The 260,823-nt window shown below is 41.7% G+C and overlaps 2 protein-coding genes and 1 pseudogene across 4 annotated transcripts; all 3 read right to left on the bottom strand.

Moving 5' to 3' along the window:
- Positions 1 to 522: 522 nt before the first annotated feature.
- On the bottom strand, positions 523 to 4,760 carry LOC127657615 (prostaglandin reductase 3-like; annotated as a pseudogene).
- Positions 4,761 to 17,926: 13,166 nt separating this feature from the next.
- Positions 17,927 to 34,451, bottom strand: LOC127657548 (zinc finger protein 407-like). 2 transcript variants are annotated; one of them, XM_052146393.1, is made up of 10 exons: positions 33,335 to 33,492; positions 33,161 to 33,236; positions 27,943 to 30,979; positions 26,699 to 26,813; positions 25,500 to 25,574; positions 25,070 to 25,236; positions 22,885 to 22,968; positions 22,651 to 22,771; positions 22,237 to 22,415; positions 17,927 to 20,164 (listed from the first exon to the last, which is right to left on the bottom strand). In XM_052146393.1, the coding sequence occupies exons 3-10, from the start codon at positions 30,263 to 30,265 to the stop codon at positions 19,302 to 19,304; spliced, it is 3,927 nt and encodes a 1,308-aa protein (XP_052002353.1). In that variant the 5' UTR covers positions 30,266 to 30,979; positions 33,161 to 33,236; positions 33,335 to 33,492; the 3' UTR covers positions 17,927 to 19,301. The 2 variants fall into 2 exon arrangements, with proteins under 2 accessions (XP_052002353.1, XP_052002355.1); XM_052146395.1 differs by lacking the exons at positions 33,161 to 33,236; positions 33,335 to 33,492 and adding an exon at positions 34,413 to 34,451.
- A 4,279-nt stretch (positions 34,452 to 38,730) lies between these two features.
- On the bottom strand, positions 38,731 to 155,044 carry LOC127657562 (nuclear factor of activated T-cells, cytoplasmic 1-like). Of its 2 annotated transcripts, XM_052146419.1 has the most exons (10): positions 154,877 to 155,044; positions 149,263 to 150,271; positions 147,403 to 147,562; positions 122,897 to 123,099; positions 116,447 to 116,619; positions 110,298 to 110,438; positions 101,856 to 101,911; positions 85,285 to 85,417; positions 70,897 to 71,379; positions 38,731 to 40,039 (listed from the first exon to the last, which is right to left on the bottom strand). In XM_052146419.1, exons 1-10 carry the CDS (start codon positions 154,896 to 154,898, stop codon positions 39,984 to 39,986), a joined length of 2,436 nt encoding a protein of 811 aa, XP_052002379.1. In that variant the 5' UTR covers positions 154,899 to 155,044; the 3' UTR covers positions 38,731 to 39,983. The 2 variants fall into 2 exon arrangements, with proteins under 2 accessions (XP_052002379.1, XP_052002380.1); XM_052146420.1 differs by lacking the exon at positions 70,897 to 71,379.
- Positions 155,045 to 260,823: the final 105,779 nt, after the last annotated feature.

Genomic DNA, 260,823 nt, shown 5'->3' with positions numbered 1-260,823 from the left:
ATTCACAGCAATATAAATATTCATCCCTTATGTGGCCACGCTACAAGTATAATATAATTTATACCATATACAGTATATTACCTAAAAACCTTTACATGTATAGATGTATGTATTTTTCACCCGCCTAACATTATTTCGAAGCAATTAACACTTGTTTACCAACAAAATATCTTCTTGACTTTTCACAAAAGTATTTTTGATTCTTGAAATTATATCTCATTCTAAGTTGATAGTTTAACTTGTACCTCCAAAAAAATTTTTTTTATTGAAATATAATTTGAAATGTGGTGTCATTGCATTCATGACATTCTTTGCTTTTGTGGCGCAGCATTAGGGAGAAGCAGGACAAAACTAAATATGTAAATGTAGCTGACTACGCCACCCTGCTAAACAGGGAAATACAGTAGGCCTATAGGATCCCTAAAGGCCTATGATTGGACAACCAATGCACCCACAGGTGTGGTACAATAATGACTTAAAAATAACTATGCAATGCCCACTGTGTGTCCCACTACACTTTCATTACATATTACTGTGCGGAGCCACTTCTACCATGACCTTTCCCAGGTTCTTCCCAGCGTACATATAATCTATAGCTCTATAAACTGATTCTAGCCCCATAAAATGACTCTCTGGGTCCAAATCACACATGTCCACCTAACAAACCAGTTTTCCTTGCAATAACATCTCAATCAGGCGGCTCAACATTTCTTTATAGTCTGACCTGAAATGAGGTAAGAAGAAGCCAGAAACAGTGACTGATTTTTGCAATAGTTTAACTGGTAATGTACCACCTTTCACTGGCTGCAGTCGTGATGCACTCTGATAGCCTGATATGAACCCAATCACTATCAGTCTGCCCTAGACAGGCCATATTATTCACAGACAAATTGAAGATGGTGCCACCTATTAACTCATAAACCACATCTAAACCCTGTGGATACTCTTTGCATAGTATGGAGCCCAGGTCCTCCGTTTTATAGTTTATGGGCCGATCACAGCTGATGGTCTTCAGAAAGCTGGCCTTCTCATTGCTAAAGCATGTGCCCACCACATGGCAGCCAGCCAAATAGACTCAGTCTCAATGTCAGAAAGCCTCATCAATGAGCTCACGCATTCAGTGATGAAATGCCTTGCCAACTTCAGACCAGGCACAATGGTCCCTTTAAAACTTTTCCAGAAGCTCCTGGGGCATATGACATCCTCCGTGGCAGTCGCACCGCTGGGGTTGATGCATATGAGACCGCTTTAGCACTGGCTACAGACTCGAGTCCCGAGACGAGCGTGGCACCGTGGCACGCACCGTGTGATGGTCACCCCCGCCTGACGCCAAACATTCAAACCCTGGACAGACCTCTGCTTTCTGCGGGCAGGAGTCCCCTTGCAGCAGGTGTCCCGACGCGTCCTGTCACGACCGACGCCTCCAGATTGGGCAGCTGCGGGCCATTGGAAAGGGGCCCCGCTGTGCTGGCACATCAACTGCCTGGAGTTGCTGACTGTTTTCTTTGCCCTGCGGAAGTTTCTCTCGCTAGTTTTGGGCAAACACATCTTGATCAAATCAGACAGCACCACCGCGGTAGCGTACATCAATCGCCATGGCGGCGTACGCTCCCGCTACATGTCACAACTCGCCCGTCGTCTTCTCCTTTGGAGCCAGCAGCGACTCAAGTCGCTGGCAACCTCAATGTGGTAGCTATCACGACAATGCTTGCACAGTGGAGAGTGGAGGCTTCATCCCCAGTTGGTACAGCTGATTTGGGAACGGTTCGGCAAGGCTCAGTTAGACCTGTTCGCCTCCCGAGAGACCTCCCACTGCCCGATCTGGTATGCCCGAACAGAGGCTACCCTCGGGGCAGACACACTGGCATACAGCTGGCCCACGGGGCTGCGCAAGTACGCATTTCCCCCAGTGAGCCTTCTTGCACAGGTGCTATGCAAGGTCAGGGAGGACGAGGAAAATGTCACTCTAGTGGCTCCCTATTGGCCCAACCGGGCTTGGTTCTCGGACCTCATACTCCTCGTGACAGCCCCTCCCTGGCAAATTCCCCTGAGGAAAGACCTTCTTTCTCAGGGACGGGGCACACTCTGGCATCCACACCCAGACCTCTGGAACCTCCATGTCTGGCCCCTGGATGGGACACGGAAGATCTAGCTGATCTACCACCTGCTATCGTAGACATGATCAACCAACCCAGAGCCCCTTCTACCAGGCAACTTTTTTCCTAAAGTGGCTTGTTTGCAAATTGGTGTTCTTATCGGGGCGAAGACCCACAAAGGTGCGCAGTCAGGTCAGTGCTCTCATTTCTGCAGGAGAGGTTGGAGGGGAGGCTGTCCCTGTCCACCTTGAAGGTGTATGTAGCTGCTATTGCAGCCCACCACGACGCAGTAGACGGCAATTCTTTGGGTAAGCATGACTAGATTATCAGGTTCCTAAGAGGTGCCCGGAGGTTAAATCCCTCCCGGCCAAGCCTGTTCCCCTACTGGGATCTCTCAGTGGTCCTCTCGGGCCTTCAGAGACCCCCCTTCGAGCCGCTAGAATCAGTTGGACTCAGGACCCTCTCCTTCAAAGCGGCCCTGCTGATCGCACTCGCCTCCATCAAGAGGGTCGGGGACCTGCAACCGTTCTCTGTCAGTGACACTTGCCTGGAGTTCAGTCCGGCAGACACACATGTGATCCTAAGACACACATGGGCTCCTACGTGGATGTTCCGCCTGTGTGTATTTTTCGCTGTACGGTCTCCTTACGAGTGGACCCGCATCTCCCTTGGGCAGTTCCCACTGCCCCCCAGTCACCATGTCTGTAGCAACTCCTCCCTCCGAAGAGGTGGGATCTACCACCGCGCCACTTCCCACATGTGACCTAAAAGCCCATGTGGTGTAATTCGCCACTTTTACCTCCCACTCTCTGGGCAGGTGTGTCCTCTGCAGGGTTTTCCCCCCTGAAAGAATAGGAAACTGGGTAAGACCCCCTTCCCACAATGCGTGTAAGGGCCCCAGCTGTTTTGCTCTATGGGAGAAATGAGAGAAAAGAGGCCCAGCTAGGCTCGGCCCGTTCCCAGGTTGGCAAGTGTCGCCTTGTTCCCCTGTCTAGGGTAACTATAAGGGTTCCGATGACTTTATGGTGCATTGGGGAAAGGTACGTGCAGTCTGATACAGCTGGATGTTTTGGCACGTCAAGTAACTGCCTGCTCCTGTGTCAGCAGTACACGTACACGGCTCAGTGCATGGCGTGATTTAAATTGGACCCCTAGTGTCGCTTCTTCGACACAACATTGAAGTGAGCAACAGACGGGGAACGTCTAGGATATGGATGTAATCTCCATTGCCTGATGGAGGGAACGAGACGTTGTGTCCTCCCGGCCACTTCGCTGAGCCGAGCCACTGTTGTGGCCAGACAATTTCCAGCTCCTCAGAAAAATCCTGAATGAAACAGACGCATTTCCCCACCTTTATACCCGTATGTCCAGGGGTAGGTCATGCAAATTATGTCCGCCAACTTCTCATTGGCCTTTTTTCATAGATCAGAGGTATATTCGGCGCTCAAGAGAGACCCCTAGTGTCACTTCTTCGACACAAATTCTCATTCCCTCCATCAGGGAATGGAGTTTACATCCAAAACCTAGACATTTTCTTTGCATTATTCAAGGTATGAAAACACAGTATCTTTTTTGTTATTTAAAAAAAAACAGCTTTGGTATCCTTCATGCGGTGGAGCCATTGGAGTGGGACTTGTTCTGAGCAGAGAGTGAAGGCCCGCCCCAGCAGGTAGTAACGGAGATTGAGGAGCGCCCATTTGAAGGCCAGATACTCGTTCTCCATGGTGCTGTACATCGTTTCCCTCAAGTAAAGCTTGCGGCTGATGTACAGCACCGGGCGTTCCTCCCCCTCCGCCACCTGCGAGAGTACAGCCCCCAGCCCCAAGTCTGAAGCCTCCGTCCATCCGTAATACAAATGCGAGAGAGAAATTAGGTGCATGTAAAAGCAGCCCCCCACAATGTATGGCTTTAACCTGCATAAATGCCTGTTGGCACTGCTCCGTCCACTCGACCAGGTCTGGAGCTCCCTTTTTAGTGCGATCAGTCTGCGGGCATAAATTTGTTTTTATGTTCGGGCAATCTGTATGGACGGGTACATTCCACCATCCCTGGCTCGGTCTCATTGTGTTGTTGGATTAGGTTTGTGCAGCCCGGTAGACGGGAAAACACATCCGTGAATTCTTGTTGTAATTTGGAAACCTCTGCGAGTTGGTATGGTGTGAGGTGGTCTCCACCACTGACCAGGGTGACGTGACTGTGTTTTGTGTTTACCTCCGGCCCGAGCGCCGCCGTCACTTGGGTCGCCTCCCTCCACAATTTCAGGAGGTTGAAGTGATAAATTTGACGTGTGACCCCTCTATTGGTTCGCTTTACTTCATAATCAAAACCCTCCACTTGTCATGTGTCCTCAAAGGGTCCTTGCCACTTGGCAAGTAATTTGTAACTCGATATGGGGAGTAATGCGAGTACCTTATCTCTCAGTGCAAATTCCCTTAGCCGAGATCCCCTGTTATACAGTTGGCTCTGTTGTTCTTGAGCTTGTAGCAAATTCTCAAATTCCTCGTTTTGAACAAAGCATTGGTGGATAGTGGTCTGGTTACAACCTATGTCCACCAAGGCTTGGTGTGTACTCCCCTTGATTCTTACCAGAATCCTGTACCCTCCGGCCCGATCGGGGGCAGCCTGTGGTGCGTCGGGGATCCGGACTACAGTTCCCAGCTCCATCCTTGCAACACCAACAAACTGTGTCCAGGTGAGAATAAGGGCTGTTTTAAAGGCACAGGTGGCCACACCAAATATTGATTTAGCTTTTTTTATGTTTACTGGACTTTGTATGATGTTAATTGCTAAATGAAATGTGTGTGATATATATATATATATATATATATATATATATATATATATATATATATATATATATATATATATAAATAGTTTAAGTCTTTTCCCCAGTTGACAAGAGTTTTCAAGCCTCCACGCTCTCTCTCTCTCTCTCGGCCCGTGTGGGCCTCGGGCAGACTCTCAAGCACTGCTGGTCCACCAGCTGGTTCTCCAGGGTCGAACCTCGGCGTGCTGCCGGATCAACAAAAACTTACATCGAGGGCTGACTTTCAATGGATTGCAGCGAGTGAGCTGCTCTGCTACGCACGACACCCCGACCCAGAATCAGGCCATCTACGAGTCATTTAGCACCAGGTTCTCCACAAACGTGCACCTCGCCCTATCCCCGTCTCGAACGGCTCTCCTCGCGGGCCGGCCATCCCAGGCCAATCAGAGTCCCGTGGCGTTGCGGTATCATTACGTTTAGGGGGATTCTGACATAGAGGCATTCAGTCATAATCCCACAGATGGCAGTTTGCACCAGTGGCTCCAACAGCCAAGCACATGAACCAAATGTCTGAACCTGCGTTTCCCATTCTGCCCGTTTCACGGCATACCCACCGTCCCGCTCAGTTCTCCCGATGGCCAGTCTGCCCCTGATCGGCTCCAAAGTGCTTCGGCCCACCCGGAAAATGCCCGGTATGCCAGATTAACCGTCCAGCCCTGTATATGTATATATATAGCTGAACACGCTCAAAACGGTGGAGATGATTGTGGACTTTAGAAGGAACACCCTAACACTGACTACAGTTTAGTCTTTTTTATATTTATACAACACGTCCAATATCTTCTGCAATTACATTCCACTGTACATAACAGATTTGTATTTTGCACTGTACATAACAGTATTTTGATTAGATTTTCACTACTTATGTGTATGTGTGTATATATGTATGTATGTGTGTGTCTGTACATATGTGTATAATAATAAGCCAGACTGGTTCGAACTGACAAAGTCTACAGTAACTCAGATAACCACTCTGTACAATTGTGGTGAGAAGAACAGCATCTCAGAATACTGTTATGAGATGCAGATTGGCACTGTTTTGGTGGCACGAGAGGGACTAAAAACAGCAACAGCAAAATCTGTAAAAAAAAGCAACATCACTATTTGAAAAAGTCATTATTGATCAAATCTAGACAGCAGCCATAACACCAACACTTTATCCTTGAGTAATCATGCTTAATTGATAATTTGGTTCTAGAAATCACTTGTCATTATATCAAACACAGTTTAAAGCTATTTGGTTCATTAAATGAAGCTTAACTTTGGGTTTGTTTGTTGAGTTGCCACAGTATGCAATAGCCTGACATGTCTTAAGATCAATATTAGGTCAAAATGGCAAAAAAGAAACAGCTTTCTCTAGAAACTCATCAGTCAATCATTCTTTTGAGGAATGAAGGTTATATAATGCTTGAAATTGTTAAAAAAAATTAAGATTTCATGCAAATGTGTACTCTACAGTCTTCAAAGACAAAGGACAACTGGCTCTAACAAGGACAGATAGAGATGTGGAAGGACAGATGTACAAATAAACAAGAGGATAAGTATATCAGAGTCTCTAGTTTGACAAATAGACACCTCACATGTCCTCAGCTGACAGCGTCATTGAATTCTACCCGCTCAACACCAATTTCATGTACAACGGTAAATAGATGACTCAGGAGGCCTTATGGGAATAACTGCTAAGAAAAAGACACTTTTGAAACAGAAAAACAAAAAGGTTAGAGTGGGCAAAGAAACACAGACATTGGACAACAGATAATTTGAAAACAATGTTATGGATTGTTGTGGAAAAATTAATATTTTACTTTCTTTCTTAAGACATTATGTGGATTTTCTTTCGATTCAATCATGTGTTTCTCTCCTCTGGTATTTTCATATTCACCTGGCAGGAACAAAGACACACACAGTAAAACAGATGGTCAGAAAAAAGGCTTTGTTGAGTTTCACGGGTGTGAAACTCAGTAAAGCCCAGGGGGGGGCCACTGTCTTCAGGAAAAGATAGCGTTTATATAGCCTTTTGATGACCTCACAGATGTAAGGACAGTAAAACCCAGGGGGCTTAGAAGAGCCATTTGTATTTCTAAAACCTTTTTTCTGGTTTTACTGGGATGAGTGGAAAATTACGGAAGAAGGGACTTTGAGGAAAAGGGGGGTATAAATAGGCCATGTGTTTTCTGTGTGAGTTAGGTTTTTGTTCCTATTGCGAGGTAGCTGTCGTGATATTTTTGTGAACAAACCTCTTTTAAAAGAATAAACTATCTTTTAAAATATAATTTGGATCCTGATGTCTCTTATCCTGTGATGCTATTTGTTTAATTATTGTTTTTGCCACAACATGGATCTAAACCCCATTGAGCTTTTGTGGGATCAGCTAGACTGTAAGGTGCGTGAGAAGTGTCCGACAAGACAGCCACATCTATGGCAAGTGCTACAGGAAGTGTGGGGTGAAATGTCACCTGAGTATCTGGACAAACTGACAACTAGAATGTCAAGGATCTGCAAAGCTGTCATTGTTGCATGTAGGGTTGCAGTGGTATATCGGTTTCACGGTATACCAAAGTATGAAAATTGACGGTATCATTATCTACGGTATTGAGAAAAAAATGCAACTGGACAGAGAATCTCACCTGCGCGTGCACATCTCCTTTACTCCTTGTCTGCCTGTCAGACTCGTCAACTTGCGCCCCACACACACACATGCAGCGAAGAAAATGTCAGAGTGAGGCGAGGGGGTCTGACATAAGTGAGTGTGTGTTAGAGCAATGTTTCTCAACTGGTGGGTCGCAGGTCTATTCGGACTGGGTCAAGGACAGCAGGGAAAGAACAATTCCATGGCTCTGTTCCCCTCCCTCCCACCCAATTCTGGCTCCTCGAAGGTGGGGAGGCCCGCCCAGACCCCGTCCCCGGTCCAGAGGACCCTTTCTCTTTTCTGCCCCTTCAAACCCCCCTGTCTCTCTCCGCTATTCCCCCCAGGTTGGTGAGCCCGCCCCGGTCTGCTGGAGCTGCGGGGGAGCCGGACATAGCCAGGAGCGGTGTCCAGTGATGGAGGTGGGGACACTGGTTCGGATCCCCGACACTCCACAGGCCGCCCCCAATCGGGCAGGAATGTATCGCATACCGGTAAGGGTGAAGGGGGATACACATCAAGCTTTTGTGGATACAGGTTGTTCTCAAACCTCGATCCACCAACGCTTGGTGCAAGGCGAGGCACTGGATAAAAATAAGCTGGTGAGGTGTGTGCATGGGGACATTCACAAGTATCCAGTGGTTACCGTGAGATACGATTCAGGGGGAAAAGGCATAGAATCGAGGCCGCGGTTAATTCCCGCCTCACCCATCCACTAATCCTGGGAACCAATTGGCCCGGTTTTAAAAATGTACTGAGGGTAATATGTGTGGATGGGTCCTGCAGAGTAGTGGCGCGGGGTGTGGTGTGTGATTCTATGGCTGGGGAGGCGGTGCCGGGGCCGTCAACGTCGGGGGATTTCCCGTCCTCAGGGGTTTAACTGGGGGGGATTTCCCTCTGGAGCAGTCGCGTGACGAGTCCCTCAGGCACGCCTTCGATCAAGTGAAAGTAATTGATGGTCAACAACTCCATCCCGGTCTTGCACTCACATACCCGTACTTCTCTATTATCAAAGAGCGGTTGTATCGAGTGATGCAGGACACTCAAACCAAAGAGATTACAACGCAGCTGTTAGTACCGAAGAGCCGTCGGGAAACACTGTTCCAGGCGGCTCACTATAATCCACGAAAAGTCTTTGAACTGTATAATGGCCCGTTTCTTTTGGCCGGGCATTCACAGGGATGTTCGCAAGTGGTGTGCGGCGTGCCGGGAATGTCAGTTGGTTAACCCACCGGCCCCAGCGCCATTGCGCCCGCTGCCGTTGATTGAGACCCCCTTCGACAGAATTGGAATGGATCTCGTCGGGCCATTAGAAAAGACTGCACGTGGGCATCGCTTTGTGTTCGTTCTGGTGGACTATGCAACGCGATATCCAGAAGCAGTGCCTCTACGCAACATCTCAGCATGCAGTGTTGCGGAGGCACTCTTCAAAATTATCTCCCGAGTGGGGATTCCAAAGGAAATCCTCATGGATCAAGGCACAACGTTCATGTCACTTACACTTCGCGAACTTTATGAATTATTAGGCATTAAGTCGATTCGTACCAGCGTCTACCACCCGCAGACCGATGGAATGATTTAATAAGACCTTGAAAAACATGATTCGTATGTTTGTACATGAAGATGCTAAAAACTGGGATAAGTGGCTCAAACCCCTGTTGTTTGCAGTACGGGAGGTCTCGCAAGCCTCCACCGGCTTTTCCCCGTTTGAACTACTGTACGGGCGCCGGCAACGGGGCGTGCTTGACATCATACGGGAAGCTTGGGAGGAAGGACCTTCGGATAGCAAAAATCAAATTCAATACGTTCTTGACCTTCGAGCAAAACTCCACACTTTGGGATGGGTAACACAGGAGAATTTGCTCCAAGCGCAAGAACGCCAACGCCGACTGTACAACAGGGGCACTCGGCTACGGGAATTTTCACAGGGAGATAAAGTACTTGTCTTACTGTCCACCTCGAGCTCCAAATTACTCGCCAAGTGGCAAGGACCCTTTAAGGTCACGCGACGAGTTGGAGATCTCGATTATGAGGTTAAGCGAACAGATAGGAGAGGGGTACGTCAAACCTACCACCTCAACCTCCTCAAACCATGGAGGGAGGCGGTACCTGTAGCATTGGCGATGGCGGTTCCAGAGAAGGCGGAGCTCGGACCGGAGGTATCACTCAAAGCAAATTAATTCACCCCGGGCCCTTGCGGAAAACTCCCTTTAAACACACTGTAAGACATGGGAAGTGGCCTAATTATTGTAAAGGGATCAATGGAAAGGAGGAGGCGAGAACAGGCTGACGTACATCCCCCCCCCCTTTCCCCGGGGGAGGGTGCGCCTTCTGCGCTGTCTGCCGGCAGGTCATCCCAATCTACCTGGACGAGGGAGGGGACAAGGGGAGGGAAACAGAAATAATTAAAATGGGGGGTACTTCCTGTAACAGTGTAGTACCCCCCAAAAAACTGTAAAATTTAAAAGAGGGAAAAGGCCAACGCAGAGCGACAGTGAGAGAGAGAGAGGAGAGAGAGATGAAAAAAAAACTCGCCAGTTCTCCGATACGCCGCAGCTTGTTCCTCAGCCACTCCTCCACCCACTATCGGACGACAGCCATGCCTCTTCTGGCGGATCAGAGGCAGTCCTCCAGCCCCTGGCGGACGGAACACCCCGCCGCGTTCTCGGGGAACAGAAGGGGTCTCCCTCGCCCCTGGCAGCGGTTATCCAGCTCCAGGCGGTCGCCAGTGAGCCCCTTCCCGCTTGCGGTCGGTGGTCTTAAACCCCGCCGCGTTTCAGCGGCTGGTAGGTGACTCCTGCGCCCCTGGCAGCGGCCCTGACCGCTTCAGGCGGTCGGCTAGGAGCCCCTTCTCCCCTCGCAGTCGCCGGCCATTGTCTTCTTTCAGGTGGCTGGGCTCCTCGTCCCCCAGATGGCCGCGGCTGCTCCGTTGGGGTGGACGGTAGTGGCGAGAACTCTACTACGGCGTATCCCTCCTCCTTCCCGGGTTTTGGCACCAGTGTAAAGGGATCAACATTTTACAACTAAAGAAAATAATTTCAACAACAATCAACTATTTATAAAATTAAAGAGATTAATTTGCTGTTGTAAGTGTATGTGTGGAGAATGCCAAACAGAGTGAAAGAAGGGGGTTTAGTGTAATTTTACTTTCACTGTACAGTGAAAAAACCCACTCATCAGACTGATTGTCCCCTAAACATTTACAGCACAGCAGTCAAGTTCATAGCATAAAACATTGCATAAGGTAGAGAATAAAATACAGGAAGTACTAATCACAATGTAAGTAATGCATTACAGTACACATTATGCAAGTTTGAACATTTAAAACACCTGTATATATATATATATATATATATATATATATATATAAAACAAAAACAAAAATGGTAATTATTCAGTACCATTGTAAGGTCATCTAATAGCATCACCGTATCACGGTACTGCCACATACACTACAAAAATGTTGTCGCTGGTCTGTCCTGGACTCATCTATTTCTAATGGGCAGTTCCCCATCGGTGGGTGTGGGCACATGGGTGCTCTGAATACACATGTGTCTCTGAAGTTCCTACTCAGTTTTGTCACCACCATCTTTCTCATAAAGACCGGCCTTTATGAGAAAGATGGTGGTGACAAAACTGAGTAGGAACTTCAGAGACATATGTGTATTCAGAGCACCCATGTGCCCACACCATCGATGAAGCTTGATAATCCATGAAATGCATTGAGTACGACAGATCAATAATGGAGTGCATTGATGACACATGCATAGGATGCCCCGCGAGCAGCGATCTTCTGCAGCTCGTTAAAAACACGAAGCAGAACAGTACAATAGATTGAGTAATGAAGGTTGACGGTCACCGTTACAATAGCCTTTTAATATGTAAAATACTGTGAGGCTGTCGGTTTAAGTTTACAGGATAACTTGTTGTTGAATTAATGCTACTTGGCAAACCAGCTTTTGGTGCATATTCCTGCCACCTACTGGATTGGAGTGTGTGTGTATATATATATATATATATATATATATATATATATATATATAGGGAAACCAACAAACTGCATGTACATCTTAAATCCTGTCCATTAAATCTGTGTCTGAGATATTTAAATAAAATGTTGAACACTCTTACTGTTGTATCGTTGTATCTTAACAAATTCTGCCGTGAAAGCTGATTAACTCCAATATCTCTTAGTGCTTCTATAAATTGTAATCTTTCATTGTCATAATAATTACACTCTAAAACATGCTCAATGGTGTCTGGAAGATCACATCTGACACAACATCCAGATTCATGTTTTCCAATCATATGTAGTGACTGGTTAAGAGCAGAATTTATCTATTATCTTATGGATGTGAGTTGCAAATGTTGTTTTTGAATCCGTCCAACTGATTACAAATTCTTGTTTCAGTCCTTGATCACATATAGACAGATGGGGTTCCCTTTACAAAAAGCTTCACTATGATGCTGCGCTTCTAAGCGCTATGGGGAACAACCCTGGTTGTGACCGAGCTGAATAATGTGTGCAACACGTCAGTGAACATTGACCGGAATTTATAGCCTCGGCTGATGTAATCATTAGATGCACCTGCGGACAGGCTATAAACGGATACGTCACCAGGTGTCATCAGAAACTCATTTTTCAGAGCGATTCTGTTTCTGTGTGCTTTACAAACCCTGTCAAAACTTTCTTTCCTCTGTTAGGAGTTAGAATTGGTTAGACAGTGCGCAGTGAATATTTTCCTCTTTTCTCTTCTGTTTAGAAAATATTATATATATATATATATATATATATAAAAAGGAAAGAAAAAAGAGGGAATGACTGAAAGCCGCAAACACTGCATATGTTTTTGCTGTTTGTTTGGGGCTAAGAGCACGCTGCTCTCGCGTTGCAGCAGGGCAGGTGCGAGCACTGCGATTTGCTTAACAGGCAAAGTGCTTCGTGCTCGCCTCGCTTGTTTCAGGGAGTCAGCACTCACAAAAAAAAAAAAAAGATTGTTCGTGGGGCTCTTGCATGGATTTGGCTGAGGAGCAAGAGACGCGTTGATCACTTTCTAAAGGGGCCATGGTATGTGTTCCCCTTCCAGAGAGAGAGTTAGGTTATTACACTAAATACTTCCCGTTTCCCATGGAGGGTGAGGGGTGGCGTCTGGCTTAGATCTTAAAGCTTGAACAACACGTGGGCGTTCAAGTACAAGATGATGCCTGTCAAGACGGTCGTGTCTCAAGCCCTACAACTCGTTTGGCTGGTCACCATCAATCTTTTGACGCACTTCTATACTTCATTTAGAAGTTCTGCCACAACATGGAAAGTTCCTGAGGTTCGCTTCCGGGGGCGAAGTCTTCCAGGGTCAGGTTCTTTCACTCAGCCTAGCCCTTTTTACCTGCACATTCACAATGCATGATGTAGCGCTGGCTCCTTGCGACTCCGGGGCATCTGCATTCTGAATTATGTAGACGACTGGCTGATCCTAGCGCAGTTCCAGGAACTGGCAGTTCAGCGCAGGGACATCGTCTTAGCTCATCTTTTTCTTTGGGGTTGAGGCTCAACGCCAAGAAAAGCGTCCTCTCTCCCACTCAGAACACTGTCTATCGGGGCATCGTATGGAGTTCAATCACAATGCGGGCACAACTGTCTCCCGCTAGAATTGAGTCCATTCAGATCACCCTGAGCAAAGTCAGGCTAGGTCAAGGTTGCACTGTTATCAGTATCAACGATTTCCAGGTCTCAGGGCGACTGCGTCCACGGTGATCCCTCTGGACCTTCTGCTCATGAGACCATTTTTGTTGTGGCCAAAAGCCAGGGGATTTCTTCCAAGGGCCAAAACCCCTAGGCTAAAAAGGGTTACGCGCCTCAGGCTTCGTTCCCTTTCTATGTGGTTCAGACCCCGGTTTTCTGCCTTGGCTCCCACTCTAGGTGCGTCTTGTTGTCGCAGGCTGCTAACAAAAGACGCCTCCCTTACGGGCGGGGTAGCGGCCTTAAGTGGTCGTCCAGCTTAAGAGGATAGGAGGGTCGTCAGCTCGGTTGTCACAGTCACTGTCTCGGGTTGATGGCTGTATCACTGGCCCTGAAATACCTCCTCCTGAGGCTGCCATGTCTTGGTGCAGGTGGACAATACAGCGGTAGCCTCTTACATAAATCATCAAGGAGACCCACGTGCTTGTCATCTGTATTTCTGACACGTCGGGTTCTCCTTAGGGCCCAGGGCAAGCTCCTGTCACTCAGGTCAGTTATATCCCTGGATGCCCGTATATGGGAGCAGATTTACGGTCCAGACAGAAAATACCAATGGGGAGTTAAGAACTCCACCCTAAGGTAGTAGTTGCCCAGAGTTCGCCAGCAAGGGTTTTTGCCTCTTACTGATAGCACCGCGCTGACCGAACAGGGCTTGGTTCTCTGAGCTAATCTCTTCCCTCGACGGCTCGCCTTGGGCGATATTTCATCCCTGCCCCAAATTGTGGAATCTTTCATGTTTGGCCCCTAAGGGTACTAACTGAGGGACACAGGGCTCTCTCCTGAGGTTATCGAGACCTTTTTAAATGCCGGGCTTTTTCCACTTGGAACAAGTTTGGGTGAGATCTTAGGGCAGAAGAGGACCTTTTCGCCTCTATGAATAGCGCAATGTCTCCTCTACTTCTCCCTGAAATCACCCAGCCCCCTTGGGTCTGGACGGTAAGACACATACATGACCCAGAATGCGTCTGTATGCATTTCTTTCCCCGGTTTCTCTGCTCCCGGGAGTCTTGGCGATGTTCACCAGCAAGGGTCTTGCCTCCTATTAATGGCACTGCGCTGGCCGAACAGGATATGTTTCTCGGAGCTAATTCCTCTCCTCGACGGCTCGCCTTGGGCGATTCCGAACAGGGAGGACCTTCTCATCCTTGGCCCGAATTGTGAAACCTTTCATGTCTGGCCCCTAAGGGTACCAAATGAGGTTCACAGGGTTTTCTCTTGAGATTATCGAGACCATTTCAATTGCTAAGGCTCTCTCCACTTGGAACTGATCTGGGTAGATTTTACAGGGCAGAAGAGGACCTCTTCGCCTCTGTTGATAGCGCAATGTCTCCTCTACTTCTCCCCGAGTTGCCCAGTTCCCCCCCTCTGATCGTAGTAACGCATACATAGCACAAATGCGCCTGCATGCGTTTCCTTCTACTAAAGTTCTTATTACAGAACCAGCTTACTGCCAGTTTGCTTCAGTTCTGGATTTTCTATAGAAAGAACTGTCAGCGGGCACTTGCCTCGCCACTGCCAGGTTCTATGTGGCCACTGCGGTTTGCCACGGCTTGGTGGACGGGGTGCCCTCAAAGAGGCATCCTCATTATTGCCTGGGCCTACGAGGCGTGCGGTCAAGCTTCGCCAGTAGGTTTTAGGGCACACTCTACCAGAGGGCTCTCCTCCTCTAAAACCTAGAGGCAAGTTTGTGATGCGGCAGGTTGTCCTCTCTGCACACATTCATTACATTTTTATAGTTTGGATGTTCTGCCTCTCCGGGCTCTTATGCCCTTGAGTCGACATCTCAAACTCATGCCTGGACAAGTTTGTGATGCGGCAGGCTGGTCCTCTCCGCTCACATTCATCAGTTTTTATGACAAGTTTGTGTTGCGATCGGGTTCTCTTCGCACACATTCATCGAACTTTATGGGTTAGATGCTTTGCTACTCCGGGCTCTTATGCCCTTGAGTCGACATCTCAGCTCATGCCTGAACAAGTTTGTGATGCGGCAGGCTGGTCCTCTCCGCTCACATTCATCAGTTTTTATGACAAGTTTGTGTTGCGATCGGGTTCTCTTCGCACACATTCATCAAACTTTATGGGTTAGATGCTTTGCTACTCCGGGCTCATATGCCCTTGAGTCGACATCTCAGCCCATGCCTAAACAAGTTTGTGATGCGGCAGGCTGGTCCTCTCCGCACACATTCATCGAACTTTATGGGCTAGATGCTTTCATACTCCGGACTCGTCTGTCCTTGAGTCGACATCTCAGCCCATGCCTAAACAAGTTTGTGATGCGGCAGGTTGTCCTCTCCGCACACATTCATTGGACTTTTCTAGTTTGGATGTTCTGCACTCCGGGCTCTTATGCCCTTGAGTCGACATCTCAGCCCATGCCTAAACAAGTTTGTGATGTGGCAGGCTGGTCCCCTCCGCTCACATTCATCAGCTTTTATGACAAGTTTGTGTTGCGATAGGGTTCTCTTCGCACACATTCATCGAACTTTATGGGTTAGATGCTTTGCTACTCCGGGCTCTTATGCCTTTGAGTCGACATCTCAGCCCATGCCTAAACAAGTTTGTGATGCGGCAGGCTGGTCCTCTCCGCACACATTCATCAAAATGTAACGTTTAGATGTTTATGCTACTCCGGGCTCTTATACCCTTGAGTCGACATCTCAAGCTCATGTCTGAGACCTCTCGCGTTTTTGTGAGTACACTGCACAACCGTAGGGGTCCGGACAGCCCCAAGTGCGGCGGCGTGGGTATTGCGTTCCCCGTAGCGCTTAGCAGCGCAGCATCATAGTGAAGCTTTTTGTAAAGGGAACGTCTCGGGTTACATGTGTAACACTTGTTCCCTGAAAAAAGCGGAACAACATGCTGCGCTGCTTTTCCGCACTGGGAAGTCCGAGGACTGCTCTTCAAAAAGAAGTATCTGACGACACCTGGTGACGTATCCATTTATAGCCTGGCCGCAGGTGCATCTAATGATTACATCAGCCGAGGCTATAAATTCCGGTCAATGTTCATTGACGTGTTGCACACATTATTCAGCTCGGTCACAACTAGGGTTGTTCCCCGTAGCGCTTAGCAGCGCAGCATCTCGTTCCGCTTTTTTCAGGGAACAAGGGTTACACATGTAACCCGAGACGTTTTCCTCTTTTTGCTACTTGGTTTTCATTAGATGGTAGAGAAAACATTCTCAAATCTTAAGTTTGACTGAAGAAACTTTAGTCCCTTTTTAATCAAAGTAATTTCCTATGGAAGCCAGTAGTTGCTTTAATTTTTCTTCTTCTTTTGTTTTTTGGCAATTCGTAGTCTATGTGCATATCGCCACCTACTGAAATGTAATGCAATTGTGATTTATTTAATCACCTTTTCGTTTAACCTTCCATTCTTTCATTTTCCTTCTCTCCCTGCTTTCGTACACAACTCCCTTAAAAAAATACAAAATAAATATGCTTTGTCCCCACTCTAGTTCAATCAAGACATCATGATGTCACTGCGTGTTCAGCTTCTCCATCCTCCACACATCCTAAAAGTGTGGAATAACATCATCCTATAAATTTTTTTCTGTCTCGTTATATTTCCTCTGTGGTTGTGCCAATCAAGAGGGTCCTCACTGCAGACTGTAGCGCGATGACATAGTGGATCTAATCCACTGCGTAGTGGATTTTGGTGACGTAGTGGATGTTTTGGTTTTAATGCATTACACTGAGTACATTATTACTTAGTATTAAAGTATTACAGACATTTGTTTAGCTTAACTTTTAAAAATGGTCATAACCGTGGGCTGACTACCACCCCCAGGAGTCGCAAGTTCGAATCCAGGATGGGCTGTGGGACTCCAGCCAGGTCTCCTATGCAACAAAATAAGCCCTGTTGCTAGGGAGGGTAGAGTCACATGGGGTAACCTCCTGAATATATATATTCAGTATATATTCATGTTGGATAGAAAATACTCACTTTGTAGCATTTATAAAGCAACAAATCCAAACAATATATTCCATAAAAAGGTAATGATCTGCGATGGCATCAGTTTGTGGCTTAATTGCTATGCTATCAACATCAACTCCATATGACAGAATTAAATCTAGCTTATGATTATGGCGATGAGTTGGTCCTGTCACATTTTGTCTGACTCCAACAGAGTTGAGAATATCAGTAAATGCCAATCCCAATCTGTCATTTTCATTTTCTATGTGAATGTTGATGTCACCAACAATTAAAGCTATTAGATCTAACAGAAAATCTGCAAATTCTTCAAGGAAGTCTGAATAGTGTCCTGGGGTCTGTATACAGTAGCAAGAGCAAAAGACAACAGAGATTTTTTACTTATGAGTCAATGTTACATGACTAGTACAAGCATTTCAAAAGAATTAAACTAACCTCTGCTTAATTTATATAAACAATATGCTAATAATAATAGTTTGGAGAGTAGATATATTTTATTTAAGATTACTCAATTCATTTTGGAGGAATTATGTTATGACATTTTTCTGCTAAATCTTAAATTTATGATTTTGTAATTGTACCAAGAATAATCCACTGTACATTTAGTTCAGTTGTTCTCAAGGATGAAACACTTTCCAACATGACTGACAATAGATCTAAATGTTCTGACTGTTCTCTTCACAGGGAAGCATGCACACACTCTCTCTCTCTCTCTCACACACACACACACACACACACACACACACACACACACACACACACACACACACACACACACACACACACACACACACACACACACACACACACACACACACACACACACACACACACACACTTCCTGTGAAGTTTTATATTAATAGTACATACATTTGACATTTCAACAATGTTTTTGAAACAAACACATCTCAATAAACGGATCATGTTTTTTATTAACAAAGAACGATGAACAGGATTAGAAACACAATTCACAAACTTCCTGCATTTTTATGAAACAATGACCAAAACAACCCAAAACCCTCCAGCTGCAGTTAAACTCTCAAACTGCAACTGGTCAGTTGAACATTTTGAAGACGTTATATTCATAAGTAAGTTAAACAATGTATTTGAATACAAATTATTTTCTCAATCAGGTTTTAAATAATGTTATATTTAAACATTTAAATTTTTTTCCACTAAACAGTATATGAGAGCAGAAGGATCTTCAAGGTTTGCAGTCTGATCATATGTGAATGTCGTCTAAAATGTTCTTGAGCTCTCAATGAACATGCAGCACAAGAAAAGGTATTTAACATATGAAATATCATCAATCGATCAAACATAAGGGAAGCAAGCAGAAGGTGTATGCTCAACAAGGTTATCATTAGGAATCTAAGCATCTACAGGACATAACCTTAAAAATGCTACAAATCTTTAAATAAGCTGTTAGTTGTTCCAATGTGAACATATTTAGTGGCATCATAAAAGTATATGCTGCATTTCTACAAATAAATAAAAACAGGAAAAAAAAAAAATCAAATCAGCACTAAAGAGAGAGATTCATGTCACAAGCATGTTGCTGATGTATATTGCATATTGTTAGCACCAGCACTGTAAATATCATGTTTTATTCAGTATTTTTGTCTTGTTTTCCAGTAAAGATATATAAGCATCCGTAAAATATTATTTAGATGCAAAATTGTGTATGATAATAAGGCCTGTTTTTTAAGAGAATATGTCTTGAATTAAGTTGAACCTTCTTACCCTACTGGCATTTTTTAAGGTTACTAAACTTACTAATTTAGTTACATTTATGCTTAAAACAATAACAAAAATTGCCAATGTGGTAAGAAAAATAAACTCATATGAAATATAAAACGCTAAACTTTTAAATATTATTCAACATCTGATGCAATTTTGCTTCTCAAGTAAACATCTCTTGTTTAGATATTTTTACTGGAAAACAAGACAAATTATTTTTAAAGTAAAAGCAATCCATCCCAATTAGCTTGCTTTGATATGTGATGTCAAAGGAAGTTTTTACTGAGTTTTACAAGGAAAGAGATATGCAAAGAAACCTCAGAAGCATCTACTCTCTCTTTGTCACTCTGGAATTATTTGTGAGTACACTATCGTCCCCTCTGTGGTCGGCTCCACAACAGCACCCTCTACCTGCAGGGTAGAGCCGTCCAGCTGGGTAACGATATAATGTGTCCCCTCATCATTAACGATGACCTGCGTAAGCCCCTCCTTCATTATCAACTGACTGGCTGCAAACTGCAACACCTCTTGCATCTTCTCAGACGTGTGCTCGTGAGGGGAACCCACGATCTGAGTGACCATGCCCATTGACTCCGCCTCCTCCTCATACACCTGCGTTTCACTCTGTGTGTCAGTCTGGGAGGACCCGTCTCTGCATTCCTCCTCCGGCAAGTGATCGGTGGTGGTGATCTCGCCCTCTCTAGCGTCACCTTGTTCACCCAACTCTGTGACAGCACAAAGCAATGCATCGAGAGCCGTGGAGGACTCAGAAACAGCATTGTCGGGCTCCACCCCTTCTTGTCTGGCTTCATCTACAGTCCTCTGCTCCACGAGCGACGTCTCCCCAGACGACTCGACCAACATGTAGCGAGTGGCAGTCCCGGGGATCTGGATCTGCCCCCCCGCCAGCTGGGCCTCGACCGATGACACCTCCCGGCCAGACGCAATCAGCTGCCCATCCTCAGTTATGTGCAGCACTTCAGCCAAGTGGCTGGACATGGCGAGGGTCTGTAGCGTGACGGCGGCCGACTCTTCCAGTGCATGATCGATGGCCACCTCCTCCCCGCCGTAACCCTGAATGATAATGACCTGCTGAACACCCTCTGAACTCAGTTTGATCTCGTCAGGAGCAAATGCCACCTCTGCCTGCACGAACGCTGCACCCTGTCCTTTTAGACGACACTCGAATGATTTGGACACGATTCCTGCCACAGACACAGGAGAGAAAAGAAAAAAGAGGCTTATAAGATCATTAAACTTGTATTCTAGGGATGAGTATCACTAGCTTCCTCATGATACATTTTCAGATTAACAATTTTATTGATTCACATATTTTAACATAGAAAAACAAAACATGTATACACAGAATCAACATTAACCCCCACTATTTCCCCTCCCAATCCCACCCTGGTCCCCAACCATATCCCAGTGGTCGTCTATGATATAGACTCACACACAAAAAATAAATTAAATAATTAAAAATATAATAATAATAATAATAATTCACACATCCATAAATGGATATCTGCCCCATTTCTCCACGAACAAGTTAAACTTTCCCATTCTTCTAAATGACCCCTCTTCAAAGGCTGCCACCCTTCCCATCTCTAACCACCACTCCTGAAATGAGGGTGCTCCAGCTGACCCAAAATTATACCAGAGTGCCCAATACATCACGCACCAAACTCTGAACCTTCAACCAAAACTCCTGGATCTTAACACACTCCAAAAAGACATGCGTTATGACTCCGTCCTCTGATTGGCATAGCCAGCAGGTGGGTGTGTCTTTAAGACCAAGCCAGCAACAATCTAGAGGGGGGTCCAATAGAACTGATGTAAAATCTTGATTTGCATAAGGCACACCATTGCGTCTCTAGATGCAGACTTGAAATTTCTTAGAATCCTAGCCCACTCTCCCTCTTCCGATTCCAAGTTTAAATATTTTTCCCATAATCTCTTGAGAGAATTTAAAGCTGTGTTTCCCAGACTCTAAATTAGCAGTTAAAAATCTGTTGCTCGGCAGTATGCTGTCAGAGACAAAGCTTCGGATTTAGACCAATTGACTCTGTATCGTGAGAACTTAGAAATGGAATTCATAATTCTGTGGAGGCAAGGCAAAGATCTAGTAGGGTCGAAGACGAATAATAAAATATCATCTGCATAAAGCAGAAGCTTATGCGCCACACCTCCCGCCATCACCTGTGGAAAATCATCCTTCTTTCTTATCGCGGCTCATCATTTTGTTGGTTTGAAACAGACAATCACAGTTATGGAAAGTTAAAGTTTCATCTGTAGGTGCCTCTCCGACAATACTCAGAGAAGCAGTCAATCATAGCTGTCAATCATGATGTCTCTCCCCCTTTATATAGCGTCAAATAACGAATTAAAACCAAACTTAGCCGAAAACTTAACACTTGAACATACATCAATGTGATAAGAACTACCTAAAATGACTGACACCATCTTTGGGAAAAATTTATTTGAGGTGTACTTTGATTTTTTAGTTTGGCTCGATACCCATCTGCTAACATGGAAGGGGTGAGGTTTATGACCTATATTGTAGCCAGGCACCAGGAGGCGATCAAGATGTTTTGGCTTGTCATCCATCTTTATATAGTCTATGGTCAAGACCATCACCAAGCAGAAAAGTGATGGTGTCAGAATTGGCAGTTACATAACAGCGCCTTAAACTGACTAATGTTTTGAATCTAAATAAAAATGATATATATAATATAATCTAAAATCTCATTTTTTATCAAACCACAGAATGAAGACTTTGAGACATTACAGACATTACAGCTTCATTTTATATTACACCATAACTGTTTTGTAAAGCTGCTTTGATAAGTGCTATACAAATAAAAATTCCTTGACTTGAATAGGGCATTAAACCAAAATGATCCGCTTCAACTACAACTCTAGGTTGCGGTGTGTGAATAAACAAGTTATTGTTGCTGTGAGGGGAGACTTCAGAGGAGACTTGTTAGAGATTTGGCAGCAAGCATGAGCATGTTTTCAAGTAAAGAAAGATAGGAGAGTGGTCTATCAGTGACAGGAGATAACATTCACTTTACATTGTTAAGTACCTCTGCCAGCAGCAATGAACTGACCAAGGGTATGAAAGATATAGTGTTAAAACTGTGGGTAACACTCTACACTAAGGTTCTATAGCTTAACATCCAAATCAGGAAACATCATTTGAAGCGTTTGGCAGTGAAACACTTCTACTGTAGATTAAACCACTGAGAGGATCTGTGTGCATGTTGTGCATGAGTACCAGCGTGCAGGTAGGCCAGGTCTGGGTTCTCGATGTCGGGATGCGTCTCCTTTAGATGGTTTCTGAAATCCGTGGGGCCATTGGTGGCATAGTTGCACTTGGGGCAGTTATACATCTTCACTCCCTCGTGTTTGCCCGTATGTAGGATGTGTTTCCGAATGTTTTCTGCACAGTTTGATCTGAGAGAGGAACAGACAAAACATAAGAGGATGAACATTCTATGAATTACAGATTCAGCATGATTCTTTCTCAAATGATTCTGCATCGATACTCAAAAATTATGAATTTTAAAAAGAATCTGGTGGCACAAAGCCATCTTAACTTGCAGAGATGTGTCAAAATGATTCTGTAATTCCATTGTGACTACCGGAATGCTGACCAGAACACTTCTGAGGTTGGTATTGAAACACTGACCTGTAATCACACCAGGGGCAGCGGTAGGGCTTCTCGCCCGTGTGCACGCGCTTGTGACGTGTCAAGTGAGACTGTGTGGTCGAGGCAAAGTTACACAGCTGACACTTGAAGGGCCGTTCTCCTGCAGCAGACAGAACAATGGCATTAGGTGAGACATGACAAACACTAGATGCATGGATGGTGTTGTAAACATGTGTGACTTTCATGTGCACCAGTGTTTGTGTATTTGTGTACCTGTGTGCTGGCGACGGTGTTTGGTCAGGGCGTGACGAGTGCCTCCAGCAAACCCGCAAAGATCACACAGGAAAGACTTCTCTCCTGAAAGAGGAAACACACACGTTTACACGTGTTGGACCAGCATTCAAAACACAACATCTGCTTGTGACCAGCAATGTTGGGGTGTGTGGGCTCAGAGCGCCCAATGTGCTCCCAGCCATTGGACCATACAAAAATAAAAAAATATTTTTAATGGCATTAAACGTGTTTATTTAATCTCAACCGTTATAACTCGTTATCTTTGGCAGCTCTACTGCTTTTTACATATATGAAAAAATATTAATTCAACATACTGAATAGGCTAGCGATATCAGGGTTACTGAAGGTTTAATTTAAGTTAACTTTAAGACTTTTAAATACCTTTTTAAGACCAACTAAAGGAAATTTAAGTAATAAATTCAAGAGAACACAATATGTCATTTCATCACTAAATGTGAATGCCTAGGGACCACAAGAACAGTCATATATACTGTATATAGTAGTAATATTTCAAAGTTTAAAAACGCAACTTAACAGATCAGAGCCACTGAATCAACTATTTTCCCTTGAACTGTGACATCCAAAAAACAACATCCAAAAATGTACCTCAAAGCTCTGGAATAAAACACTAATGATTACCAACAAACAAAAAAAAAAACAAGATTTTATTCAAAGACATTTTGGTCATTAAATCTAAAATCTCAACATAAAGACCTTTATCTTTAGAACTACAGTGGCGCTGTCTCCAAACTCCTCAGGTACGTTCAAACCGTGATGTCAATGATGCATACCAAATTTCGAATAAATCTGTCAATGCATTCAAAAGATGTGTCACTTTTTGGTAAAAATCAATATGCACGAGAGGCGTATGGCCGATATGGTAAAAATGATATATGGCTGATATGGGTATACTTGACGTCCCCATGACCTACGGAATCCATAGACACCAAACTCATGATTTTAGGACATATGGTTCAAAAGTCACGGGGAAAAATAGCAATTTCTCACATTTCTTGACTTTGCATGTACCCTCAGACAAGTTTGGTTTCAATACGACAAACCGTTGCCAAGATACAGACTCTCTTCCTGTTTTCCTGACCTCGTTACATTTTTATTAATGTCACTTCATACACAAAATCAAAAACTGGTATTATTCATTCTGTGCGAATCAGTCTGGAGTTTATTTTGAGCCCTTGTTTAGGAAAATCGGTCAAAGTATGAAGGAATAGTAGCAAATAAATGTCGTAATCCAAGATGGTGGCCACTGTAATGGGTGGAGTTTTAATTTCAGGATTTAATTTCATATCATCAGGAGGAGAGAAATTTCATGCAAACATAATTTGATTCTAGGACAAATGGTTCAATAGACAGGAGCAAAATAAAAGTGAATTTTTTAACTGGTGGCAGCGCTATAGTGCTTGTCCCAGAAAGACCCCAGATTTGATATGGGGGCTATTTGAGCCCAGAATTCACCCTTCATTTTAAATCGATTTAAACGCAATGAGAAACGAATCCCTCATGAAACTTTTAATACCATGACCTTATAAATGTAAGACTTTTTTCAGACCTGCTGAAACCCTGGCTATACTTTTCAGTGAAATAATTACACAAAATAAAGATTAAAACACACTGTAAAGCAGTCAATGGAAAGGAGGAGGCAAGAACCGGCTTGTCAATATAAATAATTTTTTAATAATAAACTTAAACAAAAGACAAACACACACACGACGGACATGTCCGTAAACTCTCTCTCTCTCCCGCACAATCTTCCACAGTCTGCCTTTATCCCTCTCGGAGGCTTGATTAGCCTGATAAGGGACCGGGTGTGTAGAATCACGACCCGGCCCTGCCCTCCGTAATGTTCCAAATATTTTTTCTCCTCTCTCCTTGTCTCTGAAAATGTCTGGACTTTAAAATCTTCTTCTGAACACTATTTTTAATTGGAGTTTCAGGAACGACGCAACTATGGTGCATTGTAAATACATTTAACCAGGAACTAGCGAGCCGCATTATTTCAAAGTGGAAGTACATCATGAAGTTTAGAGCAAGTAGTCCATTCATTTATAATCAGACTAAAATTCTATTAATAAAGCAATCCTAATCACTAACGCTAATGCTCACACACATTATGACCCTGATACTGTGAGATGAGGAGTTTGTGTACCTGTGTGTGTTCTCTGGTGGTCTTTCATAGCAGAAAGCGTGAGGAAGGCGTAATGACAGGAGGGCCAGCTGCACTTGTAGGGTTTGTCTCCCGTGTGCAGCTTCATGTGATTATTCAGAGCCCATTTCTCACTGAAGCTCCGCTCACACAACTCACACTCAAACTTCCTGATACAAACAAAACAACACGCGTCAAATGTCAACAGATCTACAATCATATGTTTGTCATCAATGAGAAGCTGAGACTTTTGGTAAAGACTCATAGCATATCAGAATTCATATCATAAGCATATCATAATTCATATCTGATAAAATAGTTTTTGACTTTGTTCACCAATATATCACAATTAATTATTTTTATAGTTTTTATTTGACTAATTTTCCAAAACCTAAGGACAAGCAAGTTGTGTGTGTTTGGTGTAGTTCAGTACCTTTCTTTGGGTTGGCCCAGTCCGTGTTTCCCCAGTAGATGAGTGTTCAAATGTTTCTTCATCACAAATGCCCATCTGTAACACACGGACAATATCACTGCATATGCTAGCTCTATATAACTGAACTCTTTATAATATTTCCATAAATATTTCCATCTGTGATGATTGCACTACATGATGCTGTGTAATTCAGTGTAACTCCAGTACAGTATACAGCAAATAAAACTGACTTCACAGAGAAGTACTAATGAATAATATACAGAAACACAGTATTCACTCATATTGAATATGTATTCATATTGATCACACATTCCTTTCCAGAACTTAGGCCGCTGAAAAAGTGGACAGTCACAGTTGTGTTGCTTTTAGACCACAGCACATTCATTTCAAGTAATATAGTCAAATAAGCATGAATCTCTGAATAAGCTACATATTCATTTTCATTTATTGAATGAAAAAACACTAATATAGTAATGGGCGGAACACCGCCCAATGTACATATAAAAAAATAAAAATGTATGCCCTTTTTCTCCCAATTTAGAATGCCCAATTACCACTACTTAGTAGGTCCTTTGGTGGTGCGGTTACTCTCCTCAATCCGGGTGGCGGAGGACAAGTCTGAGTTGCCTCCGCTTCTGAGACTGTCAATCCACGCATCTTATCACGTGACTGCATGTGGAGGCACATGCTGCTCTCCACGATCCACGCACAACTTACCACATGCCCCATTGAGAGTGAAAACCACTAATCGCAACCACAAGGAGGTTACCCTATGTGACTCTACCCTCCCTAGCAACCGGCCCAATTTGGTTGCTTAGGAGAACAGGGTGTGCTGGTGGAGTCACTCAGCACACCCTGGATTTGAACTCCAGGGGTGGTCAATATACACTTAGCTACCCAGACCCCAATAAAAGTACATTTTTGAGAATAAAAATGAACTTGGGTAGGTAAGCATATAAAGTACCCTCAGTTAAACTTATTCTTAAAAGTCTTTTTTTTCTAAAAAGTTACTTAAGTAAATTTAATGTGTTACTACCCACCTCTGATGACAGTTAGTGATGTTGTTTGTTTTATGCTGGGAGACATGATTTGATCTTTATCAGAAGAGCTTCACACAAACATCTAGATCTACTGAACATCACGTAAACGCACTGTGTTAGCAATATTCAACAATTTCCTGACTGTACATGTGAACTCACCCGCAGATGTGACACTTGTACTCTCTCATGCCCAGATGTCTCTTGACGTGGTTGCGAGCATCACCCAACTGAGCAGTGGCAAAGTTACAGATCTTGCACATGAAGGGTTTGGATCCTGAAGAGAAAGAACAAGAAAAGACCTGCTTCATCATATTGAAAACCCTGACAAAATAAAGTTCTGGAAGGTAATATTAAACCACTATCACATTACAATGACTATTTCAGCATTTCTTTACCTTTTTTTGCGAAAATCATCATAATTATGTATTTTTTCATTGATAAGTTACACATACAAGGGCTTGCATGAAACAAAAACTGTGTTCTGTAAAAGCAATATGACCTCACATTTTTCTTATTTACTCCAGGAACATTTCTGTAATCATTGTCTTTTTCACTCTTTGGCTCTCATTCATGAAACATGAGCAGAACAATTTTGTGTAAACAAGGGCACCCAAGCAACATTTTTAATCAAATTAATTGTAATTAATCACAAATAGAAATACAGGTGTTATCTGAGAAGGCCCTTAAATAAAGATAATTTAGTATATACCGTAATAATTAAAATAAATCTAACTATTAAACTCAAATGCACAGGTAGATGTCTAAACCTGTTGGGCATTACTGCCTGCCACATCTCCACGCCAGTGCGTTCAGTCCTCCAGCTATCTATGTATAATATATAAAATCTATAATTCTGATATTTTAAATATATTATATAATATACATACATTGTGGTAGCAAACAAGCAAAGCATTTAGACAATACAAAAAGTGGCTTTAGACGTCAAAATTATGTTTGATTTATTTTTATATCGTTGAACATAACCCTATCATTGGACAAATTCTGTGTGCGCTATTTCACATTTTTGGTCTATGTACTCTTGCATCAGATGGACGATTTTGGAGTGTTTTTACTTTGGTTGCATCACGTCTCACTAGTTTTCAGCATTTCTAGTTATAAACGCTGTGTTTTTGGGAATTTTGAAAAACTCATCTGGAGATCCCTGTATTCTGTTTTGCTCTGTCCAGCTGTCGAGCTCAAGATGGAACATGTGAAAATGTTTCCTAAGAAGACCAAGGACTTTTTTCCCAAGGAAGTAATTACATGTATTATAGTAAATATTTACATTGTTAAAGTTTATGAATGACACAATTCTGATATATAGTATTAATAATATAAAACATATAGCCTATGAGCATCTATGAAATCCTTACTTGCAATTCTAAAGAAGTTTTTCTTTGTACCTGTGTGTGTGCGAACATGAGCTAGGAAAGCCATGGAGTTGCTGCTCTTGCAGACTTTGCCACAGTACTTGCATACGCTGCCCTGGTTCTCCTGGCGCTCTCGGTTGATCTGCTCTGTGTCCTCCAGCACATACTTGTTCACTTCTCTCAGCAGCTCCTCGTGCTTCTCTTTGATGTGAATGAACAGTTCTTGCTCTGTCTGGCAGGGCTCGTTGCATCGGACACATTTGAAGCTGGCACCTCCTTCTGGAAGATCCTCGATGCTTCCCTGCTCATTGCGCATATGCGCAGCGCTGCTCAAGTGCTGCTGCAAGTTACTCTCTGTGTAGAAGGACTTCCCACAGAGCAGGCAATGGAAATGCTTCTCCTTGGATGGATGCTTCATGGAGATATGGACATTTAGGCCGCTTAAGCCATCTGCCAAAAACCCACAGTCCTCACAGCGGATGTGTGTATTTCGGGTGGTGGTCTTTGTCTCAGACCCAGTTTTAGGCTTTTTGACACCCTGATGCGGTGATGCACTTGTCGTCTGATCTCTGGCCTGTGGTGGCTTGGGCTCTACTAAGGCTTTTAAGGGAAAGATGCAGGCATCAAATGCTATCGTGCCAAGAAGGTGCTTCTGCCCAGAGGGATTGTCCCCTCCTAAGTCAGCCATTTCATCCTCATCAAACATGTTTTCCTCCTCAATGTCCTCTAACACAGTGTCTTTCTCTGTCACCACTGACTGGATTACATTAGATGCATCTGAGTCAGTTGGGTTAGCTGATGATTCTTGGCTCTCATCGGATGCTTGTTCTGCTTCTTCTTCATTTGTACGGGTCTTCACACCTCCATTTGCCAAATCATCTGCAACTTCAGTTGTGGCAGTTTCAGCTGTCAGATCAGAACCATCACAGCCCAGTTCTGATCCTTCAAGCATCTCCTGGTCATCACAGGTGGATTCAGCTGGATCTTTATTGGTGCTTTGGTTCTGTCTCTCCAGATAGCTCTGACGTTTCTGCTTGTGTTTCTCTGTGGCTGCATGCCGAAACATCTCTCTGCGTGTGACAGTGTAGTAGCTGCACGCTAGACAAACAAACTCAAAGTCTTTTGTGTGCTTACGTCGCACATGGAGAGCAAGGGATGGTGTCGAGTGAGCGACAAAGTCACACTGAGTGCAGGAGTTACTTAAGTCATACTTGCTTTTCTTACAAGGTACACCTGGGGTGTTCTCATCCACATCGTCAATAGTCGTCTCGATCTCTGCTACTTTGTCGCCCAGTTCTGCCTCATCTTCCTTCGCCCGACCTGGCTGTTCGGCATCTAGCAGAACTACACCAGTGCCTTCACTTCCAGCTCCTTGCATTTTGTTGATGTGCTTTTTGGTTTCACAGTGGCGGTCCATGTCACCTTTTGTCACGCAGTAGTAGTTGCACAGCTTGCAAACAAAGCTGTAGAGACGACTGTGCCTGCGTCGTATATGCACACTAAGGTTGGTGGCATTGGAAGCAACAAGCCCACAATGACTACAAACTGTCAAGTTAGATGTCTTTGGCCTGCCTCGCTTGCGTTTGTTACCAACAGCCTCGGCTGGCTCTGCTACAGGTGACACATTGTCTGCTACCTGAACCTCCTCATGAGTGTCACTGTCATCCATTTGTCCATCCTCTCTTTTATCACCTGAGAGAATCACAAGGATCTTCTCAACACAGTCTTTAAACAGAGGGCTAATGTTCTTCTTTTTGGCCACCTGTTGGTGGGCTTCTTCTAACAGGTGGATCTCCATGGCCTGTGTCGTGGTGGTGTAGTATTCGCAGGCCCTGCAATGGAAACGGTGCTCTGATGGATGATGCATTTTTATGTGTTGCGCCAACATCACTGAACTGTTGGCTGTGAAGCTGCACGTACTGCACTGAAGCTGCGACCAGAAACCTGCAGAACGTGTCGGCATCCTTGCCACATGTGGTGGGGAAACCAATTCTTGGGGCATCAATGTCTCCCGTTTCTCTGACATCTTTTTTTTGTGCTTGTTGCTCGAGCAGTGCTTCTCATAATCGCACTTCGCAACACAAGAATAGCTGCAGAAGTCACAGAAGTAGTTCATTTCTTTAGTGTGTCGCCTCTTGGTATGTGTGTCCAGACTGAGTCTGTCTCTGAATTCATGTCCACAGTAAGAACATGCATGTGCAGTTTTAGACTTTAAATATCTTTGACTTTTATGGTTCTCATCGTGTCCTTCCAAACCACCATTTTCTTTACTTTCCACCTTACTTTCTGAATCAAAACTGCAACATTGCTTGTGCATTGTCACCATCTTTAAGGATCTTGTTTGTGTCCTCAACATCCTTTACAGGTCTACGTTTGGTGGGCTCCACCATTTCCAGCAGCATCTGAGTGGGACTTCTTCTTCCAGCCTCAGAGGTACCAACAACCTTCTCTGATGTGACAGACTGGTCTCGGAAAGGCTGATGTGTGTGTTGGCTAACTGTTTCGACTGTGTACTCTTTTGGTTCTTTGCCATTGTTCACTTCCTTTGAAGTGTTTTCCAGTTGAGATTCTGAGAGTTGTGTTTGGTTGTTGCTTTCTTGTAAAGCTGTTATATTCTGCATGGAAATCATCCCTTCTGCAGTTGTGTAAGAGTTCTTTTCATTGACGATCTGTAAACCTGCTTCCTTATGAGAGTGTTTCCTTTTTGAATGAATTTTCAGTGCAGTTTGAGTTTTTGCTACAAAATTGCACAGTGAACAAACCAAAGAATCAGTTACTTCTGAAGAGTCATGTTCATCAGACTGTTCCTCTGCTGTAGCTGTAACAGCATGCTCAGTTTCTTCTACAACAGACCCATTTCCTGATTCATCAGATACTTTATCAGTTTTAGGTGAAACGTCTTCTGCATCAGGATCTTTGGTCTTGTTCTTAGGTAAGCTCTTGTCCTCTGAAATGTCCTTTCCAGGTCTTAATTTCCGTTTTGGGTTTGGATAGTCCATTTTGCTGTCTGTTCTCTAGAAATATTCAGCAGGCTTCATTTAAAGGATCCATTGAACTTTTCAAAAGAGTGCTGTGAAAAAATAAAAAAATATTTAAGGAAAATAAAAAACAATCATTGTAAAATACTTCACGGGTATTAATGTAATTAATACAAAATGATATGTTATACCGCACCATTCATGTTCTAAAGTCTCTCTGATGGTTAAAAATTTGTGTGTGTGTTTCTGTTTAGGGATGTATGCAAATTGTCCTCCTCAAAAATGTCATGCTGTTTCAGTAGGCACTAACTTTTTGACCTGTTTGATCTCCAGTCAAAAGTTTTTCATACTGTGAATTTCTGAAGACACTCTTGGTGTTTAACCCAAATCATTTTACACACATCATGAAATCATCAACTTTTCTTGCATAGAATGAACATCATTAAGACATTTTGAAAACTACTGATTTAATATAATCATTTTAAGGACTGTATGTTCCTTGTTCACACCATTGAGCTACAATGAAAAGAGATTAATCAAATACAGATTTTTTGAATATTTAAATATTTGAAGTGAAAATCAGTGACTACATGCTGTACTGTGTATGTCAAAATATTAAAAACTGTAAACTCGAGAGTTACGTATGTGACATTTGCAGTGAAAAGTGAACTTCACCTTCATGTACAAAGTGCTCTGTTAACTGCCTGTATATAATTTACATTTACGCATTTTGCAGAGGGTTTTATCCAAAGTGACTTACAGTGCACTTATTACAGGGACAATCTCCCCAGAACAACCTGGAGTTAAGTGCCTTGCTCAAGGACACAAGGGTGGTGGCCGTGGGGATCGAACCAGCGACCTTCTGATTAACAGCCCTGTGCTTTAGACAACTACGCCACCACCACTCCCAAACCATTATATGTTTAATCATAGACCCCTGCAGATAGAGTCCAGGAATAAGACAATTTTCAGTCTTTACAATTTTTTCTATTACTGTTTAGATCAGGAAATTAACTTGCATTATGAACTTTAAAGGTGTTACATCTTTAATGCAGTTATATTTAATGTGTTATAGCTTTATTAAAGTTCAAATAATACGGCAGCAGATCATGTAAATAACTACAAACTCCTTTTTGAGTGAAGTTATTCATAAATATCATATATTCAATATTTGGTTGATTTTTTTTTTGTTTTCTGAAAAACCTGAAAAAATGACTTGGGACATTATTTTAGGAAGGTGACGATATACATATATTTTGTCTTTACTGCCCTAGCAGAATTATACCCAAGTGAATTTATTTACTGAATTAAACTTATAAAGATATTTTTCCATTAATTCAGTGAATGTCATTTAGAGGTATTTTTAAAAGCTGATTTTTTCCCTCTTTATTTTTTGGAAGCACATTTAATACAACCTTTTAAGTCGGGCCCCAAGCAGAATAATCGGATAAGAGCTAATGATTAATCATTGCAATAATTGCCATATAGTCTAATAATCGTTCTAATAATCGTTAGATTAATCGATTATCAAAACAATCGTTAGTTGCAGCCCTACAGGTAATCCAATCCAAAATGCTTTGAAACCTGCAGACTTGGACATTTGAGACTTCAGTATGATATCCATCAAGGCTGCATGATCAAATAAGATTGAAATCACCATATGGCCTTTCACCATTTCTACACCGCAATGGCTGTGCCTTAAAAAATGTGTCCATTCACCACTTTAGTCAGCGTTGTGTGAGCGAGCGGAACCTTGTAGTCTGTTTGTGGCAAACACTGAGCAGCGCAGCAATATTAAATTATGTTTATCGTATTAGTTTAATCTTAAAATTTGTCACCATTATTCCTTCCAATCTGTTGAATATAGATGCAGAAAGCTTGAAATACATCACAGATCCAAGCAATAGTCAGTGATCTATCAGAATCATCATGGCAAAACAACGAGCAGAGGATATTTGATTTCTTTCATTGATATCTGTAAGTCTCATCTGTAACGCATTATTATGGGTGTTTAAAGTAAAGAAGGTAGACCAATTGTTCATCATACTTCACATCGATGTAAGTTAGCTTTGTACAGAGAGTATCAACTTATTTGAATTAATTTAGAATAATTTTTTTAGATATATAATCTTGACCTCTAAAATGTTAGTACATGAAATAGCACTGAAATGACAAACTAAGTGTATGTATTTCTCAGACATTTCCTTGTCTTTCTGGGAAATGATTATTCTTAACATAAAGTTAAAATAAAGAGTAATTTGAGTAATCCTTACTTTACAACCATGACTGTTTGAGAACATTTGTAAAACCATGCACCCCTCAAGTGAGGTGGACAAACAAGGCAATTTCCTAAAAAAAAAAAAAAAAAATTCAAATCATTATAAAACTACAATACATCGAATAAATGAACAATATAAAGGGGTTCTGTTCTTTTGCTTGAAACTTACATTTTCCATGGTATTAAATGATGATTAAAAAATGCTGTTAAACAATTGTATCACTTGACACTTTATGTGACACAATGAAAGAAAATATATTAAAATGACCACCAGGATATATTGTGACGGAGAAAATCTTGTAAATGAGTCTTGTTGGTTTATTTAAGGAATCCCTTCATTATAATCCATTTTATTGACATATTTTATACATCATGTCCTTCCAACCCGAAGAAAAATGTTTTAAGACAGCGCGATGCAATAAAGTTAAGCATGAGACATAAGATCATGTGTGAAATCAAGCTCTTAATACAGTTAAACTGTGCATTTCTTCATTACTGTAATATTACATAATAATCCTAAACTACAACGGAAAAGACTGAAGTATGTGAGTGCTAAAATGTGTTTTGAATGAGAGGTTAATTTCGTGAAAACGTGACAGATACATTTCTCAAGTCGTGTGTATAAAGTGCAGATCACATATGGACTAAATTATTCAAATACTTTCAGGGTTTTAGAGTAAAATTAGGTTTTATTTGTGACGTCTCATAATCTGCGGATTGAATCTCTTCAAATGTTACAGACGTGGAAACACAAGATACATAAAAGTGAAATACTGATGAGAACTTAACAAACTCAATCACTCGCTATTATACTGAATTATCTCAAACGGTTTGGTTTATTTTCATATAGAAACTGCTTCTTTCAGCAAACTAAGTGTCAAAATGTAACGTTAATTTAATAATTTGATGATGTTTAAATTTCATATCTGACATGAAACTGTCGCTACAGTCTGTCCTATTTACTTCCGTTTAACGTGACTCTTTCTTGGACTGGCGTGACTTTCTTCCAATCCAAAGGCTCATTTCTTGCGCTCGTCCAATAGAAACACAGGAAAGGCGGGTTTTCATGGCTGCGCTAGAAACGACGGCGACAGAGAGGCCCAAAAAGCGCATCAAACACGACTTCCAAATGCTCCACTTAACGCAGTACTAACCGTCTGGATCATAGTTCAAATGCATATGCAACGATTCTAAACACTGGATCTGTGTTCATATTGCCAATAAAAGTTGTGCTTAAATGTAAATACCTGAGATGTTGCTCGTAATCCTCCACTCCGCGCTTTCTGCTCTTGGTCACAAATGGCGCGCCGTAGTCAGCACGCTGTGACGTCACAGGAGCGCAGCAACTGTTTTCGGTCGACAGGAGGCGCTGCGTTACGGGGCGTTTTGATTCTTCACACTCCAATCGTATGCTGTTCGGTTATTTACAACATACTGTTTTGCTGTAATTTAGAATGTACTGTACACTGTTTTCTGAAACATAATCAAACATTTGTTGTTATGTGTTTTTTATCACCATAAAAACAAAACAACAACCACAGAATTATCTTCTTTTAGTTGAGTCCTTTCAGTCACAGGAGTCACTTCTTTAATCACCCAGAAGGGCATCTTGCACATGTACACAAACTTTTGGCACGTTCAATTTTCTCTTGATCAAAGATGGCGCTAAATCTAATCTCTGCTCTTAATTAATTCTGAATTAATTCTTTACTTTGAAGTAAATTGTTGTAATTGAATAATTGTGATTTGAATCTATGTTTGATATTAAATATTTAAGTGCATATTTGTTAATGGCAGATTTGTGGACACAGCAATTAATTTTAAAATAATAATAATAATAATAAAAGGCTAATAAAATATTAAGTGAAAAGTTAAAGGCAAAGATGACCCCTGAGAATTGGGACAGAAAGCCCCATTTGCTGATTTTAATGTTGTTTCATTTAATAATTATTATAAGTCATGGAGTTATTAATAATTATTATTTAGTGTAGAGTGGAGGAGGGCGGGGCCGGGCTGGAACAACACACGATTGGTCCCCAATCAGCCTGATGGGGGTGCGTGAGGTATAAAGGCGGCCTGTGATGACAGTTTGAAAGAGAGAGAGAATCACAGGCAGCTGCTCTGTGTGTTTATGTTTGTGTGTACTTGGTTCAGTTTATCATTAAACTATTATTTATATTGTCAAGCCGGTTCTCTTCTCCTTTCTGGGTTTCAGGAACACCAATGTAAGGGGGTTTAGAAGGGAAAGGAGGAGTCAAGAACCGGCTTGACAATATAAGTAATAGTTTAATGATAAACTGAACCAAAAACACACAAACATAAACACACAGAGCAGTTGCCATCTCTCTCTCTCTCTCTCTCTCTCTCTCGAACTGTCGTCACCGGCCGCCTTTATCCCTAGCGTGCCCCCATCAGGCTGATAGGGGACCAGGTGTGCGTTGTTCCAGCCCGGCCCCGCCTTCATCCGCTCTACATTTAGTAATATCATGAATTAGATATACAATTCAAACGCCTTCATTATTCATCATAACCTATTGACCTGTTTCAGTGTCGTCACTTTTTCCTTGCAGCCATAATATTTTGACCATGAGCAGGAGGAAACAATGGCGGGGAATGGAAAAACACTTTTGATCCATACCAAGTCCCAGGAAAAGTTCATACAGGTCTTATGACAATACAAATATTCCCAAATTGAACTTTCACAAACATTTGAATATATTTGATCCACGATTCATCTTTTTCTGCTGGCGAGTCCGATGTGTGGTCGATGAGTACACACATCCACCGGTGCACCACCGTAAACATCTCTCATTCAGAAGTTACAAATGTTCTGTGCTATTTTCTAGTCTGATTTAGTCACAGTTTAAAAAGCATCTGTGATGAGCCTGTCTTAATGCGGTGCGGTCATACTGTGATGTCACATGAAACAGGCTAATAGTCTAATATGCACACACAGTCACTTCTGCTTTTCGTCTACGCTAGCTCAGTTACATCCGGTGCAGCACCAGAAATAATGGCCCTGTCCCAATACCCCCACTTGGGGTTTTGAACTTGCCTACTTACAGGTGAAACTCGAAAAATTAGAATATCGTGCAAAAGTTCATTAATTTCAGTAATTCAACTTAAAAGGTGAAACTAATATATTATATAGACTCATTACAAGCAAAGTAAGATATTTCAAGCCTTTATTTGATATAATTTTGATGATTATGGCTTACAGCTTATGAAAACCCCAAATTCAGAATCTCAGAAAATTAGAATATTGTGAAAAGGTTCAGTATTGTAGGCTCAAAGTGTCACACTCTAATCAGCTAAACACCTGCAAAGGGTTCCTGAGCCTTTAAATGGTCTCTCAGTCTGGTTCAGTTGAATTCACAATCATGGGGAAGACTGCTGACCTGACAGTTGTGCAGAAAACCATCATTGACACCCTCCACAAGGAGGGAAAGCCTCAAAAGGTAATTGCAAAAGAAGTTGGATGTTCTCAAAGTGCTGTATCAAAGCACATTAATAGAAAGTTAAGTGGAAGGGAAAAGTGTGGAAGAAAAAGGTGCACAAGCAGCAGGGATGACCGTAGCCTGGAGAGGATTGTCAGGAAAAGGCCATTCAAATGTGTGGGGAGCTTCACAAGGAGTGGACTGAGGCTGGAGTTACTGCATCAAGAGCCACCACACACAGACGGGTCCTGGACATGGGCTTCAAATGTCAAACGTCTTACCTGGGCTAAAGAAAAAAAGAACTGGTCTGTTGCTCAGTGGTCCAAAGTCCTCTTTTCTGATGAGAGCAAATTTTGCATCTCATTTGGAAACCAAGGTCCCAGAGTCTGGAGGAAGAATGGAGAGGCACACAATCCAAGATGCTTGAAGTCCAGTGTGAAGTTTCCACAGTCTGTGTTGGTTTGGGGAGCCATGTCATCGGCTGGTGTTGGTCCACTGTGCTTTATTAAGTCCAGAGTCAACGCAGCCGTCTACCGGGACATTTTAGAGCACTTCATGCTTCCTTCAGCAGACAAGCTTTATGGAGATGCTGACTTCATTTTCCAGCAGGAATTGGCACCTGCCCACACTCAAAAATTACCAAAACCTGGTTCAATGACCATGGTATTACTGTGCTTGATTGGCCAGCAAACTCACCTGACCTGAACCCCATAGAGAATCTATGGGGCATTGCCAAGAGAAAGATGAGAGACATGAGACCAAACAATCCAGAAGAGCTGAAGGCCGCTATTGAAGCATCTTGGTCTTCCATAACACCTCAGCAGTGCCACAGGCTGATAGCATCCATGCCACGCCGCATTGAGGCAGTAATTAATGCAAAAGGGGCCCAAACCAAGTACTGAGTACATATGCATGATTATACTTTTCAAAGGGCCGACATTTCTGTATTTAAAATCCTTTTTTTTATTGATTTCATGTAATAAGATTCTGAATTTGGGGTTTTCATAAGCTGTAAGCCATAATCATCAAAATTATATCAAATAAAGGCTTGAAATATCTTACTTTGCTTTTAATGAGTCTATATAATATATTAGTTTCACCTTTTAAGTTGAATTACTGAAATTAATGAACTTTTGCACGATATTCTAATTTTTCGAGTTTCACCTGTAAATTGGAAGAAATTGGAACACCCAATATGGTGGATGAAAAAAGTCCTGCATGACAGATAAAAGGAACAGACCTTAGATACAGACATTGCCTGTCAGTTATCTGGGGAACATGTATGCGCATTAGCTGGACCAGCCTGAAAAATTGTTTTTTAGTGTGATCTGAGCTAAAAAGCTCAATTTATGATACCATTGTTGTCAGATTTTGCTGATAATTTACTGCAAGTATACACAACCAACAATTAATCTCATAAATTGTCAGATAATTGAAGAATTCCATACTTTATGCTGAGCATAAATATTATTCTTAGTCCTTACGAACCTTTTATTCTTTGTGATTTTATTGTTGAGTCTGACACAGGGCAGTGTGAATTTATCTATTAATGAAAATAAATGAAAAAATGATGCATTGATTACTGAGTATAACAATAGATTACAATGACTTTTATAATACGCAATGTGTTACAGATGACATGGAGCAGGTGACACTCAGGAAAACAGTGCACACTTTAACAAAGTTCAGGTTTCTGTGTCATTATTCATAATTGTGTGCTTACATATGAGAAGAAAAAGTGAATTGTTGTTATTTTCTTCTACAATTACGAATTACACATTTATTTCTTATCCTGAATTCAATTTGTCAGGCAGCGAATGTTAAACCTGATGTATTGTTTCTGTCAATACTCCCCAGGTGGAAATTGTACATACATTTGCATTTATGTATTTAGCATATTTAGTATAATAATTATGAATAAATCCTAAATAATGATGAAACATTAAGCCCAATATTTGGATAACTGACCTACCTATTCCACTGATAAAAGTGAATAATTTATTTATTAGTGAATCATTTATTGATCATTCAGGGAATCACTTCATAAACAGTCAATAGTCAGTTGTTTCTACAGATTTAATATTGATAGAGATTTCCATGGACTCATGAGGGTGCGTGTAATGATTTATTGATCATATCATTGTAAAAACAGCATTATGAAAAAATATATATAAAATAAGTGTTGCAATATGAATTTCAAATGATTATTTATTATTGTTCTTTATTGCATATATGTTTATTGAAAGCCTACTGCAAACATACAACATGGATTTCATAAATATTTCATATTAAAGTCACACATTCATGTATTCAGGTCAAACAGCATTACACAACAGAATTACATTTCACAATTCAGCTCATTCAAACCTTATTGTTGTTTGAGAGATAACGTTTACATATGCACAGGTCAAGCAAGATAAGGAATTTCGAGGAAATGTGCACATTAGTTAACTACAATAGAGATATGATTGCATGTATATAAATCTACATTAGTTATATAATGTCAGAATAAAAATTTTAGGTAATAAAATTCATATGTAATAATACAAAAGAAAGGCAGAGAGCAGTAAGGCAAAAGCGAGGTAGAAGTGTAGAGTAGAAATGCAATGGAGAAACTAAAGCAATAGAGGTAAGACATATCTAGAGCTTTCTAGCAACAGTTTAAGTAGCGTTCCAGAGAAATCATTATATTTGGTTATAAGAGGCATTTTAAAGGTATTTTCAATCATCACTGTCCAAAATGTGTCTCAAAGCAAACTTTTGATTAAATTCAAAGGTCAGCTGATTTGTTTGACTTCCCGGTAGATGGTAAATTTCATGTGGCTCTAAGCTTGTTACAAGGCACTACTGATAGTGGACTGACATGCCAAACCACCTTCACCTCCTGCATACCAGAAAACACATGTACAAACTCTGCAGTCCCACCAACAGCCTCCTTTAGTCTTTGGAAGAGCAATTATATTTAAGGCAAGAACAAATAATATATATATATATATATATATATATATATATATATATATATATATATATATATATATATAAATAATTATTATAATTTTTTTACATGAGGTGTTAGATTGTAGACTTTGGATTTATGGCTGTTAACACGAGACGTTTGGTCATGAGTTTGGGGGCATTTACACTTTATGCATTTTAAAATGTTTCTGTTTGCTGACGTAGTGCCGTTTGGGAGGAGTAAAATTGACATATGTGGCTCAAACAACCAGACACATTCGTGGTCTTTTCATGATCAGATAGCTATCCAATCAGTAAAAACACATGAAGTAACAAAGTGTAAATACCCCCTTATTTTCCAGTTCAGTTAGATCCAGTCCAGGTCCATAAGATGTTCAAAGTTCCTCTCTTCATCTGGACGGGAATCTATGTGTGACTGGGAGCTGAGATGCTTGACAAATCATTTCTAATAATCTCGTTTACTGTGAAGACAAAAAGCACAAAAGACTCCACATTAATACTTAGTGGTGAGCACTACCTGTTAAGTTAAAGCCCTTACATTGTAATAGGCTAACTAGTTAACATATCAAAAGATCAGTGACCAATTGAGATCAATGAGACCCATCATGAAAACACTGCTCTTTTAATCAAACCTTTACAGGATTTTGGCGCCAATCCATCCATCACTTATGGATTATCCTAACACATTATTTGGCCTAATATTTGTTCCGTGTTAGGCTAATAAATCACACATCTGCTGTTGTTTATGTATTGACCAAATTGTAACATTTCCTAATCAGTCTATGTTATGTTAACCACTTAAATACATATCTCAGGTCACCCAGGACTTCATTCCACCCCGTTTACCACATCCATTTGTTTGGTAGTTATGCACCCACCTCTTAAATATTCCTCAACCTTTCTCAGTGAAAATAAAAAATGCCAAAATTGCAAAAATCAAATAAATAAAAATAAATATTAATTACCAAAGTAATTACAACCAAAAGTGTATTGGGTCATTAGTAACCCTACATATGTAATAGACTGTGACAAGTCTCTAGCTCTTGGACGAAGGAGGAAGTGAGGCCAGGTGAACAGTCAATGTATATCTTTATTTTTACATGCTCCAGTGTATCACAAAGCTCTTGCTTTCCAGCAGACAACACACAAAGTCAGGGTTGTGTGTGACTCTCTCTCTCTCCCCTCCGGCAGTCTGGATTGCCTTTTAAATCTCTCTCCGCTGTCACTGCAAACACAAAACAGCTGTTAGAGGTGATTTCCCACAGATTTCAACCCTTACTGTACACACTCTCTTGGCCACGATCTCCGCAGACGTCGCTCGGCCATGCCCCCATCACCTGACTCAGGCCAGGGAGTCATCCCTTACCCCCCCATTCTTGGAGAGGAAATCCGCTCAAACTTAAACGGCTGAAGAGCTAGATACCAACAGGTGATCCATGCATTGGCATCCTTCATGCAATGGAGCCACTGGAGCGGGGCATGGTCTGAGCATAGGGTGAAAGCATGTCCCAACAGATAGTATCGCAGGGTGAGGACCGCCCTCTTGATGGCCAAAAACTGTACTGTGCTGTATTAGTCTCTCTCATCGAGAGCTTGCGAATAATGTACAGCATAAGGCGTTCCTCCCCCTCCACCATCTGGGACAGTACTGCTCCCAACCCCGTTCCAATGCATCCGTCTGCAACATAAAAGGGAGAGTAAGGTCAGGAGAGTGCAATAACTGCCTGCCACAATGTGCAGCTTTATCTTGCGTGAACGCCTGCTGACATGGCTCTGTTCACTGGACCAGATCTGGTTCCCCCTTTTTAGTAAGATCAGTCAGCAAGCTGATGACGGTTGAATAATTGGGCACAAACTTCCGATAATAGCCAGCCAGCCACAGGAACTGTCTCACCTCCTTTTTGGTCTTAGGTCTCGGGCAGGCTGCAATCGCTGCGGTCTTATCAATTTGGGGCTGCACCTGTCCATGAACCAAGTGGAAGCCCAGATACAGTACCCATCCAAATAAACACTTTTTAGGGTTTGCTGTGAGTCCCGCCCATCTCAACGACTTCAGGACAGCCCTCAGATGCTGCAGGTGCCGCTGCCAATCATTACCATAAATAATGATGTCATCCAGATAGGCAGCAGCAAAAGCGGTGTGCAGTCTGAGGATTCTATCCATGAGCCACTGAAACATAGCCGGGGCCCTGAAAAAACCAAAGGGTGACAAATTGGTGTAAGCCAAATAGTGTGGAAAATGCAATTTTTTCACAGGACATGGGAGTTAAGGGGATCTGCTAATATCCCTTTGTCAAATCCAGTGTCGAATAAAAGCGAGTTGCGTCCAACCGATCGAGCAGTTGATCAATCCGTGGCTTTTAAGTTCACTTCCTCTCCAAAAACCACCATCGCCAAAGTCACGGGGACTGCCTCTCTTCATGGTTTTAGGAGATTGAGATGGTAAATCTGATGTGCTCCACCTCTATCTGTTCATTTAACCATCTAATAGTTTTCCCCGACTCGCCGTGTGACCTCAAAGGGTCCTTGCCAATTGATGATTAATTTAGAGCTCAATGTGGGGAGTAATACAAGAACGTTATCTCCCGGTACAAATTCCCGTATCCGAGTACCCCTATTATACAGCCAGCTTTTTTGACATTCTTGAGCCTAGAGCAAATTCTCCTGTGTTAATTACCCAAGTATGTGGAGTTTTGCTCTCAGGTCAAGAATGTATTGAATTTCGTTTTTGCTGTTTGAAGGTCCCTCCTCCCAATTTTCCCATAGGACATCGATTTAATCCCCAATTATTTGTACAGTTCGCATAGTGTGCTTGACATAAACATTGTGCCTTGATCAGTGAGAATTTCTTTTGGAATCCCCACATGGGAGATTATTCTGAAGAGTGCCTCTGCAAAACTACGTGCTGAGATGTTGCACAGAGGCTCTGCTTCTGGATAGTGCATTGCGTAGTCCATCAGAACCAACACAAAATGATACCTGTGTGCTGTGCATTCTAATGGCCCGAAGAGGTCTATACCAATTTGTTCAAATGGGACCTCGATCAATGGAAGGGGGTGTAATGGCACTATTGGGGAGGCCGGCGGATTCACCAGCTGGAAATTCACAGCAAGCCACACACCACCTGTGGACATCCCCGTGAATCCCGGGCTGATACAAACGGGCCATTAGATGGTTCAGTGTTTTTTCTTGCCCTAAGTGACCGGCCATCGGATTATAATGAGCTGTCTGGAATAACATTTCTAACAATTGGGTTGTATCTTCCTTTGTCTGGATGTTCTGTGTCACTCGATACAACCAATCCTTGATAACTGAAAAATACATATATGTGAGTGTAACATCTGGCTGGAGGCGTTGACTATCAATCACTTTCACTTGGTCAAAGGCATGCCTAAGGATCTCGTCTCACATCAGCTCCAGATGGAAATCCCCTGCAGGGAATCCTCTAAGGGCTGGGGAAGCCGAGACTTCCCCCTCCCTTGCATCATCCTGACACCTTATTTCATCCCACCTTCATCCATCCTTATACAGCATCCAAAGGCAGCATTTACCAGTTTTCGGACACAACTTGTGTCTTCAGGTTACAGTTTAAACTGGACTTGCGAGGCGTGTGTGCAGTGCTCCAGGCTGCTGCCAGAGAGATGAGACGAGGTGGAGGCACTCTTTAACCATGCTGCACACGCTGAACTCAGTGGACAACATGTTAAAAATGCCTATAAACCTATTTATCAACACAATCTTTTACAATAAATGCTTTTATGACTCAGCATAAATTACTGTACAGAGGTACTCACTCATTGACATATTAAAAAAGACATGTTTGATTCAAGTTAACCATGCAGTAACGGGCAAGCAATACTTCCCTCATGTAAACTAGATTCCATGATGGTTTAGTGTATAATAAAGTTCAATTATCCACTCTTGATAAACATCGGATTATTTATCTGATTATTTATATCTGTCATCCCAGGAAAAAACTGATGTAGTAATTTGCGATGAAAACTCAAAGTGTGTCTCCTGATGAACTCACACACACATACACATGTACGTATGTGAAAAGGGTGATTCTCTTTGGATACTTTGTTTGTTATATGTTATTTCTGTTAAGGGAATTGTAAAATTAGTGCAGTTCTCTGAGTAGCAGGCTAGCAGCTAGTTTGTTTACTATGGCGGCTCTGGAGCTCCTCTCCTTTCTCGATGCAGGGTTTTGACCAATCACAGGCTGCAGCACCTCCCACAGTCCCTACATGCCCCAAAAGTATCTACACTGGAGTAGGAGCTAAAAATGTCCCCTAAAACGGCTTAGAGGAACTATAGTTCCTTAGGTGCGAAAGTGATGAAAATCACTAGACCTCGGGAAAAGTACCTAAAACGGGCTTTAGTACTGCCAGTGGGAAAGACCCTATATATCAGTATCAGTATGTTTTAGTATGATATACTGTATCAGTTCAAATACACATTAATTTGTTCCTCAAGGTGGCGCTGTTGTTTCAGTGATTGACTTGATTTACAATTGACATTGCTATTTGACGAAGAAGCAACATGGAAGTAAACTATAGCCATATTGCCATTTGGGTGTACTACTGATATTCTGTATTTTTGTTGTACATATTTAGATATAAAGATCTAGATATAAAGATGTCTGATGTCTAGATATATAGATGTCTGAGAAAATGCATACAGTATGTGACAGCCAGTCATGTCTCATAAAATTTCAGCGTAGAAGTGATGAATCCTTTTCAATCATTTGTTGCATCATCAGTTTAAAATTTTAAAAACATACAAAAATAACAGAATAAATTATATTACATTATTATTTATTTATGTAGATATTTTAAAGATCAATTTGTGATAAATTCTAGAGACAGTTGTTAGTGAAAATCCCAGTAGATCAGCAGTTACAGAAATACTCAAACCAGCCCATCTGGCACCAACAATCATCATGCAGTTATCTAAAGAGCCAATCGTGTCACGCCAGTGAAGTCAGGAGTTTCAGGTAATGTGCACATCAACCATCAGAATGGGGGAAATGTTCTCAGCGATTTGGACCGTGGCATAATTGTTGGTGCCAGATGGGCTGGTTTAAGTATTTCTGGGATTTTCACAGACAACAGTCTCTAGAATTTACTCAGAATGGTGCCAAAAACAAAAAGCATCCAGTGAGCGGCAGTTCTGTGGCCAGTTCTGTCTTGACCTCTGGATGTATTTTTTCTCATTAATTTTTTCCATAGGGATTTAATCAAATCCTTCATGAAAGAGTTGTAAGCCATGAACCAAATCGTCTCGGGATACTTGACTGTAACCCTTGTTCCCTTTCAAAAAGCTACACTTATGATGCTGCTCTGAATTAGTGCTTTGGGAACAACTACCGGCTGTGAATATGTGTGCAACACGTCAATGAAAATTGACTGGAATTTATAGCCTCTGACTTATGTCCACCGCACTAGCCAGTGGCGTAAGTCAGGGCAACTATTTTTTTGCCATGGGGGCCGCAACAGGGGGGCAGCCACCAACAAGCAGACTATGTCGCATTGGGTGACGGTCAGTATAGACCGCGTGCCTCGTAGGCCATTGCCCTGGCCTATGAGGCACGCGGTCATGCTTCGCCAGTAGGTATCAGGGCTCACTCTACCAGAGGGGTCGCCTCCTCTAAAGCCTTGGCTAGAGGTGTCCCTCTGCAGCATGTTTGTGATGCGGCAGGCTGGTCCTCTCCACACACATTCATTCGATTTTATAGTTTGGATGTTCATGCCAATCCGGGCTCTTATGTCCTTGAGTCGATATCACAAGCTCATGTCTAAGACGCTCTTGTGAGCACACAACACAAGCGTAAGGGGATCCACAGTGCGGTGGCGTGGGTATTCTCGTTCCCAAAGCGCTAAATCAGCGCAGCATCATAAGTGTAGCTTTTTGATAGGGAACGTCTCAGGTTACTTTATTGTAACCCTTGTTCCCTGATAAAAGCGGAACGAGATGATGTGCTTCATTGCCGCACTGGGATGCCCCAGGACTGCTCTTCAGACAAAATACCTGACAATGCACCTGTGATGCATCTATTTATAGCCCTGCTATAGGTGCATCCAATGATGTCACCGGCAGAGGCTATAAATTCCGGTCAATGTTCATTGACGTGTTTCACACATATTCACAGCTGGTCACACCTAAAGTTGTTCCCAAAGCACTAATTCAGCGCAGCATCATAAGTGTAGCTTTTTGAAAGGGAACAAACAGCTCTGAGGTGAATCACATTAAAACTTAATAGAAACATAAAAATATATGAAAATCAGACAAAAAGACAAAAAGCTTACAACTCCAGTGTATTTAACGTCTTTCATCAGGACTTGCACTACAATCCCATGGAGCATTGTGAATGACTTAACTGAATGAAAAATTATGAAAAATATATATTTTGTTGAGTATAACAATATATATAAAACAATATATTTTAAGATAATTAAAAATATATAAGTAGTTTGAAAGTGTAGGGAGAGCGGCTCGATTACATCATTCATATTGTGTCATGGGAGTGGCTGATCGCTGCAGAGCACTTTTGGCGCACTTTGTTTCTAAATTTTTTTTAAAAGTTTAAATAATTTGGACCGAGCAACCTCGGTGCTCACTGTAGGTCTGTATTTTATTGTTTATAAGTTATAAGGTTTATAAGTTATTGTTAAGAATGAATTCCCCAGGTGAGGTCACGTGGCGCCATGCGAGGAGCGGACGTGTGAATGGTGCGCTCTGCGCACTTTACTAGTTTTTAATTATTTTTATGTCATAAACCGGGGAAATTTGATACACCTAGTTATATATCTGTTCTTTGAAGTCAACATGGCAAAGAATTAAAAATCCTTGGGCTCTGGAGATATTAAAAGACACTTACGTGCTCAAGCTGAAAACTCTGACAGGCCTGCAGACCAGGGACTCTGTTTGGACATTGCAGTGGTAGAAATTCAATCCCAGCTTTCGAGCATGTCTGTAATGAAATGAATGCTAACGAAGGTTGTTGCTGACTTAAGAGGATCTTGCTGTAATACGTAGATTGATTACTACATTGGAAACAAAATTCTCTGAGTTGTTTACAAGAATCGGGGATATCGAGAGACGGATCTGGAGTCATCGGAGAGGAAATTAGCTGCTAACCAGCTAGCGACCAAAACAGACTTGCAATGGATTTTGGAAAAACTGGAGGATTTGGAGAATCGTAGCCGGTGAAACAACGTCCGAATTGTTGGAATTCCTGAGCATGAGGAAGGCCGAGATATGGTGAAATTCCTAGATGAGCTCTTTCAGAGTCTACTCAACATAACAGGCCATAAGTTGGAAATAAATGAAGCTCACAGAGTTCCGGCTCAGAGATCGACTGTTAAGGGGCGGCTGTGGCTCAGGTGGTAGAGCGGGTTGTCCACTAATCGCAGGGTTGGCGGTTCAATTCACACGGCTCCACCTGCCGAAGTGTCCTTGGCCAAGACAATGAAACCCAAGTTGCTCCCAATGGCAGGCTAGCGCCTTGCATGGCAGCACTGCCTTCAATGGCGTGTGAATGGGTGAATGAGAAATAGTGTAAAGCGCTTTGAATACCGCTAAGTTTAAAAGGCTATATATAAGTGCAGACACTTTACCAGCGACGGAGGGAGACAGGCCCCGATCAATTCTGGCCAAATTTCTGTGATCATCCGATAAAAATCTCATGTTACACGAGGCAAGGAGCAAAGGAAGGCTTTCTTGATCACAACATCTCACAATCACAACATTTTCTTGTTCACGGATATTGCGAATTCGACAAGAGAGAAAAGTGATCAAAGGAATGCAAGAAACTCATACATCGATGGAAGATCGCTTTTGCTCTGATGTTCCTGGCCAAATTGAGAAAAGATACTAACGATGTCCACAAAGTATTTACATGCCCACATCAAGCATCGTCTTTCATAGAAGCAATGGGGTGAGTAAACCATTTGATGTTTCTCATGTGGCCCCCGAGTGAGCTGTCTCGCTGTACATACAATTGACTGTCTGACGAAAGTGAGCGCCTTTTTGGTTTCTTTTTGTGCTGGTTCCTCCTAGCGGCTGGAGTATGTTTTGTGGAGGAGCACACCTCCGAGACAGTTCTGTTCTGAGTATTTTATGTTATGTAATTTTGTCTCACAAAATTTGTACACAAACACTGGACTTGAGCAATCCGACGGCAAAGTTGTTGCGGGGGCTCTCGTAGGCGTACGTGGACTTTTAGAGTTTAGAGGGATGGATGCCTGTTCCCCGTCTGTCGCTCTCTCCACGTTGTGTCGGAGAAGCGACACTAGGGGTCTCTCTTGAGCGCCGAATATGCCTCTGATCCATTGAAAAAAGGCCAATGAGAAGTTCATACCCCGCCCCCGGACATACGGGTATAAAGGCGAGGCAAATACTAGAGTTCATTCAGAAATTTTCTTCGGAGCCGATGGTTGTGCATGCTGTTCGCAGTGAAACACACCCGTTCCTGTATTCCTCTGACGCTACTGCATGCTGTTGGATTGAGGGCGCATTACAGCGGCAATTCTTCTCCTTGCACGGCAGTGCATATTGCCCCTGGGTGCTTCGACAGCGCAGTATAAAAACTCAGACGAGTTTTAAAAGAGTAAAAGAGGTGGATGAGCTCGCCACTGCATCGGAGAGCGCGGTGTCTGACGCAGATGACTCCCTTGGGCTGCCGCCTTCAGGCTGACACTCAGATGTCCGACATGCTTTCCCGGGCCGCCGCCAGCGTGGGCTTGGACTGGAATCCCCCGTCCTCCCCACAGCCATCGCGGTTGGATGACTGGTTCCTGGGGTCCCGACGCCGCTCACAGCCGCGCCCCCCCAGTCCCGTTTTTCCCGGAAGTGAACGATGAGCTGACGTCGCTGTGGAGGGCACCATTCACCGCACGACATCACAAAGCCACACGCTCATACGCTCTCGCTACCCTCGACGGCGGATCGGCCCATGGGTACACAACGATCCCCCCGGTGGATAGGGCTGTTGTGCTCCATCTATGCCCCGGAAACCCTACCACCTGGCGCGGTCGCCCTGTGCTCCCTTCCAAGGCCTGTAGGACAACATCCTCGCAAGTGCTTTGAGTCTTTTCTCAGCACCAGAGCCTCGGGACGCGTCCGCGTCTCCCAAAGGCATACTACCTGCTCCACCCCGCTGCTAAGCCCCGCCGGGTACGTCAAAAATAACCGTCCCTTTGGTGCCCCTAGCACGGAGATTGGATGCGTGGCTTTCACTTCCCAATCCGTCTCGCTGGCTGGCCCGGACCATCCGACTCGGTTACGCAATTCAGTTTGCCAGGCCCCCGCCCCCCTTCACGGACGTCCGCTTTACCACAGTGCACGGCCAACATGCCAAATTCCTGCGCGCGGAGATCGCTACTCTCTTACTCAAAGACGTGAAAGAGCCTGTCCCTCCAACCGAAATGAAGAAGGGTTTCTACAGCCCTTACTTCATTGTACCCAAGAAAGGCGCCGGCTTACGACCAATCTTGGACCTGCGAGTTTTCAATCGAGCGCTGCTCAAACTCCCGTTCAAAATGCTCACGCACAAGTGTATCTTGACAAGCGTCCAGCACCTAGATTGGTTCGCAGTGGTAGACCTGAAGGACGCGTACTTCCATGTCTTAATTTTGACGTGACATCGACCCTTTCTACGGTTCGCGTTCGACGGCCAGGCATTTCAGTACAAAGTCCTCCCCTTCGGCATGTCTCTGTCCCCTCGCGTCTTCACGAAAGTCGCAGAGGCAGCTCTTGCCCCGCTCCGAGAAGCTGGCATTCGCATACTCAATTACCTCGACGACTGGCTCATACTAGCCCACTCCCGAGAGTTACTATGCGCTCACAGAGACCAGGTGCTCAGGCACCTCAGCCGCTTGGGGCTTCAGGTCAACCGAGAAAAGAGCAAGCTCACCCCGGTCCAGAGCATCTCCTTTCTCGGCATGGAGTTAGACTCAGTCTCAATGTCCGCACGTCTCACCAACGAGCGTGCGCAGTCGGTGCTGAAATGCCTCGCCAAATTCAGGCCAGGCACTACGGTCCCTCTAAAACTCTTCCAGAGGCTCCTGGGGCATATAGCATCCTCCGCCGCGACCACGCCGCTGGGGTTGATGCATATGTGACCGATTCAGCACTGGCTTCAGACTCGAGTCCCGAGACGAGCATGGCGCCACGACACGTACCGTGTGACAATCACCACTGCCTGCCGAAAAACACTAAAACCCTGGACAGACCTCTGCTTTCTACAGGCAGTAGTGCCCCTGAAGCAGGTGTCCCGATGCGTCCTGGTCACTACCGATGCCTCCAGATTGGGTTGGGGCGCCGTGTGCAAAGGGCACGCAGCCACGGGCCGTTGGAGAGGGGCCCCGCTGTGCTGGCATATGAATTGCCTAGAGTCGTTGACTGTTTTCTTTGCCCTGCGGCGGTTTCTCCCGTTAATTCGAGACAAACACGTCCTAATCAGGTCAGACAGCACCACTGCGGTAGTGTACATAAATCGCCAAGGCGGCGTACGCTCTCGCCACATGTCACGACTCGCCCGTCGTCTCCTCCTTTGGAGCCAGCAGCGACTCAGGTCGCTGCGTGCCACTCACATTCCCGGCAAGCTCAATGTGGTAGAGGATGCACTGTCACGACAAAGCTTACCCAGCGGAGAGTGGAGGCTCCACCCCCAGTCGGTCCAGCTGATTTGGGAACGGTTCGGCAGAGCCCAGGTAGACCTGCTTGCCTCCCGAGAGACCTCCCACTGCCCGCTCTGGTACGGCCGAACAGAGGCTCCCCTTGGGACAGATGCGCTGGCGCACAGCTGGCCCGCAGGGCTACGCAAGTATGCATTTCCCCCAGTGAGCCTTCTTGCACAGGTGCTGTGCAAGGTCAGGGAGGACGAGGAACAAGTCACATTAGTGGCTCCCTACTGGCCCAACCGGGCCTGGTTCTCGGACCTCGTGCTCCTCGCGACAGCCCCTCCTTGGCGAATCCCCCTGAGGAAGGACCTTCTTTGGCATCCGCATTCAGACCTTTGGAAACTCCACGTCTGGTCCCTGGACGGGACGTGGAAGATCTAGCTGGTCTAACACCTACCGTTGTAGACACGATCAACCAAGCCAGAGTCCCTTCTACCAGGCAGCTTTATGCCCAAAAGTGGCGCTTGTTCGCAGGTTGGTGTTCTTCCAGGGCGGAAGACCCACAGAGGTGCGCAGTTAGGTCAGTTCTCTTATTCCTGCAAGAGAGGCTGGAGGGGAGGCTGTCCCCTTCCACCCTAAAGGTGTATGTCGCTGCTATCGCGGCTCACCACAACGCAGTAGACGGCAAGTCCCTTGGTAAGCACGACTTAATCATCAGGTTCCTAAGAGGCGCCCGGAGGTTAAATCCCTCCCGGCCAAGCCTGTTCTCCTCCTGGGACCTCTCTGTAGTCCTCGCGGGCCTCCAGAGACCTCCCTTCGAGCCGCTAGAATCAGTTGGACTCAGGGCCCACTCTCTTAAGACTACCCTGCTGATCGCGCTCGCCTCCATCAAGAGGGTCGGGGACCTGCAAGCGTTCTCTGTCAGCGACACTTGCCTGGAGTTCGGTCCGGCAGACACTCATGTGATCCTAAGACCGCGACCGGGCTATGTGCCAAAGGTTCCTACCACGCCCTTCAGAGACCAGGTAGTGAACCTGCAAGCGCTGCCCCAGGAGGAGGCAGACCCAGCCCCTTCGTTGCTGTGTCCGGTACGTGCTTTGCGTACCTAACTGGACCGCACGCAGAGCTTTAAACGCTCTGAGCAGCTCTTTGTATGCTTTGGGGGACAGCGGAAAGGAAACGCTGTCTCCAAACAGAGGCTTTCCCACTGGGTTGTAGATGTCATTTCATTGGCTTATCACACCCAGGCTGTGCCCCCACCTTGCGGGTCCAAGCTCACTCGACAAGAAGTGTTGCGTCCTCGTGGGCACTGGCCAAGGGTACCTCCCTGGCAGACATTTGTAGAGCAGCGGGTTGGGCAACACCCAACACCTTTGTGAGATACTTCAATCTCAGGGTTGAGACAGTTTCATACCGTGTTTTCTCAGGTCCGAGCCAGTAGAACTCGGTAACACACTGATGGGCTGGCCGGGTGAATCGCTTGCATATACGCCTTTCCCTCGCTTGAGGTAAAACAGTGCGTCTTTTTTCCCAGGAGACTCCACTCAACGCGAATCCCTGGTCGATTCCTCCCTAGCCCTCATGGGTCCGCAGTTCGGCGGAGGAAATTGCCGACCCAATCCACTGCGGGTACTCAGATCTACCCTGTACTGGAATACGTGCTCCACAGAGTAGTGACTCCTACGTGGACTACCCCTGTGTGTATTTTCCGCGATACAGTCCCCTTACGAGCAGACCCGCGTTTTCCTTGGGTAAAGTTTCGGCTGCCCCCCGGTCGCCGTGTGGAGCAAATCCACCCTCGCTGAGGCTGGATCTGCCACCGCGCCACTTCCACGTGTCGCCTAAAAACACATGTGACGTATTCACCACCATACTTCCCCAGTTGGGCAGGGGTGGTCTCCACGGGTCTTTCTCCCCCTGAAAGTATGGGAAATTGGGTAAGACCCCCTTCCCTCAGTGCGTGTAAGGGCCCTGGCTGTCTATTGCTCTATGCAAGAAACATAGAGAGAAAAGAGGCCCAGCCAGGCTTGGCCCGTTCCCAGGTTGGCAAGCGTCGCCTTGTTCCCCTGCCTAGGGTAACCAGAAGGATCCCGACGACTTTTCTGGGGCATTGGGGAAGGGTACGTGCCCTGGCACAGCTGGTCGTTTGGCACGTAACAAATACCTGCCCGCTCCTGTGTCAGCAGAACATGTACACGGCTCAGCGCATGGCGGATTTAAATTGGACCCCTAGTGTCGCTTCTCCAACACAAAGTGGAGAGAGCGACAGACGGGGAACGTCTAGGTTACGGATGTAACCTCCGTTCCCTGATGGAGGGAACGAGACGTTGTGTCTTCCCGGCCACGTCGCTGAGCCGAACCGCTGTAGTGGCCAGAACCATTTCCGGCTCCTCAGAAAAATCCTGAATGAACTCTAGTATTTGCCTTGCCTTTATACCCGTATGTCCGGGGGCGGGGTATGCAAATACTGACTACCAACTTCTCATTGGCCTTTTTTCAATGGATCAGAGGCATATTCGGCGCTCAAGAGAGACCCCTAGTGTCGCTTCTCCGACACAACGTCTCGTTCCCTCCATCAGGGAACGGAGGTTACATCCGTAACCTAGACGTTTTTCTTTTTTTTGTTAATTTGGTTCTGGGGGAAGTTCGGGGTTTCTATGGCAAAATGAATGTTTTCTAATATGTCAAAATGTCAATTGTTAATATTACTGGATTATCTTTCTCCACATGGAATGTGAATGAGTTGGGGCACCCCATAAAAAGAAGGAAGGTTATTTATTTTCTTAAACATAAGAAATATGATATACTGTTTCTTCAAGAAACGCATCTTTCCCCGCAGGAAGCTGAAAAATTTGGGAAGATATGGGGTGGACATGTTTTCTTTAGTGCTGGCTCAAGTAAGAGCAGGGGAGTCATTACATTGATAAGTAACATCTACAATTCAAATGTCTCAAACAGATCAGGGCTTTTTAAAAGATCTTGAAGGGAAGTTGCAAGCCGCTGGGACCCCTCATGATATACTATTGGGAGGAGATTGTAATCTATTGATGGATTCAGTCATTGATCATAGTGAAGCAAATGTGTGTGAGCCTCCTAGAGCAACACTGACACTTCACACAAAATGATGGACTTGATCCAAAATGATCCAAGTCCATCATTTCATCTGTTGTTGATTGCTCAATTGGAAACAAACCTCATGCCCTGGTGACTTAAGAGGTGTTGCCACATATGGAGAAAAATAAATCATATAGTTGCCACTTTAATGTATCCCTTTTGCAAAATGATTTCCAACAAATGTTAAAAGCTTAAATCAATGTTTATATGGAGACCAGCTGGTCATCAGTATCCTCTGCTTGGGAGTCACTTAAGGCAGTTTTTAGAGGTCAGATCATACAGTTTGCCTCATACATAAAAAATTCTAAAGCACAAGAACTCGTGGAGTTGGAAGGGAACATTAAAAGGGCCGAGGCAGAGTGCAGAGGCTGAATGTCGTCTGATGGCCTCAGAGAATTGACCTGATTGAAATACAGATATAATTCTATTTTTGTCTCAGAAAGTGGAGTTTTGGTTATTCAGGGCAAGACAGTTATATTTTGAGTCAGGGGACAAAGAGGGAAAACATTTAGCTAGATTTATAAAGCAGAGTGAAATTTTCCCTCAGTGAAATGTGCTGGTGGTAAAATATTTACCTCAGCCATTGATATTAATAATGCTTTTAAAGTGTTCTATCTTGATCTTTATAGTTCCATGTCTTTGTCTACAGATGAAGATATTAGAAACTTTGCGGAACCTCTAGAACTCCCTAGATTTACAAATGAGCAAAAAAAATTATCTTGATTCTGAGATAACCTTGGAGGAGCTTGACGAATTAAGTCCTGCCTACAGGCAAGGCTCCGGGACCAGATTGTTTTGCCGCTGAATTTTTTAGATCTTATGCTACAGAACTGGCTCAACTTTTGTAAGAAGTTTACACGGAATCATTAAAGAATGGAAAGATTACGCCAACCATGACAAAAGCCCGGATCAGTCTGATATTTAAAAAGGACAAAGATTCAAGCGAGTGTAAGAGTTAATGTCCAAATTCCTTGATCCAGCTAGACATTAAAATATTGTAAAAAAAAATTAGCTAACCGATTAAGTTATGACATCTCTTATACATATAGATCAGGTGGGGTTTATTCTGGGCCGCAGCTCTTCTGATAACATTAGGTGTTTCATCAATATCATGTGGTCAGTGATGAAAGATTAGACTCCGGTCGCTGCCATCTCACTTGACACCGAAAAGGCGTTTGATATGGTAGAATGGGATTATCTTTTTAAAATTTTGGAAATGTATGGGTTTGGGAGTACGTTTATTGGATGAAGTTACTTTACAGACACCCTGTAGCGGCGGTACGATCAAATTGATTCATTTCATATTATTTCACGCAGGGTTGCCCTCTTTCCCCATTATTGTTCTGCCTTGCCCTGGAACCATTAGCAGCTGCAATAAGAAAGGAGAATGATTTTCCAGGGGTGATGCGGGAGATATGGCACATAAGCTTCTGGTTTACGCAGATTATATTTTATTATTCGTCTCCGACCCTACTAGATCTATGCCTTGCCTCCACAGAATTATTAATTCCTTTTCTAAGTTCTCAAGAGTTAATTGGTCTAAATCCAAAGCTTTGGCTCTGACAGCGTCCTGCCCAGTAATGGCTTTCCAGCCGGCGCATTCCAGTGGCCCAAAAAGTTAATTTTGACCCTTTAATAAAAAGGTTTTTGAGCAATGTGGGCAGGTGGGCTCCATTGAATTTATCAATGATTGGGAAGGTTAACATTATTAAAATGAACTGTATTACAAAATTCAACTATCTGCTATTGTCACTCCCAATAGATGTCCCCTTCTCTTAATTCAAGCAATTTGAGAGAATAGCGAAGTCTTTCATTTGGAAGGGTAAGCACCCCAGATTACATTTCAGTAAGTTGCATAGGCCGATTGACAAAGGTGGCCTAGGCTTACCCAACATTTTGTTTTATTATTATGCGTTTGGTCTCAGATATTTGGCTCATTGGTTGCTTCCACCTGAAAGAGCCTCTCCCTTGTTTTGTATTGAACAGGAATTTCTTGCCCCTATTTTGCCATTGCAAAGCCTTTCTATCAAACTAACTGGAGAAGTTAAGTCGGTTCAATTGGACCCCCTCTAAATTGTCTAGGCTTGGTCTTAAACACACAATCACCTGCTGGTGATGCCATTCAGAGGACGGAGACATAAACCATGTCTTGTGGGGGTGTGTTAAGATCCAGGAGTTTTGGTTAAATGTTCAGAGTCTGGTGTGCAATGTATTGGGTACTCAGGTATAATTTTGCCCCAGACTCTGTATTTTGGTCGATGGGGCGGTCATCGATATTGAAAATAGACACATAAAGAGTTGGATCTTAACCAGTGTCATGATCGCCAGGCAAATAATTTTAAGGGGCTGGAGGTCGGCTGGAGCACCCTCATTTCAGGAGTGGTGCTCGGAGATGGGAAGGGTGGCGGCCTTTGAGGAGGGAACGTTTGGTAGAATGGGGAAGTACAATGGGTTCGTGGAGAAATGGGGTGGGTATATATAATTTATGGATGGGTGTTTATTTTATTATATTTTGTATTTGTTTATTTATTTATTTTTATGTATCTTTGTGTGTGTGTGTCTTTATAATTTGCAACCACTGGGATGTTGTTGGGGCCAGGGTGGGGTTGGGGATTGGGAGGGGTAATAGTGGGGGTTAAGATTGATTCTGTGTATATATTTTTAGTTTTTTTGTGTTTATTTATGAGAGTCAATAAAAATGGTTAACCTGAAAAAAGAATGAATTCCCCTATGGAAAAAAAAATCATTTTTACTTCTGGAACCAGACTGTTGCGCTCTTTAACCAAAGAATGGGAAGTTTATGCTGTGGAAAGAAAAAATATTGTGGAGAAAAATGTCTCAGATGAGCACAGAGGAAAGTTATATTGTTGAGAAAAATTGACAAGGATGTGACGGTTGGGGTTCCAAAATGTTCACACCCACACATCAACCACAGTGTTGTTTTGTTCTGCTTTATCAATGCATATTTTCCATTTTCAAACCATTTACCTCTCCATTGGTACAAATGACAAAAGCATGGGGAAAAACAGAAAGAGAGGTAGACCTCAGAATGGTCATTTTCTTTTAGATTCTTATAATAGATTTCTAATATACAACAGCTTGTGTTTTTTACACACAACCCTCAGTATAAGCATAAGTAATAGTGGTGCATGACAAACACCACTAATTTAATCAATTACATTTAAACTGCAGGGTTAATCTAAAAACATTTAAAAACTAAAAAAAGGAAAGAAAAGAAAAAGGAAAGGCAGGGTTCAACTAGTTGAAGATGAATGCACTGTAAAAATTATACAGTGAGTTACATTATTGTAGTTTATTTTTACTATTCCAAAGTTTGAGCAATTTAAAAATTTCAAGAATAAGTAATGCAACATTTTCATTTTGATATACTGTTAAATATTGCTGTTTGTGCAAGAGCCCTGCACGTATATTTACAGACAACAACAGCACACTTCGGAATCTGTTAGGTGACGCAGTCAGTAATCCCATTGCGTTCTATAGGAAACTTTTGGCTACAAAAGACTTATATTTTTATGATTAGAAAGTTAGTTTCTTAAAATCAAACATAATTTTAGATGGATACTAAAATGTGTCCACATTTGTAGCATTTATTTCTAAAAAAGCTATTGGTAATCCATTAAATTATCAGTAGTAATTCAGCTGTTGCTGTATCTAAAAATCTAGGAAAGATGATATGGTGGATATGGAACTAACATTTATTAGTTCACAGTGGTTAATGTTTTAATCTGTTGTTTTCTGGAGAAGTTTTTATGTAATGTAATCTTTGTAATTCAAGAGTAATTCTGTTAATGCTATGAGACAAGTATTTTTAAGTATAAGTATCATGATGACTTACATTTTGGTCTTACCCAAAGCGATCATATCCCTTCAGAAGATTATGCATTACCTCTCTGCTGAATTTATCTCCTTTTTGGAGCTTGACATTTTGGAACACATTGACTTGCATTGTATGTACAAAAACACTTCAGAGATTCTTCAGAATATTTTTGCATAATACAGACGAAAGAAAGTCATAAGAGTTTGAGACAGCATGGGGATGAGTAAATGATAAGATCCCAGTTCACCCAAAGTTTTAGGATCTACTGGGCTTTGGTCTGCCATGCAAGTTGATACTACAACACATGCATGGAGGATTTCAAATATAGCATCAAAAGGCACTTTTTGTCAGTGGTATAGTTGGAGGGAAGCTGATGATGTTAATCCTTCAAATCCTATCAGTAATAGGATGTACGTTCATACTGTACGTTCGGTATTATATGAGTGCAATATTGTTGCAATGATAAAAAAATTAAAATAATTGCTGCACAAGATATTCTCTGTTCACTATCTATCAATATAATTTAACCTTGTTCAAACTAGTCTTGAAATTGATTTGGTTGAGGAAGCTGTTTAATGCTGTAGAAGAAGACAATTGAATTTCCTGGTATATTACACTTACTGTTTCCACACAATATCAAATCTGTGCTTGGTTTCAGCAGAAATGCTTAATAGACTATTTGCAGCCGCCTACACAGCGCCTTAGATTTCAAAAGTGTTCTTAGTGACCTGAATAGTGTCTGGCACACAGGACACACACACACACACACACACACACACACACACACACACACACACACACACACACACACACACACACACACACACACACAAAAACACAGTGGTGGTTGCCCAGACAACCCCCCAAGCTGGGATGTTAAAGTTCAAAACCCACAAGTTTGTTTTGCTTGCCAGCGACAGATGAGAAATTAAAGAAACGTGAGTTAAAGATGAGAAGAAATAATTCTATCAGTTCTCTCAAATGACTAAAGCACTTTTTAACATACAGAATGTAAATTACAAAAGGAAAAGGAAACCTTGAAGTCCACTTGAATGATGGCTCAATTAGCTTGTGTTTCAATAATGTGTGAGAGGTCAATGAATGAGGGTTGAGTAAGTAAACTTTGCAGACACCATCATCTACATGAGCCACACACAAACACTAATTGGCATCAGAATATACATTTAACTGCAAATCAAAAAAAAAAAAACTAGTGTCTTAATATTTTTTTCTTCCATTGGCTGAATATGAAAAGGCTTCATCTCTGGTGCTGTGTTCCTGCAGCTCTCTGTCTAGTATCACCACATCACTTCCTGTCTGTCCCACAAGAGCATGAGGCATCTGTGTGTGTGTGTGTGTGTGTGTGTGTGTGTGTGTGTGTGTGTGTGTGTGTGTGTGTGTGTGTGTGTACTTGATTATAATTTGGGGACAAATTTGTCCTCAGAAATGTGCTAACTCAGACTGAAGCTCCCTTTGGAGACATGTTTTGGATGTCCTCATGTAGAAATATTATCTAACCATAAGTTAAATTATATAAATATAATTTTTTTTGTTGTTGTTAGGATTAGTCTATAGTTATTCTAATTAGCTTTATATAAAAACAATCAGGCCAAGTCATTTTTATTTGTATAGCGCTTTTCTATAAAAGTCAATAAGATGAGTTCCCCCAATCAGTCCCACCAGGATTTCGCAGCACTTTTTCCTGATAATTACGGCCCAAAATTACTGAATTTGCAGCTGCTTTTCTCAAATATTGTGATGTAATATGCAGCGTTTTTTTGTTGTTTTGCAGTGAAAACTCACAAATCATCATTGCATACCTGTTTAATTTGTGTCAAAGATGGCGTAAATGCAAATACATGTAAATCATTTAGTAAACAATAACTTTCTATGCAGTTAGCAATAAATACACACAAAAATACATTTAGGTGAAACCTGTGATATAGCTATTGGAAGGTTAAATAGATGGTATATTCAGCCTAATTATTTGTGTTCTTGGTTTACAGATTTTTAGAAGACCTACGGTAAATCTGTAAACTAAAAACAGAGTGATTTCACACTGTTCTGACGGGGAACTAACCAGTTAATAAAGTTGAATAAAGTTACCTATGATTGGTCAATGACACGTGGCAGCTTCAAAAAGCAACCTAAAACATCCATTCTGTCGCCTCTCCCATTGAAAATTAATAGGGAACTTAACCGCCTTTATACACTATGAATAGATAGAACTGTGACTCTGCATGAGTTAAACATGGGCCTTATCTGTCTGCATATGACATATTTCATTTCAAATTATTGGTGCAATAAAAGTTATTGTTACATTATATGTAAATCTATAAATTTTTTATCATCAGAATCACAACTATTAGTTTGACAATTAATTGTTAGCCAAATTTCAGAATCGTGACAGCCCTACTGTGCGATATATAGAGTATTACACAATGAGATCATACAGAGTTTCAGTTGTTACAAATCAAACGCATGTCTCAACATTAATCATCACATCACTGGACATAAATAATAAACAGAGCATGTCTCCTTTCTTCTTCCTGTCAATAAACCAAGATCCAGCACGCTACTCTAGTCTTGACAGGGAGCCACCACTTCCTGATTGATTGGCCGTTATGCTGAGCTCTATTCCTTCCCAGAAAGCCACAGGGGTGAAAGTTGTGTGAAGTAAAAGCCACTTCTCCTGTTGTCTGCAGCTCCTTTAAGAGGTTCTAGTGGTCGATTCTCCACACCGGAACAAACCTCACTGTTCCCCGAACAGAAGAGCCAGATTATTGTATTTACTGAATACACATCATTTCAAAACTGTATAATACTACCACCCGTCCTGAGGAAAAAGACTACATATCTACCCATCTACCCATAACTTGAAATCAGTGAGGCAAAACCACATGGAAGTCAGTCCTTTCAGAGTGTACGGTTCCCTTAGTTAAGGGTTTATAAAGGCAATCATTAATGGATATTATACTATTAGAATACTCGATTCTGTTTGGCTGGAATGCAAGCATTACTGCACAGGTAGTTCTGTCCAGTATTAATCACTGTTCTAAATTGATGGGCTACTTAACGAGACATTGCAAGAGTTTTATGTCTCTGTTTTAATCGAAAAAAAATTCCATTGTTGAATAGTCGTTTGATCTCATTTTACGTAACATGAGATCATGTGAATCTCTAATGATGACATGCAAGAGCAGCACTGCAGCTCACGACTGACTGATGAGAGGAAGAATCACACAGATCACAGATGCACTCTAAACTTTCCAAACAGCTTCAGCTGATGTACATCACAAAGTACAGGTGAAACTCGAAAAATTAGAATATCGTGCAAAAGTTCATTAATTTCAGTAATTCAACTTAAAAGGTGAAACTAATATATTATATAGACTCATTACAAGCAAAGTAAGATACTTCAAGCCTTTATTTGATATAATTTTGATGATTATGGCTTACAGCTTATGAAAACCCCAAATTCAGAATCTCAGAAAATTAGAATATTGTGAAAAGGTTCAGTATTGTAGGCTCAAAGTGTCACACTCTAATCAGCTAAACACCTGCAAAGGGTTCCTGAGCCTTTAAATGGTCTCTCAGTCTGGTTCAGTTGAATTCACAATCATGGGGAAGACTGCTGACCTGACAGTTGTGCAGAAAACCATCATTGACACCCTCCACAAGGAGGGAAAGCCTCAAAAGGTAATTGCAAAAGAAGTTGGATGTTCTCAAAGTGCTGTATCAAAGCACATTAATAGAAAGTTAAGTGGAAGGGAAAAGTGTAGAAGAAAAAGGTGCACAAGCAGCAGGGATGACCGTAGCCTGGAGAGGATTGTCAGGAAAAGGCCATTCAAATGTGTGGGGAGCTTCACAAGGAGTGGACTGAGGCTGGAGTTACTGCATCAAGAGCCACCACACACAGACGGGTCCTGGACATGGGCTTCAAATGTCAAACGTCTTACCTGGGCTAAAGAAAAAAAGAACTGGTCTGTTGCTCAGTGGTCCAAAGTCCTCTTTTCTGATGAGAGCAAATTTTGCATCTCATTTGGAAACCAAGGTCCTAGAGCCTGGAGGAAGAATGGAGAGGCACACAATCCAAGATGCTTGAAGTCCAGTGTGAAGTTTCCACAGTCTGTGTTGGTTTGGGGAGCCATGTCATCGGCTGTTGTTGGTCCACTGTGCTTTATTAAGTCCAGAGTCAACGCAGCCGTCTACCGGGACATTTTAGAGCACTTCATGCTTCCTTCAGCAGACAAGCTTTATGGAGATGCTGACTTCATTTTCCAGCAGGACTTGGCACCTGCCCACACTGCCAAAAGTACCAAAACCTGGTTCAATGACCATGGTATTACTGTGCTTGATTGGCCAGCAAACTCACCTGACCTGAACCCCATAGAGAATCTATGGGGCATTGCCAAGAGAAAGATGAGAGACATGAGACCAAACAATCCAGAAGAGCTGAAGGCCGCTATTGAAGCATCTTGGTCTTCCATAACACCTCAGCAGTGCCACAGGCTGATAGCATCCATGCCACGCCGCATTGAGGCAGTAATTAATGCAAAAGGGGCCCAAACCAAGTACTGAGTACATATGCATGATTATACTTTTCAAAGGGCCGACATTTCTGTATTTAAAATCCTTTTTTTTATTGATTTCATGTAATATTCTAATTTTCTGAGATTCTGAATTTGGGGTTTTCATAAGCTGTAAGCCATAATCATCAAAATTATATCAAATAAAGGCTTGAAATATCTTACTTTGCTTTTAATGAGTCTATATAATATATTAGTTTCACCTTTTAAGTTGAATTACTGAAATTAATGAACTTTTGCACGATATTCTAATTTTTCGAGTTTCACCTGTATGTGAGAATTATAATGCAAAAATACTAATTAAGTAAATACAGAAGCACTGTCGTTGTGGAATAATTGGAGCAAGAGCTGCCTTTCAACTGAAGCAAAACATGTCGAGCATCTTTAAAGGAAACACCCTGGTGTTTTATCTTTAATGCAGTTATATTGAATGCGTTATAGCTTTATAATATGGAAGCAGATCATGAAATAACTACAAACTCCGAAACGGGCATTTCTCTGTGTGGTCAGCGCCTCTTCTATAAGATTGTCCCAATCTAAGGGGGAGAGACTGGACAGTCACGGGAACGCTCATCCCTTGAGCGCGCACGCTTAATGCAGCTAGATTATAACATGATGGCTTGCAAATTCATATCATAATATATGTGTCAATGTGCATTTCTTATTGTGAAGAAAATTAATAAGAGGGATTTCGATTTTTTGTGAGTTAAAGATGGATTGAAGTGAACAAAAAAGTGAGAGAGGTGTTTTAGAGAGATATTTAGACTTGCTTTTAGAGAATAGATCATGAATAGAAGTATATTTTGTCTTTACTGCACTCGCAGAAGTATAACCTGAAAAATAAAGTGAAAATAAGTGAAAAAATACACGTATATACAAAATACACTTATATTTAAGATATATTCTCTTAAAGCAAGTCTAAATATCTTATACTGTATGTTGCTTCTCAAGTAAATTTATCGTTTTTAGGATTTCTAGACAATTATAATGGAAAACCAGACAAAAAAAATATTTTTTTTTTGCAGTGAATTTTTTACTGAATTAAACTTAATAAAAAGTATTTTTTTTCCCTTTAATTCAGTGAATGTCATTTAGAGGTATTTTAATACAACCTCTTAAGTCAAGGCACAAGCTAAATAGTCGGTTAATAGCTAATGATTAATAGTTACAAAACTCGCCCGAATAGTCGAATAATCATTCTAATAATCGTTAGTTGCAGCCCTAATAGCAAGTATGTTGAGTCTTAGAGCTTAGATTAACCATCACATTACAAAACACAACATCAGAAGTGATGCATACTCCAAGTCATGCAATGACGTCAATAAATCAATTGTGAAGTGCTACAGGTAAAACGGAAAAGACAGCAATGTTCTTCAGCCCTGTATTACTGAGAATTTTGGAATTTTAACATGTAGGGCTGTCGATTTAACATGCTAATTTAGTGTGGTTAATTATATGCACAATCAATCAAGCAATTAATTATGCCTCCAACCTAAATTCCATAATAATTATTGTTCCATCCATCAGAGCAATTCAAGCTTGATTACCACCTTGATATAGTAGAGGGCAGCCAGCGCTCCAGCTGTACAGGCCTCACGCCTCGTCAATCCAACGAGCAGGCATCATACAGCCTTCCACAGATGACATGCTCTTACGCTCAATGACAGCTGGACCGAGAACAACAGAATGCAGGAATCTCGAGATGCGTTTTTCAAACTTTTAAAACATGTTTAATTTGACACAGCATCCTAAAAACACTGTGCTCATGACTAGAGGCACTGAAAACTATTCCGCAACTAAAGTGAGGTCCAAAAGTCTGATGCATGAGTACATAGACCAATAATTAAATATAGCAGACAGATGTAGGCCAACACTAGTTTATGTTTAATGATATGGAAAAAACAAACAAACAATATTTATATTTATTAGCCCTATATATTAGATTTATAATTATTTTAATTATTCTAAATTACCTTAATTTGGGGGCCTTTCTCTGTAAATATTGGTATGTGATTAATTTGATTAATTAATCTTCACATCATTTAATTAATTTGATAAAAAAAATGTAATCAGTTGAAAGTCCTAGTAATATGATAAACATCATCTAATATTGCTGCACTGCTTAGCGTGTGCCCCACACATGGGTGTGTTTAATGGGTGTCAATTTCATTCTTAAATCACAGCCTTAATGGATGACATACCAATGTCTCAGAGGTTTTCCCTCATCATGAACAGTAAGTGCCACTTTTAACTGTCGTGTCCGTATCAGAGAGATGCCATGTCCAGAAGATTAGAAATCAAATGGCTCATGTCACGAGGAATAACATTTTGTAAAAAGTTCATTGTACTATTAAAAGAATACTGTACATTTCAGAAGTCATTTTTTTTAATTCACATGGGGGCCTTCATTAATGCATGACCACCTCCACAGCAAGCCATCGATGGTTACTTTGACAGTCAAAAGGTGAAAAGGATAGAGCAGGACATATAGGCCTACTATTCCTGAACACCAAAGGGGACTTACATAGGACAGCTTCTTGTGCCCCTCTGGAATATTGTAATTATTTATCTATATAAACATTCACTAGAGAGACATCTTTGACTGTTGTCATGTGCCTAGCACTGTGTTTTGAGTGTATATACATCCTGGATGCGTTCTTGAGTCTATGTAGACATGCACTAGAGGACATCTTTTCCGGCAATATTTTAAGAGCGGAACAAGTTCATCTACTTCTGCTCCATCCACTGCTGCCGCTGGCTGCGAGAACCACGTACCGTCCTGTGTGTAAACAGACACAGAAGATGTGAGCTGTCACACCTGTGAAGACCAGCATCTCTACTTTGGCCTGTTTAAGAACCCCAATATCAGGAAAGAATGGTTGCGTTTGAACTTTTCCTGATTGCGTCTGTGCAGGATTATGTGTGTGCGACAAGTTTTATGGAATATTTTCATTTAATCATTCAGTTAATCCATTTTGATAATTGAATAATCAAAAAATATGCATGTTCTAAAGTGTCATTTTATATTATACCTCGGCATTGTTACTCTGTAATAAAAGTCTATTTTTGGAATCAGAACTTTGCGTCTCTGAGAAATCTTTGACTCGACTGTGCTTCGATTGCTGTTTTGGGGAATCTATCACAACCGTTTCACTATGGATTGTATTATATGTGTGTGTCATATTTCACTGCGGATTATGTGTTGGGCTTATATCCGCCTGTATTGCTAGTGAACCAGTCATAATAGGACTCAAGGTACGGTATTAAAAGATGGGGCACTTAAACCATTAGTGGAACCAACTGCAAAAAAAACTTAAGTAACTGTCTTTAAAATTATTTAAAAAAAAAATAATTATTAAAAGAAGAAAATGAAAATAATGTTCTTATTTAAATAGCTTTAATGTAGTTAGCTACTTTATGTAAGTAGCTTGTCTGTAGCTTGCAGCTTGGCATGCTAGAGTTTCGAAGCAGCTTAAAGGCTGGTGGGTAGTGAGATAACATCTTGACAACATTGAGCATTTAAAACTATACCACTATATACTATACAAGTTTCACAAGCTAAGAATGCTACTTTATTACATAACACACAAACTATCCTGATTACCACTAAGGTCAAGGCATCGTTTTCTCTAATTTGTGTGGAAGAAGAGCCGGTCATCCAACAAATGTTATTTATTTAATTTTCATCTCATTTTAGTTTGCAGAGTGGAAGCTGAATGGCAGGCGAGCAGATGCCTTCAGAGTATGCAGTTACTACCGCACACTTACCGGGACTCCAGCGGCCCACCATAGACACATTTTCAGATATTAGGTGATGTGAGAGTAAAGCTGATTGAGGTTTTGCAAAATGCACTTTTAAGGGCCTCCACCAATCAATATGCATTCCTGTGCGTCCCTAATGCAGCTGTAATCACAGAGTGAATGCATTTGGCCGCTGAGGCAGGGGATGCACATTGCTAAAGTGACAGAAGATTAGGTAGAGGGAAATGTGGAAATGAGTTAACTTGGTTTTACATGGGCTTCCTTGGAAATCTGGAATACTTTCATGTTGTATTGTGGCAAGTATCAAATACCAGGTAAAATCATACCTTACCATAGATAACAAAGTTTCATAGCGTTTTGTATGAGGCTAGAGTTTCAGCTCTGCAGACTAATTCTAACATAGTCTACAATGTGTGCATACACACTGCGTCAAACAATAACGTTGAGGGGGTTTATAATTTTTTGCTTTCTCACAACTCAAAATATAGTTACATTTGATCAAAACTAAGTTAAGGATTTCTGAACCCAAAACCTTTAACACTAAAAGCAGTACCAAACAAAACTGTAAAAATAATGACGGTTATAAAAGCAGATTTTCTGAACATTTCCCTGTCTTCCACTGGACAGTCAAACACACATTTTCGCCTAAAGGAATAGATCCCCCAATAATGAAAATTCTGCCATTATTTACTCCTAACCCTGATGTCATTCTAAACCCACATGACTTTATTTTTTTCTTCAGAAAATAATTTTTACCAAATGTCATGATTGTTGATTTCCATAAAATAGCAGTTTTCTGAAAGCCTATGATCACATTGTTTGATGAACAGACCAAAATTTAAGTCACTATTTACTCTCAAATTACATCAAATCATTTATCAACTCAATTTTACAGGGCCCAAATTAAATATTCAATCAATGATATCATTTGATTCGATTTGAGAGTAAATAATGGCATACATTTCTGGCTGTTCTTCATACAAAGTGATTGTATTCCTTCAAAGGCTTGAAATATGACACACAAATTGCATGGACTACTTTTATGATAATTATGGGTGCTTTTTTGGTGATTCACCATTAATAGAATATAACGGAATGCTTTATAGAAAACAGAGTTGGTAACATCCTTTAAAATTTCTCCTTATGTGTTCTGCAGAAAGTCATATTGGTTTGGAACGTGAGTATATGTGAGTGAGTATATAAGACAGAGATTCCTTTTGTGGGTGCACTTCTCCTTTAACATCACTTTAAATGTGTTTTTGGTTTATATGTTCAAAGAAAGAACAGTGACCTTTCATCAACAGCATTTTTATTGTATTTTTTATCAAGCAAGCCAAATATGTATATTATGACTGTTTTACAACAGGGGTTGTACAGTCCCAGACTGCAGGAGGGGGTTGGGCGTGGCAGGCATCAGTGGGCACACAGCCACTGGGTCTCTCCTGACCCGTAGCCTCCCCTGATGACGACAGTGGTGCACTACAACTCTGCAGGGAAACGCAATGAAAACAAACGCGGTTCCTGCCTCTAACATCCCAGTATTCCTGAAATTAAACTCTCAAAAGAACCTTTGACTCCTAAAACCCCTCACCATTGTTCTGCTTCCTTGATTACGACTTGCGCGTGTGCCACTGTTTATATTCTGCCACTCCCGTCATGACCTCACACCAGAGCTACAGTGTTTTCACAGACTCGTAAAGATCATTATTTAATATAAACAGTTAATGCACACACACACACACACACACACACACACACACACACACACACACACAAACACACACACACACACACACACACACACACACACACACACACACACACACACACACATATGTCCAAAGGTTTGAGATCACAACTGAAAATGCTTCTGTTTTGCATTTTTCTAATTTAATATACTTTTCCATTACAAATTATATGATCAGCATAACAATTTAAGTAAAGCTTGAATTGAAAAATCCCCCAAAAATGATGTTTATTTCTAGGTTTAAATTAAAGCATTAAATCCTAACACCAGTATCCACAAAGTGTTTTCACTAACCCTTTTCAAAAGAACCCAAGTCAGACTTCTTAAAGGGGAGTTCATTACTTCTTGATGTATGTATTAGATTGTCCCTGGCCTTAAAAGTGGTCCACTTTCTCAGGTAAAATAAGGCAAAATCCTCAGCCGCTTGGGGCTTCAGGTCAATGGATGTATTCACCACCTTACCTCCCTAGCTGGGTAGGGGTGGTCTCCGCAGGGTCTGTTCCCCCTGAAAGAATAGGAAATTGGGTAAGACCCCCTTCCCTCAGTGCGTGTAAGGGCCCCGGCTGTCTATTGCTCTATGCGAGAAACATAAAGAGAAAAGAGGCCCAGCCAGGCTTGCCCGTTCCCAGGTTGGCAAGCGTCGCCTTGTTCCCCTGTCAGGGTAACCAAAAGGATTCTGACGACTTTGGTGGGGCATTGGGGAAGGGTACGTGTAGTCTGATACAGCTGGTCGTCTGGCACGTAAAAAACACCTTCCCGCTCCTGTGTCAAACCACGTACACGGCTCAGCGCATGGCGTGATTTAAATTGGACCCCTAGTGTTGCTTCTCCGACACAACGTAGAGAGAGCGACAGAAGGGGAACGTCTAGGTTATGAATGTAACCTCCATTCCCCGATGGAGGGAACGAGACGTTGTGTCCTTCCCGGCCACGTCGCTGAGCCGAGCCGCTGTGGTGGCCGGACCATTTCCGGCTCCTCAGAAAAATTCTGAATGAACTCTAGTATTTGCCTCGCCTTTATACCCGTATGTCCGGGGGCGGGGTATGCAAATACTGACAGACAACTTCTCATTGGCCTTTTTTCATAGATCAGAGGTATATTCAGTGGCTCAAGAGAGACCCCTAGTGTCGCTTCTCCGACACATGGTCTCGTTCCCTCCATCGGGGAACGGAGGTTACATTCGTAACCTAGACGTTTTGTGCTATGGCAAGTCCACATTTCAAATCATTTTTGGATAAAACAGATATTGTGTACTCCGTGCCAAAAAGGACCATCAAAGCTGTTATGAGCATCAGGTCCAAAAGCCAGTGTCTGTCATGGTGTGGGGGTGTGACAGTGCCCATGACCAGTGGCGCAAAAATTGGGTATGCGCTATATGCGGCGCATATGTGCGATGGAAAAAAAAAAAAAAAAAAAAAAATTATAATTTATATAAGTTTTATAAATTTATATAAAATTTATATAAAAGTTATATAAGTTAAATATAAAAAAGTTATATAAATTTTAGAGGACTAACAGGCTAGAGTAGGCGCCGGCACCCTCATAAGATTCCATCATATAATTTATTTTGACAGAAGTGTAATATCGCGACGCGAGCGCTGAGTGAGCAGCAGGAGTGAGTTGTCGTTAAAACTCAAAGATGGATAAAGCAAAAAAGCTGTCGGGGGCTAAAAACAGAAAAAGAAAGAGGGAAAAGGAGATTGCATGTCAAGGGATGCGACAGCAGCTTAATAAGTGGATGGTGAAAGGCAACAGGTAGGATTTAAAGTGTGACGTCTGTGCTTGGAAGCTTGCAAATATTTATGTTAACAGACTAGCTAGCGTTTGCTAAGACTGGGAATGTAGAAGCCAGAATATGTAGCTAGCTAGCTTAGAATATGCAAAACCGAGGTTGCTGAGCTGAAAACTGAAAAATATAATGTAGCATGTACGATAAATGACAAGAATCTGGAAAACAACTAATGCAATATCTCTGGTTTACCATGGAATCATGCATAGATTTGCTAGCAAACTTGGAGGCTTGCAAATATTAATGTTAACAGACTGGCAAGTGTTTGCTAACTTAATGCAAAATAACATTGCTGATATTTACATTTAGATTTTGGTTAAACCCTATGGTAGGGTCACATCTCTCTCTCTTTAAAAATCTGTGCTATGTGTGTGTGTGTGTGTGTGTGTGTGTGTGTATATATATATAAAAAGAAAATATATATATATATACATATATATATATATATATATATATATATATAGCACAGACCTTTAAAGGGAGAGAGAGATGTGACCCTGTAATTACATATCTATATATATATGTGTGTATGTGTGTGTGTGTGTGTGTGTGTGTGTGTGTGTGTGTGTGTGTGTGTGTGTGCCATATTTGTACTTTTTAAAATCCAAAATGTTAATGTAATTTCAACAGCAGCACAACCTTACTGCATAATAGTTGTCTTATATGATGCCATCACTAGGCTGATTTAAGAATTGAATTTAGGCTGCTTTCTTTAACAGTGAGTTCATTTCTTTCAGGTGTGAGGATGGTGGATCAGGAAAGACAGGGGAAGGCAACAGGTAGGTCTAACATTAGGTGGAAGTGTAGAGGGAGCCACTTGATACCAACAGATTAATTTATTAATATTATTGATATGGAAAAAGTAATATGGAAAATCTATTACATAATGTTTGTTTGACAATGTCTTAGTGGAGAAGAACACAGGCAAGGGGTAAAAGAGACAGACATGATGTCGGCAATGGCATCAAGTATAGAGGAGACCAGTGATGACATCAGGTAGGAGTTATATTAGTTAGACTACACAAAACTAAATGTCCAGTATATATGTACATATATACCGTAGGCCTACAGTGGCTGTCTGATATACTTTCAAATAAACCTTTATTATTTGAAGCCCATACATGATGATGTCCGGCAAACGTATTTATTTATGTGTGGGGGCGCCAGAATTGTTGCTGCATACCCCTCTAACACTGGGTAGTTGCGCCCCTGCCCATGACATGGGTAACTTGCAAATCTGTGAGGGCACCATTAATGCAGACAGATATGTATACATTTTGGAGCAATAAATACTGCACTCTAGACGCTGTCTTATCAAGGGACGTTCCAGGATTTTCCAGCAGGCCATTGCCAAACAACATACTGACCGGATTACAAGTGCATGACTGCATAAACAGAGAGTACGGTGCTAGATTGGCCTTCCAGCAGTCTCCAATTGAGAATGTGTGTTGCATTATGAAGTGCAAAATATGCAACGAAGGTCCTGTACAATTGCTTAATAACTTAACAAACTTGTGTCTTCAGTGGCCAAACACTTATTAAGTGTTATAAGAAGAAAAAGTGACGTTGCACACTCTTATTACTCAACTTATCTGGAGCATGTTGCAATCATCTAATTTGAAGTGAGTGTATATTTAAAAACAAATAAAAAATTCACAAGGTAAAACATCAAATAAATTGTTGATGTAGTGCTTTCAATATAGCACAGGATGAATAGAATTTACAAATCACTCCTTTTTTTGGTTTTATTAACATTTTCCATACTATCCCAGCTTTTTCAGAATTGGGTTCACCTCAATTAACCTACAAATAATGAGCAGTGTGTTGATTAGTTAGGAGTGTTGGTGACTCACCATCATCCAGGTACATCTGGTCAAGCTCCTGCGACTCTCGTTTGATGCTGATGAGTGCAGGGGGGCTGTCGGAGCTGCACTGGTTTTGTGCCGTACCAGCAGTGGGTCGGTAAGGACTACATCTGCGATACAGAGGAGGATCACCAGGGTCGCTGACGTCAGAACTGCCCTGAGGCTGAAGGGTGCTGTAGCATGCGTGCTTGGGAGAGTTAGATCGGGCAGCATGTGTGGAAGTGTTTGGCAGAGAGTTCATGCTGTGTTTTAAAGAGTGGTCGGTGAGGTTGTTGAGGCACTTGGTGAAAGATGCAGGAGACAGATCATGTAGTTCAGTGCTGGAGCGGGTGGACTGGTGGATGCTGGGACCGTGTTCCCCTTCAACACCAGCATCAGTCCGTCTCTGCTTGAGACAGTAAGACAGCCCTGATCCCACCGATTTCCTCACCAGCTCACTGTTATCAAATGGCTCACTCTTTACTACAGCAGCTGGAACCAAAAAATGGACACAATGAAAACGAGAGCATGTCCGTGAAGGAGAAAGTGAGAGAGAGAGAAATGTAACAGCAGTCCTGTTTCAATACAACTTCTACATTTTATTTAGGCCCAAAATCAGAATATCGCAAAAACATTTGCGAATAAAGCAGCATTTTCATCCCATGTGCAAAATCGTCACTTCTAAGGAAATTACTCCAAAATGGAAATTGTAGCCACTGGGACTCTTTTATGAAATTGATTACTTCTTTAATCTCGTGTTTGCTTGTGATCAGTGGCAGATGCTTTATATCTGCGAACGAAATTGTATCAGTCGCTTGTCACAGTCGCAGCTGGTTAGGAAAAAACTCGATATGCAGAGGTCATCCATATTACCACTCGTCACTTTATCAATGTATTTTTCTGCATGACGTCTGTGAACTAATCTGTACTTATTATGTTTGGATGGACCTACATTTTGGAACATGTTTTAAAACATATTTTCTAATTTCTTCTGTTTACTCTACAACCTTTCACAGAGAACGCGCATTATATTTTGAATGATTTTTACCTGTAACCAGTTGATAACCAGATCTATTGGTATTTTTGGTGGCCTAAATGGCACATAAAAACTAAATGAACTAAGGAAGGTTGTTTTGAAACTGTTGAAAATAGTCTCTTCCTGACTAAGTGGGCGGTTCTTGGCCAGAATAAGCTGCAAAGTTGAACAGACTTGATGGCGCAAATCAAAAATCTACAGTATGTGCACCCTATGAGCACATACAACATGGTCAGTTTATTTTGAATTGCAAGAATTATCATGAAAAAACACTTTTGCACTTAAATATTGTCTCTTTGTGTCTTGTTAAATTAAACTTACATCTCTGTGTTTTCTTAAAAAACAAAGAAACATGAAAATAAGTATACAGAATATTTCCTATAGACTTCTGGTGCATGAAAACAATTGATGGTTTTAAAATACCAGGTAATATTTGAAATAAATGACCTCAGGTTACATTAACACTGAAATGACTTCCTTGTAGTGCACTTGGCTAATGTTCTTGAGGAAGGGCACTTCCTCTATATAAAGTTAAAGTTAACATACTCAATGCCAAAAATGTGCTTATTTAATTAGAGACCTAGAAAAGTGCATACGTTTTCATTTATTTAATATATTTTCTTTGCTTCCATTTTTTGTCTAAATCGTACAGCTTATCCAGGTTTAAATGGGGTTTTAAATAGCAGATTTTCAGTGGCGTCTCAGACTTTAGGATCCTGCTGTATGTTGCAGGATTGTTGTCTTGAGCCTAATCAGAAAACGTTCATGGGATAGTTCACCCAAATTTCTTTTAATATTGTTATCACATTGTTCCAAACCTGTATGACTTCCTTTCCTCCACGGAACACAAAAGGAGATGTTAGGCAGAATGTTTAAGAATGACACCATTCAATTTCATTGCATCTTTTTTCCATACATTGAAAGTCAATGGTGAATGAGGCAAAGGTTCCATCTAATATCCCCTTTTGCATTCCAAAGAAGAAAAAAAAAGTAATATGGGGTTGAAATCTGGAGGGTGGATAAATTATGCCATTATTGTCATTTTTGACATTTAGAATTATGCTTTTTCGACAGAGGTCCTGGTGATATTGTGAGATCTGCATGTGTTTCAGTGATCTCAAACAACTTGAAAAGAAAAGAAGAGAATCGATGAAGAAAATGAAAACAGATACTTCATGAGAGATGAAAAGCTCAGCTGGCTTTGAGGATGTAAAGGGTTTCGCTCCAGGATTTGCCCAGCTTCAGTTATTCTATAAAACAAAATTTTACAGCTGAGAGCTGCTGTAACCTTAAACCTCAAAATATTGAAAGATGGAAAGAAAAACTGTTCTTTATGTAAACGTGTGAATATTAACCGTTTTAACCACAGTCAGTGTTTTTCTTCAATAAAAACAACAGAATGTAGCTGTTGGGCCATCAACAATGTATAGTTTTTCTTTTTCTTTTTTAATCTTTTGTGACAGTGTCACAAAGTTGTTGTTTAAGTGAGGCAGTGTCAAAAAAACTATGACTCATTCATTCATTCATTCATCTTTATATACTGTATACTTATATACTACATCACGTGTTTAAAACAAAGAATGTGTATGTCAATATACACTCACCTAAAGGATTATTAGGAACACCATACTAATACTGTGTTTGACCCCCTTTCGCCTTCAGAACTGCCTTAATTCTACGTGGCATTGATTCAACAAGGTGCTGAAAGCATTCTTTAGAAATGTTGGCCCATATTGATAGGATAGCATCTTGCAGTTGATGGAGATTTGTGGGATGCACATCCAGGGCACGAAGCTCCCGTTCCACCACATCCCAAAGATGCTCTATTGGGTTGAGATTTGGTGACTCTGGGGGCCATTTTAGTACAGTGAACTCATTGTCATGTTCAAGAAACCAATTTGAAATGATTCGAGCTTTTTGACATGGTGCATTATCCTGCTGGAAGTAGCCATCAGAGGATGGGTACATGGTGGCCATAAAGGGATGGACATGGTCAGAAACAATGCTCAGGTAGGCCGTGGCATTTAAACGATGCCCAATTGGCACTAAGGGGCCTAAAGTGTGCCAAGAAAACATCCCCCACACCATTACACCACCACCACCAGCCTGCACAGTGGTAACAAGGCATGATGGATCCATGTTCTCATTCTGTTTACGCCAAATTCTGACTCTACCATCTGAATGTCTCAACAGAAATCGAGACTCATCAGACCAGGCAACATTTTTCCAGTCTTCAACTGTCCAATTTTGGTGAGCTCTTGCAAATTGTAGCCTCTTTTTCCTATTTGTAGTGGAGATGAGTGGTACCCGGTGGGGTCTTCTGCTGTTGTAGCCCATCCGCCTCAAGGTTGTGCGTGTTGTGGCTTCACAAATGCATTGCTGCATACCTCGGTTGTAACGAGTGGTTATTTCAGGCAAAGTTGCTCTTCTATCAGCTTGAATCAGTCGGCCCATTCTCCTCTGACCTCTAGCATCAACAAGGCATTTTCGCCCACAGGACTGCCGCATACTGGATGTTTTTCCCTTTTCACACCATTCTTTGTAAACCCTAGAAATGGTTGTGCGTGAAAATCCCAGTAACTGAGCAGATTGTGAAATACTCAGACCGGCCCGTCTGGCACCAACAACCATGCCACGCTCAAAATTGCTTAAATCACCTTTCTTTCCCATTCTGACATTCAGTTTGGAGTTCAGGAGATTGTCTTGACCAGGACCACACCCCTAAATGCATTGAAGCAACTGCCATGTGATTGGTTGATTAGATAATTGCATTAATGAGAAATTGAACAGGTGTTCCTAATAATCCTTTAGGTGAGTGTACAGTACCAGTCAAAAGTTTGGACACACTTGACTTTATGTTTCACATAATCTAAAAAACTTTTTTATCAAAAGGCTTATGCTTAACGGTTGAAATAAGCTTTGTGGATAAATATAAATTGTGTCTATGTAGGTAAAATTTATTTTCAAAACAAACATGACATGTTTTGAAATGGAGGAGTTGCAGCCAACAGTTAAGAAAACGGGGTTCTGGGTATCTCAGCATGCAAAGACGCTGACTACCACACCTGGAGTCACAAGTTCGAATCCAGGGAGTGCTAAGTGATTCCAGTCAGGCTTCCTAAGCAACCAATTGGCCCGGTTGCTAGAGTGGTAGAGGCACATTTGGTTAACCTCCTTGTAGTTGTCACAAATATCAGTGAAAACTCCCCAAGTGGCCAACGGAGATCTAGCTCTCCTGAATATTGACTTTTAGACTACATTTCCCATATACCCACTCTCCTGGTCTGATTCATCTACAGCTGTTGCCTATTACCTTCCTCTATTTAAACCCTGTTTGTTTATTCATTCATTGTGAAGTCTTGTTTGCCCCGGCTGCATTTCTGAGCGTTATTATTACCTGCAATTCTTGTCTGTGTTATCGACCCTGCCTTGTACCTCCGTTTACGTCTGTTAGCCGCCTGCCTTTGTATTGTTTAACCTGGAAAATTATTATTGCTGTCTGCCGCCTGCCCTGAACTTTTGCCTGTCTGATTACGATTCTGCCTATCACTTATAACTCTGTTTACCTGGTTCTCGACCCTTGCCTGTTCCACTGTGATTATCCTTGTAATAAACCGCATATGGATCCCACTCAACCTGAGTCGTCGTTACAGTAGTCGCTATAATGTGGTTCTCGCTATCGGTGTGACATGTGGAGAGTTGTGTGTGGATGCCGTGGAGAATATTGTGAAGTCTCCACACACGCTCTGCGGTAATGCGCTCAACAAGCCACGTGATAAGATTGACTGTCACAGACGCGGAGGCAACTGAGATTCGTCCTCCACCAACCGGATTGTGGCGAGGACCTAGGGCACATTGGGATTTGGGCATGCCAAATTGGGGAGAAAAGGGTAGAAAGTACACCCCATGAAGATGTCCTTCAAAGACTCCTTCAATACTGCTTAAAAAGCATGACAGGATGCACCTTAATTAGATGTTTGAGAGGATAATATAAGAATATTGTCAGAGTGCAACAAAAGGATCCAAATGCAAAAGGTAACTCAAATCAAAGTCTTTAATGGTCAACAACAAAGGAAGTCTGTAGTGGATAACACAGAACTGGAACTCAAATGATGCTCCCCAGGAAGACAGCTACACAGAGGATACTTGTCAGGAGTGGAAACGTGGAGCAGAAAGTTCACTCGAACAGAAGGTACTGGTCCTTGTAGAAAGTAGCTTGAGCAGAATAAGCCTTGTAGAAACTCACCACAGCAGATAACAGGATACACTAAGACGAGCGCAGCTACACATGACAAGACATGGTGAGTAACTGCTGACAGATGAGAGAGCATTACACAACGCGTAACACACACAATAATCCGACACAGAACAGAGAGAGCAAACACCAGAAGTAGACAGAGTAATCAGACAAGACTAGAAACAGGTGTCACTGCAAATCAGCGCGAGCGCTGATTGAGATGATCAACAGGTGATGCCAGAGTGCAAACATGTAAGTGTGTGTGTGCTGGTGTGTGAGATGAGTGTGTGAATGAGTGTGTGTAGTGAGAGAGAAACAACCCAGATCCTGACAGTACCCCTCCCTCAACGAGCTCCACCCGGCGCTCCTGAGGGAGAGGCCTGGCGAGCCCGGTAGAAATCCTCGATGAGCGAGCGGTCCAGGACGTCCCGGGCCGGGATCCACCGCCTCTCCTCAGGACCGTAGCCCTCCCAGTCCACCAAGAACTGGTGACCACGCCCTCAAGGGCGAACATCAAGCAGCCTGTGAACTCTGAAAATGGAAGCCTCTTCGTCAAGAGGTGGAGGAGGAAGGGTGGGACGGGTGGGAGCGCGAATGATAGGCTTAATACGAGACACATGAAATACAGGGTGTACCCGGCGTAACTGATGAGATAATCTTAGCTTGACAGCTGCCGGACTAAGGACCTTCACAATAGCAAAGGGACCGACAAAGCAGGGCATAAGCTTACGTGAGCCCTCGTGTATAGGTAGATCTTGAGTGGAAAGCCACACCTTCTGCCCACATACGTATCTAGGGGCTCTAACCCGACGACGATTCGCAGCTCTACAAGTTCGTGCTCTAGTGCGACATAAAGCCGATCTCACTCTCCTCCAAGTACGCTTGCACCTTTGAATATGGGCCTGTACGGAAGGCACGGAAGTCTCAGAGTCTTGTGATGTAAAAAGTGGAGGTTGGTAACCGAGACAGCTCTCAAATGGGGACAACCCAGTAGCGGACGACGGCAGAGAATTATGGGCGTATTCAGCCCAGGACAACTGATCGCACCAAGAGGCAGGGCTCTGTGAAGTCAAGCTGCGCAACATGCGTCCGAGAATCTGATTTGTTCGTTCGGCCTGCCCATTAGTCTGAGGATGGACTCCTGATGACAGACTGGGGGATGCCCCAATCAGTCGGCAGAATTCCCTCCAGAACTGAGAAGCGAACTGAGGCCCTCTGTCAGAAACAATGTCTGAAGGAAGACCATGGATCTTAAATACGTGTTCGACCATTACTTGGGCGGTCTCACGAGCGGACGGTAGTTTAGGAAGAGGAATGAAATGAGCTGCTTTAGAAAAACGGTCGACCACAGTGAGAATAACCGTGTTGCCGGCAGATGACGGGAGACCGGTAACGAAATCTAAAGCAATGTGCGACCATGGGCGTGACGGAATGGGAAGTGGTCTGAGAAGGCCAGCAGGCGGAGAGTTGCCTGATTTTGTCTGGGCGCAGACAGGACACAATGCTACGAACCGACGAATGTCACGTTCTCTAGTGGGCCACCAAAATCTCTGGCGAATAGCGGCCAAGGTACCCCTAACACCGGGATGCGCGACTAATTTAGAGGCATGACCCCACTGGAGAACGGCTGAATGAGCGGTCTCGGGAACAAATAACGTACCCTCTGGGGCACGAGGCGGTCTGACAACGTGTGAAAGAGCCCCCTTTACGGCCTGTTCGACTCCCCAGACGACAGCTCCGACCACGCAGTGTTGGGGAACAATAACCTCCTTGGTCGAAGCCTCCACTGAAGAACCGAACTGCCGCGAGAGAGCATCGGGTTTAAGGTTCTTGGAACCTGGTCTAAACGAGATCGAGAAGTCAAAACGACCAAAAAATAACGCCCAGCGGGCCTGACGAGCGTTAAGTCTCCTGGCGGAACGGATGTATTCGAGGTTCCGGTGGTCAGTCCAAACAATAAATGGAACACTGGCTCCCTCCAACCAGTGCCGCCATTCCCCCAGAGCTAACCGAATCGGCAAAAGCTCCCGATTACCCACGTCATAATTGCACTCAGCCGGCGAAAGACGATGGGAAAAGAAGGCGCATGGATGAACCTTGTCATCAAGAGAAGATCGCTGTGACAAAATAGCCCCCACCCCAACATCGGTGGCATCGACCTCGACTATAAATTGTCTCTCAGGATCCGGAGTGACTAAAATGGACGCGGAGGTGAACAACCTCTTGAGTCGATCGAATGCATCTTGCGTCACCTCAGACCAAACGAAACGAGACTTGGTCGAGGTGAGAGCAGACAGAGGGGCCGCGACTTGACTAAAATTACGAATAAATCGTCTGTAAAAGTTAGCGAATCCCAAAAACCGCTGGAGAGCAACACGAGAATCCGGAATAGGCCAATCGAGAACCACCCGCACCTTCTCGGGATCCATGCTGATACCCTCAGCAGAGACCACCGAACCCAGGAACGTGACCGATCGAGAATGAAATTCACATTTCTCTGACTTGACAAAAAGGCGGTTCTCGAGTAGTCGTTGTAAGACTCGGCGAACGTGTTGGATGTGTACTTCGAGAGAGGGTGAGAAAATGAGGATGTCGTCTAGATAAACGAACACAAAGACATTTAACATGTCTCGCAAGACGTCGTTGACTAATGCCTGGAATACAGCGGGAGCATTGACCAGCTCGAAAGGAAGAACGCGGTATTCAAAGTGACCAGTAGGGGTGTTAAAAGCGGTCTTCCATTCGTCTCCCCGCTTAATACGAACGAGATGGTATGCGTTACGTATATCCAGCTTTGTGAAGACTTTTGCGCCCTGCAAGATTTCGAAAGCCGACGACATAAGGGGCAAGGGGTAACGATTCTTGACCGTTATGTCGTTCAGCCCCCGGTAATCAATGCAGGGACGTAACGAGCCATCCTTCTTCTTCACAAAGAAGAACCCAGCACCGGCAGGAGAGGAGGATGGGACAATAATCCCAGCGTCAAGTGACTCAGAGAGGTATCTTTCTAGAGCCTCCCGTTCGGGCGCAGAGAGAGAATATAATCTACCGCGGGGTGGCGTGGTGCCAGGAAGGAGATCAATGCTACAATCGTAAGGGCAGTGAGGCGGTAAGGAAACGGCCCGGGAGCGGCTGAAAACCGCTCGCAAATCGTGGTACACCTCCGGGACTCCAGACAGATCTCCAGGCTCCTCCTGAAACACAGCAACAGAAGAAACCACAGGAATAGCAGAAACTAAACAATTTACATGACATGAAAGACTCCAAGACAACATGGTATTCTTGACCCAGTCAATATGAGGGTTATGTTGGACTAGCCAGGGATGTCCTAACACAATGGGAGTATACGAAGACTGAAAAATGAGAAAAGAAATAGTCTCTTGGTGGTATCCAGAGATAACTAGACTCACCGGACAGGAGACACGGTGAATCTCAGACAAAATACTATCATCTAGGGCGAAGATGGTGGTACTATTGTTCAAGTCCACTAGAGGGATGTTATGTTCCCGAGCCCATTTCTCATCAATAAAATTCCCTTCAGCCCCTGAATCGATTAGTGCGGAACATGAAACAGTAGAACCAGCCAAACGAAGAACCGCGGGCAGGATGGTGCGGGACTTGGATGGAGAGGACGTCACAGCAGTGCTCGCCAGTACTTCTCGGTCTACTGGCGAGCTCTGGCTTTTAACGGACATGAAGCGGCAAAGTGGCCAGCCGCGCCGCAGTAAAGACACAGTCTGTTGGAGATGCGACGTTGTTTCTCTTCAGCCTGGAGGCGAATGCTACCCAACTGCATGGGCTCAGGGTCTGGTCTGGAAGCAGCGGAAGTAGATGGCTCACTAGGTGTAGCGGAGATTGCTCGAACACGTCGCCGTTGCTCAAAGCACTTGTCAAGACGAATCGCCAGCTCTATCAGTTGGTCGAGCTAGTCAGGTGAACCGCGAGCATAAATCTCCTCCTTCAAATCAACATTCAGACCCTCCAGGAAACGAGCAACCAAGGCAGGCTCATTCCACTCGCATGTGGTGGACAGGGTGCGAAATTCAATGGCGAAATCGGCTGCAGTTCTTCTGCCCTGATGAATGGTGGTCAGAAGACGTGGAGCCTCGCGACCAAAAACAGACTGGTCGAAGACCTTAATCATCTCCTCCTTAAAGAGATCAAAACGACTGCAGTAGGGTGTCCCTGCTTCCCAAGCGGAGGTTCCCCACTCACGCGCACGCCCAATCAGTAACGAAATCACAAAGGCGATACGGGCGCAATCACTTGCGTAAGTCTGTGGTTGCAGGGAAAACACCACCTCACACTGAGTCAAAAAGGCTCGACACTCAGTCGACTCACCGGCATAACATGGGGGATTGTTCACACGAGGTTCTGGAGGAGAAGGGCGACTCTGAACTGCTGGTGACTCCTGGTGCACATGGAGAAGACGAGCAGATAAATCATTCACCTGTGCAACCAAACTCTCCACCGCATGTCTGGCAGCAGATAATTCCTCCTCGTGTCGACCCAGCATAGCTCCTTGAATCCTTACCGCAGAGAAAAACGATTCCTCCTCTGCTGGATCCATCCTTGGTCGGATTATTCTGTCAGAGTGCAACAAAAGGATCCAAATGCAAAAGGTAACTCAAATCAAAGTCTGTAATGGTCAACAACAAAGGAAGTCCGTAGTGGATAACACAGAACTGGAACTCAAATGATGCTCCCCAGGAAGACAGCTACACAGAGGATACTTGTCAGGAGTGGAAACGTGGAGCAGAAAGTTCACTCGAACAGAAGGTACTGGTCCTTGTAGAAAGTAGCTTGAGCAGAGTAAGCCTTGTAGAAACTCACCACAGCAGATAACAGGATACACTAAGACGAGCGCAGCTACACATGACAAGACGTGGTAAGTAACTGCTGACAGATGAGAGAGCATTACACAACGCGTAACACACACAATAATCCGACACAGAACAGAGAGAGCAAACACCAGAAGTAGACAGAGTAATCAGACAAGACTAGAAACAGGTGTCACTGCAAATCAGCTGAGGCTGATTGAGATGATCAACAGGTGATGCCAGAGTGCAAACATGTAAGTGTGTGTGTGCTGGTGTGTGAGTGAGATGAGTGTGTGAATGAGTGTGTGTAGTGAGAGAGAAACAACCCAGATCCTGACAAATATGTATAAAAAATTTATCAAATTTTTGAATAGAAGTAATTACATGAGCTGCTGATTAATTTCTTGACTTAATCACAATGAATTGTATGTATCAATATTTGATGGAAAAGACCACCAAATAAAGATAATTCATAAAGTAATTATATGTATTTTTCAGTCAGGATCACTTCCATCAAATGAATACTAACTTGAATGAATGCTTTACTGACTTGCAGACAATTGTGTGTTTGTATGTGATATAAGATCCCTGGATACATCGCACAGGTTCTGACCTATTTCAGGCAGTGTTAAGAACTCACACAGACTTGAATAAAATGTCAGAATCTAATGGCAAATTGGTAAATGCATTAATTTAGTTAAAACATTTACATGTTAAACATTTAAACGATTCATGTAATTGAATTTAATAAAAGCCCAACTAGACTCACCTCTCTGAGATTCTTATTAGTAAATGTATGCCCATATTCATTGTGAAAGCATTGAAATGTTCTCAGTTTTTGGTAGAATGACGGAGCGTCATTATTGCATTATTGTCTGTCCTTCCACCACACCATCCCCATTGAAGTTAATGCATTCATTGCATTCGTTGCATTCTCTGATGCAGCTTAATCTCTAGTGTGTAGGAGCCCTTAAATGCAGCCCTTAAAAAACTTTTAACAAAAGGTGTCTCGAGACCTCAGGTCTTTCAGAGTTGTGCTTCATCCAACTGCCTTTGAAAACAAGAATGCATCTGCTGTGTGAGGCTTTTTTACTTTTGTGCTTTCTGTACAACTGAAGATGCACTGACTGCCCCCTGCTGACTGAAAACATGTGGAAAAAAGGTGGTACTTTGTGCTTGAATTGCTCAAAGTCAGGGGACACGATTGTGGCAGGGCAGAGGGCGGGGCCAGGTCGTGATTCTACACACCCGGTCCCTTATCAGGCTAATCAAGCCTCAGAGAGGGATAAAGGCCGACTGTGGAGGATGGAACGGGAGAGAGAGATCGTTTACGGACATGTCCGTCATGTGTGTGTTTTTGTCTTTTGTTTAATTTCTCATTAAACTATTATTTATATTGTCAAGCCGGTTCTCGCCTCTTCCTTTCCATTGAACTGCATTGCAGATTAATTGTGTTCATGTTTTTAAATGTTATTTTTATGTAATTAATCGTACTGAATGAATGCGTTAAATTATCAGCCTCAAATATACACCGATCAGCCACAACATTAAAACCACCTGCCTAATATTGTGTAGGTCCCCCTCGTGCTGCCAAAACAGTCCCAAACCGCACCTCAGAATAGCATTCTGAGATTATATTCTTCTCAGCACAATTGTACAGAGTGGTTATCTGAGTTACTGTAGACTTTGTCAGTTCAAACTAGTCTGGCTATTCTCTGTGGACCTCTCTCATCAACAAGACATTACTGTCCACAGAACTGTCACATGTTTGTTAGTTTTTGGCACCATTCTGAGTAAATTCTAGAGACTGTTGTGTGTGAAAATCCTAGGAGATCAGCATTTACAGAAATACTCAAACCAGCCTGCCTGGCACCAACAATCATCTATGACAATCATCCTAATGTTCACATCTACCATCAGAATGGGGAACAAATGTGATCTGGAGCATGGCATCATTGTTGGTGCCATATATCCAAGCTATTAAGATATAGAAACCTTAGCGAAGTGAAATTATGTCCACACAGCAAACTAATAAGAAACTATGATTCTAAACACAGGTCAAGAGCTGTTGTTCCAACTACGGGTGCACTGATCTAAATCGTCCAATATTCGTCTTAAATCTGTGATCGCCGATCACGCAGGGAATCCCATATACACCGCTACTCTAATAAATTAGTGCTTGCTCAGCCCTTGAAGCATGAAAGAGTGGCCTTAGCAGTTTTTGGCAATTCAAAGCATTCACAAATTTAAACTTCAGACATTATGTAATTCACATAAATATTAAGTTATGTTTTCAAAAATGTGTAAGACTTATATGTGTATGAACAATAAGTTGCCCAGAGCTCAATATGGTAGTTATTCGGACTCGCTGAAAAAGTTTAAATTTTTTTAACATTAGTTAATGCATTATGTATCATGAACAAACAATGAACAATATATTTTTACAGCATTTATTAATCATAATGTTAAATTAATTAAAAAAATACAACTTTTGATTTAAAAAATGTATTAGTTTATGTTGTAACTAACATTAAGTTCATAAGTTCATGATTCATTATTCAGTGTTGTTAAATAATGTTAACAAATGGAACCTTTTTGTACAGTGTGGGGCATGAACATATAACTGCAGCATATAACTTGCAAAAGTGTGTATCGGAATCAGACGATCTTAAGGTTAAAAAATTTGAGATCGTATCGGCTTCAAATTTACTGATTGGTGCACCACTATTTCCAACCACACATATTTGTGATGCCGTTTGCAAATGTTTGTTGGAACTATGGTTTCAGGAAACACCAAATCGTTGAACTATGTTGTAATGATGGAACTTACGACCATAGTTGGCTAACAATGCTTTTAGGAAAGTTTCCCCAAAGCATGAATTTGATTTCTAAAATAGTTTTGCTTGCCCTCCCAATAGTTTGCATTCCTTCACAATAAATTTACCATGGTTTTACCACAGTAACAATATTTTGATCATATTATTCATAGTGAAACCATAGTAATTATTATGGTTTTACTACAAATACCAAAGTTACTATTACTGTAGTAAAACCATTTCTTTAATATTGTAGTAACCATGATAGTTTTTGGTGGAATCCATGGTTTATTATAGTAATACTGTAGTGACTGTGATTGTAGTAACCATGTTTTTTTGTGGAATCCATGGTTTACTATAGTAATACTGTAGACTGTAGTAAACAGAGTACATACAGTACATTCTGGTTGATAATCCATTTCATTGATGTGTGAGAGACAAAATATATGTTCTGTTGTAATAAACAAGCTAATGTAACGAACTGATGAATTCAGTGTCATTGAGCCTTACAAAACCTTTTTAGCCTTTCACCCAAAATCTCAGTGTCAAGATGAACTGCTTTTAGATGAACACTGAAACACTGACCACTGCTAAAAACTCTGTCAAATGTATTTTGTTCATGAGTTCACGTCATGTGATAACATTTCATCGGAATGGAAAATTAATGCTATTTTTAATGTGACCACTGACCACAATGCGTTTGTGAAGCGTTTCCGCTTTAAAAAGAAAGTGTAGCTAATTTTAGAAGTGGTTTGAACAGAGAAAGACTTGCAGATGCTACTGACATGAAAAATCAACAACCACAATCAAAGCGGAGAGTAGTTTCAGATAGCAGCACTAATGTGGGAGGAAGTGATGTCAATGTACCAACTGTCATTATAAACACAAATAATCATCTTGCATTTCCTACACAATTGTTATAACCCACCTGCCATCTCATTTACTTGATTTCTGTAGATTTCTGTAATAATGTGGATTTAAACACACACACATAGATTCTTTCTGTATTGACTCTCTTGGAACGTGTCCCCCATATGTTTACATGAAACCCATATCACTGGTTTAATAAGAAGCTCCACTGTGACAAGTTACCCCACATTGTGTGACAACATGCCGCATTATAAGGTCAAATTCTCACCATAGGTCAACATGTGTTCAATATATTGTATCTTATTTTCCTGGGCAATAATGGTGAAAATGTTCAATAGCTTCTTTGTAGCCAAGTCTTCAAGGTATGTGGTTATGCAGAAATTGACTTTCAAAAATAAACCTACCATGAGAAATATTCACTGGAGTAAAAAGTATAACAACTAGCCCAATCATTTGAAAAAGCACTATACAAATAAAACAGTGAGCTCTGAGAATACAGTGAGATCTCAAAAGATCTGGGCAAATTTGATTCTTCATGACATGAGCCTTTTAAGGCTGTTTGTTTTGCTGTATTGCACAGATAAAGTCAAGAGAAAGGGTGTTCAATAAAGCACTCACCACCACAGGGAAGATAGGTGAAGCATTGGTACTGACTCCGTTTCCTTTTGCCATTGCACACATAGAAACTGACCTGCACCGGGCCAGAGATCTGCTGATGCCGGTACGGAGGAACTTCAACAACCAGTGATGTCTAAAATAGAAGAGAATATACTCTGACTCTATACTTTAATAGACTTTAAAATAATTGTTTAGCCAGAAATGAAAAATCATATCACTCCAAACCTTTTTTACCCCCTAGGAACATTTTTGAATAATATCCTGGTCACTCTTTTCCATATTATGAAACGGGAACTGGCTCTATCAAGCTGAAGCTAAAGAATCATATTTATTGTCCATACACCTTGTGCATGATATTCAGACATTTCTGAAGTCACGCTTTGTGTACAGAACAGAGCAAACTTTAAAGGATTAGTTTACCCCAAAATAAAAATTCTGTCATTATTTATTCTGTATGACTTTCCTTCTATGTGGAACACAACAGGAAAAATTATAATGACTATCTTGGTCCATTTTTTTAATACAATGGCAGTTGATAAGAACTCGAATCTGTATTAGTGGCCTGGTAGCATGCTTAGCATTGCTTATTTTTCTATTTTTAGCATTTTAATCTTTAATCTCTGCCCTTTTACCACATGCATTTTTTTTCTGCCTTTATACTTTTATCGCATTTAAACTGCATGCATTGTTTTCTCCTCTGCATTTTTACCCCCACTGATCAAGAACCAACACAACAACAACAACAACAAACAACTGCATTAGGGATTCACATTGATCTCAAACCCCTGCTGCTCAGGAACCACCACCACAACAACAAATAATTGTGGTAAGTCATGGCATCAGCACATGTTTTTGCTACTTGCACTGCATGCCACATGTTTATGATAGCTTCATCCTTCAGCAGTGAGGGATACATATTTGATAAATGTAAGGAATTAATAAGGCTGATGGAGAAGTTTAATGAGTTAGAGAAAAGCATCTAAATGCTAGTGGATGCCAGTGACACACTTCGGTTCTGGCTGTAGAGCACCTGCAGCAAGACATCTGGTTCCCTGGGGCATCTATGCATGCGCCCCACCGAGAGTGAGAACTTCATTATAGCGACCACGAGGAGGTTAACCAAATGTGACTCTACCCACCCTAGCAACTGGGCCAATTGGTTGCTTAGGAAGCCTGACTGGAGTCACTCAACACACCCTGGATTCGAACTTGCGAGCTACCCAGGCCCCTAAGGAGCCAATTGTTGAATTGGCTCCTTAGGGAGCCAATTGTTGAAAGAGCCATAGCACAAACTAATAATTTACTATTTTCAAAAACAAGGTTTTTCAATAAAATAAAATGTTTATATTGCCCATAGACTACTCAAAAACAGAAAAACAAACAAATATGCAAAAATTAATAGGTAACGTTGCAATATGGAATTGAGTATTTGTGCGGGTCTCCATAAAATTACTTCATTTTACAATTGTTCATGAAAAATGTAACTTCCCATTTTGGCTGGGCGATATGTAAAAAATATGTTAATGATAATCGCCTTTTTATTCACTATATCCGATTATATGGTCAACCCCCCTGCCAAGGATTGGTGAATATTTTTGCTTTATTGATTTTGCTATAAAAATTTTAATCATTTATTGAAACACAAAAAACTTAAACAAAAGACATTTCTAAATTCAAACTGCACTTTAAACGAAATGAAAAAAGTGTTTAAAGAAGTGATTAAAAAATCTTATATATAACCACCTCCCCAAATCCAAACATTTACCATCTCCAACGGAGATTTGCTAGATTTGCTATCACGCAAGCTTACGTCAATGACACCAGGTGAAAAATTACTAATAGCCTACAAATTAAGAAATAAAGACAGTTATAAATGTAAAGATAATTACAATAATCATCAATAAAGCCTAATAAATTCCCTTGTGTTCCCAAAAAATGCTGCCAAATATGTTCTTATTGAATGTGTTTGTATTGCGTTTGTTATTACAGTCAATGCTGCCTAAAGAAGCCAGTCTGTTCAGCGTCAATGCTGCCTTAGTTTGAAAATCAAACAAAATTTTAGATTCAAGGTGAACGTGTCTTGTATTACCTGTATAAATTACTGATTCTGCAGAGTTGAGTTCACAATGCGTAACAGCGAACTGCTCCATGGAAATAAAGCAAACTAAACTCACAGCACCTCACGAGATGATAGGAGATCATTTGCAGCATTCTCATTGACTACATTATTCTTGCAAACAGTTTTCAGTAGAATGAAATAGAGAAAAAGGAGTGATAACTCTTTACATGCGCTTGTTCCACGAGACAGGGTCCCATTGCATGCTCCTGAACAAACAGCGAATCAGACACCATTGACGTCTTTTCTATTGTCTGTTCTTAAAAATATAATTAAGGGTGCTTCTTCAAACGTGTCTTTGTGACTAACAGCATTTCTTGTCATGTGTCACTCCAAGACGTCTTACAGGTCACCCACATGTTGCGGGTAGTTCAGCAAAATTACTCGAACATGAAATACTTGCATTTGTACGAGGATCTCGCAAACTGCTGCTAGCTGCCTTGAGAGCTGACATAGAGACTGTATCACCTATATATCATAGAGACTGTGTCTGTTCCCAAAACTATTAAAAACAAAACCCTCACTAAGTCATTTTGAAGAAATGTAATTGATGTCAAACTTGAAAATAACCAAAAAATGTAAGATAAACATTATATAAAGTTAGAGGTACTAAACATTAGATTACTTTCATCTAAAGCACTAATTGTAAATTAAATGATTACAGATCATATTTTGGATTAGCTCTGTTTGACTGAAACCTGGCTTAAATTGGATGAATATTTTAATTTAAATGAGTCTACACCCGCAGGTTAATGTTATAAATATGAGCCTCACCTGAAGGGTCAAGGAGGAGGTGTAGCTACAGTTTACTGTGATATTTTTGGTGTTACTCACAGGTCAGGATATACGTATAATTCTTTGGAAGTGATAATGCTTAATGTGACATTGGCAGATATAAATAAAAATAAAAAAAGGTTTTCAGATTTAGTAGTTACTGTGGATACAGATTTAATTGTTGGTGACTTCAACATTCACTTAGATAATTGAAATTATACACTGGTATTAGCATTTAAATATAAATGACAAACGATGTGACAGGACAAACTCATCACCATAATCACAAGCTAGATTTAATTCTGTCATATGGAGTTCATGTTGATAATAAAACAATACTGCAGCAGAGCGATGATATCTCAGATCATTACCTTGTAGCTTGTATGCTGCACCTAGCTACGGTCACTCAATCTACGCTGCATTATCGATCAGATAAAACAATTATTTTGAACACTAAAGATTGCTTCACTAAAAATCTACCAGAGTTTCTCAAATACAGTCTTTTCTAGCACTCTTGATAGTGTCTCTTCGAATAAAGAAAATTAAAGAGAAACACCCCGTACAATGGTACAATGATCAGACTCATGTTCTCAAGATAACAGCTTGGAAAATGATGCGCAAGTGGAAGATTACAAAATCAAGCAGATGTTTCATTGCAGCTAAGTAGTAATAAAATTGAAATCACCAGAAACAAAACTGGAATTATGCAACCACCTGCCATTGCACCTATGAACATATGAGACAGTGTCTCATATGATCCCCTATGAGCAACATCAGTCCTTAGATGTCATAGGTTAGGAAGTGCTAGCCATATGATCAACATCATTTATGTTAGACCCAATACTGACCAAACTCCTAAAAGAGGTGTTTCCTGTAATCACAGAACCTCTTCTTAATATTATTAACACCTTGCTATCTTTAAGAAATGTCCCAAGAAACTTTAAGCTGGCAATTATCAAAACGATTATCAAGAAACCACAGCATGATCCTGGAGAGTTGGCTAATTATAGACCGATCTCGAATCTCCCATTTATGTTGAAAATACTAGAAAACGTAGTGTCCTCCATACTATGTAATTTTTTTTATTTTTTTTTTTTACAGAGAATTGGTATATATGAAGACTTTTAGTCAGGATTTAGGCCCCATCATAGTACAAAGACTGCACTTGTCAGAGTTACAAATCTTTTCATCTGATTTTGGCTGCATTTTTCTTCTAGTGCTTTTTGATCTTAGTGTTGCCTTCAACACTAGACACTTGTATATGCTGTACATAAATGTATAAAAGTTAGTTTTCACTGTCATTTGGACGATACCCAATTATATAATTATTCAACGCCTTATGAGTGAATCGTGATATCATTGATAGGATAGCTAGAAACTTCCTACTAAATTCCGACAAATGTACTAATCGTCAGACCAAAAAACCCCTCTAAAAATAAGGTGCTAAAATATTGTGTAATTTGACTCTAGATAGATTTTAAATCATCTTCTACAGTAAAGAACTTAGGTCTTATATTTGAAAGTAATCTGTCCTTTGAAAATCAAATTTCCAATGTTTGAAGAACAGCATTCTTCCACTTTCTGAAATATTGCTAAGTTACGACAGCTGCTCTCTGTTTCTGATGCCGAAAAACTAATTAATGCATTCATGACCTCAATACTAGATTATTGTACTGAATTACTGGGAGGATGTCCTAAAGGTTCAATAAATACATTTCAATTGGTTCAAAATTTAACAGCTAGAGTTCTGACAAGATCCAATAAATATGATCATAATAGCCCCATTTTATCGCCGCTACACTGGCTACCTGTTAATTTTCGTATTCATTTTAAAATTCTGTTAATTACTTTAAAGCTTGGAGTGGTCTAGCCCCACAGTACTTAAACAACCTTCTATCATGCTACATTCCATCACATTCACAATGATATCTAAATTATGGGCTGTTAATAATAATAAATAAAATCCACAAAAGGAGGGATAACCTTGACTTTCTTGGTTTCTAAATTGTGGAATAGTCTTCCTTGCAAAGTTCAGGACTCAGACACACTCTCTCAGTTTACAGTTAGTCTAGACTAAAGAATTTCCCATTCAGCTAGGCATACACCTAATTTATCCATCTACTCGTAGTTATGCTGCATTAGTCAGTCTTGCCAGATCTGCAAATACTTCTCATATTATATAACTGTTTTAAAGTGAATGGCATCTATGCCAATATTATTCTATTTGTGTTTCTGTTTTAACCTCAGGATGCATGTCGAACAGAGATGCACCTCAATGATCTCAGCCTGCATCACCTTGGTCAAAAGATGGACTACACTCTCTTAAAATGTAATGCATAGACAAGCAATTAATTGCCAACTAATGCCTTCATCAACCAAACATGTTCAAAGACTTTTAATCATTAATCTTACAATTCATACATACATACAATTTTGTTTAAACATTGTCCACAAACATTTACTTAGTTTAGTAATTTAAACCATTACTCAAATAACTAATATTGGATTTATATCCATGCTGTTTAACCTGGTCTCTCCCAAGATAATTTTTCTCCATTAACCAACATCTTATGGAGTTTTGTGTTCCTTGCCGTGGTCAACTTTAGCTTGCTCACATGGGTCTATATACAAATATAATTAACTTTTTTTTGTGTTTCTAAAACATTACTGCTTTTTTCCTGTTATATAATAATTTTCTGTAAAGTCACTTTGAAAGGATTTGTGTTGTGAAAAGCGCTATACAAATAAAATGACTTGTTTTGACTTGACTCACTTTAAATTAACAAAGAACAAATAGTCTCATAAAAGTAGTCCATACGTCATTTTCCAAGTCTTCTTAAGGCCTAGGTTGAGCATCCATGAATGCAATGAGAGAGGTTTCATTTATTGTGGCTTGAAAGTTCAAGTGAGAACTTGCTAAAAACTTGTTATTTTTAGTCTGAGCACACGTGCCACTGTGAACAAGCTTTTGGAATGCCACATAGACCCTGAGAGTGGTTCAGTGGTGACTCAGAGAGAAGTAGAGGAGACATTGCGCTGTCTGTTGGGAGGCAAAGAGGTCCACTTCTGCTCTTAGAAAATCTCAACCAGATTTGTTCCTCTAACTCAGGGTGGAGTTTCCACTCCCCAGTTGGTATTTTCTGTCTGGACAGTAAATCTGTTCCCATTCAGGCATCCAGGGATACAAGCTGCTCTGATTAATAGGAGCTTGCCCTGGGCCCAAAGGAGAATCTGCCGTGCCAGTCTGTTCAGCTGGTGTGAACGTACACCTCCTTGATGGTTTATTTAAGAGACTACCACTGTGTTGTCCACCCGCACCAAGACATGGCAGCCTCTGGAGGAAGTATTTCAGAGCCAGAAATACGGCCATCAACTTGAGACAGTTAATGTGACAATCGAGCTGACGACCCTCCCATTCCCCTTGAGCTGGACGACCACTTAAGACCGCTACCCAGCCCGTCAGGGAGGCATCTGTTGTTAGCAACCTGCAATGGCAAGACGCACCTAGAGTGGGACCAAAAATGAGGAACCGTGGTCTGAACCACATAGAAAGGGTACGTAGCCCGCGGCGCGTTACCCTTATCAGCCTAGGGGATTGGCCCTTGGATGAAATCCCCAGGCTTTGAGCCACAACTGAAATGGTCTCATGTGCAAAAAGACCCAAAGGGATCACCGAGGACGTAGTTGCCATGAGACCTAGTAGTCATTGATACTGATGAACAGTACAACCTTGGCCTAGCCTGACTTTGCTCAGGGTGTTCTGAATGGACTCGATTAGAGCGGGAGACAATTGTGCCCGCATTGTGATCGAATTCCATACGATCCCCAGATAGGTAGTTTTCTGAGTGGGAGAGAGGACGCTTTTCTTGGCTAAGAGCCTCAACCCCAGAGAAACCAGATGAGCTAAGACGATATCCCTGAGCTGTAATGCCAGTTCTTGTGACTGTGCTAGTATCAGCTAGTCGTCTATGTAATTCAGAATGTGGATGCCCCGGAGTCGCAAAGGAGCCAGTGCTGCATCCACGCGTTCCGTGAATGTGCGGGGTGATAAGGCTAGACCGAATGGAAGAACCCGATATTGGAAAGCTTCGCCCCCAAAACAAACCTCAGGAAATTCCTGTGTTGTGGCAGACTTTCTATATGAAAGTACACGTCCATGAGCTCGATCATGACCAACTAATCGTGATGTTTGATTTGAGACACGACTGTCTTGATGGTTAGCATCTTGAACTTGAACACCCTCAGAGCGTTCCAAGCCTCGAAGGTCAAAGATCGGACGCAACCCCCCCATCCTTTTGTGAATCAGGAAGTATCTGCTGTTGTAACCTGACTCTCTCTCTGGAAGGGGATCATGTTCTACGGCCCCTTTAACCAAGATATTTTGCAGTTATTTCCACAGTAAACATGCTTGCTCCGGTTTCACGGTAGTGGGAACCACGCTGCTGAAATGCGGAGGATGGCGAACTAATTAAATTCTGTAGCCTTTTTCTACTGGTCTTAGGAACCACATAGAACCACAGTAGTTTCCACCCTGCCAGGTTCTCTGAGATGGGTATCGATTCTGACACTTCCTGTTGAGGGGATGTCAAGTGTCCCGTGTTCTGGACTAAGGCAGGAAGCAACGGAACACCCAACATTTAGCTGGAAACCACTAACTGGGGGTATCGGGAGGATACAGGTGGATGTTTCACGTGACCCGTCCCAAGGGGGGGCTACCCCCACAAGGCTGGGTGTAAAACCATCAGGTTTTTTTTTTCCTTTTATAAAATAAATGCCCTGAGGTGTTGCTTTAGGGGCTGCTGAGAGCGACGGACCTGGCCAATGGTGCGGGCCGTCTGCTTGGTCGTGCAGAGAGACAGATCCGTGGCTTGACAAAGCTCAGAGAAAGCCTCTTCTTCGACCATGGTGCCCGCACTCAGGTCCTTCAACAGATTAGCCTAGTGCGCCTGTAATTCTGCCATAGTGTGCAGGGCAGCACCAGCCTAACCTGTTGCCCAATAAGCCTTCCCCACAAGCGTGGAGGTGGTCCTGTACAGCTTTGTGGGGAGAGTGGGTCTCTTTAGCGATGATGCCGAACCAGGCGAGAGATAAACTGCAAGTGTCTCTTCTACCGGCAGCATCACCAAATTCCCCCCGAGCCTCAGCACCCATGTCAACGTCGAGGGCACGAAGACACAGGAAGTATAAGGATTCCTCCATGAATGAGAATGCTCGTTATGGAGGTCATAGAAGAAAGGAAGGGACTGATATAGCATTCCCTTACCATTTTTTATTTATTTATTTCATTTTTTAAATGTATTTATTTTTGGCCACCAGACAGAAATCTGTCTTTTAGTTTGGGGGGGTCTCTTGTTCGCGTGGCCAGTCTAACTATAGTCTGGCCACAGACCGAGTAACCATCTCGAGTAATTCCTCAGCTGCTTTATTATTGTGCGTGGAATGTACAGAGGCACGCTTCAGGTTTACGAGAAGGATCAGCTGGATCTGGGGAGAGAGCGAGCGATAGGGACGCATCCGTCTCTCGCACCTCAGCCAGATCTATGTGAGAGCCCCACGATGAAAGAGTGGGCGCTGGCTCTTGGAAGTAAGCGAGACGAGTGTGAAGCATTTTGACTGTAAACAGATCGCAATGCCTGCACCCGATGCAAGAGCAGCATGCTCTTCCCCCAAACACACAAAACAAAACTGGTGTGTGTGTCCATTTCAGCCATAGTGTGTAAACTGTTTGCTTTGTTTATCAGTCTTTCTTTTTCTTCTTTTGTTTTTTTTTTAAAGAAAAGAGAAAGAGAAAGGTTTCTGGGCTCTGCCTAACAATTCTATCTCCTAACAGAGGAAAGATTAAAGTTTCTGACAGGCTCATGAAACACACACACACAGAGTGATCTGAAGACAAAAGATATGATGATGCACCTGTGACGCATCTATTTATAGCCCTGCTACAGGTGCATCCAATGATGTCACCGGCAGAGGCTATAAATGCCGGTCAACGTTCATTGACGTGTTGCACACATATTCACAACTGGTCATACCTAAAGTTGTTCCCAAAGCACTAACTCAGTATCATAAATGTAGCTTTTTGAAAGGGAAACAGTATTTAATAAAATAAAAAGTACTGAATAACAGGGTAAACACAGGAACAAAAGAAACAACCATGATAGGAAAAACACACAAACGAGCAAAACATCTATGAAGGGAACGGGTCAATAACCAGGATGTCAAAACAACTGACAAGGACTGAATAGAAATCAGGTCATTATATACAAAAGACTAACGAGTTAATGAAACGCAGGTGAGGAACAATGAGAACAGTTGAAGGTGATCAGAGCAGGGAATTATGGGAAGTGTAGTCCAGGGGAACAGATGACAGGGGAAAAACACAAGGCAAACAACAGTGAATCATTAAAGAACCCCCCCTCTAATGGGTGGCTCCTGAAGCCCAAGGAAGGCTGGTCAGGGAGGCAGGGCCAAGATGGAGCTGAAGACCAAGAATACCAGAGTAGAACAGGTGGAAGGCCAGGAGACCAGAGCAGATCGGGTGTACGGCCGAGAGACCGGGGAGACAAGTGCAGATCAGGTGGACGGCCGAGAGACCAGGGAGACCAGTGCAGATCAGGCGGACAGCCATGAGACCAGGGAGATCAGAGCAGATTGGGTGGAAGGCCGAGAGACCAAGGAGACCAGAGCAGATCAGGTGGATGGCCTGAAGACCCAGGAGAACAGAGTATATCAGGCGGACGACTAGGAGACCTAGAAGGCCAGGAAACCACCTGAGGGTAGGGACTGGATCAGGAGGCCTGGTTGGTGGCCAGAGGGCTGAAACAGGGTCAGGAGGCCTGGGTGGCAACCACAGGGTTGAGATAGGGTCAGGAGGCCTGGGATGTGGCCACAGATTAGAGACTGGAGGACGTGGAAGGCGGAGCTGTAGTAGGCCTGGGGGGCGAAGCCGTGGCAGGCTCGAGGGGCTAAGCAGAAGAAAGCAGAACCATGGGAGGCTCAAGGGGCAAAGCTGTAGAAGGCAGAGCCGTGACAAGCTCAAGGGGTGAAGCCGTAGACGGTGGAGCTGTGGCAGGCTCGAGGTGTGAAGCCGTAGAAGGCAGAAGCATGGCGGGCTCGAGACAAAGAGTACTGGATGACTGGGAAATGACCTCCATGGTTGCGAAGATGGGAAGAGACTCGGGAACAACCTCTGCGGTCGTGAACACAGGCAGAGACTCGGGAACCACCTTTGTGGTTGTTAACACTGGCTGAGACTAGGAAATGACCGCTGTGGTTATGTACATGGGATGAGACTCAGAAACAACCTCAGTTGTCCTGTACATGGGAAGAGACTCGGAGACGACCTCTGTGGTAGTAAACATGGGTTGAGACTTGGAGTAGTGGTGGCTCAGTGGTTGAGGCTCAGGGTTACTGACCAGAAGGTTGGGGGTTCAAGCCCCAGCACCACCAAGATGCCACTGTTGGGCCCTTGAGCAAGGCCCTTAACTCCAGGTTGCTCCGGGGGGATTGTCCCTGTAATAAGTGCACTGTAAGTTGCTTTGGATAAAAGCGTCTGCCAAATGCATAAATGTAAATGGAAACGACGTCTGTGGTCATGTACATGGAGGCTGGCAACACTGGCTCTGGGACGGATGAGGCTGTCTGATTCGGTAGATGGATTTCAGGGTATCATCATCATCAAAACCAGTGTGGACGGCAACAGTGGAGAAGAAATGGGAGAACTCTCTTATTGATAGGTCTGCCTGGCTCAGCTGTACGAAGTACACCGCTAGATCCATTTTGCGGTCAGTTGTTCTGTTTAAGATTAATGGGGTAAACACAGGAACAAAAGAAACAACCACAATGGGAAAAACATTGAAACGAGCAAAACATCTATGAAGGGAATGGGTCAATAAACAGGAGGTCAAAACACTTAACTGACAAGGACTGAACAGAAATCAGGTTATTATATACAAAAAGAAGAACGGCTTAATGAAACACATGTGAGGAACAATGGGGAACAGTTCGAGGTGATCAGAGCAGGGAATTATGGGAAGTGTAGTCCGGGGGAACAGATGACAGGGGAGAAACACAAGGCAAACAACAGTGAATCAAGAACTATAGAGCTGTTCATGTTTTCGTCCAAAACCCCAGAAGAGAATTCGACATAGGTTCCCTTTTGATTTCCTATGGGTTTTTATAATGGCAGTTTTGGATTTTAAATATATAAGGTCTGTGGTAAACATTATTATAAGATACATGGACATTTTGTGAAAGTATGTGACAGGGCAGAGGGCAGGGCCGGTTCGTGATTATACACACTCGGTTCCTTATCAGGCTAATTAAGCCTCCGTTAGGGATAAAGGCCGATTGCGGACGGTGGTGCGACGAGAGAGAGATCATTTACAGACATGTCCGTCGTGTGTGCAAAGCAGTTCAATGGAAAGGAGGAGGCGAGAACCGGCCTGGCAAGCTAAACAATATTTTAATGATTAACTTAAACAAAAGACAAACACACACACATGACGGACATGTCCGTAAACGATCTCTCTCTCGTCACACCACTTTATCCCTCTCGGAGGCTTAATTAGCCTGATAAGGGACCGGGTGTGTATAATCACGACCCGGCCCCGCCCTCCGCCCTGTCACAAAGTACTTTTTAAAAAATACACTACAGCTTAAAAAATCATATTTGAGGTATGACTGTGAAATTTATGTTGAAGAACAAAAAAATCCACGTATCGTTAAGTAACGTTTAACACAAACCTTATTTTACTCAAAGTAAAAACCCCATTATAATAACCCATAGGAGAATCCGAGGGAAACCTTGGCGAATTAACCTTTTGTGTTGGCCTATGAATTGACATCTGACTAAACAGCTCTCTCTAAACTGAAGCTTTTAGACGGATCGGGTATCGGTCCACCAAGCTCGATCCAAATCCGATACTGTGTGTTAGTCATGTTCATTACTGTCAAGCTTAAAAAAAACGACATAAAAGAACCATTAAAACACCATTAAATTAGTTCATATGACTCATGCATTTTAGGGGGCTTTCACACTAGCACTTTTGGTGCGCAACCGGGTTCGAATGACGTCAGAGTTCGGTTCGTTTGGATGGTGTGAACGCTGTCTTCCGAACTCGGGTGCGCACCTGCGAACTGTACTCGGGTCCGCTTAAAAAGGTGGTCTGGGGTACGGTTCATGTGAACTCCAGTACGGTTCGCTGCTGATATTAACGCAATCGAACCAAACCGCGGAAGTGAACCGCTATTGATGACGTATAATGTGGTCGTCAGTCTCACAGCGCACCTACTGTCCATGATTAGTGTTCACCACTGCATTGCAGAGCATGTATAAAGCATAATAAAGTGCTTGACAGATGAATGTGCCTTACCTTGACGAAAAGCGGGATTAACGCACACGCACTGCAAGCAGAGAGATGATTTCTGCTTGCCTTCGCAAAAATTGTCTTCGGCGGACAGCCCGCTGTCTTTTGAACGATTTCAGTATTTTTGCGGCAGACAGACGCAAGTGTGTTTCTGTATCTTGATGTTGAAAACACAACCAAAGGTTAAAAAAAAGAAGAACAAATGTGAACCGAGCAAGTCTATTCATTTTGACGCCTTTTCATTTCGCGGTTATCAAGCAACACGATTACGCACCAGCTGCAGCTGCAGCTTGATGATGCAAGCGTACTGCGGTTCGGATACAAATATATAATGTGAACACAGTCCATCGGGGGCAGGGGGGAGGGGGGAGCAATCGAACTCGGGTTCGGAACAGGCAATCGAACCACGTGTGAAAGCCCCCTTATTCAAAGCCACCTGACGATGTGCAATAGCTCTGTGAATCACAAAAGGCTGTGTTTAATAATTAAATATATAAAATGCACATGCAGCTCCAGTGTGTCAGTGAATGGTGCTGTTCTGTTAACACACACACTTGCGGCTTCACGTGGTGCACATATATTTAAGCGCAACTCACGAATCTCAGATGTAGATACTCAAAAGTTTGGTTCACTTATAATATGTATTTAGAATGGCACTGGAGGTGTTTTTTTATTTTTTTATTTTTTACCAGAATTTAAATGTGAAGTGAATTAAACTACTGTGAACTTGCCTACAAACAAACAGAAACATACAGGACTTCCTGGAGAGTTCAGAATGTCAAAATAAAAGCGTGAAGGTTTAAAAGTTAAAGGTGCACGATTGAGATATATTACTATTATAATATATTATTAATAGCAATTGTTTACAATTTATAATAATATTTAAGTTGAATGGGTTCCAAAAAAATACTGTGTGAATGAAAAGTGAGCTGATATCTTACAACTAAATTGAACACAAAAAGAGATTTGAATCCTTTAATGTCCAGATACAAGTTAAAAACATTTATCAAAAAAAATAAAAAACCTTTTCTTCTCTACTGATTACATATACTGGAATTACTATTAAAGAGTACACCCAATTAGTTCCACACAATAATGTAAATATATTCTAAACTGATTATGCAAAACAACAATACTGGTATCGGATCAGAATCAGTATTGGCCAATACTGAAATTTCCAATATTGGAATCGGATCGGAAGAGAAAAAGTGGTATTGGTGCATCCCTACTCCGATTTACTAATACCAGGTTTCCCTATGCTGAAGCTCTGAAATGGACAAAAAAGTTGTATGGACTACATTAATGGAGCATACATTTGACACCATTGACGCAAATGGCATTTGTATCACATGACCAAACGTCATTAATGTCAATGCTGCCACATACAGCTTCATAATCTTAAATTTCAACTGAAATTTTGTGCATTTCTTTATATTTCTTAAAGACTTACATTTCTATCTGTTCCTCACACAAAGTTATCGTATTATTGCTTCAGTAGACTTGGCATACAGTGCACAAGTAGTATGGACCACTTTTTTATGCTTTTGTCATTTTGTTCCCCATTCCCTTTCATAGTGTATATTAAAGAGCTAGCCGAATTATTTTTATTTATATAAAACTTTGTGTACCCACAGAGAGCGTGTGCACAGCCCATGTTCTTCTAGAGCTACATTTTATACTGATGTAATAACCAATATTGGGGTAAAACAGAACAAATCTCACACTCACTGCTCTTGACTCTTTAGCTGCAATAAGCCATTTGAAAATGAACATCATTACAAAATAAAAAAAATCAACTGTATGTATAATTTAATTTTAATTAAGAAGACTTGACAACACTGATCAATTGAATCCCCGCAAAGGAGGAAATGAGGAAAAGCTTGTTAGAAGGTGCAGGTAAATAACATCTGGATTAACAGTGCATGTATATGTTCTGTAGTAATTTTATTATTGTTAAATGGGTCTTCGGCATGTCACAAAATGCTACATCCACAATGAGCATTAAGGCAAACTAATTTGTGATGCAAAAAAATTTGCTAATATTTATTTTTGTTCCTTGAACAGTTTGTAGTCCCTGTTTCAAACTACAGGAAAACAAAACAAAGAGTTTTAAAGCCAAAAGCATGTTGAGTGTCTTTTATTTCTATTTAATGAGAGGAAGAACTTAGAGGGGCAAAGAAGGTGGTATTGACAGAAGCTGTATTTGACAGTCTAGATGAAATTACCTCTTTGACAGAGCTGATGATGGAGGGACAGAGGTGCAGGAAATCATTCTTGCTGATTTGGTGTTTTTTTTTATTTTTTCAGAGCAAAAGTCAAGGCTAAAGACACTCAGTGGCTCCTATGGCTACATGTGTGTGACATGCCCCTGGCCACATGAGCATTAGTTCCTGCAGGCAACAGAAGAGCGGCCCTAACGTGCCGGATGCCGGCCAGACGGGGGTGAGGGGACACTGTTTATGAGCTCCAAATAGAAATACTGGCCTATTTGTCTTTAACCTCTCTCACATACTGTAATTTTCCAGTGTCTGGGGGCAGCTCTAATATCACCTGCCCTACAGGCCAATTAGAGCACAGGAAACAGCCTTTGCTTTACGAGCTGACGCAAGACAACATTTGCACTGAAAACACAATTAAAACAGCAGTGTTAACAATGATGCTGCTGGGCTAATGTACGGCACTGTGTAAGAAGTATGCATCTATCATATATCATGCCACATTAAGGGAACTTAGTAGGTGTATAAAAGGATACATCTGATTTCAATAAATCCAAAATAAATACACAAATATAAAGCAAAGTCAGCTTAGTGTTTCCTTTCAGACTGTTTTAAGTTGTCATGATGTGAACCATAAAATCACAACATTTTAAATGTGCTACATTTATGAATATTCACTGCCAGTAACATTTTCTTAATCAACATCATTGTCTTGTTTTCACTAAAAATGGAAAATGATTTTTCTAGACCAGAGTGAGTGAGTGAGTGTGTGTGTGAGTGTGTGTGTGTGTGTGTGTGTGTGAGACAGAGAGGAAAATCATTATTAAACAATAAACAAATTCTCTAATGGGATAATTATGGATATTGTAAGTGATATTGCAGCAGACTAACAGCTCACACTGAAATGTCTAGCAAGGGTTACATCAGGACACATAGAGAGCTTGGCTAAATCTTGCATAAACAATTACTGAAATATTCCTTAAATAATCTAGTTTCATAGTTATCATTACAGAATAGCACACCTGGCCACTGCCAAAAGATTATTACTTGATATTTTATATTAGAATGGCTGGAAACAATCCTTGATGCACGATGAGATAATTTGTGTAATTTCTACTTTTATTTTGTCTTATGGAATTTATTTCTATATAATATATAATATTTCTATATATAATATAATTATTTGGGCTGTCATTTAATTACCATTTTAAATCAAATTAATCACATGATATGCATATAATAAAATTTATTGCACGTTAATATTTACCTCCCCCAAATTAGTGTAATTTAATATAATAATTCAAATAAATATAATAAATAATACATATTCAAATTCATATAATTCAAATACATTACATCATACACATATATACAAATTATAGTGTAACAACATACTTTTATTTCCCCTCCTTCAAATCGACCCAAACTTGAATTTTATGGTAGTAAATAATTATGTTTAATGGTTAACGTAAAGAATAAACAAGTGGTGCATCCCAAACCGCACACTTCTGCACTATTCTATGTAATTTTGTAGTGTAAGTAGTGCGACACACCCCATGCTGTGTGAATATGTATTCTGTTTAAGATATAAGTGTTGAACTGAGGTTGGCTAATGCGCTAAAGCTAGCGGCAACACATCACATGCATTTGAAACGTCAATTCAGTCAGCTGTTAAATGGCGAATACTTATCTGTAGTAAACAAACTTGAAGTGTTCCATTTGGGATGATACTACACTTTGAAAATTCATACACTATATAGCTGAGTGTTCATTTGACAGTCACTTAGACATCTACTTAAGTTTCCTCAGAACAGAAAAATGTATCGAAAAGAGTATCTGCAAACGAGACTCAATTGACCGTTTGATTTGAATCTTAAAATCGAGAGAGTACACTGGTCGCTCGCACCCACTCCACTAAGTGTACTGATTCCCTTCTTATGGTACACGGATAAGGAGAGCATTATACAGGCCATGCTGAAAAAACATAATGTCACTTATGACAGCAATCACCTGCGGTTCTTTCAGGATGTATCTGTGGAGGTGCTGTGAAAAGAAGTTTGATACTGTGAGGAATGCAGAGTTATATGTATTCATACTTACGGATGTGAAAGAATCCTTGTCTACTTTTGCTTCAGTTTCCCACAAATGATGCCCATCTAGAAAGAAAGGGTTAAAAAAAAAAAAAAAACATTTAACCTATGACATATTTTCTTATCATTTCAACATCTATTTCTCTTATCAAATAACATTTGCAGCAATGACCCCTCAAAATCATATTGTTTAAATTGGCATGCCACACTTCAGTGATTTGATGAATGAGTATATGAGGCAGAGCACTGCTGCAGTACATGAGAGACTGTGAGCGGCCCCTCTGGAACATCACACTTCCACCTCAACATTCAACATGTAAACATGTTTGCAGCTCATGCCATTGTCTGCCTGCACCTCTCTCTCTCTCTTTCTCTCTCTCTCTCTCTCTCTCTCTCTCTCTCTCTCTCTCTCTCACACACACACACACACACACACACACACACACACACACACACACTACGTGTCTCTCTTGCTCTCAATTCAATTAACTTCAAGTAGTTTATTGGCATGGTCAGGGAGGTCATGCGTCAGTATCTCATTTTGAAGGCCATATTCACCACATTCTTTCAAGGACTCTTTAAGACACCAATTTTTTCCTTATTGTTTTATTGTAATCAGAAAATCGAATGGTCTTTATTTATGTTTTAGATCTTCTACTTTTGTAATTATGTCATTCTGGCTAGAGCTGTTTGTAGAATATGGTAATTACATCTTCATATTGAGGGTATTCCCGAATTTAGAATGAAAGTATGTATGATTGTATTTCTTTATGTGTAAATTGCAGTTGTTCAATAATCTCTCTTGTCTGATGAAAATGTTAAAGGAACATGCCCTTAGCTACTCTGAATTACTCTGTTAGGAATGTGAAAAATCACCATAACACCAGCTGCTTAAAAAAGTCTGCTTGCAAAAATCATTCAGAAGGGTCGCCACTTGACCTGATTGAAAATGTCTGTTTAGCTCCATAGCTCCGCTCTAGATCTTTTTTACTTTTATTGGTTTATTTGAAAAAAAAAAAGTGATATTCAACATCTGCTCGACCTCAGGGAAATGTTAAGGAGTTCTTGGACACTTTGGAAAATAAGTAATACTCAAACGGGGAAAATGGGTGCTAAATTATAATTAGTGTTTATTTACAAGTGGATGTGTGGGTGACTTTCATCTTTTACATTTGGAGGACTTTTAATTTGGACCTGACCTGGGTAGGGTTGCACAAGCTGTGTGTAAGTTCTCACATAAATTGGGACGTAAAGTTCACACTAAGGGCTTAGTAAATACTAGTTAGTTTTTAACTAAGTCAGTGCTTAATTTGGTTGCGCCACCTGTCCTTAAGGCAAGACTTAATTAGTAGGTCGTAAGCTGTCCATAAAGTAAAGCGTTCATATAATATGATGTTTACCTGTATTGATCCAATAAACAACCTTCAAATTTGTACAAAGAAGTGTTAAAAAGCTGTGAATTTCATCTCGCTACGGTTGATGTTCAAACCTTGTCTGCTTGTGTAACTGTCAGCAGTAATAAATGATATCCCCATTAAAATATGATACGTAATAAAAGTAGATTTAATAAATAGTATATTTGCCCCGTGTAAATAACAATATATAGGAACTGTATCTAAAATAATTAAGGGATGATAAATAAATGCTAATACAACAGGCTGGAAAAATAGACATTTATTCACTTTAATATCTTATATATTTCGTTTATGTTGACACTGGCGACGCACATTGAAAACTGCACCGTTTGAACGGTTTCATGCTGAAGAGATGCTTAAAAGTTTTTTTTCTCTCTCTTGTAAACAAGTGTAAATGTCAACATCATCATATATGTCGAAATGACCGATGCCTGTCACGCAAAACATGAGCACATTGATGTCATAAAATATCAGTCTGCTTTTTGATTCCATCTGTTACTCCTGGTAGGATGCTTCCGTAAATATTTAGTTAATACGTACGATTACGTCCTACCTTAGTTTAATGAGTTTAACCACTCAAGTATTTAGTAGTGAGTAAATTGTGAATTGGTGCCCATTTATGATATATATATATATATATATATATATATATATATATATATATATATATATATATATATATATATATATATATATATATATACTGTATATATGTATATAGATATATAGTTTTAACTTACGTATAGCTGGTGCATCTGGCCCCAGGACTCTGAGTGCGACAGTGTCCGTTTTAATCAAACATTTCTCTTAAAGAACCGCTATTGTCTGTTTATCCATTTATGTTTGACAATTTATGAAATCTATGCCTTATTTTGTGCAATGAGTCCTGGATGACTTATGCATGTTTAATACAGGAGAGGGTCTGTTTCACACGTGCTCCTCCTAATATGCAACGCTCTGTATTATGTGTTGGTATTAGGTATTTTTCTCCACTTTATCCAGTGGGGTACATTTATTTATTATGATTAGCTCCTCTTGGTATGACCTATTGTTTGGGGTCAAAGCTGGGGTGGAAGGGAGGATATTGAATTGTAATTTTTTTAGAAACAATTTCAGTGTTTAAAAATATGAAAAGTTCAAAATTTTGCCCATCAGATTTGCCCATTTCGTGGACTTATTTTAAATTTAAATTTGTTGGCAATTATTTTGCTATAATTTTTGATGCACAATTCAGCAATATTCGCTACATGGAATATTAAAGGGCTAGGAGGTGTGAATAAAAAAGAGAAGACCACGGTTGCCATGCTTCAGGAGACACTTATCAAATACTGAACATCGAAAACTGAACTGAGATTGGGTAAGGATAATAAAAGGATCCTGCACAACTAATAATAAAAAAGTGCACAATCATTTCAATCAGTATACATTTACCATTTATTTCAGAACACCAAATTAGGAAGATATGGAAGATGTGCTTTAGTCACGGGCTCAATATTTACACACCAAATAAAGATCCAATTTGTATCAAAAGTTATTATTTTATTCAATCAGTATTGTAAGGACATTGATGTCTGATCTGGGGATTTTAATTGTGTCAGATATAAAAAAAGGTTAATTCCACATTGACCACCCCTGCTAACCCAAGATCTTCTCTTGTGCTTAATGAGATTTGTAATTAGACCGGACTAACTGATGTCCTGAGAGAACTGAAGGCTGGAAGAAAGTAATATACATTTTATTCTAGCCCCCATAATTCTTATTCAAGAATAGTTTATATCTTCATTCATAATATTCAAAGTCTTTATTCTGTATTTTTCAGCCGAATTGGCTGAATTGTCCTGTTGTCCTGGGTTTGGAGGTTCAATTCTTCCTCGTTAACAGACTCAACATTCTCTAAAGCTGACGCCACACTAGCTGATTTTCCAGTGATTTTCAGGTGTGAATTTAATTAATAGGGGTATAAAATGCATCTATGCATCACGGTGCATCAATCTACCAGAGAAATTTCGATACATCGATTACATAAATTAAGAATTGATTATAATTACTACACTAATACCCAATGTGACAGTCTCATATTCCACAAGCCTTCTCACAACAGACACGGAGTGGAGCATGCAAGATTGAAGGGAAAGAAATAAAGAAAATGTATGCTGCCGAGTTCACACCACGAACCTAAATAAGATTAGATAGATAAGTGTCATTATTCAAAACTGTTTACATCTATCTGACCAAAGTAAGTCAATTGTTGTTGTCTTATATTATTATATGTCAATATTATGTTAATATTACTTTTGTATCTCAATAAAATGTGTAATTTCTCCATAAAACGGTTTAACCATCAGTAAAACTCTGCTTAAATAATGTGATTGATGGCAGACATTTGTTTGTGAAGGAGAACACTTACTCATTCATTCATTCTCTTTATAGTGAAGGCTACAGGGAAAAGAGAGCAATTTCAGTCTGTTCTGAAGGATCCAATTAGTTGATTACAGTCACCTGCGATTGGTAAATGACAAGCATCCGAAAAATTTTATCTTTTGCGCTGTGTGCCGCAAACAGTCCTGCATGAAAATGTGTCTGAATTCTCATAAACAAGCTTGACAAGCCTGATTTAAACCATTTTTCCCGAAACCATAGTACCAACGAACATTCGTAAACAGCATCGCAAAGTTGTGTGGTTAGAACTACAGCTCTTTTACCTGTGGTTAGAAGCATAGTTTCTTATTAGTTTTTCTTTGTGGATAACATTTAACTTCGCTGAGGCTTCTATATCTTTCATTACATATATATTTTTAGTTTTGTCAACACTTTGACCATGCTTACATGCATTTAAGAAAACGGTTTATTCCGGGGTTTTGCAGAAAGTGGCGTTCAGAAACGTCATGCAAACATGAATGCAGCCGTTGGGATTAAAAAGCTGTTAAGAGAAAGCGCTTTATCACACAAGGTTTCATAATACGGCTTTTATGTTTATGTTAACGCATAAGTGCGCATGTGTGTATATGGTCAAGTATGTTGGGGGAACACAGAAGTCTGATGTAGAGGGAAACCCCATTATTGCAGTGGTCTCATTACACAGTGCATGCAGCTTGCCTGTCTTCAGCAGACTTCATGCATTAAACGGCTTTCTGGTGGAGAGGTAAATGAGCTTTTACAATTTAATATTGTGGAAGATAGGTCACTTGTTCATTGGAAAGGAGGACGCGGAACCAGGTTGTCAACCAAAAATACTTTTAATAAACAAAACACAACATAAAACTGCTTTTCAGCATAACCTAAACACATGCTGACACACACACACAGATTTTTGCATGTCTCTCTCTGTCTCTGGAGTCTCCGGCTCCTCCTTATCTCTCTCCCGCTGATTGGGGCAACTCAGCGCCAGGCATCCATCGTTACGGCCCATACACGCCCTTCTCCTTGTCACATTCCCCCAACGCCTGACCTACTCCACACTCCCCCTCTTGCCCCTTCGGCCATTCCACCACTGGCTGGTCTTACCTACCACCTGGGAACCTGAGTAGGATAAGCGGGTGGGGAGAGAGAAAGAGAGCAGGAGAGAGAGGGAAAACCCGAGAGAGAGAGAGGGAGGGGAAAAAAACTCTGGTTCCCGACCATGCCGCCATTTGGTCCTCAGCCAGCTGTGCAGTGATCCTCCGTGGCACTGGGCGATGGCACTGGACTTCACCTCCTGGCGGAAGGCAGCGGCCTCCTCCGCCTTCTAGCGAACCGCTCCAGTACCACCGGATCGTGTATCCTTTCTTCACAATACTCTGTCAGTGGCGAGGGCTCTCTGACGGCGCGTCTCCCTCCAATCCAGGGTTTAGGCACCACTGTGGCAGACAGGTCTCTTGTTCATCAGAAAGGTGGAAGCGGGAACTGGGTTATCAACCAAAAATCACTCCTTGGTCTGGTACCCCACTATCTCTATATAGTACCGTTATATCCCGACTCTCTATCCAGAATCCTCTCTGTTTCCAGATCGTGACTCTCTTCTATGGGTACCACACAACATAGTGCTTGTAACAATCCACCACTTTGTATCTGCAAGTGTTTCATACCTCCGGCCGAAGAAAGCAAGATATCAGCAAAACAGTATTTCATGTGTGACACCCTCGGACAAAATCCAGTTGTTTGGAATCTGCTAGTGTGGCGCCGGCATAACATTAACTGTTAAATGTGAATTCATGATAACTCATTTAGAATGTAATGCATGTTATACATGAGCATATATTAACGTAATTAACCTTGTTATTAAGTGTTACCAATAATACCCCCATCATGGTATTGATAATCCGGATAAATTTGAAAATGGCATTTTCGCTCTCACTCTCAGTCCATACCACCGTTTTCAGGCATTTTCCAAAAGTTGCTCTTCCATGCTGAAAACCTTTTTTTATTATTACTGCACATGCAAAAAATCACCGTTGCATGTACGATGTGAAATGCAATTGTTCTTGTGTTCCGTCGCCAGACACGAGTAAACTTTATCCAGTAAACTAGTTAATAATAAAGTGTTTCTTAATAATCTATACATTTATATGAAATAATGTGTAGTTAGAGGTTTGTGTCTTTACATATTAAAGAGCACACCCAATTAGTTCCACACAATAATGTGAATATATTATAAACTGATTATGCAAAACAACAACACTGGTATCGGATCGGGATCGGCCGATACTGAGATTTCTTATATCGGAATCAGATCGGAAGAGAAAAAGTGGTGCATCCCTAATTTTGAATTCATAACATTTTTATATTATAAAACATATTAAATAACGGTGAAATTTAAGTGATGCGCTGGAGAGAAACAACTCTCTGTCAATGCAACTTGACACAGCAACAACTCCACATTAAACTGTATGCTAAATATGATCTTCTTTGAAATGTTTATAGAAGTGCTCATGTGTGCTGGACAACTTGAGTCATGTTTTTCCACTTCAACTTGTCTCCGCTGTTTTTCACGAGTTTCATAATGCAACACATTTTTCACTTGGCTGTTAAGTGGCATCACTGACGGGCTTCTCCGTGCTTCCTGGAAATATCAAAATAATCAATTAGTTCTACTGAACTAATTCATTGTCGATGATTTCCATTGTCAATAATTATCGATTTTAGTGATTAGTTGTTTCATCCTTACATATTAGGCAGTCTGAGGCTGACCAGAAACTATACCGACTGCCTTTACTCGCACATTATATATTATTCAAAGACGTGGTAGCACAACACAGACTATCACCTCACGCTTGCACTTTAGCCTCGCCCTCGCCCCGCACCTCGCAACTCAAACCCACCACTTAGCGCAAAATGCTGTAATTTTAAAAAGAACATTATTAACATTACTTAATTTTGTTCAAACTGGTGACGATTTAGAAAAAATACTGTGTTTGATCAGAACGAACCAAAAAAGCATTTTGTTTTTAGTCCCTGATTAGAAGTACAGCATTTTATCTGTACCATATTGCTTATAGATATTATATATTGTTCTTATGTCAAACACTGCGATCTTCAGTAGTTTCCATAAGTTCCATAAAAAACACCTAACTGAGCAAAAATTAAGTTTAATTATCAGTTGGTTGTTCTGTTTTTACATACATTCTTGGCTTTGGCAACATGGTATTGTTTACAGTTGTGCCAGTAAAGCCACTGAATTGCTCTGAATGGAATGGAATGAGCTGAGACTGACAAACTGTGATGTTGAGCGTAGTGTGCTTAGTCTGAAATGTAACATAATTTTTTTTTATGACTGATGTATCAGTGGAATCCTCCTGGAACAGATGTCGTTTCCTCTGACATGTCAAAACACAAACAAACTCTATACTGTATACAAAAGCCTGGGCATGATGCACTGACACCTGAAAAGAAAATGTAATTACTGTTCTCTAGATATCAATGTTTCTCAAGCAGCGTGTCAGTTTGCCTGATCGTTCTACAGAGTCTCATGAGGACAGACAGAGTGGAAGCAAACATGGAGAGAGGCACTGGGGGAATACAGCAGCTCTCTGATTTCACAAAACAATTACCTTCACATAACATCCTTCTCATATCTCGACAACACAGTCTGAGCTGAAAGCCACATTCCATGAGGATGGTACAAAATTCTTCCCATTAAATTATCACTAAAAGGAGGTGTTGAAAACCCCTTCATCTGGTGAATATATAGGCGATAAATACAACAATTTCATCTGGCGAATTCTTCTATGTAGTGCCCCATGGAGCCAAGTCTCTGTTACTGTTTATGGACTAATGCATGATTATCAATACAAAGTCTGGTTATTATTAGGATTTTTGTTGCCCCTAGTCACAATATGAAAAGACTACAACAAAACTATTTTAAAACCTCTCAGCAGATTATTTGGTTATTGGCTTTTTCAACCACCTTATTTCTCAATATCTACAAAATTCAATATCAGTTCACCTCTAGTTCTTATCATTAACAAAAACCAAAAGATTTCCTATCCCTACCCTAACCCTGACATCACAATGTAAACTAACATTCATAATCAGAAAAATTTAAACTAAACTATAATACACTTTCAAAACAAGACTCCGAAAATAAAATAAAAATTACCACAAATACATTTTGGTTTTTGATACTTTATATATTATAAAATCTAAAACATTTACAACCTGCCTTCATTAAACATGAAATTAAACCTGGTGTGTATGAACAGCACATGTGTTCAAGTGTCATTTCAGTGCAACTTCCCAAAACAAAGCAGACGTATACGTCACAAGATGAAGTCATTAAAGACAGAGCTCCACAGACAGACCTGAAAGAGCTGATGAGCGAGGAAATACAAAAGAGGGTTAGACAGGCCCAATAACCTCGAGACAGACAAAAAGATGGAGAAAAAGATGGGAGTTTTGGGGAGTCACTGAACAGACAGGAAATTTCAGCATTTGTTAAAATATCTGTGGTAAAATATGGTGTCTGAATTAACACCATTTGTGGTCTGGCAAAGTCTTCTGTCTTAAAACAAGGACCAGAGAAACATAGAAAGGGAAAAGACGAGAGAAAGAGTGAGCTTTACCTTGAGCTTTCTCCACAAACATCACCTTGGAGACTGGCAGGAAGTTATGTCCTCTCAGAAGAATCGTCCGGCCTCCTGAGGAAGGGCAGCAGTCTAAACTGTGTTTCTCCAGCAGGGGCAGCTCCTGTGCCGAGCGCTGCGCTACAAACAACCAAAAACAGTCAAAGAGAAACCCCAGCTCACCCAACCCAATCCCCATCAGTCCCTGGGTCTAATGTATAAACCTTGTACAGGTTTCATCCTTAGACCAGAAACATACTTCAAACAAACTCTGATGCAAATACTTGGCCAAGACATTCTAAGTGAGTCGTCCCACAGAACATACTTACATTTACATAAATGTTTGCACTGCCGCCTGCAATTTTTCACACTCAAATATAAACGTACACCATTCACACACACACTGTAGACTAATTAATAAAAATTGGGTCTATTTTTTTTTTCTTTCAGAAAACTCCCAAAAAAATTTTCACAAATAATATTGCATGTGTTTATAATCTTATGATAAACACAAAGTTTTTTCTTTTGGAAGACTTTCAAACTGTGGTATTAGGGCAAAAAAATAAAAATAATAATAACTATAAAGTCACATTCCTGAGAATAAGAGCTTTCATTTGATATATGACTTGACCATTTAAGTGACATGTGAAAAACTACAAAAGTAAAAATGTGTATATGCATAAAAAATAAATGTATGTAGGACTGTATACAGTATGCCACATTTGTGAAGATGCAATTCACCAGGAAACCTGTTCAGAGAGCACAAACACAAGCTGACTGGTTGGCTGCCATGAAACTTCCAGGAAACGCAAGGTTTTATCTACAAGCACAAGTAACTAGCCACATGATATGGTTTCATTTGTTAGGTTCTTGGAAAATCTTTAAAAGATATTCCTAGTTTTGTTTAAGGCACTTAGCAAGAAAACGACTCGGTTACTAACGTAACCTCAGTTCCCTGAGAGGAGGGAACGAGTATTGCGTAAGTAGCTTACGCTATGGAAAAACTCAGTTTCTCGAGAAATATTTAAGTCTTTATGTAAAACGCATTGCAGCTGCACAGCAGACAGCAGCTCGGTCATTGGCTGTGCTGCGGCAACTTGCTCGAACCAATGACGGGGCGACTCTGAACGCGCGACCAATGAGCGCGCTTCATGCCCGCGCGCTCAGAGCCTGCCAAGATTGGCGTGGCTAAGGCTATATATTAGGCGCCCCATCATGAGAGTTCTTTAAGTTCAATCGACTGAAGCGACTGACCAAGCACAAGCACGGCAGCTTACGCAATACTCGTTCCCTCCTCTCGGGGAACCGAGGTTACGTTAGTAACTGAGTCGTTCCCTTTCGAGAGGTCTCTCCTATTGCGTAAGTAGCTTACGCTATGGGAACACCATGCAAAACGCTGTGCGTGCTGACTTCGCTCTAAAAAGCCAGAGGCAGATGCCTGAGCCTTAAAGCAAAGTGATTATTCAACGAGCCGGCCAACGGCGAGCTATATAATGGGATAATACAGAGCGCCTTTACCCAAGGTGGCCCATGGTGGGGCGCTCATTGTAAAAACACACGCACATATCTTATGTACTGATTTTTCTATTTACTGATATGCATAAAAAACTCCCTAAGTCAGTCAGAGACGGACCTTATAAGGGAGGAGACAATGCTCAGTATATATGTACTCCAGTCCATACTACAGTCAGGCTGATAGAATGTTGGAATGCAATGAGGGGACCTGTAGGATATAAAACCTGATAAATGTCGAAGGCGAGGCCCAGCCTGCCACCGCACAAATATCCTCAATGGGTATCCCACTCGACCACGCCCACGAGGAGGCCATGCTCCTCGTAGAGTGAGCTCTGACGCCTAAGGGGCATTGAAGGCCCTTGGCTTCATGAGCCAGCGCTATAGCATCTACTATCCAGTGCGATATTCTTTGCTTTGAAACTGCGAGACCTTTAGTGCGGCCGCCAAAGCATACGAATAACTATTCCGTCTGTCTGAACGGGGCAGAACGTTCCAAGTATACTCTGAGCGCCCTGACCGGGCAGAGTAAATTAGCGTCGATTTCGTCTGCTGAAGACGATAGCGCTGCCAGAGATATCACCTGTACTCTGAAGGGTGTGGAGAGCACTTTAGGAATATACCCGTGCTTTGGCCTAAGGACAACTCTGCAGTCGTTAGGTCCAAATTCCAGGCAAGCAGCGCTTGATGACAGCGCGTTTCTTAGGAAACGAATGATTAGGTCGTTTTTCCCTAATGAGCGTCCTTTATCAGGATTGTGTGACGCCGCTATGGCTTTGAGCGTGGAGGGTGTGCGGCCCGCCTCCAGCAGCTCTTGCAAAAAGGCGAGTACACTTGGTATCTCACACGATTTGGGGTTCAAGCTCTTGGTATCACACCAGTCACTGAACACTTTCCACTTTTGAGCATATAAGCGCCTCGTAGAGGGCGCTCGTGCCTCAGTGATGGTTCTCAACACTCCGCTGGGGAGGTTCTCTGGAACCCGTTGAGGGGCCATGCATGAAGGGCCCACAGATCGGGCGGGGATGAAGAATCATCCCGTTGGCCTGCCTGAGGAGGTCCAGCCTCAACGGAATCGGCCATGGGGCAGATTGCATCATCTGCATCAATTCTGGAAACCACGTCTGGTTCTTCCAGAGTGGGGCTACCAGGAGCACTGCACATTTCACCTCCCTGATCCGACTGATGACCTGAGGTAGCATCGCGATCGGGGGAAAAGCATACAAGGGGCGGCTCGGCCAGACTTGGGCGAGCGTGTCCGTGCTCTTTGAGAAGAAAAGAGGGCAGTGCGCATTTTCCCTGGAGGCGAAGAGGTCGACCTCTGCTTCGCCAAAGGTTTGCCATAACCACTGGACCGTCAGGGGGTGGAGAGACCATTCTCCTGGGAGAACCTTGTCTCTGGACAGCATGTCCGCTCCCTGGTTCAGGATGCCTGGCACATGCGCTGCTCTCAGCGAGCGCAGGTTGTGCTGTGACCATAAGATGAGCTCCCTGGCCATAGAGTGCAGGGAGCTCGACCTGAGTCCACCCTGGCGATTTATATACGACACTACCGTCATGTTGTCCGTTCGGACCAGGACGTGTTCATTTTTCAGGTACGGAAGCAGGGCTCTGAGAGCCAAGGCGACTGCTTTCATTTCCAGACAGTTTATATGTAGGCGCTTTTTCGGGTTTGACCAAAAACCGGAGACAGGCCTGCCCTCGTAAAGGGCCCCCCATCCTATTTTGGAGGCATCTGTCATGATCATTTTTCTCCTTGTGTTCACGCCCAGACTCACGCCGGTTTGATACCAGTCGACGGCCTTCCAGGGCGTCAGGGCTTTTATACAGCCGTGATTCGCTCTGATTAAAAAGTGGCCCGAGCGCCACGCATGAGTGGGGACACGGCTCTTGAGCCAGCGTTGGAGAGGACGCCTGTGCAACAATCCTAGCTGGAGTACAGCTGATGCAGAGGCCGTGAGACTGAGCATCCTTTGAAATCGTTTGACGGGGGCGTGCGCGCCCGCTCTGAATGATGTTGCAAGGCGCCGAATAGCGAGCGCACGCTCTGATGAGAGGCGCGCCGTCATCTGTACTGAGTCTAGCACTATTCCCAGAAAAGAGATATTCTGGCTGGGGGATAGCACGCTCTTTGCAAAATTGATTCTCAGACCCAGACATTCTAGATGACTGATAATCCAAGATTTGTGCGTCGTTAACTGACTCTCTGATTGTGCTAGGATTAGCCAATCGTCGAGGTAATTCAGTATTCGCACTCCCGCTGTCTCAGGGGAAAGTGCTGCGTCCATACATTTCATGAATGTACGGGGGCCAATGATAGGCCAAATGGTAGTACTGTGTACTGGTATGACTGTCCCTCAGCGAATCTCAGAAATGGCCTGTGATGAGGCGCTATCGGAATGTGAAAGTAGGCGTCTTTCAAATCCACTGATAGAAACCAATCCCCGGGGCGAACTTGCGCGAGGATATGTTTGGTCGTTAACATTCTGAACGAGCGAATCATTAAAGCTTTGTTCAGATGTCTGAGATCTAGAATGGGTCGGAGGCCACCGTCCTTTTTTGGGACGAGAAAGTAGTGGCTGTAAAAACCCGCCTCGCTCATAGAGGGAGGAACAATTTCTATAGCGCTCTTCTCTATCAGTTTGAGCACCTCGGTGCGTAGAACATGTGAAACATCTTTCCTCACTTTCGTCTCGACCACCGCTGAAAAGCGGGGTGGTCTGCAAGCGAATTGAAGCGAGTAACCGTGTTTTATTATGTTCAAAACCCATTTCGGCATGTCTGGGATTTTTCCCAGGCTTTTGCTCGCACAGATATGGGCTGAATGCTGGCTGGGGGCGTGTCGCAGTGACGTATGGACCCTGCCGGCGAATTGCCTTGTGTTAACACTGAGCTTACAGCTCTCAGAGGCGCTGAGGCGCTGAGCAGCTTTGTTGAGTGCCGAGTGCAGGGGTGCGTGTGAGATTACAGGCACGCACGCTATCTCCGTAATGCTCGCAGCATGAGCTGAGAAATGTTTGAAACTGTATAGACAGTGTTTACGGGTGGGGGTGCATACATTGTGATAGGCATGTTTTACACGTTTTGTAGAGAGTGGTCCGGCTTTTGCGAGACACGCACTCTCTCTCTTTCTTCCTATGGCTAGGAAGGCTTACGAGGCTCCGGGTTCAGCACGATCTTGGGCCGAGGTCCCCGTCGCTCAGGCGGCTGTTTTCGGTTAGCAGAAACCGAGCAGCGTCGAGCGTCCGTTTCAGGTCTGGGCTGGGAGATGGGAGGCGCCGCCCTGGCTCGCTGCTGCAGCTGAGGCGGTCTCTGGTGGCTCTGTGACGAGCTGGAGCGCTTAGGCAGGAAGTGACGCATAGCCTGCGAATTATTCTGGGCTTCAGTGAAGCGTTCAGCAAACTCTTTTAGCTGGTGCCCCTGCTCGTGTCCGCTAGTGTCGGATGCAGTCGTCGGATGCAGCGTCAATGGAAAGGCTGTCATCCTTTTCACCGTTGGCCCCTGACGCGCCGAACGAGACGAGACCCAGCGATCCGGAGGGGTGCTGGTCTGCCTGCGTGAATTGAACCGGCGGCAGGGAGCCCTCGGGTGGTGGTGAAGCCCGCCAGAGCACGCGGTCACTGAAGTCCGCGTGCTCTGGCGGCCTCCGTGAGCGGCGCTTTTTCTTGCGTGGCTCGAACAGAGGGGATGGCAGCACGGTGGTAGCAGGCTCGTTCACGGCAAAGGCGGCAAAGCGAGCGCGCAGCTCGGTGAGGCCCAGGGAGTCACATTCGGGGCATCCGCCTCGAGTGAGAGCAGCTTCTGCGTGGTCAGGTCCCAGGCAGCGAGCGCAGATAATGTGACGGTCCCCGTCAGGAAGAGGGCCTCTGCACGAGGCGCAGGTCGAAGGCATTTTAAACAACGCCTCGAATTTGCTCTTTACTAAGGACAAAAAGCGTCGCAGAGGCGAACACTTGAAAAGTTATTGCTTAGTAAAGGATATAAGGTGATGCACGCCGGATGGCGTAGCAGAAGGCTTTGAAGACGGCTGAAGGCGCCGGCGTCCTCATAGCAGTCCTGCTGTAGGCTTGTCGACGGCGGGCGAAAAGACTCCAATAATCCAGAGGATCCAGCGAAGAGAAGGTCTTTGCTGAAGGAGATTAAATCTAAAGAACTCTCATGACGGGGCGCCTAATATATAGCCTTAGCCACGGCAATCTTGTCAGGCAATGAGCGCGCAGGCCTGAAGCGTGCTCATTGGTCGCGCGTTCAGAGTCGCCCCGTCATTGGTTCGAGCAAGTTGCCGCAGCACAGCCAATGACCGAGCTGCCTCGCTCATTGCTGTCTGCTGTGCAGCTGCAATGCGTTTTACATAAAGACTTCAATATTTCTCGAGAAACGGAGTTTTCCCATAGCGTAAGCTACTTACGCAATAGGAGAGACCTCTCGAAAGGGAACTAGATGTAGAACTGCTATGTTTGCAGCATTGTGTTTAACATAATGTTAAACAAAGTCTAGACAAATGTATTAATTTCTACAAACTCTGATGATGATTACATATGACTTTTCTTTCGAAGTAGCAGATTAAACTAGAATGTGGTCAAGACTGGGCAACACTAGGTTGAGTTCAGGACAGGAAGTGGACACAGTGTACTCACAGCACTCAATGGGGCTGGATGCCGTTTGAAGAGACACTGTGCTCCCGTTGGGTTGACTGATGTGGACACGAAACACCATCCTCACACAAGTGTTCTTGCGACCGATGTCTGTTTCTCCCTTCCGCAGCTCGATGTCTGAGTTACGCAGTTTCAAAATGCCTGCGCAGTCAATTCTGTGGTTGCAGACATAAAAAAGACAGATCTGGCATTTGAATATAACTTTACAAATGGAGGCTCCCGTGAAAAGAAGAAGATATTTCTCCAAACGTTTTAGTAATACTGGAAAAAAATAAAATAGCTTATGATTACTGTTCATATACTAATACAGTCTATGTGACTTGATCTATCATTTTAAATCACCTTGAGATGTAAGACAGAGACACATTTTAAAAAAGAAAGTCAGCATTCTAATGTTTTAATTATAATTATTCAAAAATGTTGGCCACCAGTGTAAATTTTCATTTGTCCCTTCAGCCATCTCCTTGCTCAATTCCAAAAAAGGAAGATGTAGTACTTCTGCCCTATTTATGATTTACTGATTTGCTTAATTTCTGTGTTTTATTTTATTAATTGAATGTTATTTTATTGCATGTTTTATGTCAATTAATTGCCCGCTGGGCAAATTAAGTTCAAAAGTTGAAGTTGAAAGTAGTCAGCTTGCTTAAGATAATGGAATTTTGTTCAAATCTATTTTCTTTGTGTAACAAATATAAAATGTGCATAAAATGGTTACTGATATACATAAATCTTTATGACCAAAAGTAATAACAAGGCAGCAGCAGAATAATGAATAAAACCATCTTTCACCACAGACACCATACTATCCTCCGCCATGTTAAAAATCTACGTCTCCTCCCAACGTGGAAATTTGAGTATCAAAATTATCTCCAAGGTTTCCAAGGGGTTGGGGGGGGGGCACAGTGTATTTTTATTGTATACTGTCTTCTTATTTTGTGTATACTGTATATTGTATATTATTAGGTGTATATTGTGTTGTGTAACAAGATGTGTAAACTGTGTTATGTGTAATTCAGATGTTTATTGTAATTGTCATATTGCTCTGTTGCTTGGAACTGCACCAAAGACTTTCACCCACTGTTGCACTTGCGTATATGGTTGAGTGACAATAAAGGGATTTGATCTTTGTCATTGCTCTAGGAAGGGCCTCTACTGTTGAAAATCATGTCATCATGTGCCCTGATGTAATTACTACAGTGATTAACAATACATTATTAAGTGAAAAGCACATTTTTCAAGTTTCAGAAGGTTAAAATATCAAGTGTATTATTTAATAATATAAATGGCAGTAATGCACCATCAAATATAAAGGCATCAAAATTACATCCCATAAAGCCTGAAACGTGGTTATTATTTATTTTTTTTACAGTGTAATAGATATACACTGCCGGACAAAAGTTTGGAATAATGGACAGATTTTTCTGTTTCGGAAGGAAATTGGTACTTTAATTCACCAAAGTGGCTTTCAACTGATCACAAAATATAGTCAGGACATTACTGATGTAAAAAACAGCACATCACTATTTTAAATCACATCACTATTATTTTTGATCAAATAAAAAGGCACCATATCCTGCAGCCATCACATCAAAACCTTATCCTTGGCGTGGACTGAATTGTCACCTGAGTATCTGGACAAACTGACAGCTAGAATGCAAAGGATCTGCAAAGCTGTCATTGCTGCACATGGACATGTAATAGTAATTTTTCAAGTTATTATTGTTCTGACTATTCATTGTGACCACTTTGGTGAATAAAAGTACCAATTTATTTCCATAAGGGCAAAATCTCTCTTTACTAAAGGAACTCTATAGAGGGTGCCTGATAAGCTGTGTTCCACTTCACTTTGAACATCCACTCACAAACTTTCCTTATGCATTTCCCCTCTGGGAAATCCCTGATGCCATTTTGCAAGTCTGATCCACTTCGTTCCACACTCTCGGCCCGCCCACACCCTCCTCCTTGTCACAGTGAGTGAGGGAAGTTTCTGCTGACAGAAACTCAACCCCTTGATTTTGAGGCAGATTATTTTAAGGGGATGGAAGTCGGATGGAGCGCCCACATTTCCGGAGTGGTGTGCGGAGATGGGGAGGGTGGCAGCTTTCGAGGAGTTGTCAAGCAGATGGCTGGGGTTTTGGGATTTGTTTGACAGGAAATGGGGCAATTATTTAGTGTTTTTGGGGGACTCTCAAAACAGGCAGTCATTCATTCTACTACATCTCTTTGAGTCCTGTTAGTGAGAAAGTCTAATATCTAACCGACCATGTTGGAGTCTACACTGAAACAATCTGTGAGCTTCACAACTAGCAAGTGTGGTTGAATGGTATTCAAAGCTGAAGTAAAGTCTACAAGCATCAGCCGGACACGATTCCTACTAACCTCAAGGTGCTTCTATACAAAATTAAGCATGGTTAAGGTTGCATCCTGCACCCCCCCCCCCACTTCTAGTTCTATACACAAATTGCAACGGGTCAAAGAAATTATACTTTTTAACCTGTAGTTTTTGTGTTATCAATCTCTCAAATTATGTTAGAACTAGAGATGTCAAAGCACAGGCCAATAGTCAGCTTGCCTACTAAAATCATGGACATCAAATCTTGCAAGACACGTTCCAGTAAAAATTACTTGATTGAAATCTCTCTAGATTAAAATAGGAGCCCTAGGACACAGTGATTGTCGTTTCTACGTTACCTGTATGATTTGTACAGAGGCACTGTCCCTTTAACTGAAGAGGAAGACACTACGCATATAACAGTTGTGAAAACAATTTCCATTAGCTCCAACCATATGGAAATTAATACAGATTCCATTCTATTCTATTGCAAAAATACTGGAAATGGTTTCAACACCCTGCAACACTGTGAAGTCCATTGTAACAAAATGGAAAAGACATGGCTGAACAGATACTACAGAGTTCTGTGGCCATTCAATCACACTGAATAACTGGCCAAGAAGGGCTGGCAGAACACTCATAGAACTGCAGAGAATCTGTCCAGACAGCAACATTCTCCTTAGCATTTTTGGGTAGTTGGCTAATAGAAAGACAAAATTACGTTTGTAGATTGCAAGAAGCGATATGTCCATCTGTGGTTATTTTGTGGTAATGATTTGATGAAAGACTTGGCCTGAAACCAAAGGGCAATGTTTTGTGCAAATCAAAATACAGCCAAACATCCAGGTAACACCAGCCCATATGCCAAGATTCAGACAGCCATTTCAGTCAGAAATCTGTGTATTCATCTGCCAAGTAATGCAATGACAATTTAAACTTAAGTTTCTCTTATTAAAAAATGTCCGATGGAAAATGCCAGAAGATTTAGACTGTAATAACAACATGTCCACTGATTTTATGGCATGTATTGACCTGTTTCATTGATGTCATTTTCCCCCGCAGATGACATATTTGTGACCATCAGCGGAAAGATACAATGGCAGTGTATAGAAAATCACCCCAAAAATTATATCAAGAAAACATAAAAAATAGCTTTTGATCAATGCCAAGTCCCAGGAAAAGTTCATACAGGTCTGATAACATCACAAATATTGCCAAATTGAACTTTCGCTGACATTTAAAGATATTTTATTGACGATTCATCTCCATTCGCCAGCGAGTCTGATGTGTACACATGCCCACCGGTGCATCACCATAAAGATCTCTCATTCAGAAGTTACAAATGTTTTGTGTTGTTTTCTCGTCTGATTTAGTCACAGTTAAAAAAACATCTGTGATGAGCCCATCTGTATGAATATAAGAGCTTCTTTATTCTCCTGAAGAAGGATTTGTCGCAGTGCAGCACAATGAAGGTATATGGAATGTTGGTCACAAACATGGCTGTGCGGTCATACAGTGATGTCACATGAAACAAGACAATACATATAGTATATTGTATCAAAGGTTTATAGTGGAACTATATGGAAAGACTGGTGGAAAGAGACATCCATGGCCACCCAATGCTGTAACAGTGTGAAGAAGAATACAATGGGCAAAGACATTGGCCAGCAAATGAAGCACTCTTCTTCACTCTTCCCTTTACACCTGGCATTAACATGTGTTTTCAGCGACTGAACTGCAGTCGGAAAGCACTTGATCACATTCAATGCCAGGTGTAAATGTACTTGTGATGAAGAGGAGGGTGTCGGGCTAATCAGCTGGGGAGAGGGATAAATGCAGCGGAATGTGGCAGTTCGGGAGAGAGAGAGCCACACGCAGCTGCAGTATGTGCATTTGTGTTCTGTGTCTTTTTGTTTAGGTTTTCATGAAAAGTTTGACAGTTCAGCCGGTTCCACCTCCTGCTTTCCCAACCTTAACCTTATTACAGAACTGAAGATGCATTGTGATCGGATTGTCATTGATCACTGAAACCACATTCGGAAGTGGTAAGGGATTGATTCTGACCACATTCAAAGAAGGTGTAAATGTGAATGCATTTTGTTATCCAGATACAAGTACTTAAGTAATTCATTATGCAATGAGTATGCACTGTGTTCATCTGTTGTTAAAGTGCTGCCATTGCAACACAGTGAAGAACACAACAGACACTGCCGTCTTGCAATCTTGACACCCGATTTAATGATCTCTCCTCAGATGCCCACTCTCTCTCATGGGGCCCATTCTTCATACGCCGCTTAATACATCCGAGATGATATGGCATATTCTAGATCTTCTAATCGTCATAATTCCTCTCTAGCTTATTCTGTTCTTCAAAAGCATTAGTACATCTGATTTATACTGAGTTGTCTGAGATAATTGCACATTCCTGTGTATGTATCGATACTCGAAACCATGATCAACAATGCAGTGATTGCTGGCAACACGACAGACCAATGTTATGATGTCATAAACTTTAGTAAAAATATGAATATGATATAAATTAATTTGTTATTTGTATTTATATAACATTGTAAATATACTGTAGGCCTATATGGTAGTTAGATCCTACAAGATATTTCTATATTAATTTATGTATAGAGAGCCGTAATATTAATGTTAACACTGGCCAAACAGAAAGTAATCTTAAAAAAGGAAACACGGCCAAAGCTGCCAAAACCTGTGATTATATGTGAAACATTTTTTTATTATTATTTCAATGTACTTACCTACATGATTTTTACACATGAGAGGGCATAAAAGCTCTATTTAAAAGCTTGCATTCTTTCATGGCTGGAATTATTATGGGCTATTGTGTACACATTTCTAACGGCACAAATCGCTCTTTTTTTCGAATCAAGTTTTTTTTGCATATATGGAGCTGTAGATGGCCAAAGAACCAAGGTCAATGCTGACAGACAACCTTAAAGTTTATGCACAAAAACATTGTGAAACACTTTATGGGAAAAATATGAAGTGACTAAAGCGGTACCTCTAAATTAGCAAAATGAGATATACTTATTATTATCTATAATATTATTCATAAAATTATAATGATACTAAATTTATTATCACCTCTGCAGCAAAAGTCTGCTCTCATAAGAATAATATAGCAGCTTCCAGTATCGTGTCTAAAAGACTGCAATCGAATAAAGGTGCAATCGAATCCTGTTTAAGCTTGAGCTTACAGACCTGTTGCCATGACAGCAACTCTTCGAAGCAATTTTCTTCGAAGAACATAACAATACATGATCGGGTCAAATCGTCAACAACGAAATCCAGACAACTCCCTAATCAATATACAAAGTATGGCCCCTGGTCTGTTTATTCTTAGCATCATTTACTGTGGACATGCTTCAAAAGTAAAGAGAGATACTTTAAACTGTCAATGTGATGGAAAGCATTTGAAGTATCCATCAATGTTTTTAACTTTGATTTCGTACTTTTTCAAACTTGTCTTTCTATTAGTCTACTCTCCAAAGAAGTACTCTGGATGTCTGGACAGGGTTTCTGCAGCTCTGTGATTGTTTGGCCACTCATAAATCTATCTGATCAGTCCTTTTAAATCCAATCTCTACATTCACAGTGGAGACACATTGGACTGCAATGCTAAAGAATATCCAAATAATATCCAGATATGAAATGCATGTTCATGCCAAGTGTCAAGGGGGTCACACTCAGCATTGGTCCATCACAGCAGAAAAGAACCTATCATGACCCTACAAAGGCCTAGCAAACCTCTCAGCATACATGTTCCTGATCCAACCTGAATCTATATATACCTTTATAGATGTATTATTTTAGATTTACAAAATGTCCTCTATCACTAATGAGCTTTATGGTTTCTAATGAACTTTTCTTTCATCAGCAAACCCATCTCAGGCACTCTTCCAGTCCAACAGCTCAAATTAAGGAAAAATCCAGAACATAAATTTAGGCATAATCCTACTTGCCAAAAATGAATATCATGAATGGAAGGAACAGAGGAAATAACTTAGTAAAAATGTAGTGGTAAGAAGGTTAACCTTAGTTCAATATTTCACAGGACGACTCACTGCACTCACATGGCTCTCATGTTGTTCTCAGGCAGTAAAGGGATCTCCAGCATTTTGGTGTTCGACTGCAGAACCTCGTGACTGGCAGTGGAGACGGTTTTTCCGGTGATACGGTGGACCTGGTAGAAGGCGTGGGGTCGCAGTAGTCGGTCGTCTGCGGTCCCAATGAACAGCTGCAAGGTGAGAGGCTCCGTCTCCATATAGCCATAAAGCTGCAGAATGACAAAAAGTCCAGTCCCTTCAAGATCAAGACTTCTCACAATAAATATCATTTGGACAGAATTCAAGTGATTCAAGTCACACCTACTAATATGTACTGATGCTTATCCTACAGTAGCATATGTGTCTGGCAACCTTTTCAGCTGGCATACCCACAGAAAACAACACCTTTTGAGAAACCCGGTTCCTTGTGTCCTCATTCCCTCTTGCTGTGAAGTCTTTACACCAACTTTTAACTAAATGCTACACTTGTATTGTGTTTGACTTGTGTTAGACTTTGTTTTGCCTGTTGCACACTGTTCACTGTATAAAAACTGCCTTTAATTTTGAACCAGAATATTTTAAACTAGTAAGGTTAGCATAAAACACTTAATAAGCAGAAAGAAGAAAGGGTCGCTTTTCTTATCTTTATGGTCCTAATGTCATAAAATGTTACCTAAACTGTTTTACAGTTTAAAATAACAGCCATAATGCAAAATTATGCAAAGTGTTAAAAGCATATTTGTAGCAGAATAGTCGGTAATACACATTCATATTTTTAATAATAATGAATGTAAATTAACTAATACTTAATAAGTGTATTTAATGAATGTATTTGTACGAAATGCATAAAATCATTTACAGTTTACTGTTATATATTTGGCATCACCATTTCGAAATGACAGTAGCTGATGCTATGGGAAACTCCTCTCAGGAGTGAAAATCTCTGAACCCCTTTAAAATCATGGCAATCAATTGGCAGATGGGGCTTGATACCCCACCCCTGATGCATGCATCATCGTAGGCATTTAAACCAGAGCACAGCTCCATTTCATCATGATTTTTGGACTGAAGGGAAGACAGTGCTCTGTCCCTTAACAGCGAGAAATCAGTAGTGCAACAAGCTTGCACAGCGTTTTGTTCCCTCCTTTCAGGGTGTCAAGGATGTAACAAGACATTCCCTTTCAAGTCAGTTACTTTGACAATATGTATACCAGGGGTGAACAACCCTGCTCCTGGAGAGCTACCTTCCTGCAGAGTTTAGCTCCAACACACCTGCTTGTCATTTTCAAGAAATCCTAAAAACCTGGATAAGCTGGTTCAGGTGTGTTTGATTAGGGTTGGATCTAAACTCTGCAGGAAGGTAGCTCTCCTGGAGCAGGGTTGGTCACCCCTGATGTATAAACTTACACCATGTATCTAATTCACAAGCATGAGGCAATACCTAAAAGCCAGTAGAATAGTTAGAAAAAGACATTGAACTTTTGAACAACTCTTTCCACACGCTCACATGCTCTGCTCCATGTACATTTACTAATTGTGTCGATATGCCGCTAAGCAGAAGAATGCCTTCATGGAGGCTACTTTAAAAAAATAGCCTTGTTTTCACTGACCTATTCAGACCAGATTATTTTATATGGTGATGTGGAGTAATATAATAGCCTAATTGCCAGAGATTCTCTGTGATTTTAATCCTGTGTAAATCAGTTATGTCAGTAATTGTCTGGATTTTTTACGGGCTACACATTCCCACACCGGTAGATATAATAGCATATTTTACCTTTTAAACACCCAGTGAAAAGTACCCTTCTCTGATAATGCACTCTGTGAAATGGGCACACGAGAAATGTAGCGCATTCTGGGAGACCGCATTCTATAGGCCACAGCCCACCATCCTTCTTTTACTTTGTTTACTTTGGTACTTTCTGTGTCATGTAAGAGACAATGTAACTGTAAGCATAAAATCATGGTCATGCTGGTGGACAGAACGATGTCTAAGCAAGGCCTATGGGATGAAATTAGTCTCAAAATGCTTAACAAATGCATGCATAATTATCCGTCAATTTGATAAATGTTGCAAATGTGTCTGTCTTACAATACACAGACAAAAGCCTTTCAACTTGTGTCTGTGAAATTCCAAATTAAATATATGTGCTCGAATTTGTGAACACAAATGTTCCCTTTTGTATAAATGTATCACAATTCACTGTTCCCTTTACAAAAAGCTACACTTCTGATGCTGCGCTGAGAACACTTTGGGAACACCCTTTAGGTGTGAGCAGCTGTGAATATGTGTGCAACACGTCAATGAACATTGACCAGAATTTATAGCCTCTGCCGGTGTAATCATTGGATGCACCTACAGCAGGGCTATAAATAGACGCGTCTTCAGAGCTCTCTGTGTGTGTGTTTCACGAGCCTGTAAGAACTTTCTTTCCTCTGTTAGGAGTTAGAATTGGTTAGGCAGTGCGCAGAAGACCTTTCTCCTTTCCCTTTTCTTAAAAAAAAAAAAAAAAAGAAAAAGAATGATTGATAAACAAAGCAAGCTGTGTGTGTTCCCGTGTTTACGCTCTATGGCTGAAACGGACACACACCAGTTTTTGTTTTGTGTGTTTGGGGGAAGAGCATCCTGCTCTTGCGTTGCGGCAGAGGGGGTGCAGGCATTGTAATCTGTTTATAGTCAAAATGCTTCACATTCGTCTCGCTTACTCGCTTACAAGAGCCAGCTCCCACTTTTTCGTCGTGGGGCTCTTGCATGGATTTGGCTGAGAAGCGAGAGTGGGTCCGTCCCTATCGCTCGCTCTCTCCCCAGATCCAGCAGATCCTTCTCGTAAGCTTGAAGCGTGCCTCAGCGCCTCTTCGGTTCACACTGCACCTCTGTACGTTCGACGCACAATAATAAAGCGGCTAACAACAGACCCCCCCCAAATGCTCCAAACTAGAAGACAAATTTCTGTCTGGTGGCCAAAATAAATAAATAAAAGAGGGAAGGGAACACTATATCAGTCCCTTCCTTTCCTCTATGACCTCCATAACAAATATTGTCATTCATGGAAGAATCCTTATACTTCCCGTGTCTTCATGCCCTTGACGTTGATATATTCGACTATATATACCTTTATTTAACCAGAAGAAAACTTGTTGAGATTAAAAATCTCTTTTCCAAGAGTGTCCTGGCCAAGACAGGCAGCAGCACAAATAACAAAGTTACAGACATAAAAAAAAAAATAAAATAAAAAAATAAAAAAAACACTATGACTATAAAGACTAGACCTCCATAGACCTATCTGGGGGTTATATAGAATTCGATCACGATGCAGGCACAATTGTCTCCCGCTCGAATCATGTCCATTCAGAAAACCCTGAGCAAAGTCAGGCTAGGTCAAGGTTGCACTGTTCGTCAGTATCAACGAATACTAGGTCTCATGGCGGCTGCGTCCATGGTGATCCCTCTGCACATGAGACCGTTTCAACTGTGGCTAAAGCCAGGGGATTTCATCCAAGGGCCAGTCCCCTAAGGCAAATAAGGGTTACGTGCCGCATGCTTTGTTCCCTTTCTATGTGGTTCAGACCCCGGTTTCTTACCTTGGGTTCAACTCTAGGTGCATCTTGTCATCGCAGGTTGCTAACGACAGACGCCTCCCTGACGGGCTGTTTAGCGGCCTTAAGTGGTCGTCCAGCTCAAGGGGAATGGGAGGGTCGTCAGCTCGATTGACACATTAACTGTTTTGAGTTGATGGCTGTATTTCTGGTCCTGAAATACTTCCTCCAGAGGCTGCCATGTCTTGGTGCGGGTAGACAACACAGCGGTAGTCTCTTACATAAACCATCAAGGAGGTCTACGTTCACGCCAGCTCAACAGACTGGCACGGCAGATTCTCCTTTGGGCCCAGGGCAAGCTCCTGTTAATCAGAGCAGCTTATATCCCTGGATGCCTGAATTTACTGTCCAGACAGAAAATACCGACGGGGGAGTGGAAACTCCACCCCGAAGTAGTAAACAAATCTGGTTGAGATTTTACAAGAGCAGAAGTGGACCTCTTAGCCTCCTAACAGACAGCGTAATGTCCCCTCTACTTCTCTCTGAGTCACCCATCCCCCCCTGGGGTCTGGACGCAATGGGACATACATGGCCCAGAATGTGCCTGTATGATTTCCCCTCCGGTTTCTCTTCTTCCGGGAGTCTTGGCCAGAGTTTGCCAGCAAGGGTCTTGCCTCTTACTGATAGCGCCGCGCTGGCCGAACAGGGTATGGTTCATGGAGATAAGGTCTCTCCTCGATGTAAATAGATGTCAATGAATGTGTGTGTATCTACGGCGATTCCGGACAGGAGGGACCTTCTGTCTCAGGCACAGGGGACAATATTTCATCCCCGGCCCGAATTGTGGAACATTCATGTTTGGCCCCTGAGGGGTACCAACTGAGGGACACAGGGCTTGCTCCTGAGGTTATCGAGACCATTTTAAGTGATAAGGCTCCCTCTACTTCTCTCTGAGTCACCCAGCAAGCCACCCCCCCCCCCCTACTAGGAGTTACGCCAATAAATGGGGTGTGTTTGAAAGATGTAATGCAGATCCAGTTAACTGTCAGATTGCTTCAATTGTGGACTTTCTGCAGGAAAGACTGTCAGCAGGCATATGCCCGGCTATTCTCAGGGTCTATGTGGCAGCCATTTCGGCTTGGCACACCTTGATGGACGGGGTGCCCTTTGGGAGGCATCCTCTACTCGCTCGCTTCATTTGTGCAGCCATGCGACTGTGGCCTCCTGCTAGGAACAGGACCTCTTCATGGGACTTAGCAATAGTCCTTGAGGGTCTGGTTGAGACCCCCTTTGAACCTCTAGAGACAGCGTCTGGCAGACTTCTGACTCTCAAGATGGTTGCTTATGGCGATTACCTCTCTAAAGAGAATTGGGGACATACGGGCTCTGTCTGTTTTGCCAGCCCATTTAGAGTTTGCCCCTGGAATGACCAAAAGCAATTTTGCACCCTCACCCTGACTACCTGCCTAAGGTACCTTTCTCTGCCTTACATCTGGTCACTTTCGAAACCTTCTTCTCCCTGCCGTTTGCAACACCGGAGCAGGAAGGACTTCACAGACTTTGTCCAGTCTGTTCCCTTCAGACTTATGTCCACCACACTAGCCAGTGGCATATGTCAGGGCAACAATTCTTTGCCATGGGGGCCGCTTCAGGGGGGCGGCCGCCACCAAGCAGTCTTTGTCGCATTGGGTGAGGGATGCTACTGCCCTGGCCTATGAGGCGCACGGTTAAGCTTCGCCAGTAGGTATCAGGGCTCACTCTACCAGAGGGCTTGCCTCCTCTAAAGCCTTGGCTAGAGATCTCCCTCTGCAGCATGTTTGTAAAACGGCAGGTTGGTCCTCTCCGCACACATTCATCAATCTTATAATTTGGATGTTCCTGCCACTCTTATGTGTACTCTTATGTCCTTGAGTCGACATCTCAAGCTCATGTCTGGGACCTCTCACGCTCTTGTGAGCACACTACACAACCGTAGGGGGTCCGGACAGCCACAGTGCGGCGGCGTGGGTATTCTTGTTCCCAAAACGCTCTCAGCGCAGCATCAGCAGTGTAGCTTTTTGTAAAGGGAATATCTCGGGTTACTTAAGTGTAACCCTTGTTCCCTGATTTTTATGAATCAGAAAATCATTTTCACTATTTTATTCCATATATACACCAATAGAAAATATAAACATATCTAACAGAACATACATGTCACAACAGGGCTCCAGACTAGCATTTGAGAGCAGTGGCAAGTTCTACAGATGGTGGCACCAGCACCTGATTTGGTAGCAACAGTGGAAAAATTTATATTTTTTGTCCTTAATTAAAAAAAAAAAACTCAATAATAATGAATCATCTAAACTAATACAAATTTGACATTATTATATATTTTATATTATTTTGTCGCTGAAATGCACATAAGACAGTATAGCATTGCTTTTGACTTGAAGCAACAGTAACATCTGTAAAACGTTTATTTATATATAGGCCTACCTAATTTATATAGGGCTAAATTGAAATATTCTGTGTGTGATCCTACTGATTAAGTACAGTCATCTCTTTGAATTTCTTAGGGTAAACAAAGACTTTTTCCTACTAACCATAGAACATAATAATTATGAAAAGTTCTTCCCTCAATTAGTTTAACTACATCACAGGTAGTCACTGGTAAAACCAAGCATGGCTCCTCACTACGATAGTAAGTAACTTCAACAAAACAAACAATGGCATTTTGTTAGGGTGGTGATGTGTGGTTTGTACAGCCTTATAATTTATGTTCTGGTCAGTGTCAATTTATAATGGTGTGCCAATAACATGGTTTAAACTCGTTAAATCACCAAGGCGAAACAAAGGTTTTCATTGGGTTTTTCTACAGCCAAATTCAAAAGAGTTTCGCGCCATGCTTCTCGCAGCGCTGTTTATACTGATTTGCGCTGTGTGGGTGAGACTCCTCTACTCTCGCGCTGCTCTGTTCATTGAGCCGGCTGATAATTGATCTGGGTAGTGGCTAGTGCTGTTACGTTCTGGTCTTTTCTCATACGAAACAGAAACAGACACGTCACGCATAATCAACGAGAGTTGGCAAACACTGTAGTCACACCGGTGTATCCTCTAAAAACACGTAGGTCTCACTGGCGAGAAAAATTATTGCAAGATGCAATCATTTAGTCGCAGTCTGGAGCCCTATATTTCTACTAACTTTGCCAAAGAAATTATCAGAGTAAAAGGCTTTCCAATTGAAGAGGTATCATGTTGGGTCTACTGCTTCTGTGTTGTGATGGGCTGCTATACAATGACGTACGTCACTGTGAATATGTGCGTGTATTTGGTGGGGTCCCTTTCGCTTCAAACAGGTGTCCCATTTAACTGCATGCAGTATAAGTGCGCAACTGACTGGTGCTAGCAAGTGTTACGTTGCATCATGGATATTAATGAACCATGTGAAATGTCAATATATAATAGCAGCACTCATAAATCAGCAGCGGCTCAGCACTGCACCTGAATGCATAAAGGGGAAACACTGTCACAATTTGTGTATGCAATCAAAGAAAGATGTTCCAAATCAAACACAAAATGGTCCTGTGAAATATTTAATGTGCATTTGTGGATCAAGTTACACACATGCATTCAGTGATGTCTATTTGTGTTGATTCCGTTTGATTCATTAGAATTTTGAGGCTTTGTTTAGCTGTTTTTACCACGTCCAACTCACACACAAACAACTGCCAAAGGATAAGTCCTAAATTTATTCATAAATGTGTGCATATCTACCCATTAATTTGAAAAAACTTAACAAATGTGTATTTCAACCCTAAAAAAATACATTTAAACTGTGAAATTCATCATTAAATAAATGTGTTGAAATTTGTACAAATAGAGACTAGATTTGTGAATACAAGTGTTCCTTTTTGTAGAAATACATCACAATTTGTGTGTGCAACCAAAGGGGGATCTTCCAAATCAAACTGTTCTTGTGAAGCACTGAATGTGCATTTGTGGAACTAGAGATACACACACATTCATTGACATCTATTTGTGTCGATTTCCTTTGATTCATTTGAATTTTGAGACTTCCTTTCTGCTGGTTTTGCCTTGCACGATCCACACGTAACTTTATGTGAGCAAAGCAAATATCACTAGACGGTGATCTCGTTTTACAGAATTACCATCAGAAAGAAGGTCTTTCCTCAGGGGAATTTGCCAGGTAGGGGCTGTCACGAGGAATACGAGGTCTGAGAACCCAAATCAGCTGGACCGACTGGGGGTGAAGCCTCCACTCTCCATACTCACTTCAGTCAGCAGCCTGCACTCTTTATTTCTGACCACAACAGTAGTGTTGACGCGAGAGTGCACTTGTCGAGGTGCATGATATGAGATATTTGTGTTGGCACTCGTGGAAGTGTCATGTTTGCAGCCTCGGATTGATATGCCATAAAGATCAATCCATAATCACGTATAATAAATTGGCTTTCATGGTTGTATACTGTTGTCTTGATTAACACAGTCTAACGACTGGGGCAAATTCTGTCATGTTTGTCTATATTTTTGCGTTAATGCCAATTTTCTTAACAAAAGTGTTTCCAAACCAGTTTTTCGCAACAATTGATATATCGACAGGTTATGCGCTAGAGTTAAAGGGAAAAATATTATGTCGACACTTGTGAAATTTTAGCGATGATTTGCGTTTCCATCAGCTTTATTTTGATGCGCTAAAACCTTTCCGCAAAAAATCGTTGGATATAAATGTAGTTATTGACCTTGTGAATAAACCATGCCCCTCCTGATGGTATTTCTGTAAAATGATACTGCCATCTAGTGGTACCTGCCTTGCTCACACAAAGTTACATGTGGATCCTAGACATTTGTGTGTGGATCGTGCATGGCAAAATCAGCAGAAAGGAAGTCTCAAAATTCAAATTAATCAAAGGGAGTCAACACAAATATGTCAATGAATGCTTTTGTATCTCTAGTTCCACAAATGCACATTCAGTGCTTCACAAGAACAGTTTGAGTTTGATTTGGAAGACCTCCCTTTGGTTGCACACACAAATTGTGATGTATCTGTACAAAAAGGAACACTTGTATTCACAAATCTGTCTCTATTTGTACAAATTGCAACATATTTTTTGAGGGATGAAATACATATTTAAGATTTTTTCAAATGAGTGGGTAGTTATGTGCACATTTATGAATAAATGTAGGACTTATCCATTAGTAGTTGTTTGTGTGTGAGTCGGCCATGGTAAAAACAGCGAAACAAAAGTCTCAAAATTCAAATGAATCAAACACAAATAGAAATCAATGAATGCATGTGTCACTTGATCCACAAATGCACATTCAATATTTCACAAGGATTTGGAACATCTTCCTTTGGTTGCATGTAAACAAATTGTGATACATTTATACAAAAGGGAACATTTGTGTTCACAATTATGTATATATATTTGTACAAATCCCAGCACATTTATTTAATTTTGAATTTCACAAACACAAGTTGAAAGGCATTTGTCTGTGGATTTTAAGACACATTTGCAACATTTATCAAATTTATGGATAAGTATGAACACGTTTGTTAATGATTAATCATTTTGAGACTAATTTGATCCCATACAAGGCAGCTGCCAGCCGGGTTCGACTGTGCTCGGTACCCAACTATGAAAAGTTGCTATAGTGGAAAAACGCCATATGTCTTATGACTTCCTGTCTATAAACCACCCTTTGGAGACCTCACTACACTCATATATGTGCAACCTTGTCCTCTTAGTCAGTACATAGATGCTAACTATCTGTTCAAGTTAGCAGGCATTTCTCTTTCAAGAGCATGAAAATAAAACAAAGGGGCCGGAAACAATACAGAATGGTGTTCTGCCACCTTCACTTCCAGAAAGAAAAACATGATTAGCAGTTTGTTTCTTAATCCATTCCTTTTTTTTGTGTGTGTGTGTTTGTTCCACTCCAGGTTTTGTATGTTCCAGTATGCACATTGCAGTTCCATTTAGTGTGTATAAAATAAAATAAAAGATGTAGACGTACACATGGGCAGCCTGAGCCTGTGTCAATTATACCTGTTTATATGTACATGTTTGCATTTTATGACATATAATATTTTTTATTTTTCTGGCAAATACTATAAACACAGGTCATTATTTCATGTTCTTTTTAGGGGGGGGTTGGAAGTTTGTGTGAGTATATGTGTGTGTGTGGTCACACTGACAGTGCCCAACACACCTGTACTCGCCTGCTTTACATAAGCGTGTGAAGCACTGACAGAAAGCCAAATTCTGACAGCAGTGCCTAAGATGATTTAAGCCAGACTTTATCTTTTACTCTGAAAGACAACAATATTGCTGGTACATCCTTAAAAAGATCTTATTTGAAATATGTGAATATTAGACTACACAAACAGGAATATTTCAGTGCAATGTCTAAATGTGCAGCTGGTCCCCAGGATTGCACAGCTTAAAGATTCACAATTGTTGAATTTGTTTAAGAAAATTAGATGCTCATGGGCAGTTTCATCTAATAGTGTAACAAACTCCTGAATCTACATTCTGTCTCTTTCTTTTCAACATATTGTATTGAAGAAGACCACGTTTGGTCCACAGGAAGCCCTGGCGCATCTTTACAGTTCCGTGTGCTGAAATTTAGCGAGGCCTTTCTAAGCTAAATTCTAAACTAAAAATTACTCTCAGCAGTCATTCTATACAGAATATTATAACCAAATGTGTGTGTCACTTTATTATTTAATTTTTTTTGGCTGCCTCCAAAACTAATAGTGCTTTTTTGCATGCAGTGATGTATGTACAGATTTTGTATTGTATTAATGCATGATTGAGATTGAATGGTCATACAGAGCCAAAGTTTGCATCGAGGGCCCCATGTCTAGACAAGTTGTCATAGACCTCTAATCTCCATATGAATTAATGGCTTTAAAATAACTGCTTAAAAGCTAAAATGATCTGCCAAAGGATACACTGACATTAACAGGATTTCACTGCCTCAATATTAGCAACAACCACCAATGTCCTGCCCCATAAATCTGTGGTCATGACCTGAAATTAGTGCAAATGCTGCCATTTCGTAATGTTCCTCTGGTTGTTCTTCAGCTGCAATTAGTGGGTTCCCAATACCAAGGTCATGAGTAAGGGAAACCCCTTTATTGGAGAACTACATTACAGGAAAATGTAGGCAGGGGGATTAATGGGTTTCCATCAAGTGAACGAGACTGCTTGACGAGAGCCCACTGTCATTTTGGTACTCTCTTTTTGTGTTACGAAAAAGTAGTGAGACAAATGTACTGCGATGGAGTAAAAAAAACATGCTCACCTAAACATCCTCTCTCTCATTCATGTAGTGCTGGAATGTCTGATTTATTTTATTTTATTGAGTCGGTATTGATCTACAGTTTTTCTACAATAAAATCTACAATTTTATGTTCCATTTAATGTTGCCACCATATTTTTTTTCTACAGTAACCATGGTTCTCTTACGAGAGGTTCTCTCGTATTGCGTAAGCTAGCTTACGCTATGGGAAAGATTAATCTTTTCTGAGATATTGAAGCCAAAAAATTATCCTTAATTTTGTATCATTTGTCAACGCAGTGCAGCAACTGCAGACCTTGAGCAGGCTAGCTAGCGAGCTCATTGGTTGCTCTGCGGCAACTGCTGCGGCCTATAGACGAACTTGCGTGAACTCGCGCCCAATGAGAGCGCCAGCGCTCACTGTCCCAAAGCCCGCCAGAATGGGCGTGGCTAGGGTGCATATAAGCGCAGTTCGTAGGCTGGAACCCTGATTTTCATCTCTTCAGCGAAGCTCTTCGCATCTCTGAAACTGCAAGAAGCCGCGTCGTCGTTCGAGGGGCATCAAGCAAGCTTGGACAGCGCTCGAAGAAGCCGCCGCCGCCACCTTCAGCCATCCTGCGAGCTACGCCATCCGGCGACGTATCCTTTTTAAAGCAAACTAGTTCCTCAGTGAACTTCACAAAAGAGCACGAGCGTCTTTTTAAAGATGCCTCGCACCTGCGGTTCATGCCGCACCCCTCTCAGCGCCGGAGACCGCCACATCATCTGCGCTCTCTGCCTGGGACTGGGGCATGCAGAGCTCGCCTTCGCTGACGGCGGATGCAACCTCTGCGAGGAGCTTCCGATGTCGACCCTGCGGGCTTGACTCGAAGCGCTCAGGACCGAAGCCGCCGCGCCGCCTTCTGTTTCGCCGCGCCGGAAGACGCGCCGCTCCCAAAGGCTGCCGGAACCGGGTTTAGAAGCGACTGTCTTGCCGGAGCCTCTCCCTCGAGCATCGCGTTCACCCTCCCCGCCCCCCCTGGGACATGCAGTTGCGGCCGATCGGCCGCACTGCTACCCCCTCGGAGAGCGAGGCGGAGGACAAGGGCTGCTGTTCCATCATGGCTTCGGACAGCGAGGAGTGGTCACAAGCCTCCTCATCGGCCCAGGAATCCAGCAGGACCCGCGCCGGAGTCGAAGGGGAACTGATCGCCTCCTCACACAGGCCGTCGACCGCCTCGGGCTCGAGTGGTCACCGCCCCCTGAGCAGGCTCCCAACAGACTCGACGGCTGCTTTCTTCAAAGCCGTCACCGCGCGGCGCCCGCAGCCCGGGCCGCTCCCTTCCTGCCGGAACTCCACGCCGAGCTCTCTAAATCGTGGAGCAGCGCTCTCTCGGCCAGGATTCGATCCCACGTCTCCACCTCTCTCGCTTCAGTGGACGGCGCCGCCGAGAAGGGCTACTCTTCCATCCCCCCGGTCGAGGATTCGGTAGCAGCACACCTTTGCCCGCCCTCCGCGAGATGGCGGTCTAAGCCAGCGCTCCCGTCTAAGGCCTGCAGAACTACTTCCGCCTGTGTTGGCTGCGCCTATTCCGCCGCCGGCCAAGCCGCATCTGCTCTGCATTCCATGGCCGTCTTGCAGATCCTCCAAGCGGACCTTCTTCGGGAATGGGATGAGAAAGGCAGGCACCGAGAGGCTGTTACAGATCTAAGGAGCGCGACGGACCTCACCCTTCGCGCCACCAAAGCTGCAGCTCAAGCCCTAGGGAAGTGCATGGCCTCGCTGACTGTAACCGAGAGATACCTGTGGCTAACGCTAGCCGACATGGGAGAAGCTGAGCGCTCCACGTTCCTCAACGCGCCGCTCTCTCCGTCCGGTCTCTTCGGTTCCGCGGTAAGTGGCATTGTTGACCGTTTTTCGGAAGTCCAGAAAGCCACCCAAGCCATGAATCTCTTCCTGCCTCGCCGCGCTAGCTCCTCTGCAGGCCGCCCACGTAACCAGCCTCCTGCACAAGCATCTTCACAGCGCCCAGCTCAACAAAGCCAGACTTACCAGCGTCGACAGGGCGGCCGCCCCAGATCGCGCTCAGACAGCCGCCGCAGACTGCCGCCCCCTAAGACCTAAGATTGCGCTGAAACCTGAACAACCGAAGTCCTCCTAGCTTTGTTGAAAAAACGACGGCTCAGTCCCGCCACGGCCGGACCACCGTCAAAGCTTCGCCCCCTGTCAGTCCCCTTCTCTCAGGCTACTACAGTGGTGAATTCAGCAGCCAACAAGCCGGTGTTACTACCCGCTTGCCTGCACTCAAACGCCGTTTTCACGGCGACACAAAAAGATCTTGTAAAGAGCAAACATGTCTTATGTGTAGAAAATGTGCCCACAATCCAGTGTTCACCCCTACACACAAGCATTACACTTCCCGTGTCCCTATCAGAGAGCAAACATGTCTTATGTGTAGAAAATGTGCCCACAATCCAGTGTTCACCCCTACACACAAGCATTACACTTCCCGTGTTCCTATCAGAGCACACTCACATAAAGCGGGCACAGCCCGCTCGAGTGTTAAAGTCAGTAAACGTGCCCACGAGCCCGTGCGCGCATCCCCTCTCTGCCCGCTCTGTCACACGGCCAGCAAAAACCTCTCTATGTGTAAGTCCTGTGCCCGTGACTATGCTCGCGCATCACTTAACAGATGTGACTCTTTCCCCATTCATCTCAATTGGGAAGTCACTCACAGAACAGCATGTCCCTACTGTCTGCGAGCAGTCATGCATAAGCACAATAAGCGCGCTCACACATTCTGTTCAGCCCGCTGTGTACGGCAATCAGGGCGACTCGGCCATTCACCCTCTAGCGTTACGCTTCAAAGCGTGGGAAGCTATCCCAGGGATATGCAAATGGGTGTTAAGCACAATAAAACAGGGCTATTTGCTACAGTTCGATCGCCGCCCTCCCGCTTCAGGGCGCGGCTCGAAACTACTGTGAACACGGAAGCAGCCTGCATGCTTCGTTCAGAAATAACAAACCTTCTGTGCAAAAGGGCTATAGAGAGTGCCGCCTTCTCTGAGCGAGTCGGGGTTTTACAGCCGTTATTTTCTTGTCCCCAAGAAAGACGGCGGCCTCAGACCAATATTAGATCTCAGGGTTTTGAACAAGGTGCTTGCAAAAAGACCGTTCAAAATGCTTACAATCACGAAACTCCTCGCGTATGTGCGCCAGGGGGACTGGTTTATTTCTCTCGATCTGAAAGATGCCTATTTTCAGATTCAGATAAATCCCTGTCACAGGCCATTCTTGAGATTCGCCTTCGACGGTCAGGTTTATCAATACACCGTCCTTCCGTTCGGCCTGTCCTTAGCACCCCGTACTTTCACGAAGTGCATGGATGCGGCGCTCGCACCCCTGCGGAGTCAGGGCTTGCGAATTCTGAACTATTTGGACGATTGGCTGATTTTGGCACAGTCACATACGGAGCTTCTGTCTCACAGGACAGTTCTCCTCAGTCATCTGAACAGTCTGGGTCTTGCAGTCAATTGGACCAAGAGCTCACTACAGCCCAGTCAGGCAATTTCCTTCCTTGGAATAGAACTAGACTCTGTGGCAATGACGGCTCGCTTATCTACACGGCGCCCGCTTCAGCATTGGCTAAACACCCGCGCGTCTCGCCGGGCGTGGGCCACAGGCCGCCAGCCGATCAGAGTGACTCAGACCTGTATATCAGCTCTGCAGCCCTGGACGGTGGCCGAATGGTATCAGCGGGGAGTGACGATGGGAGCTGTATCTCGCCGAAAAGTCATCTCGACAGACGCGTCCAACGCGGGTTGGGGCGCGGTCTGCGAGGGCTCGCCGGGTTTCGGCCTATGGTCAGTTCAGGAAAAGCTCCTTCACATAAATTGTCTGGAAATGATAGCGGTCGAGTACGCGCTCGTGCGCTTCCTCCCGGTCATTCAAGGTCACCACGTCCTGGTCCGTTCGGACAACAGATCTGTGGTATCCTATCTAAACCGTCAGGGCGGTGTCAGATCCAGGAATCTCTTCCATCTGACAAAACGCATACTAAGTTGGTCCCAGGGCCACCTGCGCTCGCTGAGGGCGACGCACGTGCCAGGCCACCTGAACGACGGCCCAGACAGACTGTCCAGAGACAATGTTCCCCCAGGGGAATGGTCCCTGCACGCTCAAACAGTCCAGAAATTATGGCAAATATTCAGCAGAGCAGAGATAGACCTCTTCGCGTCAGAAGAGAACTCTCACTGCCCATTATTTTTCTCGAAAAGCGAGGACACGCTGGCCCAGGACTGACCCAACCGCCCGCTTTACGCCTTCCCTCCCGTCTCGCTATTGCCACGGGTAATGCAGAGGATCAGGGAAACGCGTCACTCGGTGCTCCTCATAGCCCCGCGCTGGGAGAATCAGACATGGTTCCCGGAGCTTACGCAGCTGTCACTGACAGCCCCGTGGCCCATCCCAGTGAGAGCAGATCTCCTCTCTCAAGCTCGCGGCACGATCTGGCATCCCCACCCAGAGCTGGGCGCTGCACGCGTGGGTGATCAGCGACTACCCGTCGCTTTGCCAGAAGGAGTAATGAACACTATCATACACGCTAGAGCCCCTTCCACGAGAAGACTCTATGCGTCCAAATGGTCGGTGTTTTCAAAATGGTGCACCGACAGAGACCTGGACCCACGGACATGTGGGGTGTCGTCACTGCTCGTGTTTTTACAAGAGCTGTTGGATAAGGGCAGATCCCCATCCATGCTCAAAGTGTGCGTGGCGGCCGTCGCGGCGTTCGCCGAACCCTGCACGGCCAGTCACGGGGAAAAACGAGCTGGTCATCCGGCTTCCTCATGGGAGCTAGAAGGATGAACCCCGCGCCCCCATCGGTTCCTATCTGGGATCTTTCTGTAGTTCTCGAAGCTATGAAAGCCCCCTTTCGAACCGCTTGAATCCGTGGATTTGAAATACCTTTCACTCAAAACCGTTTTTCTGACTGCCCTGTCATCAGTTAAGCGTGTGGGAGACCTTCACGCGCTGTCTGTCAGCGCTGCGTGTATGGAGTTTGGACCAAGTGACTCCAAGGTCATTTTAAAGCCTAGACACGGCTATGTCCCCAAGGTGATCGGTACTCCTTTCAGAGCACAGATTATTTCCCTATCGGCTCTGCCAGTATCCGATAGCGAACGCGACACAAATCTCCTTTGCCCAGTCAGAGCACTGAGATTGTATACTGCGCGCTCCGCCTCTTTCAGACGCAGCTGAGCAGCTTTTCGTTTCGTTCGAGGGCGCACCAAGGGTCTCGCCACCTCGAAACAGACACTGTCTAGATGGACAGTGGACGCTATTGCTGCCGCGTGCGGCGTCGAAAGACCTGCCATGCCCGTTAGGCATTAGGGCTCACTCCACCAGAGGCATGGCCTCCTCGTGGGCATGGTCCAGTGGGATTTCCATTCAGGACATATGTGTGGCAGCGGGCTGGGCTTCCCCCTCCACCTTTGTCAGATTTTACAATCTGGAAGTGCCCGCTCTGCAGGCAAAACTACTAGCGGTTTAATACGCTACAGCTCCCCTGGTGAGCTGCACTAATGGGACACATTCCACACAGACCGGCACCGCCGCTCTGTTTTTCCCTTCCCACTATGTGCTTATGTATCACACACACACTGACCCGCACTCTTGCCGGCCAAATATTATTTCCCCACACACAAGGGCTCCCCCGGGTCCCCCCACTCCCCTGGGGCTCATGCAGTGGATGCTTGGCGCGCACGGCGTTGACAATGGGTTCCCGTAGCGTAAGCTAGCTTACGCAATATGAGAGAACCTCTCGTAAGAGAACGTCTCGGTTACCTACGTAACCTCGGTTCTCTCTAGATGAGGGAACGAGTATTGCGTAGCTGGCCGTGGTCGCGCCACGAGCGATTTTCGCTTCATTCAATGAAAACCAGGGTTCCAGCCTACGAACTGCGCTTATATGCACCCTAGCCACGGCCATTCTGGCGGGCTTTGGGACAGTGAGCGCGCGGGTGCCTCTCATTGGGCGCGAGTTCACGCAAGTTCGTCTATAGGCTGCAGCAGTTGCCGCAGAGCAACCAATGAGCTCGCTAGCTAGCCCGCTCAAGGTCTGCAGTTGCTGCACTGCGTTGACAAATGATACAAAATTAAGGATAATTATTTGGCTTCAATATCTCAGAAAAGATGAATCTTTCCCGTAGCGTAAGCTAGCTTACGCAATACTCGTTCCCTCATCTAGAGAGAACCGAGGTTACGTAGGTAACCGAGACGTTTTACTATGGTAATATTTTAGTAACCATGATTTTCCCTCTTTTTCTTTAAAAAAAACAAAAATCACAGTTACATTGAGGCACTTACTGTACAATGAAAGTCAATTTGGCCAATCCACAAAAATTCAAATAGACACTGTTTTAAATCTTTAGCTACAAGACGAGCGATATGCATGTAAAACTGATTTCTGTGTGATAAAATCACTTTCTAACCTTTTCTGTGAAAAATTAAAGCCAATTTTACTATGTTACTATGACGATGTACTGTTAACAAATCCTAAAACCCCAAAAATGACTGTAAAAATTACAATTTAAACAAAATTACAGCTCAAATAATATATGAGTTTTACCAAAAGAATTAATGCAAGTGCATTTATACAATTATAAGCTTCATATTTCTGTGTTTAAACCCTACAAACATTGGCCACATAGACTTCCATTGTAAGTGACTCACTGTAACCCAGATTTTTTTTTTTTTTTAAGAAAAGGGGGGACAAGTTAAAATTTTTGTAGTAATCAACATTATGCCACAAATGCTGTCGATTGAGGTTAACTTGTATTGAGCCCAGAACATCCTTTAAATAATATCATCTGACAAAGATATTTTGAAAGCACAAGTGCATTAGCTATACAAGCCAGGAAACATTTGTATAAATAGAGACAGATTTTACAGCTGATTAGGGTTGCAGCGGTATACCGGTTTCACGGTATAGGCCTACCACGGTTTGAAAATCGATGGTTATCATACCATGTACATTTGCTTATCTACGGTATTGAGAAAAAAATGCAACTGGACGGAGAATCTCACATGCTCCTTTATTCCTTGTCTGCCTGTCAGACTCGTCAACTTGCGACACACACGTACGCGTCAGCAACGGAGAAAATGTCTGAGAGAAGCGAGGTGAGGGGGTCTGACATAAGTGTGTGTGTGTGAGTTAAAGCAGTAACTGGTCTATTCGGACTGGGTCAAGGACAGCAGGGACAGAGCAACGTCATGGTTCTCCAATTGATGATATTTCGCCAGCCACCCAAGTGATCGACTATTTAGGACTGCTGACGTAGATTTAATGTTAATCTCGAAAACAGCTAAGGCAGACATGGGCAACATACAGGTGGGCTGGATCAGGCCTCAAATATCATAAAAGCTTTTTTTTTTCATTGGTTATTTCAGTTAACTTGCATTGGGATGTAACACGTCACCACAAGCGTTTAACATGCTCAGGGTTGCCAGATAAGAGACGAAACACCCCCAGTTTGAGATTTATACTTGCGCAAATTGGAAATATTCCGCCTAATGTTATACTTATTTTGTGCAATCTGGCAACCATGCACATCTCGCTTTCTCCTTTGAACAAACTTAGCGATCCGTAGTGCAATATTCTGCTCAAGAAAAAGTGTTATGCGGCTACTATGTGTCCATTCTTGAGGCTGCTTGTGATGTTTGGTGCTACTAATTTTGCAGGTAAATCTTCTCAGTGATTAAATTAAATATAGAAGTAGATCTCGGCATCATTGACATGTAATTGTGTAATACTGTGTACCGTGATACCGTGAAATCGTGATTTTTTTCTGAGACGGTTATCATACCGTGAAAATCTCATACCGTTGCAACCCTACTGCTGACATGAAATATGTTATTTGATCGTAATCTTGACCATCTGTTTTTGAGATTTTGGTGTTCCCTCATTCAAGTAGATAGGAGCTGCACTGTCATGACTGGGAATAGCCTCCCGAGAACATTCCAAAGATGGCTGACAGTGGACTGACTTGCTAGAAAGACTTTGATAGAAGTCATCGTTTGTTACGTGGTCTTCCAAGTGAAGCAAGAATTTCACCATAAGAATCCATTGTGAAGATGTTGGACTGTGGTGTAAAGGCAAGACTGCTTTGCAGATGGGGGGCAATAACCCTAATGATAACTTTAACTTGAGCAGGAAAGCAGCTAAATCTGTTGGCCTGCCAGACATCAAAGGTTTCCTTTTCTCTGAATCCTTTATCAAGTAGATTGAAGAAACATGCTTGTGGTGTGATATCAGTGTTAAAAAGGAACATTTCCAAAACAAAGGAAACCCTGGGTGTGAGGCATTAGAAAAACACTTCTGCTCACTCCGACAGACAAACAGATAATGACAAGAACAGTATGATGAGAACAGTCTTATTGTCTTATTCCATCAAAACTCCAAATTGTCAGTAGCAAGGGTTCCGTCCATTTATTTTATAAAATGTTTGGGATGTCGCATAAAATATGCGGGAAACACCATGATGCGAATAAAATCTAAACAAATCAGCATAATAAAACATATACACTTGCTTAAGGTGATACATTCATTCATCCCATCAGAAAACATGCACGTAAACTATGTGTCACAAATGACGGTGAAGGTAGAGTCGGGACGAGGATCTAAATGCAGCAGGTTTTATTAATAATAACGGCAACACAAAAGAACACCAACAAAAGAAACATCCACGATGGGAAAAGGTAAATAAACACGAAAGGCAAACAAAGGGTTAACTTAACACGGAGGGTAAACACGGGGATAGCTGGAGTGAAAACGACGAAGGAAGCATGGGAACAGGCATCTACATACAACAAAGACCGACAGGGGAAAGGAGAAACAGACCAGGTTAAATACACAAACACAATGAAGACTAAACGAGACACAGGTGAGAACAATGAAGAGTTCAGGCAGTGAGAGAGGCCAGGAATTGTAGGAATTGTAGTTTTGACAAGGACAGTGAAACACGGGGCGAACAACAAGGAAAACACGACATGGAGCGCGAACGGTGACGGGTGAAGTGGAAAACACGGAGCAGACAAGGAAACATGACATAAACGTGATAGTGCGACAGAGAACACAGGGCAGACAACAGGTAATCGTGACACTATGATGGAAACACCTTTACTGAATATATTCCTATAGAATTCATAAAGGAATATAGATGCAAATCAAAAAAGTAATGTGACTGCCTTAACAAGCCATGTGAATGCATTATTCTCTTAAAGAATATCATCAATATCAATACATAACATATGAAATGTCGCTCTGGTTATTCTGAAAGTCTGTCATCAAAATGTTTGTCTTTCCAGAACTGTGTGACATGCTTTCACTCTCAGACATAAGATCTGAAGCTGAAACACCACAGTGCTTTGTCTGCGCACTCTAAACCCCAATTCATTTAATAGCCTACATTGACGAATAGATTCCGTTTTCATTTCTATTTTGCCAGATCCCTTAGAAATTATTTTTGTTTTCTTACAAAAATAGGATGGAAACGCTGCTGTATTTGCCAATTGTTTTTGTGATATTACGATTTTGCACATAAATTTAATTCGTAACTTGGATGGAAACATGAATACTTTCAACAACTAAGTACACAGTGTCTTAACTAGAATGGAGAAGGGCTGGTAGTGATCTTTTGTTTTGTGGTGAAGGTTGTTGCTTTGATAATACTAACCACTGGAATATTTGGTCACTACCTTTAAAGGTGCATTATGTAAGATTCAGAAACCCTTGTTATTAATGATACCTGTGGCCATTAAGTGAACTGCAGCCAGCTACCTGCTGCTCGTGCTCATGCACACACTCCATAGGGACTGTTGACAGATGAGGTAACATAATTAAAATGACACAGTTATGATTGTTTTACTACAAACTTTGAGACTGTATATTATATTTGACTCTCCAGTGCTGGAACAGGGCTAAAACAAAGTGTGGATATCGGTCTATGTGAGACTGTAGTTTGAAGTAATCACTTTTCTTTGCATGATACATTGACTGCATTTATACGATAGCATATGTCGATTTAGCTAGCTAGCCAGCTTTATCAATAACTGTTAGCTAAATTTGTTGGATGATGACCGTAGCTGTTTATAAAATAGACTGAATGTTATAAATATGTTGGCACAATTCAGTATTGATGTGATTCCATCACAAACATCATTTTGATATATCATTGCGCTATTGTTTTATAATAATAGATTGAATATATTTTCTGTATAACCAAGTTACGTTACACTAATGAATGGAGCTTTTTGCATTATCTTGAACACTGTCTAGCATTAATTTCATGTGTTATTGTAGTTTAACTTGCTGAATAAATACAGATTAACATTGACATTAACCTTACTTTTAGTATAAAGAGAAGATCGTTTACATTTTTGGAAAGTTACAAAGCAAAGTAGCTTACAATTCGTCAGCGTTAGCAGGCAAGATCAAGTTAGCTAAAATGACACAGATCAATCCTTATTGCACTATATTTCACATGCTTTGCAGTTATGTAAGTTTACCTGTCTGAGCCAGACGTGATTCTGTAAATAAATGTATTTTTTTTTGTAGAGTTTGTGTAGAAGTCGGTGTTGTGCTGGGAGCCGGATGTTTGCTGGATTCCATCTTTAAGATAACGTTACATAGTGTTGCAGACTGTCTGTTGATGCTTTTGAATATATATCACATCCTTTGGATTTTCCCAGCAAAAGCAACCCGCTCCCTTCACATGAAAATCAGTCTACAGGCTTTAATAGACAACCTAGGAAGTCCGGGAAGGGCTCGTTTTTTAATTTGCGTAACAAGCCGCTCACACATTGGCAAAAAAAGGCAAACATTTCATGGAAAATGTTACATATTGCACCTTTAAAGATAAGTGTCCACGCCAGGAAGGCTGGAAGGCTAAAAGGCAGATTACGCTGGAAGCACTTTGAAGGATGTGAACCAAACCAGAAATTACATCAGCAGTGAGGTTCCCTTGGAGCCGACAATGCAGCCTTATTCATTTTCTGGGAGTCTCGCTCCATTGAGCTCCACCGTAGGGACCAGGAATCCTAATCATAAGGAAGCAGAGGATCTTCAAGGGGAAATAGTGTTTGTAGCGTCTGCCTGAGAAAATCTTGTTGATGACTCATCTAAGTCAAATTCAGGGCCGTCTGATCTGAATAGGTACTGCATGACAATTTAATCACAAACTAATCATATGTGGCTAAGACAGGTACAACTCCATCTGATACATGCACGGATTCATTCACTTTAGCGGAGGTAGAGGAAAATCACCAGTTGCCAAGAACAAACTTTAGACCATGTCCAAACCAGATGCAAAGCAATACGATTCCAGTAACAATCTGGTTAGGACAAAACTTCTGATTACCTGAAAAACCTTTCACTGCGTGTCGCAGCATCACATCTGGTTAGTTGCCCATACTCATCTGGCAAGCACATAATGGCACATCATTAATTATTAAAGGTACAATATGTTTTTTAATTTTGTTTCTTTTTCGCCGATACAATAGTGGTTTTGGACTTTATATTGACACCTGTCTGTGTTGATTCAAAAGCAAAAGCTTTCAGTTACTGATGCCATTGTAGAAAAACTCTATTCACACTAAGCCACAAACGGTTTTGTAGTCAGATTATATACTGTAATTTCCGTACTATAAGCCGCAAATTTTTTCCCACGCTTTGAACCTCGCGGCTTATACAATGACGCGGCTAATATATGGATTTTTCCCGCTTTCAAATTTTATTAAAAAAAAAAAAAAACATTCTGTGACGTGCTCAGTTTTTTGGCGCGTGAAGCTTTCATTAGACCAATGAAATTGCCGAACGGGTTAAGGTCAAAACAACTTTTTTTTTTTACTGTTTAGATTAAATCGAGCGCGCTCAAACTTCCCATCATTCTGATTACGGTAGTAATTTTGTCACCCTCACCATGGCAAAGACATGGAGAAACGCATATGATGCTGCTTTCAAGTTGAAGGCGATTGATCTGGCTGCTGCACGGGAGCTTGGTCTTAATGAGTCGATGATAAGACGCTGGAAACAGCAGCGTGAGGAATTGACTCTAAATCTGAGGCAATTCAACTCCGACACCGAAGGAGATGACTTCAGTGGTTTCATGTGCACAAGAGGAGGAAGATAGTGACCAATGACTTTCTTGGTAGGCTACTGTTTACTGCAAATGTTTTATTACAAGCCGTGTGTGGCAGCGGGGGCGTGGTCAAGCGCCTGTCCGGGAGAGAAAAGCTGTAAGGGCGCTTACACCTGCGCTAAATTATGTCTAACACCGGTGTCTAATTTCAAGTGCCCTGCTTCACGTGTCCTTCTTGGGAAAACTGTCACACGGGCACCAGTGTGACAGTTTTCAGCAGGGCACTTGACGTTCCAGGTAAGGCTTTTAATGGCCACAGCAATGTTTACAATCAATTTTATAAAGTTTCTCAATTCTTCTATGCGCCAACACTAGACTGACGTGTGTCACTTTCTCAGCTCTGTGGCTGCTGCCTTTTTATGCCGCTCTCCCCATGCTTTCTGAAATTAGACACCGGTGTTAGACATAATTTAGCTCAGGTGTAAGCGCTCTTACCGCTTTTCTCTCCCGGACGGGCGCTTGACTACGCCCCCGCTGCCACACCGTGTTTCGTTAAAGCCTATTTATTTTTGTTACAAGCCGTGTTTTGTTAAAGCCTGAGTAAAGTTAATTTGTTTCAATGTACCGGTAGGCACCTGCGGCTTATAGACAGGTGCGGCTTATTTATGGTCAAAATAATCTTTTATTTAAAAATCAGTGGGTGCGGCTTATTTTCAGGTGCGCTCAATAGTCCGGAAATTACGGTACTGCATTTGATGAAGGATCCAGACAATAAAAAAGTGTGCTCTTTAGGTATGCGGTTGAGTAGAAAGAATATATTCCATGCATATTTCATTTGAGAAGGTAGCCATTGTCACATGACCTAAATATATGACATAATAACTAGGGCTGTCAATTGATAATCATTTGTAATAGAATTCATTACATGAAGTGCCAATTAATTAATTAAATTAATCTCAATTAACTGCATACCAGTATTTACTAAGAAAGGCCCCCAAATAAAGGTAATTTAGAATATTTCAAATAATTACAAATGTACTAAATAGGCCTATTACCCTATTCATGGACAGATTCACAATTTTTTTTTTTTATATATAAACCTTTTAAAGACGAAAAAAAGAGAACTGAGTGTAACTTTAAATCAAGATTAAAGCAGCTTTCAAAAAAAGCCAGAGAGCTCATGAGCAGGAGATGTCCTGTGTGTCAGTTCCCATTTTTGAGTGACCTCTAGCCTTTTAGTGGCGCCGATATTCTGATGCTTATGCTGATGATGCCTCAATCATTTGCAGCCATTGACCCATAACCTGTTACAGACTGATTCCTGCTTACAAGAGCCATTAAAAATGTATGTGCGCACGCACGCACACACACACACACACACACACACACACACACACACACACACACAAACACACACATCAAGTAATCAGAAAACAAAGATTTGGTTAAACAAATACTGGGTCATGGTAAGATCTTTCTTTCCTCACACCAGCATTAAGAATATATCAAACTAAAACCACACACATGACTAAAGACTTAACCACAAATCATGACTTTTGATCAGATCTGCAGTTCTTTCAAAGCTAAATCATCACCTGCACCACTGGGTGACCGCTTGAGTGGGCCTTCACTGCCCCCCGGCTGCCTTCTGTCTCATAATGGGCTCGGTGGTGAGATTTGGGTTGAACTTCGATCTGCAGGGTATATGCACCAGAATGGGATGGAAGCTGCCAGTCCAGAGGCAGAGCAGGCAGACTGTAAGAAAGACATTAACCGCTTTTACTAATATAGCCATCTTATAATGGACACAAACATACTGCTTCTTTGACAAGATAAACATAATTTACATAAACAGCATTAAGATTTGATTCCACCCTTTTCACATTTCTATCTAATCCAGTCCATTGTGTTTAACAATGAAACTAGTTATTTTCAAAAATGTCTAACTGAACAGTTTATTTTAACAGTTTTTTTTAACATTGGACATAGTTGATTTCCAGTTTGGCAACTATAACAATAATTTAAAAAACCATAAAAAACTGAACATGTTATGGTTGAGAAGATGTAAAGAAGAATCAAAACTGACAACAGAATAATATAGTCGTATTGTAGTCTAACAGCCCTCCTTTTATATAATCACATTAGCAAATATGCAGTGATATTATTTTGAGATCCTTTGACCAAAACTCTCACAAAATTCTCTCAAAAATATATCAAACATCCTGATGGAAATGTAAGTGTTTTTTTTTTTTGTATAAAACAGGTAAGTTTCTCGCTCTATAATCACCATAACATCTCATTGTCATGCAATAGTCCCTGCAGTCCTCTTCTGATGGAATGTCCATTTCAATGGTAACCGAATTCTCTGATTGGCAGGGCTGGGTATTGATACAGATTTCCAGATTCGATTTGATTAACGAGCTCTCGATTCGATTAAATTCCAATTTTGATTTGATTCTAATTCATTTAGGAATATATCTGTATTAAGTAAATGTTCCTTAAATATGAAAGAAATACTCTTTCACAATTAATTCACAATTCACAATTAATGTCATAAAAACATTTTATTTATAAATAAATTAACAAATGTTCTCATTAGTTTTTTCATCACTTTGGTTACATTTGAACCTTTTACAAATGTAAAAATTCCATGTATTCCATCAATAAATATGATGTCTCGAAATTTCTTGTATTCTCTCTCTCTCTCTCTCTCTCTCTCTCTCTCTCTCTCTCTATATATATATATATATATATAGTTACATGCTTATTATTTGTACTATTTACAAAAATTTCCATTAATATGTAGAACATAGTCTCAATAAGAATAGCAGCAGTTCAGAAAGTCCAAAACTAAGAAGTGTTTTGGTTGAGCGCATATTAATGAAAGTGGAATCAAATGGCTTCTTGATTGAATCAGCGCTAGGTGTGATTAGAATCAAATGTTTCTATTTTCTATGTTTTTTATCAAAAACTGACTGTACAGAACAGAAAGGGTAGTAAAAGAGACATTATTCAATGACAAATTGATTGCGTGGATCTCATCTTTCGACGCACAGTATACGAAACATTTGGTGCTGAGCGTCTTTGCCAGTATACTGCTCAATCATTGGAGAGTGAAATCTGAACATTTACCAGCCAGGGGCAAAACAGACATTTTTAGTTGCGAAATTTGGTCGCAAAAACGAGTGATTTAATTGCATTGTGTAAAAAGTAAAACATCTATCTAAGGATTTTAAAAATCGACATCGCAATCGCTCAAACGAAGAGGCCAATTAACCTGAAAATCTATATTTTTACACAGCCCTACTGTTCTTGTTCTTCACCTGGATTTTGCTATTAAACATGATATATAACTCTGAGTTCTGGCTTCTAGAGAAGCATAATCACAGTTATTGCAATTATTGCCTAGCAAATTCTCCGAACTGAGTTCCATGTTTGAAAACCCTCTCACATACTTGACACAGGACTTGGCTTTGATCCAGGTGTAGGGGTGTTGTGGTACACCCAAATAGTCAGAGCAGTAACTCTCCTGTTTGAAGGACCAATGGGTGCTGTTTCTGTAGACGTCATGGCCTGTGTTTTCTTCCACAGATTCTGCTTTAAGACTCAAAGTGGGGTTCTGCTCCAGGCAGGTCCTACGAGACTTCAAGGGTACCCCATTATCCAGGTCACCTGAGCCATCTGTGCTCAGGGCATTGATTGCATCAACAATGGCAGAGTTGGTGTAACGGTTTGTGTTGCTTATCCATTTATCTTCTGACATGATGGGTTGTGGAGAGCCTTGCGGGGAAGATACAGGCGATTGGCTAGGCGAGTATGACATCGGCCCAGGGAGGCCACTACTGAAGCTGTACCTCCTCTTGCTTTGGCCTCCAACACTGCAGGAAGGAGAATTGGACCTGGAACCAAACAGGGGCCCAGTCCAGCCGTCTTCACTGGGCGAGTGGCGAGGGGAAGCAATGAAGGCCGCTGCATGAGGGCAGGAGGACACAGAAAATGACCCTTTGGGTGAGACACAGGGTGACTGCCAGGGTGAGTTCTGGGGAGAGTTGTCATAGTTGTAGAAGCCCGATTCGTAGGAGGTATCCGAGTTACAGCTGCGAGATGAGAGGCTGCTGGCTGGGCTGAGGTAGTTCGGGTCTCTATATGCATCGGCACTGGGCAGGGTCAGAGTCGTCACTATGTTGATTTGCTTGGCCGTGGGATCAGTAGCACTCGTCCATCCCACCTCCTCCTTTGGATAATGTCCGTAAGAAGTGATTTCGATGCGCGGGCTGTCCAGAGGGAACACACCATTCGACTGGACGACATGGGAGAGATAGTAATCAGAGGCCACAGCCTCCTCCCTTTGGCCGACAGCGCTCACAGGACTCAACTGCAAACTGTGGTATTGAGTGGCCAAACAAGGGTTTTCCACAGGTAAAGGCAGAGACAGGCTCATGATGGAAGAGCAGGGAAAAGCATCTGCAATACAGAAAGAAAGGAATATTATGGCACTTCTGATGGCATGACTACAACATAACACAAATTAATGCTCATATCAAACCTTAAAGTGTCCATGAATTAAGATGGCGTGATTTGATTTGGACCCCTAGTGTCGTTTCTTCGACACAATGTTGAAGTGAGCGACAGACGGGTAACGTCTAGGTTACGGATGTAACCTCCGTTCCCTGATGGAGGGAACAAGATGTTGTGTCCTCCTGGCCACGTCGCTGAGCCAAGCCACTGTAGTGGCCGGATCATTTCCGGCTCCTCAGAAAATTCCTGAATGAGCTTGATGTATTTCTCCGCTTTTATACCTGTATGTCTGGGGTGGGGTATGCAAATACTGTCTGCCTAATTCCCATTGGCCTTTTTTCATAGATCAGAGGCATATTCGGCGCTCAAGAGTTACCCCTAGTGTCGCTTATTCGACACAACGTCTCGTTCCCTCCATCAGGGAATGGAGGTTACATCCGTAACTAGACATTTTCTTTCCTGAGTTTACTTGTTTCTTATTAAATACATTTAGGGCAGGAATATTGCCTTTTTTTATCAAAATAACCAATAGCCTTTAGTTTGCATAACAGCAATGAACAGGAATTGCTACTTGCCAGAGGTAGTCAGAGGCAGGTGGTATTAGTGGGAGGGACGTTGCCTTTTATTGAACATCAGATTGGACACAATGAGTGAGTGCAATGAGTGAATGCAGTGTGTGAGATTTTTGGTCTGTTAATTTTAAATGTGTATTTAAGATTTAATTTTGTCAATATTTAGGGGTACACTGGCATACACTGTAGATGGCTTCAAGTTAACAGACATGAACTATAAGCCATGGAATTTTTATTTTAATTGTATAAAACTTTTAACTATCCCTAGATTCACCAAGATCCCCAATCCAAGATGAAAATCAACATGATTTGGAAAAATTGTCTGTTATTTGACCCAACAGTGCATCGAATTTAATATTATTATTTATTTATTCATTATTTGTAAATTATCAGTTAACTATCTCTGTTGTATTCATGACAAGAGCTTAAGTGGAGTGAGTATTGACATGAAGGCTCTAGGTGAAGTTAATGCCTGGACTTCCATAAATTCCATGCAAAATTTTGGGATACAGATTTAATTTGCAAAAAAAAAATATTTGCATCAAGTTTAGTACAGTGTCCCTTTAAATTTGCCAGCACTTCTTGGATGTTTGATCTGACTCAAACTAAATAATAGAACACAACAAACTATTTTACTGATTAGACTGATCCTGTAGACTCAAGCAATAACTCAAATGGTTTTCAGAAGAATTCAGAGCAGCTAAACTTAACATGCTATAAAAAACTTCCTGATGGAGCTACAGTCTATTTTGCACATTATTTTTCACGTTAGAGAAAGGCATAATTGAGCAAACAGAAATGGCTCTTAACACAATGTATGGCAAGAGGTCTCTTGAACATTAAGGACCACAGGAGATGAATGATGCCAGTGAATATTCTGTGCATATCCAAGAAGCATGGCTTTAGATAGATAATTTAGATAATTATAGTCCTTTTGTATTTATATCAAGAAATTTATTTAACAAGAAATCAATACAAAACATGGCATTTTAACATTAGCAGCTGAGATCAGAGCAGTATACATATCAGTGAATGTACGTGTGTGTGTGTGTGTGTGTGTGTGTGTGTGTGTGTGTTACAGACCTCCTTGACTCGTGTGCTATATTTGCAAACCACAACAGTATGCAAACAGGACACATAAAATTAGGGACTGTCATGCATCACAAAATGAGTGGGTAGAGCTAAGTAAAATTCATTTATAACAGACTTCCTCCAGAAAAAGTAGGATGAACCTAACACACTTAATTAAATGTGCTGGTTCAATAGTATATTTGTAAAATTTGTAAAGCTGCAGCATTAACCAGCATTAACAAGCTCTTGAAAAGAAATGTATTTGAACTCTGAAGACAGACAGACAGACAGACAGACAGACAGACAGACAGACAGACAGACAGATAGATAGATAGATAGATAGATAGATAGATAGATAGATAGATAGATAGATAGATAGATAGATAGATAGACAGATAAAACAGACAGATATATAGATAGATAAAAATGGCAGGCAGGCAGACAGACAGACAGACAGACAGATAGATAAAACAGACAGACATATAGATAGATAAAAATGACAGACAGACAGACAGATAGATAGATAGATAGATAGATAGATAGATAGATAGATAGATAGACAGATAGATAGATAGATAGATAGATAGATAGACTGAAAATAGAGACAGACAGTCAGACATACATATAGAGAGATAACAATGGCAGGCAGGCAGGCAGGCAGACAGACAGACAGACAGACAGATAGATAAAACAGACAGACATATAGATAGATAAAAATGGCAGACAAACAGACAGACAGACAGACAGACAGACAGACAGACAGACAGATAGATAGATAGATAGATAGATAGACAGACAGATAGACAGACAGACAGACAGACAGACAGACAGACAGATAGATAGATAGACAGATAGATAGATAGATAGATAGATAGATAGATAGATAGATAGAAAATAGAGACAGACAGTCAGACATACATATAGAGAGATAACAATGGCAGGCAGGCAGGCAGGCAGGCAGACAGACAGACAGACAGACAAAACAGACAGACATATAGATAGATACAAATTGCAGGCAGGCAGGCAGGCAGGCAGGCAGGCAGACAGACAGATAGATAGATAGATAGATAGATAGATAGATAGATAGATAGATAGATAGATAGATAGATAGATAGATAGATAGATAGATAGATAGATAGATAGATAAAAATGACAGACAGATAGATAAATAAAAATGGCAGGCAGGCAGGTAGGCTGGCAGGCAGGCAGACAGACAGACAGACAGACAGACAGACAGACAGATAGATAGATAAAACAGACAGACAGTCAGACATACAGATAGATAGATAGATAGATAGATAGATAGATAGATAGATAGATAGATAGATAGATAGATAGATAGATAGATAAAAATGACAGACATATAGATAGATAAAAATGGCAGGCAGACAGACAGACAGACAGACAGACAGATAGATAGATAGATAGATAGATAGATAGATAGATAGATAGATAGATAGATAGATAGATAGATAGATAAAACAGACAGACAGTCAGACATACAGATAGATAGATAGATAGATAGATAGATAGATAGATAGATAGATAGATAGATAGATAAAAATGACAGACATATAGATAGATAAAAATGGCAGGCAGGCAGGCAGACAGACAGACAGACAGACAGACAGACAGACAGATAGATAGATAAAACAGACAGACAGTCAGACATACATATAGATAGATAGATAGATAGATAGATAGATAGATAGATAGATAGATAGATAGATAGATAGATAGATAGATAGATAGATAGATAGATAAAAATGACAGACAGATAGATAGATAAAAATGGCAGGCAGGCAGGCAGACAGACAGACAGACAGACAGACAGATAGATAGATAGATAGATAGAAAATACAGACAAACAGTCAGACATACATATAGATAGATAAAATTGGCAGGCGGACGGACGGACGGACGGACGGACGGACGGACGGACAGACAGACAGACAGACAGACAGACAGACAGACAGACAGATAGATAGATAGATAGATAGATAGATAGATAAAATTGGCAGGCAGACAGACCGACCGACCGACCGACAGACAGACAGATTACTGTGTATAAAATAATTCAGAATCCTGCTCGCAGTTCACCTTCTGATCTCTTCAGCTGTTTCTGACACTCACTATAGAAGACTATCACAAATGAAATCAGCCTCATCTGAGAAATAATGTAATTTTTTTATACTTTTTTTTTTTTTTTTAAACGTGATCATTTCTAAAACTTTATGATAGAGATAAGAAATAAGCCTTGTTCAACAGAGGGAAAAATATTCTGAGTAATTGCAGTTGTTTTGACATCTTTGACAGGTCTTTGAAGTGTAATAGATTTAAAGGGACCAAATATTCTATATAAAAACGGAGATTAAATATTCTGTTTAAAAATTACCAAAGAAAAACTTTGTGCAACAGAAGGAATAATATTCAGATTAATTTGCAGTTGGTTTGACATCTTCAGGTCAAGTGGTCTTGAAGTCTAATATGTTTTAGGACCCGAATATCCAACGTATGTCAAACGTAAAACTAACTTTACCGCAGTGCGAAGCTGACCATCAGTACAAAGGATTTTACATGATCAACAAAACAAATTAGAACTATAAATAGTGCTGAGTCTTTACATTTGTCTAAATCTTTCTCTTTATTAAAGAAACAAATAAAAAAAAATCCCAGTCTTTCAATGAGGACTTTTTGACTCCACTGTACATTAACTTTTATGCGAAACAAAAATACATTATGTCTACAAACATAATATCAACAATTATGTTTGACATTAGAATGGCAAGCAGGAAGGACTGTATTCAAATAATTTGTTGTTTATGCAACTGTGCAATCAATCTTATAAATCTGTAAGATAAAGAATTAAGTGGAACTTTTGGGAAATTTTTTCGTTTCATTGACTTACCCTCTGCTGCAGATGACTGCATGATGATGATGATGTTCAGAATGTGATTGAACTCGTGCAGCAGTGTGAAGTCTTCAGCAGGTAAATGGAGATGTGTTCATGACAGTGTGTGTGTGTGTGTGTGTGTGTGTGTGTGTGTGTGTGTGTGTGTGTAGTGTTTTGCGGGAGTTCATGCTGCGCGTGTGACGCGAGTGTTTCTCGATACGCTCCTAGTATTTTAAAGGTGGAAAACACCCCTACAGCCAGAAGCACCGCCCAAGTGACGCACTGAAGCGCTCTGGGGATTCTCTCTCTCTCTCTCTACATAAGAGTCACCAAGTATCTTTCTCTGTCTTTAATGAGACACATGAGCTTGTTTTTCTTTCTCAAATTTCGACATTTCTGGAGCAGCTGTATCTGGGGTTGTACAGTTGTGAAAAATAGAGAAGCATGAATAACAATAGCACTGCTGCAAAAATCGACCTACTGTCTAGAGTCTTTACAGTATATATACTGTATGCACATCCATTTTTACAATGAGTGTAATTCAAACTGCATAACCTTTTAATCTAACAGCCAGGATATTTTTATTTCATGTCATGATTTCAGAATTATAGATTTCTTCCTTCTGTGAAAAAAGGTGCATTTTTAAAAAGTTTTCACATAGATTATTTACTAATATTTAAGTGAATAGAGACTCTGGTCTGCAAAGTTTGGAAAAGGACAAAATACAAACAAACTATAAAACCACAGTAAACGTAATAAATAATACTCATGCACTACAGTCCAATTCTTTTGAAACAATACAATTACCTTGTGAGATGAACAGAACAAATCTGAAGTCGACGCTCAAATCGATCAAATCATATTAAAAAGCACTTCCAACATGGCAGCCATATTGATAACATCCAACCTCATTGGTTCCCATCGTGGCTCGTGACCAAATATCATGACATAATGTTGCCAGGGCCACATTAATGCAGGGGCTTACATGGGCTGAAACCCCAGGATGAAGGGGAACTCCCAACTCCTTAAGAAGGGCCCAGCTGCGGCATCCATCACACTATTCTCTCCAATCAACGTTCGCGGGAGCATGCGCATGTTAACGCACGCAGCGAGAGTCGGTAATGTAAATGCGGAGATGGTGCACAACAGAGATAACAGTCCATGTAGCGCATGGTCTGATAGCCCCTTTTCACCGAAATTGCAATGGTTCTCATGCCGAGACTGTGCACTGTTAGTTCACGGCCAGGTCAATCTTGAGCCTTTTTAACCTGGCTGCACTTTTCCACTGACCTGAGAGCCAAATGGGTTACTGTCTATGTGGTTGTTTCACACAACTACCTCAAATGCATGGCGCGTCACAGTGTGTTTGTATACACCTTTTACACTTGTTTTAGAGGACATATTTAAATATACAGCTGAATGCAATCCATTGTTATTTCATTGCTCAGCAATATTGTCAGAGACGACATCTACGCTAAAGACGACAGGTAATTGTAACAGGTAAAGGTCGGGCAAGGCGGAGGCAGGAACCAGCTGAATAGTAAACATAACATTTTAATGTCAAACTTAACTTAAAACAAACATAAACAAACACAGACACACATACAATGTGACTGCGTGTGTCTCTCTCTCTCGAACTGGTGTCTCCGCCTCCACTTTATCTCGCTCTCCTGCTGATCATATGATTCAGCACAGGCCGTGCACCCTCATGGTCACACTCCTCCCCCACCCAATTCAGGCCGGGTGCCACCGGACTGACTTACGGGGTGTAATATACAGACATAATCCGTCAATCAACTTTAGAATGTGCACTCGCATTAGCTATACAAACCGGGAAAATTTTGTTTTTTTGTGTAATATGAGGTAAAGAATCACAATTTATGATTCCAGTATTGTTACATTTTATTGTTAATTTGAAATATGTTCTTTGATTGTAATCTTGACAATTTTTGAGATTTTGGTCTTTCTCCATTCAAATAGAAGCTGCACTGGAATGACTAGAATTAGCCTCCCGAGAATGTTCCAAAGATGGCCGACAGTGGACTGACTTGCTAGAAAGACTTTGGTAAGCCCCAGAGCCCCGTGGTTCCTTAATGCGGCCCTGCATGAGTTACTATTCATTTACAGAACTGTACACAACTATTCCTTTAAGTGTCCTGCTGGGTACGCTTACCCTTATCTGGCAATACTAGCAAGCTCAAACACTTTTTGGTCATACAAAATGAGTGACAAAAACAAATATTTAAACTTGCAGGTGTTGAACTCTTTTTCTCTTTTTTTTATCATCTCACTTCAGTATTGTTCAAACGTCTGTTTCCTGCTGTTTAGGCGGGTCACTTGGAAACTAGTGGCAATTTTCCGCTCTGGGGGTATTTCCGTACCAGGGTGAGATGGAGAAATTGAGACAATGAGTTTATCTGTGTGTTTAATTCATACTGGCATAAATAGCAGAATAGCAAAAAATACATATAGAGAACACACATACATTGAGAGACTGTTGATGTTTAACCAGAACTGGCAATAAAAGATCAGACATGAGTGCTGTGATTCATGCCACATTTATAGATATTCAGTGTGTGATTCATATATTCCAGTGACCAGTCTTTAATGTAGTTAAGGAAGAGTCACATGACTAGGACTCCAGTTACAGTATAGACTGAAATTATCTCTTGGCCTTTTTCTATAATGCACACAGAATATTCACTCCACTGGACTTATTATGGATCTGAAAATGTCTGAAATTTCTTAAAAGTGCACTCAGTCATTTTAGGTGGAGTGACTGTTTTGCTTTAGGTGGAAATAGCACCTGCTGCACAACATGGCTGTTTGCACTCAAATATTCTGGTGGAAACACAGCGATTGAAGACAAACTGCACCCCCAAGTGATGCTGCAATAGCATAGTGTATAGAGAAGGTGTGGATGTGTATTTTCGATTCCCCCTTTTATCTCACTTTTTCATATCCTGTTTCCTGTCTCATCTCTTAATATTTTCTTTAATATTAGGGTAAGATGTGAGAAGGCCCCTCCCCCTCCCCCCAACTTTTTCTCTTGACCATAGATGGCACTAAATCTCATCTCAGCACCTATATTGAACATCTGTGCTCCTCTTAATCTTGATATTTCATCTGAATATAAACATTTGTGAGATTTATACCATCCAAACTGTTTTCAGGTTAAATTATTACATTTTTCAACACTGGAAAACAGTGATCTGTGACATTCTATTATGTTGGATATTAAAAGTTTGGGGGATGGGGGATCTGAGGACACAGTCATGTATATAGACTTTGAGTAAAACATGTTCTTATTTTGTAGTGACAAGTTAAAGTTAGACCCTTGGGGTATTATTCAACTCAATTGTGAAAATAAACAATTACATAAAATATTTGATTTTATATTTTACATAAAATTTAAAAAATATATTACTAAGAATGACATCAGATGTATTTTATACATGGTATAAAAATCGGATGACACCTCGGACAAGTTTACCCTGGGGTGCTTCTTGTCTGTAGTGGGGTAAGATGGCCCCTTTTCATAATTAAAAATGTTGTGCTATGGCAACAAAATTAGCACGTTTTGTATTCATTTCCCTTGATAATATCTTGGATGATGCATCATCATCCTGTACATGCTAAAATGTTTAATCAATATATGATACAATTTAAAAGTAAATGAACATTGTTACCTTACTATAATAATACAAAAAAAATGAATTAAGGTCAAATTAACTATGGTTTTATTATAGTAACTTTGTTTTTTGTCGGAAGCCATAGTTTTAATGCAATGAACCATCATCTATCTACAGTAATATGGTGTTAAGATGATAACCATGATTATTTTTGTGTTTGCAATGATTTTACTTTAAAATATAATGGTGATGCTATTGTTACTGTAGAAAAAACATGGTTACCACTGGGGTGCTAATAGCATCTAACACCATTTCCACTTAGTGCAAAGAAGATGCTTTTTGTTGCGGTTTACTCTGCAAATTGCATCTGCCTTTTTTTATGTTGAGCGAGCCGAGATTGTGGTCATCTCGGCCTTACACTGACACTTAGCGGTGTGAATGCAGCATCACGTAAAAGCAGAAGCATCATCATTGAAATGCAGGTAGAAATGAGCAGTCACCCATGATTAGTTTAATAAAGAATTAATCCCGTTGGTGAAAAGTGTCTGTGATGGCTGTACTAGCAGCCACACATGGAAGAAACAACTCACGGTGGTAACTCTTTTCACATTACATAATGCAAAATAAATAACTGGACACAACGATTTTAGTTTTAAAACCATTTTAGTTATTTGACATTGGTTATCTATTTGGGTGCACACATTTAGTTAACTGTCAATTTGGCTAGTTTCAGGTTCATTATATTTAAGTTGCATTCTGTGGCATGAATACTTTTCTTTTTCGTGAGTTACCAGTTCCTGGGGAGTTGCTGCTGGGTGTCTCTGGCTGGATCACAAAAGGACTTCCAACTAAATCCAAACTGTTTAAATAGGGGATGGATAATTGGACTGCACCATGTTCTCCAATATCATGGGGGTTGCAGAGTTATCTATTTTGGGTTGTGTTCTTTTCTTTGCTAGTTATTTTTTTGTTGTTATAATTATTTGATGGATTATCCTTAGTTTATATTAGGTAGCATTGTCTTAATGGGGTTTGTAGTTATGGTGATTTGTTTATATATTATGTGTTTGTCTACCCCCCTTTTGTGTCAGAATGGCTTGATCAGCCACTATATAAGTTTCCCCCATGTCTAAGTCTAGAGGTTCACGCAGTGCCAGATGAAACTCAATGAAACTTCTATTGCAGGTACTATAAATAATGGTGGTGTATGTGGGATGATATAGATAGTTAGTCAATGGTCCATTGGTAGGAAGGAAGAGGAAACAGTTTTAAACTTCAGACTTATCACCCAAGGTTAATTTGCTATCCAGTACAGTAGGTGGCGATAATGCTCCTTAGGAGTTAATCGCCATTAAACGAAGTCTAGAGGTTCTGTTTTGTTAGTGAGGTTCTGTTTTGTTAGGAACTTCCTATTTTTTTTGTGTAAATAGTAGTTTTTTTTGTTTAGTAAATAAAATTTTATATTTGTGGAAATATATTTTCTGACTCCTCATGCCTGCCAGCTTGGTCTCTCACAGTGTCCAATTATGAAGGTGTAATATTGGCCTGTTCCTTTGACCTCGAGATGGAGTTCCGCATGAGGGGACCCACTCCAGAGAGGAGGTTGACCGAAAAAAAAACGTCAGCTGACAGCAAGTGTTGCATTAACAGAAAGTTCTCCATCATTTACCGATTTGTTTTGAAAGATTGACAAACTTTCGAATGCCGTTTGTAATTTTTACAGATAAAAAAGAAAGCACATTTTTTTCACCTAGTGCATCAGTTTTGACTTCACTGGGAGTTGTGAATTCCCCTTTATTCAGGAGCCCTGGGGTTTCAGCCCATGTAAGCCCATTTTGACTTCACTGTGGGTATGTGCGCACCATGTTTATTGCCTGATTAATGCTTATTTACAGGCGTCATCACCATTAACACTTGGTATGAGTCTCTTTTGACCAACTGTTTCGGATTTCGAGGAGAGGTCTAAATAATTGACTGCATGCAAGTCACTGCATTAGTGTTATCCTACTGCATGATCAGTGTGTTATTTTAGTAATAATGCACAAAAAAGTATAGTAATAAAATGAAAGTGGCACATAATTTCAGCCAAATACTTGCATATAATCTAAGTGCAAACATAAGCCTAGGTTTAGAGCAGAATTGTCAGTTATTTTAGTGAAAAGATGGGATGAATATAGTATCAAAATTATTCACAAATGCGAAAACACTTATCCATCAATTTGAAAAACGTCATACATACATTTTACTATCCACGCACAAATGCCGTGAAATTCTGAATTTAACCCTCTGGGGTCTGAGGGTGTTTTGGGCCCTGGAGAAGTTTTGACATGCCTTGACAGTTGTGCTTTTTTCAGTTGCTTAAAAACATATTAATGGCTAAAGTCTGATAACACTGTATTCAGCACAAACTGGGCTACAATAATATGTGAGCAACATGTGTGTACAGGTTTGTATTTTTGAGAAAATAATGTTTATGCATGGTTTTTGAAAAAACGAAAATTAAGTCACTGAAATAAGGCCATATAACATACTAAACATTTGACTTTTGAGAACTGGATCTTGTAGCCTACAGTTTTGCTACAAAATGATGTGAAAATCATCCTGATCACTCATTCATACAAAACAATATAGTCATTTAACTTTTGTGTGACAATTTTAGAGCTGAATGGTAATATGCGAGGAGGCGTGAACGATCATGAATATTGATGAGATTCACACCTGAGGACACTCCTCTGGGCCCATCAATGAGGATTGTGACAAAGAGAATTAATGTGAGGAGACTTAATGATCAAAATCAAGTTTTAAGTTAAAAGAAGTAATCTGACTATATATTTTCTTTACATAAAGACTTTACTTAATTTTAGACCTACACTACCATTAAAAGAAGTCTCTTCTGCTCACCAAGACTGCATTTATTTGATCCAAAATACATATGATAATATGCTGATTTTCTAATATGGGCATATTTAAAGTGCATTTTAACCTGAACAGATATTTGCAAGCACAAGCTTTGTTGATGATAACGAGTCAGCATAAACACATTAAAATATAATCTAACATTCATATTATTTTTATATCATATTACATATCATATTTATATCATACAGCATACAATGTAAATAACAACATTTACATGTAACTAAAACTTGCCTATTAGGACATGTCAATACTTTGAATGTCAAATGTCAAACTTTGAATCCTGTCTGGAAACAGTCCCACTAGTAAAATATGTACATGCTTATATAAAATAGCATGTCAGCTAATGAAATCTCAATGACTTACTCGTTTGAAATTGTATCCTCTGCTGGAACAAATCTCTCTTCAACATACAAATGTCCACCTCTTCGTCTGAGAAAAATGTTAACTCTTCCTTAATAGCCAAGAGTTTGATCGCCTGTGTATCGTTACAAGCACGCAGAAAAGTTTAGTTGTGTTTGTTTACATCAAATCTCGCAGTCGGGGGCGTGTACTTTTCCCTTGATCGCCTCAGCACATTAGCGTATGAATGGCGCGCTCTGCTGGTGGGTGGGATCACATTACAGATAATGAGATGGACCGGTAAAAACTGTACATCGCTTTGTTTCAAAACAGATTGCATTGCAGGAGAATATTTGTTTTAAATTTGAATTGTTTTATTTAAAAGTAGACATTTTAAGCTTTCTTTAGACATATGTTTCATGTTTGTGTGAGAAGAATTCGCGGAGTTTAAGTTAATTTTAGTGACGTGTTTCTGAAATATGATCGTGAACAAAGAGACTGCTGAAAGCTTACCCTTTTTATTTTATTTATTTAAAAAAAAACACAAGGTTTTGATGTTAATATGAGTGTACACAAAAAAAGACCCTCTATAGTTTATAATCATGTATTGATTGTATTTATATGACCATAAATGACGGAGTATTTTAAGTCTATGTTACTGCTATGTGAAAAAAAACAGCAAAACGCGCCGGCGCGTTTGCCGACCCCAGAGGGTTAATGTGCAGCGATTTGTACAAATAGAGACACATTTATCAATAGAAATGTTACCTTATGTACAATTAAATCAGTTGTGTATGCCATCGAATTAAGATGTTCCAAATTAAACACAAAATGGCCTTGTGAAGCATTGAATGTGCATTTGTGGATCGACTGACATGCGTGCATTTATGGACATGTTGTTGTGTCTATTCTGTTTTATTTATATGAAATTTGAGACTATTGTTTAGCTGTTTTTACCATGGCCGACACCAGGGTTGGCACAAGCCTTTGTGGCTCTAAGCAGAATTTGATTTGGGGCCCTCGGTGTTGCCAATATGATTGACTATTGTCAATGCTTGATTATTCGTTTTTAATTGTAACAGTAGCAAACCCACAAGAGTGGTCAGGTGTTAATTTGAACTTTAATATACAAAGTCTTACAGTACTAAGTGGCATACTTAATGTGGTGTACTGAAAAGTAGCAAAATAATCCAGCAGACAACAAGTTTAATAGCTTTTGATTAAAAAAATTTGCACCGTGCAAAAGTGCAGAACAATCAACTACAAGTAAACTAACTTGAGATAAAATATACGTATCTTCTTATATAAAAATAAAAGTAAATGTACAAATTGGACAATATTAAATTAAATACTTAAATAATGACCAGTTGTAATGACCAAAAAATGAACAGTTCGGATGGACCTGTATCAAGATAACATTAATGGTTCAAGAATTAAATTGAAAGCTGAATAACAAATGAAATCACATATAATAATAATTATAATAATAATAAAAGCTAGCCATGTTAGATGTCATATTAGAAGGTAATGCATCTGTGTCAAAAACAAAAAAAAGATCTCACAAAAGGCATGGTTTACCCATATACATATATTGATCTGGAATTGTTGAAAAGTCACCTGCTGTATCGTCAGCTGTAGCACTGGCACTTGGGACAGGTGGCGTTGGTTGTGTCCCACCTCCAAAATATTTCAACAGTGCTCCAAGGAAATTTCATTAGAGGACATAGTTGACAGAACAGAATGTTATTTTAACAACAAAAATTAGTATACACAGCAGCAAGCCATATGTACAACTACTTTTAATCTATAACTAGCTAATTGAAGCATTATGATATTGGAATATAATAGCAAAGACACACACAAACAACTAATGAATAGGTATTAAATTCATTCATAAATGTGGGCAATTCTACCCATCAATTTGGGAAAACTCAAAAAATGTGTGTTATTAGCCTTGTATAAATGTCTTTTTACTTGTGACTGTATAATTTATTATTAGATGAATGTGCAGCTGTTTCTACAAGTAGAGACATATTTGTGAATAGAAATGTTACCTTTTATACAATTAAATCACAGTTCGTGTATGCCATGAAATGAAGATTTTCCAAATTAAAAAAAATGGTCTTGTGAAGTATCGAATGTGTATTTGTGGCACATTCATTTACGTCTTTTTGTGTGTTTTATGTTTCATTTATTTGAATTTTTAGGCTTCCTCCTTGCTGGTTTTGCCTTGCATGTTCCACACTCAAGTGTCTATAGCAATGGTTTTCAACCTGTGGGCCAAGGTATTGCAGGGGGTCCGCCAATTATTATTAATATAAATAATAATTTTGTTAATATATGTAAAGTCTTAATCAAATATCATAATTTGCTATATAATTAAATCAAATAAAAAAATATTAAACTGTTACTGTGCGTTCACTATTCGAGATCGCTGATTGGTTTGTTTAAGAATAATCCGCCAATTTGTAATATTTTTGCTGCATACAGTAACTGTGGGCTACAACAGATTTAAAAATGGATAAATGGTTATCAATAGGGTCACTGAAAAGGTTACAGATATTTCTTCATCTACAAGTAAGGATATATCTTCAGCAATGCCTGACACCGAAAAGACTAAAAATAAAGCTAAACGAAGAAAATACAGTAGTGACTACATAGCGCTAGGCTTCACATGTGTAGGAGCTACCGCTCTGTGTTGTATGCTCAGAAGTCTTGTCAAATGATGCTTTGAAACCGAAAAAACTACAACGGCACTTGGAAACAAACCATAGCGAATATGTGTCCAAGCCTGTTGAGTTTTTTTGAGAACAAACTTGCAGAGAACAAAGCAAGAAATAAATACTTGAAACTGTGTGCTCTGGCAACGACAACAGTAAAGCAGTGGAGGCATCTTATCGTGTTGCAAAGCTCATCGCAAAGGCTGTAAAACCTCACACAATTGGTGAAAATTTAATTTTACCTGCTGCAAAAGAAATGGTTGGCGTGATGTGTGGAGAAAAGGCCTGCAAGCAGTTCAATCTTATTTCAATTTCAGATAGAGTTGAGAGAAGAATAAATGAAATGGCAGATGATATAACTCAGAAGTTGGTTAAAAACATTCCGATGAATCGACTGATATTGCAAACCTTTCCTTTTCCCTTGCGTACGGTATGTACATAACGGAGAATTACAAGAGGGGCATCGCAATGGAGATTGGGTTCTCGCTCAACGATGCGTGCGTGAGAACGGTTGCTCTGCTCATGAGCTCCGTCCACTGCGGTTTACATCGGGAAGCACTAACTACCAATAAATTACCCACAGATCTCAGATGTGTATTGGATGAGGCTGTTAAAATTGTTAATTTCATAAAGACTAGGCCCCTTCAGTCATGTTTGCTTCGACTTCTTTGTGAAGAAATGGGCAGTGACCATGTTCAGCTTTTACAAACTGAGAGGTACAATGGCTTTTAATGGCAAAAATTTCACCTTTTGGACTGCCTCAGTGATTTTAAGTGGCTTGCAAATTTGTCCTACCTTTCTGATATTTTCAATCACTTAAATGGTCAGAACTTGAGTCTTCAAGGCAAATCAGAGACATTGTTTCAAGTCCAAAAAAAATTTTAAGCCACAATAAAGAAACTGGACATGTGGGCAAATCAAACTCTGAATCATTTGAGAATTTGCCACATGTTTTGAAGAAACTCGGTTGCAAAGTTGATTGAAGAGCATCTACAAGGTCTGAAGAGCCAGTTGCGTGACTACTTTCCATCTCCAGTTGTGCAGGTTACCTGGATTGTAAACTTGTGTGAGGGAGCCTTCGCAAGTTTAAGCGCAAAGGAGCACAACAGCCTTATTGACTTATCTTGTGACAGTGTTTTGAAATGAACGTTTTCACAAAAATCTTTGAGTATCCTGATCTTTCTGACAAAGCTCTGAGGTTTTTCATGCCATTTCCAACATACTTATGCAAAGCTGGATTTTCTGCATTGGTGGCACTAAAGACAAAATACTGGAATAATCTTCACGACGAGCCTGATCTCCGTTTGCAACATTCTTCACTTCAGCCCGACATACAGCGCTTAGTAAATGCTAAACAACACCAACCTTCGCATTAGGTGAGTCACAATGATTGTAGTTTATGAGGTTTAATTGTCATGTGAACAAGTCGAGAACTTTTTTTTTTTTGTTATCTGTTTAGCTAAGATTGTTTCATGGTTGTTGTTTTCAAATTATTCACACATTGCAAATTACAAATGGTCAGGACTCTAGCTGTTTGATCACTGTCATCTCAGATATGTTTCCCCTCATGTCTTTGTTTTTATTATTCCCTTCAACGTGGCAGCTGCACATAGCGCAGCTGGTTTCTCACCTGTTTCCTCTCTATTGATTGTTCGCTCTATATCTGCTCTCGCTTTGCTCGTCAACCGAGCCTGACTCTAGCCTTGCTTTGCCCAGTTCTCCAGGTCTCTGCTCATCTCGACCCTGCTCTGCTTGTTCCCTCTGACTGATTGCTTTGCTGCCGGTCTACCCGCTGCCGACCTATGCCTGGATCTGGTTTTCCCGTTTTCTTGAGCACTGCCAGCCCGAGTCTCTTGAGGCTTGGTGACCCCTTATCTGCATTTTCTGTTCATTGCCAGTTTATTCAATAAAGACTGTTAATAATCCGCTTCTGAGTCCTCAGTTACAAACCCGACAGAAATAGTCAGGTCCGTTCAAATTTTTGCAGTGGGCCGTGGAAACTTATGTGTTTGTTTGTGTGGGCCGCGAGTTCAAAAAGGTTGGGAACCACTGATCTACAGTATAGATCCACACATAACTTTGTGTAATAAAAGCAGCTACCACTAGATAGTGGTCTCAATTTTCAGATGTACCATCAGGCAGGGCGTGGTTTATTCACAAGGTCACTTTGCATGCACAGTTTAGAAGTGCCACTTCAAACAAACACCGTCTGAGGTCAGCGGAAAGAATAACAATGATAATACATTTGTGTGACATGTCAGTAGCTTTCTAGTTAATAGGATTCCAACACCTGGCTCTTGTAGGTGAATGTTGGGAGCCGGCTCACATATCAGAAGAGCTGAATCTATTTATAAAACAATGAAGTTGCCTAGCACTCTGAAATTTTTAATAATTAATGCCCACAAAGCAGGAGAAGGCCATAAGAAGATAGCAAAACGTTTGCAGGTAGGCGCTTCCTCAGTTCGTAATGTAATTAAGAAATGGCAGTTAACAGGAAAGGTGGAGTTCAAGCTGAGGTGTGGAAGGCCAAGAAAACATTCAGAGTATGTTTGGAGAAAAAAGGGTGCCGAATTTAACGAAAAGAACACCTCTCCAACTGTTAAGCACGGAGGTGGATCGATCACGCTTTGGGCTTGTGTTGATGCCAGTGGCACAGGGGAACATTTCTCTGGTAGAGGAAAGAATGGATTAAATGAAATACCAGCAAATTCTTGAAGCAAACATCACACCATCTGTAAAAAAAAAAAAGCAGAAAATGAAAAGAGGATTGCATCTACAAGATAATGATCCTAAACACCTCAAAATCTACAATGGACTACCTCAAGAGGCGTAAGCTGAAAGTTTTGCCATGGCCCTCACAGTCTCCTGACCTTAACATCATCGAAAATCTGTGGATAGACCTGAAAAAGAGCAGTGCATGCAAGATGGCCAAAGAATCTCACAGACCTAGAAGACTTTTGCAAGGAAGATTGGGTGAAAATTCCCCAAACAAGAACTGAAAGACATTTAGCTGGCTACAAAAAGCTTGTACAAGCTGGGATACTTGCCAGGGGTTGTTACTAAGTACTGACCATGCAGGGTGCCCAAACCTTTGCTTCGGCCCTTTTCCTTTTTTGTTATTTTGAAACTGTAAAAGATGGATATAAAAAAGTTAAATTGCTTAAAATATTAAAGAAATGAGGCCATCTTTTGCTCGCTTAGCTATTCGCAGCAACATAAATTTTGATCGGGTGCCCAAACTTTTGCATGCCGCTGTATGAGATAATAAGACCCCTGGATAAGACTTTAGATGTTTCCCATATCAAGGATGGGTCTTCAGCAGAGGCATAATTAATAAAGAGAAAAGAATGAAACTCCTCAATTAAATAAGATATACAATTATGATCTGCCAAAATAAATGGATGAAACCTCCAGTGTCCAGAATTAATAGCTGGATTCCCAAAAGAGTATTGGACAAAGACCGCAGCATGATCGTATATAGCTATGTTCCCTATAGAGCTAGAGACTATAAACTGCAACATGGTTTTCGGGGTGAGGAAATAGTCTATCCTTGTGTAACATTTATGGATCTTGGAGAAAAAAGTGTATTATTTTTCCACTTGGTGTTGAGCCCTCCAGACATCTACATAATCAAATCTTCACAAAAAGCATTAACAGTCTTAGCTTGGGTGACTGATATGGCTTGTTTATTGGAAATTTATCCATAACAGGACAATTTAAATCTCCCCAAATGAACAAATTATTAACAGTGAGATCTGCTAATTTAGAGAAAGTGGTAGCTAGAAAATCACTGGGTTGACCAGAAGGCCAGTAATTACAACTTCTTCCCCTTGCAGTATCCATTTCACAATTAAATAGCGCCCTCATGTGCCCTTAATGGCATCTACAAGTTTAAATGAAAGTTTTTTTTAAATAAAATAGCTACTGCCCAACTCCTTGATGTGAAGTATGAAAAAAGATTTGCCCGAACCCCTCTTGATGCAGCTTTAAATATTCCTGATCATTTAGGTGTGTCTCCTGGAGTAAGGCAATGTGAATCTCCTCCTTTTTAAAATAAGTCAAAATATTCTTCCTTTTAACAGGTGTGTGAATGCCATTAAAATTCCATGCACATATATTCAATCTTGAAAGTGGCATAAATGATCAGGTACAGTATTTCCTACCTACATGCATTGTATGAAAATAAATGTCATTTAAGTGAAAGATGAGCAGATAAACAAAAATAAACAAGCAACTATTATACAGAGAACAAACAAATCTAGACAGTAAAAAATGCCTAACATTGGCAATAGAATTAACCAAGGGCCCTCTAGCGACAAAAGAAAATAAGAATTGTCTGCTCAATACGCCAAGATGCGATGCCTACACTCAAACCCGCTTAAAGGTTTGTAGAAAAACAAAAACAAACTCTCAAGTTCAGTTGAAGCTCACACCAATATGTCTTCACGGTCGGGTGTACATCGCATTAAGAAACGGGTGCAACCCATAGTTTATGATAAACAGTTATTCCTTATCAACACAGGTCACCTCCAGCGAATCAATAAATTCCTCCACAGCAGTCAAGTCCTGGAGGTCTTGCTCTTTTACCCATTTCCCGCTACTCCGCGCTCCTGGATTCGAGAAACCCCGCTCCATGTTCGTTCCATTGCAAAATTAGCACCTCACTACCTCTCCTCTGTAAAGTTAATTCAGTAGGCTTTTAATATAACAACCTTCCATGCAGAAGGTGTATTAAATGAAAAATAAATACACAATACTAGAAGAAATCTACAATGTGCTTTAATAGTACACTGCAATTTGCCCAAGACTAAATAAAATTTTTTATAGCTTACTTTTGAAACATATCGGCAGCATTCTCTGGGTTTGATCAAGTAAAAAATATGATCAAGTAAAATAAATAAATATATATATATATATTTTATATATATAAAAAATTCATTTGGTCATTTATATTATATATATATATATATATATATATATATATATATATATATATATATATATATATATATATAAAATATAAATGACCAAATGAATTTTTTTATAAATTACCAGAACATAAACAAAACATTAAATTAAATCAAATTAACAAATGACCAAAAAAGATCAAAGAAATTAAAACATTATTAGGCCTACGTATTATTGCCTAATTATTGCCTATTATTATCTATTATTGCACTTCTTTTAATTAACCTTGCCCTATAATTCTGTGAACGAATATAAATATACATTCTCTGAATGTTTGCTGAGCTTCTTCATCTGCAAATGTATAATGCATAAAATAATCAAACTATGCATTATTAGAATATTGATTAGATCAGTTGGTGTTTTGCATCATTCAAAGTTCAATTCTATTTAACACGGGACATAATAGCCTATATTTAAGATTGCGATGCATTAGATTAGAATGTTGATATGATTATTCAAAATATTTAATAGGGGATATATGTATTACTGACCTTTAAATTTTCTCTCCACATGTGAACGGATAATCATCATGTTTTTTGGACACGTCTTTTAGGATTTCACAACAAACATTTGATCATGGCTATCACCTCCCCACTCCTGTTCACCTATACCCTCCCATCATTAATTTTCACTATATGCCAGTTAATGTAAAAATAAAGAGACAAGATTTTAAATTAGTATTTTTTTTATTACATTCTTTCTGGTTGTATCAGAAATTCCATCTTTCCTTCATGCTAATAGTGTTTAACAATGCTTAACACGTGGTGAATTACTACATTAAGGTCCGTTAACAGGTGTTTTGCCAATGATAGAGCATTAGTGGAGTGCTCTTGGAACGAGAGAAAACAATGACGCTCCAATTTTTTAAAAAGCTGCTCCTCACTCCAGGCAAAATCATGCCGCTCCACTCCCACTCCGCTCCACTCACATACTCTGGTCCCCATCTCTTGACATTGTTTATCCTGAAAATTGTGGAATCTCACCAGGATAGATTGCGGCTTCTGAATAGGAAGAGGCTTGGGGGCAAGCGAGCGGTGCACTCTTTCTAACTTCATTCGGCCCATCTTCGTTTGGATATGTAGTGTTTCAGGCAGCCTAGACTCAAAGAACCGCATCGGGTAATCGCACTCAACACCTTCTGGTAATCCAACAATGTGAACATTCTTTCTCCTTCCTCTGTTTTCCAGATCATCAATACGTTCACCCATGTTGAGCACTTGCTTTTCTAGGGATCTTAGATTTCCCTTGATAGGTCTATCCGCATTCTCCAGTGTGGAGATTCTGGCCTCTGCATCCATAATCCGCTTTTCATGTCCGTCCAGTTCAGCACGGTGCATTTGTAGCAACTGTAAAATCAGCCCCAACTTTTCATCATTAAGTTTGGGGATGTTTGCCTTAATCTCAGCCAATGTGTCAGAGAGTGGAGTCACAGATGGGCTAGCTTCAGTGTTAGCATTGTTAGTTTGTTTGTCAGTCTCATCTGGGCTGTTAGAATTAAGGGTTCCTATGTGGCACATTGTCTGACTGCCTCAAAAAATTGTTATTTATGCTCTAAAGATCATGAGAGCTTGCAAAAGTAACTTTGTGTGGGTTATAATGTACAAAATCTGTGAAATGGCTCACCAGCTGGACTACACCTGACCGTCCTTCAAGCCACCATCTTGGAAACACTGTATGATTCAAAGTGATTTTTTAAAGAACAGCCAGCTGTGTTACAAATGTGATCAGTTTTGAGTTTTGAAAATGTAACTTTGAAAAAAAACTAAGTTTGTCCATTATCCAATCAAAAATAAACCTCAACAAGCCCATCCTGTAAAGTGAATCATGGTCTATGTAAAGGAATAACAAAAGGACTAGTTAACCCAACAATGAAAATTCTCTCATCATTTACTCATCCTCGTGCCATCCCAGATGTGTATGACTTTCTTTCTTCTGCTGAACATAAATGAAGACTTTTGGAAGAATATTTCAGCTCTGTTGGTCCATACAATGCAAGTGAGTGTGTGCCAAAATTGTTAAGCCCCAAAATACACTTAATGATGAGAGAATCCATTTTGGGTGAACTATCCCTTTAAGGGGTTTTATATCTCGTGTTTTTGTGGCACAGGTAGTTATGAAAAAGTTCTCAAATTATTTCAAGCAATTTTACAATGTGTGGGTGAAGGAGAACCTTCACATGTTTTAAATGAACTTTGTTTAAATGTTTTTGATATGTCCTTATTTCATATTGTATGTATAGTTTTCTTTATTTGGACAATTGTATTCATTTTTACAGACCATGTGCTCTCAGAGAGAGGAAGAGCAAGCAAGATGTGTGCAGCAGACTGTGTCAGTCTTTTTAATAAAGCCATTTATTTATGTTTTATTGAAGGAATGAAGTGTACAGCTAGCATTTTTACTTCACTGTGTGTTATGAAGAACCCAATGTGTTGTTAATCTAATGTTCGTATGATTACCAGCCAGTGTCATTTAGAGACTGTACTTACAATGGCTTATATTTAAAATAAGTTTGAACTTACTTGACTTACATTGTTGATATACTGTCATGATGTATCATGAATAAACATGTTTTAATTAATTTGTATTATTATCAAAACAAATTATAAGAATACATATTGTTTTTGATGTTCGTCCAGCTGCTGACTGGATATGTCTGTCTCCTGAATATGCAATTAGAGAGAGATCTATCATATTTATAACTGTGGTGTACAAGGAAAAGAAAAACAACATTTAATAGAGACATTTTTTTAAATCAATTTATTTGTCTTATACTACTACTACTACTACTACTACTACTACTACAAAAAACTAAAACAAAACAGGGCTCTCTAAAACAGCAGACTAACATCATTAAAATAATTAACACTGAGTTAGTGTAATTTGAACATGATCCTCAGGTTCCAAGGTGGGAGGCCATGTCTTCTGGCTGAAAAAGATTAAGAACAAGAAATAAATGAAGTAGATATTTGAAGAAATTACAATGGTAGATTATGTTTGAATCAGGCATCCATTTGGTTAATTTCTTCTTGCCAGGATGGACATGGAAACCAATAAGTTCTACAGTGCAGAAGGTTATGATATCATCAGCACATATTATCAGGCATTGTATGCTGCCATTTAGTGAAATGCATAGCAACTGCTGTCAAAGGGATACCTAATCCATCATTCAGGGTTTAATAGACATAAAATGTTCTGTCCCTTGTCTTTGGATAGGCGATGTTGCACCATCAAAGCAAAGACTAGCAGAAAAAAGAACAGCTACCTTTTAACTGCTGTTTGCATACACACCAGTACTGCTGATAGCTAAATCCCTTTCCATTCTTCACTTCACACCTGAGCAATGCTCCTTAAATGGTAATGCTTGTGTTGTCTGCATAGACTTTTACTTTCTCTTAATATAATTTTTATAATCATGCATTATGTGTTCTATTTGTAACTCATTGTCTATTGTTATGTTCACTTTTTTGTAGTGCTGTGTATTAATTTCTTGATATTTTACCCATTTGCATTGCTGGTACTGGTACGGTGATGAGTACATTCTTGCATGTACTAAATAAGCAGACAGAACAGCTAAGAATTCCACTGTATATGTACATTTGGCAACAACATACTCTATTTTACACTCAAGAAACATAGGCACTTCATGTTCCTTCATTATCTCATCTTCTTCTACTCACCTGTCTGCTTTAATTGGGACTTCCTCATCCTTCTGCACTCTATCTTTTTCTATAGCCATCCATCTTCCAACACTCTTATCTCCCCCTGTCTCACCTGCATTTGTCTCTAATATAATCCCAATTCTCTCGATCTTCCTTCTTTTCTCTCATTCCCTCCATCTCTTCTGCACTAATTTTCCCCTCCTTTGCCCATGTCCTCAATCCCTTTTCTTGTTCAGCCTTTCTTATCACAATCTGTCGAGTACCTCCATCTTCCACTACAAGCCCATCTGCCTGTTGTTGTTCTTCCACATTTTCCCTCTGATCTTCCACCTGGTCTCTCTCCTCTACATTGTTCGCTCCAGTGTCTTCCATTTCTTTTTCAGGGTCCTCCTCTATGTCTCCTACAATAAGGTGACCAGATGTCCCCATTTTCCAGGGACAGTCCCTGTTTTTGATGGTCTGTCCTGGACTGGAGCTGTCCCCAGAAAAGTCCCCATTTTACAACACGTTCAAAACAACCCACTAATACATGGCAAAAAGCCCTATCAACATTACCAGAGCAATCATGTAGGGATTATTTTCACCAACAGAGGGGGCTGCGAGCTAGACTGATTACTTGGCTGTGTGCCGCTGCTTTAGCCCTGAATAATTTAAGACGAGACATGAGACAGCATCCTCAAGTTATCATCAAATATCAAAAGAGACAAAGTTATCGGGTTCAAGGTACTAAGTACTCATGTTAAATTAAAGTAATACTATTTGTATATACTATATAACAGGGCCTGAACAGGGTGCGGGATTGTTTTGCACACAATTTTAAACTTTCCCACAAGTTCCGTCGTCACAACGCAGAATTCCCATACACATCTACCACATGGGTGAAAGTACACAGAGATATGAACAAATCAAAATTATATTCATCCAAACAATGACACTTGCATCTATTACATTTGCAGAAAGGACATCTGTGCTCCAAATGAGCCTAACATTTAATATAATAAGCCTAATTAGGGATGGTGAAGGTCCATTTCCAAAAGCACAAACATAAAAAGACATTTTAAAAGTTTTAATTATTGGTTGTAATGACTGTACAATATGTTCACAGTTTGTTAAAATGAAAATATTAAATACTATTAGAAAATGTTAAATGGTAAATACAGTATTATTTGTCATGTTTTTTATTTGTCTTTTTTTAAATGTTATTGAATTTTGTCATAATGTAATACTATTTTGATAGTTTTGCTATTTGCAATGGTTACTGTTCACTATTTTTCAAAGTGTGAGTTTTGGTCAATTATATTAAAACCAGTTAGGGTCAGTTTAACCTGGAAACATAATAATAATGATGAATTACAATAATATAATACTCATTAATAATAGCAAAAACAATATTGTATAATTTTGTACCCCTGCCACCCTATTTGTTTTACATTTGTTACCACCCTGTATACCCCCACCCTCCAACCCTCAAGGGCCCTGATATAGTACATAGTGAATGCTGCAGTAAATGTTATGTTAACTCATTTATTTTGAATGTTTCAGGTTAAGGAACGAGAATGAAATAAAGAAAAGGACATGTGAGGAGAAAAGAGAAGAGGAGAAGCATGTTTAGAGGAGAATAAGAAGATTGTTGCAGATATTTCAACCAAGAGCAGGAAATGCCATTTTAATGACAACATGATGAGAGAATTTCCATTTCTTGGCCCAGGTCAGGATGATACAATGGTTCATTGCACCATTTGCAATTCCTCGATTTCAGTTGCATGGCAGTTCAGAGTCTCTCTGACTGCCGTGCTGGTGTGCCCTCATTCACCACATTCTTCAAAAAGGTAGAGCCCTCCCAACAAGAATATAATGTAGCTGTAAAGGAGTTTTTGTATATCACATTATGCATCACAATCACAGTTACAGATCAATGGACTGCACAGCACAGCTGACACGGAAGCTCTATGAGCCAAAGTTTACATGTGCTAGGACAAAATGGGAAGTCATTGAGAGTAATGTGTTTGCACCCTAGGCAACTTCTCTGGTAACACAGGACCTAGAGTAGGTTGAATATGTGTCCCTGTCCATTGATGTGTCCACTCATGGACATGTAAAGCTGCTGCCAGTATTCATCAGATATTGCGAGATATATGATGTCAGCATATCTGTGGAAACAGCAGAGGAAATTGCAGCTGAGGTCTTGGTTGTTACTCAAAAAAAAAATTTAAAATCTCTGCAGACAACACAAATACCAACTTTGGAGGACTGAATAAGCTTGGTAGGGTCAAAATCAATACAAAATAAAATAAAATGCTCTGTAGAGTGATGTAATTGGCATAGGTTGCCCTGCCCACCTCATTTATAACACAGCCAGAACAGATTTGGATATTCTTCTTCTTGATGTTGAGTACCTGCTCACAAAGATTTTTTGATATTTTCATTTTTTCACAGTCAGAGTTGAAAGACTAAATAGATTTTGTGAGTTTGTTGGTCAAGAATACCATAACATACTTGGTCACATTAATGTTCACTGGCTGTCCATGATCCCTGCCTTTTTTTCTTTCAGAAGACAAATGCCCTGTGTACTGGCCTTTATACATGGGAACTTAACTGTATTCCATGAAACAATTAAGATGCTTGAAGGACAGGACCGTTGCGCTGTTGAGTCTGCTGCAGTTCTAAGGAACTTTGAGGAAAAACTGACAGAAAAACGTGATGTAAACGTCTAGGTTACAGATGTAACCTCCATTGCCTGATGGAGGGAACGAGACTTTGTGTCGAAGAAGCGACACTAGGGGTCTCTCTTGAGCGCCGAAAGGCACATTTCCCCGCCTTTATATCCGTATGTCCGGGGACGGGACATGCAAATTCTGTCTGCCAACTTCTCATTGGCCTTTTTTCATAGTTCAGAGGTATATTCAGCACTCAAGAGAGACCCCTAGTGTTGCTTCTTCGACACAACGTCGAAGTGAGTGACAGACGGGAAACTAAATTCCTGTTTTGATGTCAGGAATACTCAGAGAGCTTGTGGAAAATGGAGCAATTTCTAAAGAGTCTTTTCTCTAAACATCTAAATAATTCTTCACAACTGCAGTAACATACATAAAAGCATGAGGCAAACACACAGATCTCAAAAACCTGCAATGTCTCCTTTTGAAAAGGCAACTTCAACATGAAGAAATTCAGAAGCCAGCAGCCACACTGCAGGAGAAATGCCCTAATGTGACCATAAAGCAGGATGCAATGTTTGATGAGGTCACTAGCCTGCAAGATTTCTTATAGGGGGAATCACTCTGAATTGTTTTTTATAAATAAGAATAAGAATGAAACACCACTTTGTCAAAGATGGAGTTAACCTTCTTTCAAGAGACAATGACATCCAGTATACTAACCTGTCTAAATTATCATCAGTTGCCATGTGTTTGCCAGGAAGTAATGCACCAGTTGAGATAGTATTCACTCAGATGAATGATACATGGACAGCATCAAAAAATAGATTCACTGTTTCTACTATCAAAAGCCATGATTATTGTGAGGACAAATTTCAACCTCCCCTGCCAGGGGTTCACGGAGAAATTGGCCAAAGACATAGCAATCCTGAGGAAAATACATTCATCTGAGAAATATGCAGACTATGTTTCCTTATTTTACAATTACTACTTGTTTAGTAGGGCAAAAGTCAACTAGTGAAGTCAACGGATCACAACATGGTACTGAATATTTTCTTTAGTGCATTTTCAAACCTTTCATTATAAATATGTTTACATTTTACATTATTCCTTCAATTCCATGTTTAAGATTCTATGAAATCAGCTGATGTAGTTCCTTGTTCTTTATCTGTTCTGTTAACTTTGATGCCACTTAATGTCCTCTGTGCATTGTTGGGAAAAAAAAATAATTAGAATTACAGTAATTCAACTAATTTAATTAGAAACCCACAACAATAGAAAGACAAAAACATACAAAATGTTGTGTCCCCTTTTTTAATTCATAGATGATAACAAGTGAGATTTCAATTATATCCTCACTTTCCATTACATCACCCCCTGTGACCTCTAAACAATTTTCAGGAAGGTTCATTTCTGGAGTTATACCTTCGAAAAATGTATATTAAGAAACATGCCTGTGTATATTAACAATAATACAAAACAGCTATAGTAAATAAATAAATGGATGCACAGTTGACCACATAATATTGTCTAGCCCCTGAAATGATTATAAAATAATGCTTACCAATAGAAAATGCTTGCCTAAACTCATTACCTTGTAAAATGTGCTCAAAAGATATGAGCACTTTTTCAAACACACATTGTGCCACAGCCGGCATTGCAAAGTGGCACTATATTTACTCAATTTCATGCAAAACCTCACATCATTGCAGAGCATAGGAGGGTGGGGCCAGGCTGGAACGACGCATGCCCGGTCCCAATCAGCCTGATGGGGCACGCGAGGGATAAGGGTAGCCGGAGACAACAGTTCAAAAGAGAGAAAATTACAGTCAGCTGCCCTGTGTGTGGTTATGTTTGTGTGTTTTTGGTTAAGTTGATAATTAAAATATTTATATTGTCAAGCCGGTTCTCGTCTCCTCCTTTCCCTTTGACTGTGTTACAGTGGTGCCGAAACCCGGGAAGGAGGAGGGATGCCTATCGCAGAGTCCTCGACACTGCCGTCCACTCAGGGGAAAACCACTGACATCCTCTGGGGACGGAGCAGCCCGGACGCGGGTAAAGTCTACTGTCCAAGACGAGAATTGGGACTGGACTCCCCGACCACCTGGACTGATGGAGCCACTGCCAGGGGCAGAGGAGTGCCCTGCCATTCCCCAGAAATGCGGAGGGGTCGACAGAAGACCATCGTCCATGAGAGGAGGAGGGATGCGTCTGGAGTGGTAGGGCCGCTGCAAGAGGCGGTGGAGTGTCCCCGCGGATCGCCGGGAATGCGGAGGTTCTGTCCACTGGGGGTCGGAGGTCTGACTCCGGTCCGCCTGGGGAGGAGCGGCTGCCGTCAGCCTGAGAGGGTGGAGGAGTGATCGAGAACCAGTTTTGATTTTGGCTGATAGAATAAGCGCTATAAGATATTAGAGGAGCGCTCGACGGGAAGAAAACGCTGGATTTTGTGAGGTTTGTGAATTACATATTTTTAAATGAGATATCTGCATGTGGTATATAATAGATGTTTTATTGATATTTGCCTTTTTATCATTAGACAAGACAGTTAAAAGTTACAGGGAACTGTTGAGGATAGAGAGGGAGAATGAAACAGGCGAGTACTTTAACATTATGAGCACAAACGCGTCTGCCGTGGGACTGATTAAATGACACTCAATTGCACACCAGTCTATTATTGTAGTAATACAATGGCACATAACAAAAAATTAAATAAAATAAATAAATAAACTTTTTAGGCTACTGTCATGACCGGAAACTTCATCTCAATGGAGAGTGCATGATTATCACTATTAAGTGCTATTCATTTATTTAGGCCTAAAGCTTTTTCAGTCAGGGCAAAATTACTAATTGCATCTTTAAATAATTCAAGCACTATTTAAGTACATGGGACATCTGAGTGCATTTTCATTTAATGGGAAAGACTATCCAGGAGATTCTGCTAAATATCTGCCTTTGTGTTCCACCTCATACAGGTTTTCAACAACATGATAACAAGCGTATGATGACTGAATTTTCCTTTTAGGGCAAACTAACCATAACAGTTCCCTTTGTGTTGAACTGCTGACAGTGCGTATACCGGATATGCTCTCCATTGTGCATAATTTCTACAACAAATAAAATTACATCTTGAAGTAATTTTAATTTGAACAATCAGATTACATGCACTACATTTTTTTATACGTTTACATGCTGGAGCATATTAAGGATACCGCCTCACCAATTCGATTTTTAAGGCAGTGTTGCGTTTACTTTATATTTTCTTTAGCCCAAGGTGTGAGGTTTTGGAATTTGCATGATTAAATTTGCTTACCATGATAATTGTATTGTCAATGACTTTTGCTTGGTTGCACAATTTCTTTTTTTTTTTTTTTTTGTCCTTTTCGCCCACTGGCTGAATTGGTCATGTCAGCTGCACAGAGTGCTGGACTTTAAAATCCAGCAATTTTCCAAATTCAGTAAAATAAACTGAAATAAATTGTGGATTAATCAATGTAAGAGAAATAGCCTTCAAAACAAAACAAACAAACAAACAAAACAGTTCTATTTATGCACAAAATAATCATAACACAGCATTGGGTTCTGCAGTTCATCTTGTTCTTGCAATGGGGGCACTGTCGAACAGTGGAACCTGACATTTTGACTGCAAAAAATATATATATAAAAATATTAATAAATTAACTTTGATTACAGATGAGCGATGATAGTTAGAGAGATACACATACAAACTAATCTACTATTAAATAAACATGTTTGGGTAGCAAATGGGAAGCATATTTATGTAGTGCTTATGGTGGGCAAAATTATTAAAGTAAACAAAAACATGAATACTAAGGTGGACCGAGTAATTGTGATGGGCCTCATGTATTCAGATACAAGACAAAGGCAGGCCTAACAGTCTTAAAGCCTGACTGAGGCCTACAAACACAGTCATAAATCTTACTGATAAAAAAAACACACTAAAATCAAACTAAGGCAGGACAAAACAAACTACAAATCGCATAAAGCCTTGCACACTTTACACCTATGTGTGAAATTCCAAAGAATCAAACTCTCAACTCCTATTGGATGAGGCACTCAACAGAACGGCCCTCAACAATGATGTCATCAGGAGTAGAAATACCTCTGAGTTCCTTCTGGGCATCGCTTCCAGCGACTTTGCTTGCAGTGCACGAACGCAGCTCATCGCTGCTCTCAGGTGTAGCCTCATTGCACAAGGAAGTAATGTACGACTTGAAACTGTGGCCATACAATCTCTATCTCGCTGGAGATTACACTGTGTTCCACCAAACACTTTAACGGATCCGAAGAAGACAATACGCAATCCGCATCTTCATCTGTTTGCCTGCAGAAGTGAAGAAAGAAGATTTCTCTTCCCTCTTCAACCAAGTCGACGTCGCTGATTTCTCTGCCAGCCTGCTGAGGATCAGCAGCCGTACCGCCTGCCGACAGAGCGGGGAAATGACCTCTCGTCATCACCCGAGCCTCGAGGAACCAAGTCGTGTCAAGGACGGATGAACACACATTCTACCTGTGTCCTCACCCGATCCAAGTAAGGGCATAGTTAGAATATTATAGTGTGTTATTCTGGAGTATCAAGGTTATTGCTTGTACACTTTACGGACCGCCGAGTCCGCTCATTGTTGCTAATAATGCTTAAGGTATTAATGTAAGGTACTGTTATTACGAATTCGATTGTAATCCAACCAAGTTGGACTGTTGTGTATTTACACCATCACGGATGAGTGTTTATCCATTCAAATATCAAAGACCGTGGGAGGGTTTATGAGCCGTTCACCACGTCTCTGAGTGATAAACAGCTGCCTTCACTCCCACGATAACGAAACCGGCTTTGGTGCTGCCACTTTATTTTCTCTCTCTGTCTTACTAACCGCACACACATGACCCCTCACAAACAATTGGCTAGTAGATAACTTACTGATAAAGCTAAGATTTGTCCCCAAGTTATCGTACCAGCGGAGGTAAATAGGCAGACATTAACAGGCTTCTATCTGCCCACATTCGCAGCAATATTCTCTGGCCGGAAATCTTGTGTGACATACTCTCCACGAGAGTCACTTCTGCCATTTTGTGCGCATCACTCCTTAAACACACACACACACACACACACACACACACACACACACACACACACACACACACACACACACACACACACACACACACACACACACACACACATGTTTTATGGGGACTTTCCATAGACATAATGGTTTTTATACTGTACAAACTTTATATTCTATCCCCTAAACCTAACCCTACCCCTAAATCTAAACCTCACAGAAAACTTTCTGCATTTTTACATTTTCCAAAAACGTAATTTAGTATGATTTATAAGCTGTTTTCCTCATGGGGACCGACAAAATGTCCCCACAAGGTCAAAAATTTCGGGTTTTACTATCCTTATGGGGACATTTGGTCCCCACAAAGTGATAAATACACGCTCACACATACACACACACATTCCTCTCATGTGTTATAGACTTATTTTGGTTACCATTTCTAATCACATCACTGTTTAGTTTGTAGTTGCCAAATGCATAAATGTGAAATGTGAGTTGTAAGTCAGAAGTTTATTGACTACATTGTATTGATTATTAATTGATATTGCTGCATCAATAAACTTTGTTATATTTCAAAGAGAAGTGTTTTGGTTTGTTTTGCATACCATGTCAAAGGCTGGCAGGGGATTCCAGTGCTCGGATTCATGCCTTCGCTGTTTCCTTTTGAATATTGATGTTCTCTGGTTATACTGTCTGGTTATTAGTCCCAGATTCCAGGGTGGTGACCCGGTGATATTAACCCTTATTAAAATTCTATTGATTTTGATAATTGACAATTATCTTTGATGATTGTTGATTTGAAGGATCAATAAGCTAGTGTTAATTCTAATCAATGTTCCATTAATTTGAATAATGAATGATTATCTATGATAATAATTAATATTCTATTGAATTTGATAATTGATGGTTGTCTTTGATGATTGTTGATTTAAAGGATTAAAAAGCTAACATTGATTCTTATCAGTGTTCTATTTATTTTAATAATTGAATATTATCTATGATAATTATTAATTATTGCCAATAACCAAACCCGCTCCTAAACGTAGAGCCCTACAATTGTGTGTGCATGTTTAACTGGCTGATACAACAGTGGTTATGGATTTCATCCTAACACCAATCTGACCTGAATGTGCCCCCTTTAGAAAAATATTGATCTTATGACACATGCACTTTATCCCTCTCTCACTGTTTACATATATAAATAGACAGAGATATATATAGACAAGACATATGATATGAGTAATATAGCATCACAGTAATGATATACTGTATATCATGATATTGTATTTTTTTTTCTTTCAAAAAAAAATCAACAACAACTAGGGCTGTCACAATTGTGAAAATTGACTGACGGTTAATTGTCAAACAAATAAGTGCAATTATGATGGTTAATTGTCTGTTTCGGGGCTATGGCAATTAATTGTCTCTTTTAGGACATTCACAATTAATTGTCATATTTCTTGGTCAAGTGTGCTTTATACAGCTTAAGTCTTTTTTACATATTTAACTTCAAATATAATAATAAAATAATAAAATAGGGGTATATGATTTCCTTTAAAGGCTTAAAAAAACTATATGAATGACATCAAAAATAATGTTTTAAATATTTTAATAATTCTAAATACTTAAAATATCTCTCTGTTTGGTCAACTTTAGTTTTGGTAAATTTGAGCATTTATACTGCTGGTTTTGGAATATATCTTTTAATAAAAAAAAATATAATATAAAATATATATTTGTATTATATTTATATTATATTATTTTATATTATATTATGCAATAAAAAAAAATTCTGTCCTAATTTCTTCACTTTCACATGCCATTTTAATCCCACAAGCCCTTGTTTTCGTTTCATCATTTTATCACTTCAAAGAAATATAGTAAGTGTGTTTTTCCCCCTCTGTATCACTATGTATCTTTATGAATCCGTTATGACCAGGAACATTTACCATTACACGATAATTTAAAGTGAAGCCGGGAGTTCATGGGAGTTAATTCAGGGCGGATCTTTCTTTTGATATGCAAGGTAATATCCAAGGAACTGATCATTAACTCTACAAGACTTTTATTTTGAAAAGTCCGGAAATAAGTTTTTCTGTTCTGTGTGGATTTACGTACACCCAAACCAGGTCCACACCAAATATGTCGCACTCCTTTTATTAAAAGTTCTATCTCAAATTGCTATCTCATACTGGAGTTGCCCTACCCTCAGAGTTCATCTTTCTCCATACCGATATATACATAACATAACAAAATATCTCATGGTAGCCACGAAATGTGATATCGCCATCACACCAAAGTACTTTTTCCGAACTGTCAGTTTACAAGCATTACAACATGTTATTTGTTTACTTGTTGGAACCTATTAACTGTACTTAATTTACAATTACATTAATAGTCATTTGATGATTTAATGTATCACTGATCTACTTGTAATATATGGCAAGCAGACATTGCAGTTTCCCCTCCATAAAGAACATACATTTTGTCTTAGATGTTGCAAATGTATGTTGGGCATTATGTACTCAAATAAGAGACAAAGGCCTACACACGTTCATAAAGCCTGACTGCTGCAGCCACAACAACGGCACCAAAATCAAAACAAAGAGAGTCCAAAACAGACTACAGATCCCATGAAGACTTGATCACTTTACACCTGTGTGTGAAATTCTAAAGGATTGAACTCTCAACTTCTACTGGATGAAACGCACGGCAGAAAGCATCCCTCCATGACTAACCTGTGAGATCCTTCTGGGCGTTGCTTCCAGCAAAAGTATGTGCCTCGTCTAGTTGCAGCCCTGCTGCTCCCAGGTGTAGCATCGAAGGAAGTAACATACAGTACATACCTGAAATTTGTCCATAAAATCTCATCTCGGTGGACGAGCAGAGATTTCTCTGTGTTCCACCGAGCACGCTAACGGATTCGAAGGTGATCGCTGAGTAATCCACATCTCACACATTTGCCTGCAGAACTTTTGTCCATAATTTATCATACCAGTGGAGACACGTGTTAAAAGGGCAGATGACATTAACCAGTCCCTCTGCCTCTCCACGAGAGCCACGACTGCCATTTTGTGCCCTCCTTCTCTCCTTACACACACACCCATTCACCCATACCCTCCGCTCATGTATTATGGCTTATATGCAGCAACGGATTACCGATATGTTCCACATGAACAACGAACCACACCATCAACACCCCCCTTTGGAGATAATTTGCCCCAGGGTCTTTGCAAGTCATAATTCGTCATTCGTGCTTATTTGTTACAATATCTAATCATGTTGTTGTATAGTTTTTCATTATATGTCGGAAGTTTATTGACTGCATTGTACTGATTATTAATTGATATCACTGCATGAATAATGTCTGGGTTACGGATGTAACCTCCGTTCCCTAAAGGAGGGAACAAGACGTTGTGTCATTCCGGCCACGTCGCTGAGCCTATTTTCCTATTCTTTCAGGGGGAAAAGACCCTGCGGAGACCACACCTGCCCAGAGAGGGGGAGGTAAGAGTGGTGACATACACCACATGGGCTTTAGGTCACATGTGGGAAGTGGTGCGGTGGTAGATTCCGCCTCTTCAGAGGGAGGAGCTGCTACAGACACGGAAACCGGGGGCAGTGGGAACTGCCCAAGGGAGATGCGGGTCCGCTCGGAAGGGGACCGTACCGCGGAAAATACACACAGGGGGAAGTCCACGTAGGAGCCCTGACCTGTGGAGCACCTATTCCAGTACAAGGTAGATCTGAGTACCCGCAGCGGATAGGGTCGGCGAATTCCTCCGCTGAATTGCGGACACAGAGGGCTAGGTAAGAGTCATCCAGGGAGCCGAGTGAGTGAGATCACCTGGGAGAAAAAGCGCATGGTTTAACCTCAACTGAGGGAAAGGGCGCTATGTGCAAGCAATCCACCCGGTCAGTCCATCAGCGTGTTACCGAGTTCTACTGGCTCGGACCTGAGAAAACAAGGGATGAAACTGACTACCCTGAGATTGTAAAATCTCGCAAATGTATTAGGTGTTGCCCAACCGGCTGTTCTGCATATGTCTGCCAGGGAGGTGCCTCTGGCCAGTGCCCATGAGGATAAAACACTCCTTGTTGAGTGTGCTTGGACCCGCAGGGAGGGGGGGGGGTGGCCTGGGAGCGATAGGTCAATGAAATGGCGTCCACCACCCAGTGGGAGAGCCTCTGTTTGCAGACAGCATTCCCTTTCCACTGTCCACCAAAGCAGACAAAGAGCTGCTGGTCCAAGTAGGTACGCGTGCCTACGAAGACACAGCAACGAAGGGGCTGGGTCTGCCTCCTCCCGGGGCAGCGCTTGCAGGTTCACTAGATGGCCTCTGAAGAGTGTGCCCCGTCCCTGAGAAAGAAGGTCTTTCCTCAGGGGAATTTGCCAGGGAGGGGCTGTCGCGAGGTGTACGAGGTCCGAGAACCAAGCCCGGGTTTGCCAATAGGAAGCCACTAGAGTAACCTGTGCAAGCAGGCACACTGGGGAAAATGTGTATTTGCGCAGCCCCGTGGGCCAGCTGTGTGCCAGTGTGCCTGCCCAGAGGGGAGCCTCTGTTCGGGCATATCAGGCATAACCAGTGGGAGGTCTCTTGGGAGGCAAACAAGTCTACCTGAGCCTTGTCGAACCGTTCCCATATCAGCTGGACCGACTGGGGGTGAAGCCTCCACTCTCCACTGGGCAAGTGTTGTCTTGATAGCGCGTCCGCCACCACATTGAGGTTGCCGGGGATGTGAGTGGCTTGCAGCAACTTGAGCAAAGAACACAGTCAACAACTCTAGGCAGTTGATGTGCCAGCGCAGCGGGGCCCCTTTCCAATGGCCTGCGGCTGCGTGCACATGGCACCCCAACCTAATTTGGAGGCGTTGGTCATGACCAGGACACATCGGGACACCTGCTGCAAGGGAACTCCTGCCCGCAGAAAGCAGAGGCTTGTCCAGGGTTTGAATGTTTGGAGGCAGGCGGGGGTGACCATCACACGGTGCGTGCCGCGGCGCCATGCTCGTCTCGGGACACGAGTCTGGAGCCAGTGCTGAAGCGGTTTCGGCGTGGCATTCCAGCACTGACTGCGCACACTCATTGGTGAGGCGCGCTGACATTGAGACTGAGTCTAACTCCATGCCGAGAAAAGAGATGCTCTGAACCGGGCGAGCTTGATCTTTTCCCAGTTGACCTGAAGCCCTAAGCGGCTGAGGTGCCTGAGCACCTGGTCCCTTTGGGCGCATAGTAACTCTCGGGAGTGGGCCAGGATGAGCCAGTCGTTGAGGTAGTTGAGTATGCGGATGCCGGCTTCTCGGAGTGGGGCAGGGCTGCCTCTGCGACCTTCGTAAAGACGCGAGAGGACAGGGACATGCCGAAGGGGAGGACCTTGTACTGATACACCTGGCCGTCGAATGCGAACCGTAGAAAGGGACAATGTCGAGGCAATATTGAGACGTGGAAGTACGCGTCCTTCAGGTCTACCGCTGCGAACAAATCTAGATGCCGGACGCAAGTTAAGATGTGTTTTTGAGTGAGCATTTTGAATGGGAGTTTGTGCAAAGCCCGGTTGAAAACTCGCAAGTCCAAGATCGGTCGTAAGCCGCCTCCTTTCTTGGGTATGATGAAGTAAGGGCTGTAAAAACCCTTCTTCATCTCAGTTGGAGGGACAGGCTCCATCGCGTCTTTGAGTAAGAGGGTCGCGATTTCCACACACAGGGATTTGGCATGTTTGCCGTGTACTGCAGTAAAGCGGACGCCCCCCGAAGGTGGGGGGTGCTTGACAAACTGAATTCTGTAACTGAGTCAGATGGTCCTGGCCAGCCAGCATGATGGGTTGGGAAGTGAAAGCCACGCATCCAAGCTAGGGGCACTAACGGGACGATTATTTTTTACGTACCCAGAAGGGCTTCGCAGCGGGGCGGAGCAGGTAGTATGGCGTCGGGAGGCAAAGGTGCGTTTCGAGGCTCTGGTGCTGAGAAAAGAATCAAAGTACTTACCTTGCTCTGCACACCTGGCAGGGGGCGGGTTAGTGACTGAGGAGGAGGGTGGAGGCGTCCTCTAGACTCGTCAGAACCGGCAGGCCGGGGAACAGTCGTGGAGCTGAAGGCGGGGGGACTGCGTCCAGCATGCCGGGACTGTTGAGGTGTGGCGTGAGAACGGCATTTGTGGGCCAGGTGACCCAGAGACAAAGGAAAAAGCTCTTTTATTGAGAATGTCTTGTCCGTCTCGCGCATCTTGACCAAGGCAAATTAAATAAATTCAAACAAGGATTCTCCTCCCGGCCCCCCCACTGGGGGACGGAGTGGTCTGCTTACCAGCTCTGGAGCGAATGTCTTGGTCTCTGGGTCGATCATCTCAGGAGCGCCGTGAGACGCATGTGCTTCCTGCGGGGTGCTCGAAGCAGGGGCTGAGAGCTGGGCCCGGGTTGAGGCGGAGCTACGCGTTTCTTAGCAGCAGGAGGACGCCCTCGGCGAGCAGACGGGGCTTGGCCCGTGGCGGCAGGTTTGCGGCAGGGGAGGATGTGTGAAATGGCCTCCGTCTGCTTTTTCACCGTGGAGAACTGCTGGGCAAAGTCCAGAAGCGTGTGCCTTGTCCGTCTCTCGGGGCATAGGTGGATCGCAACTGCCCTATCCACCCGGGGAATGGCCGCTCCGCCGTCGAGGGTAGTGAGAGCGGATGAGCGAGGGGCTTTGTAACGAGTGGAGAGGTGTGCTGTCCATGCAGTCATCAGCTCATCAACGCAGACCCAAGGAACCAATCATCCAGCCGCAAAGGTTTCCAGTCCAGCCCCACGCTGGCGGCGGCCCGGGCAAGCATGACGGACATCTGGGCGTCAGCTCATAAACTCTTTTAGTTTGCGCTGTCGAAGCACCCAGGGGCAAACTGCACTGCCGTGCAGAGAAGGAGAAAGCTGCTGAAGTTCGCCATAGATCCAACAGCAGATCACCAGAGGTAAGAGGAACAGGTGTGTGTGACTCACAGCTCGCTGCATACACGACCATTGGCTCTGAAGAAAATTTCTGAATGAAACAGACGTATTTACCCGCCTTTATACCCGTATGTCCGGGGCCGGGACATGCAAATGCTGTCTGCCAACTTCTCATTGGCCTTTTTTCATAGATCAGATGTATATTCGGCGCTCAAGAGAGACTTTGTCATACTTTAAAGAGAAGTGTTTTAGTATTGTTCTGTGTGCACCTGTGCACTTTGGCATATTAATAACATGCTGAAAGTAAGCGTGAAGTAGTGTCATAGATATGCAATGGAAAGAGAGGTGCAGAGTTTTTTTCATTTTCTCTGTTTCAGGCAATAGGAGGAGACTTGAGTATGTAACATGAGTAATATGCATATCAGGAAAGGGTTCCTTTAAAGGCGGTGATCTCGGGAAAGATGCTTTGGAATGATGTGCTATGAAGGAAGTATAACATTTTATTTACTTAAAAATTCAAAAGTGTTAATCAAAGTGTTACATTAAAAAGTGACCTGTTCTTTGAACTTACTCATTTCCTCATTACATTGGCCATGATGATCAATGATGTGCTAACAAACCTCTTCTCATGCTGGACTGGCTGCTCAAACAAACGATGAGTGTTCATAGCATTATAATTTTCCTGAAATCATCCTGCGATTGGCTTACTTATAGTTGACTGCATAATAGGCTGGGATATGAGAAATAATTTGAACAGAGGAAAATTACACTCATCAACTTTGAACTGTGTGAATGTGTGCCTGTTGTTTTACTTTAAGTTTGTAGGTTGAACAGGGACCTCTAGTGGATATGACAGAAATCTGCAGGTACAGGATGTCTTTATGGAGTTCATGAACAACATGGACATGAAGTTTTCAACTGCAAGCTTTTAGGTTAATTGTACTATATATAATATATAAAATGTTTAATGGAAACTGGTCAGTACTTCGCACACACATTAGTACTTCTGACACATATTTTTCAATCACTTTTTTTGCAGTTCACTTAAATTGTGGCAAATTCATTTTTTAAACACATTTTCTGTGAAGTCACTCAATTAATATGAGTTCATAAAACTTTAGCATATCTATAATATTTATACAAGTATTTTTATAGTAATGATTTTATAAATATTGAATGTTTTTATAATTTAATCATAAAAATTATTTGCACAATGTTGTCAAGTGAATTATAGTGTCACACTGTAGGGCACTGCTGTCAACTGGCCACACACTGTGTCTCTTCTTACTATGTGTGTGTCTCATTAAAATGGATCAGAAATTGTGATGTGTAACTGTGTATTTGTTATGTAGATGGGCAAAATTGTCAATTTGTTTTTTTAAACCAACCAATATTATTTGAAAAAGTGACTATAATCTGTAAAATCATAATAATAAAAACCATGTAAAATTTAAAACATTCCCTGATTTAAAATCTACTAACATAAACTTCTTTATGTAACCAAAGTTGCTTGGCTTTTCCACCATTATAGATTTGTTCATGTCATCTGACTGCACACACAAGAAATGTGACCTGCTGTAAAAACAGACTGAATACTGAATGATTATTAATGATTGGATAAGGCCACTATGAATGTTTTTATATGCCCTCAAATATCAATCTGATATTCTGTTACAGGGTTACAAAACTACCATGTAAAATGCTGACCTACAAATGTAGATACTGTGGAACCTATATAATAGAATAATATTATAATATAATGAGCAGAGTTTGATCTGACAGCTGTTTGGTTTTGAGTATTTGGCTGATGTGATTAAGCTTCTCTGAAGCAACACTAACTGATAATGAGCAGACGTGTCCATCAGTGACATGCACCATACACTATAATAAACATGTGGCTATTAATAGGGCATAAATTAGGGCGTTGAACCCAGCCTGTTGTTCTGCTGCCCACCCACTTTGACTCACTGTCACTCTTTGTCAGCCGAGTGTCACCCTTCACAATGTGCTATCCCTGACACACACGTGCCACAAACACACGCACACACATACACACACACACACACACACACACACACACACACACACACACACACACACACACACACACACACACACACACAGACAGAGAGAGAGCACTATACTCTGCTGTGTAAACTGTGAATAAGACAATAATTCTGAAAACTTTTTATACTTCAGTCTTTTATAAACACATTCTGTTCTTTAGAGTTTCTCATTTCTTTCAACATGTGTCTTAGATAAACACTGGATAACAAGCATGCAGAGATAACAAACAAAATATAAAAATGTAATACTGAAATGTAATTAAATTGTGCAATCCAAGAATATAAATACAATTAAATGTGAGTATAAAAGGTCCTAAATGTAGTTATTTACATAAAATGAAAAACAACACGAAATCCATTATGAGATATGCATTGAAATGTAAACTATCAAAGAAATCTTACAAATGTTAAATGTACTGAACAATAAAATAATAAATTGTAAGCGGGAGAATAAGTGGGGCACATAGTCGTTGACAGCTGTCACTGAAGGTGATCATGGGCAAAAGAATACTGGGCATTGCCATTTCATTATAAATCTGTATTAGGGTGTACAGAGAATAGGAAGAGAGAAGGAATAGTTAAAAAAAAATTCTTGAACATCAGCCACCTAAGCATTCTAATAGGAAACTAATAGCAGATAGGCAGACTGTGGTTTATTCATATTATTTTTTTATTTATTACCACAAAACACATTTATATGTAAATTATATCTAAAATAATTATTTCTGCAAATTAATTAGATTCCTTCGTAACACTAGATGGATTTAGGGGCAAATTAAACTACATAAACGTATTATCCTAATGCTTTCTCTATCACACAAGGCTAAATGTCAAGTTTGCCTGAGTGTTAATGTGATTGTGGAATTTCATTAATGGTAAAGCGTGAAGTTGATATTTATACATAAAAGCGTAGGAGTTGAGTTCTGCTGCAGGCTCTTTAAACTAATCATCTGTCAACACACACAAATAACAAAATATCTGAGCTCAGTAATATCTAACAATGGTCAATAAAATGATACCTACAGTATTTTGTTGCACAAAAAGTTTTTTGCACAAAACAGAGTGAATGACAGCCTTAGCTGCTACAAAACATTGTAGTATTGAACAGAGCTGCATGAGGACTCTTCATTTCTCCTTCCACTGAAAAAAATAAAAGAAAAAAGCATCTAGGTTTAGAAGGACATGAGGGTGAGTGATGATGAATAATGACAACATTTTCATTTTTGGGTGAACAAATCCTTTAAAGGAATATTCAGGATTTTTACACACTGGGGGACAAGTCTACATTGAAGTCTATGATTAACAATGCAACACTCATCTTTGTTAACACCATTGTTATGATTATTGCAGTCCACCCCCTCTACTCATTGGGCTATTGGTTAATCATGCCACTAATTAAATGAAGCTGCCCTGGGCACTTATTGATCTACAGATATTGATGTAATTATAAACATGCTCTGCCATTATCTAAACATAATGAGCTAAATATTGGACTGTGACATGTATGCATAAAATGCACAATTATTTAATTAGCTGGATGAATTGGCTAAGTGCAAATGCACTCAGTTCAGCATAATCTGCAATCTTCAGCATAATTTATTTTATGTCCAGTGTTTGTCTTCTTAAAGCGATCACGCTGCAACTCACATGATGCAGTGCTGTCAGCACACAGGTGATGTGGTTAGCTGTCAGTCGCTCCCACATGCTGCTGTGAATGAGCTACATCATGAAAGACAAAGATGGAATGCAAATATGCCTGTTCTTCAATTTTACTTTAAGTAATAGCAAAATCACTGGAAATATATGAAAATAACAACTGACAAGGCACCCACAGCCTGAACGAAAGAACCTAAACTTCTTTCTAATTGAGGAAGAAAGCTAAAAAAAAGCAATGCGTTAATAGTAGAAAATGATTTGAGATGTTAACAATTGGTGTGCTTTCAACAGTGAAGATAAGCAGAATTAAAGGAGTATTTATTTTTTTATTAAGTTATTAAGTAAGTTTATTTTGCGATAAATACCGGATGCCCTATATTGGAGTTGACTCTGGAAACTGCTTTTTTTATTTTAAAGACTCATGTCTTTATGAACAGGACGTTTTGATTGGCTCAAATCAGTGAATTATCATTCTTAAGAACCAACCATACCTTACATACATCTGTAGGTGTGTATCAGTGTGTATATGGGTGTTTTTTCCCACTCAAGACTATGCTGCTAACAATTTATTTGTGGATTCATAATTTTTGCATATAAACCAGCATATACACAAGCCAGAAATATACCAGTGACACTTATTTTAAAATATCTGTGCTTCCAGCTACTCACACTAACAGATGGAAACAAAATATGCACTCTTACAATTATTTACAATGTATTACAATTTAAAAAATATAAAGTAAACATTGTCATCAATGTTCGAACTGAGACTGAGCTCTTGGGGGGTCTTTGTGCTGGAGATGCCCTAGGCTTGAAATAGTTTCACTGTTGCCTTATGTTCTTTCTTAGCTTAATTATCTGCTGTAACTCGCCATCTTTAATCCAGCCTATGTTCATTAAATACACTTAATCTCTGACCATGACGCTGCATTGGCACTCATCAACTCTATTGCCTTAATAACATTAATACGATGATGATGGTATTGCGGTGAGAGAGAAAAGAGTTGGTTGCTGACTCTCTATGCCATTTGAACTGAATATTTACGTTAGATGCACACACGAATCCCCAAGAATCCTTATGGGAATCCCTACTACAAACTCAAAGAATAATTTGATATATTTATTAAAATGTGTCACTGATAATTATTTGAGTTGTAAAACAAGATTATTGTAACGAAGACTCAGGTTGAGTGGGATCCATATGCGGTTTTATTACAAGGATAATCTCAGTGGAACAGGCAAAGATCGAGAACCAGGGAAACAGTGTTAAAAGAGACAAGGCAGAATCGTAGTCAGACAGGCAAAAGTTCAGGGCAGGCAGCAGACAGCAATAGTAAAGTTCCAGGCAAAACAATACAAAGACAGGCGGCAATCAGACATAATCGGAGGTACAAGGCAGGGTCGAAAACACAGATAAGTAATGCAGGTAGATAATAAAGCTCAGAAATGCAGCCGGGGCAAACAAGACTTCGCAATGAGAGAATAAACATACAGGGCTTAAATAGAGGAAGATAATAGGAAACAGATGTGGATGAATCAGACCAGGAATGTGGGCACATGGGAAATGTAGTCTTTGAGTCAATATTCGGGAGAGCTAGATCTCCGGTGGCCACTTGGGGAGCTTTCACCGGTATTCGTGACAGAGCCCACCTCCTGCGAGTGGCTCCTGATGCGAGGACACATCCGACGTCGAGATCTACCTCTGCGCCGAGGGGCCTGCTTTTCCGGATTGAGCCTATGTAAATCCGAGATGAGATTGGGGTTGAGGATGTCATCAGCTCTGACCCAGGATCTCTCCTCCGGACCGTACCCCTCCCAGTCTACCAGGTATTGGATCTGACCTCTCTGACGTCTGGAATCTAGTAGATCTCGCACCAGGAAAGCCTCCACACCATCCACTATCATGGGAGGGGGGCCAGAGTTAACGCCTTCCTCCTCAGCTCTCGGACTACCGGCAGGTTTCAACAAGGAGACATGGAAAGTAGGAGAGATGCGACAATTAGCAGGTAACTGAAGGCGAAAAGACACAGGGTTGATTTCTTTTAGGATTTTTAAGGGACCTACGTACCTGGGACTAAGTTTCTTGCAGGGCAAGCGGAGACGAAGATCTCGGGTTGAGAGCCATACCCACTGTCCAGGAGCGTAGTTAGGATTCTGACAGGGATGGCGATCCGCTTGTTCCTTAGACCTGTTTACGGCCCGTTGTAGATGGACGTGGGCCTGGTCCCACACAGCCTCGCCGCACTGGAACCAGCTGTTCACAGCCGGAACTTCAGAGGGTTCACCGGACCAAGGAAACAATGGAGGTTGGTACCCCAGAACGCACTGGAAGGGTGTTAGTTTCGTGGAGGGCTTGAGGATCGAGTTCTGTGCATATTCAGCCCAAGGAATTAAACGGCTCCAGTCAGTTTGGTTGCGATGACAGTACATACGTAGAAACTTAGTTATTTCTTGATTTAGTCGTTCCGTCTGACCATTAGTTTGAGGATGGTGTCCTTAAGTGAGACTAATGTTGACGTTTAACAATCGGAAGAAAGCTGTCCACACCCTGGATGTGAATTGGGGACCCCGGTCAGAGACGATGTCCTCTGGAAGCCCATAATAGCGGAACACATAGCTGAAGAGGTGTTCCGTGGTTTCAAAGGCTGAAGGGAGTTTAGCCAGGGGTATTAGGTGACATGCTTTGGAGAATCGATCTATTACAGTTAAAATGGTGGCGTGACCTTGAGAGACTGGTAGATCTGTTACGAAATCAATGGCAATGTGAGACCATGGTCGTTGTGGGATGGGTAGAGGTTGAAGGAGGCCTGCCGGAGGTTGTCTAGGGGTTTTAGCAGTATTGCAAGTGTGACAGCCGTTCACGAACGTGTTGATGTCGGCCTGTAGAGTCTCCCACCAGAATCGATTCCTCAATAAGTGTACCGTGGAGGTGATGCCTGGGTGTCCAGAGTTTGTGGAGGAATGTACCCAGCGAATTACCTTCTCCCTCAGGTTTGGTGGTACGAACGTGCGATTGGGTGGGCATCCAGATGGGGTGGGTGATGTGTATGGGCCTGGGAGATTTCTGCCATAATATCCCACTGAACCGGGGCTAGAATCAATGCTGGAGAGATGATGGGTTCTGAGACAAGATTCTGAGGAGGGGAATCGTGTTGGCGGGAGAGTGAATCAGCCTTGACATTTTTTGATCCAGGGAGGTAGGAAATAGAGAAATTAAATCGGGTGAAGAATAATGCCCATCTGGCCTGTCTGGGGTTGAGTCTTTTAGCTGAACGTAAATATTCCAAGTTGCGATGGTCAGTGAGAACTAGAAACGGGTGTCTTGCTCCCTCCAGCCAGTGTCGCCACTCTTCAAATGCCGCTTTCATAGCCAGTAATTCGCGGTTGCCTACGTCATAATTTCGTTCAGCGGAGGAAAGTTTGCGCGAATAATAAGCACATGGAAAAAGCTTAGGGGGATTACCTTGGCATTGGGAGAGGATGGCGCCAATGCCTGTGTTAGACGTGTCAACTTCCACCACAAAAGGAGTGTTGGGGTCAGGGTGATGCAGGATCGGAGCCGAGGTGAAGCGTTTTTTTAACTGGCTGAAGGCCTGGAGGGCATCGGTAGACCAGTGCATTTTAGAGTTTCCCCCTTTTACCATGGCAGAGAGTGGGGCAGCAACGGTACTGAAGTTTCTAATGAACCTTCTGTAAAAGTTGGAAAATCCTAAGAAGCGTTGGAGTTCTTTCACGGTAGAGGGTTGAGGCCAGTTAAGAACGGCGCATACTTTCTTCTCATTCATAGCCACCCCGTCAGGACTGATGATGTATCCGAGGAAGGCAATTGAAGTCTGATGGAACTCGCATTTCTCTGCTTTGGCATATAACTGATGTTTCATGAGTCATTTTAATACAGCCCGGACCTGTTGGACGTGCTCCTCCAATGAATTGGAATAAATCCGGATGTCGTCGATATAAACTATCAGACACTGATTCAACATATCCCTAAACACGTCATTGACGAAGGACTAGAACACAGAAGGGCTGTTGGACAAGCCGAACGGCATAACCAAGTATTCATAGTGGCCACTGGTGGTAGAAAAGGCTGTTTTCCACTCGTCCCCCTCCCGAATGCGGATTAAGTTATAAGCGCAGCGTAGGTCGAGCTTAGTGTAAATCTTAGCAGATCGTAGTTGTTCTAAGGCTGCGGGGACCAGAGGTAACGGATATCGAAACTTGATTGTGATATCGTTCAGGCCGCGATAATCAATACAGGGACGGAGACCCCCGTCCTTCTTACCCACGAAGAAGAATCCCGCTGCTGCCGGTGAGGTGGATGGACGGATGAATCCCTTGGCTAACTCTTCCTCGATATACATCTTCATGGCATTAGATTCGGGTTCTGATGGGGAAAGATTCTGCCTCTGGGTGGTGAAGCGTCGGGCATCAAATGGATAGCGCAATCACTCGAACGATGAGGCGGTAATTGTGAGGCTTTGGATCTACTGAATGCTTCACTCAGGTCTGCATATTCTGATGGTATTTGTGGAGTTCCGCCAGTTTCCTCCAATACCTTGGTAATTCGCACGGAAATAGGGGTGACGGGTTCTAAACATCTATTTAAACAGTCTGATCGCCATTGTATGATCTGTTTGTCTCGCCAAGAGACTTGTGGGTTATGAACTTGCAGCCAGGGTAAGCCAAGAATGACTGGATTGTGAGGAGAATGAATAACAAAAAAACGAATGGTCTCGGTGTGTAAAACCCCGACTCGTAATGAGAGGTCGGTTGTAGCGTAAAGCACCTGGCCGGTGCCTAGGGGACATCCATCTAACGCTACCACTGTCAAAGGAGGGTTACGTGGAATTAGTGGGATATTATATTGAACAGCTAAGGCTTCATCAATGAAGTTACCGGCCGCCCCTGAATCCAACAATGCTTTATTGAGAATATTTCCCTCTGCACAAGTTATATTTACGGGTACTTCTAGACAGGTAGTGGATTGAATAGAGAGAATAGGTAAACTCACCCCGTGCTTGTGTGCTTGAGAGGGTCGCGTCGGGCAGTTTGCTCTCAGATGTCCCGCTTGACCGCAATATAGACAGAGATGATGGTTAATGCGGCGTTCCCGCTCCTCCTGGGAGAGATGTGTTCGGGCGACTTGCATAGGTTCGAGGTCTGAGAGGTTTGTTCCATCTACCTGGTCTCCTGGAGCGAATGAGATTGTCAATTCGAATGGCTAGGTCAATGAATTGGTCCAGAGTGATGCCCTCATTTCGACATGCCAGCTCGGACTGTACTTCCACGTTCAAACCCTGGCGGAAAAGCAGTTTCAGGGTATCCTCTACCCAAACTGTTTGCGCTGCCATAGTGCGGAAGGATAGCGCGAAATCAGCTGCTGTCTGGTTTCCCTGATGGAGTGTTAGCAGTTGCTCCCTGGCGCTCCTTCCTCCCTCAGAATGATTGAAAACCTCTGTCAGATGTTGAGTAAAGGCTTCGAATGTGGTTCGGTTTAAACCGTGGTTTGACCAGACAGCTGTCGCCCATTCCAGCGCTCTTCCTGTGAGTAGCGAGCACAGTAGAGAAATTTTACTCCCATCAGAAGGATATGACACGGGTTGTTGGGATAAAAACATTGAGAATTGCATTAGAAAGCCCTTGCATTTGGACAAAGTTCCGTCAAACTTCTCTGGAAATGCTAGATTTGGGCTGGTGATTGCAGTGTTGTGAGGCACAGCGATGGGTATCGGAATGGGTTGTGCCACTGCGGGTATGGGTTCCGGTGCAGGCAGGCGGAGACTTTGTACGGATCTCATTACTTCCTCCATCAGCAAGGTAAGATGGCCCAGCTGGTGTTGGTGAGATGCCAGTAAGTTTGCTTGTACAGAGAGTTCTTCGGACACCCGTGCGAAGACCGCTGGATCAGTAAGTGGCGAAGTCTTCTGTAATGAAGACTCAGGTTGAGTGGGATCCATATGCGGTTTTATTACAAGGATAATCTCAGTGGAACAGGCAAAGATCGAGAACCAGGCAAACAGTGTTATAAGAGACAAGGCAGAATCGTAGTCAGACAGGCAAAAGTTCAGGGCAGGCAGCAGACAGCAATAGTAAAGTTCCAGGCAAAACAATACAAAGACAGGCGGCGATCAGACGTAATCGGAGGTACAAGGCAGGGTCGAAAACACAGATAAGTAATGCAGGTAGATAATAATGCTCAGAAATGCAGCCGGGGCAAACAAGACTTCGCAATGAGAGAATAAATAAACAGGGCTTAAATAAAGGAAGATAATAGTGTGTGGATGAATCAGACCAGGAGTGTGGGCACATGGGAAATGTAGTCTTTGAGTCAATATTCGGGACAGCTAGATCTCCGGTGGCCACTTGGGGAGCTTTCACCGGTATTAATGACAATTATGATGTAAGGCCTAACAATTGACAAACTTTAATGATATAAATAGTGGTCACAGTGGCTGTGATGCATAGTATATGGAGGAGCTATAAATAACACAGCTAATTTTACAGCATTAAATGCCCGTTTGTTTTTTTTTTTCCAATATTAGAAAAATACAAATACAACCCAATCTCTCATATTAAACTTGATGGTGACCACGTTGGTTATACAAATTCATATCGGTACTCAGGAACAACCGTCTACAAAAGAGTGGCTTTTTAGAGAGTCTGTTTAAACAAACTGTAAAAAAGTTGAAACTGAGGAAAACTTAGGGAAACTTCAAAAGTACAGCAATGTTATACTATACTCAGAACTCATAAATATTGTAAATTTTTTCCTAACTTTAACTGAAATCCTCTTGTTTAAACACTTCACCAAACCGAACAGTAGAGGACATATGTTCCAAGTAATATTCAAGTCAATAAAGCATGTCAATCAATATAAACTTAAGCAACATCAAAAGAAAATCTAATCAGTTGCCGTGAACTTCAGTCCTAATACTGCTTGCTTGGTGCTGCTATCTACTGTGACACAAGGTTCTGCTGTTCAAGTATGTATACTGCAGGTGCAGACCAAAGACTCCTGGATATGTCTCTCTGCGTCAAGCTATTTTTGCGGTTGCTTGATACTTGCTATGGCAAAAATATGATAAAAAAATTAAACAATAAAATAAAAGTCATGACAAAACCAAAAACACATGAAAACAAAAGACTAAACAAAAACATTAACAAAACCTGCATTACTGCAATAGTGTGGGGTGTAATGACAGTGTGGATATGTTTATATTATTTTTTAGTGGATGACCCACGTTTGATTCCGCCTTTAGTCCCACTTTTCCCCATCATGTTTCCTGTCTCCAATCTTTTTGTAATTAAATTTTTTTATTGATTCAAATACAATAACACAACAGAGAAAACACAACACATACACACTGAATCAACATTTAACTTTTAACCCTCACTAATATCCCTCCCCAAACACCAGCCCCACCCAACCCCAAAGAAAACCTCTGTGGTCACATTAAACAATACACACACAGAAAAAAAACTCCACTCTCATACAGGTCGCCGAGTGTAGTAACCCCCCTCACAATCCACTATGACCAACAGGAAGGGGACTTGTTGATACATAATTTGGGGTTCAGCCATATGCTTGAGGCAACATTTAAATAAATGTCAGAATTAAATACTCTGGCCAGAGAATTAAATACTCTGGCCACTCTTGTACAAATAAAATGCAAATGTGAGATAATGGGGTGTGACTTAACTTCTCCGATTAGTTTGATAGAAAGGCTTTGCAATGGCAAAATAAGGACATCCTGTTCAATATAAAACCAAGGAGGGTCTCTTTCAGGTGGAAGCGACCAATGAGCCAAATGCCTGAGACGCAACGCATAGTAATAAATAAAAAATCTTGGGTAGGCCTAGCCCACCTTTGTCAATCGGCCTGTGTAATTTGTTGAAATGTAGTCTGGGAAGTTTACCATTCCAAATGAAAGACTTCGCTATACTATCAAATTGCTTGAAATGAGAGAGGGGGAAATCTCTAGGCATTGAATTTAGCAGGTAGTTGAATTTTACAGTTAATTTTAATAACATTAACATTCCCAATCATAGATAAATGTAATGAAGCCCACCTGCCCACATCGCTCGAAAATGTTTTCATTAAAGGGCCAAAAATATATTTAACTAAATCAGACAATGAGACTAAAATACTTAATGCACTGTTTTGGCCACTGGAAGGTGCCCGGCTGGAAGGACTTTAGTGGACAGTACACTGTCAGAGCCAAAGATTTGGATTTAGGCCAATTGACATTGTACCCTGAGAACTTGGAAAAGGAATGAATAATTCTGTGGAGGCAAGGCATAGATCTAGTAGGGTCAGAGACAAAGAATAAAATATCATCTGTGTAAGGCAGAAGCTTATGTGCCACACTGGAAAATCATCCTCCTTTCTTATCACGGCTGCTAATGGCTCCAGGGCAAGACAGTAGAATAATGGGGAAAGAGGGCAACCCTGCCAAGTGCCATTATTCAGAGTAAAATAATGAAATTGATAAATTTATTTGTAACGCTGCTACAGGGTGTTTATAAAATAACTTAATCCATCCAATAAATGTACTCCTGAACTCATACTTTTCTAAAATCTTAAAAAGATAATCCCATTCGACCATATCAAATGCCTTTTCGACATCAAGTGAGGTGGCAGCGACAGCAGACCGATCATTCGCTACTGACCACATGATAGTGATGAAAAGCTTAATTTTTACATCTAGCTTGATCAGGGAAATTGGACGGTAACTTTTACACTCGCTTGGATCTTTGTCCTTTTTAAGAATCAGACTGATCCAGGCTTCTGCCATTCTTTAATGATTTCGTATAAACTTCTAACAAAAGTGCAGCCAATTCTGTAGCATAATATATAAAAAATTCAGCGGCAAAACCATCTGGCCATCTTGCCTGTAGGTAAGGCCTTAATTAACTCGTCAAGCTCCTCCAAGGTTATCTCAGAATCAAGATAAAGTTTTTGGTCAGTAGTCAATTTAGGGAGTTCTAATGGTTCCACAAAATTTCTAATATCCTTAGTAGACAAAGAGGTGGAACTATAGAGATTAAGATAGAACTCTTTAAAGGCATTTTTAATATCTACCGATGTAAAAATGTCTCCACCAGCAGATTTCTCTGAGGGAATGGTAGAAAAAGACTCACTCTGCTTTATACATCTAGCCAAAAGCTTCCCTGATTTGTCCCCCACTAAAAATATGACTCTCTTGCCTTGAATAACCAAAACTCCACTTTCTGCTACAAAATAGTATTATATCTATATTTCAATCGGGTCAATTCTCTGAGGCCATCAGATGACATTCGGCACTTCAGCCACTGTACTTTTAATATTTCCTTCCAACTCCATGAGTTCTCATGCTTTGGATATTTTGGTAAATGAGGCATACTGTATGATCCGACCACTAAGAACCACCTTAAGTGCCTCCCAAGCCATGCCCACAGAAAATACTGAGGACCAGTTGGTCTCCATATAAACACTGATTTCAGTCTTTAACATTTGTTGGAAATCAAGTGTGGCAGGGCGGAGGGTGGGGCCGGGTCGTGATCCTATGCAACCGGTCCCGTATTAGGCTAATCAAGCCTCTGAGGTTTAAAGGCCGACTGCAGGGTATCGTGCGGGAGAGAGAGAGATCGTTAGCGGACATGTCCGTCATGTGTGTGTTTATGTGATCTTTTGATATTATCATTAAAACTATTATTTATATTTAAAAGCCGGTTCTCGCCTCCTCCTTTCCATTGAATACCTTTACACTGGTGCCGAAGCCCGGGAAGGAGGAGGGATACGCCGTAATAGAGTTCTCGCCACTACCGTCCACCCCAACGGAGCAGCGACCGCGAGGGGAGAAGGGGCTCCTAGCCGACCACCTGGAGCAGTCAGGGCCGCTGCCAGGGGCGGAGGAGTTGCCTACCAGCCGCTGAAACACAGCAGGGTTTAAGACCACCGACCGCGAGCGGGGAGGGGCTCACTGCCGACCGCCTGGAGCGAGAGAACCGCTGCCAGGGGCGGGGGAGACCCCTTCTGTTCCCCGAGAAAAGCGGTGGGGTGTTCCGTCCGCCAGGGGCTGGAGGACTGCCTCGGATCAGCCAGGAGAGGCACAGCTGTCGTCCGATAGAGGATGGAGGAGTGGCCGAGGAACAAGCTGCGGCGTATCGGAGAACTGGCGAGTAAGAGCTTTTTTTTTTCATCTCTCTCTCCTCTCTCTCTCTCACTGTCGCTCTGCGTTGGCCTTTTCCCTCTTTTAATTTTACAGTTTTTTGGGGGGTACTACACTGTTACAGGAAGTACCCCCATTTTAATTATTTCTGTTTCCCTCCCTGTGTCCCCTCCCTCGTCCAGGTAGATGGGGATGACCTGCCGGCAGTCAGCATAGAAGGCGTGCCCTCCCCCAGGGAAAGAGGGGGGGATGTACGTCAGGCCGGGGGCTCCCCAGCCTGAGAGAACGAGGGAGGAATGTGGCAGGGCGGAGGGCGGGGCCGGGTCGTGATCCTACGCACCCGGTCCCGTATTAGGCTAATCAAGAAACCTGGATGTCTACGGAGATTCCAGACTCGGCCATCGAAATCACGGGCTTTTCCGTGCACCGAGCGGACAGAGCGAAATACCTCTCTGGTAAAAGCAGAGGTGGTGGTGTATGTTTTATGATCAACAAATCATGGTGTGATCAGAGGAATGTACATTTCATAAAGTCTTTCTGCTCTCCTGACCTGGAATATCTCATGCTTATGTGTCGACCATTCTGGCTACCGAGGGAATTCACAGCGGTCATCATCACAGCTGTGTACATCCCCCCACAAGCCGACACAGACCGGGCACTCAGGGAACTGTATGGGAGTATAAGTGAGCAGGAACCGCACACCCTGAGGCTGCGTTCATTGTTACCGGGGACTTTAACAAAGCCAACTTCAAAACAATCGCTCCAAAATACCACCAACACATAAAGTTCAACACACGAGGAGACCAGGTTTTAGATCATTGTTACTCTCCTTTCCGGGATGGCTACAAATCCCTCCCCCGCCCCCCATTTGGCAAATCGGACCACAATTCTGTTCTGCTTCTGCCCGCGTACAGGCAGAAACTGAAACGGGACGCACCCACCCTCAGAACGATCCAGTGCTGGTCGGACCAATCAGACTCTGCGCTACAAGACTGTTTTGATCACGCGGACTGGGAGATGTTCTGGTCCGCCTCTGATGACGACATCGAGGTTTACGCTGACAGCGTAACGTGTTTCATCAGGAAGTGCGTAGAGGATGTTGTTCCGACCAAAACAATACGGATATACCCCAACCAGAAACCATGGGTTAACGGCGATATTCGCGCGGCACTCAATGCGCGAACCTCCGCTTTTAATTCTCCTAACACGGAGGAGCGTAAACAAGCCAGTTATGCCCTCCGTAACACCATCAGTGCAGCCAAACGCCAGTACAGGCACAAGCTTGAAGGTCAGTTCAACACCACTGACTCCAGAAGTATGTGGCAGGGAATTAACACCATCACGGACTACAAACGGAATAAAGACTCCGCCATGAACATCGCTGCATCTCTCCCGGACGAACTTAATACATTTTATGCTCGTTTTGAGGACAATAACACCGTCCTCGCGGAGAGAGTATTCGCGGCTGACGCTACAGAGGTTGGTTCACTCTCCGTCTCTGTTGTGGATGTAACCCGATCCTTCCGACGGGTGAACATCCATAAAGCCGCGGGTCCAGACGGCATTCTGGGCCATGTCATCAGAGCGTGCATGAATCAACTGGCTGGTGTTTTTACGGACATTTTCAATCTGTCCCTCTCCCTGTCTGTAGTCCCCACATGCTTCATAACATCAACCATTGTGCCTGTACCGAAGCAAGCCACAATCACTTGCTTAAATGACTGGCGTCCTGTTGCTCTGACCCCTATCATCAGCAAATGCTTTGAGAGGTTAATCAGAGATTACATCTGCTCTGTTCTGCCCACCTCTTTGGACCCATTGCAGTTTGCCTACCGTAACAACTGCTCCACTGATGATGCCATTGCATCTACACTACACACTGCTCTCTCCCATCTGGAAAAAAGGAACACATATGTGAGAATGCTGTTTGTAGACTACAGCTCAGCATTCAACACCAGAGTGCCCTCCAAGCTTGATATGAAACTTCGGGCTCTAGGCTTAAACAGCTCACTGTGCAGCTGGATCCTGGATTTCCTGTCAGGCAGACGTCAGGTGGTTAGAATGGGTAGCAACACCTCCTCATCACTGACCCTCAACACTGGAGCCCCGCAGGGCTGTGTTCTTAGCCCTCTCCTGTATTCCCTATACACGCATGACTGTGTGGCAACACATAGCTCCAATACCATCATTAAGTTTGCTGACAATACGACAGTGGTAGGTCTGATCACTGACAATGATGAAAGAGCCTACAGAGAGGAGGTGCACACTCTGACACACTGGTGTCAGGAGCACAACCTCTCCCTCAAATTCAGTAAAACCAAGGAGCTTGTAGTGGACTTCAGAAGAAAAGACAGAGTACACAGCCCCATCACCATTAATGGAGCACCGGTGGAGAGAGTCAGCAGTTTCAAGTTCCTCGGTGTCCACATTACTGAGGAACTCACATGGTCCGTCCACACTGAGGCCATTGTGAAGAAGTCTCACCAGCGCCTCTTCTTCCTGAGACGGCTGAGGAAGTTTGGAATGAACCACCACATCCTCACACGGTTCTACACTAGTACTGTAGAGAGCATCCTGACTGGCTGCATCACCGCCTGGTATGGCAATAGCACCGCCCACAACTGCAAAGCCCTGCAAAGGGTGGTGCAAACTGCCAGAAACATCGGAGGTGAGCTTCCCTCCCTCCAGGACATATACACAAGGCGGTGTGTGAAAAAAGCTCGGAGGATCATCAGAGACTCCAGCCACCCGAGTCATGGTCTGTTCTCACTGCTACCATCAGGCAGGCGGTATCGCAGCATCAGGACCCGCACCAGCCGACTACATGACAGCTTCTTCCCCAAGCAGTCAGACTGTTGAACACTTCATCTATCAGGATCAATAATTAGCACTGCACTTTATTAACCTATAATCTCACACTGGACTGTCAACATATTCTCCTCAATTCAACTACTTATATATATTTCATATACTCCCACTTATTGTATATTATGTATTCTATATTGTGTGTATTGTTTACTGTGTATTGTATATAATTATTGTGTTGTGTAAGTATGTGTACATTTGATATGTAAATTGTGTTGTGTAAGTATGTTGTTTATTGTAATTGGTATATGTCTCGTCACTGTCATGACTGCTATGTTGCTCGGAACTGCACACAAGAATTTCACCTACTGTTGCACTTGTGTACATGGTAGTGTGACAATAAATTGATTTGATTGAAGCCTCTGAGGTTTAAAGGCCGACTGCAGGGTATCGTGCGGGAGAGAGTTTGATAGCGGACGTGTCCGTCATATGTGTGTTTATGTGGTCTTTTGAGTTTATCATTAAAACTATTATTTATATTGAAAAGCCGGTTCTCGCCTCCTCCGTTCCATTGAATACCTTTACATCAAGATTTTGCAAAAGGGATACATTAAACGACAACAATATATAATATAAAAAATTACAAAAATATATTGTGTGTCAAAAACTAGATTATACAGGCCCCTTTCCCAACATTAGTGCAACAATCAAACCCGAACTTCACCCAGAACCAAACAAACAGAAAAATAAAAACATGCACATTAACCCCTCGCATGACAGTGCCAACCGGCGTTAATCCCTCTAATCTCAAAAGGTCCATGTATGCCACTAGAGTCCCCGCGACAATAGCGAATTGCTCAAGCCCGGTGCTTCTGCACAAATTTTGTGAGGCAAAATTACATAACAGAAAATACTTTGTAAAAAAAAAACCCAGTCAATAGGCAGCATAAACACAAAGAACATGTAGATTCATTCACAGAACTGTCTCAAAAGTGTGTTCCTCCACAAAACAAATTCCAGCTGATATAAAGCCATTCAGTTTCCTCTGACAGACAAACAAATGTTCAGTGAGCCGGCTGTTTATGAATGCCGCAGATGATGAAATCATTCCAATGTCACACAAAAATACTCCACAAAACAACAGGAGGCTTAAGCACAAAGAACAAACATATTCATCCACAACTGTCCACCATATCTCTGCCTTCTTCATGCAAAGGAAATTCAACAATCTGTACATTATTTAATCGGCTCCTATTTTCCAAAATGCTTTCCATGTCAAAGCCACATCTCACTGGATTCTAACATGAAAATAAGTTTAAAAACTTGCAAAGCGTGCAGAGCTCGCTACTTACACATCTGCGTCACTTGACCCCCTCCTGTCTCCAATCGTATTATTTCATTTAATACTACTACTACTAATAAATACAATTTCCTTGTAGTGGTTTGATCACGGTGAAGGTCGGGGAATTCAGAGAAAGGTTTGATCCAGGTACAACTAATAGAGAAACAGGAGCAAGAGAAAGCAGAAACCAACAAATGTAGAAACCTTAAAAAAAATTGCCAAGAATAAAGAACAAAACAAAAATCCTGCAAAACCATTAAATGAGCCTGCCATCATTTGGAGTCGCGTGGCACCATGCGAGGGTCGGACATGTGAACAGCAAGCTCTGTGCACTTGACAAGTTTTAATAATTTTTAGGTCATAAACCAGTGAGATTCAATACACTCTGATTCTTAACTGTTCTAGAAAGACAATATGTCAAATAACTAAAAATCCTGGTGCTCTGGAGAGATAAAATACACTTACATGCTCAAGCTGAAGCCCTAGAGCAACAGGCCGGAAGCCCGGGACTCAATTTGACCAATGCGGTGAAAGAGAATGAGCATCAACTGTTGAACATGACAGCAATGCTGATGAAGGTTGTTGCTGACTTGGAGGAGCTTGCTTTAATACGTCACTCAATCACTGCCATGGAGACGAGGTTCAATGAGATGGTTCCAGGAATCTCGGATATTGGAAGGCGGATCGATTATCTGGGGTCATCGGAGAGGGATTTAGCTACTGCTCAGCTGGTGACAAAGACAGACTTTGAGCATGTCTGGGAAATGTTGGAGGACTTTGAGAATCTTGGCTGACAAAACAACATCTGAATTGATGAAATTCCTGAAGACAAAGAAGGCAGAGATATGGTGAAATTCTTGACAGGCTCTTCCCGAGTCTGCTTGACATGGCAGGCCATAAGCTGGAGGTTGAGCGAGATCACAGGGCTCCGGCTCTGAGATCCGCAGAGGGAGACAAGATATTGAGAATAGATACTAAGGATGGCACAAAATATTTACATGCCCACAGCAAGCGATGTCTTTCATAAAGTCAATGGAATGAGTAAGTCATTGTGTGATACTCTCTATGCAGTCGAGAGGGCCTGACTCACTGAACATTCACTTGATTGTCAGAGGAAACTGAGCTCTGCCTTTGTTTTTATGCTGGTTCTGTCTGGACTTTGTTTTGTGGGGTGGCACTCCTTCGGGACAATTTGTGGAGGAGTCTGCACTGCTTGTGCCTACTGTTGGTTAGAGTTTGTTCTGTGGAATGTTTCTTTCAAAGCATTGGAGTGATTATTGCAGGACTTTTGAAACCATCTGGTAAGGATACCTTTTTTATCAGTCCATAAGATTTATTCTAGAATAGATTTTTTTTATATCTAAGTTCCTCATTTCATCTGTTGTTGATTGCTTAATTGGAAACATCTTCGGATCATCAGATCACACACCTTCAGTTTAGAGGTGTTTATGGAGAAAAAGAAATCAGATAGTTGGTGCTTTAATGTATCCCTTTTGCAATTCAAACAAGTGTTAAAGGCTGAAATTAATGTTTACATGGAAACCAATTGGTCCTCAGTATCCTCTGTGGGCATGGCTTGGGAGGTATATAAGACAGTTCTTAGGGGTCGTATCATACAGTATTGCCTTATTCACCAAAGAAATCCAAAGCATGAGAACTCGTGGAACTGGAAGGGAATATTAAAGTTGTCGAGGCAGATGTCAAATGTCGTCTCATGGCCTCAGAGAATTGACCCAATTGAAATACAGATATAATTCTATTTTGTCATGGAAAGTAGAGTTTTGGCTATTCAGGGCAAGACAGTCATACTTTGAGTTGGGGGACAAGGCAGGGAAGCTTTTGGCTACATTTATAAAACCATTCCCTCAGTGAAATCTGCTGGTGGTGAAATATTTACCTCGGCCATTGGGAAATGTTACTTTTTAGCTTTTGGAAATATATGGGTTCAGGAACCATTTTATTGGATGGATTAAGTTACTTTATAGATACCCGGTAGTGGCAGTACAAAAAAATGGATTCATTTCAGAATATTCTACACTGGACAAGGGCACCCAGCAGGGTTGCCCTCTTTCCCCATTATTGTTCTGTCTTGCCCTGGAACCATTAGCAGCTGCGATAAGAAAAGCAAATGATTTTACAGGGGTGGTGGTGGGACGTATAAGCTTTTGCTTTACGCAGATGATATTTTATTATTTGTCTCTGACCCTACTAGTCAATTGGTCTAAATCCGAGGCTTTGGCTCTGACAGCATACTTCCCAGTAATGTCTTTTCAGTCGGGTGCCTTCTAGTGGCCCAAACAGGACATTAACCCTCTGGGGTCTTAGGGTGTTTTGGGCCCTGGAGAAGTTTTGTCATGCCTTGACATTTGTGCTTTTTTCAGTTGCTTAAAAAATATTAATGGCTAAAGTCTGATTACACTGTATTCAGCACAAACTGGGCTACAATAATATGTGAGCAACATGTATGTACAGGTTTGTATTTTTGAGAAAAAACGTTTTTGAAAAAACACAAGACTTTTGAGAACTGGATCTTGTAGCCTAGAGTTTTTGCTACACAATGATGTGAAAACCATCCTGATCACTCATTCATACAAAACAATAAAGTTAAATAAACTTTTGTCAGACAATTTTAGTGTTGAAAGGGAATATGCGAGGAGGCATGAATGATCATGAACATGGATTGTAATTCACACATGAGAGACAAAGACCCCTCCCCTGGGCCTATCAATGAGGGATAGAGAATGAATGTGAGGAGACTTAATGATCCAAATCAAGTTTTAAGTTAAAAGAAGTAATCTGACTATATATTTTCTTTACATAAAAACTTTACTTAATTTTAAACCTACACTTCCATTAAAAGAAATCTCTTCTGCTCACCAATACTGGATTTATTTGATCCAAAATACAGAAACAACATTGATATTCTGAACTCTTTATACAATTTAAAAGAACAGTTTTCTATTTAAATATATTGTAAAATGCAGTTTGTGATCAAAGCTGAATTTTCAGCATCATTACTGCAGTCTTCAGTGTCATATGAGCCTTCGGAAATCATTATAATATGCTCATTTTCTAAGATGTGCATTCATATTTAAAGTGCATTTTACTCATTTAACCCTAACACATATTTGCAAGCACAAGCTTTGTGGATGATAATGAGGCATTATAAACACTAGAAAAATATAATCTAAACATTCATATTATTTTTATATCATATTTATATTATACAGCATACAATTTAAATACCTGCTTTAGCCAAAACAGCATTTAAATGTAACAAACTTGCTTATTTGGACATATGTCAAATGTCAATACTCTGAATCCTGGCTGGCAAGTCTGGAAACAGTCTCAATAGTAAAATATGTACATGTTTATATAAAATAGCATGTCAGCTAATGAAAACTAAATGACTTACTCATCCGAAATTGTATCCTTGGCTGGATCAAGTCTCTCTTCAAAATACAAACGTTCATCGGAGTCCCGCTCTTCTTCTGAGGGAAATGTTAACTCTTCCATACTATGCTGGAGCTTTCTCACCTCAGCTCTGCTGGTGGGTGGGATCACATTACAGATAATTAGATAGACCAGTAAAAACTGTACATCGCTTTGTTTCAAACAGATTGCATTGCAGGATAATATTTGTTTTAAATTTGAATTGTTTTATTAAAAAGTAGACATTTTAACTCTTTCCCCGCCAGCGTTTTTTAAAAAAAGTTGCCAGCCACCGCCAGGGTTTTTGACGATTTTCGCTAAACTTTAATGGCCCGTAGAATATTTTCTTCCATGAATATATGAAGATGCTATATATCAAAATAAAGATCTGGGCCTCTGCTTTTTGGCAAAAAAAACGATTTTATTTTATCTTCATTTGTTCTTTTTTTATTGCGACTTGAACAGAGGTAGGTTTTGTCAAAAAACAACATTTCAGACAAAAAGCTGAGAAAAAGGCATGTTTATGTCTGATATTTTGAGCTTCTCATACTCCACTTCTTCATGTTTGAGACGATCGCAGTCTGTTTCTTTGATCAAAGAGTTGCATACTCTTTCAAAACATGCGCAGGGGTCTTCCTTACCGTATAACACCTAAAACACGGAAACCCGGAAAATTCTGTGTTTGGCGGGGAAGCGTTTTTTTCATAAAACACGGAAAATTCAGTGTTTGGCGGGGAAAGAGTTAAGCTTTCTTTAGACATATGTTTCATGTTTGTGTGATAAGTATTTGCGGAGTTTCAGTTCATTTTTGTGACGTGTTCCTGAAATATGCTTGTGAACACAGAGACTGCCGAAAGCTCGCCCTTATTATTTTCTTTATTTTACAAAAGAACAAGATTTTGTTGTTATTGTGAGTGTACACAAATAAAAGTAGACCCTTTATAGTCTCTAATGATGTCTTACACTTATTTGTATACTTATCTGTAAGTTGTTTCTGCTGTAATGACGAATATATCCAGCAGGACGTGCCGGCGACCCCAGACGGTTAAGTATTTGGTAATTTTATTCCCAGCAAATATGTTTGATTTAGTTAGAGATCATTTTAACCCTTTAATAAAAAGTTTTTCGAGCGATGTGGGCAGGTCGGCTTCATAACATTTATCTATGATTGGGAAGTTTAATGTTATTAAAATTAATTGAATTCCAAAATTCAACTACCTGCTACAGTCTCTCCCTGTTAATGTCCTGCTCTCTTATAGCAAAGTTCTTCATTTGGAATGGTAAGCATCCCAGATTACATTTCAATAAGTTACATAGGCTGATTGACAAAGGTGGGCTAGGCCTACCCAAGATTTTGTTTTATTATTATGCATTAGGTCTCAGACATTTGGCTCACTGGTCGCTTCCATCTGAGAGAGCCCCCCTCGTTTTATATTGAGCAGGAAGTTCTTGCCCCTATTTTGTGATTTCAAAGTCTTTCTATTAAACTTACCGGAGAAGTTAAATCACACCCTGTTATCTCGCATTTGCACACAGTATGGACAAAAGTGTCCAGAGTGTTAAATTCAGAAATGTATTTAAATGTTGCCTTGAGCATATGGATGAACCCAAAACCTTTCTGCTGGTCGGAGTGGATTGTGAGAGAGGTTAATATGCTCGGTGATCTATATGAGAGTGGAGTGTTGAGATCTTTTGAAAATATGGTTCAACATTTTAGGATTCCTAGATCCCAGTTCTTTAGGTATTTACAGCTGCGCCACCTGTTCTGTACTATTTTTGTAGATAGCATACACATTGGTCAAAAGCGGCCTCTGACCGATGACGTCATCTTCTTAACAAAACTAGCGCGCACATTTGAGATCGCTCTCTCTCTGTATCCAGCCTGACTGTTACACCTACAGCTTCGCTGTGCTCTAAAGAGACATATCTACACCAAGGAATTTCCCTCCTTTTGGACAAAGAAAGACCATGTTTTTCTAAACCTCACCATTTGGCCACAATAGAGTAAGATTAACTTAGCTTTGTTCCAGTCGTGTAGTGTACAACCGGTTCATTTCATCTTCACTGTGAAACAACAGTGAATTTATATAGAAAACGGAAAAAGCGAACATCTTCTCTTATCAATCGTTTTCCCTCAATGTTGACTACCTCTTGCGTTTCTCACGATCACCGGACCTGAAAAACAACGCAGAGACGCGTCTTTTCGCTGACAAGCTTTGAGACCAAGGACCGAATCCAGATTGTTTTCTCCTGACCGCTCAATGCAACAGGAATCCAACAGACAACCCTGCTGAAATCACACAGGATTTCACAAGTAAGGCTTGATATCTGGGCAGATTTAGTTTAGAAACTGTGACTTTTATTATAAACCTAAATCATATATATTTGATTGCTGAATGTTTGATGTTTTGTTTACAACTGTACATATAACTACGATCGCTGATTGCTGTTTGGAGTTATGAGATCGTCATTTTCGGGGGAAATGTTAATTTATTGAGTGATCTGAATCAACGATTAAATTGCGCTGTTACCAGAGTGTCTCCTCTGTTAAATTGCATGAACCCATGTTTGTTCGCTCTCCCTCTCTCACACACACACACTGAAATTCACGGAGCGAGCAGCACCGCAGTTTATGTGTGACTCAGGCTGGTGTTTTTCAAATTCTCCCCCCTGTTTCGTTCAGTTCCTTTGTGTGTCTGCTCATTACCACCCGCACGTGGTATTAGCTCTGTTGTGCTGGATCTGATCCAGCCATCTTGCTTTCCCTACACCTTCACATAATCCTTGCCTTTCCGGACTAGCCCTCCATTTTGACTAGTTCCTCACGAGGAGTTTAGTCCAACATTTTGTGTCTTGGTTACCGACTCAAGACACATACACACATACACTAGCATATAGCTCCACCATTTAGTTAGGATTTCCATCTTATGTTTTTGTGTTATATTCATTTAGTATTTGAAGTGTTCATTACTGTTTGATTATAATAAATCTTGTTATATTACAATAAGTATTCCTGGTTTGTTTGTTTGAATATTGTGTTGAAGCCAGCCTCTGCCACGTCAAGAACTCCTGTATTACTTCAGTATTGTTAAATTGTTGTTGTTAGAAGCCAACTGTAACCAGATTACTGTTGGGTTCATATGGCAACAATTTGACTAACTTCTTCCCCTTTTGATTATTTTGATTCTCAATCAGAATACTCAATCTGCAGGGTAGAATTTTATGAGACTTGATCAGTCACTTACTATCATTTTTCTCTTGTCAAAGAGTGGTGCCCCGAGGATAGAATTTAACGAACTAAATTCTATTATTTATTTGAATTATTAATTAATAAACATTAATTATAAATGTATATCTGATAGTAAAACTGATCTAACCAACCTGTGAGCCTACATAAATTGGTGCCCGTGCAACACTGATTCTAATCAATGTTCTATTAATTAATAATTGATGGTTGTCTATGATAATTATTAATTATTGCTAATAAACACACCCTCGCCAAAACTTGTGAGCCCTACATTAATATAATTTGATTCCATATTTTCTGTCTTGTTTATTTAATCTGTGACTGGAATCAATATAAACTGTTTATAACAAAAAATGAGCCTGCCATTACAATTCACCTGTTCTTTAAACAGAGGGGAGCGAGCAGCCCCCAAACACACATTTTCCAATGGGAGCTTTCTACAAATTGAGTTTTTGAAAATCATATTCCCACCATCAGATCAGTAGTCCAGCAGTGTGCACTGCTTGAATAATCAAGTGTAGCTTTAGGTCAGGCAGGTCACACCAGTCAAGTTTGTATTAAGCTGACACTCAGTTGAACCATGACATCATACATTCAGACACACTCTTTGTCTTAAGTTTTCTCAACAGCTGTTTTGTTATGTGCCCTTTGACTACAATTGAATACCAGTCTAAAATTCCTATATCCAATGTGTTATTGCGCCTTGTTCATGAGTTCTACCAAGTGTCCATTTCATCTTTTAGGGGTTTCTTTGCTGCTCTTCCCACACTGTCCATGCATGGTTGTGCGTGGAGTTTGCCCACAACAGAACCACACTGCTTATTTGACGAACGTAGACAGAGAATGTGGATCTAAATGCAGCTTTTATTCATGAAAACGTCTCGGGTTATGACTATAACCCTTGTTCCCTGAGAAGGGAACGAGACACTGCGTCGTCCTGACCATGACCCTTCGGAAGCGCCTGAGCGCGGCTCTGACGTATGCATGCAGCTAGGCTAATCTTGATTGTGTGTGCCATGGCGTCACATGTGATGCATACCGGTTATGCGTAACATGTGACGCCATGCACGCACACACTAATCTAAGATTGGAATAGCTTCATTCATGCCTTCAGAGGCATGGCAGGACGAGCAGTGTCTCAAGAGTCCTTTTCAGGAACAAGCGCTATAGTCATCCGACGTTCCCTTCCGAGGGAACTCGCACTGCGTCGTTGAAAACGACTCTTTGGGGAACGAATGCCCACTAGGCCACGCACCGAAAAAAGGCCTGCCCTAGGGTGAAACTGAACTCAGGCACTCAGCTAGGACGAGAGCACACATGCGCCAGGCGTACTAGGGAGGTGCAGACTATAAAACCTGATGAAAGTGTGCGGGGTAGCCCAACCGGCTGCCTCACAGATCTCCACAGAAGGCAAATTGCGCACCTTGTAGGCCGAGATAATAGCCTGAACAATCCAATTACTAATGGTTTGTTTCGAGGCAGGGAGCCCCTTCCTAGGTGACCCAAAACACACTAACAGTTGGTCCGACCTCCTCCAGGAAGAGGACCTCTCGAGGTAAATGCTCAAAGCTCTGACAGGGCAGAGCAAATGGAGCCTCTCTTCTTCTTCCGACACATGAGGTGGAGGATGAAATGCCTGCAGGACCGTAGCCCGTGCCGTGTTAGACGGCACCTTAGACACATAGCCAGGTCTCGGGTGCAAAATGGCTTTAACTCCGCCAGGGGCAAACTCCAAGCAAGCTGGCGTCACTGCCAGGGCTTGAAGATCACCCACCCTCTTTAGAGAGGTAATAGCTAAGAGAAAAGCCATCTTGAACGTCAGGTCCTTGGGCGAAGCCGACTGAAGGGGTTCGAAGGGGGCCAGGGATAACCCTTCGAGAACCACCGCCAGGTCCCAGGCAGGAACCCTGGACCTGGTTGCCGGTCTCATCCTCCATGTACCACGGAGAAAACGAATGACCAGCTGGTGCCTCCCCAGAGGCCCATCACTCAGTGGTGCATGGGACGCCGAAATGGCAGCCACGTACATCTTAAGTGTGGAAGGGAGAGACCGCAGAGAAAGCGATCTTGAAGAAACTCCAGAACTGAAGCCACCGGGCAGTTAACTGGATCTATTTCATGTTCTCTACACCAAGTGGAGAACACATTCCACTTGAGCCCATATAATCTCCAAGTAGACGGAGCCCTAGAGCTAAGTATGGTTTCAACCACCCCGCTGATAGACCAGCATTTAGGTACTGAACCCCTCAGGGGCCAGACCCACAGTTTCCACAGCTCTGGACGAGGGTGGAAGACTGTGCCCCCTGCCTGAGACAACAGATCCCTCCTCAGAGGAATCTGCCATGGCGGAGCTATCAGGAGTGAAATTATGTCTGAGAACCATACTCGGGCCGGCCACATCGGGGCAACCAGAAGAAGATTGATGCCCTCTTGGCGGACCCTTTCCAGGACTCCCGGGAGCAGAGCGATCGGGGGAAATGCGTACAGGCGAAGCCTCGGCCAAGCCTGTACCATGGCGTCCAACCCCATTGGGGCTGGATGTGAGAGGGAGAACCAAAGTGGACAGTGGGACGTCTCTCGAGACGCGAATAGATCCACTTCTGATGGTCCAAATTTGTCCCACATCAACTTCACCAACTCTGGATGAAGTCTCCATTCCCCGGGCCTCAGCCCCTGCCTCGACAGGATGCCTGCTCCCTGATTCTGAACCCCCGAAATATATATTGCTCTGATAGACAGTATTTTCCCTTGGGACCAAAGAATTATCTGATGCGCCAGTCTGCACAGAGGGCGCGATCTGAGTCCTCCTTGTCGATTCAGATAAGCTACCACTGATGTATTGTCCGAACGTACTAGGACTTGGTAACCTTTGATGTCTGGAAGGAAGCTCCTCAGAGCCCTGAACACAGCCAACATCTCTAGACAGTTTATGTGCCAAGAATGATGATGGTCCTGCCACAGACCCCTGGCAAAGCGGCCGTCCATGACCGTGCCCCAGCCAGTGAGGGAGGCGTCTGTCGAAACGGTTTTCCGGCGACATGACGCTCCCAACACTGGCCCTTGGGACAGGAACCAAGGTTTCTTCCATATTAGCAGAGAATGAAGGCACCTGCGCATTACTCTGATTATACGAAATGGATTCCCCTTGGGGGAAAACCCCTTGGTTTTCAGCCACCACTGGAGGGTCCTCATGTGTAGAAGGCCCAAAGGTACAATGTTGGATGCCGCTGCCATGAGGCCCAGCAGTCTTTGAAATTGCTTTACAGTGATGGCCTGGCCTAGCTTTAACCCGGCCACCATCGCCATAAGGGACTCGATACGTGCAGGAGACATGCATGCCTGCATCGTAACCGAGTTCCACACAACGCCCAGAAACGTTGTGCACTGGGATGGTTGTAACACACTCTTTTTTGTGTTGAGTCTCAACCCCAAACTTCGAATGTGGCCAAGAACGACATCTCGATGCCGAACCGCCATTTCTCGAGACTGGGCCATAATGAGCCAGTCGTCGATATAATTCAGTATCACGGATGCCCTGAAGTCTCAGTGGAGCAAGAGCTGCATCCATACATTTGGTGAATGTGCGGGGAGATAGTGCTAGGCCGAACGGAAGAACCCGATATTGGTAAGCTTCAGCCCGAAAGCGAACCTCAGGAACCTCCTGTGACATGGAAGGATAGATACATGAAAATAGGCGTCTTTTAGATCTATCGTGACAAACCAGTCCTCGGATCTGATCTGACTCACGATGACAGGAATAGTAAGCATTTTGAACCTGAACCTCCTCAGAGACCGGTTCAAAACTCTGAGATCTAAAATCGACCTCAACCCCCCATCCTTTTTTGGAACTATAAAGTACCGGCTGTAAAAACCGGACTCCCTGTCTGAATGAGGAACACGTTTTATGGCCTCCTTCAGCAGCAGAGATTGCACTTCTTGTTCCATCACCTGAGCCTGCCCCGGAACCACTGTAGTCTGCACCACCCCAGAGAATTTGGGGGGGCGGTGCCCGAACTGCAGTCTGTACCCTGATTTTATTATTTGCAGGACCCATGCAGATATGTTGGGAAGATGATTCCATGCCTCTACAAAATCTACAAAGGGAACCAGCCTCTCGGGTGTTTTTCGCGCACTATTCTCGACCTCCTGAAGCGGGATACCGGCAGGATTTGGTCGATACAGTTCTTGTGACCACAACTGATGTGTGTTTTTTATCTTTTGACGTGAACGGCACGGTGTGCGTTCGCTGGAAATTGGTGTGGCCCGAAGCATCAGAGACGGCGGGAAACCGACACTGATTTCCTGAGGGCTCCGCTGCGAGAACAACCTCGGTTGCTCTGCAGCGGGGAGACAGCCCTCCGAGGTTCTACCACCCCGGTTAGGACCTCTTCCCCGAAGCCCTCCTATCCTTAAGGACGTCAGGTGGGCCCCCTGGCTGGAGGGCTTTCGCTGGGAGCGTTTCCTCTGTTGCCAAGCTCCTGGAGGAGGGGCTCTAGAGGAAACGCTCTCCTTTTGCTCTGCGCGGTGCGAGGAGCTGACTGAAGGCTGGGGCTGACAAATTTTGCCACAGATGCCTCTCCGTGGTCACCATAGCTGCCATAGAGCGCCCAATAGCGCGGGCCGTCTCTTTAGTGGCCCGGAGAGACAGATCTGTGGCTCTGCACAACTCCGCGATATCTTCGGGAGTTGGCCCCTCCCCCTCATCTAAATCTTTCAGGAGATCGGCCTGGTACGCCTGCAAAATCGCCATTGAGTGCAGGCATGAACCAGCCCGACCTGCCACCATGTAAGCCCTGCTTATTAATGCAGATGTATCTCTGCAGGGCTTACTAGGCAGCGCTGGGGTTTTAAGGGAAGATGCCGACTCAGGAGAGAGGTAACCGGCTAAAGCCTCCTCCACACCAGGCATCTTCCCATAGCCCATATCCTGTGCCCCTAAAACATAGCTGTAATCGACCACACTGGGGGTGGAGACACGGGACAAATGTGGTTTATCCCACGATCTCGAGATCTCTTTGTGGAGATCGGGAAAAACGGCAAACCCCGGCGCTGGGGTTGTGACGTGTGCTGCAGGAAACGCTCGTCTAATTTGCTTCCGACGTGCGTTCCCTGCTCATTTTGTGGCCAGCTAATGTTAAGTCTGGCCACAGCAGGCGTCACAACCTGAACCAGCTCCTCATAAGCCTGGCCGAAACCCGGCGTGCTTGGCTCACGGTTGTCCACATCAATGCTGAGCATTTCCACTTCCTCGGAAGCAGAGAGCTCGAGCATTGGGACCTGATCGTGGGCAGAAGAAGCCGCGACGCGGGCTTCTGCACCACTCACAGTAGGCTCGGGATCCTCAAACGAAGAATGAGAAAGTGCCGGAGCAGTCTCATTCTCATCTGCAAGATCCCGCTGCGAACCCCACGATCTCAATCGCTGCGCTGCCTCAACAGACGCGGGACCAGAACCGTGGGGAACGTGAGCCTGACCGTGCTCATCAAAGCACGCCAACTGGGAGCGCAGCACTCTCAGGGGTAGTGCTTCACAGCTTTCACAGGCAGATCCCTCGAGAGCTGCCTGTGCGTGCTGCGCTCCCAAACAGTTCACACACAAATCATGCGTGTCCCTACCCGTAATAAAACGAGGGCAGGGGTGCACGCACTTCTTGAACTGTTCCGTGGCCATAATTCTTTTAAATAGGACAAACAACACCAAATAAGACAAACAATATACATAGAGCGCTTGCTGAAGAGCGAAAGCTAATGTGTGTGTGTGCCGGCGTCACTTTTATGCATCCGGTTATGCCGTCACATGTTACGTCATGACGCAACACCAATCAAGATTGGAATAGTTTCATTCATACTTCAGAGGCGCACGCCAAGGAGCGTTCCCCAAAGAGTCGTTTTCAACGACGCAGTGCGAGTTCCCTCGGAAGGGAACAGGAAAACTCAGGACAAAGAAAAGCAATGGAAACCTAGCACAGAACATAATAACATATGCAAGAACTAACAAAGCAAACAAGAAAACTAAGGGCTTAAATACACAAAAGGAACAAACAAGGGAATGAGGAACACCTAAGGAAACAATTAGGGAATGAGAAATAATCAGGGGAGAACCAATCATAAAATGAAACTACAAAGGACTACAAAAACCAAACAGGAAACAGGAACTAAACTAAACTTCAACATAAAAGTACAAAAACAAAAGACAACATGACAGATCCCCCGCTTTAAGGAGCGGATTCCAGGCACAAGGGGCAAACAGGCAGTCCAAGCAGGCACAAGGGGCAAACAGGCGGTTGAAGGGGACACAAGGCGCAAACAGGCGGGAAACCGACACCGATTTCCTGAGGGCTCCGCTGCGAGAACAACCTCGGTTGCTCTGCAGCGGGGGACAGCCCTCCGAGGTTCTACCACCCCGGTTAGGACTTCTTCCCCGAAGCCCTCCTATCCTTAAGGACGTCAGGTCGGCCCCCTGGCTGGAGGGCTTTCGCTGGGAGCGTTTCCTCTGTTGCCAAGCTCCTGGAGGAGGGGCTCTAGAGGAAACGCTCTCCTTTTGCTCTGCGCGGTGCGAGGAGCTGACTGAAGGCTGGGGCTGACAAATTTTGCCACAGATGCCTCTCCGTGGTCACCATAGCTGCCATAGAGCGGCCAATAGCGCGGGCCGTCTCTTTAGTGGCCCGGAGAGACAGATCTGTGGCTCTGCACAACTCCGCGATATCTTCGGGAGTTGGCCCCTCCCCCTCATCTAAATCTTTCAGGAGATCGGCCTGGTATGCCTGCAAAATCGCCATTGAGTGCAGGCATGAACCAGCCCGACCTGCCGCCATGTAAGCCCTGCTTATTAATGCAGATGTATCTCTGCAGGGCTTACTAGGCAGCGCCGGGGTTTTAAGGGAAGATGCCGACTCAGGAGAGAGGTAACCGGCTAAAGCCTCCTCCACACCAGGCATCTTCCCATAGCCCATATCCCGTGCCCCTAAAACATAGCTGTAATCGACCACACTGGGGGTGGAGACACGGGACGAATGTGGTTTATCCCACGATCTCGAGATCTCTTTGTGGAGATCGGGAAAAACGGCAAACCCCGGCGCTGGGGTTGTGACGTGTGCTGCAGGAAACGCTCGTCTAATTTGCTTCCGACGTGCGTTCCCTGCTCATTTTGTGGCCAGCTAATGTTAAGTCTGGCCACAGCAGGCGTCACAACCTGAACCAGCTCCTCATAAGCCTGGCCGAAACCCGGCGTGCTTGGCTCACGGTTGTCCACATCAATGCTGAGCATTTCCACTTCCTCGGAAGCAGAGAGCTCGAGCATTGGGACCTGATCGTGGGCAGAAGAAGCCGCGACGCGGGCTTCTGCACCACTCACAGTAGGCTCGGGATCCTCAAACGAAGAATGAGAAAGTGCCGGAGCAGTCTCATTCTCATCTGCAAGATCCCGCTGCGAACCCCACGATCTCAATCGCCGCGCTGCCTCAACAGACGCGGGACCAGAACCGTGGGGAACGTGAGCCTGACCGTGCTCATCAAAGCACGCCAACTGGGAGCGCAGCACTCTCAGGGGTAGTGCTTCACAGCTTTCACAGGCAGATCCCTCGAGAGCTGCCTGTGCGTGCTGCGCTCCCAAACAGTTCACACACAAATCATGCGTGTCCCTACCCGTAATAAAACGAGGGCAGGGGTGCACGCACTTCTTGAACTGTTCCGTGGCCATAATTCTTTTAAATAGGACAAACAACACCAAATAAGACAAACAATATACATAGAGCGCTTGCTGAAGAGCGAAAGCTAATGTGTGTGTGTGCCGGCGTCACTTTTATGCATCCGGTTATGCCGTCACATGTTACGTCATGACGCAACACCAATCAAGATTGGAATAGTTTCATTCATACTTCAGAGGCGTACGCTAAGGAGCGTTCCCCAAAGAGTCGTTTTCAACGACGCAGTGCGAGTTCCCTCGGAAGGGAACAGGAAAACTCAGGACAAAGAAAAGCAATGGAAACCTAGCACAGAACATAATAACATATGCAAGAACTAACAAAGCAAACAAGAAAACTAAGGGCTTAAATACACAAAAGGAACAAACAAGGGAATGAGGAACACCTAAGGAAACAATTAGGGAATGAGAAATAATCAGGGGAGAACCAATCATAAAATGAAACTACAAAGGACTACAAAAACCAAACAGGAAACAGGAACTAAACTAAACTTCAACATAAAAACACAAAAACAAAAGACAACATGACAGATCCCCTGCTTTAAGGAGCGGATTCCAGGCACAAGGGGCAAACAGGCAGTCCAAGGAGGCACAAGGGGCAAACAGGCAGTTGAAGGGGGCACAAGGAGCAAACAGGCGGTCCAAGGGGGCACAAGGGGCAAACAGGCAGTCCAACGGACGGGGACGGGGGCCTGGGAGGGGCCACAAGATGGGGACTGGGTCAGGGAGCCTGGGAGGAGGCCACAGGATGGGAACAGGGTCATGAGGCTTGGGAGGAGGCCACAGGACAGGGACTGGGTCATGGGGCCTGGGAGGAGGCCACAGGACACGGACCGGGTCAGGAGGCCTGGGAGGAGGCCACAGGATGGGGACTGGGTCAGGGGGCCTGGGAGGCTTGGGAGGCGGAGCCATGGAAGGCAGTGCTGTGGAAGGCGGAGCCCTGGGAGGCCCGGAAGACAGAGCTGTGGAAGGTGGAGCACTGGGAGGCCCGGAAGACGGAGCCATGGAAGGCGGAGTTGTGGAAGGCTCAGTGGGCAGAGCCGTGTAAGGCCCGGGAAAGAGAGCCATGGAAGGCAGTGCTGTGGAAGGCGGAGCCCTTGGAGGCCCGGGAGACGGAGCCATGGAAGGCAGAGCCCTAGGAGGCCCGGAAGACTGAGCCATGGAAGGCGGAGCTGTGGAAGGCTCTGGTGGTGGAGCCGTGGAAAGCTCTGGGGGTGGAGTCGTGGAATGCCCGGGAGACGGAGCCATGGAAGGCAGAGCTGTGGAAAGCTCAGGGGAGCCCTGGAAGACTATGGAGGCGTGGGCTCTGGCTCGCTGACCGTGGCAGGCGTGGGCTCTGGCTCGCTGTCCGTGGCAGGCGGAGACTGGGGAGCAGAAGCCTTTCCTCTTCTCTTCCTCCTCCGGGCGGACGAAGCTGGCAACTCTGGCTCTGGGAAGGACAAGGCTGGCAAAGCTGGCTCTGGGACGGACGAGACTTCCAGCTCGTTGGCCGTGGCAGGCGTGGGCGTTGGCTCATTGAGTGTACCCTCAGGAGCAAACCTCTAGAAAATCATATCCACGTACGCCATCCAATTGTACTCACCAGTCTCCGGCAACTCCTCCCATCCTTGGGCAAGGAGGCCGATATGGTAGATGGACTTGAGGTGTCGGTCCGCATATCCAGTGCATCTGGCAATGGTGCAAAACATACATGAGTATTCAATTAAATGGAGGTTCGCCCGGCTCAACTGGAGGAAGATTGCAGCTCGATCCATCTGAGGTTTAGTTCTTCTGTGAAAAAAGGTAGACAGAGAATGTGGATCTAAATGCAGCTTTTATTCATAAAAACTCAGGACAAAGAAAAGTAATGGAAACCTAGCACAGAACATAATAACATATGCAAGAACTAACAAAGCAAACAAGAAAACTAAGAGCTTAAATACACAAAAGGAACAAACAAGGGAATGAGGAATACCTGGGGAAACAATTAGGGAATGAGAAATAATTGGGGGAGAACCAATCATAAAATTAAACTACAAAGGACTACAAAAACCAAACAGGAAACAGGAACTAAACGAAACTTCAACATAAAAGCACAAAAACAAAAGACAACATGACAGCTTACACATTACAGATTGCATCAATTGTCTTTAATTCAGTAAAAGTTTGAATACAATTGCAGCGCTATGCTATCCATCATACTCACAAAGTCAATGGGCATGGCCATGTAGTTTTGAAATTTTTTGCAAGCATGCTCTAAGTCTAGGTGCAAGTGAGTAGGTGAAATTGCATGCACAACAACCTAATGGTCTGTGGAAAATGCCATTTAATTCTGAAGTTTTTCTCCGCTTATATCTTCTGTCATATGATATATCCCATTCCTGGGCCAAATGCATAAATGTAAATGTATGTAATGCATTAGAAGAATAGAAATATGGAACTTTTGTGTCATGCTAGTATTAAAAGTGATCTATAGCTCTTTTTAATGTTATCTGCTGGCAGAATCCCCAAACTGCAAATGCAGGAACTGAATTTAGACTTTGTGCCGAGAATAGACATGCTTCTCAGACATCTTAGCGCAATGACCTATTTCTCAGGAAAATGTAAAATTGTGTGTTGTACCATTTAATTAACATACAATACACCCACTCCCACCCAAACCCAGCTGTGCTTTGCACTGACATGATAATTGTGCTTAGAATTAGCACTCACACTAAAATAGAGCCCAAATTGTTTAACCCATGTTAGGGCAATTTTTTAGGGTTTAAAGGCAGAAATGCAAAACTTATAATTTAATAAAAGCACTTGCATTAATTCTTCTGCTAAAACTCATCTACTATTTGAGCTGTAAAGTTATTTAAATTGTCATTTTTACAGTCATTTTAGGGTTTGTTGACATTACATTGCCATAGCAACGAATTGCAAAATAGGCTACAACTTTACACAGAAAAGGTTATTAAGTGATTTTAGCACACTAAAATAATGATTACACACATATTCTTTATATTTTGTGGCTATACTTTAGTAAAAGAGGGTATTTTAATGTTCAAAAAATGGCCCCATTCACTTTCATTGTAAGTGCCTCACTGGAACCAAGATCTTTGCTTTTCTTTTTTTTTTTAAGAAAAGGAGGGGCATGTCAAAATAATTTCTACGGTAATCAATATTATGCCACAAATGCTGTCGATTGAGCTTAATTTGTATTGGTACCTTTAAAGGTAGCTTGCCCTCTGGAGTTTACTTTCCTGGAGTTTACATTCATTCTTGAGGATTAACAAACATCTTAAATGCCTTTCCTACACCATTAATAGTACAAAATGTTTATCATGATAAACATAGATATCAAACAATATGAAAAAAATAATAATAACATTGTGATAATATTTTTGGCAATATTGCCCAGCCCTCGTTCAGGTAAACACAAAATGTCATATTTGGGTCCTGGGTCAAAATAAAGAAAAGTTTTAGAACCCCTGGGATATATTGTTTTTAAGACTTACAAATTATTTGCGTGGCTATGTTTTTATGCATTCAACATTGTGTAAGCGGCAACCATTGTCATATCAGTAAGGCTCTGTTTTAAGGAAATAGAATAGGAAATATTTAAAAATAAATGCTCTAGCATAAAAAATATCAATGTGGTTGTTAAAAACCTCTCTCTCTCTCTCTCTCGCAATTGGAATAGATTAGCATTTGGGTCTGTTGCCAATGTTCTGTCATGTACAGTATTTAATACTTATCCCTAAGTGACTGTAATATGATTAAATATGAAGCAATGCTAAAAAGGCTCTTACAGCATTTGCAGATGGCAATGCAGACATAATTAGAACGAGTGTGGCCTCTTAAACAGCACTAATATCCTGCCCTTTTTTCCCCTAAGATCTTTGTAAAACTGCAATGTGAGTTACAAGTTGGTAAAGAGGTCACAACTGGGGTCAAATGTCAAACTACAATTTATATCACTACTCTAACAGCAATAACCCTGAGATGCAAAAATTGATTAATATGTACATTTGGATAATGCGTCTGTTGTCTAATCTATGAAAGACCACACTAACAGATCTTTTCACAAAGATTTCTGATTCACTCAAACCAATTTAAGGTCAATAATGAATTAGGAAAAGCATGCATTAAAGCCAGTCTCTACTTAACAGATCTTAACTAATGAGATTATCATAATGAATAGGCCACTTTATGGTCTGACATGCCCCAGTACAGTGCTAGTTTTGCTGACAGCTGCTAAATATGACAAGGTTCAAATTACAGGACTTTCTCACATAGTGCATTAAGCATGGAATAATTCCTAATATTGTGCAATAAGACCAAGAGGGACAAGAGTTCATTATGAATTCATCACAATTCATTCATATAGAAAGTGGGAGACATAGTTGGGTCCTATCTTATTAACATGGGTGTATAAATCCTTCAGATAGATAATAGTTAATTATTGATCAGCAAAATGTTAATAATACTTGTGTAATGTTTCAGAAAGTGATTAACTAAATATAAATGCAATTTATCACAGAAAGTAAATTACCATTTGACTGTTTGTTATGTTTTTCCCCATCCACTTTGTATATTAATGTTATACCCGTGAATACTGTAGATTCCCTAGAAAGTTTATTGTGAGGAGATATGGGTTTATCCTTTTTCATTTTGTGAGAACTGCACATCTCTGCCTCTTGTCATCTCTCTCTCCCACTATCTGGTGTTAGTAGTGCAATGAGAAGTGCACATAATTCCCTGTGGTAATAAATATGATTATTTATCATCGTTATGCGACCCCCTTATCCTTTGCATTGTCTGCAGGGAGCAGACGTGTTTGCTCTGCATCCCACACAGCCTCAGCTGTGAATGATTCAATGGCCCAAAGGTTAATTTTCAATTTGCACAGAGAAAGGTTACTATTACAATTTGACCTCCAAATTGTATCTTCTCACTAATGCGCTATCATTTGATTTTTGGTTTCTTTTGTCATTGCGGGTGCTGTGACTACCATCTGTTTATTATTTAGCTCATGCATGAATACACAGCCTGTTCATGTGTTCATATCTGCCAGTACCTGAGTGCATGCAACTTTCAAAGAAAATGGTAAAAAACAAGTAATAATGCAATGATTACATGTGATTAAAGAGAATTAAAGACCCCATGAAGTGGCTTTACTAGCACAGACTTTCTTCTATTGATGTATTTCCTGTTGGAACAGGATGTTTGGGTTTTTACAGGTACATACCCAGTAGGGATGTGCCCGAAGCCAAATACCTGATTCAAAAAGGCACAAATAATGACTTTAAAATGAATAATATAAAAATAAATATATTTGTATGACTGATTATCCAAGAAGCACAAGGATAAAGAGAGATTTTAAATAAACATATCCAAAATTACAAAAATGTATGAATCTGTGCAGCTAATATAGTGCACTTACATAAAGTGTAAACCTTATGAATGAAATCACAACCTGCACGTTGTGATTTCATATCTCTACTCTGTTTGCTATCTCTGTTAATTGTGCACGTCTGGAGCTTGTCAAGTGTAACATTAATTAAGATATTACATCATATACACATTGCACTTCTTGAAATGTCTATATTGATGTATCACATGATTCACATGTAATGATTCCCAAGTATTTTTTATAGTCTAAACCTGAGCGTGATGCTAAATTCCTGACCTGAAGTGATGATTTCACTTCGGAGCTCGTCTAACCATCTCTTCAAGTTGACCACATTTATATCCACATCAGTGATTAGGGTAATTTTTATGATCAACATTTTTATTGATTCCCACTTAAGACACGAAAAACAAAATATATATACATGGAATCAAGGTTAAACATTTAATCCCCACCATTAACTGTTTAAGACTTTGTTCTGAAAAAAGTTAAAATGCTCCATAAAGGTTTAAATGTTCAATATAGTATTCATCTATTTGGAATATTCCTCCTTGTGTAAAATTAATAAACTAAAACTCTTTTTTTTTCTTCTTCTTCTGTAAACTGTGCTAAATTTGAAAATGTGAAGAGTTTTTGAACTCTGGTAAGGCACTATATAAATGTAAAATTATACTTATTTTCTTCTTCTTATTATTATTATTTAACTAAATAATGGTATCCTATTGTAAAAATTCCTGATAGACTAACTTGACGTTCACCTGTTTGTAGGCTATATTGATTTTATTTGAATTTATTTTCATGTTTGAATTTGTATTAATCACTGCAAAATGTATGCTTGAGATTTTACACTGCCTTCAGAATAATTGTCACATATTTCCTGTTGTCTTTTGTTTTTGTACTTTGAATTCTGAGCTTTCTTGTTTATTTGAATGAAGCTGCATATAGATCCTCATTCCTCACCTGCCTCGTCACAGAAGAACTGACCACAAAGATGGATCCAGCATCCGTCAGAATTCTCCTCCTCGAGCAAGGGGACCATCCAGTTGAGGATCATGTCCGTGAATTTCTAGAGCTGGCGAATTTAGTGCACTACACAAACTACTCTTTGGTGGTTTTCTTCAGGACGGGTCTCAGTAGTGCACTAAAGGAGCTATTGCCTCCAACGGATCCTCACTGGACGCTCGTCAAGTTCGTGGAGGAGGCTCTGGGAGTTAGCGGCTCACCTTTCACTGTGGGCGTAGAGGAAGAGGGCTTTAAATCTCCTCCCACAGTGGCCGCTCCCCAGCCTTCCATGCCTTATCCCTCCGCGCCTGCCACGGCCAACGCCCAAGCGTGCCACGGCCAACGAGCCAACGCCCACACCTGACACGGCCAACAAGCCAACGCCCTAGCCAGCGTTGTCAGCCTCGTCCGCCCTCCATGTCCTCCATGGCTCTGTCCTCCACAGCTACGCCCCCGGAGTCCTCCATGGCTCTGTCCCCCATGGCTCCACCCCCCGGAGTCCTCCATGGCTCCGCCTTCCATTAGCTGCCTCCCAGGCCTCCTGACCCAGTCCCTGTCCAGTGGCCACCTCCCAGGCCTCCTGACCCAGTCCCCATCCTGTGGCCACCTCCCAGGCCTTCTGACCCAGTCCCTGTCCAGTGGCCGCCTCCCAGGCCTCCTGACCCAGTCCCCGTCCTGTGGCCACCTCCCAGGCCTTCTGACCCAGTCCCCGTCCTGTGGCCGCCTCCCAGGCCTGCTGACCCACTCCCCGTCCTGTGGCCGCCTCCCAGGCCTGCTGACCCACTCCCCATCCAGTGGCCGCCTCCCAGGCCCCCTGACCCAGTCCCCATCCTGTGGCCGCCTCCCAGGCATCCTGACCCAGTTCCTGTCCTGTGGCTGCCTCCCAGGCCTCCTGACCCAGTTCCTGTCCTGTGGCTTCCTCCCAGACCCCCTGACCCTGTCCTGTGGCATCCTCCCAGGCCTCCTGACCCAGTCCCCGTCCTGTGGCTTCCTCCCAGACCCCCTGACCTTGTCCTGTGGCGTCCTCCCAGGCCTCCTGACCCAGTCCCCATCCTGTGGCCGCCTTCCAGGCCTCCTGACACAGTCCCTGTCCTGTGGCCGCCTCCCAGGCCTCCTGACCCAGTTCCTGTCCTGTGGCTGCCTCCCAGGCCTCCTGACCCAGTTCCTGTCCTGTGGCTTCCTCCCAGACCCCCTGACCCTGTCCTGTGGCATCCTCCCAGGCCTCCTAACCCAGTCCCCGTCCTGTGGCTTCCTCCCAGACCCCCTGACCCTGTCCTGTGGCGTTCTCCCAGGCCTCCTGACCCAGTCCCCGTCCTGTGGCCGCCTCCCAGGCCTCCTGACACAGTCCCCGTCCTGTGGCCGCCTCCCAGGCCTCCTGACCCAGTCCCCGTCCTGTGGCTGCCTCCCAGGCCTCCTGATCATCTCTCTGTCCACCTCCCAGGCCTCCTGACCCTGGCTGTCCGCCTGATCTGCTCCCTGACCTTGCCATGTTCCTCTGCTCTCCTTGCCCCTTGTGCCCCCTTGGACTGCCTGTTTGCTCCTTGTGCCCCCCTGAATCACATGTTTTCCCCTACATTCGATGGACAATTATTTAATTCTTTCTACTTTTTTTTTTGAGCGTCTGGAATCCGCTCCTTAAAGGGGGGGATCTGTCACATATTCCCTGTTGTCTTTTGTTTTTGTACTTTTTTTATGTTTAAATTCTTGTTTAGTTTCTGTTTCCTGTTAGTTTTTTAGTCCTTTTGTACTTTTATTCCTTGATTGTTTCTCCCTGATTATTTCTCGTTCCCTGATTGTTTCCCCAGGTGTTCCTCATTCCCTTGTTTGTTCCCTTGTGTATTTAAGCCCTTGGTTTCCCTGTTTCTGTTGTCAGTTCTTGCATGTTTGGTTATGCTCTGTGCTAGGTTCCCTGTGTTTTGATTTTCTCTGTGCTTTCTTGTTTATTTGAATTCTGAGCATTCTTGTTTATTTGAATAAAGCTGTGTATAGATCCTCATTCCTCACCTGCCTCGTCACAATAATGTTGTTATACATGCACAGACAAACAAAAATTCTGTTTCATGCAGATATTATTATCTAAACACAAGGTGAAACCACATATTCCACAGATAATGTAGTCTACAAATTCAGCTTCATCTGGTAAGAAAAAAATATAAAATAAACACTTTTAAAATAATAATTGTATAATAATAATTAGGCTATTATTATGAAAAGGCATATACAAGGCATATTTTATTAATCTAAACTATAAATGTAAGTGTAACACTTTAAAATGGGCATTTCATTTAGCTTTGACGCTGTGACGAGGAGGAGGGTGGGGCCGGGCCGGGCCATGAATCGGGCTAATCAGGGCTAATCGGCCAGGAGGGAGATAAAGACATGAGGTATCACATGCGGCCGCTGTTGATTTGATTTCATGTCATTAAAACTTACATTGACTTTTCAGCCGGTTCCCACCTCCTCCTTGCCCACCTTACCCCATTACAGTTGCACTGGTTTAAGCCCCACACACATCTTTTTCTATCCAAATACAGAGACAGATACAGAAATGTTGTCATATGAACAGATACAGTTAAAAATAAAGATAATGGTTTCGTGCACAACCCTAATAACCAGCAATCTTTAGTTTACATCACAGCCATCAACATGATTTGCTATAGAGCACAACTGTCGGCTTCCAGAAGTAAAAATCCCATTAACTTTCTCCATAGGTGAATTGATTTGTAATGACAGCTTAATGATAAACCTTTAAAGACAAACATACCGTGAGCTCCGATGTTGTTAATCGAAGGGATGTTCTTCTGTTGAAGACAGTAGTCCTTGTGATTTCAACTTAATTTTTAAGAAATAGTGTTTAATAGTGGAATTCCTTTTTAAGACCTACACTACCCATGATACTGAAAAGAAAGATCCACCTATCAAGAGAATCACAGTCAAAAAAATAGCTCTGCAGTAATTGCCCACTCCCATGATGCACTTTGAATGACGCAGTCTAGTCGCTCTCCCTACACTCTCAAAATACTTGCAACAATCAGAATGCTTTGCAATAAAGTTAAGAATATTGTTTTTATACTTAAAAAGTGAAGAACTTTAAAGGAATAGTTTCACCTAAAATTATAATTCTTTCATCATTTACTCGCCCTTATGTCATCGCAAACTCGTAAGAATTTCTTCCTTGGAAAACAAACAAAGATATATTTATGGAGATATGATTTATTTATATCCATATGATCCAAGTTAGTATGGTATACTAGAATACAACATATAGATAACATAATAGCTGGCAAATTCTTATCTCCATATAATGGGGTATTTAAAAAGTACCAATTACAAAAAGGCATTTTTAGATTGAGTTTGTGTGGGGTGTATAGTAAGTAGACAACTACAATGGTCCTTACTGCCGTGTGTATTGACACGGCAAGGCTGACACGGTGAGTACACACATAGTCTCGTCCGTGGACCATCCAGAGTCTAAGCACTAACTGTCTGATGCATTTTGCACACTATACTGGAAAACACTTTCTCAAGTCAATAAGTCCTATTCTGATTGGCAATTTCCGTCAGTAAAATCTTACAGTACCGTAATTTCCGGACTATTGAGCGCACCTGAATATAAGCCGCACCCACTGAATTTTAAAAAAAATATTATTTTGAACATAAATAAGCCGCACCTGTCTATAAGCTGCAGGTGCCTACCGGTACATTGAAACAAATGAACTTTACACAGGCTTTAACGAAACACGGCTTGTAACAATAATAAATAGGCTTTAACGAAACACGGTGTGGCAGCGGGGGCGTGGTCAAGCGCCCGTCTGAGAGAGAAAAGCGGTAAGGGCGCTTACATCAAGTGCTTAGTGTGCTCTGGTGCCAGTGTGACAGTTTTCCCAAGAAGGACACGTGAAGCAGGGCACTTGACGTTCCAGGTAAGGCTTTTAATGGCCACAGCAATGTTTACAATCAATTTTATAAAGTTTCTCAATTCTTGGACTTCTATGCGCCAACACTAGACTGACGTGTGTCTGTCTGTCACTCACTCACTCACTCTCTCACACTCTCTCTGCTGCCTTTTTATGCCGCTCTCCCCACGCTTACTGAAATTAGAAACAGGTGTTAGACATTAGCTCAGGTGTAAGCGCCCTTACCGCTTTTCTCTCCCGGATGGGCGCTTGACCACGCCCCCGCTGCCACACACGGCTTGTAACAAAAAATAAATAAATTAGCAGTAAACAGTAGCCTAGCAAGAAAGTCATTGGTCACTATCTTCCTCCTCTTGTGCACATGAAACCACTGAAGTCATCTCCTTCGGTCTCGGAGTTGAATAGCCTCAGCTTTAGTTGTCTTTTTGCACTGAGTCAATTCATCAAGCTGATGTTTCCAACGTCTCCCATGCAGCAGCTCTATTTCCTTTTCCAACAGCCAGATCAATCGCCTTCAACTTGAAAGCTGCATCATATGCATTTCTCTGTGTCTTGAGGGTGACAAAATGACTACCGTAGGCTAATCAGAATGATGGGAAGTTTGAGCGCACTCGATTTAATCTAAACAGTAAACAAAAAAGTTGTTTGACCTTAACCCGTCCGGCAATTTCATTGGTCTAATGAAAGCTTCATGCCGCCAAAAAACTGAGCACGTCACAGAATGTTTTTTTTTTTTTTTTTTAAATAAAATATGAAAGCGGGAAAAATCCATATATTAGCCGCATCGTTGTTTAAGCTGCGAGGTTCAAAGCGTGGGAAAAAAGTTGCGGCTTATAGTCCGGAAATTACGGTACTTTTATCAGTCCCCCTGGAAACAGAGTAGTGTTCACAAGGTTCCAGGTTAATACAGTACTCCGAGCACTTTTGAGGATGAAATTATCTCAGGATTTGCCAGGCTAGTGACATCAAATCTTTTAAAGATAAGATATTTTCTTTAAAGCATGTAGTAGCAAGTACATTTCACAAGTAGAACTTAAATTCTGCTTTGTTTTCTTAGTTTTGTCTGTGAACTGGTCATTGGGGGTTTATGTACAGTACTTAGAATCTCTACACATTTTCCCACTCACAGAGACTACCACACCATTTTATTGATTACACCCCCCACCCATGCCAGCCTTTTATTATGGTTTAATATATTTCAGCAGAGACAGCTTTAGTATTTTGGGGTCAATAACTGATATGCAATAATAAGACATATTTGTTATTTTTTTAAAGACATATTTTGTGTGCCACATATATTAATTTAAATACTTTATGTATTCCCTAGTCCATGAAAGAGGTGGTTTGGGAGGCATTCATTCCTTTCTGATAAAGCAATTTTGTAGAGTGATTAGCTGTAAATATTTTTAAATTGATCATTATTGGAAGCTATTATATTAATCCAATTTACTAGCTGTTTTATAGATATTATAATATGTTAATATATTATATTTTGTTTATATTTTCATAGATATTTTATATTTTTTGGCTTAAGTAGGTAAATGAAAATGTATTTCAAATAATTTTTTTTATAAAAACAAGACTCAAATCTGCAGAAAATCCATAATTAGACTCTCAAATAAGTTATCATAAAAAATTATGTGGATTTATAAGATTTGCACTTTAGACACACGGGAGTGACTTCATTGCTTCAGAGATGTCACTTTAACCACAGCTGATTGGTTCAGTATCTGTTAGCAATCTGTTATCCAGAACAAAACCTGATACAGAGCAGGTTAGCCATGTGTAAGTTACTATGCCGATGAACACTGGTAAAAGCAGACCCCACCTTTATGGTAGCTAAAACCCAGGGTTGATGCAAAATAAGCCCAGCTACATGGTGTAAGCCCACAGTTTCAATTGTAGCAGAAACAATAGTAGTGTATTCTAAAACAGTATATAACATAAAAACATATTCCGTGCTTGTATAAGTATTGTGATGGAGGAAGGAGGAAACACACCTGATTCGTCCCATAATGGGGCCTTTAAATTGTTATGAATACGGGAAGCAGGAGAAGGCAGACGGGTGGTAAGGATCCAAATGCGGTTTATTGCAAAATAACAAATAAGCAAAACACAAAGAAAAGTCCACGAGGGGAAAAACTAACTCAAATACAAAAGAACACACAGCGGGTAAAAAGGAACCTCGGGCGAACAAGAACGACATATCAACATACAACAACCGACAAGGGAATGGAGGAACAAACAGGGTTTAAATACACAAGGACACAATAAGGACTAAACGAGACACAGGTGAGAACAATGATGTGTGCAGGCAGTGAGGGAGGCCGGGAATTGTGGGAATTGTAGTGTTCTACAAGGACAGTGAGACTCGGGGCGGACAACAAGGAAAACATGACATGGAATGTGATCCGTGAAGGGTGAAATGGAAAACACGGGGCAGACAACAAGGAAACGTGACATGGAACGTGAAAGGTGGCATGTGAAACAGACAACACGGGGCAGACAACACAGGAACGTGACATAAATACAGAGCGAGTCTCTAGAGAGACCGTTCTCTTCCCTGTGCTTGACCATTGCTTTCAGAGCAAAGTCACAGGGTAGTGTGATATAACTGAAAGTACACAAAGATAATTTATCTGCACATTATGTGTTAGTTTTCATTTAAAATAAACGTCTCTCTGATGTGTACAGCCACATTTTGTCTTTGCTTTCATGAGATGGATGTTGGGAGAAGACTTGATTGCAGATTTGAACTCAGAATGCCTGCACTGAAAGTCAGCTGCTATACTATTTCCACCACGACAGTTGTTAAATACACAAGTATCAAATGGCAAGGCGGAGGGTGGGGCCGGGTCGTGATTCTACACACCCGGTCCCTTATCAGGCTAATCAAGCCTCCAAGAGGGATAAAGGCTGACTGCGCAGGATGGTGCGGGAGAGAGAGATCATTTACAGACATGGATGCACTTATGTCTCTATAAATTTTCTTTAATGTTAATAATAAATATTTTTTTCTTCATAGATTTAACACGTTACCTTGAACTATTTTCGTGCAAAGAGCCAGGATATGAGCTTATTATTGCACTCATATGAGCTCATAGAATATTTCAATTTAAAGCTGCATTTATCTGTGTAAATGAGGGTAAAACGCACATGTGGAAAACTGGAAGAAAAGAGAGCAAGTGTTGATATTGGATAAATAAATTGCTTGTCAACTGTAAACATAATCTATAGGTCATCTGTCTTCCAAAGAGTGAGTGCTCAAGACAGTAATGGCTTATGTCAGTGACAATGATCCCCATCTCAAATGCATTGACAAAGGCACATGATTGGTTGGCCTGACTAAGCAGTTGCTGCAGCGTTTATTGTAAACATGGGAACGTACCGTAGTCATTTGAATCATCGGCGCAGTGACACTCAATCAAACAGAACTGCCATTACACTATAGACTGCATACTTTATCCATACAACTCTTCATGTACAAACAATGTCTGTTTTTATTAGCTTCATTTTGAGCTACATCAGTTTCCACAAAACAATAAAAACTTTGTTTTATTGGCTTTATTTTCAACCTGTAGTCCATGCAAAAGGTCCCAGGTTCTGTAAAGGCCAAAGTATACTACGGCTTTCTTCAAATCAGCACGTCTCACGCAGAGTATGCATGATGCAAATTTCATCAAATTTTTCTAGACAAGTCCTCATCTGTGCACATTGTTGCTGCATGTGCATGCATCAAATGCATACATTTGCACTCCCAGATTTTGAAGCTTATAGTGTTTACTTGCATCATATGGATATACCTTTGTTCATGTTCCACAAAAATAAAGTCCTACAATGTTAAGATACGGCTGCACAGTTTATCGTATTTTAACTGCAATCCCAATTTCTGCCTACAAAATTACGCAAAACCGTCTGCATTGTTAGTAAACTAGCAAGCAGAAATTACAGCTAAGAAAAGTTGCAAATTGTTTATTTTCATTATCGTGTTTACGGATGACAGACCAAATTACAAGCTCTTTCGAAGTCTATTTTCACCTCAACATGACCTATCATGCTGTCTTCAGAATTTTGTCACTGACCAATCACTGTTTAAATTTCAAGCATGCTCTAAAACACTGTGATGAGGAGGAGGGCATGGCTACGCCATGATGGAGCATGGTCAGCGGTGAATCAGATAATCAGCGGGAGAGCGAGATAAAGGGGCGGCCGGAGACACCGATTCAAGATAGATTCAAGAATTTAATGTTCAACATTAAAACTTTTTTTTACTGTTTAGCCGGTTCCTGCCTCCTCCTAGCCCATCTATGTACTGTTATACTGGTGCCGAAACCTGAAAGAGAGGAATAGGACAATGATCTACCTACCTCCTTCTGTGGAATTTGATATTCAAGGTACTATTAACAGGCCAGAATTTTGTGATTATAATGAATGTGATGGAATATAGCGTAATAGAAGGTCACTTAATTATTGTGAAGTTAGACCATTAAAAGCTTTGTACTTATTTAATAGAACTTAAAAATTATACGAAATTTAACAGGTAGCCAATATTGTGACGATAGAATTGGGCTAATGTGATCATATTTCTTGGTTCTAGTCAGCTGCTGCATTTTGAACCAGTTGAAGTTTATTTATTTAACTTGCAGGACATCCTCCCAGTAATGCATTACAATAATCGTTTTTTCGGCATCAGCAAAAGAGAGCATGTGTCATAACTTAGCAATATTTTCAAGAAGAAGAAGATGGCGGCGCAGGGTACTGCAGCGGCTTTGCTCTTCCCTATGTATTTATATATTTATATTTATTTATATATTTATGCATTTGGCAGATGCTTTTTATCCAAAGCGACTTACAGAGCACTTATTACAGGGACAATCCCCCTGGAGCAACCTGGAGTTAAGTGCCTTGCTCAAGGACACAATGGTGGTGGCTGTGGGGCTCGAACCAGCATCCTTCTGATTACCAGATTAACAGTTATGTGCTTAGACCACTACACCACCACCACTCCTAGGACAATGTAGGACAATTGTCAACCGCTATTACGCTATATTCCATCACATTCATTATAATCACAAAATTCTGGCCTGTTAATAGTACCTTGAATATCAAATTCCACAGAAGGAGGTAGGTAGATCATTGTCCTATGTGGTTATTTTTGTTTGTTTTGTTTACGTCTGTGTCTACAAACACCCGGACATTTAATCGACAGGAACTTTTAAAGATTGGGACACTGTATGGAGAATTAGTTCTAAGCAAAACTTACAACTTTGAATACTTACCACCGGAGATCGTGCGACCAGTGGGGAGCAAGTGGATTATTATCCCGGGAGATAGACGCAGGAGGCGGCGCAGAGATCGACGACAGAAGCGAGGTCGTAGAGCCGGGATTAGAGTCCGTCTAAGGAGGGCACCACACAGGCCCGCACTGCCCAGCCTTTTTATGTCCAATGCCAGATTGTTATGCAACAAAATGGATGAGCTGGCGATGATCATCGAGGCAAACAGTTATGCTAAAGACTGCTCGCTGGTAGTAATTACAGAGACGTGGCTGCACTCTGGGATTCCGGATGAAGCTATTATACTAGCAGGTCGTACCGCACACCGGGCCGACAGAACCGGCAACTCCAGAAAGAGCAAAGGAGGGGGGCTCTGCATCTATTCTAACAACAGCTGGAGCACCGATGCCACAGTGACTGAAAGACACTGCTCACCAGACGTGGAGTTTGTCACACTGAAATGCCGGCCCTTCTACTTGCCGCGTGAGTTCACTGTTGTTTTTATCACGGCTGTTTATATTCCACCTAGCTCTAATGCTAATGCAGCTATGGATATCTTGCAAACTAGTATGAATAGACTGCAATCCACCCACCCGGATGGAATCTTTTACTTCCGTCTTTAACCTCTCTCTGTCTACCTGTTCCATTCCCAAGTGCCTTAAATCTGCTATCATTGTGCCGATCCCGAAAAAATCAGCTGTGAGTAGCTTCAATGACTATAGACCAGTGGCTCTCACTTCCACTGTTATGAAGTGCTTTGAAAGACTGCTGCTAAAACATATAACATCCTCCCTTCCCCCCACACTGGACCAGCACCAGTTTGCCTATAAAGCAAACAGGTCAACCGCTGATGCCATCAACACAGCCCTGCACTGTGTGCTGACCCACCTGGAACATCCTGGCACCTATGCAAGACTGTTGTTTGTGGACTTTAGTTCTGCGTTTAATTGTATCATTCCTGGAAGATTGGTGTCCAAGCTACATGGACTGGGCATCAGCACAAACATCTGTAGATGGATCAATGACTTTCTCACAGACCGTCCCCAGTCAGTTCGTCTGGGCTCGCAACTTTCCTCTGTTCTCACACTCAGCACTGGGGCACCCCAGGGTTGTGTGTTGAGCCCCTTACTTTACATTTTATACACTCACGACTGTAACCCAGTTCATGAAAGTAATACTATTATCAAATTTGCAGATGACACCACTGTAGTTGGACTTATTCACAACAATGATGAGTCTGCCTACAGGGATGAAATCCAAAAACTCTCCGCCTGGTGCTCCATTAACAACCTGTCTCTCAATGCCTCTAAGACCAAAGAGGTGGTGGTAGATTTCACTAGGAAGAAGATTGACCTTGCCCCCGTCTACATTAATGGAGAAATTGTGGAGAGGGTTGAGGACTTCAAATTCCTTGGGACATACATTTCACAGGACATCACTTGGGCAACCAACACTACAGCCCTTGTGAAGAAAGCTCAGCAGCGACTGTACTTTCTCAGGTCACTCAATAAAATGAACCTCTCCCAGAAATTGCTTTTATCCTTTTACAACTGTTCTGTCCAAAGTATTATCTCACTCGATATTCTGGTGTGGTTTAGTAGCTGCACCGCTGCTGATAAAAAAGCGCTGGACAGAGTTAGGAAATCAGCACAAAATATTATTCACACAGCTCCCCTCACTCATGGACATATATCACACCAGATGCATGCAACGGGCAAAAAATATAATTCAGGACTGTTCCCATCCAGGTCACGGCCTCTTTATTTTGCTGCCATCTGGAAGGCGCTACAGATACTTCCGGGGTCGCACCTCTAGACTTTTGAACAGTTTTATCCAAATGCTATAAAATACCTGAACTCATGAGCATTTAGATTGCGCTGCATTTTTAATGACTATATTTTAGCTATTTTTATCATTTTATCTGTTCTTTCTTATAATGTATTTATGTATTGATGTCGTTTTGTCATATTATGTGTTACCACCATGGGAAATGCAATTTAAATTTCGTTGTTATAGGCAATGACAATAAAGGCAATAATAATATTTCTGAGGTGGCAGAATGCTGTTCTACAAACATTGGAAATTTGGACAGAATGGTATAAAATATAACACCTAAATTATTTTCTTAAGAAGATGACGTTACAATACATCCATCAAGAGACAAATTATATTTTAGCGACTTTTATTTTAGTAGTTTTTGGTCCAATAATTAGTACCTCTGTTTTGTCGGAATTTAGTAGGAGGACATTTCTAGCAATCTAATATTTTTTTATTTCATTGATACACTCTGTTGATTTGGGGAATTCTAAAATTTTGTCAGGTTTTGAAGAAATATAATGTTGGGTATTGTCAGCATAACAGTGAAGACTTATCCCACGATTCCTGATAATGTCTCCTAGGGGAAGCATATATAAGGAGAAAAGAAAAGGTCCTAAAACTGATCCCTGTGGTACTCCACACTCAACTTTAGTTTGATCGAAAATTCTTCATTTACAAAGACAAAGTGGTAGCGGTCTGACAAATAGGACCTAAACCACGCTAATGCCTGTCCACAAATGCCAACATAATTCTCAAGCCTGTCCAAGAGAATGTCATGATCTTTGATGTTGAAGGCCTTTAAGATTTAAAAGCACTAGAAGAGAAATGCAGCCACAATCAGATAACAAGAGCAAGTAATTTGTAATAAGTGCAGTCTCTGTACTGTGATTGGGTCTAAATCCTGACTGAAATTCTTCATATGTTCCATTTCTCTGAAGAAATTAACATAGTTGGGAGGACAGTACATTTGTCTGCATTTCTTAAGCTTAAGCCTGCGGTGCTTTTGGGAAACACAGCTTTTTCTAGTATTTTTGACATAAATGGAAGATTTGAGATCAGTCTATAATTAGCCAACTCTCCGTGACAAAGCTGTGGCTTCTTAATAAGCAGTTTGATAACTTCCAGCTTAAAGTTTCTTTGGACATGCCCTAAGGATAGTAAGGAGTTAACCCGCTGGGGTCTGAGGGTGTTTTGAGCCCTGGAGAAGTTTTGTCATGCCTTGACATTTGTGCTTTTTTCAGTTGCTTAAAAACATATTAATGGCCAAAGTCTGATTACACTGTATTCAGCACAAACTGGGCTACAATAATATGTGAGCAACATGTATGTACAGGTGTGTATTTTTTTAGAAAATAACATTTATGCATGGTTTTTGAAAAAACTAAAATTTTAATAATTGAAATAAGGTCATATAACACGTACTAAACATTTGTCCACAAGACTTTTGAGAACTGGATCTTGGAGCCTAGAGTTTTTGCTACAAAATGACGTGAAAATCATCCTGATCACTCATTCATACAAAACAATATAGTAATTTAACTTTTGTAAGACAATTTTAGTGTTGAAAGGTAATATGCGAGGAGGCGTGAACGAAGTCCTGAAGAGAAAAAAGACGCCTCCCCTGGGCCTATCAATGAGGGATAGAGAATGAATGTGAGGAGACTTAATGATCCAAATCAAGTTTTCAGATAAAATAAGTAATCTGACTATATATTTTCTTTACATAAAGACTTTACTTAAATTTAGACCTACACTACCGTTAAAAGAAGTCACTTCTGCTCACCAAAACTGGATTTATTTGATCCAAAATACAGAAGCAACATTGATATTCTGAACTCTTTTTACAATTTAAAAAACTGTTTTCTATTTAAATATATTGTAAAATGCAATTTGTGATCAAAGCTGAATTTTCAGCATCATTACTGCAGTCTTAAGTGTCACATGATCCTTCAGAATTTTTTATAATATGCTCATTTTCTAATATGGACACATTTAAAGTGCATTTTACTAATTTACACCTGAACACATATTTGCAAGCACAAGCTTTGTTGATGATAATGAGGCGGCATAAACGCTGGTTAAAATATAATCTAAACATTCATATTATTTTTATATCATATTACATATCATATTTATATCATACAGCATACAATTTAAATATCTGCTTTAGCCAAAACAGCATTTAAATGTAACTTAAACTTCAAATGTCAATACTCTGAATCCTGTCTGGCAAGTCTGGAAACAGTCCCACTAGTAAAATATGAACATGTTTATATAAAATAGCATGTCAGCTAATGAAAACTAAAGGAGTTACTCATCTGAAATTGTATCCTCGGCTGGATCAAGTCTCTCTTCAAAATACAAACGTTCATCGGAGTCCCGCTCTTCTTCTGAGGAAAATGTTAACTCTTTCTTAATATCCAGGAGTTTGATCGCATGTGTATCGTTACAAACAAGCAGAAAAGTTGAGCTGTGTTGTGTTTACATTAAACCTCTGAACACCGTCGGGGTGTGCACCATTTGCACCACTTTTTATTTTCTTTATTTTACAAAAGCACAAGATTTTGTTGTTATTGTGAGTGTAAACAAATAAAAGTAGACTTATCTGTACCCAAAAATGATGGAGTATTTTAAGTTGTTTCCGCTGTAATTATGAAAATATCCACCAGGACGCGCTGGCGTCGATTTCGATTTTATCAGTATAGAAATTCATGAAACATTACTGTTGTGCTACGACTGGATATCTGGTTTAGTTGAGGCTTTATTCCTAACCAATTTAGCCACAGTACTGAATATACACCTAGGATTGTTGTGGTTATTTTCTGTGCGTTTGTCAAAATATACTGACCAGGCAGCTTTTAGTGTGTAGCTAGACACTTTCCATGCACCGCAAAATACTAATTTGGTAAAATCCAATATATGGATACAGTCTTATCTAGCACTCTATATATTGTCGCCCCCTTCAATTAAAGAAAGTTAAAGAGAAAAATCCTTCAGCATGGTACAATGATCACACTCATGCTCTCAAGAGAGCAGATCGGAAAATGGAGCGTAAGTGGAAGAATACAAAATTAGAGGTATTTCATGATAGTATAGAAATGCTCTAAAAACTGCCAGGCTCAATTCTGCAAGCTAAATAATTATAGATATATACACTGATGAGCCAAAAAATTATGATCTATTTCAGATGAACGTAACGTTGATGATCTCCTAACAAGGCCACATGTCAAGATCTGGGTAGATTAGATGGTAAGCGAACAATTTGTTCTTGTAGTGAACGTGATGAATGCAGGAGAAATGGGCAGGAGTAAAGGCCATATTGACTTTGACAAGGGCCAAATTGTTATGGCCAGATGATTGGGTCAGAGCATCTCTGAAACAGCAAGGCTTGTGGGGTGCTCCTGGTAGCATTGGTGAGTACCTACCGAACAAACCTAAAAAAGTGGAAGAAGGTCACCTGGTCCGATGAGTCAGTTTTCTTTTACATCACGTGGACTGCCGTGTATGTGTGCACTGTTTGGGGAAGTGATGGCACCAGGATGAACTGTGGGAAGACGAAAGCCGGTGGAAGGAGTATGATGCGCTGGGTAATGTTCTGCTGGGAAACCCTGGATCCGGCCTTTCATGTAGATGACAATTTGACACGTGCCACCTACCTACCTGAGCTCCCTAGTGACTTGACTTTGCTTTCTGAGTCCCTGTTGCTTGGCACTGCCAGAGTTCCCTGTTGCCTTTGCCCTGCCAGAGTCCCCTGTTACCTTGGCCCATCCAGAGTCCCCTGTTGCCTATACTCTGCCAGAGTCCATTGTTGCCTTGGCCCTGACAGAATCCCCTTTTGCCTTTGCCCTGACAATATCCCTAATATTGCCCAGTTGCCTGGGCCCTGTTAGCCTCTTCTAGGTTCCAAGTGGTCTCTACCGGGCCTGGTTCGCTCTGGTCTGCTGGCTGTCCATCGGATCCCCAATAATCACATGCTGCCTTGCCTAGTCACCTTTGTTCTCCTGGTTGTCTGTCTAATTTCCAGTGGTCTCCTGCTGCCTTGTCTGGTCCTCCTTGGTTTCCTGGCCATCTATCTGATCCTAAGTGGTCATCTGCTGCCTTGCTTGGTTACCCTTGGTCTCCTGGCTTTCCACAGGATCGCCAGACTTCTCCTGGTCATCGCTAGTATCCTGTTATCTGTCTGTTCGGCCCTGGTCTCCTAATCAATGCCTGTGCCTTATGAGTCCCTCTGGTCTCTAAAAGCTCTTAAAGCGGCATTAAGGTCTTCATATCTCGCGTTCACCAAAACCTTTCAGGGGTTTGAGTGGGTTGTCTTTAAACAGTTGTCAGATATTCTTTCCACATAATAACCTACTAAACAGAGATTATTCTGGCTTCAAAAAAGGACACTCAACAGAGACTACCTTCTTGTCAGTAGCTGAAACCCTGCAACTGCCTAGAGCTACTTCCAAATCATCTGTTCTCATTCTCCTTGACCTGTCTGCTGCATTTGGCAGTGATCCATCAGATCATCCTGCAAACCCTCTTTGACCTGAGCATTATAGGAACAGGAATGAATGGTTTTAGTCATACATCACAGACAAGGTCTCCTGGAATGGAGAGTTGTCCAAGTCACACCTGCTAACCACTGGTATTCCCCAGGGATAAGTGCTTGGACACCTCCCCTTCTCAATCTACACAACATCATTCAGACCGATCATTTTGGCACATATATTTTCATACCACTTATATGCAGATGATACACAGCTCTACCTGTTATTTCAGCTTGACGACCCCACTGTCTCAGCTCATATCTTTGCCTGTCTTTTGGAAATATTTGCTTGGATGAAGGAATGCCACCTTCAGCTCAACCTTTCCAAGACAGAAATCATTGTGATCCCAGCCAAATCATCTGTTGACCACAACCTCACCATTCATCTTTGTTCAACTACACCAACTAGGCCAGCCCAGAACCTGGGATTAGTGGTTGATAACTAGCTTAACTTCACCGCCCACATTCCATCAACTGCCTGGTCTTTCAGGGTTGCGTTTTATAACATCTGGAAAATCAGACCTTTTCTGTCTGAATATGCCGCACAGCTCCTGATCCAAGTTCTAGTCATTCCAAGACTGGGCTACTGGAACACTCTTGGCTAAAGAGTGACAGACTCCAACCCTCCATGGAGGTTCCACTATCCTCTCTAAAAATGTGGCTTATAGTCTTGATTGTTTTTTGGGTTTTGGCTGTTAACCGGGGCCCAGGTCAGGAAACAGAAAGACTGGCTAAACCCACTGTCTGCTAGCTGCCTTGAGACATCACATAGGTAATATAAACTACAACACAGAAACTGTCAACTAGATATCATAGCTGCAGATTCGCTAGGGCTTTCAAATAGGAAGTGTTTTTTCACAGCATCTCAGCACAGCCTTTATAAGGAAAATAAAGTGATTTTTATGTAACTACCTTGAGTATTCTCTTTATTAATGACCATAACTTGTAAAATGGTTATCATGAGTGGGTGACTGATAAGTATTACAAACTTTATCATCATTAAATCTTTTTTACATGATGCTGGTGTAACCTAATGTAGTTGTCACACCCCTTTTGGTTTTCACCACTCCAGCCATCAACTGCTCTAGTTCACCTGCACTCTAATCAGCCACACCTGTTCCTGGTCACCTCAAGGACTCACCTTAAACTGTAAACTCACCTTATTCCCTCAGTGTTGATCTCATCTCAGATCAGATTTTAATGCACTGCCCTTATATGTTAGTAGTTGTTGTTATTCTAATGCACTACAATCTGATGGACTCTGGCACATTTCATTGATTTTGCACTGTTGATGAGTGGTTCATCTTTCACAGTGGGAGTGGCTGAGGACCTTGCCACTCCTTCAGTGAACACACATTCAAAGTCCATTGCTATGTCCCCCACCTCAGAGACCATGCCAACGCCTGTCACGCTCCACGAGCCAGCGCTTCGAGCCTTGCCTGTCCCAGAGCCATCACTTGGAGTCTTGTCTATCCCAGAGCTAATGCCTGAGACCTCTGTGTCCCCAGCTGCTCTGACCTCTGAGTCTCCGCCCTCTGATCCTCAGAGAGCACTCTGATGATCCTCCTCCTGCGGCACCATCTGCTCCATCCCTGAGCATCCCACAGCTCTACTACCTTTGCCACATAGTGCTCTGCCCCCTGAGGCTCCGCCTCCAGAGACTCCATTACTTGAGCCTCCTGTGTCTGCGCTACCTGCAACTCTGCTTCCTGAGCTGCAAACTGCTCCGGCTCCTGAATCTACATCCCCTGAGCCTTCTGTGGCTCAGCCACAGCCCAGGCCACCTCCTAAGCCTCTGGACCTCACTCCCTTCCTGGAGCCACCTCAATGGCCTCTGGTCCCCACCCCCTTCCTGGACCCACCTTCCTGGCCACTGGACCCAACTACCTTCCTGGAGCCATGGCCCTGGCCACCGGAACATGCCCTTTCCTGGATCCTCCTGACCCGGCCCCATTCCCTACTTTGTGCTACCCCCTTGGTTCCCCCCGCCCTCCTCCACTTGGCTGGTTTTGTTTTTGTTTTGTTTTGGGTCATTGAGAGCACTCTCGGCTGTGTATGGGAATTGCAGTGAATACTTTAGACCTGCTCTCTATATAATAGTATATAATAGGCCATTTTTGGTTTGTTTGTTTTTTTGTTTAACCCTTTCCAGCCTGAGCCCAAAATTCCGAAAATTCCATTCTGTGCCAGAATATGGTATTCATATCCAAATTAATATTATAATCATATCCATATAAAATCACAAACCTGAACTCTGTATCGCATTTTGAAGAGAAGAACTAGGGCTTTCAAAAGATATAAATATATGTATGATTATTTAAGGCTAATCATCCTTTATCAATAAGATTTCACACAGCAATTTTTACAAAAATCTTCTCCGGCCACCGTACTTAATCAGACAACTGCATTTTCAACCATTTTAATTACAAGCTAGAGGGAAAATTAGAGAGTATGATATATACATAATTTTGTGGGCAATGTAGAATAGCAGACAGATTAGAAATATATAATCTATTGTTTAAAAGTTATGACCATTCTAGTGATTAGTGGGAAAACGGAATAAAACAAACATTTAGAATGTTAAAATAGATTTCAAATGACCACTCCTCAAATACTGCTTTTGAGCACCTGTAATAATAAATTGAGACTGTATCTGAAATTAAAGGACACAAACACTGAAATGTACATTTTATGTGTTCAATAAAACACACACTTTATTTAATTTGAATATTAGAATTACACACGAATTACACAGCAAAACATACAAAATCAAACTTTCAACAGTAAATACATTTATAATAAAGAGTGCAGTAACAGAATATATATAAATTCATAAATACTCAACAACTGCAATACCTGTGGAGAGAAGAGAGGGAGAAAGAAGTTGAGGGGGTAAACAAAGGCCAACCTAGGCCTCTTCGCGAAACTGGTCACACTCAGCTGAGTGCCAAGACTGAAAACAGTTCCTATCGCTAACCAAGCTAAGTCTTTTGCCATTACATTCCGGCATGCAACAAGCTACTTTAGTTTTATTTTCAGTCCTACTTTTCCGATAGAATAGCCAACATCTCTTAAAGGACTCTTCAAATGTAGGGACATGGGCTGTGTGGAGTGATGCAAAGGAGGGACTACAGGCTTTAGTGTTTGCAAAGTGAAACTTGCATGAATATCGATACCTCCCAGCTGATGAGCCACATCTCTGAGATCTATCTGGGTTAAGTTCAACGGTCTATGTTCATCCCCTGATGCCGCATGAATGTGTTGCCATTCCTTAAACAATATGAAACTACTGATGACGACAATGTCTATGAAGTAGAAAAAAATAGTTTTTTGTAGGACTTCATAAGATTTTATCATTTGGTCTGAACTATCAACACCGCCAATATTTTTGTTATAATCGCTGATGACAGTGGGCTGGAGGGCTACTTCTTTTGTCCAGTTGCCATCATCTTTCCAAACCTAGTAATTTCGGTTGAGCCATTCGCATTGTGGTAATTGGAGAGGCATGTAACTGCACGTGTGTCCTTCCACTGAATTACAAGTATATTCCTCTCAATTCTACACTACCTCTTATCCCCAAAAGCTGTCTTGCGTTCCCATCTATTGATGTCTTTAAATTCTGCAGGAAACCGTTTACGATTCACCCTGCATGTTCCACAGGCATTAGTTCTCATTTCTAAAACTTAACCAAAAGAGCTGGGGATGTGTAAAAGTTGTCAAACCAAACATTGTGGCCCTGGTCTTTGAATGGCTGCAGTAACAATTCAACTACTTTGGTGGTCAAGTCAGTGACACTCCCATCATGACTACCTGTTTAAACATTAAAGCCAAGATTATACCCGAGTCTGATGTTGCAATTACCAATAATTTAAAACCACCTAGGAGGCTTGCCCTTCATGTATTGTTTAAATCCTGACCGAGCTTTAGACTTGAACATACATTCATCTATTGCGAGATTTTAGTTAGGCTGAAAGAGCTGCTGGCCTTTTTGTTTAAGGTGGTCCATAAGATAACGCATCTTCCTAAGGCGATCCTAATTATCCTCTGTGGTAGGTTCTACAACATGTAGAGCTGCTAATAGTGCCTTGTAGCGGTCACGCAACATAAATCCCCTCACCCACACCCTGAAGTGACTTGGTTCCCCAATGACGATGGGAATCAGGGAGAATTGAAAACCACATGTAAATGAGCAACCCAAGAAATTTGTAAAATTCATCGGGGGTCACCTCCATCAAAGCTCCTTGGTAGCTAGAATATGACGGACAGTTCAGTACGAGCTACCATCCCTGATGGTCTGTAAAGCTGCATATCTCAGCCTGAGTAAAAAACAGCATGGAAAAGTAAATTTCTCGCAACATCATTTTGGAAGTTGACCGCACAGCCTGTCGCACGCTACCCAAGTCAATACCGAATGGACAGCAAGGCTTAAATGGGAGAGGTTTTGGTGCCTGTGAATCGATGTCAGAGTACGAGGGATAAGAAACGGAGTCAGAGAAGCGTTTATGCTTTATATTCCAAAATAATAAGAGTAACAGTGTTAATGTTACTGTGAGTATCAGTCATATGAGAAATAGAAACAAACAATACATACACATTCATGCATACCCAGTTGATGGTCATGGCTGGGGATCAGGTTCCATCTCATCCTCCATATTCTCGTGGTCCGGGTGTTCCTGCAGTAGTTCCTGGTCCAGCAGATCTTCCTCATGTGTGCTCATACTCTCATGAGCCTTGTCCTCCTCTGCTATGAACCTAAGCTCATCAGCAGTCAGCTGCCTCCTCCTCTTGAGGGTGCTGAGCAGGAAGCCATAGTCGCTATCCATCTCTACAACAGAAAAAAAGTACAACAATTGGTAGCCAGCAGTGTGTTCTTCATAAATCCATACACTGAATAGTCACCAAAGGCTTGCAGACAGCCCTCTCACACTTTCCTTGTGAACAGGAAGCTAAACACAATCTAAATGCAGTCGCTGCCGTGTGTGTAGTTCTTGCTCCGGACATGTCGAAAACAGAGTGAATGGTTAGTGCAGGCAAATTTAAATAAATCAAAGTCAAAGAAATCTACTAAACAAAATGTATTTCTATGTAGAATGGGTGATTCTCACTAAACCTGTCAAAGAAATGTCATATTTAACCCCAAATAAATACATACATTATATATACATATTGGATATAGAAAATGAAGCCTACTTTTAGAACAATTATTGCCATTATTTTCAGGACACTTTAGCACATTTTACTCCCAAATTCTCAGTAGCATAACTTGGCAGCTGAAGGTATTTTATTTTTATTTTTGACCGTATGATGGAATGGTAAGTCAATCTGCTACATTATAGAAAGATATCTACAATTTTTTTATTACATGGGAAAATCAAAAAGCTAGATAACTTATATAACTAGCAGGCCAGTTAAAAAAAAAACTAGCATCTGCTCTCTGCCTCACATTCAGGTGGATTTTTCACAAGCGACAAAATTGGCAAAAAAAATATTGATGTTTAGTTAAAAATGTACATAGTTTTGCTAGCTAATATTTATTTAGCAAGTTTCACAGAAACTGATAATGAACCTTTATATAAAAAGAGGCTCGCCGATGACAGTCACGTTTTTTTCCAGAAAAAAAACTAGTTAGCAGCGCTACTAAAAATAAATGCTTCGTAAATAAAATGGCTTGACAATCTTCCACAAGCGACAAAATTGTTAAAAAAAAAATTATTTAGCAAGTTTCACAGAAATGAGCTTAAAAATAGAGGCGAACTGCCTGTCCGATGAACGCCGTAATTTTTTCCAGAAAAAAAAATAGTGTTATTCCTACAAATAAATGCTTTGTAACTAAAATGTTTTGACTTTCAAAAGACAATATTGACAACATGTGTTAAATAACACCTCACCTTGAAATATCACCTCAGTTTTCAATTTGAAGCAGTAAATCCAACACTGGAGGTAATCTCCCGTGACGTCCTCTCTGGCTCTGCTCAGGCAAATGGAGGATGACGCGGAGGACGATACATTTATTATTCATGCCCAGTAACCCCTTAACCAATCATATGTGGCTTTAGCTTATATTATCATGAGTATCTGTCAGTTTTCAGAAATAAAATCGGTGATTGGGCAGCGAAGATATTGAGACAGGATACATGGGAATAATTGTTCCCAAATTTGACGCTCCGGCTGGAAAGGATTAAGCCTTTAACTTGTAGTTTTAAATGATAAAACCATACTTCTGCTTAAGCTACAGTATAAAATTTAAATAATTTATTTTTGTGTTGTAAAGCTCAGGGTATGCTCTGACATGCTGTTGAAGCTTCCAATGTGAATACTCTAACCTGTTAACATGGACCATTACCTTTAGAGGTCGACTGATAGTGGGTTTTGCTGATACCGATAACTAAGGTGGGACAACAGACAGATTAGGCTACGTGATTCAATTCACCAGGCTCCCGCCTCATTGCAGCAGTATTCGCTCCACGCCAATGCGCAAAACACCAGCACCTTACGAGCAGAGATTTCCTCTCTGCTACTCAAGGACGCGATAGAGCCTGTCCCTCCAGCTGAGATGAAGAAGGGTTTCTACAGCCCTTACTTCATCGTACCCAAAAAAGGCGGTGGATTGCGGCCAATCTTGGAATTGCGAATTCTCAGCCGGACTTTACCCATACAAAATGCTCATGAAGAGGTGAATTCTAACCTGCGTTCAGCATCAAGATTGGTTCGCGGCGGTAGACCTGAAGGACGCGTACTTCCACGTCTCCATTCGGCCTCGACACCGACCCTTCATACGGTTTGCGTTCGACGGCCAGGCATATCAGTACAAGGTCCTCCCCTTCTGCCCCTTTCTTCACCAAGGTCGCAGAGGCAGCCCTTGCCCCGCTATGGGAAGTGGGCATCCGCATACTCCACTACCTCGATGACTGGCTCATCCTACATCACTCTCGAGAGTTACTATGCGCCCACAGGGACCAGGTGCTCACGCACCTCAGCCGCTTAGGGCTTCAGGTCAACAGAGAAAAAGAAAGCTCTCTCCGGTTCAGAGCATCTCTTTTCTCGGTTTGGAGTTAGACTCAGTCTCAATGTCAGCACGCCTCACAACCGAGCGAGCGCAGTCAGTGGTTACGTGCCTGGCTCGCTTCAAGCCAGGCACATCGGTTCCTCTCAAACAGTTCCAGAGGCTCCTGGGGCATATGGCATCCTCGGGCGTGGTCACGCCTACTCCTTGCCCTGCGGAGGTTTCTCCCGCTGATTCGGGGCAAGCACGTCTTGATCCGTTCAGACAGCACCGGTAGCGCACATAAATATTCAAGGCGGCATACGCTCCCGTCACATGTCGCAACTCGCCCACCATCTCCTCCTTTGCAGTCAGCCACGACTCGCTGCTCACCAGCAGGACTGGGAGAATTGTAATGCAGGACTGGGAGGATGTCCACCAAGTTCATATATGAACTTCAATTTGTTCAAAATGCAGCTGCCAGAGTGCTGACTACAACCAAGAAATATGATAATATTAGCCCAATTTCATCGTTGTTACACTGGCTACCTGTTAAATTTCATATTAATCTTAAAATTCTGTTAACTACATAAAAAGCTTTGAATGGTCTAGCTCCACAGTACTTAAGCGACTTTCTGACATGCTATGTTCCATCATTCCGTTCATTATGATCACAAAATTCTGTACATATTTTATTTCATTGGTCAGGATTCATGGTAATATATACCTCTTTATTAGTTATTTATCCCTTTGGTATAATTTGAATAAAGTCCTATTAGTACCTTTCTTGTATGCGTGTATAATAATCTGTACTATCTGAATAGGCTGTGCATTGTCCTTTATTTAGTTTAAGTAATATTGCTGGGCCTGTAGGTATCTGAAGAGAGATTAACTAGGCCATATTTGTCCTTTAATGTTTGGTTTCCATAGCTTTCCATATTGCCATTATTTATAATTGTACAGACTTAAGAAATACCTATATAAACCCATTGTTTAACCTGTTAACCTGCACCAGTGCGCAGTCGCACCGAAGAGTCCCCCCCCCCCCCCCAGTTTAATGTTTATGAATAGATTTAACGTGAAAGAACATCATTAATCTTGGCAAACTATATATCATTTTAAAGGTGTAACCCTCAAGCATCGATGATAGAGCTCTGTTTTTCGATGAAAAGCTTATAACGAATGTATTTCTTGCATTTATGTAAGCAATACAGATCAAACAAATGTAATCAAAAACGGAGTACTTACCAGTAGTGTCGTAATAACGAGCCACACACGCATCCACTGCTAAAAGTTCCAGATTGGATGGAAAAGTGAGGGTCCACTGAATAACATCCCATAGAGCATTTTTAGTCCAAAGAAACAATAACATTGTAACATTGATGGTTATTCCTTTGTTTACATCGAGTTTCTTCAGGGTGAAGTATCATACTTGTCGGTTATGCAATAAAATTATGCATAAAAACAGACTCCTGGTAGCCGAACGATATATGGGTGTGTTGCTTAGAGTGTAATGAACAAATTAAGACCACACACACACACACAAATACAAAGATAGGCAATATATAGGTCGAAATATCCAAACACTGCGGTCAGTTTTTTGACGTCATGATATGCTGATCCTATTGTTTTGTCTTTACAACGAAAGCCAATGAAAGAATTGAAATGATATGACTGATAGAAAATGTAGCCAAGCAGTGCACGATTCCAACGATATCCGGAAGTTTAAATTCCTCGCGAACAAGATGTTTTTTTATTTATTTGAATCAGCCACTCTAACCTGCGAATTAGGCTGTGACCACACCCCGTCATTTGACAACAAACGAGCCATAGTAAAAAGATGGTTCCCCAGTCAACATCTGTTTTCGCGTCTTACTTACTGGACGGATTATCTCATCAAATGGATCGTCAAAAGAAGTTTTTTTCTGCTGAAGATGTTTTATTTGAGATCACTCGAAGCAGCGATGACGAAATTGAGGAGTGAATACAGCGACGACGGTGATATACTTGAGGACGGAAAAGATGGTCCAATTTTACATCAGTGAGTTGCTATGTAACATGCACACATTATACGTGTGTGTGTGTGTGTGAGAGAGAGAGAGAGAGAGAGAGAGAGAGAGAGAGAGAGAGAGAGAGAGTGTGTGTGTGTGTGTGTGTGTGTGTGTTTGTTTTCCCATTTGATTTATATGGTAAATGCATTGTGGTCTGAAAAGACCAAATATAAAACAAATGGCTTGTCTGATGGCTGGATATCAGTGTGATTGTTTGTTGGTTCTATGTCTGACCATCCATATGAATGCTGTCTGTATCACTGGCCATCACCAGCCATTGAATGTTGAATGGGCGACTATCGGTATGAATAGTGTATATGACTAAAATAGCTTGCAGTACCCTTCATAACATTTGATCATTAGGTTGCTTTTTGAGGTATCCAAGGAGGCTTCTTGGTACCTGGACATAGTCTTGGAAAAATATTGCAGAAATCTCATTTTTCATAATATCTTCCTCAAATGTGAAATATAAACTGATGAGACTTGTGGCTTTCAATCAATTGCCTAACTGGATTCATCCAGGTTTGTTTTCATTGATTTTTCCATAAAATAATGAAATGTTACTTGCAGTACAAATTATCTTCAAGACACTTTAAATTCTATAAATTTTTGTCTGTGTAAGTTTTTTCAACTTTTACATTTGGGTAATAAACTCCAAAGTGTCTTCTTTTTAAATATGTCTAAATTGTGCATGTAGAGCAAATTGTTCAGTAACTACAATTATTTTAGTTTGGGGATGTCATTTCTGGGGATGTGCCTCAGGCAGGGGAGGTAGAAAGGGAACTGACATAGTCTTGGAAAAAAGCTTGCAGGAACCCCATTTTTCATTATATCTTCCTCAAATTTGAAATATAAACTGATGAGACTTGTGGCTTTCAATCCTTTACGTAATTGGATTCCTCCAGGTCTATTTTTATATATTTGTACATAAAATAATAAAACATTTTTTGAAGTTCACATTATTTATGAGGCACTTCAACTTTTATAACTTTTTATTTGTTTGAGCATTATCAACTCTGATTTGTTGTTAGTAGAGTGCCAAGTGTCTTCTTTCCAAAGAGACCTTAATTGTGCCTGTGGTACACTGTTCTCAGGAGCTATATTTATTTTAATTCAGGTATGTCATTTTCAGCTGTGAGCCCCTGAGTGGGGGTGCAGGTTAACAGGTTAAACCTATAATCCATCGTCCCTGGCTTAAACTTCAGATTGTGTGCCATACAGTTCAGAATTTTTATTTGTTTCTCCAAGTGTAATATCTTTACCACACTGAACCAACTTTCAAAGTGTTACGAATGAGGTAACGAAGGCAGACGAGGGGGTGCGGATCCAAAAGCAGTTCTCTTTATTGACACGAAAGGAAACAAACAGACATGAACAAACAAAACTACCACGATGGGCAAAATGAAACACGAAAACACTGGAGCTGGGAACACGGGAGCACGGGAGCACGGGAGCACGGGAGCACGGGAGCACGGGAGCACGGGAGCACGGGAGCACGGGAGCACGGGAGCGAACATCAACAACATTCAACGATAGACAAGGACTGAACCAAAAACCGGGGTATAAATACATGAACAAGGGACAAAGGGGCCAATGAACAAACAGAACTCAAAACAAGATAACAAGATGACAAATAGAAGCAAATGGCAAACTAATGAGGACAGGTGAAAACAATGACAGAAAACACGAATGCTAACAAGAAGACTGTGGAGCTACAAAAGGGACAAAAGTGAAAACTATGGAATAACAAAAGGGACAAAAATGGAAAACAAAGGGGCAACGGTAAAACAAGACAAGGTCATACATAACACAAAGTAAACCAAGTTAATGGATTAAGATAGTGGATCTGCATTTGAAAGTTATCTTTTTGCCTATTAATGCTTGAACTGGCATTCTTTGTTCATACTCTCTATTTTCTTCCATTCTGTCTCAATCTCTAAGTCACACCATCACATCAGTGGTCTTAATTGTGCAGCATAGTAATCATTTTTTGTGTCTTATATCTAATTCTTGTCTTTTTAACTACACCCGGTCCCTTATCAGGCTAATTAAGCCTCCGAGAAGGATAAAGGCCGACTGCGGAAGATGGTGCGACGAGAGAGGGATCGTTTATGGTCAGTTGATCGGCATGTGTGTGTTTGCTTCGTTTGTTTAAGTTTTTCATTAAACTATTATTTATATTGTCAAGCCGGTTCTCGCCTCCTCCTTGCCCGTCTAAATCCTTTACAATTGTTTAAACCAAGAATGATAAATATAGATATAACAACATAAAGCATGCTCACCATGCTGGGATTACAGTGATCTGGAGTCATTACAACATTTCAGCAAATTCAACACGAGAACAACATGGCTTTCTCTTTCACTTTGACTTTTTCTGACTTATTGACTTAATGATCACATGAACCCAGAGACAACGCCCTTAAAATTACAGCGTCCAACAATGCGTGTGTTTCCACAAATTTACAATGAGTGGATTATTTGCCTGCTTGTGCTTGAACGAGTTGAGTATCCTTTATCACTTGCACATCTGTAAAACTATAGCATTGTGTCTGTGTATTATTGTGTACAGTACATAAAGAACATAAATAGCTGTTTGCTTAGCAACATCTTTTCAAGACGCCATTTTGCAAATGTTCCCACCTTGTGAGCGATACCCTCTGTCAGACAGGAACGAGCGCTGTTTTCCATATACACCCGAAACCGATCCCCTTTCCTCCCACAGCAGCTGGAGAGGGACACCCAATGGAGATGTGTGAGGATGGGGCGGAGCACGGATATATAAGGAGGATTTGTCAGCGGCCCAGCCTTGCGTGCCTCAGCCTTGGCTGGGAGCTTGCTGACACAGAACTTGCTGAGATTGATTGTGAGCATATGAAAACTTGAAATGCTTAACTTTTTTTTTCAATTTGAATAAACAACTACACTCCACTGCATCCATAGTAACACAGCTCACTCATCTTCCATCACCTCAACACGCATCCTCAATGCTATGGCGGTTTGTTATAGCAAATGCTCATTAGCTGACACAGCAACTCACATAAAGGTACCAACATAGGAATATAATACATTTTAAAATGCATTGTACTTACATAATATTATAGTTTTTTTAAGTAACTTAATTTTATTCATGTCAGTAACTAAAATCAGATTACTTAATTTTGTTAAGTCAAGTCAAGTCAATTTTATTTGTATAGTGCCTTTCACAACACACATCGTTTCATAGCAGCTTTACAGAAGATCAGCATTAACAGACGATAAAACTAATGTCTATAAAGTCGATGAATCATCATTGTGTAATTTAGATAAAATACGATTCTTAGTCGTGTTTAAAAATAATTAAATAATAATTGTATTAATAACCCCAGTGAGCAAGCTGTAGGCGACTGTCATGGAACACAAAACTCCATAAGATGTAGATTAATGGAGAAAAATAACCTTGGGAGAAACCAGACTCAATGTGGGGGCCAGTTCCCCTCTGGCTAACATTATGAATGTAATGTAAATATTACTTATGTATAGTTAAAATCATGGTTTAAAATTATTAAACTAAGTAAGGGTTAAGGGTCAGTGTATAAACACCGATTGTGTTTGAACTGTAAGATTAATGACCACAGTCTTTGAAGTCCATCTTGATTAACTGCAGAAGTTCACATAGATGCAATTGTCCATGTTAATTGGCTGATGAAGGCTTTTGTTGGCAATAGTTAGTCTATGCATTCCATTTCAAGATCGTAGTCCATCAATAGACCGAGGTGATGCAGGTTGGAGTTGGCATCAGTTCATCCTCTGAAGTCCATCATAATAGACTGAAGTGATATATGGCTGGCACCGGCTGCATTTAGTCATCATCTTTCAGCGACATGTAGCAGTGGAGTCCAACATGAAGCAGGAATGGTGCTGATCCAGCCGGTTCTGGTGACCTCAGGATAGGAGTCTCGAGGTTGAGACAGGGAAACAAATCAAAAGATGTAAGTATAGATGCCATTAAATTTATTGCAGCGTTAGAGATCATGATCACGGTTTCTGGTTCCAGCAGACCCAACTAAAGCAGCCTAATTGTGGGTTGGAGGATAAATTAGGTGTATGCCTGGCTAAATAGATGAGTCTTTAGTCTAGACTTAAACTGAGAGAGTGTGTCTGCATCTCAAACAGTGTTTGGGAGGCTATTCCATAGTTTAGGAGCCAAATATGAAAAGGATCTACCTCCTTTTGTGGATTTTGATATTCTAGGAATGTGATGGAATATAGCATGGTAGAAGATCACTTAAGTACTGCGGAGCTAGACCATTCAAAGCTTTGTACATAGTTAACAGAATTTAAAAATTAATACGTAATTTGATCAAATATAACACCTAAGTTCTTCGCTATTGAAGATGAAGTAACAGTACGTCAATCTAGAGTCAAATTATATTTTAGCGGCTTATTTTTAGAGTTTTTTGGTCCAATAATTAGAACCTCTGTTTTGTCAGAATTGAGTAAAAGGAAATTTCTGGCCATCCAATCTTTTATTTCATTGATACACTCTGCTAATTTTGAGAATTGTGAAATCTCATCAGGTTTTGAAGAAATATAAAGTTGTGTATCGTCAGCATAGCAGTGGAAACTTATTCCACGATTCCTGAAAATAATCTCCCAGGGGAAGCATATACATGGAGAAAAGCAGAGGCCCTAAAACTGATCCCTGTGGCACTCCGTATTTTACTTTTGTTTGTTTTGACAATTCCTCATTTACATAGACAAAGTGGTAGCGGTCTGCTAAATATGACCTAACCATGCTAATAACATAATTCTCCAGCCTATTCAAGAGAATGTCGTGATCTATCGTGTCGAATGCAGCACTTAGATCTAAAAGCACTAGAAGAGAAATGCAGCCGCGATCAGATGATAAGAGCAAGTCATTTGTAACGCTGATAAGTGCAGTCTCTGTACTGTGATGAGGCCTAAATCCTGATAGAAATTCTTCATATATAGTTTTTCTCTGTAGAAATGAACACATTTAGGAGGATACTACATTTTCTAGTATTTTTGACATAAACGGGAGATTTGAAATCGGTCAATAATTAGCAAGTTCTCCAGGATCAAGTTGTGGCTTCTTAATAAGCGGTTTGATAATTGCCATTTTAAAGTTTCTTGGGACATGTCCTAAGCATAGCGAGGAGTTAATGATACTAAGAAGCGGTTCTGAGATTACAGGAGATACCTCTTTTAAGAGCTTAGTTGGTATAGGTTCTAACAAACAAGTTGTGGCTTTTGATGTTTCGATACATTTTGTTAGCTCTTCATGACCTATGATAGCGAAGGATTGAAGTTGCACATGAGGAAAATTAATAGACACTGTTTTCTGAAGTGCTATGACAGATGATTGCATAATTCCAATTTTATTTCTGATTATTTCAATTTTATTTGTAAAGAAATTCATGAAGTCATTACTCTTGTGCTGCTATGTAATATCTGGTTCTGTTGAGGCTTTATTCCTAACCAATTTAGCCACAGTACTGAATAAACATCTAGGATTGTTGTGGTTATTTTCTATGAGTTTACTATAATATGCTGACCTGGCAGCTTTGAGTGCGTGTTTGTAGCTACAGACACTATCCTTCCATGCACCATGAAATACTTCTAATTTTGTATTTTTCCACATGCGCTCCATTTTCCGAGCTGCTCTCTTGAGAGCATGAGTGTGATCACTGTACACATTACATTACTTCGTTACCACAAAATGTAATCAGAATACAGTAACGTTTTACTTTGTAAAGCATTACACCCAACACTGCTGATGGGACTTGTGAAAAAAGTTAAGTTCTTCTTTTTTAAGTCAGCATTTTACCTGTTAACACATAATTTCATCCTTGTACCAAGCTTCTGAAGCACCAGCTAATGATTACCAGACAATTCGGATTCATTATATTTCCATTGTCAGTGCCAGTGCTAAAAGCAAAACAAGACATGCTTTTCATATCACAAATCATTTGCATTCCATATTCAAAGTGACACACAATAAGCATATAAAGTTGATGTAATGGTGGCAATCTCATAGCATTTGGGCCTTTTTTGTTATTACAGTGATGTGGCCTGTTACTCCTAATTTTTTTTTCTGCAACTTGGTCCCAATAGAAAAAAGTTTGGACACCCCTGAGCTTTGTATTCAAATCAAGGTGTCAGGGATTAGCATGGTCCAGTTAGCATTTGTGTAGGTAAAAATAATCTTTCTCAAGTAAAAAGCATCTATCTCCATTGCTATTCCATTGCTGTGTTATCTGAGGAGACTTAATAGGCATTTGAGATATAAGAGACCTCTTTGATTAAATTCTTTGTAATTCTGACTTAAATATATACAAATATAAGAAATAAAACTATACCAGTTATGAGGTTGCTTACGAATCTAATATGACATTTGTGTTTGTGTGTTTAAAGCTGCAAAGACAAAAATTTATTTTGACTGAATGAATGTATAAATGTCAGTTGTTGGAGTGGAGAGAGGCTCGGCTCACTCTAATGTGAGTAATGAACTGTTTGCATAATTCTCCTCTGATGGACATTGACGAGCCGTAAAGCATCTATTGAGTATAACTCTGTAAATGAATTATGACAGAAGCCTTCCTCTGCAATTGACCCCCGCTGAACTCTTATATCTCTGATATTTATGAGGCGGCGGTCGATAGCGCGGCACTCTGTGAAAAGCGTGTGACACAGAACAGATCATAAACACACAGTCACACGGCCGAAGGATTTATTCATCTACTCACAGTCAATCTCTCTGCTGGATGAAGAATAAAACAGGATTGTCATGCCTCATTGTTGTAAGCTTCTTAGGAAGTGAAGCTTGCCAAGCAACAAACTACTTATAATTTGAAGTAGTTTAACTACAGATAAGCTACATGTAAAAAAAAGTAGTTATCTATATTTCAAGCCACTAACAAATATTAGTTAACTACATTGAAGCTAAATATAATATCAGATGGTATTAATCAATGTAGGCAATCAGAGATGAAAAAAGCAGCATAATAAAGCATTTGAGCAATGTACACTTAAAATAAAACTACAAACAACATATTTAAATAACGGACAAAAAATTATAGTGATAAAAAACAGTAGTAAATGTTGTGTGTAAGGGATAATCTACAGCTAGATAATTGAAGGCAAAGAACCAACTGACACGAAGCAGAGTGTTAATAAGGGTGAATGTACAGTCAGCTGTTTGTTATTGTGAAATAAACCTCGGCAGGCTGATCAGGATATGATCTTACCTGAACAATTTAAGAAGCTTGTGTCACCTCTCTGTCTACACTGTTGACTTGGTCACTGATCTTTCTTTCTTTTTTTTTTAAGATATGCCACAAACCTCACCATTACATTAATCTAAATTCGGTATAATGATCAAACAAAAAAACATTGAAAAGTCAGCGAACAATAGCATTTTTAAGATAAATACTATGACATATGATTACTGTTGTCACACAAATGTCCCTAATTAAAGACATTCTGAATGTCTGTAACATCAGGTTTTTTTGACTGGTTGTTGTGCATGGGACAGTATTGTTCATTCAGTGTTTCAGTGAAAAACAGAGATTAAAAACTCGCTAAAAGTGACCAAAATGTCAAATATTTTCAGCTGTTTAGCAACATTAACAATAGGCTACAGTAGTCAAAGATGACTTCTCTTTTTTTCTCACTTTTTACTCATAGCTCAGTGTCTGTCACACAAATAGTGGCAGGTTCTTGGGCACATTAATATTAATCATGTTGTCTGTGTTCACCCAAAATGATGTGACGGTGTCATGTTAGTGCTATATTTCCACTTTTGTGTAAGTTCGGCCCACTGCTAAAGCAACCAGCTGGCAATGGCTTCTGCTTGCTCTTAAGGCTTAGTTTTATAATTATTAATCTAATAAAAATAAAGCTAATTATTTCCCCTTGCACTTCAATTAAGCAAAATAAATGTAATTTAGTTATTTCTAAAAGTGAGGGGGACATATCCCCCCATTTAGAATGGTTACTACACCCCTGTTTGAGTTATTTTTTTACATGCTATTGATGGAAACCTAACTAGAGCACCTACTTTGTTTCACCTTTCTACTGAATGAGGCCCTTTCAAAAGTAGTGCTGCAAAATATATTCTTTCAGAACTTTAAATCATTTTTAATTTAATTATGTCATTTGCAGTACTTCATGGGTTTGTAGTTCACGCCCTCTTCAAAGTTAAAGCTAAACTGTGTTATTTCTGCTTACAAAGTTTTTCATGTCAATGTGATGAGCCAATTCAAATAAAGGCTTTTTAATTTTGACACTAGAAGAAGTGTTTTGGATTATTTTTGTAAATACTATTGAATTAAAGTTATTGGTTATAAGTATAGAAATAATATATTTTAATCTTTCAAAGTATTTATATATTTGCATAAATATAATATAACTAGTTTGAGAGTCTAGGTAGACTGAATGGATTGTTTCATTCACAGTGCAGAGTGAGCGGTCGCTACAGTGCTCTTTTGTAGTTGTTTGTTGGCCTCTGTAATAAATGGAGAGTGAAAATGAGGATCTAATTGCATCCTTTAATGAAGAACACCGACAAAACACAAGAAACATAGCCAGAAGACACTACCAATACAGGCTTACAGACAAGAACCGACAAAATACAGAGGGCAATATACTATATATACACACAGACTAATGGGGTTGTTTCTTATTTCTGAAATTGTGCATTCTTGTTTCCTTTTCTTGCTTCCTTTACTTGCATCCTAGCTCCACCAAGGAAAGGATGGAAGGAAAGGAAACAAGGACAGAGGAATCAAAGCCAGATATATTTGTAAAATGGAATGTCCTTGCTCACTCAAACGTCACTTCAGTGTCCATCTTTGCGCAGCTGCAGTACCGTTGATGTGATTCATTAATATATTCATAATAAATCCTAATAAAAGATTCACTGTTTACATGTGACAATTATGGTTGATTTTAACCACGAAGGTGAAACATGAATTAAAAATGTGCCAGATGTGAAGGGGAAGTCGAATTTATGTATTCCTTTGAGATTCTGGTCCATGTTGACATGATTGTATCATGCAATTTCTGCAGACTTGTCAGCTGCACATTCTTGCTGTGAATCCATTCTACCCAAAAGTGTTGTATTGGATCGCCACCAGCCTGAACTGTTGATACAAGGTAGGTTGGGTCCATGGATTCATGCTGTTGCCACCAAATTCTGACCCTTCCATCTGTGTACCACAGCAGAAATCAAGATTCATCAGACCAGGCTAAATTTTTCCAGTCTTCATTTGTCCAGTTTCGCTGAGACTGTACCCACTGCATCCTCTGCTTTCTCTTCTTGGCTGACAGAAGTGGAACCCAATGTGGTCTTCTTCTGTTGTAGTCCATCTGCCTCAAGGTTTGATGTGTTGTGCATTCTGAGATGCTATACTGCTCTCTACAATTGTGCATAATGGTTATCTGAATTACCATAGCCTTTCTGTCAGCTTGAACTAGTCTGGTTATTCTCCGATGACCTCTCTCATCAGCAAGTCATTTCCGTCCACAGAACTGACACTCACTGGATGTTTTTTTTGGCACCATTCTGAGTAGACTCTGAAGACTGTTGTGTGTTAAAACCCCAGGAGATCAGCAGTTACAAGAATACTCAAACCAGCCTTTCCGGCACCAACAATCATGCCATGCTCTAAATCACTGAGATCAAATTTTTTCCCCATTTTGATGGTTGACTTGAACATTAA

This window comes from Xyrauchen texanus, chromosome 17 (genome assembly GCF_025860055.1).
Source record: "Xyrauchen texanus isolate HMW12.3.18 chromosome 17, RBS_HiC_50CHRs, whole genome shotgun sequence".
NCBI classification, from domain to species: domain Eukaryota; kingdom Metazoa; phylum Chordata; class Actinopteri; order Cypriniformes; family Catostomidae; genus Xyrauchen; species Xyrauchen texanus.
Note: the sequence above shows the minus strand (reverse complement) of the source record. Positions and strands in the feature narration are given on the sequence as shown.

Coding starts and splice junctions, on each gene's coding strand:
- LOC127657548 (XM_052146395.1), bottom strand. CDS start 30,265: ATGTTGAGGACACAAACAAGATCCTTAAAGATGGTGACAATGCACAAG. Junction 25,237..25,499: donor CTGGGCCAACCCAAAGAAAG/GTACTGAACTAC, acceptor TGTTTGTATCAG/GAAGTTTGAGTGTGAGTTGT. Junction 22,772..22,884: donor ACACCGTCGCCAGCACACAG/GTACACAAATAC, acceptor TGTCTGCTGCAG/GAGAACGGCCCTTCAAGTGT.
- LOC127657562 (XM_052146419.1), bottom strand. CDS start 154,898: ATGCAGTCATCTGCAGCAGAGG. Junction 150,272..154,876: donor GCAGTCATCTGCAGCAGAGG/GTAAGTCAATGA, acceptor TCTGTATTGCAG/ATGCTTTTCCCTGCTCTTCC. Junction 116,620..122,896: donor GAGAACAACATGAGAGCCAT/GTGAGTGCAGTG, acceptor CTGCAACCACAG/AATTGACTGCGCAGGCATTT.